Source organism: Odocoileus virginianus, chromosome 2, assembly GCF_023699985.2.
Source record: "Odocoileus virginianus isolate 20LAN1187 ecotype Illinois chromosome 2, Ovbor_1.2, whole genome shotgun sequence".
Taxonomy (NCBI): domain Eukaryota; kingdom Metazoa; phylum Chordata; class Mammalia; order Artiodactyla; family Cervidae; genus Odocoileus; species Odocoileus virginianus.
The window spans coordinates 93,571,929-93,847,957 of NC_069675.1; the positions used below are offsets into that span (position 1 = coordinate 93,571,929).

The following is a 276,029-nucleotide window of genomic DNA, read 5'->3' on the forward strand; positions in this document are numbered from 1 at the left end:
CACCTGACCATTTCAACTCGCCTGTCAGGGAAATCCCTAAAAAGATTAGATTCAGAACTGGATCATTTTGATGATTTTTAAAATAATTTTTAAAATTTACTTACTTTTGGCTGCTCTGGGTCTTCACTGCTGCGAGGGCTTTTCTCTCGTTGCAGAGAGTAGGGGCTGCTTTCGAGATGGCGTGGGGCGGCGGCTTCTCATCGCGGCAGCTTCTCATCGCGGTGGCTTCTCTGGTTGAGGAGTACTGGCTCTCGGGCACGCAGGCTTCAGTAGATGTGGCGTGTGGGCTCAGTAGTTTGGGCTCCCAGGCTTGAGACCACAGGCTCAATAGTTGTAGCTCGCAGGCTTAGTTGCTCCTTGGCATATGAGATCTTCCCAGGCCAGGGATCGAATCTGTGCCTCCTGCATTGGCAAACAATTCTTTACCACTGAGCCACCAGGGAAGCATCATTTTGATGGTTTTGAAAACTCTTCGGGGCCATTCTGGAATGCTCATTAAAAGTTTTCTCAAACCACTCAAAAGAAAGTAGCTTCTCCAGGCTTTTGTTTACATTGGTGGATCGTTGCCCAATCTGTTCTCCTAGGAAGAATTTTGGGGCTGTCTTGGCACAAGATATGAGTAAGTTCTCTACATCTGTGAAACTCTGCAGGCTCATGCTTGTGAAAATCTTCCATAGGCAGCTTCCATTCTGCCTCTTGTGACCATTCTTCAGCTTCATTCATTCATTCAAATTCATTCATTCATTCATTCAAATGCACAAGCTGAGATAAATCTAAATATCCTAGCTCACATGTCCTAAATGTCAGATCAAATTCCCCAGCAAATCCTAAAGGATCTTGTAAAGGGTCTGAGAAATCCTTACTTACATTTTTAGGTTCAGTTCTAGTCCAAGGAATATACATAAGGGCAAGCTCACCTCTTCCAGTAGATTTCTCCCTTGGAGGTGCAGGAGCAGGTGGAGGAGACAAGTCAGGATATGGAAGTTCACAAAGGAGAGCCTAAAAGTCAACGAAGGAGAGGAAGGAGGAGGAGAATGGGAGAGGGTAGGTTCTGAGCTTTTCTCCATTTAACAGCAGTTTCTAACAACTTCCAGGTAGTTTCCCGTAAAGATGCCATCATCATTACCATGCTTGCAAGTTTCTAACTACCAATAGAAGTAACACTCCCCATCCTATTAGTGTAATTTTAATAGAGGACTTTTTTTCTATTGTGCATGCCAGTTAACTAATTTTGGTGAGTCAAATGTTCCAGATTTTGTCCACTTCAGACTGGGCTTCCCTGGTGGCTCAGCAGTAAAGAATCTGCCCTTCAATGCAGGAGACGGAGTTTGATCCCTGGATTGGGAAGATCCCCTGGACGAGGGCATGGCAACCCACTCCAGTGTTCTTGCCTGGAGAATCCCATAACAGAAGAGCCTGATGGGCTACAGTCCATAGTCCATAGGGTCGAAAGAGTCAGAAATGGCTGAAGTGACTGAGCACCCAAGACATAGTGTATCTTCTGTTAGATCTTCCCATTTTGCCAACTATTTGCATTGTACGGACTTTGCGGGTGTTGCACAGGAAGCCAGCTGGAGTTGTAGTGGGCGGCTGCCCGTCCAGAAGCTGCCCAGCTTTAGAAGCGTGATTTCCCCTTTTCTTTTAGTTTCATCTTTTTATAAGGTCTGAACAATTTCCAAGGTTATCGGTGTGCTGCTTGTGAGCTTAGCTCCTCAAGGTGTCACCCTTGAGTTGGTTCTGCTCTTTGCGCTCTCGGTTTCTTCAGCCTGCCGCCTAAATCCACAGCAGGAACTCCGAGCACTGAATAACCAGTTCAGTGTGTGTGTGTGTGTGTGTGTGTGTGTGTGTGTGTGTGTGTGTGTGTATCCTTGGGAGAGCTGTAAATAACTTCAAGTGAAATGACAGGTACCCTGTGGAACCGCTGCTCATCACCAGGGTTAATCCTCAGACACTGACATAGCTTCTCATTGCCCGAGGACATCTCGTGGCTAGAAGGAGCCGATAACCCTTTTCTGAGCCAAATTCAGTTTCTTGTTCTGTTGTCAAATAGTTTGTTCTAGGGCTTCCCACTAGGTGGCGCTAGTGGTAAAGACCCCCGCCTGCCAATGCAGGAGACATGAGAGACGTGGGTGCGATCCCTGGGCTGGGAAGATGCCCTGGAGAAGGACATGGCAACCCACTCCAGTATTCTTGCCTGGAGAATCCCGTGGACAGAGGAGCCTGGCGGGCTACAGTCTGTGGGATCACAAGAGTCAGACACAACTTGGCAACTAAACCACCACCACCACCGCAGTTTGTTCAGACTGCCACAGCAGTTTATTCAGGCCATATATACACAATCTTTCCAATTTAAGCCAAATTAAATAAGGTCAGCCAACCCAGTTCATTCCAAAGTTCCTTCTAGGCTTCCTCTGTCTAGGAACATCTCCCCAGGTCCCTGCCTAGGAAATTCTCCCGAAGTCCCTTTGTCATTGTTCAGATGCTAAGTAGTGTTTGACTATTTTCGGCCCCATGGACTATAGCACACCAGGCTTCTCTGTCCTTGACCATCTCCCAGAGCTTGCTCAAACTCATGTCCATTGAGTCGGTGATGCCATCCAACCAGCTTATCATCTGTCGCCCCCCTCTCCTCCTGCCTTCAGTCTTTCCCAGGATCAGGATCTTTTCTAATGAGTTGGCTCTTCACATCCGGTGGCCAAAGTACTGGAGTTTCAGCTTCAGTCCTTTCAGGTCCCTACCACCCAGGAAATGTACTGATACCTCTTAAGAATCCAAGTCTTAAAATTTTAATAGCTCAGACTAAACTCAGGACTGTCCAATGTAATTAACAGATGTAAGTTAACATATATAAAGTAGATAAACAACAAGGATCTACTGTATAGCACAGGGGTCTATATTCAATATCTTATAATAAACTATAATAGAAAATAACTTTTTCAAAAAGAATATAAATACATATATATGTATAACTGAATCACTTTGCTATAAACCTGCAACTGACACAGTATTGTAAATCAATTATACTTCAATTTAAAAACGACTTCAATTTAAACTTCAATTTAAAAAACGACTCAGGATTGTCCAGAATGAGGTACAGATAATGAGATAGAATTCACCCAAGCATCCGAAGGGCACTGTGAAGCCTGGAGCTCAAGGGGCTCACTTCCACTGTGTGTGTGTGGCGGGGGGGAGGAGGTGCAGTTCTGATACCCGGTCAGAGAACTAAGATCCCAAGTGCTGAGCAGCATGGCCAAATTTTTTTTAAAAAGTAGACTCTATGTGACTACAGGTGGTTTCTCTGATACCCTGCAGCCCACGCCAAGCAATGTCGGCAGAAATAATCCATAATCAATCTATAATAAAGAAAAGGAAAGAGTTGATTGGAGCCAAGCTGAGGATGACAGTGCAGGAGGAGCCTCGCAATAGCTCTGAGGACTGCTCTGTCGAAGTGTGTTTCCAGCCTTAAGTTTTCTACCTTACAGAACAAAGAACAGACATCCACTTGACAGGACTACATTCCTTCAAGGTTGCAATAGAGACAGATTTAGTATTTACACAGTGAGACAGCAGGACCCTGGTATCAGGCAAGGGAACCTTATTTCCAGGGGAGTGTTAGCATGAACACTATATTCTTATCTTCCAAATAGACATTCTTTAAAAAAAACTATTTTTCCTGGAGTACAGTTGCTTTACAATGTTGCGGCAGTTTCTACTGTACTGCAAAGTGAGTCAATCTATGTGTATACCTATATCCCCTCCTTTTTAGATTTCCTTCCCATTTAGGTCGCCACAGAGTGTTGGATTCTGGGTGGTCACAAGTCCTGGGTGACCTCAAGCAAGAAGATCAAACAAGTCAATCCTAAGGGACATCAGCCCTGAATATTCACTGGAAGGACTGATGCTGAAGCTGAAGCACCAGTACTTTGGCCACCTGACTCGAAGAACTGACTCCTTGAAAAAGACCCTGATAATGGGAAAGACTGAAGGCAAAAGGAGAAGAGGGCAGCAGAGGATGAGATGGTTGGATGGCATCACTGAGTCAATGGAGATGAACTTGGGCAAACTCTGGGAGGTAGTGAGGGACAGGGAGACCTGCATGGCTGCAGTCCACGGGGTTGCAAAGAGTTAGACACAACTTAGCCACTGAACAAGAACAGAGCATTGAGTAAAGTTTGCTGAGCTATAAGGTAGCAAACAGACATTCTTTACAGTGATGATTAAAGTAGATGTGCTGTATGTGTTTGATCGGCCTTGAATCAATCTGATTGAATTCACACCATGTTCAGGGTGAACCATACATAAGCTAAAATGAGGTCCCCATACCTCAATATGTGAATTTCTCCATCAGAATGTAATCACCTTGCTTACCTTTCTAATCTCTTCCACAGTTCTTAGTCTGTTAAAATTTTCTACTTCTTAGGTCAGTTTTGATCATTTATATTTTGCTGAAAAACATTTCCTTTTGATATTTCATGTTACCATAATATTTTAAGTGATTAATAGCATTCTTATCTGTTTTTATACTGCCTTTCTCACTCCTAATGTTGCAGATTTTTGCTTTCTCTTTTGTTTCGACTTGTCTTTAATAAAGATTTTTCTTATTTTATTTGTATTTTCAAACAAATTTTATCGTTTCAGTATCTTTCCTACTTCATTTCTGTCAACTTTCATCTCATTCTCTCCTCTTCCCGTTTACATTTTTAAAAAAATTTTAATTTTTAAATTATTTGTTCGGCTGCTCTGGGTCTCAGTTATGGTATGTGAACTCTCAGTTCTCTGACCAGGGGTTGAACGCAGGCCCCCTGCATTGGGAGCGTGGAGTCTTAGCCACTGGACCACCAGAAAAGCCCTTCTTTCCTCTACTTGATTGCTATTTTTCTAATTTCTTAGAGTGAATATTTTATTCACTTATCTTTGGTCTTTTATTAATAATAAAAATATTTAAGGCTGTCCATTTTTATCTGGTTACAACTTTATGTCTCAGGCAGTTTTAGCATGAAGAATTCATTTCCTTACCGAGACACTTTTAACAATAAAAGTATACTGTGAGGCTTGGGTAATGAAAAGTGAAGAAAAAATACACAAAGCCCAACCCCACTATAGTTCAATTACATCATTCCAGGATTTTCCTGTAGCAGTCAGAGGGGAAAACACAGGAATCAGGAACGATGCTGGGCATGGCAAAGGATTTGACCTTGCTTTTCAAGGAAGGAGATGGGCACTCTTTTAGCAGGAATGAGGTTCAAAAGTTGGGTCAGCAATAGGAATGGTGGGGTGGTGAGAAGTGGATTTCAGAGAATGAGTCCAATGGCAAGAGATTTCATCTTCAGAGTAAAAGGTTTTTGGTGGTGCTTTTTTTTTTTTTTTTTTTTTAAGCATCGAAGAAAACTCCAAGGAGAAAAAAGCAAGCTGTAACCCAGGATGCAGAATGCAAAGTTCTGCCTCCTCTCCTCCTCTGTGAGGCCCCATCAGCAGGAGGACTGGGGGCGTAGGGGGTGTTTGCAGCCTTTCAGCGAAACAGGGCAGAGAACTGCTTATAAATATGCTCCAACTGCTCTTGGGCTGTTGTGCTCTTGCCAAGGAAGGCGGCAGGCATTTTTAGGCCCCAGGGTGGGATGTCCCAAACAGATGGCTTCAGATTGTTGGGGATCCATTCACCAAAATAACTGCTATTTTGGTTTTGTATATGAAACATCTGCTCAAAGCAGGTCATGGCTGTGGTGCATTTAAGGAGGGGTTTATCAACAGCTGAGGGAGGGTCACAGCCTGGAAGGGAAGGAGGAAAGAAGTAGGGGTTAAGAGGACCTCACAAAGGGACCCCACATGGGGATGCCCTAAAGGTCAGGGTAGTGAACCTTGAGCCTCTGGACAATGAGACCCAGGACCAAAGCCTGCCTCACCTGCTGACCCTGAGATAAGCACCTAAGATACCTTCAGGGTGGGCAGGTAGTGAAGAGAGAGTCAGATCTCCAAGGAGAACCCCCTTGACTCAGAGAGAGGGAGAGGCAGCTGGTGCGATTCAGGGCAAGGAGCCTGAGGACCAGATTATGCATATGGGAAGTGGGGAAACTGATGTCCAGGAAAGAGGAAAGAAATGACTGTCTGAGGATCCAGGAAGGCAGGACCCTGAGCACTGGACTCCTGGCTCCACCAAGACTCAGAGTCCTGCTCGGTCTGTACCAGGGTAGGAAAGTCTCTTGGCCCTGATTCTGTGGAGTAAGGTGGGAAGGCAGCTGCTGTCAGGGAGAGGAGTGAGTGGGGAAAAGTGAGGTAGTAAGACAGTAGACAGAAGGAAGGGAGGGAAGAAGGGAGGGGAGGGGAGGGGAGGGGAGAGTAGGTAAGAAGCTGGAGGGACCAGAAAGACAGCCTGTGTTTAATTTGAATTAGGGTGGGGGGTTGGCGAGCATCCCTGCTTTTCTCAGGCTGTGTGCTAAGTCACTTCAGTCATGTCTGACTCTTTGTGACCCCAGGGACTGTAGCCTGCCAGGCTCCTCTGTCTATGGGGATTCTCCAGGCAAGAATACTGGAGTGGGTTGTCATGCCCTCCTCCAGGGGATCTTCCTGACCCAGGGATTGAACCGGTGTCTCTTATGTCTCCTGCATCGGCAGGTGGGTTCTTTACCACTAGTGCCACCTGGGGGTACTGAGAGCTTTTTAGGGTCTGCTTTACCAAATACTAATTCTGGAGGGGTGCATTTGACAAAGCAGAACTCAGGGCACCTTGTCATGAGCTGGGATGGGGGTTAAGGTGACACTGCAATCTAGTGACGGGGCAACGGTTCTCCCAGACACTCTCAGAGCCAGAGCTTAAAGCTTTGACAAATATGGGGGGCTCTCTTTAAAAATAATAAAACTGAGACTTTCCTGGTGGTCCAGTAATACCCTGTGCTTCCACTGCAGGGGACTCGGGTTTGATCTGTAGTTGGAGAACTAGGATTCCGAATGTCACATTGTGGAGCTAAAAAAAGAAGAAGAAGAAAACTCTAAAACCAGAATTACAGAGTTTTGCAAGGGGCCATGTACCCTCCATCTCTGCTCAGAGCCATCTCTAGTTTCTCCTCCCTCATCCTCTGCAACCCAAGTCCTACCTCTTCCAAGGAGCTGGGGAGGTGGGAGCAGGTGGTCCCAGGAGCTTGGACTTGGGGGCCAGGCTGATGAAATTCACATTTTAAGGCAGGACAAGAAAATCTGTCTAAATAATTTTATTTAGTTAGTTATGACTGTGCTGGGTCTTCGCTGCTGCAAGGGCCTTTCTCTAGTTGTGGCAAGTGGGGGTTACTCATTATTGCAGAGCCTGGGCATGGGCATGGGCATGGGCTCGGGAATGGTAGCACAGGACCTTCACCGCTTCAGAGATGTGGGATCTGCCCGGATCAGGGATCGAACTTGTGTCTCCTGCATCGGCAGGAGGATACTTTCTTTACTGCTGAGCCACCAGGGAAGCCACAGGACAAGAAAACATAAACACAAAATTCTCTCTGTGTCTGTGTGGGCCTCCTCCCTTTTCTTCAGGGTGCAGTGTCTCTGCATTATCCATTAACCAGGCCTCCTCAAATATTGGGAGTGCCTACTTGATTACAGAGATCATTTATTTTTCTTTTCTTCTGATGCCAACAGTGTAACTTCTTAGAAGACTAGCATTATTTCCCAATTCTGTAAGGGGTCATGGTGACTTACTGCTCACTTTGTTTGGGATTACCTGGGCTACGTGCATTTGGTGAACTTTATGTAAAATGTTAGTACGTCATTTTGATGTGTGATGCGTGTATATGTGCCAAGTGGCTTCAGACGTGTCTGACTCTGCAACTCCATGGACTGTAGCCTACCAGATTCCTCTGTGCATGGGATTCTCCATGCAAGAACACTGGAGTGGGCCGCATGCACTCCCCCAGGGGATCTCCCCGACCCAGGGGTCAAACCCATGTCTCTTATGTCTCATGCATTGGCAGGTGGGTTCTTTACCAGCAGCGCCACCTGGGAAGCCCCTTGATGTAGGATACTTCATCTTAAAAATGTATATGACTGTACCTTTGACTTCTAACAGGTGGAATGTTCTCTGAGCTTTTGAAAGAGTCTGTCTCTTGCATTATAACCCTCAGTTTGGCTTGAATAAAATTCTCTTTTTCTTTCTTGACTGTTAATTGAATTTTCATCCACAAGGCAAACCTGGGCTGGCTATGTAATCCAGCCAAGTCAACTGCATTCTTGAAACCTCAGTTTTCTCATCCATAAAATGGGAGGGGTATTTACCTCCTTCAGGGCCACTGTAAAGATTAAATAATACATATAATACTTAGCACAGTGTCTCACAAATCATAAGCACCCAATAAATGGCATGCCTGGTATATGATAAGCATTCTGTACATGATTATAATAATCATCCAAACTGGTTTCAAGTTCCACTTCAAATAGCACATATTCCACGAAGCCCTTTTTAAAAAATAACATGTAATATACATTCAATAAAGTGCATAATTAAGTGAGAAGCTTGGTAAGTTTTTACATAAATATGCACCTATGTTGTTACAGCCCAGATCAAGACACAGAACATTTCCAGAGCCCCAGGGGCTCCCACTTTTCTCTTCCCAGTCAATGCTTCTTGCTCTCCACCTCCAAGAGATAGTTATTATCCTGATTTCTATTGCCATAGATTAGACTGCTTCTGAAACTTCTTATGAAAAGACTCATAGTGTATTCTTTCATTTTATTATAATTCTAAACTAACCACCACTCCTTACTAAAGAGACCTGTAGCTTCTCAGACTTTGGACTCCATCACATCTGATTGGACGCCTTGGATGTGGACTTTGGACTCCTCTTCCATACTGCTTGTCACGAGTTGTTTCTTAACCAAATCAATTGTTGAAAACTCCGCTTCCCAAACATACTGTCATAGAAACAAATGTAGCAGAGTCTAATGGCTAAATTGCAAACTACTTCCAGCCAGTAGTTTCCACAGCATCCAACACATGTTAAGTGTCACTGTGTTTCTTTCCAATATTTAAAATATCCCACTGTGCTTCTACCTGCTGCGGCACCCAAGGGTTCCTCACACAAAGTTTGGGAACCATGGCCTAGGCTCTTTTCTTCAATTGGATTTAATATTCTCTCTCAGCCTCCAGGCTCAACTCAAATGCCACCTCTTCCGTGAAGAGGTCCCCACTGGCCAAAAGCAAACTATATCTACACCAAATTATTTCTCCAGCTGGAATGAACATTTCTTCCTCTGGGATCCCTGGCAATTTAACGGGTAAAAAGCAAGAATTGTTCTCTGATACCCAAGATGTAAACAATGTCATATTTCTTTATTTCTCGGAATTGAATACAGTCTGGTGGAAGCCCCTGCTGTTTGCGGTTGCTGAGACTTCATGTGAAGGGTACTTCTGTGTGGCTTTCCCTTGGTTCCTGGGCTGTATCAGGGCTATGGGACTTGCACAGTTCCCGGCAAAACTGACCTGTTCACACCAGCTGTGTTCAGAGGCTGCCACCACAGTGCTCACCAGTCCAGTCAAAAGTGGCCCTAATCTGCTGCCCCAGAGCAGGCTGAGCAGAGGGACTCATTCCTGGCTCTCAAGGTCATGCGGGAAGGTCCTGATGCTTGGTGCCCAGGCTCTCACACCCCACCCCCCAAAAGCCCTAACCACTCAGGGAGCCTATGTGCATGTGGGCTAAGTCAGTGCCCCTCAGAATCTGCTGCTTGGGGGAATCCAACCTCCCCCTTGGGAAGAGGTTATTAGTTCCCCAGAGTTTGCATGCAGGCAATGGCACCCCACTCCAGTACTCTTGCCTGGAAAATCCCATGGATGGAGGAGCCTGGTGGGCTGCAGTCCATGGGGTCACTAAGAATTGGACACGACTGAGCGACTTCACTTTCACTTTTCACTTTCATGCATTGGAGAAGGAAATGGCGACCCACTCCAGTGTTCTTGCCTGGAGAACCCCAGGGACGGCGGAGCCTGGTGGGCTGCCGTCTCTGGGGTCGCACAGAGTCGGACACGACTGAAGCGACTTGGCCGCCGCAGCAGCAGCAGCAACCTGGGGGCTTAATGTGGCCCTCAGATGTGTTTTGTTCAGCCAGTGTGATTTATTAAAAATATTCTTTAATCCATTACAACACTTCAACTTACTGGGAGATGTTGAAATTTTTACAGTTATGATCCTTGGTGATTCCATATACAGCCGTGGTTGGGGCTTGAGTTTGGACCTCTTCCTTCCCATCCCCACAAGGCATGTGTTTCCCCTTTAGCCACATCTATGGTTACGTCTGCCTGGCCCCTACAGGCCTTTGAGTTTGACCCTCTGGCCTAAGCTTGGAAAAACAAAGCCTTTTAGGTACTGTATTCCGACCTCAAACAAACACAAAAAAACCTGTTAACATTCTTTCCAGCAAGGGTGTACCAAACTGAAGCACTCCAGGCTCTGCGGCTCTTTGTAGGTGTCGGGTGGGGGGGTGGGTGGGTGGCTGAGCTAGAGACAATTACTTTTTCATTCTCTGCCAGTGGAACTACAGCAACTAAAAAGGCAGGACACCGATGCAACACTCCAAAACTGTATTCAGCACTGATTTACGCAGACTCGTTTTGTCATTTTTAACGATATATGGTTGCTTACAGGTATTGGGTCTTTGATAGTTTCTCGCTACTAGGTAAAGAACCTTATAAACAGTATTTTGTTGAATTCTTTAGAAAACGCTTCTGAAAGAATGCAGTATAATCTAAAGGCCCAGACACCAGGAGGAGGGAGTGGGGTTGAAGGCAGGGTGAGGGGAGATGCAACATAGAAGTAGAAGGGAGGCAGGTGCAAGCCCGAAACTGTCGAAGAGGCTCGGACTCAGGACCCAGGGCACCTCAGTAGGCCCGTTGTACGCGGGGGGCCCAAATCAGCAGGTCTGGTGGAGGCGGCTGCACTCAGCTGCTTTTGCCTTTCCCGCCCCATTGCCTACTCTTAGGTCCCTCTCTCACCGCCCCCAGCCCCCCCCGCCGCCCGCCCTCATTCTAGGTCTCTCCACGCGGCTCCCTGTCGCCATTCCCTGACCCCCAGCTTCTCCCCTTTCCGTTCTGCATCTGTCTCCCCACCTGCCCGGCTCCTGGCGCAGTGGCAGAGCCGCAAGAAGGCTCCCCGCCGTCACCTGACTCGAGAGTAAATCACAGGACTCTGCCCACCCCCAGCAGCTGGCCGGCACCCGGCTCTGCAGAGGCTGCAGGCCGCGCATGCGCAGCTGCCAGCGCACCTGTCCGCCGGGCGGGCGGGGCCTCGAACCAGCCCGGGGCACCGAGGGTCCGCAGCCTCGCCCCGCCCTCAGGTTGGCTGGGGGCGCGGGGTATGGACCCGCGTGGGTCCAGACTCCGAAGAGGTTGCGGTCCACGCATCCAAACCTGTCCTTAAGTCAGGACACTGGGGCTGCGCCTGGGCGCTGGACGTTCTCCCTGGGCTTCAGAAAGTCAGACCACAAGTCCCGCATTTGCCTTTAGAGCCGTGTGACCTTGGGCAAGTGACTTGACCTCCGTGTGCCCCAGAAAAACGGAATAATAATAGCTCAGAGATGTCAAGAGGTCTTGAGCCAGGTCTTGCGTTCCACCGAGAGATTCCAATCTGACACTCCTAAGTCAGGGGTTCCGGAGTGAGTTCACAGTCTGTCACCCCACTCGCTTTCCCAACCATCCTATTTAAAGCAACATCTGTTCTGATTTCTGCCATCCCTAGTAAACATCTCAGGTACACATCGTTAGGAAAGAATTTCTTTCTTTGCCCTTTCTCTTACAGGAAATAGGAGCTGCTGTGTTTTATTTTCTGCGGCCTTTGAAGAGGTCTCCAGGCAGATTCCAGGCTACCAGAAAGTCCTGGATCTTTGCAGCAAGGCCTACCCTGGAGCTTTCCTTCCACGCTGTCCCTGACAGTCACATTAACCCCTCTCTGTTCCTGGAAAAGTCAAACTCATTTCTGACACCTTCTGTGTATCTTCCTAGGACACTCGCCCAGTTCCCTCTTGCCACCTTTTGCTCATCTCAAGAAGCCCACCCTGACTGCACCCTACCTGGTCCACTGGGTCAGGTGCTCTGTCATTCACTCTCAGAACCTCTGTCCTTCAGCTTCAGCACTTACTAGAACAGTAACTCCTTGAGTCCTGTCTGAATCCTAAGCTAGATTACCAGCTCCTTGAAGGCAATGTCTGTTGACACGTCAAGGAGGGAGCACATGGCATCAGAGGTGTGTCCTAGGTCCCCGCAATTTACAAACTATCTGCTACTTTTCCAAAGGCAGCCCAAGGCTATCAGTACCTTCCCTGGGTAAAAAGCAGAGCCCAGATGTGAAGGGATGACAGATAAATACTTTCCCTCTCTAGGAACCCATAGGAAGGTTCTGTTAGGGTACACTGGGGTGAGGATGAGAAGATGGTTAGATCTTCCTGCCCTGGGGCTGGTGGCTGAACTAGGACGTGTGGCCCCTTGTTCTGGCTTTTCCAGTGTTCACTATGGGACCTTAGGAATGTCCTTCTCTAAGCCTCAACTTCTTTAGTTGTCAGTAGAAAATAATGGTTCAGAATTCAGATTTTAAAATTAGATCTTTCCTTTGTCACCTATTAGCAAGGCACTTATCTTCCCTGAGTCTCAATTTCCTCATCTCTAAAATGTTATATTTCTTAACAATATTAAGAAAAGGACTTAGCTCACAGAGCTGTTCCAAGAATGTGATGAGTATTCATTGATTTTTAAGACTAGTTCTCTTGTCCTTTTTGACTTTTGATTGGCTCAACTCATTTTTCTTTGAAGTCAGAGAGGAGCCCTGTCTCATATTTCAAGAGCAATCTCCCCCATAAGTTAAATCTAGCAAAAACGGACATGGGACCACTTTGGTAAATGTGGACTCTAGGAAAGATATACTGACCAGAGTTGTCCCACAGCATAGTCCTATTCAATTTGGCACCTAGGTATTTCTAGACTTTGGTTGCCCAAAGACTAGGATTATATCTGCCTTGTACACGGTTGGAGATCCAATGCCTAGAATAGTGGTTTACATACAGTAGTTGAGAGAAAAATAAATATTTGCTAATGAATGATGCACAACCTAAGACAAAGTCTAGTGCTCAGTTTCTGAGCCTATTTTTTTTTCACCTGAAAATGGAGATTAAAAACAATGTCCAATTATTGTGAGGATTTAATGAGCTGATGCATGTAAGAGCTCAGTGGATGGTGGATTTATGGATATGGGTACCCAAATAGAGATGGTGTCAATAAAGCTCACGTTACATTGTCATGGGGAGTGGATACTACAAATAAGAGATCTAGCCTCCGAGTTTCTTTTGTGGGCGAGGGGGAGTGAAGTGGGGGTGATGGAAAGCTCCCAGGAGGCCGGGGATTCAGGTGCGGAGGCTGCGGAGAGGACCTTAGGACCCAGCGCGCCGGGAGCGCGCGGCGGCCGGGCCGCGCGCGCGGCGCGTGAGGTGAGGGGGAGGGCGCGGCTCTCTCGCCAGCCAGGGACGGCCTCGCGTCCAGCCGCATCTCGGGGGGCGGGGCCGAGCCTCCGGGCCGCAGTGCGATTGGCGGAGGCGCGCGGGTGACGCCGACGGCGGTGCGAGACCCCGCCCCTCCCGCCGGGCCCGCCCCCGAGCGCGCGCCGGCGGGTCGGCAGCCTCGCTCTGGCTTGGCTCGAGCCGCGCTCCCGCGCCGCGCCCGCGCGTCAGTCGCTCCCGAGCCGCGGCTGCAGGGGCGGCGGGCGGCATCCAGCAGAGCGCGCCGACGACCCGGGGAGGCGGCGGTGTCCGCGGCTTCGCGTGAGGAGGCCAGGAGCCCAGAGACTCGCGCGGCGCGATGGCCCCCATCGGCCTCAAGGCGGTGGTCGGAGAGAGTAAGTGGAGTCGGGTTTCCTCCCCGCAGGCGACGGCTACGGCTGCCCGGGGGAAGCCGGGCTAGGTACCTGCCCGCAGCTCGGCCCCCCCGCCTGCCCGCCGCCTCCGCTCTCGCCTCTCGCCCCCCGCTCGGCCTGAGGCTCCCGGGTTGGGAGGGTGCCGTTATCCCGGCGCCGTCTTCTTCGGAGGGAAGTCCCTCCCGGCCTCCTGCGGCCCTCGTCCCTTCTTCCTCCGCTCTGCTCTTCCCGCATTCCTTCTCCCCCCCCCCCCCCCCGCCCCGCCTTCGCCGCATCCCTGACCCCTCATCGCAGCCCTCCCCTCTTCGCCCCATCCCTCCCTTCGATCTTTACCTGCATCTCCCTCCACCCCCATCGCTCCACGTCTCCCCCATCACTGCGCCTTTAACCCCCACTGCGGCCTGTTATCCTCCCCTCCATCCCCCTCCTTCACCGCGAGTGCCTTCTCCCCATTTCCCCCTCTCTTTCCCCTCGCCTTCTTTATTCCCCAAAGCTCCTCGATTCCACTCCTCTTTCCATCCTCAGTCCCTCCCTCTTTCCCACCCTCCTCCTTGGAGTCGTGACGAGCCAGATCTCGGCCTGCATCCTCCTGCCCGCTTCCCTCTAGATCCCTCCCCGGGAGCCGGAGCCGCGGTCCCCGGCCGCAGAGACCCACCTGGGAGCGGCGGCTCCGCGCGCCGCGGGGCTCTGGCGCACCGCTCGCTCGCCCAGGGGCCAACTCCTGACAGCGGGAGAGAAAGCCTGTTTGTTTCCAAAGGCTTCGCTCTGCCGGGGCCGAGGCCACCCGGCTCCTCCTCCAGAGCCGGGGTCTTGGCTTCGAGGGCGGGGTCTTCTCAGGGTCCTGAACAGTCTTCAATCACCTGGGAGACTGGGAGAGCTCTAGGATGCGCGGGAGGAGTGGCCCTGCCCGGCACCGCAGTCTGCGGTCTGCCAGTTCGCAGGATTCAGCCGGGGCTTGATTTCGGGCTGTGCAACCCCCTCTTGCAGGGAGGAAATGGTCGTTCTTGGGTTTGGATGAAAGGCTCGACTTAAGTGGATTTTTAAAAAATGGATGATGGAGATTGTGGGGCTGCAGCGGAGTGAGGGCTGACGGTGGTCATATTTGGAAAACGGCGTCTTTGGTGCTAAATAAGCTTGGCGATCTTGTGTAGGCAAATAGTGCCTCTTCAATATTTTGCCCGTTATCTTTAACAGAAAACGGGAGAGGATTGCTGTGGTTTTTGCCATCTTTTTTGGCATCGAGAGAGAATTAAAAGTGGACTTTTCTCTGTGGGAGAGGATAAGAAAGGAAATAGAAGAAAAATGGTGGAAATGACCGTTTCCTTTCCAACGATTCTCTCTAATTAGAGCAATTCCTCCCTTTCTGAATGTCAGATTGGATTTTTGACTGTGATGCTCCTTTTGGGCATCACTATATCTTCTTATTCACTCTTTACGTTGATATATACAAAATTTTCCCTGTTATACAACCTTATCTGACCTATTACTACAGGAGAAAATTGTTATAAACACTGAAACCCAAATGAGCAAGTTTTTTAAAAAAGTGCCCACGACAACACCTGCCTACCCCATTCGGTAAAGGTTCCAGATCACGTACGTTCTATTTTAAAGGCCAATCAAAGCGCTTAGGGTTGGAAGGACCCCTAGGGATCTTCTAATGTCAGTACCCTCATTTTACCCGTGGGAAAGAAATGGAGGCTCAGAGCAGTTAAATGACTTGCCAAAATCGGCGTTAATTAATTTCCTAAAACCTGGTGTCCATTTCCTTGCAACATTAGTTAATAATAATAATAATAATAATAATAATAACTTGCTTCATTTTTCTAGGTATACCATTTCCTTCCAATATGCTTTCTAAAGGGTTGTGAAATAAGGAATGTTATGTTGAATGTTGCATTCTTTCTAATGTTATATTCGAATAAGCTGCTTTTAAAACAAAATCCTTGAAGCAAGTGTTCTGGAAATCACATTTCTGTGTTCTTTTACTGTGATGCTTGTTCATGCAGGTAGCTTCCCCCCCCCCCCCCCCAACAGCTTTTCTTAGAAGCAAGTATCAAAAAAACACCAATATGCCATATGGTCAGAATTTATTTTCTGAAATAAAGCCACTGTTTACAAAAAAAAAAAAAGCTAATTTTACTTAAAATTGGTGAATGTGTAAACAGCATTCTATTTCTATAACAACTGAGTTAGGTAAAAATTTTGGAAAAAATATTTTTGCAATTCTTTGTCAGTGACATAAAGAATTCTGTTAACTTTGACTCCTAATTTTGGAAGGGTTTCTAGTTTTGCTTTTTTCCTCTAAAAAAATAAACCAAAGATTTTTTAAACCAACGTCCCAGTTTAAACGTCACCTTCACAACCTGGTCTTCCCAATCTAAAAATTAACACCTCATAGTCACTGTTTATCATACTCCCTAATTTTATTTTTTTCATTGCACTTAAAATTATATGAAGTGATATTATTTAGTTTTTTGGGTTGTTTTTTGCTTTTGGTACTTGTTTGATTGTTTCATCCCCTTGAATGTTGCTTCTGGGAGAGCATGGGTCTTTATCTAATATATTCATCCCTGTTCAGTTCAGTTCAGTTCAGTTCAGTTCACTCAGTCGTATCTGACTCTTTGCGACCCCATGGACTGCAGCATGCCAGGCCTCCCTGTCCATCACCAACTCCCGGAGTTTACTCAGACTCATGTCCATTGAGTTGATGATGCCATCCAACCATCTCATCCTCTGTCATCCCCTTCTCCCACCTTCAGTCTTTCCCAGCATTAGGGTCTTTTCAGATGAGTCAGTTCTTCACATCAGGTGGCCAAAGTATTGGAGCTTCAGCTTCAGGATCAGTCCTTTCTGTGAATATTCAGGACTGATCTCCTTTAGGATGGACTGGTTGGATCTTCTTACAGTCCAAGGGACTCTCAAGAGCCTTCTCCAACACCGCAGTTCAAAAGCATCAATTCTTGGGCACTCAGCTTTCTTTATGGTCCAACTCTCACATCCATACATGACTACATGATTCATCCCTGTATCCCATACCAAAAATTGTCGGTGGCTGGTCATAGTTGGCTGTCAATAGATATTCATAGAATGAATCAGTGTTTTTAAGGATATGATCGAGAGCAAGATAAATGTAGTTTGTGGCTTCTTGTCATATCTTTCCTGCCGTATCTTTCAATGGACATGAGTCTGAGTAAGCTGCAGGAGTTGGGGATGGACAGGGAGGCCTGGCGTGCTGCAGTCCATGGGATCGCAAAAGTCGGACACGACTGACCGACTGGACTGAACGTAACTGAGCAGGGATGAATATACTAGGTAAAGACCCATGCTCAGTGGGTGACAATAGGTACAGGTACAACAAAAGTAGAGGATATGGGTCAGTGTTAGCTGTTCATTCAACAAAGATCTGTTGAGAGCCTGGTAGGGATTATGTGGTAATACCGGGACACTCAAACATGGGACCATCTCACACTGTTGTGACAGACACAGACAATCTTCCCTCTTTCCTGTCACTGTGCTGACACATGGTATAACCAGTTATCATGCTTCTTTGTGTTGGTCTCACCCAACTAGACCAGAAGCTCTTTGAGGGGAGAATAGGATCTCCTCTTACTCTTAAATCTGTCTTTAGTATGACAGTTAGTACTTTGTCCTCGTAAATGTTGGGTGAATATTGGATGAATCTTTATGTATAGTGATTCAGAGAAAGAACTCTGGATTTGGACCACCTGGAATAAAATTCTGGTCTACTACTATTAGCTGTGTGGCTTTGGGAAATAATAGAATCCTTTTTTGCCTCAGTTGCTCCATCTATAAAATTGGTAATAATAGCACCTACCTTGTGTGGTTCTATGAGTTTTAAAAGAAATAGTGCGGGTATAGCATCTAATACAGTTCTTGATGCTTTTGAACTGTGGTGCTGTAGAAGACTCTTGAGAGTCCCTTGGACAGCAAGGAGACCAAACCAGCCAATCCTAAAGGAAATCATCCATGAATCTTCATTGGAAGGGCTGATGCTGAAGCTCCAATACTTTGGCTACCTGATGTGAACAGCTGACTCATTGGAAAAGAGCCTGATGCTGGGAAAAATTGAGGGCAGGAGGAGAAGAGGGTGACAGAGAATGAGATGCTTGGATGGCATCATCGACTCAGTGTACATGAGTTTGAGCAAACTTGGGAAGATAGTGGAGGACAGAGGAGCCTGAGTGTGCTGCATGCAGTCCATGGGGTCGCAAAGAGTCGGACACAACTTAGCGACTGAACAACAAAACAGTTCTTTTAGTCAATCTTATCATTATGACAAGATCCACAAGAGTGTCAGTACAAGTGTTAGAGGATTTCAAGAAGAGATAGGCTACCTATATCCTGTGGGGCCACAGTTTTGGGGGAGAAAGTGAAGTCTTGGGTAAACTTCCTGTGTGAGGTGCAGATGAGCTGGAAAATGGAAGAATAGACCTAAAGAACATATGGATGATTAATAACCACACCCAACTTTTGTTTCCCATTCTGCTCATTTCTTTACTTTTTCCCCTTTAATTTCTTTCTATAAATGTAGGGTTTTGTTTGTTTTTTTCTGCTCTCTACTTTGTAAAGAGACTGCAAGAGAAAGGAGAATTTCATTCCCCCTCCTGCCCCGCCAGGCATTCTGTCTGTTTCTGCTGCTGCTGCTGCTAAGTCACTTCAGTCGTGTCCGACTCTGTGTGACCCCATAGACGGCAGCCCACCAGGCTCCCCCGTCCCTGGGATTCTCCAGGCAAGAACACTGGAGTGGGTTGCCATTTCCTTCTCCAGTGCATGAAAGTGAAGTCGCTCAGTCATGTCCGACTCTTAGCGACCCCATGGACTGCAGCCTACCAGGCTCCTCTCTCTCTGCCCAAGGGATTTTCCAGGCAAGAGTACTGGAGTGGGTTGCCATTGCCTTCTCCGATTCTATGTCTATGTCATGTTAATGGATGATGCTTCAGTTATGTCAATCCATGCTGTAATTTACAAATCCAAGTTTTACTCTTGTTCCCTGAAGTTTTGTCAGAGTGTTTCAAAGATTCAAGAATTACAAAATGTACTGCTTTTCTTGTTTCCTAACTATTAGCAGTTTCTCCCCATGTTAGTTTATAAGAATCACATTCTTTGGGAAGAGAATGTAGTTTCAGTTTTGGAGGAGAGTGTGGGTACATAAAATGCATACCTTTTTCAGATGGGGCCATGAGTCATAGGATGTGTCAGAAGTTGAGAGAACACCTAAATTGAAGCGATTTTCATTCATTCTTATACTTTTTTTAAAAAAAGAAACCTTGGATAGCATACAAATAATTTAAGTGTATTTTGAAATATATTAAATTCATGTCATGTATTTTCCATTTTAAGGTATAATTTGCATAGGTCTTCCCTGGTGGCTCAGTGGTAAAAGAACCCACCTGCCAAGCAGGAGACGTGGGTTCCAGCCCTGTTTGCCTGGAGAAGGAAAGGGCAACCTACTCCAGTATTCTTGCCTGGGAAACCCCATGGACAGAGGAACCTGGCAGGCTACAGTTCATGGGGTTGTGAAAGAGCTGGGCATGACTTAACAGCTAAACAACAACAACAAAATAATTTGCCGAAGTAAAATTTACCCTTTTTAGCGAACAGTTCTTCAAATTTCAGATTTGCCTGCTGTCATATGACCACCACAGTAATCAAAATACAGAACAGGTCATCACTGCCTGAATTCCCTTGTGCTACCACCCCGAGCCCCTGGTGAGCACTGAATGTCCTAACAGTGGAGTCATACCGTACATAGCTTTTTGAATGTGCCTTCTTTAACTTAACATAAGGCATTTGAGAATCAACCATATTGCATGTATCTGTAGTTTGCTCCTTCTCATTGCTGGCTGCTCTTCTGTTGTATGAATATGTAACAATTTGTTTCTCCATTCCTCAGCTTAAGGACATTTGAATTATTCCAGCTCTGGGCAATTGCAAGTGCTTCTATAATGTTTCTAGAAACATTCACAGGTTTTGTGTGAACATATCACTTGGATATATATATATATATATATATATACTTTGGTTCAGTTCAGTTCAGTCACTCAGTCGTGTCCAACTCTTTGTGGCCCCATGAATCGTAGGGATGGGATTAATAGGTTATGTGGTAAGTGTGTATTTAACCTTACAAGAAATTGTCAAATTATTTTCCAGAGTGGCTATAACCATTTTACAGTTTTTACCAGCATCCTTGTTAGTCCTTGGTATTGTCAGTTTAAAAAATTTTAGCCCTTTTCCTAGTTAGTTGTATCTCATGATTTTAATTTTCATTTTTCTAATGACTAATGGTGTTAAGCATTTTTTCTTGTATTTATTTGCCATCTGTATCTTCTTTGGTGGAACATCTAAGTCTTTTGCATATTTTTTATTGGGTTGTCTGTTTTCTTATTATTGATTTTTGAGGGGTTTTCTATGCATTCTGGGTACATGTCTGTCAGATACATGAATTACAAATATTTTCTCACAGTTTGTGACATGTCTTTTTATTCTATTAACAGTATTTTTCAAATAGAAGAAATTCTAAATTTTTATGAAGTCCAGTTTATCCATTTTTTCTTTTATGAATTGTACTTTTGGTATCCTATCTAAGAAATCTTTACATAATCCAAATTCACAAAGATTTTTGTTTTGTTTTTTTTTCTGTGTTTTCCTGTGGATGTTTTATAGTTTTAGGCTTTATATTTAGTCTTTGATCTATTTTGAGTTAATCTTATATATTGTGAATTATGATCAAAGTTCATTTTTGTGTATATGTAAATGTTTTTTTCATTTTTGTGTACATGTAAATATTTTTGTGAGTATCCAGTTGTTCCAGCACCATTTGTTGAAAAGACTATCCTTTTTCTTCATTGAATTGTCTTTGTTCTTTGTTGAGAATCAATTGACCATCTTTGGGTGGGTCTATTTTTGGACTCCTTGTTCTGTTTCCTTGATCTGTATGTATGCTTTCACTAATCCACTATGACTCAATTACTATAGCTTTAAAGTAAGACTGGAAACCAGATATTTTGAGTCCTCCAGCTTTGTTTTTCTTTTTCAAAATTGGCTTTGTTCTTTTAGTTCATTTCCTTTTCCATGTACATTTTAGAATGAGCTTGTTGATTTCTATTTAAAAAATTCTTCTGGGATTCTGTTTGGAATTGTCTTGAATCTGTAGATCAGTTTGAGAATTGACATTTTAAGTATTTTAGTTTCTTTTCTATATTTCAGAGTGAAAATAAAAATTCTTAGCTTCACAAATAAGGGAGCAACAGTATGCTAAGGAGAATTGCAGATAGTTTACCAAAGTTGCAGAATACAAAGTCAGTTTACAAAATTATATTGTATGTCTATATACTAGCAATGAACAATTAGAAATTGAAATCTAAATTAGTATCATTTAGAGTAGAACAAAAAACATGAAACACTTGGGTGTAAATCAAAAAGAATGTGTCCCAGATCTGCATGCTGAAAGCTACATGATGAAAGATATCAAAGCTTAAATAAATGAAAAGATATACTATGTTCATGGACTTAAAAAATTTATGCTATATTTGTTATTTTTGTAATGTGTTTTCAGTTCTCTTGGGTAGATACCTAGGAATAGAATTGCTGGGAAATGTAACTAACTTTTTGAGGCCCTGCTAAATTGTTTTCCAAAGTGACTGCACCACTAGTAGTGTATGAGGGTTCCTATTTCATAATATCCTTAGCAGCACATGTTATTATCTGTCTTTTTCATTATAGTCATCCTAGTTGTTGTGAAGTGGTATCCCATTGTGATTTTGATTTGCATTTCTTTAATGGCTAGTGATACTGAACATTTTTTCATGGGCTTGTTGACCATTTATGGCTTCCCTGATGGCTCAGATGGTAAAGAATCCGCCTGCAATGCGGGAGACCTGGGTTCCATCCCTGGATTGGGAGGATCCCCTGCAGAAGGGAATGACTACCCACTCCAGTATTCTTGCCTGGAGAATTCCATGAACAGAGGAGCCTGGTAGGCTACAGTCGGTGGAATAGAGAGTCAGACACAACTCAGTGATTTTCACTTTCATTCACCTTATGTATCTTCTTTGGAGAGGTGTCTACACAAACACTTTGCCCATTTTTAAATTAGATTGTTCAATTTGCATTTTAATCCACATGTTATTTTCATTCGAAATTACTGTTTTTACTCTATCTTTTAAATGTAAAGGTGGAAAGCCTCAATGAATAAGTATACACTTCTATCTGACCAGTTTGCCTATTTCTTTAATCTTCTACCTTCTTTATTTTTCTGTGTAGTTTTAGTAAAAACAACATATTCTTGTTATAACTGTCATCCTGTGCCCTTTTAGACAGTTCATTTAAATTTTAAAAATTGTTGAATGCTCTAATTGAATCTTCATTCTGAGTTTATTAATTAAAAGTGTCATATTTTTGAAATGCCTCACTTTTTAAAAGGATTCTAATATGGTAGTCTTACAGTTAATACAAGTCATTTGTTAGTTACAATTGTGATAAGAATTACAGTGATACAAGGCACTAGTCTGGTATAAGCGCAGGGAGATTAGAGAAACCTTCCCTAAGGGAGTGACATCCAAGTTACTTCCATTCAGCTCCAGCTTATTTTGAGTTTTTGTTTTGTTTTGTTTGTTTTTTTAAATTTATTTTTAATTGAAGTATAATGGCTTTACAATGTTGTGCTGGTTCCTGCTATACAACATTGTGAATCAGCCATAAATATACATATATCCCCTCCCTCTCTCCTACCCACCCCCAAATTTGTTTTGTTTTTAAAATCAGGATTAACTACTGGTTTAGTTTCTTTTGAAATGACCATGTAGTTTTTCTCATTTAATCTAGTAATGTAATATAATTAATTATAATATTGGGCCATCATTATATTCTGAAATAAACTTTCTTGACACACACACACTGTTTTTCAGGAGTGAGAAATTCTGATGCAGAATTTTCTCTGCTTATTATTTTGCTTATTAAATTCTGCTTAATATTTTTGCATCTATATTCATTAGTATTGGAGTCTTCTTGCAGCTCTTTGATCATTCCAAGTATGTTCCCACCTCAGGGCTTTGCATTTGTTGTTACCTGTGTCTGAAATGTTCTTCTTTCACACATCTACATGCTTGTTCCCTTAAGTCCTTTAGGTCCCTGGTCAAAGGCCACCTCACCAGTGAGCTCTGCTCTGATTATATAAAATTGAAATTTATATAATTTTCATCCCCCTCACCATGCTGAATTGTCAAATCTGACATTTCACACTTACTGTTTTATTTGTTTGCTTATCCTGGCCTCCACCAGCCAAATGTAAGTTCTATAAGAGCATAGACTTGTTTTATTCATTGCTATATCCCCAGCATCTAAAACAGTGCTGGTCCATAGTGGGCACTCAATAAATATTTGGAATGAACAACTAAATACTATGTATTTTATACACACACACACACACACACACACACATATGTGTAATTCCTCTGTCTCTCCCTCCCTCTCTTTTTCATCTTTTTCAGATCTTCTGCATCAGAAATTCTCACTTTTTCAATGCATTGAATTGGGAAGTTTCTTATCATTTTGTGTGTTCCAGAATAGATCAAATAATATGGACATTCCTTTTCCTGAATGTTAGGAATGATTTATTCATAAAAATTTTTGAATTTGCTGCTTTTTAGAGGAAAAAGGATAAATATTTGCCGGTCTTTTAAATGTATTTGATTATTATTTATTTATTCAGGCTCCCTGCTGCTGCTTGAATCAATTTTGGCAATTTACATTTTCTTATAAAGGCCTTTCAACCTAGAATTCTCAAATTTATTAACATTGAACTAGATTTGTATAATTTAAAAAATATCTTCTGCATCAGTAGTTGTGATCTCTTTTCTCACTCTACCCTGTTAGTAGTAGTATTTTCATGGAAAAAGAGCTTTGTCTGTTTTGTCTTTTGGAAAAATCTGTTTCTTCCTTCTGTGGTGTGTGTCTGTGTGTATGAGACACAGACAGAGTATGTGTTCTTATTCTAATTTCTTGAATCAAACGCTTGGTTATTTTTTTTCTAATAAAAGTATCTAAGGATATGACTTCGTTTGAGTACAGCTTTGGCTGAATCCCATACGCTCCCTACAACCCCTCCCAAGTCTCTTAACATGCAGTATTCTTTGTTGTGAACTAGCTGTTACTCTTGTGATGGGGTGATAAGTAGTTTAATCTGGGGTAAAATTTCCATAAGAAGTGGTTTGGGACTCAGGGATCATCCATGTGTTACCCATCAGATGTAAGAGAGCATATCTGCCACAAAGGGCTTTTTGAATGTGCACCAGAAGATTTTCCCTCTGGTGTTCTTGGCACACAGCACCTCTTAGACAAACAGGTATTTGTAGTCAGACCAAATCCTATAGTTATCACTGGCAACTCAATGGCCATAAATCGTGAACCTCAGTCCTGTGGCTCGCCTCTATGAGAAGTGCTTGTAGTATCCCCAAGGCCATCCTCTGATTTGAGTGTTCCAATCAATTGCTTCTGAGCAGGTCTGTTGCTGGAACTAAAGTTAGGGTGAGATAGCCAAGACTTTTTTTTTTAATCTTTTTATTGGCTGTGCTGGGTCTTCCTTGCAGCGCACAGGCTGTCCTTGCAGCATGTGGGTCTCTGTAGTTGTAGCTTGTGGGCTTAGTTGCCCCTTGGCATGTGGGCTCTTAGTTCCCCAACCAGGGATCAAACCCACATTCCCTGCATTGGAAGGCATATTCTTAACCACTGGACCACCAAGGAAGTCATCAAGACTTCATCTGAATTTCAGCCAGTATGAGTTTTACTTGCTTATTGTCGCCAGGCTTTTATTATTATTATTATTATTATTTAAAATTTTTCTTTTAATCAATGAGAAGTGGTGCTGTGGAGTGCAAAGAGTTCTGGTCAGACAGAACACCAGCTGACAGCCCCAGTTCCAACCCCTAGTGACTGGGTAACCTGGACATGTTATTTAACCTCTTTTTCAATTGCACATTCTAATCCCAGCATCACAGAATTCTTTTAAGGCTTGCATTAGATAATAATACAAACAATTACTCGGAAAACAATGAGTCACTATAAGGGGTTGTTATTATTTTACAGTTATAATTACTGAGATAAGCTTGTCTGCTCAAGGTTATGAATAAAACCTTAGCAGAGTCAAGGAGGCATATCTCTTATAGTTTTGATAGACACAGGATCTGATAATTGCCAGGTAGCAGCTAGCTGTTGCCCACTCAGTGCTTTTTGGGAAACTTTGTGTTGGTTAAAACAATTGCTTCTGAGATACACTGATCTGATCTTAATATATGTCTCTGAGGCTCCAGAATAAGAACTACTAATGGCTCAAATTACATGCTGTCACAGAGCAGATCTCCAATATTCCTCTCCTTGTGTTTCTTACAGGCCATTGACATTTCACTTTAAATGTCTACTAATGATTTGGCCTGAGAGCTGAACTTGCAGGAAGTGAATGAGATATTAAGTAATTATCATACTAGGAAAGCTTATTTTATTCTTAGGAACAAAAAAGATTTAGAGAGATATGGAAAAAAGCAGAGGAAAACAAACAAAATTTTAAAAAATCATTAGAGGACATCTCTGATGGTACAGTGGATAAGAATCCACCTGCCAGTGCAGGGGACACAGGTTCAATCCCCGATCTGAGAATATCCCACAGGCCGCAGAGCAAGTCCGTATACCACAGCTACTGAGCCTGTGCTCTGGAGCACACGAGCCACAAACACCAAGCCATCCTGCTGCAGCTGCTGAAGTTTGCTGGCCCTAGAGCCTGTGTTCCACAACAAGAGAAGCCACCACAATGAGAAGTCCGTGTAGCAATGAAGACCCAGTGCAACCAAATACCAAAAAAAAAAAAAAGGCTTTAGAAAAAAATTCGTGCCTAGTTGTGAAGAGACAGGTTTAAATCAGAGTCTCCAGCAGTCAGTCCTTGTTCGGAGGACTGCTGAGATGTCAGAGAAACCCAGGACCGTATGTCATGGCTTGTTTCCATTTCATCATGTTTCTGAGGCCTCTGGGACCAAATGTTTTTGTTCATTTAACCAGTATTTCTGCACTCTCTCCTATGTGCCAGAAGCTGTGTTGAGAGCAGCAGAGGTGGTGGTGTATGAGGAGACCTGGTCCTAGGGAAATTCACACAGGCCATGGTAATACATCGGGTAAACGCCTTAACAGGGGGCACTGTGGTGTGATGGTGTTACCGCACATGGCAGAGCCCCCAAAGAGGCCAGGGGAGGGAGAGAGGCCAAGGGAGACCTGGAGGAGGTTGGGGGAGCTGGCCAGGAGGAGGGTGATATTGACGGGGTCTGGGGGAGAGTAAGTCCCATAGAGAAGTGTCCAGGTTTGGCAAGAATATGAGAAAGGTTCGGCCCGGCTGGAGCTGAGGGAGCATGCAGACAGGAGATGGAGACATGCTCAGGGCTTTCTGTCCTTTCAAAGGACCTATATACCTATTCCAGGAGTACTGGGAAGCCACTGAAGGCTTTTGGTTGGGGAGAGACATGGTTTGGTTCTGGTTGAGAAAGACCTCGAGTTGCTGTGTGGAGACTGGATGGAGGGTTGGGTTAGGAGCTATGGTGGTGATGGTGGGAATGGGGATCACTGCCAGGGATACAGCAGTAGTGGCAGGTGGAGAGAAGTAAAGGGACCTGAAGGTGTCTTTGGAGGTAGAAACATCAGGTTATGGTGATCGATTGAATGCAGAGGGTGAAGAGATAGCATTGGGGAAGATTCCCAGTTTCCTGGCTTCTGCAGGCCATGGGTAGGCCATGCTGTTCACTGAGATGAATGAAGAAGAAACAGGTTTGCTGGGAAAGGTTTCCTTTCATAGGTGCTGTGTTTCTGGTGCCTATGGACTGTCTAAGGGCAGGCATGCAGGAGGTCTGGGCCAGACACTGGGGCTGGGGCATCCTCAGGTGTTGGAAGCTGTAGGAGTGGATCAGATCACAGAGGAAAGGGTGCAGGTTGAGATGAGGGCCTGGGTTCTCCCACTCCCCATCCCAGGGGATTCTGATATTTACACCCTGGCTTGAGAGTCCGAGGCTAGCCAAACAGTGTCTCCAATTTGGTGGCTTCCCGGGCCCACCCTCAGATCGTCCCAGAGCAAGCCTGAGGCTTCATTCAGTGATGAAATCTCTACTCTCCAGGTTGGGGGGCTTGGCAGCTGGAAACTTTTCAGGACTTCTTCTCACCGTGGTGTTTCCCCTGTGTCTTAAAGTCAGACCCTGGCTATCTGAACCTCATTGTTCAGGATTGTTTTGAGGAGGAAAGAGGAAATGATTGTAGCCAGTTGTAATGCAAAGCTCTGAGGATTTGTGTGTTATGCTGTGTCAAGATGCCATCAAATCATAGAGTCTTGGCTCTGGGAAGAAATCGTAGGAGCATCTGGTCCAGACTCATCGGAGCAGGAAGTCGAGTTGTCCTGGTCTGCTGGATGAATGACATTGGCAGGTCTTCCTTATCCGTGGCTGTTGAGGAAAGACAGTATTATTTTCATGTTCTGTGCCAGCGTAGATTCACAATGAGGGATAAGCTACTAGGAGTGTTAAAATAGTGAGGGCGGGAAGGTTGCTTATACTGTGCTTAGAGGGAGCTCAGGGCTTTCCAGCTGATTCTAATCCAGTCTCAGATGATCCTCATGAACTTCCTTAATGGCAGTAGGAACAAAGCCACTTCTGTTTGTCAGCTGAGGGCAGAAGGGAGACCCTTTAGGCTTAGATGGTCTTCAGAGCGCCTACTCTGGGAGTGACAGGGTGAAGAAAGCTTGTTGACCCTCTTCTCTCATGGATTTTTTTTCACCCATCTTCGTGAGCATTGATGTAGCCAGGAGGCAAAGGAGAGAGGCTTTTCCCTGGTTCCTGGACACATGGGTATTGTTGGTACTAGTTGCTAGGGATTTGAAGAAAATAAAACAGTGCTGAACAAGAGACTCCCTCTGCTCCATGTGAGTTTCACACTATAGGCTTTCACCTCTGTGAGACAAACCACTTAAAATTACTCAGTCGATAGACCTCACCATGTTTCAAATAAAAGTGTTTCAGGATTTTAAGATGAGGCAATCAGGTGGTCACTGAGAGTTTTCAAATTTGCTTTAGCTCACATAATCTTGCTGGGGGGATCACGTTGAACTTAAATGTTTTGATTGCATCATGGGGTTGTCTCTGTCTCTTTCTCCTACTTATCTTTTAAGGAACTTTGAAACTCTAGTTAGAGTAATAAGCTTTATCAAGCTTTCACTGAGACTTAAAGATCTGGTCAGTTTCTTATGGAGAGGAATCCTCATTTTTCCTCTGCACCAACCCCTTATTAAGAAAAATTTCCAACATACTGGAGAGTTGAAAGAATAGTACAATGACTAGATGACCCATCTACCTTCTACCTGGATTTCACAACTGTTAACCTTTTTCCATCTTTGTTTTTATCTCTCTACACAAATGCTTTTTGTTAAAAGTTAAGGTTACAGGTTAGACATTGCAGAAGAAAATATGAGTATACTTGAAGTAAAAGCAACAGAAACTATTCAGAGGGAAACATAGAAAAAAGATCAAGGGAATTAAAGCAAGAGAGTATCAACAAGATGGGAGACAGTATGAAGGAGCCTAGTACATATAAAGATGAAAAGAATGGGAGGATCAGAGATAGTCTTTGAAGAAATGTTAGCTGAACATTTTCCAAATTTGATGAGCGCTATGAACTTTCAGATGTAAGAGGTTCAGTGAATGTCAGGCATAAGCAATGTGAAGAAATCTATACTGCAACACACCATACACGAAATTGCTTAAAAGCAGTAATAATAATAATAAAAAGTTTGATTAGCCAGAGAGCAGACACATTGTGTACAGAAGAGTGATAAAGATGGCAGCATATTTCTCGTCAGAATCAATGTAAGCTAGAAGACAGCAGAAGAGTATTCTTGAAGGACTGAAAAATACAAAATATTAATCTAGAATTTTATACCCAGAGAATATATCCCTCAGCAACAAATCAAGGTAAACATTTTCCAAAAAGTTGAAAGAATTCATCACCAACATATCTGCACTGCACAAAATGATACCACAGAGGAACCTGGTTCCACACAGCAGAATAAAGAGCACTGGACATGGTAAGCGTGCAATAAAAATAAAGCCTCGTTCCTGCAGCGACTGGCCGCCTTCCTCCAGTGCAGCCCCATTGACCCTGGACTTCCGTTCACCATTCTCCTGGGCTTTTTCTCGCCTCTCTTGTTTGGAATTGTCCTGTCTCCAATATTTCATGTCTTCCTTTCTTGGCTTACTCTGCTATTTTGGTGGAGCTTCTGAGAAAAGGGAGGTAGTTTCATTGAAACCTTGCATGTCTGAAAATACCTGTTTTAATCTGATGTCTGAAAATATCTATTTTATCTGATGGCACAGAGGGGCGTAGAACTCTACCTTGGAGGTTGTTTGCCTTTAGACTTTTGGAAACTTGGCTCCACTGTCATCTTAATTTTCATTGCTGCTTTGAAGGTGCTTTTGAAGTCATTGACTTCCTGATCTTTTGAACATGCCCTGTATCATCTCCTCTGAAACTTTCACTCTGTCCTGGCGTTCTGGACTTTCATAGAAATTTGCCTCGATACTTGTCTGTTCTTATCCATTGTGCAAGACCAGGGTCAGGAAACTTTTTCTATAAAGGGCTGTGTGTTTAAATATTTCCGTTTTTGTGGCTCATCTGTGATCTCTGCTGCTGCTTCTTTTCCCTCTACCCCTTTAAAATTGTAAAGGCCACTCTAAGCTTAAGGTCTGTACAGAAACAAGCAGGAGGCTGAATTTGGCCCATGGGCCACAGGTAGGGGAAGGAGAGGGTGGGATGAATTGAGACAGTAGCATTGAGACATATATACTACTACCATGTGTTAACCATGTGTTAACTAGCTAGTGGGAGGTTGCTTTATAACACGGAGAGCTCATCCCAGTGCTTTGTGATGACCTTGAGGGGTGGGCTGGGGGAGGGGATGGGAAGGAGTTTCAGGAGGAAGGGATATATGTATACTTATGGCTGACTCACGTTGTTATACAGCAGGAACCAGCAAAACATTGTAAAGCAGTTATCCTCCAATTAAAAATAAATTTTTAAAACTTTTGGACATCCCAAATCCAGGAATTTCATGCTGAATTAACTCATTAGTTCACTCTGAAGCAGGAAATCAAGTGAAGCGTAAAGTCATTGTTTCTGATACTGGGTATCCCCTCCTGGACCCCAATATACACCCTCAATGGAGTGGTCTTTGGCCCAGAATATTTTGCTGAATTACAGTTTGGAGAGACAAATTTCACCAGTCATCTCTCCCCTACTCATCTCCTAGTGGAAGACTGGGCAAAGGGCACTGGCCCAATGTGGAAACAACTCATATTCTGAAGGCAGTCTTCAAATCATGCCTAGGTAAATGAGGAGGGGGCAAAGATAGCCCACCTGTGCATTTTGGTACAAGAAGACAGCCAGAGAGAATTGCCTCTGGTCTAGGCGATTAAAAAAACAAAAAGCTCTACACAGGAACTTTGTAAACATTTGATATGGAAAAATGACAGAATTGTGGAATAAACACTCAGGTAAAGAATTTATTCTGGAAGAAGACAGGTACAGGGAAAATAATTTAAATCACCCTCAAACATAAAAATAATGAGCCAAGAGTTCAAATGGAAGGTAATGTGAAATAACAGAGCAAAATGGAAAGCGGGCCAAGGAAACAGAAAACAAAAAATAGTGGGATTGGAGCTTCTCTCATGGCTTGGGGATAAAGAATCCACCTGCCAATGAAGGAGATGCTGGTTCGATCCCTGATCTGGGAACATCCCACATGCCTTGGAGCAACTGGGTCTGAGCGCCACAACTATTGTCTGTGGTCTAGAGCCCGTGCTCTGCAACAAGAGAAGCCACTGCAATGAGAAGCTGGCGCACCGCACCTGGAGAGTAGCCCCAGATTACTGCAACTAGAGAAAAACCCACGCACAGTAACAAAGACCCAACACAGCCAAAAGGAAATAAATTTTTAAAATTATAAAAAAAATGGGATTGCAGAACTAATAAACCAATTGAAAACATAAGAAGTAGATTCTGTTCTCTATAGCGTATGGCAGACTGACTGGAGAAGATCACCCAGTGTGCCTATTTGGTGAAAATTTTGCACAAACTCAGCCATCTCGTCTGGATTTTCAGTGTTTCTTCTTTTCCGGGCTCCACCCTTTTCCTGTGCATGACCCTGAGCCCAGGTCCAGCAGGATGTTTTCTTCTCCTGGTATCATAAGCAACCCCCTGGATTTGGGAGAAGGGAGCAGCCCTCCTGAAACTAGACCTCTGTGTGTGTTGGGTGATGTGGGTGGGGGGAGCACTTCCTGCCTTCTGGAAGCTTCCCCCCAAGGCTTTTGTCTTCTGTCTGTTGGACACCTGTCCACTGGCAGCACTGCACTTGTGCCCTTGTCATGCTCTGTGAGATTACACATTTTTAAATATCTGAGACCTGAAGATCTGTGACACGTTAAATCCTAGAAACAGTCAGAATCTCAGACTTTGGAAGTAAGATGATTTCTACCATCGCTGCCACGGAGAAGTCACTTGATCACTGTCTGGTTCGGTTTCTTTATAAAATGGACTAGATTAGGGTTTCTCAACCTTGGTGCTATTGACATCTTGGGCTGTATGAGCCTGTGTGTTGTGGGATGTTTAGCAGCATCCCTGTTCCCTCCCCACTCAATGCCCATAGGTGTGTGTGCTCAGTTAGTTGTGTCTGACTCTCTGTGACCTCATGGACTGTAGCCCACCAGGCTTCTCTGTTCATGGGACTCTCCAGGCAAGAATACTGGAGTGGTTTCCATTTCCTTCTCTAGGGAATCTGCCCAAACCAGGAATCGAACCCATGCCTCCTGCATTGGCAAGCAAATTCTTTGCCACAGCACCACCTGGGAAGCCCCACTAGGTACCCCTAGCACCCTCCAATCATGATGATCAAAAGCACCTCCAGATGTTGCTGAGTGTCCCCTGGGGGGCAAATCACTCCACATTGAGAACCACTAGACTAGACTGTTGTCTGCTCTGAGTTTCTGGGATGATATGAAACACTCTTCTCCGCTTTTTTCCAAAGTATATTTTTCCTAACCCTTGAGTCCTTAGGGTAACTCCCATTTAAGTCAAGAAATATGATTCGGAGCCATTAAATGCTGTATCTACCAATTTAAGATACTAGCCACATCTTGGATTCCTGCCAGGATCAAGATAAATATCTATTATTCTCTATCACTGCAGTTCAAGGAAGAATTCTTGCAGTCTATAAAGATAGAGGACAAGGTGTTTTACAGATGAACAGATACAGGCTGGCAGAAATGGAATATTAATCGTTGAGGTCTGCTGCTGTTGGTAACACATGAGGGCAGTGTGCGTTCTCTCTCTTTCTTTCTTAAATATAGAATCCTTCCCAAATAATGTCATGCTTATCACTGTCTTGTTTAAAAATTGGCCCTCATTCTTGAGTCTTTTCTTTTAAAACAGCCTTATTCTACAGTATTTATGGGACTTCCCTGGTGGTCCAGCGGCTAAGACTCTAAGCTCCCAATGCAGGGGGCCCAGGTTCCATCCCTGGTCAGGAAACTAGATCCCCAGTACCCCAACTAAGAGCCAGTGCAGTCAGAATAAAAATAATTTAAAATAAAACAAAACAGAAAACAGTACTTTTGAGGAACAGTAGTGCTTTCTCTCCTGGAAGATTAATTGCCCCTTCACCATTTTTCTTTTTGTCTTTGATCTTTTTGTTTCAACATATTAATATAAACAAGTAGTATTTACTATCTTAAGCTATTGATTTGAAGAAGAGATGAATTGTTTGGAATCCCACTTTGATTGATTTTTCTGAGTATGTCTAGTAACTTCACAGCTCCTTTTATCCATGGTGCAGGCAACCTTAGGAAGAAGAAACTAGCTCTGGTTGGAGCTAAGGGGACATGACCTTGGAATCTACAGTGTGGCCGGAAACTCCTATTCTCTACCTCTGTTGTCCCCAGTTTGAGATTTTCTTTCTACCAGTCAAAATTCTAAGGTCCATGAAGCTGTGTGTTAGAAACCTTCTAGCCCCTTAACCATTTGACTCTAAACCTTATGCAAGAGGGGTGGGGAAGGAGATAGGAAATGAGGATTTCCTGTGAAAGAGAAAGCAGTCATTCCTATAACACTGTCCAGCATCTTTATGGGTGTGAGGTTAGGATTTGTTTTCTCGGAAAGCGGGCATTTATCATCACACACTCCCCTCAGATACTGGCAGCAGCCCAAGTTTTGAACATGTGCATCTTTTGTAACATCTGGCCTAGTGCTCACCAGAGCAACGCAGCCACGCCCTCGTTCACCCATCTCCACCCCGTCTAATGCTTGTGACCTCCTCCCTTCTCTCCCCTTCCTGCCACCCAAAAAGCAGACTTCAGTAGGAATATTCTCAGATCAAGCAGGTGTCATTCAGCAGTTAATGGGGGGGCTTCCCAGGGGGCTCCGTGGTAAAGAACCCACCTGCCAGTGCACAAGACAAAAGAGCCACGGGTTCGATCTCTGGGTCAGGAAGATCCCCTGGAGAAGGGCATGGCTACCCACCCGAGTATTCTTGCCTGGAGAATCCCATGGACAGAGGAGCCTGGCAGGCTACAGTCCATGGGGTCATAAACAGTTGGACACGACTGAAGTGACTTAGCACGCATGCCCTGAGTTAATAGGGAGCAGGACCCAGTTCTTGCCCCATGCCTGATAATTTGAGGTCTCTATTTTAGTCTCTCGCTTCTGCAAAGTACAATTCAAATACAAATTATAATAGGCTATAATTTTAGATAACATGCCTTACAGAGGTATGCCAGGGTACCTGTGTTCAGGTGAAGACGCTATGAAACAGTTCCATATTAAGCAGACCTGCATTTGTTATTTAAAGTTTTCCTCTAAAATTCGCTGATGACTTTCAAAGAAATATTCATTTATTTGACTGCGTTAGGTCTTAGTTGCACATTCGGGATCTTTCATTGCAGCTCTCAGGCTCAGTAGCTGTGGCAAGCAGGCTTAGTTACCCTGCAGCGTGTGGCATCTTAGTTCCCTAACCTGGGATCAAACCTGCATCGTTCCCTGCATCGGAAGACCGACTCTTGACCACTGGACCACCAGGGCAGTCCCTCTGATGAATTTTTAAAAATAGCTTTCTTGAGATACAAACACATACTATACCATTCACGCACTTAAAGGGTACAGTTCAGTGGCTCTTAGTAAATTTGCACCATTGTGCATCCATCATCACAAGCCATTTTCAAACACTTTCTTTATCCCAGAAAGAATGTCTGTACTCCTTAGACCTCTTGGAGAGCTGTCAGGAGAGTGGCAGCCCTGGGGCTCACCTTCCTCAGCCTTGAACAGAACTGCTCCTTCACTCCCAGCAAGCACTGCTCTGCTGTGCCATTCGGGGAGTTCATTCATCCTGCAGGAATATGCTAAATCATTATTTTATGCCAGGTGCCAGAGACAGATCAAGGGAGGGTGCAGGGAGGGGGAGGGCGACGTCATCTTTGAAAGGGAGTAAATGAAGCCTAGTGTTCAAGAAGCTGGGTACAGTGAGTGACTCGTGGAATCGTTGGCGAGCACTTGCTGCCTTCTCAGCCACCTTGGGCTACTCTCCCCTGGCGAGCTTGCTAGTCCCTCTGTCCCTGGTCCATCCTATCCTTGACCCAGACTTGAGGTCGTCTCACCTGCGCTTCCTGCGCCTAGAGAGCTCTCCCCTTAACACCTTCACTAGGCTGATCCCTCCTCGTCACCCCCTCAGAGGGCCTTTTCTCCCCAACCCTCATCACGCTCTAGTTCTTTAACCTCTCAAATTTCCTCCCTGGACTTCCCTTGTGGTGAAGTGGATAAGAATCTGCCTGCCAATGCAAGGGAAGACGGGTTCGATCCTCGGTTTGGGAAGATTCCACGTGCTACAGAGTAACGAAGGCCCGTGCGCCACAGCTCCTGAGCCCACGAGCTGCAGCTACTGAAGCCTGCGAGCCTAGGGCCTCTCCGCAGCAAGAGAAGCCACCGCAATGAGAAGCCCACGCACCACACCGAAGAGTCGCCCCCACTCACCACAACTAGAGCAAGTCCAAGCAAAGCAGTGAAGACCCAGTGCAGCCAAATAAAAAATAAAATTGTAAAAAGATAAAAATTCCCCTGAGCACTCACCACTCTCTAGAATGATCTTATCTCCTGTGTGTATTGGCTGTCTCTCCTCTCCACACCAGATGGAAGCACCTTACAGGATGGAATCTTGTTTAGCTTGTTCATCATGGTTTTTTCCAGTGCCTGGAATGATGTCTGGCACATCGGAAATGTTCAATAAGCCATTGTCATTGAATAGAGAGAAATAAACTGGAGAACGGGAGACGTGTCACAAACTGCATGAGGAAGCAATAAGAAACCAATTAGAAATCATTGGATTCTCCCTTATTAGGAAAGTCAGATATCTTTAAAACATGCTGATGGTGCTGGCGGTAGCTGACAGTGCTGAGGACCATTTTAAGACTGAACTAAGTGCCTCACACACATCAAATCATTTACTCCTCACAGTAGCTCTATGAGGCATGTGTGGTCATCCCCATTACATAGATGTGGAAACTGTGACACAGATTCAATCGCTTGTCCCAAGTCTAGTAAGTGGAGGAGCAGCAGGGATGTAAACCTTAACCATTGGCTCCAAACCCATCTGGGCCAGTTTGCTCTGCTTCATCAGGGTGAGCACTGCAGGATCGCAAAGAAAAGCACCCAGGGTTCCAGCGTGGAGTCCAGTCCGTGCTGGCCCCTGAGAGAGTGCGTGGAGTGGGAGGAGCGTTTGGATGGGGATCCAGAGGCCTGCTCCCCTCTGGAATGACCCGTTGGTGCCCTTGCCCACTCCCTGTGGCTGTGTTTCATAGGAGCATCTCAATCCCAAAATGAGGGTCTAGACTCTGTCCTTAGATGGTCTCTGAAATTCTTTGAGTAGAAGTGTTCCTACCCACCAAAGAAGTAGAATCACTGAAAGTTGTTTTACCTCCCAGGCCTGTGCCAGGGAGCCATGGGTTTATGTGTTAGAGCCCCACGCTTGCCGGGATGTGCCTGGCAAAGGATCTGAAAGAGCACTCCCTAAACCAGGAATGTTTGTTTCCCCCCAGGAGTAGGGGTGAGGAGGAGAATGTCACTTTGTAGCTATTCATCTCTCTACTGTTAATTTTTCAACGAGAATGTGCTGCTTCTATGTTATTTAAAACATCATAAAGGCAAAAAAAATTAGAGAGATTTGGGGACTTCCCTGATGGTGCAGTGGTTAAGACTCCATGCTCCCAGTGCAGGGGGTCTGGGTTCGATCTTTGGTCCAGAAACTAGATCCCACATGCTGTAACTAAAGAACCTGCATGCTGCAAATAAGACCTGGCACAGCCAAGTAAATTTTTTTTTTTTTAATTAAAGAGGTTTGTAGTTAGTTGCCAACAGTTCCTGTGTGCATGGGTTTTCCTAAGAGAAGGAACTTGAGAGTACCAGGAAGGCTTGTTTTCAAGTGTTTGAACCATTTCTTCCTGTTTTGTGGAGCCTTAACTTAGTCTACCCGGGAAGGTGCACTTGTTTAGCTGGGAGGACCTTCAGCCCAGAGCAAGACAGTCTTGGTCACCGCCCTCAGATATCTGAAGTGCCGTCAGGGAGAGAGGAACAGACTTGCCATTGCTTCAGAACAGAATTACCAGCAGCATATAGAGTAGAGTTGACAAGGTGTGGAGTCCCAGCCCCATGTGCACTGGGAAACAATGGGCTGCCTTCCTAGAGTCTGGTTATTGTTGCCGTGTGAAAGTCTTCTTTCTAGGTTTTATTTATCTAGGTTTCTAGGTGTTTATTTTGTGTCTGCTACCTCTCTGATGGCTCAGTGGTAAGGAGTCCACCTGCCAGTTCAGGAGACCTGGGTTCAGTCCCTGGGTCAGGAAGATCCCCTGGAGGAGGGAATGGCAACCCACTCCAGTATTGCCTGGGAAATCCCATGGACAGAGGAGCCTGGCAGGCTATAGTTCATAGGGTTGCAAAGAGTCGGACACAACTTAGCAACTAAACAACCACAACCTTCCTAAAGGTTTTAATATTTCTACTGGTTTTTTCAGTTGATTCCCATGATTTCTGCAGGCAGATAACTATGTCCCTCTTACCTTATTTTGTTTTCTTGTCTAAGGGAGTTCTCAGAACAGTGTTAAGTAATGGCAACTTTGAAATACAGCCCAGTGTCCCTGTTGTGACATGAAATATCTTACTATCTGGGAAGTCTACTGACTTGTGCTTCAGCATTAATGCATCTCTTCCTAGATAAGCAGAGGTCACTGACTCTTTCCTTAGAAGTGGTATAAGGGTTCTTCTGTTCGATTCTATATTAAGATTTAAGATTTATATACATTGGTGCCATTATTCCGAAGCATATTCACATGTTTATTGTGGGTCAGGGAAATTTAGAAGTTTCTGCTGAAATACATGTAGAGTTTGATATCTAAATATTTTGGTGATTATTTTAAACTGTATTTTAAATATATATTTCTTTTTTAGGATTTTTATATTATATTAAAAACCATTATTGATGGAAATGAAGTGCTATAATTTTCTTATTTCATTGTCTGTATGAATAACATGTTTTTATGGTGATGTCACAGTGGTACCTTTTGTTCTGTGCCTCAGACCTGCCAGATACCTTCCCAGGCATATTGTCTTGTTAACCCTCACAACAGATCACTAGAGTGTTATAATTTTGTAGATGAGTAAGCTGAAACCGAAAAAATTTTATACTTGTTCAAGGTCCACAGCTAACAAATACCTGAACCTGGATTTTCCCTGGTCTGTCTAATTTTAGTGCTTCCCTTGGCATTTTCTCTTTCTTTTTTAAAAATTAATTTGAATTGGAGTATGGCTGCTTTGGGCTTGCCTGGTGGCTCAGCTGGTGAAGAATCTGCCTGGAATTCAGGAGACCCCAGTCTGATTCCTGCTTTGGGAAGATCCGCTGGAGAAGGGAGAGGCTCCCCACTCCAGTATTCTTGGGCTTCCCTGGTGGCTCAGCTGGTAAAGAATCCGCCCGCAATGCGGGAAACCTGGGTTGGAAAGATCCCTGGAGGACAGCATGGCAACCACTCCAGTATTGTTGCCTGGAGAATCCCCATAGACAGAGGAGCCTGGCAGGCTACAGTCCATCGGGTCACAGAGTCAGACATGACTGAGTGACTAAGCACAGCACAGCACATGGCTGCTTTAGGCATTTTTTTCTTGGTCATGAGGGTGGGAGTGACGTCTGCCTAAGTAACTAGCCTTGTTGTTCAGTCACTCAGTCATGTCCGAGTCTTTGTGACCCCATGGACTGCAGCACACCAGACTTCCCTGTCCTTCACAGTCTCCTGGAGCTTGCTCAAACTCATGTCCATTGCGTTAGTGATGCCATCGAACCATCTTGTCCTCTGTCATCCCCTTCTCCTTCTGTCTTCAACCTTTCCCAGCATCAGGGTCTTTTCTAATGGGTCGGCTCTTCAAATCAGGTAGCCAAAGTATTGGAGCTTCAGCTTCACCATCAGTCCTTCCAATGTATATTCATGGTTGATTTCCTTTAGGATTGACTGGTTTGATTTCCTTGCAGTCCAAAGGACTCTCAAGAGTCTTCCCCAACACCACAGTTCAGAAGCATCCATTCTTTGGTGCTGAGACTTCTTTATGGTCCAACTCTCATATCCATACATGACTACTGAAAAACCATAGCTTTGACTGTATGGACCTTTGTTGGCAAAGTGATATCACTGCTTTTTAATACAATGTCTTGGTTTGTCATAGCTTTTCTTCCAAGGAGCAAGTGTCTTTCAATTTCATGGCTGCAGTCACCATCTGTAGTGATTTTGGAGCCCAAGAAAATAAAGTCTGTCACTGTTTCCACTGTTTCACCATCTATTTGCCATGAAGTGATGGGACCTGATGCCATGATCTTAGTTTCTTGAATGTTGAGTTTTAAGCCAGCTTTTTCACTCTCCTCTTTCACTTTCCTCAAGAGACTCTTTAGTTCCTCTTCACTTTCTGCCATAATAAGGGTGGTGTCATCTGCATATTGGTATTTCTTCTGGCAATCTTGATTCCAGCTTGTGCTTCATCCCTCCTGGCATTTCACATGATGTACTCTGCATATAAGTTAAATGAACAAGGTGACAATATACAGCCTTGAGGTACTCCTTTCCCAATTTGGAACTAGTCCCTTGTTCCATGTCCAATTCTAACTGTTGCCTCTTAACCTGCATACAGGTTTCACAGGAGGCAGGTAAGGTGGTATGATATTCCCATCTCTTTAAAAATTTTCCACAGTTTGTTGTGATCCACACAAAGGCTTTAACATAGTCAGTGAAGCCAGAGTAGAAGTAGAACTAAGCCTTCTACCATCACGCAACTGAGGTTTATTTAAGAGGGCAACTTTCAGAAGAACCACCACTACTGAGCTGGAATAACTAGAGAAAGTCCCTGTCCCTGTGTCGGTCAAAGTGTGGCCTGAGTTTACATTTCTTTAAATCCTTCCACAGAGGGGAGGCACTCCTCCTTCCGGTCAGGCACCAAACTTCCGGTGCCTGAGTTCAGGGTAGCGTGGAGCTCTGTGGGCACAGAGCATAGACTGTTTGAATCCCCCATAGTTCTGAGGACTTTGGTGACACCCCCACTTCTCCCAAGCTTCCAGCCCGTCTGGTATTAGTCATGCTATTTCCAATGTCCTGGTGTGCCATGGGCTTAGATGCCCTGACACGTGTCACTGCCAAGGGCAGTCGTGGGTGCCAGGGGCGGTAAGGTCAGGGCTCTCCCGGGGGTGGCCACTTGGGAGGGGCATGCAGCTATCCCTAGAGCCTGCACTTTGGGGCTCTGGTTGGTATACTGGGTGCATCTGAAGAGGTCCCAGGTAATCTAAGCCACCTGCTCTTTTTCTCAGGACTGGGGAGGAATTTGTTGAGTTTGGGAGTCACCTGGCACCTGCAGGGTATGGTTGAGAAGGAATCTGTATTCCTTCCCTTTGGCCGTGAGGGACACAGCACACCAGGCCTCCCTGTCCATCACCAGCTCTCAGAGTTGACTCAAACTCATGTCCATTGAGTCAGTGATGCCATCCAACCATCTCATCCCCTGTCATCCCCTTCTCCTCCTGCCTTCAATCTTTCCCAGCATCAGGGTCTTTTCAGATGAGTCAGCTCTTCACATCAGGTGGCCAAAGTATTGGAGTTTCAACTTCAGCATCAGTCCTTCCACTGCATATTCAGGACTGATATCCTTTAGGATGGACTGGTTGGATCTCTTTGCAGTCCAAGGGACTCTTAAGAGTCTTCTCCAACACCACAGTTCAAAAGCATCAATTCTTTGGCACTCAGCTTTCTTTCTTTTTTTTTTTTAAATTTTATTTTTCCCCCCAATTATTTTTATTAGTTGGAGGCTAATCACTTTACAATATTGTAGTGGTTTTTGCCATACACTGACATGAATCAGCCATGGATTTACATGCGTTCCCCATCCTGAACCCCCCTCCCACCTCAGCTTTCTTGATAGTCCAACTCTCACATCCATACATGACTACTGGAAAAACCATAGCTTTGACTAGACGGACCTTTGTGGGCAAAGCAATGTCTCGCTTTTTAATATGCTGTCTAGGTTGGTCATAACTTTTCTTCCAAGGAGTAACCGGGGCCATGGTTCTCAGAATTATGCAGAAGTTAAAGCTGCCCTAGCATTGTTGTTATTTAGTCACTAAGTCATGTCTGACTCTTTGCTATCACATGAACTGTAGCCTGTCAGGCTCCTCTGTCCATGGGATTTCCCAGGCAAGAATACTGCCCTGGTGTCTTCTGTGCCAAATGCTCAGGCTAGGTGGTGGTGGAACGGACGGTTTGCCTGGAAATCACGTGGTTTGGAATGCAGAAATAAGACCCTCTGGCTGGACCAGCCTCGGAAGGCTTTATTGTTTCTCTCCACACAAGGAGGACTTCTAAGGGAGTTGAAATGTGATTGCCAGGGATTATTTGTGAGGAAGTAGCCCAGCCTACTTGATTCTTAATGCTAAAATGGGCTTTAATCCTTGTTTCCTTTTTGGTATTGGATTAGAAAAATGTAGGGCAGGATTAGAACTGGCTGACAACAATACAACAAATACAGGCCCTGAGAATTTCAGAACAGGAATCACCAGGCAAGAAGGCTTGAACCCAGAGTGTATTCTCAGTCTTTAGGACTCATGATCCTTGTTCTGATTTTCTGATTATGTCTCTGCCTTCACCTATCAAAAGGTGACGTGAATTTAAATTAATTTTGTGTAGCAGAAAAAAAACCCTCAGTAATACAAAAAAGATAGTGTAATAATACCCTCCTCCACTGTCACATTTGCAAACAAAACTCGATATGTTTTATCAGTTATTAATAGTACATTATTTTGGAGAGCCAGTCAGAGCACTGATGAGGCCGTAAATTGTGCTTTTGGAAAATAATTCAGTAGAATTTATCAAGAGCTCAGCATATTTATTGTTGGTGGTGTTTAGTTGCTAAGTCATGTACGACTCTGCAACCCCTGACAAGAGTACAGGAATGGGTTGCCATTTCCTTCTCCTGACCCAGGGATCAAACCCAAATCTCCTGCATTGGCAGGTGGATTCTTGACCACTGAGCTCCCGGGGAAGGCCAAGAGTTTGGGACTTTCTCCAACCTTACCTCCTACCTTTATTTGACAATAACACCCAGATTTTAAACTGTAGCTAAAGGTCAATCTTTCAAGCTTCCCTACCCTGTATCTCCACCTCAGACATCTTAGTCATCTCAATCTTTAGTCAAAAAAGGACTGTGAGTACTCTCCAACAGATCAGTTCTTTTCTTCCTCTAAATATTTTGTGTCTTTGTCAATTTCTTTATCTAAATGAAAAAGCTAGGAATTTTGTGTTTCTTTTCTTTATTTTCCCATATACCCAATTCAGCAGCTAGCCCTGTTGGCTTTACCTCCAAATAAATAGGAAATTCACCCACTTTTAGGGAGTTGCCTGGTGGCCCAGTAGTTAAGACTTCACCTCCCAATACAGGAGTTGCGGGTTCCGTCCCTGGTCGGTGAGCTAAGATCCCACATGCCTTGCAGCCAAAAAACCAAAAACATAAAACGGAAGCAGTGTTGTAACAAACTCAATAAAGGTTTTAAAAATGGTCCACATCAATCCTCCTCATCTCCACTGCCACCAGCCATGGATGGGCCCTCGGGAAGGCATCCTGACTGCACCCTTGCTTCAGTTCTCTCCCCCACTCCCCCTCCAGCCTCATCTCTGCATACAGCAGATGATGTCCCTGACCTCCGTGGCTTTCCAGTGCCCTTCTGATAAAATCAGACTCCTGTCAAGGTCCCTCATGGTCTGGGCTCCAGCCTCAGCTCCTACCAGCTTTAGTTCCAAGAAGCTGTCAACTTCTTTTTCCTTTTTCCACCTCCAGCCTTTGTGCCTCCCCCTGCTCCCTTCCCAACTTTTGAGGGGCTGGGGTCTTCCTCAGAGAGGCTGTGCCGGATCCCACCCTCCCCCTTTTTTTTAACCTTGTCATGCAGGATCTTCACTCCCCAACCAGGGATCAAACCTGCACCCCCTGCAGTGGGAGCATGGAAGCCTAACCACTAGATAGCCAGGGAAGTACCACCCGCCCCCACCCCCGACCCCGGGCCGCCTTTTTTTCCCCTGGGTTTTTTTTTTTTTTTTTAATCCTAATCCCTCCTGTATCTCTTTCTCTTTTTTTTTTTAGGTTCTCAATGGTTATCTATTTTGTACATAGTGTCAATAGTATATAAATGTGGATCCCAATCCTCCCAGTTCATCGCTTCCCCTGCTTTCCCCCTTGGTATCCATCTGTTTGTCTGACCCCCTCTTAAAGGTAGCTCCCCGCGCTAGGGTTTTTCTTTTCTACCACTGCCCTTATCTGTTTGCCTCAGAGCACTTGTGAGGAGAAGCCCTCTTGTCTTGTCTGCTCTGTCACTAGCATGTAAGCTCCGGAGGAGACGTCTCTGCTGCTGTTCGTCCCTGGTGCTGGGTCCAGTGACCAGTAAACAGTGAAAATGAGTAAAGGAGAGTGTATTTTCCAGATCATTATTTCTAGTAGGTGCATAGTATCCATTGCCCAAATGTAACCTAATTAACTTAACCACTGGCTTATTGGATATATTTGTCCCCAGTTTTTCACCACACTGAACCATGGGAAATAATCTGAATGACTGTTGAGAAATTGTTGACTAGATTAAGGAGTACTACGCAGGCATTTAAGATCCTAGGAAGCATTTTTATTAACATGGAGAAATGAGTTTTTGTAATGAGAAAAAAGCATAATATGAAAAAAATTATATATACAGCATGTTATCAGCTGTGTAAAAGTTCATGGGAAAAGAGAGTAGGAAACTGTCAATTATGCATTTCAGGCTGGCAAGATTACAAATAATTTTTCTTTTTTTTTATAGTGTGCAAGGCATACATGGTGTTTTCCTCTTTATACTTTTCTGTGTTTTCCAAGTTTACTACAATAATTGTGTGGGTTTTTATAATTAGGTAAAAAGTCTTAAAATTTTTAGAATACTTTTATGACATATCAGATTACTGGAGATAGAAGCAGAGTTAGGGGACTATTGCGCTTCGGGGAATGAGCTAAATGTTTGAAGCACACTTGCTAATGACAGTTCTTAGCCTCTGACTCCTTCTAGGCCTGTGAGTGATCTGGGTTTAAAAAGAGTAGAAAGATAAAGACCATTACAGTATACTAACACATATATATGGAATTTAGAAAGATGGTAACGATAACCTTATATGCAAAAAAAGAAAAAGAGACTCAGATGTATAGAACAGACTTGTGGACTCTGTGGGAGAAGGCGAGGGCGGGATGTTTCAAGAGAACAGCATCGAAACATATATATCTAGGGTGAAACAGATCACCAGCCCAGGTTGGATGCATGAGACAAGTGCTCAGGCCTGGTGCACTGGGAAGACCCAGAGGGATGGGGTGGAGAGTGAGGTGGGAGGGGGGACCGGGATGGGGAATACATGTAAATCCATGGCTAATTCATTTCAATGTATGACAAAACCCACTGCAATGTTGTAAAGTAATTAGCCTCCAACAAATAAAAATAAATGGAAGGAAAAAAAAAAGAAAAGAAAAGTACAAAAAAAAAAAAAAACAGTAGTAGAGCACTGTTTCCTGTGAATCTTCCGTGGCCAGGTAGACTTGGGTGTGGTATGGCATTACAGAAACTGTGGCTTACAAAAACATTGTTTGGGGGTTTGAGAGCATCCCACAGATATACTTAGAACTGGAAGGATATCACAACTGCTCTTCACATCTGTTTTTGTAGCTTAGGGAGGGTAGGCTTATGTGGCCTGGGCATTGTCATAGAATTTTACTCACTCATCTTAAGTCAGTGATTCTGAAACACTAGGCACTTTGGAAATTTGAGGTCAAAACTGCCTTCATAATAGTGCTAAAATGTTATCTGCCTCTTTGCTTTTATTCTCTTGCAAACACACAGTGGATTTTTCCAAATGCTATATGATTCATAAATTGCAGAAGCAGCTAGGAGAACCCAGCTGTCTTCTACAAAAACAGACATTGAGGAGTGTTGCAAAAATGCGCCACAATGCCAGTATCCTCAGTAAAATTATTTTATAATGGAAAATATATATATCATTTTAATGGCATGCAAGTATGTTACCATAGAATGGGTTTGTTATTGTAATTGAATTAATACATATTTTTAAAATATCTCAGTTTAACTTCTGATATAGCAAATGTCAATGGATATTTATGTGTATACACAAACACTCTTTGGGGTCAATTTTTAAGAATGTAAAGGGGTCCTGAGATCAGAAGGTCTGAGAACCAGTGAATCGAGGGCACAGGAAGAGAAGTGTCTTTATGATGGATTGATTATGACCCAGTAGATAGATTGGTTGAATTGCATGACCCAAGAGAACAAGGTCTATGGAGGGAAGATGACCTCATCTCATAGGCAGGGGTTGGAAGTCCTTGAAATTACATTAAATTTTTCTCCTCCTTCCTTCCCTCCCTCTCTCCCATCTTCCCTCCCTCCCTCCTTCCTTCCTTTTTCTCTCCCTTTTAGAGATCATGCATGATGTGATAAAGAAGGTGAAAAAGAAGGGAGAATGGAAGGTAAGTGGAAGAGCACAATGAATGACCTTGAAGGTGAATTCATGGGGAAGAACACGAATGGGGTGGCACTGGGGAGAGGCATGCAGGTGAGGAATGAGGACCTTTGCTGTGTCCAAAGAATACAAAAAGCTTCTGAACTGGCAAAAGGTAATCTGCTGTGCCTCCCATTGTATAAGATCCTGGTTAGGAAATCTCTGGATCATGAAGCTTATCTTTAAGATCACCTGGTGGGGCATTCTAGCAGTGGAACCCTCTGATTCAAACAGGATCTTACCTGGAACCCATTGATTAAAGCAGAAGGTGGAATTATTCTGCTTGCTATGGGAGACAAGAGGGGACCCTTCATGCCCCTCCGGTGGCCCTAAAGCCTCTCATGGAGCCCATGCAACAGTCTGAAAAGCCCTTATCTGGCCTATTCCTGTCTGTCTGTAGCTACACAAGACAAACCAAGTCAGCTTGTGTGTTCATTTAACATTGAGAGCAACGCTGGAAACTGTTTTGTACCTGAAACAAATATTTAAGTAATCTAACTGATTATGACTTGGTCCTGGGAGTGGATGATACAAGTCAGAATCGTGCTGTCCTCCAGGAAGTCAGAGTTTGAAGGACCTTCTGATCGTCTGGGACTAGGCATCAGAGTGACCAAGAGGGCACACTCGAACTTCTGCGTGTGTTGTCGAAGGGCTTATGCTAACCATTCTTGCCCCTAAGTTTTCCTGCAGTCAGGAGCCTCAAGTTCATTGGGCCTTGGAACAGCTTGGCACCAGGAAGCTTTTAAAGTCTCACCCTAACCTCATGAACATAACCTCATAAACATGAGATCACATTTTACCAGAGCGTCCATATTCATACCCAGGGTGGGAGGCCAGCGGGTGGGAACTCTTTCTGCCTGCCTTTCTCTGTCACCCTTCCCATCAGTAATGGACTTGTGGACATGAGCATTTTAAACCCTGGAGAAGCTGCCTTATGAAATGAAACCTGATTGGTCCTTGTGCTACAGCAAAATGCTTTGGGGCCCACATTTTTCTAGCTCCTGTTGCCTGGGTTTATATCTTTGAGGAAGGAGAAGAGGAATAACCTTATTTTAGCTTCCTCTCTCCGCTGTGGGTCAGGTGGAGATAGGAAAGGTTTGCTGAAGAGCTGCAGGTATGATGCTTTCAACCAGGATGGCATGTTCCTGTCCTTCTCGTCTAGACTGAGGTAGAGTTTACTCCTGGACAACACATGTGCTGGTCCATCCTGATGATGTCTGCAACAAAGTCCTCGCTTCCATCCTGCCAGTGTGGCACTAGTGTTCATTCTCCCTTAAAGAGAAAGCTTATGCACTGAAAAAATATAGATTCCTCTGACTGTGGGTGCTGCGTATGAAATTTTTTTTTCTTTTGCATTTTTATGAGTAATTATTTTCTTTGTCATCGGAAAAATTTTAATTTTTTTAAGTTTAAAAAATCAAGTCATGTCAGTGAGAGCAGACTCTCCTAGAAGCTTAGGTTTGGTGGGAAAATAAAAGCTAGTGTGTATCTTGGCAAACTTCTGGCCCCTAGGGAACCTCGATTGCTCAGAATTCTGTGTTTCTGGGCTCTTCCTGAAGTCTGATGCAGTCAGGGGAGGCAAGCGTCACAGCTGGTGCCCCCCAGGCTGTGAACTGTTCCCTGTGCTTCCAGACTGTGAACTGTTCCCTTTGCTTCCAGGTGTGAACTGTTCCCTGTGCTTCCAGGTGTGAACTGTTCCCTGTGCTTCCAGGTGTGAACTGTTCCCTGTGCTTCCAGGTGTGAACTGTTCCCTTTGCTTCCAGGTGCTGGTGGTGGACCAGCTGAGCATGAGGATGCTCTCCTCCTGCTGTAAGATGACGGACATTATGACCGAGGGGATAACAAGTGAGTGTGGTGGGGTGTTCTTTCTCCTCCCTGTTCATTATTGTCTTGCTTGGCTTTAGACCCCAGGCTTTCTTGTTCATCACCAAATCCCTAGTTTCCAGTCCAGTGTTAGATGCCCACTAAGTATCTGTGAAAGGATGCCAAAAGGAAGGCTCAATTAAGAAAAAAGGCAGGCCAGCCAATAGAAAAAAGAGTGGCACCTAACAAAGCAAGAAATCCAAATGGCCAATAAATACATGAGAACTTGCCCACCCTCATTAGTGGTCAGGGGAATGCCGTTAAAACCAGAGTGAGATACTGCTCTGTCAGATTGGAGTATTTACACTACGATAATGCCAAGTGATAGGATATAGGAGAAGGGGAACTCTGATATGATGAGTTGGTATAGCTACTTTCAAAAACCTTGGAGGTGTATAGGAGAGTTGAGGCCTGCAGGTCCTGTAAGCCAGCATGTCTGCAGTTAGATGTGTGTTCTAGACAACTCAGGCATGTGTGCCCAGGAAGGTCACAGATCATTGCTCATAGTAGCCACAAAGTAGGAACAACCAAAAGTTCCATCAGGAGAAGAATGGTACAATAAATTGTGGGACAGTCACACAACAGAATATTACATAGCAAAGGAAAGGAATGAATATTAACTACTCTCTCATTCCAAAATGTGAATGAATCTGATAAACAATGTTGAGCAAGAGAAACAAGATACAAAAGAGTCCTTAACAATGTGCTTTAATTTACATAATATCCTAGAACAGGCAGAGCTAAGCCATACTGCTTTGAAATGTGGGGATAAGTGAATCTTAAACAACCATTAGAGAAGTGATCACCATTCATGTTGCCGTGGTGGTTCTCTTTAAGGGAAAAGGAGAGGTGGGGATGTTGAGGGAGGGGGAAAAGGGTAGCGGGGGCACTTCTGCAGTGCTGATTGTTCTGCTTCCTAATGGGATGGTGCTTGTGCAGTTATGTGTATATTTATGTTTAATTCACCATTTGGAATGTGTGTTAGAACTTCACAATAATAGGTTTCTGAAATAAGATAAATCACCTGCTCAAGGTCCCTGGGCAGCACCACACCTGAGACTAGGACACAGCCCTCCTGGCTTCTGTCCCAAGCTCTTTTTCACATTTGTGAGCAGGGCTGCCGTCTATGGGGTCTCACAGAGTCAGACACAACTGAAGCGACTTAGCAGCAGCAGCAGCACCAGCAAGTCTTACTTGGGGGCTCCTTTCAGGAGAGATGTATTTTCATCTGTGAAACAGCACTGATGGAAAAGCAATCTATTTTGAGGTATTATTTCAAACAAGGGAGTTAACCTTTGTTTTCCTCCTAAAAAATGTTGAGTGAAACGTATCTCTTACAATGCAGCTTATATATACACACACACACACATATAACAATTTGTGGGCTACAACCACACCTGGAATGTGACTCCTTTGTTTTTAAAAACACATTTCCACCAAAAAAAAAAAAAAGTTTAAAAAAAAAGAAAACAAAAAAATTAAGACACATTTCCAAATCTAGTTTATCTGTCACCAAAAACCATAGTCCTATAAATGGGAGTATGGAATTTTTGGTGTGACTTTTTGTCATTCAGTGATCCAAGACCAGGCTTGCCCCTGTTTTGAGCTTGCAGAGTTATTTTCTTCATTGAACTTCTAAAACTTTTTTTTTCTCTATCAAAACAAAAAATGCAAATATAGGAAAAAAGCCAAATGTAGCTTGTGAGCTTCTAACAAAGAAGAGCGCACCACCCTGCCCTCCTCCTCCTCCCCCATCCCCCAGGGTCCATCACCCCGGAGGCAGCCCTTCTGCTCTTTCTTCCAGTTATCTTTTTGATATTTCTAAATAAATGCTTATATGGTCATTTCTGGATTCATCATGTTAGACATTATCCTGTGGTAGATGAGGGTTCATCTCTCCCGTCCTACACACAGACTCTTCCCTATCACAGAAGTTATTTTTTTTTTTTAATGTCCTTACTCGGCAGAATTTTAAATTTTGCAAGCCTGTGTGGACCACCCCCCTGAAATATTTGGGGGGAAGTATTACTGGCATATGAAATTCAGAAATCTATGAGCCTTGTTGTACAGCAGAGACCAATACGCGTTGTAAAGTAATTTTCCTCCAATTAAAAAAAAAAATCTATAACCCCTGATAACACAGATGGTTGAGAAATTTTGGCATTTAATTTGAATATTATTCAGGGTGAAAAGTCTTTGTGTTACAGGGATACTTCTAAAGGGATGCTTTTATTTGCTGACATCACCTTCACAGGAAGAAGAGCACCATTAGATTTCCTGCTTGCTCTGTACCAGAGGACAGTGTAGCATAGAGGACATGTCCTAAGCTTTATCAGGTGACTAGTGAGATGATCCCTTTCCCAGAAGGATGTCTTTCCCCTTGCTGACATTCTATAAAAGAAACCAGCAAATCAGACACCCATGGTTTGCTTCAAGCAGAATTTGCTGTTTAGTTTTTGAGCTATTGAGAGGAACAGTCTTAATCCAGAGAATATGTTTGGAATGTCTTCATCTGATAGACAGAGGAAAATGATAAAATGATCCAATTGTTGAAAAACAAACTTAACTTGGAAATTCTAAAGGAACTGGGATTATCTAGGACAGATGAGGGAAAAAAAAACAAACCTGAAGGAAGAGGCAAAAGTCTGTTCTTGACAGAATGAGATAGCAGTTTCCATTTTCAATCAAAGCAGATCGAGGAATTTCCTTGAACTGAAATGGGAAGTGGGAGGGATTTCATGTGATGAGGTTTTGGGTTTTCTCCCACCTTGAGCATGGTGAGACACAGAAATGTGATCACTCTGAGGAAGGGGCGTTGAGTCTCCTCCCTACTCTGTCGATTTTTGCCGTGCCAGCCGGAAGGTGGCCTCTCTCTGTGGCTTCTAGTTTCATGATCACCAGTTCTGTTCTCTTATTCATCATGGGCTGCTGTTTTGCTGTCTAGTTGTGGAAGACATCAACAAGCGCCGAGAGCCGCTCCCCAGCCTGGAGGCTGTGTATCTCATCACTCCCTCTGAGAAGGTAAACCCTCCCGGAAGAGCTTTGGCTGAGGTCAAACACTCTGGCTTGGTGTCTGTGTGGCACCGTGTCTGACATTTCTGGGTTAAGCAGGCATTTAACACACTGCTCTGTTTAAGCGTGCAATCCACAAGCAGGGAAGGAGGGGGCTGGTGAATAATGAAGAGTGCATTAAGCTTGCTGCAGAAAGCCAGGTCGGGCCAATCTCATTTATTCCTTTCTAGGTAGGAGATCACGTTATCTAGTGATCCACCTGCAGAACTTGTGTATTTTACACTGTCAGATTTCTTTTCTCCTTTCTTTCTTTCTTTTTTTTGGTGGGAGGGGGCTGCACCCTCATGGCTTGCAGGATTTTAGTTCCCTAATCTGGGCCCCCTGTGGTTGAAGCACTGAGTCCTAACCACTGGACTGCCAGGGAATTCCCAGATTTATTTTAGCAATATCCATTAGAGTTTAGATTTACTTGTCTTACCATTTTGGGTGATTGGTTCAAATCAGCATCTAAGCAATACCCACCTCCTTGCTCTTGGTTGCTAGCTGTCTTAGGTGTCTTGATCTATGTAAATTCCCCCTAGTTTTCATTTCATTAAAAACAAAAAACAAAACTGACTTATGTGTGAGTTTCTGCAGATGCAACTAAATCGCCAGAACTCCATGGCAATGAGTCTCCTAGCAGGTTTCTGAGCAGTTTGCTCTTTTGTGGGTCTCTTCTTAGGAACCCAAATAATGGTGGGTGCAGAGAACAGCTGCTGTCATTCTGGAATGAGCTAGAGAGGCTTTTGTTAGTCTAAACTCTGAAATAATCCTCAAGTCCTCAGAACTCAGTTATGACTGAACGTGAGTTAGCATTATAATCAGAAGTCCCTTTCTATCTTGTGCATGTAGCTTGAAACCAGTGTGGATTCGACTCTGTTCAGATGTAGGTCCCATTTGCTTCTAGAATCGGATTCAGTTCCCTTTTTTCCCTCTCCACAGTCTGTCCACTCTCTCATCAGCGACTTTAAGGACCCGCCGACCGCCAAGTACCGGGCCGCACACGTCTTCTTTACCGACTGTGAGTAGGGCGGGCCGTGCCACTCCGGCCTTTAGACTAGCACCCCGGCCTTTAGACTAATGCCCCCGCACAGCCAGACCAGCCCCACGGCCGGCCAGGCCGGTGGCGAAGAGGTGAACTGTTCCCACGTGTGTCCCCATCTTTCATTTTCTCTTCAAAAGACAAATTGCATAAGAGAGAAAAACAAATGCCTACAAATACAAAACCTACTAGGTCTTGCAGTCCTTCCTAATTAAAAAAAAAAAAAAAAAAGCTCCTCTTCTAAGGGCTAGCGTGTTTAATGCCAAGAAGAATTTCCCAATACCAGCCTTGGTGCTCGCAGGATAGCCTTCCAGACATCACTATAAACTGCAGTGCATTTCCACCTACTTTTCAACTGTTGCTACAAAGGCAGTCTGACCTAGTGGTGTTTGTATTAGATAGAATTTATCACTGTCCTAGGATCTGTTTTCTTGCTTTGTGGAGGTTTTGTGCATGGAACCTAGTACTAGAAGCATCTTGGTCAGTCTTTGTTAATGGCAAAGAGAGATGAATCGGACTAGATAGCTTAAGAGTGCGCAAAAATGACAGTTCACCCCATGTTCTCTCTGGTGAAAACTCCACAAAACTCACCATTGAGAAAATGAGAAAAGGGTCTTGCAAAGAACAATTTTATATGCTTTGAAGATGGGTGGCAAAGGAAGCAGGTAAATGGCATTAATAATAATAAACCAGTAACACATTTCCAGGGACCTGAAACTGTTTGTTTGGCCCAGGAGAGTCATGAGAAATTGTGGTTCCCCGACCAAGTGGGTCTTCTGTGCAGCTGAGTTCCTTAGAAGGCCTGCGGAAGTGTCTGCATCACAGTGCCCAATGATTTTATTTTTCCTAAGTATGTCAGGTGTGGGGTGTTCAGACCTTTTCCTGATGCCTTCTTGATCTCTTCTGGTTCTTTTTCTTCTTCTCCTTAATATCAGAAAGTGGTTTTTTAAAGTCAGCTCTCAATATCTCAGCCTTTATTGCCAATTGTTTCTTTGTTCTATGTGGAGGGCCTCCTAGGTGGTTTTGTATTCCTTTTATACCCTAGAGGCAGTAAGTTGTAGGATGGGATAAACTTCCTGTTTGCTTTTTAAAAATCCTAATAATAAAGAATTCACCAGACATGTGCAAATGTTGAAACCAACAAGCAAGTGGACAGGAAACCCTACTGTCTTTGTCATCCCGGCAGCTTGTCCAGATGCCCTATTTAACGAGCTGGTAAAATCTCGAGCAGCCAAAGTCATCAAGACTCTGACGGAAATCAACATTGCGTTTCTCCCATATGAATCCCAGGTGAGCCTTCGAGGGGATGGGCAGAGAAAGCCTGCATCCTGGTTATTCTCTCAGGAACTCCAGCCAAGTCAGAGAGGGTGGGGCAGGGGTGCAGTAAAGAGAGTGGGGGAAGGAGCTACTCAATGATGTCCTGTAAGTGGATGTTTATGTAATGGAAACGGTCTTTCTTAGAGGGTCTGCCCGAGATGCCTCACTCTTACTCTCCAGTTATTTCTGACTTTTCTCAGCCATCATGTCCTTCTTGGTGTTCATTTCATCCTTGCTCAGTGTTCACGCCTATTGGCTGACTCCTTGAATAAGTAAAAAGTAGCCAATCCAGAAAGAGCTGGGAGGAGAGGAGGGGAAGGGATCAGACTACACCCATCTGCTGCTAAGGAGGCTGTTTTTATGTAGAGATAACCTCAGCTTGTCACGTGTGGAGGAACAGATGGTATCCTTCGTCACAAGCCGTTAACACTTCACGTGCTGAAACTGCTCCCCTTGGAAAAAAACAAAGTCATTAAACCAGTAAAAGTGAAGCTGATTGTGAGAGAATGTACAAAATTTATACCATAGTATTTCAAGATTTGTTAAAATGCCTCCTCCTCGTCAAGAAGCAAAAAATAGCACAACTTCTGTGCATTTTGTAGAAGTAAGAGATGGTTGTGGCATATCAGGTCTTTATGGATCAGCCTCTAATAATAGATGCCAGAGAGTGACGAATTCTTAGGTAAGAAGACATGGAAAAAATAGAGCGTGAATATTTTCAAAAGAGTCTCTTTCCCTTCTGACTTGGCCTAAAGCCTATTCTCAGCCAAGGGCTGGGATTTTTTTTTTCCTCTCTGTGAGCCCTCTCACCACCTGGATTGAACAAAATCCAACTTGAGCATATTCAACCATATTGTATTTCATCTGTTTTTGTTTTTTTATGTTTGGTTTACTGTATGTCACATGTGCACATTTTTTTTTGTTGTTCAGTTGCTAAGTTGTGCCTGACTCTTAATGACCCTGTGGACTGTAGCCCACCAGGCTCCTTTGTCCATGGGATTTCCCAGGCAAGAATACTGGAGTGGGTAGCCATTCCCTTCTCCACCATATATTTTTGAAAAGTAATAAACTTAAAAAAATTTTTTAAACCTCAAGTTTTCAAGATGGGGGTAGTTCACATCAAGAGATTCTTCTGAGAGAATACTGATGCCTGGTAACCTGCTGGTTTAAGAGAAAATTTTAAACCTCTGAAACCTTCCAAAAAGGATAAAAGAGAAAAATACTAAGAGCATACTTTGAGAATAGGAAATTATTAAATCCATAGAAAGCTCCTTTGTTTGCCACAGTCACAGCACAATTTCTAGCTTGTTCCCCATTTATTTAAACTTACAGTGAATAGCCGGTGTGGTCTGACAAGGCCCCTCCGCTGCTCTCCTCCTGGGCTCCGCATCAGTCATCAGACACAGGCATGCCTGCCTCAGGGCCTTGGCTTGACCAGCCCCTCCTTTGGGAGCCCCCTGGGAAGAAACTCCACCTCCTTCAAGCCCTCACTCAAATGTCCCCTCCTCAAGGAGGCCTCCAGTCCTCCCTGTCCAGCCCTCAGGCATTCTTTCTCTCCTTCTTCTGTTCTGATACACTTACCCATTTCCCACATACCATAAAATTTACTTTTCATTTTGTTCCTTGTTTATTCATCTGCCTTCTCCTGCAAGATTGCACACTCCTGGAGGACAGTAATGGTTTGGTCACTAACAGTTCCCAAGTATGTAGCACAGGGCCTGGCACCCAGCAGGTGCCCAGCCATATTTGTAGAATAAATGAAAACTTGTTCTGGAGCCTCACTACGAGGCTTGGAGGGAACACCATTCTGGAAATATATATATATATATGTTGTTGTTGTTGTTCAGTCGCTGAGTCGTGTCCAACTCTTTGCGACCCCATGGACTGCAGCACACCAGGCTCCTCTGTCCTTGTGTATATACGTATATATTTCCCCTTTCTCAGGTGTATTCCTTGGACTCTGCTGACTCTTTCCAAAGCTTCTACAGTCCCCACAAGGCTCAGATGAAGAATCCGATCCTGGAGCGCCTGGCGGAGCAGATTGCAACTCTGTGCGCCACCCTGAAGGAGTACCCGGCCGTGCGGTACCGGGGGTAAGGCTGCACCCCAGGCTGCCTTCAGCGACCCCCCAAGCGAGGAGCTTGTCCCCAAGTGAGGAACTTCCTCTGGCCTTCCCGTTTTCTGGCAGTTGTCTCCAGAGGATCAAGATCTGAGCATCTCACTTTGATGCTTATTTTCCAATGTTTTTGTTATTTTCTAAATTTTTAATGTGAACTATACTAACATGCAGAAAAGAGCATGGAATACATATATTCAGTTAGTGAGGAACCAAGGGCAAACCTCCACATAACTGTAACCCAGATTTCCTTCGATTTTTTATCCCTTTCTAACCTTAAAAAGCGGCTTTCCTGGTGGCTCAGACGGTAAAGAATCTGCCTTGAAACAAATACCGTCTTTGAAAAAGGTATTTCAGGGTAAGATAAAATAAAAGGAGACTAATTCTCCAAAGGACACAGTCCTCAGATTTGAGCGAGTCATTCACTCATCATTTACCTGCTATGTGCTAAGTGCTAGGTTGGGGGGCTTAACCTGAAGACACAGCCTCTGCCCGTAGAAGCCCCTGATCCAGTCAGGCAGGTAAGATGTGTACTGGCATAGTGTACACCGAGCTGTGCACACCTGCAACATAGCCCTGCAGGACCAGTGCCTGGGGCAGTGCAGGCCTTGGGCCTGGGCGTCCAGAGCAGGAAGAGGCCCCTGAGCTGAGAGGAGCAAGCACAGCATCAGAGCAGAGGCAGCATCTGAGCAAAGGACAGGTCAGGATTTCAGGAGACTGATGAGGAGCTGGGGGCATTTTTGTGTGGACTGTTTGGGTGAGCGAAAGCATGACCCTGGAAAATAAAGGGCAAGTTTCAGGAGGGCTGGTGGTCTCGCCCTGCGTGCGTGCAAGCAGTGGGCAAGGTGAAACCATTGCTGGAGGCCGTGGTTGCCAGGTTTGGGGTCATGCCCTTCGGTGGTTATCACAGGGCAGCCTATGAGGGAGTGAACACAGTGGTGTGGGAGTGCAGGGGTCACAGTCATGCAAAGAGAAGCAACCAGAAGGGGGGACGCTGCCAGAGGAGTGGAGGGCTGAGCGGGAAGTGCCAAGGCGCCTCATCACCTCTTTGTCCCTGGGGATGGGCACCCGTAGGACAACCCTCCACCCACCAGGGTCCTCACTAACAGATGCCCAGCAGAAGTTAAGAAACGAGGGCTGGGAGCTCACTCGTTGAGAGGATGGGACCGGGGGTGGAGCTGCTTCTGCGCTAAGAGTGGCCAGGTGGTGGGCAGCAGCCACGTGATAAGCGTCACCCAGAGGAGCTTAGGAGGCGCTGGAGGCTGAGCAGGAGGGAAGGTCCAGAGGTTCTCAACTTGCATCTTTCTAGCTCTGCCGGCGGAAATGTCACTTCCAACAAAACAAAACAGAGCCCAAGGGAATTTGAACTGAGGGAAGTGAAGATCAAGTGGGTCAGGCTAAGATATCCTGATGGTGGGAAAAAGACACGTGTTTAGGACCCTCTGCTGAAGTGTGGCTGTTTTATCTGAAGCTGCTTGGAAAGACCCCCTCAGTTTCCACTTAGATTTTTTTTTTTTTTAAGGAACTAGAAAATCATTTACATTCCAGGCACTGAGCTAACTATTTTGTTTTTCCTTTTTAACCGTACATGTAATCTGAGTTATAGTCTCTTGTAAAAGAACAATACAGATGAAACTCATCTCTCCCTTGACCCTCCCGCACTGTCCTGCCTTCCTCCCTGAGGAAGTGCCATCGATTGGGACAGGGTGGTTCACCCTCTGTCCCTCCTCCCTTGTCAGGGAATACAAGGACAACGCTTTGCTGGCTCAGCTAATCCAGGACAAGCTCGACGCCTACAAAGCCGATGACCCGACAATGGGGGAGGTAAGTCCGACCTGACCCACGTGGTTCTCTTAACGAGGGACCACAGTGTCCATGGGGCAGCCTGGGCACAGCTGGCTTTCTCTGCTCACAGAGTGTGCATGAGCGCCCCTGTTTGTGCATACTGAGGTCCAGTGAAGCAAGCGCCCAAACCCTCTGGCAGGTGGTACAGATTCTGTTCAGTGGAGCCGAGCGACCGGCTTGTTTCTGTTCCCTAGAACTTTTCTGGTGTTAGCACTGAAAGCCCTGTGTCATGGGAATCCCCTCAGTGGAACAGAGTTGAAACCAGAAAAATGACATTGCTATGTCTCTAGACCTTACTCAGATTTCGCTAGTTCCTACACGTGCTTATGTATGTGCGGTTCTGTGCAATTTTATCACACGCATCACAGAACTGGCCCATCACTATCATGATTTACACACTGATAGCCCCAGGTTCTGGGAACCCGCTCCATCCCAGGCTGGCTGGGTTGGGTGATGGGTGCCCCTTTTGATAGCCGAACCCAGGTGGTGCTTTCGTTTGTAAACTCACTTTGTACCCTGCATTCGGGATCTGCGTCAAAGGACCCTATTCCTGTGAAACAGACACACTAGATTCTCATATGGCGTGTGCTGGCGTCCTGGTCCAGCAGTAGATGGACTGAGTGCTCTCTGAGTCAGAGTTCACATCCTGCTGCCACGTTTCACGGGAGGGCTAGCTGTGCTAGTCAGGGAAGCAGGAGTTGAAACAGGGAGGGTTTCGGGCATCTCACGAAATCCTCCCTCGTGTCCTTCCTTCCAGGGCCCGGACAAGGCACGCTCCCAGCTCCTGATCCTGGACCGTGGTTTTGACCCCAGCTCCCCTGTCCTCCATGAGCTGACTTTTCAGGCTATGAGTTACGACCTGCTGCCTATTGAAAATGACGTATACAAGTAAGTACACGTGACTGCAGCTTTGCAAATGAACCAGACACACCTCTAATTTAAGGAAACAGATGTCGTTAATCCTAGCAAAAGCAGGTACATTCATAGTCTTTTTTTTTTTTTTTAATTTTGGTTTTGGCTGCATTGGGTTTTAGTTGTGGCTGGCAGGCTTTCACTAGTTGTGGCGAGTGGGCTTTCAGGCCTAGTTGCCCTGGGGCATGTGAAATGTTAGTACCCTGACCAGAGATCTAGCCCACATCTCCTGCACTGGAAGGCAGACCCTTAACCGCTAGACCACCAGGGAAGTCCCCATACAGTCTCACTAATAAGCCAGCATGCTTTTCTGTGAGTTCCCAAAGTGCAACTGCACCATCAGCTAGAAACTTCTGCCTGTTTTGGGGGAACAAGAACTTGAGATGTTTAGTTCAGCTCATGTCACTTTAGTTCATAGCCGGTTTGGATGTGTTAACATGTTGACTTGTGTAAGAGCGTATCTTACTCAGAGTTAAAACTTCTTAACTACAGACCATGAAATATGATGATAAAATATACCAGTAGGAGTGTCTTACCAAGTTTTTAAAAATTAATTTATTAATTTGTTTATTTTTGGCCACACCATGCGGCATGTGGGATCTTAGTTCCCCAACCAGGAGTTGAACCTACATCCCTGGCATTGGAAGCACGGCGTCTTAACCATTGGACTGCTAGGGAAGTCCTGTATTACCAAGTTTTATTTGCACTTTACTTCATTGTAAACAGTTTTCTTGGTAGCAATCATCAGAAACTCAGTCTCTAAAAACATATTTTTCTTTTTATGGGAACAGACTGTATTGTTCTCGTGGCAATGATTTTATAACCTTAACCATAAAGATAGTGGTTTCAAAATGAAGATTCTAAAAATATGACTGAATCTCAGTTTTCCCCCTTTGGTACCTGTAATTCTTTATTTCCCTTAGATGTTCATGGTTGCACTTGTGAAAGTTTGCTGAGGGCCTGTTGCAGGCAGCTGCCAAAAGCTATTTCAGTCCCACACATTAAGGATGGTGTCCGCCTTTCCCAGGGAGGAACAAGTGTGATCCTCACCTTTGCTTTACGAGTACCTCCAAAACCATGCATGACCTGACTTCACAGCAGAGCCAGGTGGCTCCAGTGGAGCACATCAACTGACCCCGAGGGTTTTAAAACAGGACTTCAAGTCGGTTGACTTGGATCAGACCTTTAGGTCTCTTCCTGCCCTAGAAATTGTTAGCCTTGGGAATTCCCTGGTGGTCCAGTGGTTAGGACTCCATACCTCTCACTGATGAGGGCCTGGGTTCAACCCTGGTCAGGGAACTAAGATCCCACAAGATGTGTGGCATGGCAAAAAAAAAAAGACAAGAAACCATCAGCCTCATTCGATGCGGCAGGCCTGACACAGACAGTGACACCTCCGATGGTCGGAGCGCTTGCTGTGCAGTCATTCGTGTGAAGGTCAGCCTGTTATAAACCAGGGGACTGGGTGAATCGCGTGGGACGTCCCCCGTCTCCTGTCCAGGTATGAGACGAGCGGCATCGGGGAGGCGCGGGTGAAGGAGGTGCTCCTGGACGAGGACGACGACCTCTGGATAGCGCTGCGCCACAAGCACATCGCGGAGGTGTCCCAGTAAGAGCCCGCCCTGCTCCTGCCCCGGGCCCCAGGGCCCGCCCCACCGACGCGGGGGATCACGGGTGCTGGGGGCCAGTGCGCCTTCTCTGGGCACCTTGGGCAGAGCTCACCAGTACAGGCTCCTGCCTTGCTCCCCTTGCTTCTGTTAAGTCACCCACCTTCTAACCAGTGATGGTGAATCCCTTCTGATATCTGAGCTCAGGCTCTACCAGTCTCATGAAGTTAGAATACCCTTTCCGTGTTAGGGTTACTTTTAGGGCTTTTAGAAAGCATTTGTAGCTTTTCTCATTTCAAGATGCTTTATAAACACTAAACACTTGAAGCCAGTTTGTTCCATTGAAAGATCTACTGCATACAGTTCAGGGTTTTGGGTTTTAAATATATAGCTGGTATGTCCCCTTCCCCCCTGTTGTCATACCTAAACTTTTCTCAGCAAGAGTCAATGCATATACTAATCTCTATACCAAAGGGAGTACCTTGCTTTGAAAATGTTTCAAAATGTTTCTAACTCTGGAAAGTTTTTAATAGGCTGTTAAACTGTAGATAACAAGTTTGCTTTTGCAGAAGGACACATTCTGCTACATTGAGTTGATAATATCCACAGGAAATTCACAAGGAACAGTGAGAAAATACTATAGCCTAGGATAGTTGTTTAGAAAAGTATCCTCCAAACCTTGGGGGATCATTCAACTTTAGAAAAATGTTACTTCACATTTCCAGTTATCTTAATTTATTTAGGCATTCAATATATGCTTTATCGTACTCGTGTATATTTGATAGCATATACAAAAACATAAATTTGAAAAGGATGAAGTGAAATTATATAGATAGATGTCCTAACATTTTCTTTTCTGTTCACAAATTGTCTTGTACACCCAACTCTGGAGACCCCTGGTTTAGAATATTAGGAAAATGGCATATCTCTCTCTCTCCTCTTAGAAAATCACTTTAAACCTATACCTTAGGGCAGGAAAAGTCACTGCATACTCCTAAAGGAAGGATGTTGCATGACTATAGGCAGTGGTCCCCAGCTGTTTTGGCATCAGAGACCAGTTTTGTGGAAGACAATTTTTCCACGGACGAAAGGGTCAGGAGGTGGTTTCGGGATGATTCAAGTGCATGACACTTACCGTGCACTTCATTTCTATCATTACTACATCAGCTCCAGCTCAGATCATCAGGCATTTGATCCCGGAGGTTGGGGACCCCTGATAGAGAGGCTATTGGTGCCGTGTTGAAGCTTAGCTGCCTCCTCCTCTCTTCCAGGGAAGTCACCCGTTCTCTGAAGGATTTTTCTTCCAGCAAGAGAATGAATACTGGTGAGAAGGTAAACCCATGTCCATTCTCCAGTGCCCTTTGGGTTCATCCCTGCTTCCTCTAGGGGTGAGGAGGACACCTCAGTATAGGGCTGGTGAGTTGGGAGCTTGGAGGGATTCCTGGTCCTCTCTTCATCTCTTAACATCTTGTCTTATTTTTGTATTCAAGATTGAGACCCGGAACCCCCATCTTTTAATATTTATAAAGAGCTTCTTTTTGTTACTCTGAGTATTCACATTTACTACTTTGGATCACAATACACGTTAAGCCAGAAGAACTTGATAAAACCTTTTTTAGCGCATGGTAGCAATAAAATTCATATCCCAATTCACCTGGGCCTCTCCTTCTCCCGGCTGATTATCAGAGGTGTTTATTCCTCTTAGAAACGCCACTCTAATTGTGTTGCTCCCTGGCCTAGGATCATTTAGTGATTTCCTGATCCCAGTAGAATCAAGTCCCACTGTGGACATGCCTTAACAGCACCCAGGTTATTGGGCCCCACAGACTCTCATCTCTGCTTCCCTTCTCCTTGCCACTCACCACGGCTGAGGCCATGCCTGAGTTCCTTCCCCAGTCTTGCCTATACAGTCCCTGTCCTTGGCTCAGGCATCGTCTTCTCTGACAGCGGGAGGCGCCCCTGCTGTGCCCCCACGCTTGTGAGTCCCTCCAGAGGTGCTGATCCACTCAGTCAGAATGACTCCTCAGCTATGTGTTAGCTCCTTGAAGGCAAAAATTCTTTTCTGTTTGTTTTTGTCCTTGTATCTCTAGGACCTAAAAGGGCCTGGTATGTAGTAGTCATTCAATAGTTTTTCACTGAGTACATGAATGGGATTAGGTCAGTCACCCAGTTAAAAAGTCAGCAGACCCCTTCTACCTGCCAGGGTGAGATTCCAGCCTTCTCTCACCTCACTGTTTCCTACCTGTCTGGGCAACTCTGGCCTTTCTGCCGAGATGAAATGTGAATTGATGCCACGACTGCTTGAGCCAAGTATGCAGAAAAGCAGTGTATAGATGAAAAATTGATCTTTCCTGGCAAGAAGTGTGTCCTCAGTTACTTTATGGTCCAATAAATAAAACATAATTGCTAGACTTTGAGGTCAGTTCCCCACCTGTAAGACAGTCACAGTATTTGGGTCAGTAATTTTTTGAGCCACAGACATGGAAATCTAAACACACATGATCTTGTGTTTAACAGATACGTTGGCTGGGGGTTATAGAACATGTGCTCAGGAGTCTGGTGCTAGCTGCTGTCCTGTCCTGGGTCCACCCCCAGCCCACCCTCTTAGCTCAGGGCCATCAGAGTGAGACCATGTGCTTCCCTCTCCCCACAGACCACCATGCGGGACCTGTCCCAGATGCTGAAGAAGATGCCCCAGTACCAGAAAGAGCTCAGCAAGGTATGTTGTTGTTGCTGTTCAGTCGCTCAATCGCACCGGACTCTTTGCGGCCCGAGAGCAAGGTATGATGATCCAAAACGATCCATTCGATCGTGAATGTAAACAGCTGCAAAGACGCCTCAAAGCCCCAAGACACTCACGGACTGATGGATATCCACAGGTTTTTAGTCATCTGCAATTTTTAAAAATTTAATTAATTTATTTTTGGCTGTGCTGGGTCTTTGTTGCTGTGCCGCTTTTCTCTAGTTGCAGCGAGCACTGGCTACTCTCTAGTTGCAGTGTGTGGATTTATTGTGGTGACTTCTCTTGTTGCAGAGGATGGGCTCTAGGGTGTTGAGCTTCAGTAGTTGCATGATGCGGGCTCGGTAGTTGTGACTCACAGGCTTAGTTGCTCCACGGCATGTGGAATCTTCCTGGACCATGGAGTGAACCTGAGTCTCCTACATTGGCAGGTGGATTCTTGACCACTGAGCCACCAGGGAAGCCCCCATCTTCAATTTTATTAGGAAAAAAAAATGAAAGCTGGGGATAGATAGTTTATTTCCTAAGACTTTCTCTTCATCTTTTTCTCTCTGTATCCTTCCAATTCTTTACCCCATGGGCCTGCAAGATTGAGCTCAGAGGAGGTCACGGTGATCTGGGAGTCACACAACACTCTTGTTAGGCACTCACTGCCTGAAAGTGAAAAGAAAGTGAAGTCGCTCGGTGGTGTCTGACTCTTTGCAACCCCATGGACTGTGGCCTACCAGGCTCCTCCCTTCATGGGGCCTACCAGGCTCCTCCCTTCATGGGATTCTCTAGGCAAGAGTACTGGAGTGGGTTGCCATTTCCTTCTCCAGGGGATCTTCCCAACTCAGGGATCAAAACGGAGTCTCCCACATTCCAGGCAGACACTTTAACCTCTGAACCACCGGGGAAGCTCAACTAAACCCAGCCCCAAGGAGAGGGGTATTGAGCGCCACCTGCCGGAGGGAGGAGTATCAAAGGATTTGTGAACATGTGAAACTGTCACACCACCCTGCCCCCTTAAAGGATTTCTCCTTCCTCTTAACTCTTGTAGAAGGTGTTTCTGTCCCTCTGCCCGACACACAGTTCTCTACTTGAACGTGTATTTCATCTCCTTTATGAGGCTGGGGACTCCTAGGCACCTAGCACCGTGTTTATACTTAGCAGTTACTCAGCAAATGCTGCGTGAGTCAGCGAGAGATTCCCTGACCACACACTTTCTATTTTGTCTTAGTATTCGACCCACCTGCACCTCGCCGAGGACTGCATGAAGCATTACCAAGGCACTGTGGATAAACTCTGCCGGGTGGAACAGGTAGGGCCCTTTCCTTCTCTTTCTGCCAGGCCTGTTTACTTGCCCAGATGAATGTTAACATCTTACCTTGAACATCTTGCAGAATCATAGGAAATAGAAATGGGAAAGCCTGATAGATCATGTTGTCTCAACTCTTTGGAGCCAGTGCAGTTCCTCTCTCAATGGTAGGGACTAGAGTGGCCCGGAATGCTGTGCCGTTTGGGGTTTGCATGTCTGACTTTCCAGATGCTCCCTGGAATAGCAGAAGAGACTTGTGTGATGCACTGAACCCTGCACTGACAGAGCTGGCTGGATGTTGATTCTGGAGTGTCCTTTCCTCCTGCTGTGACCGCACCAGCTTGGAGACCTAGAGGCCGAGAGCGGGCAGTGCAGCCAAAGAACAGAAATATGCCCACGGCCTCCCTGATCACAGTTGCGATCAGAGTTCTGTCCCTGTCACTGATTCATTTGATGTGCTTGTTTTTCTTTTCGTCTGCAAGGGGATATAACGAAGCTGCCACATTTTCCAGGAGTGTCGTGTGGAATCACTAATCCTGGCATTGCATTCCTCGTGTGTGATGATAATTCTCATCTAGGGTCCGCGTCTAAGGGAAGGGGGGGATCCCATGAGGCAAAACCTCAGCCAAAGTTCTCTTTTCACAGAAAAAACAACTCACATTCTCAGTGTGAGGCTAAGATCTAAATCCCCTGGTTCGATGTGACAGGCTGGGCTTAGGTTTCTAAGACGAGGCATGATTCATGGGCTCCCTCAGTAGTCCTGATGAAATCCATCAGTTTCACAGGGATCTCTGCAAACACAAGGCGTCCTCACCATCAGAACATGACTCTACAGAAGACAGCTTACCCCTAGACCGGAACAAATGCAGTTGAGATTCACCCTGGGAAGTCTATATTTTTTCAGAAGTGCCCAGGGGTATTTGTTGAACTAATCACATTCAATTTGACTTTGAGGGAGTATTAGGTTCAGTCCTGCTGAGCAGATGTCTGTTGAGGCTTCACTGAGGGCTGAAGGAGCCTCAGAGAAGGTTGTGGGATGGGGGGGGTGTCCGCCTTCCTCTGATCCAGGCTGGGCAGAGATCCCCTAACTGGAGATCATACTTGTTATGGACTCCTGGGATTTTGAGAGAAAAAAGGCAACCTTCAGGCAGCTCCTGTAAGAGCTACAGAGAAAGTTGTAGAACAAGACCAGATGGTTCTTGATGTGCCGAGACCTATGTGCTGCTTTCTCGGGCCTGTTGAGAGTGGATCTGCCTCTTGCCTGAGTCATGGGCGATGGGGGGGTGGGGGTGGGGGTGGGGAGTGTGGCAGAGACTATGCTTACTTCACTCTTTATCTTCAGTTCTGTTGTCAGCTCCCCCTTCCTTCATCTCCCTCAGTGAGATGTACAGGTTTGGGAGCCCATGTTTTTTTTCCTCCCCCTAAAAGTGTTGGAAGATTAAAAACGGAGGTTTTCAAAAACGCAGAACAGTTAAACACTCCCCGGTCTGTGCCAGGGGGAGCAGAGCAGGAGGAGTCTAGCCAGGCAGAGGCACCTTACAATACTGATGCTTTTCATCCCCTGAAGCCCCAAGCCCTCTGCAGGCCTGTGTCCCTCCTGAGAACCTACCAAGACTGAGGCTTTCCCTGAGGAGTCGGCTCAGGCTCACTGGCACTCACATGGAGGGAACAGCCTGCCTTTCAACAACATCGCAAATCTGTGTGGCCTCTGGTTTTGGAAAGTGAAACCTGGGGCTTTCCTCGGCTCTTACTGATGCCATGGAGACCTGTGCTGATTAACTGCAGCATGTGGGGGAGCTCACGCACCTGTCGCTGACCTTCCCCAACCAAGCCACACATCCCAGACATTCACAGACAGCCCGTTTTCTAATAGCTACCGTCTATCCAGACTGTTGCCAGAACAGACTGGGGCCAATACAGTGTGTTTTCTGCAGGACCTGGCCATGGGCACAGATGCTGAAGGGGAGAAGATCAAGGACCCCATGAGAGCCATCGTCCCCATTCTGCTGGATGCGAATGTCAGCACTTACGACAAAATCCGCATCATCCTTCTCTACATCTTTTTGAAGAATGGTAGGAACAGTGGGATATGACAGAGGAGACAGGCCCTTTCTTGGGGAAAACGAGGCAGCTGGGAGAGAGAGAGAGAGAACAAAGTGAAAAACAGTTGAAAATACAAGGAAACGGGAAAGAAAGAGGTGTCTAATAGGAAGGTCCGAGGGACCGTTTACAGCTGGAGAAATGTAGGCAGATCAGCTGCAGCTAGAGGCTGTGTATCCCCTAGTGATTCTACAGTTAGTCAGAGGGACGGGATAATGAGAAGAGGACTGGGTGAGGACAGCAGGGAGAGTCTATCGGCTTTACAGCCACTTTATTAGAGCATTTCTGCCAGAGACTTTTAACTTACCCCACATTTGTAATCTGTGCCTTTATTTATTTATTTTTTTATTTGGCTGCATTGGGTCTTGTTGTGGGATCCAGGATCTTTAGTTTACCAACCAGGGATCAAACCCAGGCCCCCTGCATTGGGAGCCTGGAGTCTTAGCCACTGGACCACCAGGGAAGGCCCCAATCTGTGCCTATAAATAACTGATCTTTACCCACATATAGTTGCCCATAAGTGTTCACTGTGCAAAAAGATGGACACAGAGACTCTCTTGTCCAAGCTGACTGTGATGCAGGCCAGAAATGGTGGGGGCGGCTGAGAAGCAGGAGATGGACAGAAAGACAGATCAGGAGGGGCAGTTGCTGATGGTCATAGCCCAGGACAGAGTGGCTAGAGTGGAACTAGAGTCCTGGCCCTGCCTTGTCTTACAGTAAAGTCGATACAATGAGTGGATTAGTTCCCACTGATGCTGAGGAGGAGAGGGGGCACCATACCCGACCCCAGGCACTTGGCTCTGCTTCTGAGTGTGCGATGCACATTGGCTGGTGTGGTGATTGGGGTTTTGTTCTCACAGGTATCACCGAGGAAAACCTGAACAAGCTGATTCAGCATGCCCAGATCCCGCCGGAGGACAGCGAGATCATCACGAACATGGCACACCTCGGGGTGCCCATCGTCACGGACGTGAGCACCAGCCTCGTGTTGGAAGGGAGGCCCAGGGGAGGCAGCGGCTCTCATCTCTTCTCCCCTGACTTCCTTAACACAGCTTATGATACACACACTCAGCATCGAGAAAGAGAAAACATAAAATCAGAGGAAGGCAGGTGTAGAGGTATACACAGAATCAAGATGTAGTGCCAGGAGCCCAGGCGGGCACATCAGAGAGGCACCACATGGTCTCGAAGCTGAGCTGTGCCCATGAACCAGCCCAAGACACACCAGCTCCATCCTGCGTGTCTTGAGTCAGCCAGGCTCAGCCGTGGGGACACTCAGACTCAGCATCTTCGGTGAGGTTGCTGTCAGGCCGTCTTGAGACCTTTGAGTCCGCTGCTCTGGCAATGACTCGGGACCCAGTCGGGGCAGGTGTGGGGGCCCAACTGGCAGTGAGCTCTAGAAGAGGCTGAGGAGGGAGGGGCTCCCTCACCAGGAACCTCGCTTGTAGGAACCCTGTTTCCTGCAGGGAGTCAGTGCTGATAAAACCGAGTTGTAGGTTGGCTCCTTCTGGAATCTTATTATTAGAGTCAAAAGCTTTGTTCCGGAGCCAGCAGACCAGAGACCTGTGACTGGGGGTCATTTGGTGTTTTCAGACCCTTGTTCAGAAAGGGACCAAACGAGAATGGAGATGATCCTCTCAGTGCACCCTGTGCTGCTGAAGCAAAGTCAAAGGACAGGTCTCACCAGGGCAGGATTTTCTTCTGTTGTTGTTCAGTGGCCAAGTCGTGTCTGACTCTTTTTGACCCCACGGACTGCAGCACACCAGGTCTCTCTATCCTTCACCATCTCCCTGAGTTTGCCCAAACTCATGTCCATTGAGTCAGTGATGCCATTCAACCATCTCATCCTCTGTCACCCCCTTTTCCTCCTGCCTTCAGTCTGTCCCAGCATCAGGGTCTTTTTTAGTGAGTCGGCTCTTGGCATCAGATGGCTGAAGTATTAGAGCATCAGCTTCAGCATCAGTCTTTCCAATGAGTATTCAGGGTTGATTTTCTTTAAGATTGATTGTTTTGATCTCCTTGCTGTCCAAGGGACTCTCAAGAGTCTTCTCCAGTAATTGACAACAAACTTTTTAACTTCTTGCCTTTGTCAAAAATGGCACTTATATGTTTGACCCACATTGGCCAGTTTTTAAGGCTTTAAAAAACCAAGTTTGCTCCAGATTCTTGGGCTGGAGCCCACAGGCATAGTCTGGGCTTTTCCAGGAAAACCTCTTCACATGTTACTCTTTTTCCAAGGCTGATTCCCCACAGGGAGCCCTGGGACAAGCAGGGCCATGTGGGCCCAGGTGCTGACTCAGAGTCACCTCTCATGTGTTTGCCTTCAGTCCACCCTGCGTCGCAGGAGCAAGCCGGAGCGGAAGGAGCGTATCAGCGAGCAGACGTACCAGCTCTCGCGATGGACCCCGATCATCAAAGACATCATGGAGGTCAGCGCAGGCCAGAACGAGGGTGCGAGGCCTGCAGGGCCCAGGGGCTTCAGCCTCACCTGCTCTCAGGCAGCAGTGACGCCCAGGGCTTTGCATCTGGGCCTCGGAGGGTTTCTGCAGAGCGGCCCCAGGAGACAGCCAGGCGTGGATTCCCCAGGTCCACGTGATTCAGCCCCAATGGAGGGCCCCCTCGATGGCATCGCAGTGCCTGAAGGTCATATGGGTAGCGAGCTCCACGCTGAGGGCACGGCAGCAGGGAGGGCATTCAGAAAGTGACCCTAGGTGCCCCCGCTGCTCCCGTCACGTCAGCCAGAGACCCTGACAAGCACCTTTCAATTCAGATTCATCCCCTGCCTGTACGTTCTCGCTCTCCACCTCCTGGGTCCTGCCTTTTGCAAAGTCCCCGTCTGGCCTCCCTGTCCCCGCACACAGCGCCACGGATCTGAGCGCCCAGCACCGCAGAGGCCTCCCGGCCTCCTGCAGCCGTGTCAGCTGCTCTTTGCATGTTTGTCTGCCGCTTGCTGTGTTGGGGCATCATTTTAGACCTTGGCCCTGTGCCCTCTCCCGCCATGTCCTCTGGCACTGTGCCTTGTACATACCAGGTGTTTCGTATCTGTGAATGGAAGGTGGCCCAGGTGTCCCTCCCTCCCCTCCCTCTTGTAGTTCAAGGTCAAGGAAACTATGTAGAATCCTGCCCCACGGGAGCTCTGGGGTGGGACCTGGAGATGGTCTGTCCAGCTGCTGCCCTTGGACAGGACTGAGGTCCAGAGAATGAAGAGACTTGCCCAGGATCCCTCTGTGAATTCATAGCAGTCCAGGTGTTCCCACTGAATTGTACGCTAAAATAGCTATATTTTAAATATATAGAGTGCGTCAGCTTCCTATTTTTAAATCCCACAAACGAAAAGGATGGGTGAACATGAGACATCTAGAAACCAGTAACATCTTTTTGCCTGGCAGAGTAGATCAACCCCTCTGTCTCATTCCCTCCATTGTTCTCTGCTCCTTTTTCCTCTCCCCACCCAGTCCCCCAAAGAGATGTGTGTGGGCTTCACACAGTAGCTGTTAGAAGTGTAGACTTCTCAGCAGCAGAGGGTGGGAAGCCAAATCCACCCACCAGACAATAGGCCCTTGGAAACCTGTGCATCGTGGCTACTAGACAGATGCAAGGGTCAGGAGCCTACTGGACAGGATGGGATATTTATATCCTCACATGGAATATAAAGGGGAAAAAAAGAGTAAACTGAAAAAGAAGCTAGAAAAATTAATGCAGGGTTTTAAAAAAATAACTTCTCTTCAAGAGCAGACCTATAAACTCATCTTGTATCTGCTGGTCCCAGGGCATCTGCTCCCCTAGCAGGGCAGGAGTCACCCCCTAGCAGGCAGAGGAGCTCTGGTTCTTGCAAAGCTGGCCATGGTTTTGGCTAAGTGACTTGCCCTTGGAATCGTCTTACCTTGGTTCCATCAGCCCTTTTCAAAGCCGTCTCTCTCTCTCCAGGACACTATTGAAGACAAACTCGATACCAAGCACTACCCGTACATCTCCACCCGCTCCTCTGCCTCCTTCAGCACCACCGCTGTCAGGTGAGCGAGAGCCCGAGTGAGGGCAGGAGGGGCGAGCAGGACCGTGTCCGGCTGGACGGACGCGGTAGCCCTGCCGTGATGCTGCGTGGTCTGTGGGAACCCTCCTGCGGCTTCTCCTCACAGCCAGGGTGTAGGCAAAGCCCCTGCAGTAGTCAGGGAGGCCCTCCGCCTCGTGGCTTCCTGTTCCATCTCTCACTCCTTACTCCTCTTCTTCCTCCTCCACTTCAGCCACATCAGCCTCCTTGCCCTCCCTGGAACACGCCAGGCTCGATTCTGCCTCAGGAACCTCTGCATTTGCTTTTCCCCCCTGCCTGAAATGGTCTGTCCCCAGATATATCCGCATGGCTGCTATCTCCTCCAGGTCCTTAATCAATTATTACTTTCTCCCATCTTCCCTAACCACACCATTCAAAATGACAGTACACCAACCTTCCTAGCAGTATTCATAATAGCTCAAAAGTGGGAATGACCCAGATGTCCATCATCTGATGAATGGATAAACAACATATGGTACATTCAAACAATGGGGTATCATTCAGCCAAAGATAGGAATGAAATACTGATCCATGCTACAACATGGATGAACCTTGAAAATACAAAGTGAAAGAAGCCAATCACTAAAGCCCATATATTCTATCATTCTGTTTATATGAGATGTCTAGAATGGGCAAGTCTCAAGAGAGAAGTAGATAAGTGGTTGCTGGGAACAGGGGTGAGGGTTGGGAGATAGGGGTTACTGCTACTAGGTACAGGATTTCTTTGGGGGGGTGATGAAATGGTCTAAAATTGATTGTGGTGATGGTTCACAATTCTGTGACTATACTGAACACCAGAGAATTCTACAATTTAAACAAGTGAATTGTATGATACATTAATTACCTGTCCATAAAGGTGTTACAGAAAATAATGGAAAAATTACAGCCCCTACCCCCACGTCCTGTCCGTGTACCTGCTGATGCTCAGACATTTATCAGGTTGGAGATGTGAGCAGAAAGCAGTCCATGCTTCTGTCTCCCGGTCCTCCAACCCTCTGTGTTTTCTTGGCTGCCTATGATGCCTCATGTGTATGTTTTTGAAAAGTCCTCCTCTCATTCACCTCCTTGCTGTCTTCATCGAGAAGTCTTTCCTGCCCTGTGGGCCATGTGTCCACGGGCCAGTCCCTGGGACTCTCACACTATGAACACAGGTCACCTCGACTCTCTGCTGCCCTCTTCTGTGTGGCCCAGGTTCCCGGGTCAGACTTTCTAAAACATGCACCTCCGTCCCTCTGCGCATACTTTCCCTGCCCGCCCGCGTCATCACTCTCAGGCCTGCATGGCACATCCCCCTGCCCCGATGCCAGTGGAGGACAGATGTTTATTGCCAACACTGGAGTGGAATACAAAATCCCACATGGTATCGCAAGCAGACTGCTGATGACGGCAGACAGATGATCTCACAGGCAAAAAAAAATGACTGTGATCCTTGGGGCTGGTCCAGACAGGCCCCCAGGGCCTTCAAGATTTGAAAAGTGACTTCAGTGCTGTTATAACTCAGGAAGAAGGGTGAAGGTTCCACTGTCCAGAGGAGCCTTGCTCTCCTCGTTCTGTTTTGAGTTTTGTTTTCCTCATTTTTCTTAACCTGGAAGCAGCCCATTTCTCACTGTTTACAAGGACAAGGTGAAGGCCCATTGAAAGCCAGGGCAGAGGAGGAGGCACTGGGGAACTGTCCTGCCGCTGAGATGCCCGTCTTTCAGGAGGCAGCTCAGCACCTCCTCCTCCAGGAAGCCTTCCACGGTGACACCCGGGTGGTGCGAGATGGCCCTTCCCTGTGCCTGCCCCCACAGCACCTCCATGCAGTGCGAGGCAGACCCTCCTCCATGCACTCTCCTCGACCCAACACTTGAGTTAAGCCACAAGCTCTTGGGATCTCACTCAGGTTAGCTCCTCAGTGCTGGGGTGGCCCGGTGAGGCCTGCGGTGAATCAATGTGCCACCTGCAGACAGGCCCAGGACTCTGCGGTCTCTGCCTTCCAGCAGAGTGTCCCAGAACTCTACAACTCGGGAGAGACACCAAGACCATCATCCAGTGGGTGGAGCTGCTGAGTGTCTGACTTTAAAGCCGACCTGAACCTGTCTGTTGCCTGCGTGTTTCTAAGAGAATGACAGGGTCACACCACAGGCGCTCGTGATGATTCTTCTCCCAGCAGCCAAAACACTTGATAATTTTGCACTGCAGTCCAGTTCAGACAGCAGTTGCTAAGCATCTGCTCTGTTTTTAGTCACTGGTGTATAGAATGAGTCCTACGTCATGGAATGAAAGCGTTAGTTGCTCAGTTGTGTCCAACTCTTTGTAACCCCGTGGACTGTAGCCTGCCAGGCTCCTCTGTCCATGGAATTCTCCATGCAAGAATACTGGAGTGGGTTGCCATGCCCTTCTCCAGAGGATCTTCCCAACCCAGGGATCAAACCCAGGTCTCCTGCATTGCAGGCCGATTCTTTACCGGAATCTGAGCCACTAGGGGAATTACGTCATGGAATAGTGAAGTATAAATGCTGTATATGCAGATACACATGATTAACATCCTTCTCTCCCCCTCCCCCTCCCTCTCCCCACCCCCCAGCGCCCGCTATGGGCACTGGCATAAGAACAAGGCCCCCGGGGAGTACCGCAGTGGTCCACGCCTTATTATCTTCATTCTGGGGGGCGTGAGCCTGAACGAGATGCGCTGTGCTTACGAGGTGACCCAAGCCAACGGCAAGTGGGAAGTGCTCATAGGTGAGTGGGGCGTGTTTTCTAGAGGGAAGGGCTGCTTCACTGCACTGTGACTCCATTCCATGCTTTGGTGTTTTATCCTATCTCCAGTTCTCCACTCCCCCCCAACACTTGGCCACGTCCGTGGATGGCAGCCAAGGAGGGGTGAAGGGGGCCCTTCCTCAGCTCTGCTCTGTGCTTCCTGATGAGCGGCAGCCCCACGTGTGGGAAGTGCCTGGTCCCAGGCCCTGACAGACTCGGCATTCCTGCTCTGTCACTGCCGTTCGGGTCCCCTCAAAAGTGCCACCCTCTCCACGCTGCGATTTCCTCACCCACCAAAACTGGGTTAAGGGCACCCACTTACAGCCCAAACTGGGCCTGGGGTGGAGGGGCACATCAGTTACCTGGCCTCGAGGAGCCTCACATCCGGAAGATGCTCAGTGAACCGGTCAATGAGCACTGGCCCCTGTACCTGTCAATTAGAGATACACAGACCAGGCGTGCAAGCAGATACTGCTCAAAACATATCCGCCTGGCATCTGGGCTCTGCTGAGGGCTGCCCCAGCCAGTTCCTACCACTTCAGGGTCTATCATATCCCTGCTGGTTTTCCAGAAGAAAGGAAGCAGCTCCTAAGCTCTGACTTAAGGCAGCAGGAGAAGATTTTCCTCTTTTTCATGTCTATAGGAGCCTCCCCAGTTTCTCCACCCGGAAGAGGAAACATTGAGAAAAATCTTTGCTTTCTCCAGATGCCTTCTTCTTTCTTGTGCCTTAACAAACTGGAGTTGCCTCTGCCCAGGATGCCTTTTGACATTGACTGACCAGAGGTGACCAGCACCTCCTCTCCTGGCTGGGCCCTGCCCTTGCCCCTTTGCTCAGTAAGAGGTGTCACTTTTATGCCTCCACTTTGGGGGGAACCAGTCCACGTGGTCCTTCCTGGATGTATCAAGATGGACCTGGCACTGTCTTCACAACTCTCAGCTTCCAGATCCCACCATTCAGCGGGGAGATCGCACATCTCCACCCCCGCCCCTCCCTACTCCCAGAAGCCTCTCTGGCCACTATTTCTCCTGGGTTTTCTCCTGTTTTGGTTGCATAGCCCCCCCCCCCCCCCCCCCCCCCCGTGGTGGAGCGCTCTGTGTTCTTGGCTTGCATATGTGTTGCATGAGCGTGTTGGCTAATTCTCTCTGCGCAAACACAGCTGTCCTGGGCCGACGCCGTCCCAGCCAGGCTTCGTTGTAACCCCCTCGTCCACGCTGACCTGACCTGAGGGTCCCTGTTGGGAGGTGGAGACCCGGGGAGACACGGCGCCCGTGCAGATGGGTGGAGAGGCCTGGTGCAGACCGCCGACGCCCGCTATGCGGCCCCGCCCGCTCTGTGCATGCATGCCCGCCCGCCGTCCTTGCGGCCCGTGTGCGCGTGCGCCGCGTGTGCACCTCGCGTGTGCGCATGCGGCTCGCTCTCTCGCACCTCATTGGCTGCATAAACGTAGGCCTAAGTTGGCATGCTCCCGTAACGTACTGTGTTCAAGCAGTCAGCCGGCCTCTGTTCTCCCGCAGGTTCTACTCATATTCTCACTCCCACCAAATTTCTCATGGACCTGAGACACCCCGACTTCCGGGAGTCCTCTAGGGTATCTTTTGAGGATCAGGCTCCAACAATGGAGTGAGAGCCAAAGAAACAAAGTAAAAGCAGCTTATTACAGAAAAGAAACTCTTCCACTCTGAAGGGTTTTCTTTGATTTATTCCGTCACTCTTTCTCTTTTCTTTTTTTTTCCCTTTTCAGTTTATTATTTATTTGATTTTCTTTTAACGAGAAAATGCTTGCAGTTCTTCACACCGATTGAAAATGTGTCCTGACGCTGCCCTTCACCAACCCTGCCCGAGCTCCGCTGGGCTCTGGCTTGCCAGCTCGCTCATGCCACAGGTCACCTGCTGCTGAGACAGCTGCAGCCCCCTGAGCTTTAAATGATCACAACCGCTATGCACAGTCCTCCAGAGGGGGCTGGACATGGAGGGATGCTGCAGGCACAGCACCTAAGCCTGCTGGCCGTGGAGTGAATTCCTGATGATGAGGAAGGCTTGGCACAGGGCATCAGAATAGACCCCCAGTCTTTGGTAGTTAAATGTGTCAACACATTTTGCCCAGGACAGGCACTTATCCCAAGGAACAATTTCTAAGGGGTGATGGGGTCGTAAGCCATCTGGTTCGTGGTGAACCCCAGCCACCAGTGGAAAGATCTGGTGTCTCCTGTTCGTCTAGGGAAAGCAGCACTTATTAGTCATTTGCTCTTTCAGTAATTACTTTTAATTCTCCTGTGGATCCTTCCAAGAGTTGAGAAACATACCCCTCTCTCCAGCTGGAGTCTCCTAGTCAGATTGAGAGCCTTTGGGTAGAAATCTGTTCTCAACACTGTGAGCTGTTTTGAAGAGCGTCTCCTCTCCCACGAGCTCATGCCTTTATCTCAGTTACCTGGGAACCTGTTGTGGGTTTGGTAGGTTATCCAGGTTTTATTCTTGCCCTTGAGAGAGCAAGAGTTCCTTGCTCTCTCTTTTCCACTCTTCCATCATGCTGGGAACCTCCCCGACCTGTTCAGACAGCAGACTGGCCCCAAAGACCTCACTGCAGCATGAGTCGTTTCTAGCTTCACTACACACTCTGTGATGAGGCCACATCTTGTGTGCATGCACTCTATTCCCTTGACCATGGACTCTGGAAATGTCCCCTTCCCCAGCTGCCCCCCCGCTCCCCCCCCCCAGGCTGAGATGTGGCCCTGTGAGCCACCTGTGAGTGAGTAGCAGACAGACCAGGACTCTAGCCCCAGCTTGACCACAAGCACCTGTGTGAGTGGGGAGGTTGTTCCCACTGGCTGCAGCACACAGAACACAGGGAGGCTGGATCGCAGAGCCCCTTGGGCTCTGACCGTCTGTGATGCCGTCATTCAGTTGGAGGTTCAAACCAGGCAGCCCTGCCCCACTCTCTGGCAAGCCCTCCCTCCATTCTCCGGGGAATGGACATCAGAACCCTGGCTGGGTAATGTCAGAAGTGCGCTTGTTTATTTTAAAAAGAATGAACTCCATCTATGAAGGACCTGCTCTAAAGGTTGGCCCTGGAGGCGGGGTTGTTCATCTCCTCTTTCTCTGCCTTGAACGAGAGAGAGCTGCTCCGGGAAGTAGGGAGGTGAGGAGCAGCAAGGGCCTGTGAGCCAGGACAGTGAAGCTGGCCATGGCCCTGGGCTACCTGCCATCCTGCCCAGGCTGCCTTTGCCTAGAAAGCGAGGCCAGTGGGTGATGAATAAAAGCAAGTGTTTAAAAAAAGTCATCCTTAAGAAGCACCTTGATAGGATGATAATCAGAGAGATATGGTTCTCATGCAGATGGCAGGTAGGTGGATAGCATTTGCTGTATTTCGAGACTCCTCAACGCACATGCGGAGAAGGCAATGGCACCCCACTCCAGTACTCTTGCCTGGAAAATCCCATGGATGGAGGAACGTGGTAGGCTGCAGTCCCCGGGGTCGCTAAGAGTCGGAAACAACTGAGCAACTTCACTTTCACTTTTCACTTTCATGCACTGGAGAAGGAAATGGCAACCCACTCCAGTGTTCTTGCCTGGAGAATCCCAGGGATGGGAGAGCCTGGTGGGCTTCCATCTATGGGGTCGCACAGAGTCGGACACGACTGAGGCGACTTAGCAGCAGCAGCAGCAGCAAAGAACATGGCCGAAGCCCTGGCAGACCCCCTGCAGAGTCAGAAAGAATCGCAAACCCAGACCCCAAGGGCTCCTGCTCGGATTCGTCCTGAGATTCCTTGCGATCGGAGACACCTCTCCTTTGCTTTCTCTGTTTTACATTCAATCAGCAGAGAGTGTCTTGGCTGCCATTAGAGCAGAGAGAGCACTACAGACTGTATGTTCTTGCCTTCTGCGATGCTTTGTTGGGCAGCGTTGTATTTTAGAGTTCAGTTAAGAAAAAGCGAGGCACGGAGTCCTCATCCCAGGGAAGTTAAAAAGCAGATGAATGTCCAACCTGCCCACTTCTGAGGTAATTGTCCAGGTGACTAAAGCCTAAAACAGTACAGGGTGTTGGAGAGGCAGGGTGGTCTCCCACACATCAGTGTGAGCAGAAACTTAGCTTTTAGAGATGGGTTTTCCCCGCTCGGCAGTGAACGAGTGTCCTCGTGGGCACTGTGTGGATGTCAGTGTTGTGCTCCACTCTCCTGGCTCCTCCCTCTCCCCCTGGCCCCTCCCTCTCCTCCTGGCTCCTCCTCCTTCTGGCCCTTCCCTCTCCTCCTGGCCCCTCTTCCTCCTGGCCCCTCCCTCTCCTCCTGGCCCCTCCCTCTCCTCATCGCTTTCTGTCCTGGAGCTGAGGCCTGCTCCCCCTGGCCCTGGCCGAAGGGGGCAGGCGTGGATAACTAAGTGTACAGATGCCACCAAGTCTCGGCTCAGTCTCCACTAATCAATCCTCCACTAATCAATTCCTCCCAACTAAGAAATGAAATATTTTGATCAGCTCTGCACCTCTGTGCTGTGGACGGTTTATGTTAAAAGGACTGACTATTAGCGAATGTCCAGAAGACGGTCAGAAGCTAATGAAGGGGGCTGCAAGGCCAACTTAGACCTATTACACAGCACTTACAGGAGGAAGAAGTTTTTTTGTTTTGTTTTTATGTTGAATACTTTGCTTTATTTTAGATCAGGGTCAGATAAGTTCCATTTTTTCAGTGGGACTCGGATTTGAATCTGAATTCAGAGCTGACTCAGTTCCCAGCTGCTGTTTCAGCATTCCCTTCCACATCCCCTCCTGGGGCAGGAGGCCACAGGGCCCCCAGAATCTAAAGCAGAGGCATGGCTTATAGGCCTGGCTGTGCCACCAACATGCCCCACCACCATGAGCATCTTTTTCCCATCTGTAGGATGCCAGTGGGCAAGGCCACTGTCTTCCCACACCTGGCAGATCATCTCACTCACCTGGGCTGCTCTTAAATGTGCAGTTTAAACCTACTATTCACTGACACCACCCTCAATAGTCTGAGTCTGCAGGACTGATTCAGGCAATTCCAGAACCAGCTGGGTCAGCTGGTCTGTCAGAATTCTTCTGGTTTTCAGATGCTGTCAGTGAGGAGGAAGCATTTTGTCCTGGCAGAGCTCACTGTGTCTGGCCGCAAGCTTTGACAGTCTTTGGATGACTTTGTTTTGAAGATCACCGTTCACATTTCAGATTTGCGGTTATGTAGAATAAGGGGGAACCTCAGAGCGGTTCTAGAGTCCTGCATGGTCGGCCATCTTTGGGTTCAAGTGAGAATGTTTGCAGTGTTTGTGGTGCTGAGAAGTTTGACCAGGGTATTAAAGCGATATCGCTGATTGCGTAGCAGGAGGGTCTCAGGTGATTTCAGATTAACACCGGCTGGTCTGCATCCTTTAAAGGGACCGGGTAGTTAGGGGCCTTAAAGGGACCAGGAGCATGCCTGTGTGAGGAGCCCCAGAGGCCTCACGGGTTTCCTTATACTCTTGGTCCTAGCTCAGATGGTAAAGAACCTGCCTGCTAATGCAGGAGACCCGTGTGTGATCCCTGAGTCAAGAAAATCCCTTTGGAGACAGGAATAGCAGCCCACTCCAGTATTCTTGCCTAGAGAATCCCATGGACAGAGGAGCCTGGAGGGCTACAGTCCATGGGGTCACAAAGAGTAGGACATGACAGAATGACTAACACTTTCACTTGGTCCTGGATGTTTTCTGCTTTCAATGAAAGATTGGGAGCACCAGACAATCAGATAATATCCAGTTCTAAAGAATGAATTCCTTCACCTCTTTTTGGCCTTCCCCCAGTCCTGAATCTGCATGGAAGCAAGGTTAGGAAGCACGATGGTCTAGACATCTGATCAGAGGCCTTTCGATTCCCCTCTACATCAAGTCTGCCCTCTTGTTTTCTGGAATCTAGCAGATGGCTATGGGGGAGGACGTTAAGGATGGTTTTTCTGGCATGTGCATAGCCTCAGAAGCCCCCAAGCTAATCCCAGCCCAGAGTTCCCAGCAGCCATCTCTCAGCTGTAGACACCTAAACTGCATGCAGCTGAGACTTGGAGGCTTTCATTCTGCCAATGGTCCTGGTCAGAATTTGGTAATATTTATTCCTGTTTCCTCATCTGGGGAGCAGCCTTTGACCTTTAGGACTAGCAGGAAGATTCATAAGGTCACAGAAATGAGTGTCTTCAGGGCAGAGGGGAACACCCTGCTGAAACTGGTGTCGCCTTTGCCAAAGGAGCCCTGAGCCTGCAGAAAGAGTCAGCTTTGGGCGTGGGGCTGGCACAGGCTGCACGCTCACTTGGGACATCCCACTCGGCCCCTCAGGGAAGCAGCCAGGGAGGGACTGGTTCCTCACTCAGAGCAGTGGTTGGGACTTGAGCTGCAGAGAAGCCTATCACACCAGAGATGGCTTCTCCAGTGTCCCCCTGGTCTGCGCTGACTGGGAAGGCTCCAGATCTGCAGTGCCAGCCGTCAGGGATCAGCTGCGCAAGTAGTCGTCAAAGGCATAAGGACCCTGCTATTTGGAATCACTCCCAAGTAGCCCGCCAAAGCCTTCTTCTGCCTGCCCTCAGGGTGGAAATCTGGCCTCCTGTGGTTTCTGGTCCCCTCTTCCCAGGAAGGCCTGCGCCCTTGCCCGCATCTCCAGGGAGGCACATTTTCAAGGACGGGTCTCTTTTGTTCAGTTCTCTCCCACCGGGATCTCTTTCTTTGAAGCCTTCTGCTGCATGCGTGCAGGCCTCATGCTCACACACCAGTCACTTCTGTTCTTTTTTGAGTAAGTCCATGTCCAAACCACACGATCCATGCATCTTTTTTTACTGCACTTATTAGATCTCTCTTTATGAAAAAGGACTTCATTTATTTTTATTTTTTTATTTTTGCAGTAAAATTATATCTAATTCCATTAGCTTAAATTTTTGCAAGCATTTCTAACCTCTTACAATGTGCGGGTCTCTGCAAGGTAAGGCCTCAGGTACCCCGGCCCTCCCCCTTTCACGCCTGAGGTCCCTCCCACCATGAAGCCCCAGCCAGCTGGCTCCCAGAGTGCAGTGGCTTCCCCTGGGTGCTCTGTCCATCCACTTCCTCCCGACCTGGACCTCTCTTTCCACACACAGCCCCCCTGCGAACCCCTGCCCCATTTACCGCCCTCTCCCCCGCCATGTGGTTTGGCACTTCTCTCACTGGCTTCACTTTGAATTCAGGAGAGAATTAGAAGGATGGCTGCCCTGTCCCCTGGCAGATGGCACTGAGCCTGGATGGAGAGAGAGCTCCTTCCTCGGTACAGCCCGGGGCACCCTGCCCGAGCCAGAGGAGGGTTCTGTTCACCCACGGCCCCCAAGTGTCTCCTGGGCCAGTTGTGATGTGGCCCCAAACCCCAGCCCCTACCCCCCTCTCTGTCCAGTCGACCGAGGCCAGGGGAGGGGAGGGGGCGGCTGCAGCTATGGGAATGGACATGGGCAGGGAAGGGGGAAAGTGTTTTAAACCAGAGGCAGCCAGCTCACAGGTCTTTTCTGCCTCCCCAGGATCCACACACATTCTCACCCCACAGAAACTTCTGGACACGCTGAAGAAACTGAATAAAACAGATGAAGAAATAAGCAGTTAAAAAATAAGCCGCCCCTCCAAACAAAAACGAACCCTCTCCCCAAAGTGCTCGCAGCCCCGACCGCCTCTGTCCCTTCGCTGACCCCCTCCTCCCTCCATCGCCTCCCCCGGCTCTGCACGCCCGGCCGGCACTGTCACCGCTGCGTTCTCGTGTTTGGTGATGCCCTCTTTTTCTTGTTTGAAACAAAAGAATGCATTGTTTTTTGATTTTTTTTTTTTTTAAAGAGTCCCTTCTATGTGTATCCTGGAGGAGACGTTTGGGGCGAGGGCCGTGCTGCCCCCGGGTTCCTGGAACCATTTAGGGTGGATGGACACCTCCTCCCCATTAGTCATGATTTTATGACCTTGTACATAGCCCAGCGTGACGTGTGTACATTTGCTTGCGTATGGGAAGGTAGACATTTTTTAAGAACCCGTTTGGGGTCGCTCCATTCGTGTTGGGAGTCTGAGCTATCCGTTCTTGGAGTGTGTCAGACTGAGGGTGTCTCTTCTCACTCCAGCTCCTCCCCCTCCGTGCTGGCTCTCATTCACATGAGCTTGGAAGTGAAGCTCAGGTGACATCTCGAGAGGTTTGCACTGGAGCCGACCTCTGCTCTCTCTCCCCAAGGGGCTCACTCCCCCCATCCCCCGGGGCTGGGGGTGGGGGCTGGGGGTTGGCCATGGGAAGTCGGGCTGGGTGCCCTGTCTCAGCGCCCTCCCTGGCCCCGGCCACAGCGCTGTGGTCCTGTCTGCGGCCTATCACCGTGCCTGGATGAGAGAGAAGCAGGCTTCCACTGGGGACCTGTGTCTCCAGTTAGACCTGGTTCTTCAGACCCCATCCTTCCCCAGGCATCACCCCCCACACCACCGCCAGAGCTCCTCTTTCTCGGAGAGGTCAGCCTGGATTGAGCTCCCGGCTCAGCAACGGACTAGGACTGGGAGGGTCCAGCAGGCTCCTGGTTCAGAGGTCCCTTTCCTGTCTGCGCCCCTGAGGCTTCAAACTACACGAAGAGTAGCCTGCTGGGTTTACACAGACCCCAATCCCACCCCAGATCATCCTCTGTTTAAGATACTCCCTAATACTTTATTTTGTGTAGTATGGGGTTGTATGTCGTCATGCTTGTAAGAAGAAAACAATCATTTTACTCTCTGTATAAAGACGTAGCTGTATAAATCTTAGCTGTTGATGCAGAAATCAAAGAGGCCAATGCAGGAAGGATGTTTCCTCGTCCTCAGGACTCAGCGGCTCGTTCTCCGGAAGGGAGCACACTCTGTTCTGCTGCTGCTGTGAACTATAACGACAGTGGAAGTCACAAAAAATGTCCCGCACCCCCCCATGCCCTTGAACCCCCCCCCAGACCGTGTGTGTATATTACTGTCTTGTGGCATCGTCGTTGCAAACGTGTGTGTGTGCTAGTTCTCCGCCACCCCTCTTCCCTTTCAGAATATATCCTCCGCCCGCCCCGTTAGATGCATCGTGGCGTTCTCTTAAGGCTTTGAAATCTTCCCCCTTTGCACTCAGATTAGTTTGCAGGTCTGTCTCCCTGCCCCGCTTCCTTACGAGATCTTATTTCCTTAGGACAGACTGTAAGGACATGCCTTGGTTTCTTCCTGTTAAAACTGCTTGTTTTGTCCCCTGCCCTTGACCAAACGACGCTCGTGCTTTAGGACCTTGTTTGTCCAACACGTTGGTTTTCCTTTCTCTGTTATTTATATAAAAAATAATTTATCAAAAGGATATTTTAAAAAAAGCTAGTCTGTCTTGAAACTTGTTTACCTTGAAATTATCAGAATCTCAGTGTTTGAAAGTATTGAAGCACAAACGTGTATCATCTCTGTACCGTTCTGTACTAAAGCACTCGAGTCTAATAAAGAAATAAATCAGCGCCCATGCATGGTGTCCAGGGTGACTCGCCGCCTGGTTTCTCCTCGGGGAGCAGGAGGAGAAAGGCTTCATCGATATAGTCCAGTGAGGAGGAGCCCAGCTGCCGCCAGCTGTGGCTTGGAGCCTTCTGGATCCAGGTCACTGCGACTTACATCAGAATCTAGATCGTCTGCAGACAATCCACAGAGCGTGCACTATGCTGCCTGAGAGCAGGCAGTTCTTCCTTCATCCTGGGTCTCTGTATATAGGTTGTCTTCAGCCTCGGAGACGGCAGGGCTGTGTCTTGGCAGGTGGCGCCCTCCGTGAGCCTGTGGTGACAGTGCATTCAGGGTGTGTGAGGAGGTCACTGCATCAGTCTTAGTGTTCTCCTCCTCTCTTCCTGCTGCCACACCACCTAGCCTTCCAATGAACTGTCAGATCTGGAAGGCATGTCCTGCTGGTCATGAAGCCTTTTGGTGACTTGGGGAGACTGTGATGAGTTTGGCCCAGCATGAAGAGGGGGACCCTTACATTAGGCTCATGGTGACACTGGAAATATGTCAATCAATTTCAAATGAAGCAGGGTAACCTCATCCATAAGCCAAGCAAATGCCCCCAATACCAGTCACAAAAGAATACATTATAGAATTAAACCAATTAAGTCCATCCCTAAAGGTGGGGGAGAAACCCAAACTACATACTGCAGAATTATGTTCCTTGGAGGAAAAAGTGGCACCAGAGGTAATGCTGCTAAGAACCCTGTAAAAAACCAGGTGCTTCCCTGGTGGTCCAGTGGCTAAAACTCTAAGCTCCCAATGCAGGAGGCCCGAGGTTCAATCCCTAGTCAGGGAACTAGACCCCACATGCCTCAACTAAAGAGTTCGCATGCCACAACTGAAGAACTCACATCCTGAAATTAAGACCAAAGATCCCGTGTGCTGCACTAGGACCTGGCATGGCCAGGTAAATAAACATTTTTTTAAAAGCAAACAAACCAGACTGCATCACAGGGCTGCCAGCCTTCTCTTAACCCCTCTCCACCAAGATCTCCATTGGTTTTGACAACACCTTTAGACAAGGAGTTTTCAAAGCTCTGATCCAAATAAAGTCAGCTGCCTCGGGCAGAGCTGTGGAGCACCCTGTCCTTACAGACTGCCTTTCCCCAGTGCGGAAGCCATGTGCTACCACACCCAGACTGGACAGACCTACTTTTCCTGGAGTGACACCTGCTCTACAAGTGGGCTCCAGGGTAGCAGTCCCTGCTGTCCTTAGCTTGCCCCTGCCGGTGTGGAACTTCCATCCTAGGAGCTAGCTGAGATGAGAGCCATCAGGGTACAGGTATTTGTAACCTGCCACACCTGGAGTGGGACCTGTGCCCTCTGTGGGCTGGTATGGGGAGGTCCTCTGCCCCGCCTACGGGCAATAGACATCCTGCAACGTGGGGGAGGGGGAAGGGGAAATAGGGTGGCTGTCTGCCCCTCCCAGGGAGAAACCAGAGCCCCCATCTTCCTGGCCATGCCTGCCCAGAGGAGTACACCAGGTAAAACTTGCATTACACAGAACTGGTGAGGGGAGTGAGCCTTTTTATTTTTCCTGACACCAAATACATATCACTTTTCACACCATTTCTCCAAGTCTTTGGCTCCAACTAGGTGTCTGACAGTTATGTCAGTTCTGACACTAATTATTCAGTGAGTGCAGATTCCCATGGATCAAGGGCACAGTCCCACAAAACTGCCCCCGCTTCAGGCATCAAAGGGGTGCCCACACTACCCTGCCCAGCTGATTACAATTCGAGGGGTCTCACAACCCCCTCCCCGGGTTTGGTAGTTCATTAGAACAACTTACAGAATGAAGGAAAGCACTTTCTTTGCTGTGACTGGTTTATTACAAAGGATACCGGAGAACAGCCAAACGGAAGGGACACACAGGGCAGGGTATGGACTTGGAGGTGGGGCGGGGGGTAACCCAGAACTTCCATGCCCTTCCCAGGCACACCAACCTCCCAGCACCTCCTTTGCCCACTAACCCAGAAGTCCCCCCCAAACTCTGTTGTTTAGAAGATTTTATGCAGGCATCGTTACATAGGCAGAGTTGATTAAATCATCGGCCACTAGTAATTGACACTTGGTCTACAGCCCCTCTGCCCTCTCCACAGGTTAAGGGGTGGGGGTGGGAGTTGCAGAAAGTTCTAACCCTCTAATCCTCTGCCTGGTGTTTCTGATGAGCAGTCCCTGCCCTGAAGCTCTTGCCCCTCCCCTCTTAACGCATCAGCGAAAACCCAGGTATGTGGGAAGGGGCTTGTTATGAAGAGCAGAAGACATGCCTCTCAGGAAATTCCAAGGGTTTTAGGAGACCTGTGTCAGAAATCTAGTGAAGTGAAAGTGAAAAGTTGCTCCGTCGTGTCTGACTGTTTGTGACCTCATGGGATTCTCCAGGCAAGAATACTGGAGTGGGTGGCCATTTCCTCCTCCAAGGGATCTTCCCAACCCAGGGGTCGAACCCAGGTCTCCCGCACTGCAGGCAGATTCTTCACCAACTGAGCCACCACGGAAGCCCAAGACCATTAAACAAGTTGGTTAAAATGAGGTCAATAAGGTGGGCCCTAATCCAATCTGACTGCTATCCTTATAAGAAGAGAAGATTAGGACCCAGAGAGGCAAAGGTGCGCATGCCCAGGGTCCAACCGGCCACATGAAGAGACAGGAAGAGAGCAGCTGTCTGCAAGCCAAGGGGAGGCCCCGCCAAACTAAACCTGCTGACACCTTGGCCTTCAACTTCCAGAACTTGACAAATCAGGTTTCTGTGGTTGAAGTCGTCTAGTGTATGGCATTCTGTTATGGCGGCATTAAGTGGATAATATAGTTGCCCAAGGCAAGAAAAGCTTCATAGAGTTGCTGAAATCAGGAGGACTGCTGACAGATGCGCCCAGAAACTCTCTGACAAGGCTCAACACTGACCACTCTCCAAGCACTCTCCTTGGTGTTATTCAAGGACTACCCGCCCCGAGCACTGTTCTCAGGCACCTTCCCTTAATCAAAGACGGGCCTTGATCCTGCTTCCGAGCTTTCCTAATCCTTTGATGAGAAAGCACAAGGCCAGGGATTTCCCTGGTGGTCCAGTGGTTAAGACTCAAGCTCCCATACAGAGGGCCTGGCTTCAATCCCTGGTCAGGGAACTAGATCTCACACGCAACTAGGAGTTCACATGCCACAATGAAAGATCCTGTGTGCTGCAACTAAGACCCCGTGAACTCAAATATTTTTTTAAAAAAGAAAGAAGGCACAATACCAGGTACTTAATGAGAACTCAGGAAATGGAGGTGATGTCTACTCACTGTTTAGCCACATTTGGGTCAAGAGAATCAGTCTCTGTGTTTCAGGCAAGGAGGAGCCGGACTCCTGTATCTGGCACAACCCCTCATCTGTGATGATATCAAACACGGTGTCATCTGGTGGGATCTGTGTTTGCACCTTGGCCTTAGGCAAAATGCAAATATGCATGTGTATGTGTATGTATATATATAATATGTGATAATATATATCACAGCTGACAAGGAAGTGCATTGTTGCTCAAATACTAGACTCATACTTGCAGAAATTTTGTAGATTTTTCTTAGATGTTTCTGCATTTACTGTATGCCTTATAACAATTTCTAGACACTATTTTTTTTATTGGAGTATAATTGATTAATGGTGTCACTGTTAGTAGTTTGCAGTGTACAGCAGAGTGAACCAGTTATACCTACACCTCTGTCCACTCTTTTTTAGATTCTTTTCTCATGTAAATTATTTCAGAGTACTGAGTAGAGTTCCTTGTGCCATGCTGTAGGTCCTTGTTAGTTATCTGTCTTATATATGGGGCTTCCCAGGTAGCAATAGTTGTAAAGAACCTGCCTGCCAATGCAGGAGGCATAAGAGACGTGAGTTCAATCCCTGGGTTGGAAAGATCCCTAGGTTGGAGGAGGGCATGGCAACCCACTCCAGTATTCTTGCCATGTGTGTATGTTAATCCCAATCTCCGAATTTATCCCAGGGAATTCATCCCCCTGCCCTTTGCATACATCTGTGACTCCTTTTCTGTTTTGTAAATAAGTTAATTTGTATCTCCAGACACTTTAAATGATTGTTTCTTTCTTAAGAAATAATCTTCACCAATTGTTGTTTTGCCAGAGGGAGAGTCCATTGAGCTATTTTCCTCTGCCATTCCAGACTCCCACCCAGGCTATCTTATTCAGCTAATAGATATTTACTGAGCACCTACTAAGGAGATCAAACCAGTCCATCCTAAAGGAAATCAGTCCTGAATATTCATTGGAAGGACTGATGCTGAAGCTGAAACTCCAGTCCTTTGGCCACCTGATGCAAAGAACTGACTCACTGGAAAAGACCCTGATGCTGGGAAAGATTAAAGGCAGGGGGAGAAGGGGACGACAGAGGATGAGATGGTTGGATGGCATCACTGACTCAATGGCCATGAGTTTGAGCAAGTTCCATGAGTTGGTGATGGACAGGGAGGCCTGGTGTGCTACAGTCCATGGGGTTGCAAAGAGTCAGACATGACTGAGAAACTGAATTGAACAACCATGTGCCAGTCTTCTTCCTAGGTTCTGGGGATGCAGCCACAAATGAGAGACTGAGTCCTCGTGAGCTTACACTAGCGGTGGGTGGCATCATATCACACACACACACCCTGAATGAATGAATCCTGTTGTGTGCTCCAGAGAGGTGGGCATTTCTTCAGGCATGTTTAGTGATACCTGGATTCCTTGTCTCCCTTGGGGCTGGGCTTCCTCCCTCCAGAGCCTCCTAGAGGTGGCAGTGCCATGAGTCCACAGGCCACTGACCTGGGCTAACACTGCAGTCTGCAGGCTGTGTGCACTGCACCCACTCCCCTCCCGAGACCTGGCTACCAGAGGGGCTGCTGGACTTTGTGGTCTGGGTCACTCGCCAAGTCATGTCTGACTCTTGCGACCCCATGGACTGTAGCCCTCCAGGCTTCTCTGTCCATGGAATTCTCAGGCAAGAATACTGGAGTGGGTTGCCATTTCCTTCTCCAGGGGATCTCCCCAGCCCAGGGATCAACCCCGGGTCTCCTGCATTGTAGGCAGATTCTTTACTGTCTGAGCCACAAGGGAAGCCCCTCTAGGGCTCTGACCCACTGTAATATTCTCATGTCACCAATTTCCTCTTGAGGGAAGGAAGGGTCTCCCAGAGCCCAAAAGAGCACCCAGTGAGCCTGGCGTCCTGGTCTCTGAGACGCCATGGTCTGGGACACCCAGACCTGTGGCCTCTCTGTCACTGTTGGCCTTGCAGCAGGAGGCTGGTCTCTGAAGCCTATCCTCGCCAGGAAGAGGGAAGGTCCCTTTAAGCCTGGCTTCACATCTTTAGCTTGTTGCTATGTATGCAAGGAACTTCCTTAGCAACCACCTGGCCTCTTAAAGAGGCCCTGGCATAGTGGTTGCCTCCAGCCATGGCTCCTAAAAAGAAGGGGGCCAAGGAGCCTGAGCTCAAGAAGAAAGGTGGCAAGAAGGATCCCAGCGTGGCCATCAAGCCCATGGAAATGCCTATAAGCGAGGAGATCCGAGAGTTCTACCACATCCAGATCCGCAACCTGGAGGACAGGCTGGCCCGGTGGGTGGGCAAGCAGGGTGGTCCTGCCAGGTCAGGGAGTGACTCAGAGCTGACCACTGTGGAGGTTGTTGGGGGGGCCCTGTGTTCTGGCCTCCCAGGGGATGTCCAGACCCACCCCCCATCCCTACCTCAGTTTCCTCAAAGATAACATTGGGAGGCTTCATGATTTTGAAGAAAAATGGATTTCTTGGCCCCATCTTGGCTCCCAGAGTTTCCAGCAGCCCAGTGCCTAGTTAAGAGCCTAACCCCTCCCCAGGCAAGGACTACGTCCCCCCTGCCTCACAGTCGCCCCCCAGGACCACGCGTTTTATGTAAGAGGGCAGAGTTCAACCGGAGGGACGAATTGGAGATGGCAGCCCCCTGGCAGGCGGGTGACCGCATGCCCCTCCTCCCACCCGCCCCCCACCACCCCCACAATGCCTGTGCCGTGACCCCCTGAGCTATGGGCCCCACTGGCTCTTCCAGCTGCCAAGCCCACTTGTCCATGCCAGGGCTGTTTTCCCAAATGTAAATGAGGAGAGCTGTGCGAGGTGGGTGGTGGTGTCGGGGTGGGGTGGGGGTGGGGTGTTCTTTAATTCTCCTGAGACATGCACTTGCCCACTTTTCTTATTCTTACACTAGTTTCCTCTCAGTTATGATGCACGAGCCCAGTCATAGGGTGACCCTCAAAAGACACACCCCTTCGGTGGCGGCTCAGATGGTAAAGAATCCGCCTGCAGTGCAGGAGACCCAGGTTCAATCCTTGGGTCAGGAAGATCCCCTGGAGAAGGGAATGGAAACCCACTCCGGTATTCTTGCCTGGAGAATCCCATGGACAGAGAAGCCTGGCGGGCTACAATCCATGCAGGGAGTCAGGCAAGACTGATTGACTAACACTATCAGTCAGGTCTCCTCACATGTTGCTACAAATACAGCTGATGCTGAGACCTTCCTGGACTGGTGCTCACTGTGTCCTTAAAACAGTCCCACGAGAGAGGCCCTCGAGTCATCCCCATTACAAGTGGTGGAGAGATTGAGGCTCAGGGAGAGAGGAAGTCACCCCAAGAAAGAGGCTCCAGGATGCCAGCCCTGGGCCCTGACTTCCCTAAGCCGGGCCACCTCCTTGCTCCACAGATCGGGTCATCAGCTTTGCACCCTGCACCGCGCTTCCATTCAGAAAATGTTGGTTGAGTTAGTCGTGAAGTTAAACATCTTTCCAAATAGCTTCTACCCATTACTCCATTGGAAACTAGAAAATTGCTTATTCGACAGCTCTTAAAAATTCACACCCTTCCCTCAACTGGAGATACCAAATGAAATGTATTTGGGAAAAATGCATTTGAGAGGTGGTTGTTGGACACTTATTGTCAACTTCCTCTGCCAGGCCCCCCAAAATACAGAGATGCGAGGAGTCAGGTCTTGACTTCCCAGTGGGACAAGGGTCAATCTATAGGAGGGCCCCAAAGAGAGGACCACAAATGCTGCCTCAGAGCCAGGAAAGCTCCACAGATGTGGCAACACAGGGGTTCACTCAGTGAAGTAAGGAAGATCACAAGTGCAGAAGTTTGGGGTTATAAATTGTGAAAGTATTAAGCAGGGCACAGAGCTGGCAGCAAGCATTATGCTTAAGACCCTTAATTTGGGGTATCAGACTGACTCGGATTCCAGTTCTGGTTTTGCCATTTACTAACTCAGAGATGCTTCATCCCTCTGTGCCTCAGTTTCTTCACCTGTAAAATGGGTACAATCATCATAGTCCCTGCTTCCTTGATTGTTGTGGATTCAACAAACACACTGAGCACCTACTACATACCAGGTGCTAGGTGTTGGGGACACAGCTATGAACATTAACAGAGGCTCCACCCTCACAGAGCTTACATCCTAGTGATGTTATGCACGTAAAGCGCTGAGCACAGGCATCAGCTGCAGTCACAAGCACTGACCAGGGGAGATGAGGCTGGAACCTCCAAAGTCCCACTATGGGAGGGTCCAGGGAGCAGCCTGGCTGCCTGGAGGCCCCCTGGACCTCTGCCCCACATTTGCCTCAGGTACCAGCGGAAGTGGGATGAGTTGGCTATGCAGGAGAAGCTGTTTCGCCAGGAGTTTGAGCAGCTGGCCAACAACAAGAAGGAGATCGTGGCCTTCCTCAAGCGCACGCTCAACCAGCGCGTGGATGAGATCACCGACCTCAATGAGCAGCTCCAGAGCCTGCAGCTGGCCAAGGAGATGGAGAAGGATGCCTTTGAGGCACAGCTAGCCCAGGTGCGCCACGAATTCCAGGAGACCAAGGACCAGCTCACCACCGAGAACATCATCCTTGGTGAGGGGCACTGGCCGGTGAGCCTACAGGCACACACACCACAGCGGGTGGGAAACCCAAGGCTCTGTCTCTCTGGGCTCCAACTCCAGCTCTCCCACTGTCTTTCTGACCTTGGGCCAGCCCTGCTCTCTGACCCCATTTTCCCACCTGGGAAATGGGGATGATACATCTTCCTTGAGCAACAGCTACGTGCAGCTTCCCACACGTATCTTCCATGGTAATGGCCCCAGCAATCCTGAGGCAGAAAATACCATCTCCACCTGCCATTGGGTAGGTGAGGAGGCATTTCAAGAAGGTGGAGTGTCTTGCCCAAGGTCACCCAGCTGGCAAGGGTGGCTGTGCCTTTCAGGTGACAACAGGAGTGCCTGGTCCAGAGAAGGTGTTCAGAGTCAGAGGCTGTTGGCACAGTTTCATGAGAGTAGAGGAGAGTGTCAAGGGGGGCTTCCTGGAGGAGGTGGAGCCTGAGCCAGGCTTCGTAAGACTTGGGGAGAAGAGGAAGGGCATTCCAGACTGAACCAGAAAGGCGGGCAGGATTACGTGTTGGGACAGGGGACTGGCCCTACTGGACGGGGAAGGGTGGGGTGCGTCATCACACAAAGCCCTGCCGCCCCCACCCCCGGGACTCTGCCCACCCGAGGCGGCCGTTCACCAGGCCCGTGCCCTGTGGCGGGACAGGGGGAAAGCTGGCAGCCCTGGAGGAGTTCCGGCTGCAGAAAGAGGAGCTCATGAAGAAGTTCATGTCTCTGGAGGACCAGCTGCGGAAGCAGGAGAACGAATACAAGGACTACGTGCACAATCTGGAGAAGAAGTCGGTGCTGGACAAGGACAGGTGGGCAGGCTGCTGCGGGCGCAGGACCCCCTCACTGAAGCCAAGTACAGTCAGGTCTTCAGGCCTCCGACAGCCTTGGCTTCTAACTGGGCAGGGGGGAACCATGCCAAGTCCTTGATGCCCCGACTTGCCATTCCTCGAAACTGTGGCTGATTTGATGGGTAGGGTGGCGGCAGGGGGCGGCGGAGAGAAAAAAAACAGGCTCCCAATTCTCACACAGACAATGGAGAATCCCTGAACTTCCTTGTGCCACTTAAATTATATTTAATGGTTCATCATACACGGACATGGTTCAAAATATTACAAAGGGTCTATAATAAAGAGCTCCTGCTGGTGGCCCTGGCCCCTCCTATGGGGAACAGGGCAGAGAGGTCTAGGCACTCTGGGGACCCCCCTCTGCCTTAACCCCACCTCACCCCCACCCATCCCGCCTAGACTGAGAAAGGAGATCATCCAGCGTGTGAACATGGTGGCCACAGAGTTCCGCAAGGTGGCCACGAACCAGATGTGGGACACAACCAAGCGGGCCATCACAGAGAACAATGCGGTGACCCTGCAGCTGGCCAAGATTACACGGCAGGGCACGCAGCTGCTGGCGGAGAATGAGCAGCTTCGGGGCCACCAGGACAACCTGTGCAAACAGCTGGAGCTGCTGGAGAATTCCCAGAAGCTCATGGCCAAGAACAACCGGGGCCACCAGAAGGTGCGTGCTGCTGGCCCTAACCCTGGGAGGCTCGGCACGGAGAGCAGGAAGGAAACCTAGGGCCCCGTCCTCAGGGCAAATAAGGCCCCTGCAACAGTGGACCCAGGGTCAGAGCATGGGGGAGGCAGCCATGAGGCAATGGGGCCCTCAATGGGAGGGCTCTGGCCCCCATCACTGGTTGAATGGGAACCCAGCCCCAGGGCCCCTACCCGCACAGGCGACTTAATGGGTGCGCAGCGGCCCTGAGGTGAGTCCAGCGAGTGCTGGGCTCCCAGGGCCCCGGCCGGCCTCTCTGGGGGATGCAGGGCTGGCTGAGGGCCTGCAGCGGGGCCCAGAGCATGGCCACCTGCCCACACTGCAGGTCATCCTCATGCTGACAGAGAAGTGCCGTGAGCAGCAGCAGGGCATGGCCGAGGCCAAGCGGCTGCGTGTTCTGCTGGGCCAGCTGGAGCAGGACCTCCTGAAGCAGCAGCAGGACAATCAGGCACTGAGGTGCAGAGCGGCGGGAACACCCTCCCTCTGTGGTCATGGGCCAGCGACTCCCCGCTCTGTACAGGGGCCTGGAGGCTTTGTCTGTTACACAGGCTGAGGCCCGGGGCTGGCCAGAGAGAAAAGTCAGGGCCCCTTGTCCTAGGATGGGGAGGAGGCTGACCTGTCTCGTCCTGGGCCCAGGAACGAAAGAGACCAGCTGAATCTGCAGCTGGAGAGGCAGCAGGCTGAGGGACAGCGGCTCCAGCAGCAACTGACCAAAGAGCAGGAGGCCCGGGCGAGCCTGGAGACAGCCCTGGCCCAGGCTACCTCCTTCCTACAGGACATTCTGCAGGTGAACTGGAAGTGGGTGAAAGTGGTGGTGGTGGTGGGGCGCAAATCAAGGACTAGAAACTGCCTGGAGATAAGCAGACCGCCAGAGATGGCCAAGCCAGGCCCAGGGCCCCTCTCTCCCCTGAGAGTTTCCTGGGTATCTGTCTTTTTCTGATTCTCCACGTCGAGCCATTTGAGGTCTCAAAGGAGCTGGACGAAGGCCTCTGAGACCCTGGAAGTCATCAGTCTTCCCATCTGGAGAATGGGTGTTCCATCACAGCCAGGGAATACTGAGATTAACAGGCACTGGGGTTGGAGTTTCCCAGTGGTGGATGCTGGGGCCACAAAGTGCCTGACCTGGCGGGCTCACCCGTCCCCCTCTCGGCAGATGCAGCCTAACGAGGAGGATGGTGACTTCAATGTCGTGTTCCAGCTGCAGCGAAAGGAGATGCTGCAGCAGTTGCTGCTCATGCTCGGCTCAGCCGTGGTCTCGAGCCCCCAGATGGCCAAGGCCCTGCACCGGGAGAGGCAGCCCTGTGGCCTGCCCAGGGAGGGGTGAGTGTGTGACCCCGTGTGACCCCAGAGGAAGCAGCTACAGGACACGTCCAAGGGCTGTCCTCGACTGAGCTGGGGCCGGAAGCCTGGCTCCCTGGAGCTGCTCTGAATCTCGGCTTCCTTGTCTAAGATGTGGAGGGGATGACACCAGTCCCCTCCCCACAGGCAGGACAGCAGCACCCAGCTACTCAAGACAGGGTCTCTGCTGCAGCAGCTGTCCGGCATCACACCCTACCGGCCTGGGGACCTGGGTCTAGTACCTCGACGGATCCACATCCCACCCAACCCTGAGGACCTCAGGCTGCTCTCACACACCACTCGCATGGGCAGCTTACAGGCGTACAGCAGCCCTGAGGTGAGGGTGCCAGGGGGGCCCAGGGACAGCCGGATGAGGGCCGCCCTTGGGTGCATATCACCGCTCTGCCACACCGCAGCTGTGTGGCTCTGTGGATGTGGCTGGACCTCTCTTAAGCCTCCACTTCCCCATCTGTAAAATGGGCTGAAGAAAGGTGTGTCAAGGCCTCAGTGGATCCAGACACGCCCACACATCCCCTGGGAGGGAAGCCTGCTGGACCCTGTAGGCCCTCCTCCACAGGCAGGGGAGGGATGGGAAGCCCACCTTGGAGGCTTCAGCTCCAAAGGTGGCACCTTCACTCTTACAGATCCACACCTCTGCTCCTCAGAAAAAGTTAAAGAAAAAGCTCAGTCTTCCTGAAGTTTCCCTACTTTCAAAGTAGGACACGGAGAGACCAACCTCCTATCCTAAAGAAGGACTGTTCCGGCCACAGCCCCCACGTTAGTCCACAAGCAGCCTGGGGCAGCCCAGAGAAGAGTTATATTAAAAAAAAAAAAAAAGACCCCACAGGCTGGCGTGGCACCTCTGTGGATGGGTGGATGGGCGTGGGCATGGCAGTCGGGCGAGCCGCCGAGCCCACCGGCCTCAGGGGCTTGACGGAGTCCCCCGGCTGCGCTGGCGGATGTGGTCCAGGAGCAGGTCCGCGGCACGCTCCAGCACCGGCGGCAGCAGCTCCAGCTCAGCAGGGGAGAAGCGGCCCAGAACGTAGGCCCGCACTGCATCCGGCTGGGTCGGCCGCCCGATGCCCACCCGCAGCCGCGGCATTGCCTGTGGGGGGGCCAGCGGGCCCAGGGAGCCCTGGTGAGAAGGAGTGCTGGGGGCCCGGTGCCAGGCCACCCGACTCGGTGCAGGATGGAGGTGCAGACTCACACTGGAGTTGAGGCAGCTCATACAGGAACGGACTCCATTGTGGCCCCTTCAAGGGACAGGAGAGGGGCAGTCAGTGCTTCCTTGGGTCAGCACCCTTCGCCCCATTCCCCGCCCAGCCTGGGGTCGGCACTTCTACCCCCACTCCAACCCGGAGGCCAGCTTCCCTCTCCCACCCTGACCAGCTCAGGGCCTCACCTGGCGCTTCCTCCCAACTTCAGAGCCACTTTCCCCAGCGGCTTGTCCAGCTCATCGTGTACCAGGTAAACTTCCTCAGCGGTCAGTCCGAACAGCTCCGCTTGGCCCAGGGAAACAGTGGCCCCGGTTACTACTGATCCACCCAGGAAGGTTGTCCTGACTCTGGGCTCCCATGAAGAGGGGCCACAGTTAACCCCACTTGGTGGTAAAGAACCCGCCTGCCAATGCAGGAAACATAAGAGACGCAGGTTCAGTCCCTGGGTTGGGAAAAATGCCCTGGAGAAGGGCATGGCAACCCACTCCAGTATTCCTGCCTGGAGAATCCAATGGACAGAGGAGCCTGGGGGGCTACAGTCCACAGGGTCGCAAAGAGTTGGATATGACCAAGTGACTAAACCACCACCACATATAAAGAAACTGAAGTTCTCAATTTCTCAGTCACCCAAGGCAAGGCAGCAATTGGAGCTCAACTGGTACCTGGAGCTCTAGGTGAACCGATTTGCTGCAGTCCAGAATGCCCCCTCCGGGCCCCTGCGCCCTCCTGGGGGGCACACACGTGGGGCCCTCAACTTACCCGCCTGGGCCACACTGTACCCGTTGAGGTTCATGAGCCTCCGTGGCCGGAGCAGGACCAGCTGGGCATCTCCGAGTGAGGCCAGAGCGAGGTCCGCGGCACAGCGCCGGTCGCGTGCCCAGCTCTCCGCCACCCCCAGCCGCCGCGCCAGCTGCCCCAGCACCGCCATGCCCACGCTGTGCCGCGTGCCAGGCAGTCCAGGGTTTCCCAGGCCTGCCACCTACGGGCGACATCAGGGAAACTGAGGCCCGACAACTATCCCCATAATCTATCTCACAGCGCGACCCCACCCGGGGCCCCAAAGCAGAGGAAGGTAAATGGAAAACGACCGGAGTAGGTTAGGGCCACGAGGAAGAGTCCAAGAAACTCCAAGATTCCAGAAGGCCAAGTGGAAGAGCCCCCCGGGGTGGGCGGCAGGGCCCCCCAGTGCAGGAGCGGAGTTCCTGGAAGTCTGGAGCCCATCGGAGCATCTGACCCATTTCTAGATAAGAAAACTCAAGACAAGGAAGGGGGAGAACTTTGCCCAGGATACAGTGGCAGACCTGGAGCTAGGGCCCGGGAGTCCCTACACTGTCCCCGACTCCACTCACCAGCCACCGCTTCCCCGCCGGCCGGGGTTCCAAAACGCAGCGGCTCATGGCTCGACTCAGCCACAGCCCGGCGCGCGAGAGGCCTAGCGGCCCCATGCTGCCCCCATTCAGGACGCGGACCCCGCCCCTGACGTCAGCCAGCCCCTCGGCCAGTCGCGGCCGCCCCTAGCTGCTAACGCCCAATCCGGGGCGGGCCACGTGGCCGCCACCCTTCTGAGGGGCGGAAGTGGCGGGCCAGTGGCCTGGTCCGGGCGTCCCTGCGCATTCCCAGGTGCCGCGTCACCGTCTGCGGGGTTTGTGGTGGGGCTCGCGGAGCCCTTGTTTGACCACTGGATTGGGAAGGAGTGTGCCCTGTTTTGACCCACCCCTGGGGCCCTGCCTCTCTGTGGAAAGCCGGCAAGCCTTTTCCTTGGCTTCCCCAGCTAATAAAAACTTGCTAAAGCCATTGCAAGGTGTCATCTCTTAGAGCGTTGTGGATTGGGAAGATCCGCTGGAAAAGGGACAGGCTACCCACTCCAGTATTCTTGGGCTTCTCTGGTGGCTCAGACGGTAAGGAATCCGCCTGCAATGTGGGAAACCTGGATTCCATCCCTGGATCGGGAAGATCTCCGGGAGGAGGACATGGCAACCCACTCCAGTATTCTTGCCTGGAGAATCCCATGGACAGAGGAGCCTGGCGGGCTACTGTCCATGGGGTCGCAAAAAGTCGGACACGACTGAGCGACTAAGCGCGCAGCCTCTTTCCGGCTCGGTTTGAAATTGGATTTCAGGGATTGGACGCCTCGGGATTCCGGGGGCGTGGCTAAGGGGCGGAGCCTGTGGGCGTCCTGGAGATGATGCCTAGCAACGTCGGGAGGAGGGGGCCAAGAGGAAAGAGGGGGCCAAGAGGAAAGTGAGGACCGCGAGTAAGCTGGTCCAGGTCCTGGGGTCCTCCCCGAAGGGGCCTCATGACAGACTCCGGAGAGGTGCGGGAGAAGGCTGAAGCAAAGGCTAAGGGGTGGGGGAGAGGAGACCACGTATAGGTTCTCAGGGAAGGTTTTCGTTCGGGAGAGGCCAGATCAGTTGTGCGACTCTGTAAAGTCCCTAGCTGCTGTGCAGAGAACAGAGGTCTTAGGACCTGCGGCTGGTGGGGAGGTCGGAGGGGTGGCCGGAGCTGGCATAGAGACAGAGATGGCAGTGACCCAGATGAGAGAAGAGGAGGTATCTGAGAGATCTGTAGGAAGTGGGATAGACAGGACTTAGGGACTAATGGAACATAGATCTTCTCTCAAGACGTTGCTGGACCCCCAGGGCCTTTGGCTTGGGGCAGGGCCTGAGCTGCAGAAAAGAGTTTTGGGTGTCGGTATCTGGTAGAAGCTGAGGGAGACCAGAAGGAGAGCAGAGAGCAGTGTGAGCATGAGATCTTGACCACAGGAGAGAGAGGCAGGACTGCAGAGAGGTTAAGGGGAAAGGGGCTGGGAGGGCCGCCAGACCCCAGACTGTGCCTCCTCCCAGGCCCCCTTTCCACCCCCTCCTCCATCCTGTAAAACACCCGAGGAGAGTGTGTCAGTGGAGTGGGGATTGTCTTTGAGGCTTGCTCCAGCTTGCTGTTGCTTGGTTCCAGGATGGTCTGGAGCATGACAAAGCTCCCTCACAACACATCCCAAAGCCATGGGTGATTCCCATGCCAAAGGGGACCCTCCAGCGCATCTTTGGGACCAGCCAAATCTTCCAGAACTTTGATGATATAAAACCAAAGGCTACGGAGTTAACCGTGCCCCTCAAAGTCAGGGAATAGTGAGTGTCTCCCTTGCCCAGGGGTCCCAGGTTCCTTCCCTGCAGAGCCACTGACATGCTGTGCAGCCTTGGGCGAGTTACTCTCCCTCTCTGAGCTCCAGCAAGCTCAACTGTATAACGGGGCTCTTGCACCTCAGCAGCAAAAATAAAGCTGGATGGGCTCCACGGATGGCCAGCCTGCTCTCCCTGGGTCTCTGTCTACCCCTCTTGTCTTCCTACCCGAGTCCCCCTCCTTGCAACGCATTCCCAACCCCCCAGCTCTATGTCCTGGGCCGGTCCCAGGTCAGGGCCAGCCCTGCCCCCTGCCTGTGCCCCCTGCCCTCCACAGCTACCATCGAGCTCATCAGTGCTTGGAGCAAGAGGACTGGGAGATGGCCGTGCTCTTCTTCTCCCGCGCCCTCCACCTGGACCCCCAGCTGGTGAGAGGGAAGGTTTGGGTGGGCACGGGCAGTTGCTGTCCCACGCTTACACTCTCACCTCTCAGGGCCACCAAGTCCCTGTGGTAGCCGAGTGGCAAACCTCAGGGCGGATTGTGGGGAGGGGAACGGCAGTCTGGGTCCCCTCTCCTTCAGGTAGAATTCTATGCCTTAAGAGCCGAGGCTTATATCCAGCTCTGCGACTTCTCCTCGGCCGCCCAGAACCTTCGAAAGGCCTGCTACTCCCACCCAGAAAACAACGACTACCTGGAGCGACTCGCCCTGGTGCTTTACCTGAAGGTGCCCAGTGCTGCCCTAGGCCCGTACCAGGCACCTGCCTCCCACCCCGGCCTGCTGGCTCTCCCTCCAACTCGGGGGGTTTTCCTTGCTCCCGGGGCCAACCCTGACTTCCTGCCGACCTTCTTATCCCTGCTTCTGTGTCCCCTTCTGCCACTCCTTCTCATGGCCTCTCCCTCCTTCCAGGTTCATCCACCACCAGGGCTGGGTACATCCAATAGAACTTTCTGCAGTAGTGACAACGATCACTTGGCATGATGATTACCGTCCATTCTGATGGCCACTAGCCACGTAGAACTGTTGAGCCCTTGAAATGTGGCGAGTGTGACTGAAGAACTAGTTTTTTAATTGTTCTGATATTTAATTAGAATCTATCTGAATTTGTATGGCCATGGGCAGCAGGTGGCTATTGTACTGGACAGCACAGGCCTAGAGTCCACAGGCTCCCAGCACTAAAAAGACAAGAGCGCCCCCCATTTGTAATGTGTAATAAAGATGATATTAATCCATAAAATCCCAAAAAAGTCCTGATTTTTCCCCCATGTTCACAACTTTGATGTCTTGGTTTTTAATGTCAATAATAATTCAATTCTGGAAATTCCCTGACGGTCCAGTGGTTAGGACGCTGCATTTCCACTGCAGGGGGGGTGGGGCATGGATTGGATCCCTGGTCAGGAACTAAGATCCCACTGCCATGCTGTGCAGCCAAAATAATAGGAATAATAATTATTATTATTCAACTCTGAAAAAAGAAACATTCTTAAAACCAGACCACATGCTTAAACTGTCTGCGGGGGTCCTGAGGCCAATCTTGTTCTTTCTGTGTGCACTTAGAAAGGTCACTTCACTTCTCTGAGCCTCAGTTCCTTCATCTAAAAGGGGAATGTTACCTAGTCCCAGTGAGATAAATTTAGGTTTTTTTTTTTTTTTTAAATTTTTGCTGCACCTGGGCAGTTTGCAGGATCTTAGTTCCCCAACACACATCCTTGTAGTCAAAGCACTGAGTCCTACCCTGGACAGCCAGGGAACTCCCTAAGTTATATGTATCCCTAAGAATACAGGAATTCCCTGTATTCTTTTTATTTTTTTTTTATTTTTATTAGTTGGAGGCTAATTACTTTACAATATTGTAGTGGTTTTTGCCATACATTGACATGAATCAGCCCCTGTATTCTTAATACAGGGCTTGGCTCCTGGAGCCCTGGTCCAGGAAGGAGCCTGTTATCATTAGATCTGCTGTTCTGATCCACCTCTCAGGTTTTCTCTTTTTTCCCCATTCCTATGTCTGTATTGCTATCTGTCTGTCACCAACTGCATATTTATGTGTCTTGCTGTCTCCCCAGCTCTGTATCTCTCTCTGTCTGTATCTCTATCTCTTAAAATCTCTCTCTGATCTGAAGGACTCTGTCCCCATCCCTTGTCATTCCACCCCAGTGATGGCCATCCCTCAATTCATGGGGGCTGCTGGGCTGGGCTCACAAGCAGGGCTGACAATCCCTGTGTCACCAGGGCCAGTGCCTTTTTGAGCAATGCGCCTTTCTGGATGCCTTGACCGTCTTCTCCCAAGCCTCTGAGCTCCAGCCTGAGAAAGTCTGCTTCCGGTATCGATGGTGAGCACCCTAGTCAAGAGCTTTCTAGCCTTTGTCCCCCTCAGCGTCTCCTTCCTGCCCCTCTCACTGGGCAGACCAAGCACCTTTGCTCTCTGCCCACAGCCTGGCCTGTCTCCTGGCCCTTAAAAAGCATCGTGAATGCCTCTCGTTCGTCACCAAGGAGGTGAAGCAAGGCACCACCAATGCGGATGTCTACATCCTCCGGGCCAGGCTCTACAACTTCTTCCAGAAGGTAGAGCAGGGCAGGCAGGGCCGATGGGTGGGCCTCCTCCCTGTTTGGGTGCTGAGATTACAGGAGGTGGCTAGGCTATCCACCAGCCCAGAGGCCACAGCCCCCAGTGTGGTGGGAGCCCTGTCCTTCCCAAACCCTGACCAGTGCTGACCATTCCTGCCCGGTCAGGTAGTTGTTCCAGCATCATTCAGCCCTGGCTCTCTGCCAGGCCTGCACCAATCCCTGAAAACCACAAGGTGAGAAGTCTCAGCCTGCCCTGCCCTCATGGAACTCACAGGCCAGGGGAAACAGCCCCCAGCAAATAATTACACAAGGACTGACTTCCCAATTATGTGAAGCAGCATCAGAGACTGCCAGGCATCCTTTAGATGTGAGACTTGGGGTCACAAAGAAGGAGGGGCTGCAGGGGTGAGAGAGTGATAGGCAGGATCTCGTGAACCCCGGAGGACCCTGACTTCTTCCTGGGGAGCAGCAGGAACCTCAGAAGGGTGCTCCCTGGGGGCAGTGGGCATTAGAAAAGTCCTTTTGGCTGCCAGGGGGCATGTGGGCTGGGGGGGCAGAGGGGTAACTCAGGAGACTGGAAACCTGGGTACCATCCATCTGGATAGGAGTGGGACTCGGGGAGGATGGGCAGGATGGTGGCAAGGAGGGGGGCAAGTTCTTCAGACCTTTGGAAGCAGGACCAGAGACTGACTGGGGGGCTGGAGAGGTGAGAGTGAGGAAAACAGAGGCATCCAGAACAAGGCCTGTTGTTCCAGTTTGGCTAGGGTGCTTGGGGTGGGGGGCAGGGGGACTCAGGAAGAGGAGGAGCATGATGGGCTGGAGTGGGCAGGGTGTCCTCAGGGTGCTGGAACCAAGAGCCTCCCTCTGCCGGGGGCTGGGCTCTTGTGTCCCACAGGTGACTCAATGGGAGAGGCTCCTTCAAAGGTAGGAGACTAGTAATTATTGACAATTATTGTTGATTGTTGGGATTGCAGCTGCTCCCTACAATGCATAGACACATTCTAAGCACTTTACTCACATTTGTCTCTAAGGCTGGCAGTAACCCTCTGAGGTTAGACACAACCCACTGTCCTCTTCTTACAGATGAGGAAGCAGGTTCAGATGGTTTGGCTAACTTGCTCTGCTTGAACCCAAGTCCACCTATTCCAAAGCCCTGTCCCAACCTCTGCCATCTTTCCCCTCCCAGTTTCCACTCACACCCAGTGTCTACACTGCCTCTCTTGCCCTCAACCAATTACCCCACAGGACATGGGTTACTTGCTAAAATGTTGACTGACTGACTGACCTGCTCACCCAGTGGAAGGTATTTGCCCAGGGATGTTTTCTGCTCATGCCCAGGCCTGAATGTGTTCTTGGTTAGAGTTGTCTTGGGCTTAAAAGTCAGAGGTGTGCGGGAGGGTATACAGGGGAGGACAGGGAGGACATGACAGTCATGGTCAGGAGACCATGGCCTCCCCCCACCTCAAGTGAGCCTCGCAGAAGTCCTGCAAGGAGGAGGCATCTGTAGCCCCATTTTACAGCAAAAACCACTGAGGCAGACCTGGCTCACCTGAGGTCACATCTGGAAAGGGGCCAGTAGGGATGGGGCCTTGGATAGGATTTTCCCACAATGCTCCCTTCCTCCTTCAAGAGACAGAAAAGGCAAAACAACAATGGAGGGGCGGGGGGGACTCTGAAGATGGGTGGCATGGTGCTGGCCTGCCCAGAGGTCTGCCTCCCCCCAGTGAACGGGGGGAGCTCAGCTTAGGTGCAGCCCTGACGCTATCCTTGCCTTGCACCCCTGCAGCCCAACCTCTGCTATCAAGACCTACACAGCGCCTTGCTATTGGATCCCAAGCACCCACAGGCCAAGGTGCTGCTCCGGGTGATGGTGGGCCAGGCCCAGCAGGCACGCCAAGATGCTGGGGTCCTGGCCGTGCAGGGCAAGTTGCAACATGCATTGCATTGCATCAATTGTGCCATTGAGAACAACCCTCTGGACCCCAGCTTCTTCGTCTTCCGGTACTGGGGGGGTGGAAATGCTGTCTTGGGTCCCAGGCCCTGCCTTGCCTCAGATGTGCTATGTGATCTCAGGAGAGCCCTTGACCCTCCCCAGGTCTCAGTTTCCCCATCTAGTCCCTAAGGGTCTTTCCCTGCTCTCCATCAGGACTGAGGAATCATGGGAGGTGATTTCTGCTACTGCCTCTGGAGAAGGGGCAGGCAGCAGCCTGTTAACCTGGGAATCCTGGACCCCCAGGCCTGCTGAGCAGTTTATACTGGGAGACTCAGCCCAACCCAGCCCAGTAAAGGAGGCTTAGGTTTGAATTTACGCCCCCTACCTCCCCAGCAAGGGCTCAACACTTCATTCTGGGCCATTTAACTTCCCTGACCCTGGGTTTTCTCAATAAACAGTGGAGGTAAAACAATCATCCTGTGTACAAAAACCCTTAGCAGAGAGGCTGACAGGCACGCTGCTCCCAAAAAGAAAGAAGTTATTTGTAAAGCAAAGTAGAATCATCAGGCTATCTCAGTAGCAATCGGGGAGCCGCACAGGCCAAACCTAGCGCATGAGCGGGGAGGCCCTCCCTGCCGCCTCCAGCGGTCAGGGGACCCAGAGCTGCATCCACTCTCTGGGACACCCCGAGTCGGTGCGGGCGCTCTGGCTCTCATAGGCCTCTCCCATAGGGGCACCTTGTACCGACGGCTCCAGGATTTTGACTTGGCAGTGGAGGACTTCCTGAAGGCTCTGGACATGATGAGCGAGCACCAGGAGGAGCTGGTGCAGCAGGCCCAGCGCCAACTGCTGCTGGCCTACAACGACTTTGCGGTGCGCTGCTACCTGCAGGGCGCCTACCAGGAGAGCGTGCTCCTGCTCAGCAAGGCCCTCAAGGACGAGCAGCAGGAGAAAGGCCTCTACATCAACCGCGGCGGTGAGTGGGCTCCCGGGGAGCTCGGCCTGAGCCCCTTGCCTCTCGAAGGCCCGCGCTGGGCGCTCGAGGGCCCCGAGGGAGGGAGGGAGGGAGAAGGGGCCGAAGAGGAGTCTCAGTGTCCCACGAACACACTACGGAGGGGAAACGTTGTCTGAGAGACCATCTGGCTACACAGTCCTTCAAAATGCTCAGATCAGGCAACTGGAAAGAAGCGCCCAGCTGCATTGAAAAGCCGCTACAGGTGCTGACAACCGCCCAAGGGTAGCATCAGTTGCAGGCCCCGCCTCCTAGGGGGTGGAGCCAACTGGGCCGCGGCTCCTGCGCCCTGGGTTTTTGCGATCCCCATTCAGTCCCCGCGCTCCAGATTGCTTCTTCCAGCTGGGCAACCTGACCTTTGCTGAGGCGGACTACCAGCAGGCGCTGGCACTGAGTCCGAAGGACGAGGGCGCCCACCTGCGCATGGGCCTGTTGCAGGAGAAGTTGGGTTTCTGCGAGCATCGGAGCAGGTGTGAGCCGACGGTGGGTGGGGCGGGGCCGTGGGCGGGGCAGACTGGGCTATGGGCGGGGCCGGGGAGGTTAGGGATGAAGCCGCCTGCTTGGGCTCCCTGGGTCAAGATGTCTCTGCTCTCCCAGTTAAGACTTCTAAATATCAATTTTATTTTCCAAGTTTTCGCTAAAAATCATTCACTTTTTCTCTGAATATTGTTACGGTAATTGCGCTTTTTATTAAAAAAAAAAAGTAAGTATTCAGTAACATAAGACTCATAAAATGGAAGTTCCTTCTAATACCTGTCTCCCAACGCATCCCCTTTCTGGGTGAGTTTGGTAAAGAGTCCTCCAGATTGATTTCTACGCATGTATTAGCAATTGCTATCATTTTACAAAAGTGAGATCGTGCTAAGCTGATATTTGACAGGCTTTTTTACTTCCCATGGCCATTACACAAAGGATGACTTAATTCTCTTTTATTGGTTGCAAAGTATTCTATTCGGCAGAAGTACCACAGTTAATTTTTCTAGACAATAGTCTGCTGATGAATTTGGGCCGTTTTCAGTTTTTTTTTTTTTTATGATAAATAATGCAGTAATGACACCCAAGACATATGTTTCCATCCATTCATACTAGTAATTCTGTAGTTAGATTGCTGGAAGTTAAATTTTTGAGTGTGAAATTTTAACATTTTAAAGATGATAACCAATTGTTCTCCAAAAAAACAATGAACCAATATAAACTTCCCCCACTAAAAGAAAGTCATTTCCCCAAACCTCCCTAGCACAGAGCATTAACATTATTTTTTAACTTTGCTAATCTGTAGGCAAAAAATAAATGGTTCTCTTGCATTGGATTTACTTTGCATATTTAAATTGTGGGTGCAGGACAGCATTTTTCATGTGTTTATTGGCCATTATGGTCTGCCTAAATTGTTCTCCCATTTGCTTTTAAATTGCCCAATAAAAACTTTTTTTGGTTATAAGAGTTCTTTGTAGACTGGAAACTTTGCTTATTATCTGCCTTATGTGGCAAAATATTCTTCCCTATTTGTTGCTTTCTTTTGTGGTGCTTTTACTACTAAATAATGGGATTTAATCGTGGTCAAATTAGGTGTTTTTTTTTTTTTCATATTTAGCTGCTGCGTTTGTGACATGCAGAAAGCCCTTCCTATTCCGAGATCATAAAAGTGTCCATTTATTTTGGGACTTTACACTAGCATTTAAGTGTTGGGTCCATCAAGAGGAGTGTTGCAGGGAGCAGAAACTAGCCTGGTTTTCCCCAAACTCCCCAGTGAGGTCCAGAAGCCCCCATTTCCCCCAGGTGGCCCAGCTCAGAGCACCCTGTGGCCCACTGTGTCCTGCAGGCAGTTCCAGAAGGCAGAGAACCACTTCTCAATAGCCATCCAGCACAATCCTCGGAAGCCCCAGTACTACCTGTACCGCGCCAGGAGCCGGCAGCTCATGCAGAACATTTTTGGGGCCCGCCAGGATGTTGCCACTGTCCTGCTTCTTGACCCCAAGCAACCCAAGGTGTGTTCTTGCTGGGCCAGGAGGGTGGGCTCCAGAGTCAATACCTCTGACCACCTAAAGATACGTCCTGTCCCTAAAAGAAACCTGGATTCCTAGCAGTGATAAGCACTGCTAATGCCAGAGCATTTACTTTGTACCTTCTCTGGTGGCTCAGCGATAAAGAATCTGCCTTCCAATGCAGGAGACACAAGTTCAGTCGCTGGGTTCGGAGGATCCCCTGGAGAAGGAAATGGCAACCCACTCCAGTATTCTTGCCTGGGAAATCCCATGGACAGAGGAGCCTAATGGGCTACAGTACATGGGGTCACAAGAGTCGGGCATGACTGAGTGACTAAGACAACAATGATGCCAGAGAATTTACTATGTGTCAGGCACTTGGAGATGGCAACCCATGCCAGTATTCTTGCCTGGAGAATTCCATGGATAGAGGAGCCTGGAAGGCTACAGTCCATGGGGTTGCAGAGTCGGACACGACTGAGCAGGTAACACACAGCCAGGCACTGTTCTAACCACTTCAGCTTATATCACCCTGTTTAACCCTCTTTAACACCTATGAGACAGGTGTCTCGTCACCCCATAATTCACAGAGGGAAGAGGGTAGGGCTTAGACAACTCAGTTCCCTTGGCCCAGGTCATGGAGCTTGGAGGTCACACCCTCCTCTGGCTGACTCCAGAACCCCTGATCAGACTCAGAACTCCCTCACATAATAGTTCCTTCCTCAAGATCTCCCAATAGTTCAGGCTCAAAGAAACAACAATTTATAAAAGGACTTCCCTGATGACTCAGATGGTAAAGAGTCTGCCTGCAATGCAGGAGACCCAGGTTTGATCCCTGGGTTGGGAAGAGCCCCTGGAGAAGGAAATGGCAACACACTCCTGTATTCTTACCTGGAAAAATCCCATGGACGGAGGAGCCTGGCGGACTGTTGCAGTCCATGGGGTCACAAAGAGTCAGATGCGACTGAGCAACTGATGCTGAATTTGTAAACCCTTCTCTTCTTCAGCCCTGAGAAGGGACTCTGCCAATCAGGGCAGCGCCACACCATCTGCCCCGTCCTAGCCCACACCTGACTCTGGTCACCTTCCTCCCTGGCAGCTGCTCCCGATGATGACCAACCTTTTCCCCGGCATGTCAGTGGAAGAGGTGCTAAGCAGCCAGGTGGCGAACCTGGCTAGGTTGCAGCTGGAGCGGGTGGAGCACAGCTTGTACACCAGCACCCCTCAGGACATCCTGGAGTAAGTTTCTACAGGAGGACCCACAGGCCCAGAGTTGGGGGGCGGCTGGGGCTCAAGGCACATACTTGCCTCTTCAGGCCACCATCCAGTCCCGGAGAGGGTGGGGTGAGTCAGAGAGGCTTACCCAGTGCTCTGACAACTCGCTTTGGCAGGCAGCTCAAGGATCGGGAACAGAGGGCCCGGGCCCTGATCATCTCTTGGAAGCTGGAGCCGCCTTTACTGGAGACCTCCAAGGAGATGGAGGCCCCTCGCCAGTTACCGCAGGCAAAGCCAGAAGGCCCAGAGGAAGAGGTGCAGGTTTCTGGGAAGGAGAAGGTGAGCACACCCCACGCCAGGGCCGGGTTTCCTGGAGGTGCAAGGTGGACTGTACCCCGAGCCAGGGCTGAGGGCTGCAGGCTGGCTAGAGGCTGGCTCTGCCACCACTCAGCTGTGTGACCTGGGCTGGGGACATGTTGCTGTGAGGTGGAGAAGGTACCAGTAAAGGGGGACACCTGAAGGAGTGCAGGTGAGAATGGGGGCCCCTTACAGAGAGAGGCTTCCTACACTTTGTCCACACTCACCTTCCCTGGTGGCTCAGACTGTAAAGCATCTGTCCGCAATGCGGGAGATCTGGGTTCAATCCTTGGGTCAGGAAGATCCCCTGGAGAAGGAAATGGCAACCCACTCCAGTACCCATGCCTAGAAAATTCCATGGATGGAGGAGCCTAGTGGGCTACAGTCCATGGGGTCGCAAAGAGTCGGATACAACTGAGCAACTTCCCTTTCACCTCTAGTTTCAGTGGGCGGGGAGGGTGGGCTTCTCTTTGCTGCAGTGAGCAGGCTTCTCATTGCAGTGGCTTCTCTTGTCGCGGGGCATGGGCTCTAGGCCCACGGGCTCAGTAGTTGCAGGTCATGGCTCTAGAGCTCAGGCTCAGGAGCTGTGGTGCACTGGCTTAGTTGCCCCATGGTGTGTGGGCTCTTCCCAGACCAGGGATTGAACCTGTGTCCCCTGCTCAAGCAGGCGGATTCCTAACCACTGGACTACCAGGGAAGCCCCCAGAATTTTAACACTTGAATTCATTTCTAAAAACTTTTCATTGAGGGGAACATAAAGTACATGAATCCTCAGTGAACTGTTTGATGAATTTTCACAAAATGAATACCCCTCATGACTCCATTCTCCAGCTCAAGAAAGAACACATTCCCAGTTTTCCAGAAGCCTCTCTCACCTGGCTCTGGGCCCCTCCTCCCTCAGGGCTGTTCTGATTCCTAACACTGCCGACAAATGCACTGGTCCTTCTCAACAGAGGACGGCACATGCCTGTTTGCCTCTGGCTCTGTTCATTAAGCTTTCAAGTTGGTAAGAGGCATTCAAGTTGACTGCTCCTTCTCATTCCTGTGGACAGTTCCATCCTGTGGCTATCCTACCATTTTATTGATCCACTGGACTGCTGATGGACAGCAAGTAAATTATGTCCAAGGGAGACTTTAACCACTGAAGTCCTTGGAGTGCCAGCATCCCTTGTCAGACATGGAAAAGGCGAGCTCTACATTTTTCCAGCTCATGTTAGGATACAGAGCTACAGACCTTGGGTCTGTGTGTGCCCTGAAGTCATCATGGGCTCCCTGCTTAGTGCTCCAGAGCCCTGCCCATTCCATCTCACTACCACATGTTCCCCGCTGCAGCCTGCAGGTGTGACCAGCTGCCAAGGGCCTGGCCGTAGACTCTCCCCCCGCCCACTCCCACCTGGATTCCAGCTCTGCTGTGTGCCTCTTAGCCGAGTACCAGGCTGCTTAGGCATTTCCTGGTCCAGGCAATTTTAACAATGGGCATTCCCTCCCAGATGCACCTGGAGATGAAATGGGATGAGGCAGGGAAGGTGTGGAGAAGTTCCTCAACCCCTCTCTAGCCATTTGGCAGGGCGCAGCACTTCACAGCATACAGAAGCCTTTCCCACACTGGAATTTGCATTTTGCAGATAGAGAGACGAGGACCAAGCAGCCTCTTGACACTGCTTTTCTTGTGTCGCCACACCTGTCTAACCTGGTCACCCACACTCCTGTCCAGTCAACTGCTCCATGTCCCCATCCAGCCCTAAACTGCAGCCCCCAAGGAACTCTAAGTTCCTCTAGAAGGCTGGCCTTCTAGAGCTGCGGCCTCCCACAGCCTGCCAACTGCCCAGCCTGTCTCTAATCCTAGGAGAAGTTAAAGCTGGCCCCCAGCAAGGAGTCATCCTTGACCGACAGCTACATCAGCCAGACCTCTTTAGGCTCCACCTTGGGCTGTAAGTCCCCCTGCATGGGCCAATACATCAGGGAGGGCAAAGGTCAGAGGTCAGAGGCTCCCAGGTCTGGGTGTGAATCTGGCCTCTGCTGCTTACTGCAGTGTGTATATGGAGCAGGAGGGCTCATGCCAGCTTTGCTGTGGGTGGTGGGGGGAGTGGCAGGTGCAGGGATGGGGAGTGAGGGGAACCCTCGGGGATGCCCAGCTCACAGCCTGAGCAGCCAGCTCTCACTCGAGGCACTTCATCGTCGCTGCCTGCTCCACCTTCATTCCCCGCTCAACCCTGTCCCTCCTCTCTCTGCCCCCTTGGCCTCTCCCTGAAATTAGCCCACAGAGCCTGTGCATGTCCAGGGGGCTTTTACCCTCAGTTCTGCCAGATGCCAAAATGGAAGGGACAAAATGAAAAACCTGAGAATGCGGCTCTGAGTCCCGGAAGCAGCTGCGGGCAGTCCGGGGAGGGATGGACATAGGGGCTCTAGTCCCCTTCCTGCCATTCAGCAAATGTGTTGAGCATCCCAGGGCCGAGCCTGTGCAGGACACCGTGTGCAGGCATGAATGGCACAGTCCTTGCATGAATGGCACAGTCCTTGCCCCAGGGAGCTCTTGGTCCTGAAGGGAAGAAGGTACACAGGTACACAGAGAACTGGACAGTGTAGCCATACCACAGAGGGGAGTCCTGAGAACGACGGGTGCATTTAGCCCCCGTTGGGGGAGGGTCAGGGAGGGTTTTTAGGGCTCAGAGGAAATGGGGTAGCCAAGTGTGGGCAGAGTGGAGTCCAGAGAACTGCTGCAGGCAGAGGGCCAGGTCCCCACAGGTGCTGGTGGTGACGGGGACACAGGGCGAGAGGTGGCTGGCAGAGTGGAGGCCAGCGCTGGACAGTGGGGACCTTCATTTCTCCCCTTTATCTTATGGCCATGACCCACCTGTAGGCCTCAGGGTGCCAAGAGGGCTGGGCTTGGCAAGATCTGGGAGGCCTTCCCCCTTGGCCACATGAGGCCTTTGGGTCATAGGCAAAGGTGAGGCCTAGAAGCCTCCCTTTCCTGGGACTGTCTGGGGAAGGCGGCCTGACAGCTTCTCTGGACACATCCTTCCCAGTCAGGACCAGGTCCACCACGGAGACAGAGACATCCAGTACGGGTCAGGAATACAGGAGCACTTCCACCACTGTTGTGACAGTCTCTGACTCCTCATTGCTAAGGACACCGTCCTCAGACTCAGGGGACAGCAGGAAAGGCCTGAGCCTGAACCACAGCCCCAGAGAAACCAAGTCCACCCCAGGCCACCACCAGAGGCCCAGCAGGACGGAGGCCACCCTCATCCAAAGCCAGAGAGCCAGCAAGACAGAGGCCACCCTCATTCACAGCCAGAGGCCCAGCAAGATGGAGGTCACCCAGATTCAAAACCAGAGGCCCAGCATGATAGAGGCCACCCTCATCCACAGCCAGAGGCCCAGCAAGATGGACACTGCCCAGATTCAAAGTCAGAGGCCCAGCAAGACTGAGGCCACCTTCATCCACAGCCAAAGGCCCAGCAGGATGGAGGCCACCCTCATCCACAGCCAGAGGCCCAGCAAGATGGAGGTCACCCAGATTCAAAACCAGAGGCCCAGCAGGGCAGAGGCTGCCTGGAGCCCAAGGCAAAAGCTCAACAAGACCCAAGCCACCCAGGGCTCAAGGCGGAGGCTCAGAAAGTCCAAGGGTGCCCGTGGTCAGAGCTGGAGACTCAGAAAGGCAGCTGCTACCCAGGACCAAAGCTGGAGAATGATCCAAAGCCCCAGCAAGATCAATACTTCCTATGACTCAAGTTGGAGCCCCTCCAACACCGAGGCCACCAAGGGCCAGGCTCAGAGTCAGAGGCGCAGCCAGTCCAAGGCGGCCCAGACCCAGAGCGCAAGCCCAGGTTCCAGCAAGACCGAGGTCACCTGGGGACTGAACCCCAGTCTCAGCAACATGCAGACTGCCCAGGGCCCAAGACAGAAGCCCAGCCCCGGCAGTGAGGCTCCTCTCTGAAAGGTATGCTCAGCCCCTCACTTCTTGCTGCAGTGCAGGGTGATTCTCCCCTCTGCTCCGCGATGTAGCCTCCTTCAGAAGCAATCAGAACCTGGGCCAACATTCTCTGGTCCTGTGACTAAATTTATTTGTATTTGTTCTCTTCATGTACAAAATTAAAAACTTGAAAAGCTCAGCTCCAGTGTGAACTTGAGTCCCTCTGTTCATGGAGACAGAAGTCTCAGCCTGGTTTTACCATATGGGGACAAAGGGGGGTGTGGGGTGGGGTGGTATGGTACTGGGGCAAGGGCCAGAGGAACAGAGTGAAGGAGGGCGCAGCCATGAGCCACTGTCCCTGAGTTACAATTCACATTTTAAGAAGGCTCAGGCTGCGGTCAAGTCTCCTTGAAATTCTGGGGTGACCAGTGATTTCCCTGAGGAAGGAGGCAAAGGCCAAGATGCCCTCAGACCAATGAAGAGCCAGGGCCTGCCCAGGACTTCTGTCTCACGGCCCAGCCAACAGCCCTCCTCATCTTCACAGTATGCTCTGGGTCCCACTCTGCAGGACCAGGGACCCTCTGGCAGAGGGTCCAGGGCTTTCCTTCATGGCCTGGCCAGGTAGAGGAGGACAGGGATGCCAGCTGGCAGAGTCAGAGGAAGAAGGTGATTCGGGAAGCCACCGTCTTGCAGCCATTGGAGGAAAAGAGCTGCTCATCCTCGGGGAAGAAGGTGGTGCTGTCCAGCACGGCCTGGACCACCTCATCCCTGGGCTCCAGGCCCAGCTGGGCCAGCTCGTTGAGCACACAGTGCCGCACGTGGTGCCGCTGGAGTGGCAGGAAGGGCACCAGGACGTCCAGGAGATGCTCTTCCATGATGCCCGAGCGCCAGAAGCCATCTGCAGGGCAGAGCCATGGGAAGAGGCTGTGCTTCACAGGGGTCAGCCAGGCCCCCGCCCACCCCCACAGGGAAGAAAGTTCAGGAAGGCTGCTGACCTGAATCCTCCCAGCCCCGCATGGGTGCTGGGCTCAGGGGAGGCTGTCCACCAACCCTGAGCGCCAAAGCCTGGGCTGGAAAGTACTGGGTCAGTGGGCAGAGCATCTGACCTGGGAGAGCCTGGCCCACCCCCAGGGAGTCCAGCCCAGCCCTGGGTGTGATCTGGGAGTGAGACCCCAGTCTGGAAGCCCCCCTGGCGTGGGGTCCTCAGCTGAACTCACGGTGTGGGTTGTCCAGCACAGCCTGGGAGATGACCGGTCCCAGCTCCTGCAGGCTGATCTCTTCGCGTTCCCGTCGGCTGCGCCACGCCTCTAACGCCACCTGATTGATCTGCTCACCGCCGGTGTTGCTAAAACCACGGGGGACACAGACCATGAGGGCAGGATGCAGCTCTGGCTTCCCACATGCTTCCTAACGGGACCCAGCTCAGTGCCAGCAGGAGCCAAACCCACTCAAAACGCCCCCAGGAACCGCTTCCCCCCTCCTGAGCCATTCATAACCGTGACCCCGGAAGTTTGCCCATCTGTGCCATGCACTTTACAGTTTATATTAATAGGACACTTTTAGGTCCCTTACCTACTTTCCCTCACTCAGCCTTGAGGAGGACAGTAGGGCATTAAGATTGGCCCTGCTGTTCAGAAAAGGAGATGGGAGCTCAGAGAAGTGAAGTGATTTCCCCGAAGAAACAGCTAGAATTCTCAGAGGTGGGACTGGTTCCTAGTCCCGTTTTTCCCAGGCTTGTGTCCTCTTGGTCACAAAAGAGGGAAAACTCTTAACCCAGCAGGAGCGCCACAAAAAAATGAGGATTAAGAGACTGAACCCAGGCTTTGAGAATGTCAAAGGGGAGTCAAACACCTTGAATGATGGTGTCATCAGTGAGGGCATGGGGGACTTTTGGGGAGAACCCAAATGGGCCCTGGGGGGGAACAGTATTCTGCCATGGGACAAGACTGGATAGCTGAGACCTCTGACAAGTGTTCCTGCACCAATGCCCGCTGCAAAGTTGGCCCCACCTGATGAAGATGAAGATGGCTTTGCGATAGTTGGTCCCATAGACAACCCAGGAGGAGCCCAGGAAAGGTTGTAGGACTTCTATCAGGCCTGGGGCCAGCTTGTCCATCTCATCGAAGAGAAAGAGGGAGCGGCTGCAGGCAGTGAGGTTCCCCTGCACCCAGCTCTTAAGATCCTTCTGTGGGAGAGAGGCAAGAGTATGAGGGGGCCTGGAGCTGCTTCCCCAACCCCAGATTCTTTCCCAAAACAAGAATTAATGGGGCTTCCCTAGTGGTCCAGTGGCTAAGACTCAGTGCTCCCAATACAGGGGGCCAGGTTTGATCCCTGGTCAGGGAACTAGATCCCACACGCCACAACTAAAGATCTCACATGCTGCACCAAAGATCAAAGCTCATGCATGCTGCAGCTAGGACAGATGCAGCCAAATAAATAAAAAGAATTCATCTTCCCAGGAAGATATGGTCTCCCAAAGAGCACCAATCCCTTAATGAGGCTGATGGTGAAACTGTGGCCCAGAGAGGGGCAGAGAGTAGTCCAAGCTCCCACAGCAAGTCAACAAGAGAACAGGGATGCAGACCCAGGCCTCACACCTGCCTTGTCAGGGGGCTCCTTCCCTGACACCTCTTGCTTTCTAGAAAAGGGGAGGGCACCTTCCTGCTCCCCTGAACCTTCACAACAGAGTTGTGACAGCTGAAACAGATCAGCCTGGGAAGTACCTTGCAATCAACAACAATAGTCGAAAGAGCTAACATTTCCTGAGTGCTTACTCCAAGCCTCAAAAGCCCTTACTCTAAGGGCTTTACAGAGAGAAGATAATGCAGGTTGTCTGGCAAAGGTAAGTGCTCATAAATAACACCTGCGATTCTATAATCCCACGTCCCTCACAACAACCCTGGCACACAGGTACCATTACTGGCCTCCAGGCATTAAATCAAGAACTCCCTTCCAGGTGATAGCACCCTAAGCTTTGTTTAGGATGGGTCCTGAGGGCTGAAGGCTGTAACTGGCTGTGTTGCCTGGAGCAAGGGATTCCCCTCTCTGGGCTCAGGACTCACTCCTACCCTAGTGGAGTCACCCTACGGTGCAGAGGGTGGGCCAGGACACTACCCGCCTACCTTGTAACGCTCCATGTGGCTGGGGTGGGGGAAGTGGATGACTGGGGAAAAGTGGTGCACGTGGGGGCTACGGAGGCCATCCCGGAAGAGGTAGTGTGCCAGCAGGGAGCTGACATAGGACTTGCCAGTGCCAGTCCAGCCATGCAGAGAGAGGACCAGTGGCTTGGCGGGGGCTGGATCCTGCAGGAAAGCCTTCAGTGCCTTCACCACCAGTGACCTGGCCAAGTGCTGGCCCGCCAGGTGCTGGGCCAGGTCACACTCCAGACCTAGGGCCACAAGAACAGTGTCAGAGCTGAGGACACACGTCTGCAGTGGAACAGGTTCAGGAGGAAAGTCATGTCTGGGAATCTGTATTCTGGGACGTTTCTTTACAAGCTGTCTGCAGAAGGGGAGTGAGGCCCTTGGGGGGGGTTGGGGCGGGGGTGGGGGTGCCCTCTGCCTCTGGCTGACTCAGCTCTGCAGCCCCCCCACCAGGTGGCCCTCTGGATCGCAGCTCAGCCCTAAATGGTTGCCAGCTGTCAAAAGGGTCGACCCAGACTCCTGGCCACCCTCAAGGCAGGCTTCTCCCCTGACCGGCCAGTCCAGTGCGGAGGTCTAAACTGCCCACCCTCGACCACCACCCGGGGCTCTGCTGTCAAAGGCATCTCTCCATCCTGACTTCCAAACAGGCATCCCTAAACCCTCGCCCCAAGTCCTGTGCCCCAGGCTCTCAGGGTCCCTCAACGCCGAGCCCAGTTCCAGCCCGGACCGTCTGGAAGTCTCGGGGGTCTGCCCTTGGGTCTACTCTCCACGTCTGGCCCCGGCACAACCCCAGGATCCAAGGTCTCCCCTAGTCCGCCCGGCTCTCCGGTCTGGGCTCCTTACCCTGCAAGTCGGGCCGGAAGTCACATTCGCAGAAGGAGCCGAAGTTGCAGCGCAGCGAATTCAGGTCCCAGGAGGCGGCCGCGGCCGAGACCAGCCAGATCATCCCAAGGAGAGAGCCCCAGGGCCGGCAGCTGCGCGTCGCAGCCGCCATCCGGGTGAGGCCGAAGCTGGGTCTGGGGCCGCCAACCGCCTCTGCCGAGAACTACGATTCCCGACGTGCATCGCTCCGCGGCGGCCACCTCCTGCGGCCTACAACTCCCAGCTCCCCTCGCTCCCGTCTCCAAAGCCCTCCCCGTGGTACCCCGTAGGCTTGCAAGGCGGCCTCCAGGAGGAGCCCGCGAACCGTCCAATCCGGGACTGCGCACTGCGTTTCCATGGCCACGGTAACTGAGGGACCATCACAGCCCCGAAAGAATAATAAATGACGGATTATGACTATCAAGGGTGACGTAACAACTGTAGCAAAAACTTGTGCGGTACCTTGTAAAGCGCCTTTTCTGTGCTCTTCCCCCCTTCCCCTTTTATATGATAAAAGAGCACTAATAGCTTTTGGTGAGCACCTATTATGTGCCCTTAACAGACGATGCCTTGTATATCTTGGGCTTCCCAGGTGGCGCGAGTGGTAAAGAACCCGCCTGCCAATGAAGGAGAGGTGAGAAAAGCGAGTTCGATCCCTGGGTCGGGAAGATCCCCTGGAGGAGGATCATGGCAACCCACTCCAGTATTCTTGCCTGGAGAACCCCATGGAAGGAGAAGCCTGGCGGGCTACAGTCCATGGGGTTGCAAAAAGTTGGACACAACTGGGAGACTTAGCACAAATGCATGCCCCTTGGATATCTTATGATAACAGTACCTCTCATCAGAGGCATGGTGATATTTGCATGAAGTACAGGCACATGAAGTGTTTTCGCTCCCAAAGTAATCAATACATGTTTATTGAAAATCCATTATGGCACTTCCCTGGTTGCCCAGTGATTAAGACTCTGCTTCCACTGCAGTGGGCACAGGTTTGATCCCCAGTAGGGGAAATAGGATCTTGCATAACCCTGGGGCACGGCCAATATATATATATATATATTTATCTGTTACATATAAAACATGGTGGTCCCTTACCTAGCAGCTACTATGTGCTACGTGTTTTAACAGAAGCCCAAAGGGATCAGTTCTGTTATTGGCCCCATTTTATTGAAGAGGAAATCTGGGCCCAGGAGGTTAAGCCCCTTATTCAAGGCCAGTCAACTAGTGACTGAACCCAAGTCTGGCTGCTGCCTAAGATCTAATGCACTATGTTATCCAGCCTCTCTTGGTCAAAAGTTTCATGAAGCAAAGGGTCCCAGATGTCTCAAATTCAGTGACCAGGCTCCCCAGGCCTCCAGCCTAGTGTGGGTTGGTGATGCACACTGCCTTCCTCCTCTGCCCATGGAGTCAAGGCCCTCCTCAAAGATTCCTGCTCCACCCACCACACACACACACACACACACACACACACACACACACACAACTTTTGGGGCCACATTCCAAAACTTGAAAAGAAGTGAGTAGTTCCCACTGTTGAGAAAAGGCAAGAACTTCCGGTCAGGATACCCCAGTTCCAGCCTTCCTCATTCTGCTGCTGTGACTCAGGGAAAGTCCCTTCTCCCTCCAGTTCTGTTTTCCTGAGGGAAGCTGGAATCTTAGATTTCATAAAGCCCTTCCACCCCCAAACATCTAGGATACTGGACTGTACATTTGTGGGAAGCTTTGCTGCAGCTTCTGGAGGCAAAGAATGGGGAAGGAATGGGTGCAGGTCAGTATTTCTCCAACTGGTGGGAATTAGCTATTTATTACCCTTCTGGCCTGTGAGGAATGGTGATACTGCCATGAGGTATAGGCACATGGAGTGTTTCGGTTCACAAAGTAATCAACCAATGACCACTGAAAACCCATTATGGAACTCCCCTGGTGGTCCAAGTGGTTAAGACTCTAGGACAGGGATTGGATTTTAGTATTGGCTGTAACTCTGGCTCCTGGTACAATCTAGAAATGTTTCAAGTGCAAAATGAGTATTTGTTGAATGAATTGTTTCCACCTTTCACCTGAGAAAAGACACGTCCACCCCAAAGCCCCCTGAGAGACAGAAAAAAAAAAAAGAGTCATAAAAGTTTATTATATGAAAGAAAGAACATGGTTTCTATACATATATTTACAGAACAGACAGATGTATTTACAGCCAGAGGGAGGCCTTGGTGTCAGGCTTGGATTGTGGGCAGGGGGGAAACAGATGCCCGGAGAAGAGTGAGGAGGTATAAGAAGCCTCCTGTGGCTCAAACCCAGGGCAACCTCAGCAGGAAGGGGAGAAGCAGAAACTGGAGGGAGAAACAGGGTTCCAGTTCTTCCTGAAGGGAAGCCTGATGAGTGTGGAGCAGGTAGGACGGAGCCCAGCGTCTGCGTAGACCCTGGAGGTGCACAGGAGATCCTGGAGTTGAACCCAGAATATTCTCAGGCTGATCACAGTGTCCCTGGGGTGCTCTGGGGCAAGGTCTGTGCCCTTCTGATCCTGTTGCTGCCCGCAGCTGCAGAGGGGAAGGGTCCGTGGGGGTCACAGCTCGCTGGAGCGGACAGCAGGCTCCAGTTTGTGGGAGAGGGCAGTGAGGACCTTGTCGAACTTCTCATAGCGGTGGGCCTGGCTGCTGCAGGCGCCCTGGCTGCCCCAGAGGAGGCGCATCTGGAACTCAGTGCTGAACACCTCGAGGAGCTCCGGCCGGGCCTGGAAACCTGCAGGGTGGGATACAGGGGTCAGGGGACCACCATCCGGCTAGGGAAGCTGGAGCTCCTACCAGGAGCCACCACATCCCGCAGGGCCCCATTCCAAGGGACTTCCCCCCACGTCTGCCAGGGATCCCACAAGGTTTGTGGATGAACATAACCAAGCAGTTTAACACCTGGTCTTTGTCCTACTATTCTTTGATAGCTCAGCTGGTAAAGAATCCACCTGCAACGCAGGAGACCCTGGTTGTATTCCTATGTCGGGAAGATCCCCTGGAGAAGGGATAGGCTACCCACTCCAATATTCTTGGGCTTCCCTCGTGACTCAGTAGGTAAAGAATCCGCCTGCAATGCGGGAGACCTGGGTTTGATCCCTGAGTTGGGAAGATCCCCTGGAGAAGGGAAAGGCTACCCACTCCAGTATTCTGGCCTAGAGAATTCCAGGGACTATATAGTCCATGGGGTCGCAAACAGTCGGATGCAACTGAGCGACTTTCACTTTTCACTTTCAATAATTAAAAAAAAAAAATTCTTAGTTGCAGCATGCAGGATCTTTCATTGCAGCACACGGGGTCAGTAGTTGTGGTGTGCGGGTATAGTTGCCCCAAGGGATGTGGGATTTTAGTTCTCCGACCAGGGATCAAACCTGTATCCCCTGTATTGGAAGGTGGATTCTTAACCACTGGACCACCAGGGAAGTCCCTGCAACATATAATTTTAAAATGACTAGAAGGACTTCCCTGGTGATCCAATGGCTAAGACTCCGCACTCCTGATGCAGGGGGTCTGGGTTCCATCCTTGGTCAGGGAACTAGATCCCACATGGCACAATTAGAAGATTCCAATGCTGCAACTAAACATCCTGCAACCTACAGTGCAGATGGAAGATCCTGTGTGCCTCGACTAAGACCTGGTGGGGCCAAATAAATAAATAAATATTAAAAAAACAATAAAATGACTAAAACATAAAATATCACTGCTAACTTGGGGGGAGATATTGGGTGATTCTTTTCTTTTTTGTATTTTTCTGTAAGTTTCCAAATTTGTCATAAGAAATACATATACATTTTGTAAGTAAATGTAAAAAAATTTTTGTTTTGTTCTTTCTGAAGAAAGACTGGAAAGACATTTACCAGAATGCTCATGACATTTACCAATTACCAGGTAATTGTTGGTGATTTGTTTTATCTTGGTTTTGTTCAGCTGTTTGTCTACAGTGAACTTTTGTGAGTTAAATATTGCCTAAAGAAGTAAAAGGTAACTTGTCTGAAGCCGTTATCTCTGCTTCTTCCATAAGAAGGGATTCTACTTTCTGATTGAACTGACAGCTCATTGAAGACAGGGTGAGTCTGCCTCAGACCCAGTGCCCCAGGCCAAGTGCTTTGTAAACAACCTTGTAAAATGGGCTTGTTAGGATGCCCACTTCACAGATGAGAAAGCTGAGGCTCAGAGAAGCTAAGATACACAGCTACTGTGCTCTTTGAATCATCCCTCAAGCTGACCTGGTGCCTGCCACTAACTTGTCAAACTGCTGAATGAGTGAATAAAAGGGGTGAGGAAAAAGAAGTCAGGGAGGGGTGGGACGAATTGAGAACGTAGCGCTGATGCATATACATTATCATATGTAAAATAGATAGCTTGTGGGAAGTTGTTGTATAGCACAGGGAGCTCAACCCAGTGCTCTGTGACAACCTAGAGAGGTGGGATGGGAGGGGGAGGGAGGTTCAAGAGGGAAGAGACATATGTATACTTATGGCTGATTCATGCTGTTGTAAGGCAGAAACCAATACAACATTGTGAAGCAATTATCCTACAAATTAAAAAAAAAAGAAGTCCAGGAGACAGGGCAGCAAAGAGGGATGGAGAAATCTGAAGGGCTGTTGGGAGGAGAAGGGAGAGCAAGTTATGTGGAGGGAGGCCCAGGCTGCAGGACCAGCAGTGGCTGGCCCCCAGTGACTCACCCTGCAGCTTGACTTCGGCATTGGTGTGATACAGGCCGCCATGGTGTGCCACCGTGCGGGCGGCTTCCAGGTGGGCCAGCAGCACCTCCACGCCGTGCTCCGTGCTGCCCCAGGGCTCAGGGCCCTCAGCCGGGGCCGAGTCACATTCCAGCAGAGTGATGAGCGGCAGAATGTGAGGAAACGTGGTGTTGCTCAGCGGTGGGCCTTCTGCAGGGAGGGAGGCACGGTGTTTAGAGGTCTCAGAGGGGCCCACTGTCCACCAAGGTCCAGAAACTGAGGATGTGTTAGGGGAAGGGCCCGGCCTGAGGTCCCAGTGAGAACCCCCAGGATTCTGACTCATGAGACAAACCCCTCCCTTTGGATTCCTCCAGCTGAACCCACTGCACCTTGGCCCAGCCCACGGGCCAAGGCTGGACCTGGACATGGCATACACATTTGCCAGGTGCACAAAGTGAGCGCAAGAACAGCCTGCACAGAGCTCAGTCAAGCCCTCGTCATCCTCCCTACTGGGAAAGTCCGGGCCAGCCCAGAGAGGGCTGGAACCCGTCTGAGGTCAGACAGCAAGATGGGGGAGGTACCTTTGCCCTCATTGAGGCTCTTGAGGAATGGCTTGAGCGTCTTCTCATAGAGGATGGCACCCTCTGTGTGTCGCTGCCGCAGGGTCACCCATGTCTGTTCCAGCCGGGCAATCTAGGGAGATCAGACTATAAGCGACTAGCCAGCGAAGGGGCCTGCTGGGGCCGCAGGCCAGTATGCTGAGCCGACACCCAGATATGGGATAATAATGATTAGTACAGTCACCATTCAGGTCTCAGGGACAGGGCTGACGGCTTTTCACAGGTCTCCCAGGAAGTCCTCGAAACAACCCATTTTACAGATGAGGGAACTAAGGCTCAGAGAGGACAATAAAGGCACTCCCCTCATGAGACTGTTTCAAGGAATCAATGTTTCTAAGTACTCAATGTACCTTGCGCATAGTGCTTGCTAAACGCTAGCCACTTTATATTTATTCTTTCAACTCATATAATGCTCCTCAATCATTTTACAGGTGGAGAAATGGAGAGTGGGGAAACGGAAAGACTTTGTCTGGAAGCAGGTCAGCACCTAAAGGACTCAGTTCTCCCAGTTACTGTCACCAATGCTGCCTAAAAGGCCCTCAGGTTCTTCCTGATTTAACAGACAGCCATCCCAAAGGGACACATACCAGGGCTCCTGGCAACAGAGACTAGCTTATGTCCAGTGCTACGTGGGCCCCTCAGTACCTGGGCCATATCCAGGGCACCCATAACTGCAGCGAAGCTGAACATGTTGCCCATGGTCCCTCGAAGCTCGGCTGCCAGCTGGATGGTCTTGTGCAGGAGCGCTGCCCGCTCCTCAGCGGAGCCCGTGCAGCCCAGGATGTCCACGGCCAGCATGATGGACATGGTGTGGAACCTGTCGGAGCGGCCGGGTCAGAGGGGCGGGGCCAGGATTCTAGGGTTGGGGTCCCTGTGGTTGGGCGCCGAGGGGCGGAGGACAGAGCCAAAAGTGAGGAGGTTGTAAAGGGTCAATGAGATTAGGGGGCGCGGCCAGAGTGTGGGCGGGGATAAAGCAAAGTTAAGGGGTTCTGACTGGTCAGTATAAGTCAGGGGGCGGGGCCAGAGACCCTAGAGCGCCAGGCTGAGGAGCGTGTGACCGATCAGTGGAAATCATCGGAAATCATCTGACAGAGCTGTTCTAAGAAAAGAAAGAAGCCAGAGCTGATGGGCGGGCCAAGGCTCACAGATTGTGGTCAGTCTAGAGGATACAGAAAGTGAATTCGGAGATAAAGGACTCAGTCTTTGGGAAATCAGGATTACTTGAAACTGGATAAAGTAAGCTGAGCTCCGAAGAATTGATGCTTTTGAACTATGGTGTTGGAGAAGACTCTTGAGAGTCCCTTGGACAGCAAGGAGATCCAACCAGTCCATCCTAAAGGACATCAGTCCTGAATTTTCATTGGAAGAACTGATGCTGAAGCTGAAACTCCAATACTTTGGCCACCTGATGCGAAGAACTGACTCATCTGAAAAGACCCTGATGCTGGGAAAGATTGAAGGCGGGAGGAGAAGGGGACGACAGAGGATGAGATGGTTGGATGGCATCACCGACTCAATGGGCATGAGTTTGAGTAAACTCCGGGAGTTGGTGATGGACAGGGAGGCTTGGCGTGCTGCAGTCCACAGGGTTGCAAAGAGTCGGATAGGACTGAGCGACTGAACTGACTGAATGAACTGGATATCAGGAACAATTGGTCAATGGGATAGGGGGCGTGGCTAGGATCTGGAGCCGGGGTGAGAGGCTGTAATTGGCCAACCGGCCACAGTAAAGAGCAGCGAGGTAGTCCATGGGGTTGGTTGCCGGTGAGTTCCCGTGTGCCTTACCTTTCCAGCAGGTCTAGTCGTAGCTGCCGGCCGTGGGGGAGAGTGAGCAGCTCCATGCCCCAGCGGACTCCCATTAGGGTCTGCATCTCCTTGGTAACACCCAGTATCCTAGCAACCTACAAGGACGCCCAGAGGGCTGATTAATTTCCTGTCAGGGCTAGCCCAAGCCATCTGGGAGTCAGAGAGCTTTATCTAGCAGGGCAGCCTGGCTGGGAAGCCGGCTCTGAATTCCAGGTTTATGACTAACCCTCTGACATGGAGCAAATGAGTTTCACTCTCCCCATCTATAAAACGCAGGATAAATGGGAAAATGCCCAATGAGGTCTGACATGTGCCAGAGATGCCTGGGACACCCTTATTCCAGAAGAAATAAGGTCCAGAGAGGGAAAGGGCTTGTCCTAGGCCACACACTGGACCTAGAACCCAGGGCTTCTTCCTTCATGCCTAGCACACTTCACAGCGCTGCATCTCAGCGCTGTTTCTTTTCTTTCTTCTTTAGCTCAGAGACAAGTGTGACCAAATAATCAGTGTTCCCCTCCCCAACACACACACACACACACACACACACACCAAACTTCAGAGGGAGAAACTGATGCGTAGATCAAGTTAGGGTCCTTAGATGGGCAGGATTCATTCAAAGCAAAGGCCCAGGCATTAACAATTTATGGACCTAGACAACGAGTTTTGTCCACTAGGGGGGGTGGGGGTGGGGAGTCTGGCCTTTTACAGTCCCTGGACCAGCCAGACCAACTCTCACCGGGCTCAAAAAGTGTCCCAGGGAGCCAGACACCACTAGTTGTCAGGACTCCTCGTTCCAGTGCCAAACTGACATCTGGAGGAAGCAAGAGTATCTCAGCTTTTGCTTCTTTTTTTTCAAGGAGAAAATGGGAGCCCAGAGAGGTAAAGTGATTAGTCAGTCACACAGCAAGTAAAGGGCAACCATGAAGTCAGAATCCAGGACCACTGCTCTACCTGGGGATGTGGGGGCCTGTTCCTCACCACCCTGACCCCTGTCCCAAAGCCAGGGGATAGAGGTAAACCCCTGCCCCAGTGTGCACCCAGCACCTACCAGGCAGTCAACCTTGGTGACGTGCCGGGCCAGTGTCCGGGCATCGACCTCTGCCAGCAGCTCCTTGACCTTACGCAGGAGGCCCACCTCCAGTGGCCGGTTATCCTTGGGGATCAGCAGTGACCGGAAAGTAGCCGGGTTGAAGGAAGAGGTGGCTTCCACGACAGGGACTGTGAAGGTCCTGCCCCAGTCCCCTTCGGGGGCCCCGTTTTCTGACAGTTCCTTAAGCTTCTCCCCATAGCTCCTGGCCTGGCGGCTGGAGGCTTCAGCTGCTGCCCACTCTCGGCTGCCACGGGCAGGAGGCTGGAGCTGGCAGTAGTGGCCAGAGTCCGGGTCACTGTAGCTGCTGAGCGATGGTGATGGGGAGGCCTTGCAGAGGGTGTGGGAGGGGCTGGAGTAAGGGCCCTTGTCCGACTCCCCTTGGGGCTTTGGGGCACTTCCGGGACACAGCTGGGGTTCGCTGGAGCGGCGGGTGACAGGGGAGGCGGGCAGTGCTGTGGCTGAGGGGGCGGCAGGGGCAGCGTGGACACGGGTCACTGCAGGGAAATAGAGAGAACTAGTTACCATGACTCCCTAGCCAGTGAGGTTCCCCCACCGCTTTCCCCGAGGACAGGCTCCACCCACCCCCTACAGGGGTGATATCCCGACTCCCTGTACCCAGGCCAGGCCCAGCCGACACTGGCACATTGACCAGCCCTCAGTGATACTCTCAAATTCCCTGGACCCCAGGGGTCAGACTTTCTTACCTTAAGGCTGCTGCAGCCTTGGGGAATCACTGAGCTACTTGAAGGAGCTTTCTGTGATTCAGAGAAGCTAAGCAATTGCTGGAGTTCACTGTGTGGAATCATTTCTCAATGAATTAATAATAAGGATTTATTGAGGACATGTGTTCTGGGAGCTGGTGACATGCTGGAGCTGTACCAGTCAAAACAGTAAAACCATCATCCAAAATTAGAGGTGATGTTTATTGAGTTCTAACTGCCTATGAGATCCTTCTCTGCCCCTTAATCTGTTTAACCCTCTCAACATCCTGTGCATGAGTACTTTTATGATCCTCATTCTAGAAGATGAGAAAAGTGAGACTCAGAGAAGCCAGCTGACCTGCCTAAGGTCACCCAACCAGCAAAGGGTAGAGCTGGGATTCAAAACTAGGTGTCGAGTCCTCACTCTTGGGTACTTCACTGTGCCACATTGCTTAGAAGTTGTCCAATAAATAATTTGTGGCAAAGCATGTTAACATTTATACTCAGGGGTGTTGTTTAGAAGGCAAGTTGGCAGTTATGACAAGCTGGCAGGCCCAGGGTTAGAGAAGAATTTGTAACAACCCATATAGACAGCTACATGGCAAAAGGTTTCCCTGGGCTGCCCCTCTGTCTGCATGCTTTGCCTGCCATGTGGACAATATGTGGTATGGCCTGTTGAAAATATTATTTTTTTCTTCCAGAAATGAACTAGTGGCATGTTTCTACAGTAGAAATCTTCTTTGTACTTAAAAAAAAAAAAGCACAGTGCTCTGTGCTCTCTGCTCAATTTTGCTGTGAATGTAGAACTTCTCTGAAAAGATCTATTTAAAAGAAAAAATAAATAAAGCAAGCTTGACCAGTCCAGTTGGATCCCACCATTTGGAATCAGGGATACATTAAATCCCAGCCAATACAGGGCCTGGTCAAGTGGCTCCTCACATGTGGAGGCATTTGACCAATGGGGGCTGAGTGTTGCTGATGGCACAAACTTCAAAGCATTGGAGCCCAGATTCAGTAACATTCAGGAGAAGGCATGGAAACCACATGCATAGTACCTGGCATCCAATAGGGACTCAATGAATTGTTGCAGAATGAACAAGCCATGGCTATGTTTTGCATGTCAACATGGATAGTTTTAGTATCCACTGTTGCAGGGCATGGCTCTCAGATAAGAGGAAGAAGCACACATGATCAAACACTATAACAGAAATCATCAGACAGTGCACACATGGGCACACGAGGCCACTCCAAACCAGACCCCCCATGTTCCCCCCTCCACTGGCCATACCGGTACTATAGGCAGGGGAGCTGGGGCTCTCGGAGATAGGGGACATGGGCGAGTGCAGGTCTTGGATCTGGTCCATGCTGAGTGCACAGTTGCGGATGGATTCCCGGGGGTGGGGCAGTGATGTGCTGTGGAGCAGACACTTTCATGAGCAGAGAGCCCAGAGGTCAGGGTCCTCAGCTAGCATTAGGACCCCCACCTCTGCCTCCATCCTAGATCTGCTGAACTTCAGAGGCAGAAAAGGTTTGGAAATGATCATGTCCAACCTCCCACCTGGCAGGTATAAAAACTGAAGCCCAGAGGAGGAAGGGCTTGTTCAGTCCACAACCTGCACAACTGTTCTCTTCCCTGGGAACCTTGCCCCCAACTTGGAGAATGGTCTCAGGAGAGAGGCTAGAAAGAAAGACGGCCAGGCTAAGGGAGCCAAACCCACCATCCTGGCCTCTCCTCACTGATCCCACACTATTACTCAGGATGCCTTGGGCACACATGGCCTGTAGATCCTGGCACTGTTTTAATCACTGGTTCCAAACCACAGGCCAAGTGGTTACTCCCCACAGGGTATCCAACCAGCAGTTCCTTGGCTGACAGCATGAAGTCCAGGCCCAGGGAAATGGGACCTATCGAAGTGCTGAAGCAAGCACGTGAGTGCTAAGTCACTTCATTCATAACTGACTCTTTGAGACTCTATGGAATGTAGCCTGCCAGGCTCCTCAGTCCATGGGATTCTCCAGGCAAGAATACTGGAGTGGGTTGCCATTTCCTACTCCAGGGTATCTTCCTGACCCAGGGATCAAACCCGCGTCTCTTATGTCTCCTGCATTGGCAGGTGGTTCTTTACCACTAGCACCACCTGGGAAGCCCCACAGGATGGCACATCTTGCAGCAAACACCCAGGGAAGCCACAGAAACTAGGGGCATAGGTTTTGGAGTTGTGGACCTGGATCTGAATCTTGGTCCTACCACTCTCTAGCAAGCAGCTACCCCTCTTCAAGCCTTGTTCTCATCTACAAAGTGGCAGCATGGACGGGAGCCACCTCCCAGGGGGACTCGGGAGTCAGTGAGGTTAGGAAAAGAGAGCATCAGGAGAAGGCCAGGTGCACAGTAGGGCCTCAGGAATGATTTGCAGCTGTGGCTTGTCCTCAGATCAGGGCCTGGTGTCATCCAGCCCAACACCTGGGCGTCATCAAAAATGTCACTGAAATCATTCCATTTCCTGTGCGATGGTTTGCAAAGTGCTCTGTTCTGATGCCCACCTAGGCCTAGTTAGGTGGGGTGAGATGGGGTAGCATTAGCAACAGGGACCAGGCCCCTGCCTGGGATAGGACAGCATCCAGGGCTCCTCCAGGCCAGAGGGAGCTTTCTGAGTGAGGGCCCTTGATAGGTCGGCAAGTGGAGGCAACAGAGGAGGAAGGTCAGGGCCAAGGGTGCACAGCTAGTCCTAGCAGAGCTGAGACAGCAACTGGGCTCCGTGGGCTCCCAGACCCCACTCGGCATGGCCGAGTTTCCTCCTCTTGTTCTGCACACTGAGGCTCCAGAGCAGTCATCTTACCCCAGACCAGTATGACTGGGCCTTCCCTTTCCCCACCAGCGTTCACATTACTGACACCCCCACTTGACAGATGAGAAGACTGAGGCCGAATGTGGGTTCTCACTCACCTGGTGGGGCAGCCATCACTGCGGGTGACTTTGTCAGCAGTGAGCCCATCAGTCATGGTGACGCTGCGCCGCTTCATGTGGCTGCCCTTGGGGCCCGAGGGGCTGGCAGGGCTGGCGGCCTTGCCCCCGCCCTGGCCCAGGCCGTAGCAGGCCTCCAGGTAGCGCAGCGGGAAGGTGCGGTTGACCGGGCAGTAGATGATGGCGCCGCTCTGCTCCGACACAGCCTTGCGGCTGCCCACATGGTACCGCACCAGGGCCGGCACGTGGTCGAAGCTCTCCTGCTCGAACAGGTACTGGATGTGGGTGTAGCTCTCGCCCGCCTTCACCACCACCTTGTTGATCTTGAAGTGCAAGGCCTGGTTGCGCCAGCGGCACGTGAGCACATAGTCGCCCAGGCTGGTGAGCGAGTCCCGGATGAGGAAGTCGCCATTGCGCTGCACCAGGGTCTCCGAAACCTGAAAGAGGCAGGGTCAGGCTAGAGCGGGGCAGGAGAGGGCCAGAGCCAGTGTCTGGGGCACACAGTCAACAGAGACAGCTGCAGCTTGGGAGGGGGACCCAACGACCCAGATTCAGAGGGCGCATCTCAGCCAGAAGCCATGGGCCTGGGCACAAAGGCTTGGACATGGAGGGACATGGCACCCTCGAAAGGGAGTCCCCAAGACCGGAAACTCAGATCTCAGACCTACTCCTTCTCAGGGATCTCATTGGGCACAGTGAATTCCCCATCCTTCTTCCTCCAAACAGCCAGGGCTCTGGCACATCTCTGGGCTGAATATCCTCCCATTCCTGCTCACCTAGTGAACTCCTATCCATTCCACAATGGCCTCTCTCCTCTCTACCCCTTCCTTGGGGCAGCCCACACCCCCTCCCAGGCAACCCATTCTTGAGCTTCTCCCACTGGGTTCTGACTGCCTGCCTGTCGACTCCCACCCTGGACTACCAGCCATCGAGGGAAGCCATCACCTATTTTATCTCTGCATCCTTGGTGCCCAGCACAGGAGCTGGCAGAGTTGATACTTGACAAAGATTTATAGCAAGCATGAAAAATGGAAGAACAGGTGACTGTTAGCCCAAGCCTATGCCTCAGCCCAGAAAGTCAACCTTATCAAAACTGAATCATTGAAGTGCTGATATTCACTAACCAAACACATAAGAGGCTGATGTATAGACCTATAACAGTAACTAAAAATAGTGGTAATAATAATAACCACCACCACCATAAATAAAGGACAATGTTCATTGAGCTCACTGCATATCAGACATTGTGTTAAGCACCTCACATGAATTAACTCATTTAATCCTCACGTGCTAAGTTACTTGAGTTGTGTCTGATTCTTTGTGACCCTATGGACCATAGCCCACTAGGCTCCTCTGTCCCTGAGATTCTCCAGGCAAGAAAACTAGAGTGGGTTACCATGCCCTCCTCCAGGGGATCTTCCCGACTCAGGGATCAAACCTGCATCTCTTATGCCTCCTGCATTGGCAGGCAAGTTCTTTACCACTAGTGCCACTGGGAATTCTCACAACCAACCTTTAGAGTAGGTACTATTATTAGCCTCCATTTAATTATTAATTAATTTAGCCCACATCTTGCAGCATGTGGGATCTTAGTTCCCTGACCAGGGATCAAACCTGTGGCCCCTGAAGTGAAAGCACAGAGACTAAACCATTGGACCACTAGGGAAGCCCCATATCATCCATGTTATAGCTGAGGAAACTGGGGCTCAGAGAGGTGAAGTGACTTGTTCAAGGTCACGCAGTCAGTTAAATGGCTGAGCGAGACCTTATCCCAGTCTACTCTGATTGAACCCACCAAACGATAGTCAGAGCTTTTCTGGTCTGGGACTGGCCAAGGTGGTGGGGGTAAGGATCTAGGGCCAGGGTCCCAGCTCAGGGCCCACTCACCTCACGTGGGATGCGGCCGTGGTACCAGGCATGGCTGCGGAGATCTGTGCTGCTGAGTTTGAGCTCTTCCTCCAACTCCTTGTGCAGTTTCTCAGGCGATGAGTCCAAGATGTACTTCTCCTTGGAGAACTAGGCGGGAGACAGAAAAAGTTGGCATCCAGTCTGAAGCCCTTTCCTCCTTCCCTCCCAACCTCCCCCACCCCAGGTGAACTCATTCCATCCCGGGACCCTGGGAACACTTAGGCACAGATGCCGGAAAGGTTCTATGAGTCCCTATCCGAGTAGGTGTAGAGGAATCTCAATTAAATCCACCAAAAAGTGCCTACTGTGTGCTAGGCACTGCATTACTGCCAGGGTAGACAGGGAAATAAACAAGCCTGTCCTCAAAGAAGTTCCTTGTCTAAGACAGGAGGCAAAAACAACACAAGTATTTCAGCAGACTGCAGTCAGCACCACAGTACTGGACAGCGGCAAAGAGCCGGGTAGCTTTCGAAAGGGAGATGCAGTCTGGGCCAAGTAGAGTGGTCTAGGAAGGCTTCCTGGAGAAGATGGCACTCACGAAATTCATTTTGTACCAAGGACATCCAACTGATCTGGAAGTAGGGGGAGGGAGGATTTCTACAAGTGGATAAGACAACAAGTACTCAGGTAAAATCGTGGACAAAAACAGGGTTGTGTGGATGAGGATACATTCTGGGGCAGTGAATGATACAGGGGTGGAGGCAGCAGCTACAAAGAAGGAAGCAGAGGCCCCTACCAAAGGCATCTGTGATGTCCTTTATTGTTCACAAAGCCCTTTCTTCCTTGCTATCCCAAGCAATCCCTGCTAGATGGGATGACCAGCCCAGCAGGGAAGCCCGAGGTCACTCACTGGGGATAATGCCCAGGATCCCCCTTTCCACCTGCCCAAGGGGGAGATTCCTGGTTTCCTGGTTGCTGTGGCCTGGGGTTGGAGGCCTAAGAACAGGGAGATGGGAGTCCGTGCTGCCAGGTACATTCCCATCACAGAGCCCAGTCCAATTCTGGCTATGTTGTGTGAGTTCCCTGGGCCTCAGTTTCTTCCTCTATAAAATGGGTACAATTGCAGAACCTGCCTACCAGGTTACAAGGATAAAAGGAGACAATACTCCAAAGCACTGCAACCAGCCCATAGATGTGCTTGTCACTGTGAGAACATGTAACATTGCTCCCTTTCCCCAACTCCAGGCCCCAAAGATGCCTGGTCCAGGACAGACAGATCCAGCCCAGAACTGACCAGGCAGCAAGACAGATGAAAGGGGTCACTAAAGGGCAATCTCTCTGCCGGAGCTGCTCCTCACCAGGGTCCAGTGGCCTCCAGTCCACTCCCTGCCTCCTCTGACCTTTCACAGTTCTCAGAGCCTAACCCTGACACTCCATTTGCTACCCTTCTGCTTCTACTGCCTCAGTTTACCTCAATCTACACTGCTCCCAAGACACCCCATTTCCCAGCTTCAGAGATATCTAGAATTTCTGACTCCATTATTTCCACATTGATGGAACCCCCACTCTAAGACAGGTCTTATGCTAGGGGCTGAATCCAAGGTCATCAGCACAGGCAGCCTCAGCCCTGGGGGAGCTACACAGATACTGACAAGCAATCCTAGGGTTTCTAGATGCTCAGAGACACACAGGGAGCTCCAGGAGGAAATGAGCATGTCCCTCCTCATCTGGTCAGGGAGTCCCTGAAGAGGTGATGTCCCTCACCAAGGCCTGAATGAACCAAGCAAAAGGATCACAGTGGGGACAGACAGGCAACCAGGTGGGCAAGAAAGAGCTCTGGGAAGACAGTGGCAAAGTCAGGGCCCTGTAAACAGAGCTAAGGCCCTGGGGGTGGAGGAAGAAGTTTCAAAAGGGCTGGAGGGTGGCAGGGGCAGGCGCGGCAGGGCTGTGAATCTGCCTTGGGAAGCTGAGATTAACCCAGAGGCCACAGCAGAGCTGCAGAGGGTTTTTAAAGTGTTGGGGCCGGTTCGATCAGCTGTGTGGAGAGGGCCTGGAGTATGTTCCTGGCAATGGTAGGGCAGGGTGGGGTGTGGGGGTGGGGACTGGGGAAAGGGTGTTTAGACAACCATTGATGGGGCGCAGGGAAGAGGGTGGAGGGGGTCAGAGAGGATTCCAGGCAGAGAGCTTGGGAGGACAGAGCTTGGAGACACTCTCCAAGGTGGGCAAGACTAGTGGCAGGAGCAGCTTGGGGATGGGCTCATAAAGTTCTGAGCTTTGAGGAGCCTGTAGGGCTCTGGGGCAGATGGTTGGAGTGGGTGACATACACAAGTGCCCAAGGAAAGGCAGGGCCTGGAGATGGGGGTTCTGAACATCCCCTGCCCAAGGTAGAACCTGATCCCCCAGAAAGGCAGGGAGTTCCAGGGTGAGCTTCTCAGGGTAGTGCCTTCTCAGGTTCCTACACTTCTCCATGGCGTTCCCTAGTCTTCAGGGTCCTGGCCCCTCTCCTAAACTGCACCACACCCTGGGGAGGGAAGAGTGCAAGTCATGGGCGAGATTCCTCCTTGACAAAGAGCATGCAGTTGAGAAGTCGCCCCAGTACCACAGCTGCAGCAAGAGGTACGGCGGGGGTCGGGGCGGTGCAAAGAAGGGGAGGGGGCTGCGTGGGAAAGAACTCGGTCCCAAGACTCTGCCTGCCACTGTGTGACCTTGAGCCAGTCGGTTTCCCTCTCTGGGCCATAAATAGGGGGTGGGAGACTGGACTCTGCTTTGCCAAACATAATCAACCGTTAAGGAGAATCTGGCCGACGAACTGGGTCGTCCCACACACCTGAAGTTAGGGAACCCTAGGGTCCCTGTGCCCTCTTCCTCACCTTCGACCCGGGGGTCCCTAGCTCCCAAGGGGAGTGGGTGCTGGGGCGCGAATGCAGCATCCCTGCACCCGGGAGCACTGCTATTGGCCAGAGATGATCTCACCGCCTCCCGGCCTGCGAGCGCCTGATTGGCGGGTGCAGGGATGCTGCGCTCAGCCGCCGGCGGGGCAGTCATTCAGGCGGGCTCTGAGCGTGCCTCTGTGTGTGTGGTGTGTGTGTGTGTGTGTGTGTGTGTGTGTGTGTGTGTGTGTGTGTGTGTGTGAGCCTGGGGGAGCGCAGAAGTGATGCGCCCAGCGTCCCCCAGGGGGCTTGGGAGGTGAAAGCGCGGAGACCCCGGGTCAAGGTCTTAACCCCTTCCCACCAGCCAGTGCCCAGCCAGACCCCTCTAGCTCCCTTCAGTCTGGCAACCCTAAGCAAAGCCATCCCAAGATGATGCTCCGCAGAGAGGCGGGGTCCGGGTCCTCCCCTCCACCCCCTTCCGTTTAACCCTTTCACCGCCACGGCGCCTTCCCGCAGTGCCCGGCCAGCTGGGTTAGGAGCCCCGCGCCCCAAGCATGCCCGAGCCCACCTAGAGGGCAGGAGAGTCGCGGGCTCTTCGGCCGCAGCCCCGGCAGCATCCCCTCAGCTTCCCACCCCTCTCTCAGTCTTTAGACCCCGGCCCAGAGCCCCCCGGTACAATGGGGGAGTCAGTCTGCCCGGGTCAGATGCAGGGGCCGGAGCGTTCGCAGGAGAACCGGCAGGACGCCGGAGACCCCATCTTCTGGTACCCATTGCCCCAGCTCAGCTCCTCCCTGCGGAGGAGGCAGGAAGGACCGGAACGGCAGCCTCCGCAGCCCCGAGTCTCCGGAGGGGAGGCTGGACCTTCACCCTGCGGAGCGTCTGGGCGCCCAGAGGTGAGGCTGGGGCGACCCCGCCCCCTCCCGCAGCCCGCAGCCCGCAGCCCCTGCCCCGCCGGACCCTGCGCGGCGCCGCAGGCTGAGGTTCCCCCGGCTGCCCCGGCGAGCGCCCGGGGTCCCAGCTCAGAGCGCCTGGCGGGGGCCGAGCCGCCCCCTCACCTGCACCTGCACGAAGGAGCCGCGGTAGAAGCAGCAGGCGGCGGCCGACAGGGCGCTCCACAGGCTGCAGCGCTCGGTCATGGTGGGGCCGGGCGACCGGGGCCGGGACGGTGCAGGGGGCGGCGGCCGGCGGGGCAGGGGCGCGGGACCGACCGGGCTGGGCACCGGCTGCGCGTGCCTCTCGGCGGCGCGATTACCTCATCGCCTTGTCGGGGGAGGAGCGGGGAGGCGGGGCGGGGAGACCCCACCCTCCAGCCAGCCCCGGGAGGGGAGGGGGCCATTGTTCCTCCCTCCTCCCGCCCCCGACTCCCCGCCCCCTCGCCCCCCAGTCCCCCGCCCTCCAGCCCCGCTCACCCCGGCAGCCCGGAGTCCGGGGATGCGGAGCTGAGGACCTACCAAGGGGAGGCGTCAAGAAGGCAGAAGGATGGGGTGGGCCGGCAAAAGGCGGGGCGGGGGGGTGGGGAGGCGGTCCTGCCGCCCCCACTCACCTCTCCCCTTACTGACCCGGAGAGGGCAGAGATTTAGAATTAAACCAAGTCTAAAGCTGGAAAAATCCCTGTAGACATTTGACCAAATCCTTTGTGGCCTAAGGAAATCTCCCAGAGTCCAGGATTTCTCATCTCTGACTTGGAATCAGACACTCTTCTGGGAAATGCGGGATGTCATTGGCAGACTGGGGGTGGGGAAGAAAACTCAGTATGGCTCTGGGGTTTGGGAATCAACTAGCGGTGCCCCACCTCCACCCAACCAGTCCCTTCTCTTGCAGCCCAGACTTACTCATCTGGAAAACATACCTGTGCCCATCTCACAGAACTCTGGTAAGTATTGGCTGAGCTGATGCATATAAGCTGCCAGACATTAAGCAAGTGCTCGAGAAATGCCTGCTATTGTTTTCAAGCTTAGTGTCTTAGAATCCAGACCTTTGGCTGTAGGCTCTTCAGTGCAAAGGGAGTCATCGCTGACTGCATCAGTCAGGCCTGGAGTTCAAATCTTGTGGCAGGTTGTGTAACCTTAGGTAGATGAGTTCACCTCTCTGTTCACCTCTTAGATGTTTGATTATTTTCTGTAAATACATCTGAAGCTCTGAGCATGGAGCTTGGAATTTCATGGTCTTAGAACTTCAGAATCCTTGCCTTAGAATCAAAGTACTTGCATCATGGTCTGAGAACCCTGGAGTTCTGGCAGCTGAGCATGTAAGGTGAGGAATGGACTTTGGGTAACTGACTATTGATTCCATTCTCTTCTGAGGCTTAAAGCTAAAACTAATATTCCTTTGAGTTCATTCTTTAGGGGACTGTTTAATCAGTTCTGGTGTGTGGGTATTCTTTTATAACATTTTTAATTACATTTTTTCAGCTCCATAAACTAAAGGAAAAATACAAGGCTAAGAATCCTCTCAGGGATCTCACTACCATCAGTGATGGAGATCTCATTACCTTCCAGCTGGGATTTGTAAGATGCTGAAATACATGCCTCTGTGGTCTACCACTTGCTTTGGGGCTGGTTCTCCCTGAGGCCTCTGTCCCACTGTGATGCCAGGGCTCTGGATGAGAAGCCAGGGCCCAAATCCTGGCAGCAGCTCCAGCTCAACTTGCTGCAGCCCTGGGCTGCATTTCCTGGGCTCACTGAGCTCGCTTTCTGACCTCGCCCATACTCTTACCTCTGCCTGGATCATTCTATCACTCATCTCTGCTTAACTTTATCTCCTTTCCACCTTTCTGTTTGGAGAGAGGGTGTTGGTGCATATTCCTGGCCAATCGCAATGGCTTGGCTTCAATGCCTCCTCCTCCAGAAAGTCTTCCTTGATCTCTTCATTTCCAACCCCTGAGCTGAAAGTCATCTCCTACCTCCACAGCCCCAGTGGTTTCTTATCAAACCTTCTGCTGATGGTAAGGGACAGCAATATGAGCACTTCCCACAGTGCTCATTACTGATCACTTACACAGGGCTTCCCAGGCAGTTTTGTGGGTGATGGAAAGTCCCTGGGGTCAGGAACCAGCCCAGATTCCACCCCCACAAATGGGCATGGATTCATTGAGCCCATAGCAACCCTGGGTCAGAGGTACCACTGTTACCCCATTTCATATAGGTGAACACTGAGGCTCAGAAATGTGATACACACACCCAAAGTCATGTAGCAAATAAGCAGCAGATCTGAGACTAAAATTTGGGCTTGCTGGATGACAAAACACAAGCCCAAACCATTGAGTGGTTCTCCTTTGATCCCCACATGGGCCAGGAGCCCTTGAAACACAGGGCCTGGTGCTCCTTGCCCCGTGCTCCATACTCAGAGAGGACCTGGCTCAGGGTGGTGTTCCTGGATGGGGAAGGCCAAGAGCTCTGTCCATGGTCTTGGCAGCAAATAAACTTCGACAGCAATCCCAGTTCTGCCCTGCAGTAGCTGTGCGGCTGTGGGCAAGTCACTGCGCTTCTCTGGGCCTCAAGTTTCCCATCCATAAATGCGCACAAGAAGGCCCAATGATGAGGGGAGAAGTCAAAGACCTCATTCATATAAATAGCTCAGAACTGACTCCCTTCCAGTGCCAGCAGCCAGCACAGGACTCTGCACACAGTAGTCACTCAAAATGTTCCGTCATATTATGGTGGTTATCATTATTATTTCAAAACTGCATTTTCGAATAAAAATAAATGGAAAAAAAAAACTGCATTTTCAACATTCCCCGTGCTCAGGACAAGTTAAGTTTATGATCAATGCAACTGTGTTATCTGTGATGAAGAACTGAGTCATCCTTTCCTGCTCCCACTTCCCAGTTCCAGCTCAGAGACCAAGCAGTATTAGAGCCCGTCTTCCCACGGAGGCACCCCTGGGGCCCCATCCAGCTGCCAGCTGGATGGGGTCTGTTGGGAACAAACATTGGGAAGTCCTGAGACTGGGGCCAGGAAAGAATGATGGCAGGCCTGGGAAGAAGATGCTGGGAGTGAAAGCAGACCCCTTAGGCTGCCCTGACCCCTAGACCTTCTCCTTCTGAGAACAGTGGGTGAGGTCTGACTTCTAATGGGGCCAGAAAAGGACTCTGCCCTTCCTGGAACTGGCTCTGGGCTCCCCCACTCCCAGTGTCCCCTGCCCAGCCTCTCTTACCTTCACATAGTCCCCACCAGCCTCCGGCTCTGCAGTGGCCCTGGAAGAAGAGAAGAGAGGTGAGTGGCTCCCAGCTCTGCCTGGCTCCCCAGCCGCCAGCCTCTGCCCACCTGCCTGGTGCCAGCACTGAGCACTGCAGGTGAAGCACTTGCTGGAATCGGCAGGCTGGGCTACTCCTCCACTCTCCAGCTGTGTGACCCTGGGCAGGTCCCTTCGCCTCTCTGAGGCTGTGTTTCATCGGGTTGTCTCGGGGCCTCTGGGAGCTGATGAATGTCACACGCTTAACATAGTGCCTGCTTCCTGTCTTGACTCACCTTTAGGACACTGTGGTCTCCTGGTGTTCACTCCCCACCTCCTCCCTGACTCTGCGTGTCGGTGACCCCAGACTGGACCTCAACCTCCTCCGCTCCAGCCCCACCCTCACACTCATCCCCCCATCAGAGGGACCCACCCAGCGGCACATCGCCGTGCCATTGCTGGTGACAGCTGGCTGTGAAAGTGATTCCCCTCCCCTCAAGGGTGGCCTGGGTGGAGCCTGGAGAGGTCAGAGGCCAGGGGTGGCTGTTGTTCCCAAATAAATACATATTTATTTGTTCCTCCCAAATAAATATCACCCTTCCTGATGGGGACCTCCATGAGCCACGTCCCCAGTCCTCGGCCTTAAATGCCCTCCCTTTTCTGATGCAGCCTGGACTTCCCCTTCAAAACAAGACTCAGAAACCCAACTGCCTCCTTAGCATCTCTTCCAAGATGTCTGAACTTGACTTTTGTATCCAAAGCAGGACTCCAGATCCCCCACCCCACCCGATCCCCCACACGCTAGCTCTCCACATCCGCTTCCCATCTCAGGAGATGTCAGCTTCATCCTTTGTGTTGCTTTGTTTGGCCAAAAACCCTGCGGTCCTCCGTGCTTCCTCTTTCACTCACAGTTCACGCCCAATCCATCAGGAAATCCTGTGGGTCTCTTTCCAAAATAGGTCCTGACCACTTCTCTCTGGGTGTCAACTCAGCCCCATCTGGGGTGCCTTCTCTGTCCTCTGTGGAGCACACAGCAGACTTCTTGCCACCCGCCGTGTCTGCCCTCACACCCCTTGGGCAGCTTCCCCTCCACTGCCCTGGTGGTGCTCAGGTAAAACGCTAAGCAGGTCACTGTGCACAAACACCTCCCACCCTGGGATTTCCCTGATGATCCAGTGGGTAAGACTCCAGACTCCCAAGGCAGGGTTCCTAGATTTGATTCCTGGGCAGGGAACTAGATCCCACATGCCATAACTAAAGATCCCACGTGATCCTGCATGCTGCAATGAAAAAAGATCTCCCAAGATGGTGCTGCAACTAGCAACGAAGACCTGGTGCAGCCAATTAAATAAGCATAAATTTACTTTTAAAAAATGCAGTCTCATCTAATTTAAAATGAAGAAAAACAAAAACAACCCCCCAACCCTTCCATCCCTCAAAGAACAAAATCTAAACCCTATTCCATGGCCTGCAAACAGCCAGCCACGTAATTTATCATCTAAACCAAGACTTCCCTTGTGAGAATAAAGAGGAGCCATTTTTATGCCAGAAAAACAAGCGTAAACAGGCTTATATTTGACCCAGCCTACAAGGCCCCGTGGTGACCCAACTGCCCACCTCATGAATTCCCACCCCCAAAATATGCCTGCTTCCCTCATTCTGCTCTAAGCCACTGGGCCTTTGCACTTGCTGTTTTTTTGCCTGGAAAGCTCTTCCTCCAGATTATCACATAGCTTGCCCCTCCCCCTACTTTATTTAGGGCTTTGCTTAATGTCCCCAAGCCTTCCCTGACCACCATGCCAAGAACTGTCCCTTGTCCTTCACTCTCTGTCCTCAACCCTGTTTTATTTTCCTCAGTCTCTGCCTGAAACAATCACTTTCCATTGATTTGTTGACTCAGGTACCTGCCATCTCCACCAGGGCACTGGTGAGATTGGTCTCATTCACTGCGGAGCCGCCAGCACACAGCAGGAGCTTGAGAACTGTTTACTGCTGCTAGTGAGGACCCACAGCGGCTCAGTGGGTAAAAAAATCTGCCTACAACGCAGGAGACCTGCGTTCAATTCCTGGGTCGGGAAGGTCCCCTGAAGGAGGGTGCAGCAACCCACTGCAATATTATTGCTTGGAGAATCCCAAGGACAGAAGAGCCTGGTGGGTTACAGTCCATACGGCTGCAAAGAGTCGCACACAGCTGAGCGTGCACGCACTAGTGAGGACCTGCTCTATAGCACAGGGAGCTCAGCTCAGTGCTCTGTGATGACCTAGATGGGATGCGGGGGGGGGGATGAGGGTGAGGGTGGGGGTGGGAGGGCAGTCCGAGAGGGAGGGGATGTATGTATACGCATAGCTGATTGACTTCATTGTACGGCAGAAACTAATACAAAAACACGGTAAAGCAACTACGCACGCACGTGTGCTCAGTCGCTTCAGTCGTGTCCGACGCTTTGCGACCCCATGAGCCACAGCCCACCAGGCTCCTTCTGCCCATGGGATTTTCCAGACAAGAATCCTGCAGTGTGTTGCCATGCCCTCCTCCAGAGGATTTTCCCAGGAACTGAACCTTTATCTCCTGTGTCTCTTGCATTGCAGGCAGATTCTTTACTGCCGAGCCACCGGAGAAGCCCACATTTATTGCCTAAGAAATGTATGAAGAGTGTACCCTCAACAAGTATTCATCACTCTCATTATTATTAATTCTGTCAGGCTGGACCCTGGTTCTCCGGCTGACACAAGCCTCGGTATTCCCATCTGCAAACTAGGGAGGGAGGTCAAACTTCCCCAAATAGAGAAGCCCCAAATTTAAACTGAAATGTGATAAATCTAACAAAATAAGTTGCAAACTGAAAAAGCTGAGCTACAAATGAGACAAAATAAAAACTGTGGGTGAGGTGTGTGTTTCCAGGGTGGGATTTCATATAGGGTTCCCCCTAGCTCCTGAGGCCAGGGGCTCCTCTTTGGGATGCTGGATGTCAGTCCTCCCTGTCTTGACATTCTAGGGGCTGTCCCTCCTCCCTGAAAAGTCCTTCCTGATCTCTAACCATTGTCCCTCAAGCTGCATGCCGGCTCCTGCAGGCTCCGAAAGCCATGTGAGTTCTCTCCCTCCAGCCAAGGTGGGGTGAGGGTAAAGTAGGGACCCCTCCCCTTGCTCACCTCCCTGCTCTTCCTGGGTGAGGTGTCCTGTCCCAGCATTTCCGGCCATTCAGGCCCGGAAATCCTCCCACTGTTGGGAACAGACTGGCCAGGACACTGGGATTGCCCCAGCATTTCTTCCTGCTTCCTGTCCACTTCCCCTCAGGCGCTGGGCAGGAGCAGAGTCTTGGGGAGGGGGTGCCTGCCCCAGGGATATCACGTAGCCAGAGCCAGTGGGGTGCTCGGGTCGAGGCCCAGGCCCGGGAACTCCCCATGGCCCCTCCCTGCCCCTCTGCAACACTCCAGGATTTCTAAGAGATAAGGTGACCATGTTTGCCTACCACCCGTGGCCATCACCTGCCCAGACTATGGCCACCACCTCGCCACTGCCTCCCCGCCTGCGTCTGTGCCCCTGTGACTTGTTCTCACCCCAGCAGCCAGAGTGGTCCTGTTAAAATGAGTCAGATCACACCTTTCCTTGGCTCCAACCCACTGGAGTGGCCCCTAGTTTCACTCAGAGTAAGAGTTGAAGTCCTCATAATAGCCTCCGCACACTGGCTCCTCACCACCTCTCCTGCCACTCTCCAAAAACACTCCCCTCATTCATGCTACCCCAACCAAGCTGGGCTTCTCACTGCCTTTTGTCCCGACCTCAGGGCCTTTGCACTTCCTGTTCCCTCTGCTAGAATACTTTCCCTCCAGATATCCACTGAGCTCCTGCCCTTCCCTCCTTCAGGTCGTTACTAAAGCATCCCCTTCTCAGTGAGGACTTCCCTGGCCGCCCACCTGGAAGTGAAGGGAGCCCCCTCAAGGCTCCCCACCTCCCCACCCTGCTTCATTGTTCTCTGTAGCACTTCATCTGACTTGCCCTGTGCCATCTCCTCTCATCAGAACATCAGCTACACAGGGTAGGGGTTGGGCTCTGCCTGGAATGGTGCCAGGCACCCCATGAAGATGTTTTTGAATGAAAGAATGTCACAGCAGTCCCTGCAATCCTGAGGACAAGCTCTAGTTCTGGTTGGTGGGCCCTCTGTGACCAGGCCCCTGCCAGCCACCCCTCCACTCTTCCTCAGGGTCCTCTGTGCACTCCGGCCTCAGCCTTCCTCCAAAGAGCACTACTGCCTCCAGCCTCAGGACCTTTGCACGTGATATTCCTTCTACCCAGAGGAATTCTCTCCCTTAGAGTCAGAGGAATTTCTACTCAGCCTGCAGATCTCCGTTTGCTTGCAAATTTCTAGAATGTTCTCCCTCCTTTTGTAATGACTAAATCCAGGAATCGAATCTTCCATGTTTAAAAACTCAGCTCCGTTAATTAATTCATTAATTAATTTCTTATTTTATGGATTTCAAAGGCATTTCCCCTCTAATATTAGTGGTGAAATCAATTAATAAATAATAGTGACAATTGAGCTAAATCAGTTCCATTAATCAGCTGCATCAATTATTTAAATAACCAACCCCTTTAATTGCCTGTATTAGCTGATTTGTTCTAATAACTGATACCACTTATTGCATACATTAGCTTAATTAATTGAATTAATGACCAGCAATTACAGTCCATTACCCTTTATTTCCCCAACTCAGGTTTTAGTCTGAGCTTTACCTTCAGGGTCTCCATCCTGGCCTGAGAGAAAGGGTGAGGCTCCCCCAGGGACCCTGAAGAAGAGGCTGCTGTTCTCTTCCACCTTGGCCCTTCCTCGCCACAGGCAGCCTTGCCCTGCAGAGCCGTGGGGTCTTCCTGCCCTCTATCTGTCCCCCAGTTTGCTTCTGGGGCGTGGTCATATGGCCTTAAGTGGACACTTCCCAGACTCTGCCTCCTGCTTCTCAGCTTGCCCCTGCTCTCCCCTCTGTGAGCTTTGATTTTCCCATCTGTGAAATGGGCATATTTTAACTGTCTTCATAGAGGGGCTGCAAGGATCCTATGAGAAGAAAAGGTACAAGGTTCCTTAACCCCTGGGGCTCCTCCCTCTGCCACCCCTCCCTGACCCCAGAGAGCTCCCATCCTGCCCTTTCTAGGGGCTGGAGAGATTCTCTCCCTTCTTCACTCACCCGAGCAAAGCGACAGCCCTGCTCTGTGCCCCTCAGTCCATCAAGGCTCTGAGCAGACAGAGCTGGGGGTGGAAAGCCCCATTTCTCCGGGGACACCCAGCTGTGGGCCTTTGGGATTCCATGCCAGGAAGGCCCTTGTCGTTAGCCCCTGCCCCACCACCTCTCCCGAACAGGGAGCCACCACTGTCCTGGAGACAGCTTGCTCCCCTCCCCATTCTGCGCCCTCAGTCTTCTGGGCAGGGGTGAGCTCCCCAGCAGAGCTCAGGGAGGGCGCCAGGCCTGTGGGGAGAGGTCAGAGCAGCAGCCACTCTTCCCAGGGCAGAGCTGAGGGGTCTGGGTCCCGGGAGTTGCTGAGACTCAACAGCTGCTGGCCAAGGGCAGAGGGGGAAGGTGAGCGCTGAGCACTGACTGAGGGCCTGTGTGGAAGCCCCGCTACTCAGAGGAGACTCACGTTGGTTCTGCCTTTTTCCTTGCCCTAGGCAGGCTCCCCCAGAAGATGGGGATGCCCCTGGATGGAGACAGGGAGACAATGGGGAGAGGAAAGCGACGAAAACTAATCTTTCAACCAGACCAGGAGCCCCAAATTGACATCAGGAAGAGGAAATGGAGTGGGCATGAACAGAAAGAAGACACTTGGGGGCTGTGGAGAGGGCACTGAGCTGGGATGGAGAAGGCTGTGTGATGCTGGGTGAGTCGCCCTCGTCGGGTCTCGTTTTCCTCTTTTATATACGGGTGTCCTGATAGCTGAGCATCCTGTATGCTGGGATGTCCTCGGGCCATATCTAGGAAGAACGCTCTACTATGTCTACTGTTCACAATGACCCTGTGAAACAGGCACTGTTTTTGGAGAAGCAGATGGGGAAACTGAGGGTCAGAGAGGGGAGGGGGTCTCTCAATGTTATAAAGACAGTCAGCGGGCCTCTGAGCAGATGGTGTATCCCACCCTCCCCCACCCCTCCCCAGCTCTCACGCCCCCGAACGTCCAGCATTCTGTAAACAGGGTCCCCTGAGGGTTTGAGGGGATGTGGCTCCAGCTGGGGATGGGGGAACCTTCCGTCTATCCCGAGCCAGCGCAATTCCCACAGCCCGAGGCGTCTAGGGGTCTCGAGGGCTGTGAGAAAGTCTCCACAGGAAATGAGAGCCAGGAGCAGCTGGGCCCCTTCGGAAGACAAGGACCAGCCGCTCAGAGCCTGTGGAGATTGAACAGGCTGGGCCCACCGCAGCCCCCTCCCCTGGTGGGTAATCACTACCAGATGCCCGGCAACTGACGTCACTTTGCAGGGCCGAGAGGGTCGTGGGACTCGGGGGAGTGTTGGGAATTCTTGGACCAGATTCAACATTCCAAAAGGATATGGGGGTGGGGGGGGGGGTGTCTTGGCCTATTCTCAGTGCCTGGCACCAGGGCTGGGGCGTGGGCAGCTTAGGGTGCCCCTGGCTCTCCTATGGGGTGCTACCTTCTCCAAGTCTCAAGTTTTCCTGCTCAACAGCCCTGAGAGTGAGATCGGAGGGGTCTGGGTCTCTGGGAGGAAGGAAAGGATGCTCCGGTGAGACACTTCATAAAAGAGTAAGACTCGGTCCAATCTTCCTCAAAGGAGAGGTGCTTGTCAAACATAAGTCAGAGTGGGACCGTCCTCTGCTCAAGGCCAGCGATGGCTGCTATCTCATTCGCAGTCAAAGCCAGGTCCTTGCCGGGCCTTCCAGGCCTTGCTTATCTGAACCCATTTCCTCTCTGGCCTCATTTCCACCCCTCCTCTCCCCAGCCCCCATCTTGCTTTCTGCTGCTCCTCCAACACGCCAAGTATGCTCCCACCTCAGGACCTTTGTAGTTACTGTTCCTTTGACTTAGTATATCCTTCCCCAGCCATCAAGAGGGTCTGATCCCAGGATGCCTGAGACTAACATAATATTGTACATCGACTATATTTCAAGTAAAAAAAGGGGGGGGAGGGGGATCTGTTCCCTCATCTCCTTTGCTCAAATGTCGGTTTCTCACTGAGAATTTTTCCCTGGATAACTTTCAGCCACTACCCCAAGACCAGTTCCCCTACTTGATCTAAATCTTTCTATCTAGTGCTGTTCTCTTCTAGCCGACCAGGTAACTCGTTATCTGGTTTATCATCTGTCTCCCCCACACTGGAATGGGGGCTCCATGAGAGTAGGGTTTTGTCTGCTGTGCTCACTGCTCTCTCCCCAGAATCTAGAGGGGTGTCTAGGGCATAGCTGCATCTCAGTAACTATTAAAATGAATGAAGTTCCAGCTTCTCCACTGTCTCAACTCGAGTAAGTTGTTAACCTCACAAAACCTTGATGTCTTCATCTGTAAAATGGGCTCCTGTTACCACCTTTCCAGGGTGATGGGAAGCCATTTGAAGTAATGGGAGAGACAGCTCTGATATGTTTACTTACAGCAGGTGATATGTGGCCTAGTGGTTAAGAGCTTGGTCTTGGGACCTGGTCAGGTCAGAATCAAACCTTGGTTCTGACAATCTCTCTGTGACCCCAGGAAAGTCCCTTTTTCTCTCTGAATCTTAGTCTCCTCACTGGTAGAATGCAGCAAATAGAGGCTCCCACCTCACAGGGCCCATGCGGTAAAGGGGACCCACTAAGTACTCCAGGCAGGGCTGGCCAGTTGTCCTCTGGTGGGACCCTGGCCTGACCATTCCTGTGTGTGGGTGTGGCTATGGTGTTGGGCTTTGGGGGACCTCCCTTCCCTCTCTAAGCAGCTGCTTCCTCTTCTACAGCATGAACCAAAGGGTCGAGTGTCAGGACTCTCTAGAGCCACTGTTTCCCTGTAGGCAGCTGAAGGGATGGGGACTGGGGGGAGGCTGGGCAGCTCTCCTTTTTGGGAGCTAAAGGCCCTTCATTGCCTATGTCATCGGCCCCTCCTCCCTCCTTCCTCTCATCCCCCATGATCTCAGCAGAGTACAGGGCACCAGGAAACTCCTGCAGCCTCACCTCTTCCCCTTCCTTCCTTCTGCTCCAGGTGCACCCTGCTTCCCAGGGGGTAGGGGAGGGACATGTCTCCCCCAGCTTAGGCTGAACAGCCACTGGGATGACCCCCTTGGGACGCTCAGGAACAAGGCCCCTAGTCTTACGCAGTGGCAGTTCTCAAATGCCCTCATCCCCAAGCTGGACGGATCCTCAGAGACCATTCCAGGCTCATCTTGGCTGCTGGAGAGATGGACGCCCAGAGCAGAGCAGGATAAGCCTGAGATCACAACTGCAAAGCAGCTCTCCTGTCTCTAACATAGAGCTGAGCTTCACAGGCTCTTAGAAGAAATGTTCAATAGTTCCTCGCCTCCTACTTGGCCTAGGGCAGGTGAAACACTGGGTCCCAGGGCACCAGAAAGAGACTCAATCCCATCTGCTAATCCACCCTCCTCAGGACCCCGGGACATCCCAGGTGATCAGGGGCAGGAAGGGAGAGTCTCCCTATTTCCTCTGTCAGTTCTAAGCCAGGCCTGATACCCCGAGGCACTGCCAGGACCATCTCTGCCCACAGGGGAGGATGGCTGGGTCCTAGACCTGGCATTCTCCAATTTTAGTATATGTGCTGCCAAAGCAAGCACTAGACCTGGCATTCTCAAGATGTCTCAAGACCTGCTGAGGGGTCTGATCCAGGAAGGTGGAGTTAAACTCTGGTTCTGACTTTCACTAGTTGTGTCAAACTGGGCAAGTAAACCTCTTTCCTCATCTGTAAACTGGAGATAGTCATAGTGTCTCTCTCTTGGGACTGTTGTGACCAACAGATGCTCAGCCTGAAGCCGGGTCAGAGTTGCACCAAAAGAAAGTTTAAAAGTGCCAGATGCTAAACTCGCACCCAAGTTTGTCAGCTGCCCCAGGGGCACAGATTTCCCCCACAGATAACTCCCGGTCCCCGGCGGCGGCCCTCCTTGGTCCCAGCTCGGTCACTCACCCTCTGGATCCCAGTGCGGGGCACCTCCGGCCCACTGCAGTCATGGTTCCCTGCCGTCGCCGCCTGCAACCCGGGGACCTCCTGTTTCCAAGGCTCCCGCCTTTCTCAGACTACCGAGCTGCGGAGCTCACAGCAGGACTCCAGGGGCGGAGCCTGGCCTGTAGGCCACGCCTTGGACACGCCCCTCCGCCCCTCTCTGGGCGCTCTCCACCGTCTACTCCGCCCTCTGGGAAAGACGTGCCCCGCCCCGGACACGCCCTTCGCCTCCGGTCTTGCTCCGCCCTCCACGTCCGTCAGGGTCGGGGTGGGTCGGAAGGCCACGCCCCCAGCACACGCCTCCGCCTCGCCCCGCCCCTCTTCAACTCTAGCTTCCCCAACAGTCCCCGAGCAGCATGGAAGGGCCACGCCTCCCAGACACGCCCCTTCGCGCCGCTCGCCCCGCTTCCGCAAACTACCAGAGCTCATCTCAGGCTTTGGGTTACCTTACAACACTCCCCCCGCACCGGACCCCTACATACAATCCTTGTTGCACGCCCGAATGAGGCAGAATTTAAGAGAATGGCAAGAGAAGGCAGGCTGGAGTAGGTAAAGATGGTGGGAAAACATTCGTTCTTTAAATCATAAATGTAAGCACTTCCCATTTACTGCGCTGTTTGTTGTGTGCCTGGCACTGTGCTAAGATTCTTACAAGTACGTTATTCTTGAATTCTCACCACCGCCCTACAAGGTAGGTGGTATCGTTGTGCCCATTTGTCAGATGAGAAAAGCGAGGCTCCGAGAAGGGAACAGACTTGTCCAAGGTCAGTAAGAGGCAGTCTGGTCTGGATTCACTCTGCAGCTCTCCAAGGTCCTCCTCCTCCCCACTGAAAGACCGATTACCCCAACACACAGAAGCTGTGCTTGGGGTCTCAGGGCAAAACCACTCAAGAGAGGATCTAGAACAAACCCTAGAGTTTACTTTTGCTCAGATTTTCTTTTTCCCTCTTTATTTCAGTAAGTACATCTATAATAACCAGTGTGGTTTAGACAGTCTCTGAGAGTTGAAAAGACAGGGATGTCTTTGGTTGGGGCTGAGGGATCTCCCAAGGGCTGTAGCGCTTAGAATGTGGTGGGTACCATGTGATGGATGAGTGTGCAGCCACTGGAGACAGGCAGATTCCTGCTCAAATCCCACCCCTGCAACCTTGGCTGAGTCTCAGATTCCCCAGCTGTAAGATGGGGGCGGGGAGGGTTATAGTATTGATAAAATCTTTTACAGAATTTTCAGTGAGTAACATTTGTTTTGACACCTAGTAAAACGGGTACTTACTAATTGAGAGCTGTGGTCATACATCACTATTTGTATTTTTGCAACAATTCAACACACCCTATACCCAAATTAGGTAACAAATGCTTTACCAGACCAAGGGGAGCAATGTTGTCCAGTAGAATTAAAGGCGGAAATTCAGAGGTGGGGGCCCAGGGCAGGGATCCAGTGGCTGGGCTGGGCCCAGTCAGTAGCTGAAGGCTCATGCTGGAGGCTGCCTAGGGCTTTGGAGTTAGGTGGGTTTTAGGTCAAGTCCTAACTTCATCATTTGCTAGATGTGTAATCTGACTGGGGCAGATGGCATTTTTTCTCTGAATCTCAGTTTCCTCATCTGCGGTATGGAAATAACAGTATCCTCTCCCTGGATTTTTTTTTTTTTTCTGAGAATTAATTACACGTGAAGGGCTAAGAACAGTGCCTGGTCTATAGCACTGAAAAGTGAAGTGAAAGTGTTAGTTGCGCAGTTGTGTCTGACTCTTTGTGACTCCATGGACTGTATAGCCCACCAAGCTCCTCTGTCCATGGGATTCTCCAGGCAAGAATACTGGAGTGGGTTGCCATTCCCTTCTCCAGGGGATCTTCCTGACCCAGAGATCGAACCCGAGTCTCCTGCATTCCAGGCAGATTCTTTACCATCTGAGCCACTAGGGAAGCCTGGTTTATAGTAAGCACTTAGTTAATGTGTAGGGGTGTGTGTGTGTATTTTGTTTTGTTTCTACAGATGTGTGTGTTGGGCGGTCCTCTCCAGACTGTGTTGGCAGAAGGCTGAAGATGCCATCCCCGCAGGTCCTGCCCTCACCCTTCCCTGATGGGCACCTACCTTTCTGAGGGCACATTCTTGGGGTCTCGCTCCTCTTCTGTGTCTGGCCTGGCATCCTCAGGTTTTCTTGTGGGGTCCACTTCCACCACTGAAGAGTTAGTTCCCACTGCTGGGGTGTCCTCCCTGGAGGCAACAGTCTCTACCATCACCTTCTCTGCTGCCTCCAAGACTGGGGGTTCTGGCAGACTTCGGGGTACCACCTGGGGCTCAGGGCCAACTTTCTGGGCCTTCTGAGTGGGCTGTTTGCCCTGAGCCTTCTTGATGCTGGGGCGAGGCATGGTGCCCATGTGGCTGTACATGTCGCTGGAGCGGGCATAGGCCGGGGGGCTCTTGGGGACTGTCACCATGTCATCCTGTGTGGCATCGAAGGTGTCAGCATCCACCTGGGGCCGGATACTGTTGGGGGCCATAGATCGTCTCAGAGTAAAGGACCGAGGAAGGTTGGAGAGACTCCCAAACCCCTTGAACTTGAAGAACTCTGGAAGAGGGGAGGGAAGGGAAAGGAGTTAATGACATTGCCAGCAGTAATAACAATGACAATGAAACATTTGTGCAGTTCCACTCACTGAGGGTTCAAGGAGGGTTGGGAGCTTCACTGACACCCCCTCTAAGTGTTACGGTATAATATGGCACCACTGGGATCCTGTAGCCTTTGATTTCCACATCCTAGCTTTGTGACCTTAGGCAAGTCACTTGACCTCTCTGAGCCCCATTCATTCACATCAGTAAGATAGAGATTATAGTATTCATACCCCATGGCAGGGGCAGGGGCAACCTCTGGGCTGTGGACCAGTACCTCCTGGCAGATCAGCAACAGTATTAGATTAGAAATAAAGTGCATGATAAGTCTAATGCACTTGAATCATTCCCAAACCATCCCACCCCATCCCCAGATGATGGAAATACTGTCTTCCACGAAATTGGTCCCTGGTGTCAAAAAGGTTGGGGACCACTGTCCTCTGGGCAATGGAAAAATTGAAGAAAGGCATGAACTCAGCATGTAAATAACATGCTTCGTAGCTGTCAGAAGTAATGAAGATGGTGATGAGGATCACAGTAAATGCCTCTGCATTTGTCAAACATGCCACCATCATTAATTACTTCCCTGAACTCTCAGCACAACCCCATGGCACAAGTTTAATCCCCCATTTTCCAGATGAAGAAACTAAGGTTCAGAGCGGTGACATGACCTGCCCAAAGTCACACAGATGGAAGCATGTATGTGTGTGTGTGATGTGCGTGTCAGGGTCGGGGGAGTGGTTGTTTGAACGAGGCTCTGAGGTGCCCCGGAGGTGCGGAAGAAATGAGAAGGGGGCTGTTGGGTCCCTGAGGGTCCCACTCCCTGCGGTTCTCGCCTTCCTGTCAGCTGAGCCCTGGTCGGGACTCAGGCGGCAGTGCTCGGGTGATACCATCTCCGCGTTTCCGCAGGGGTGCGCCTGAGCGCCCTCCTGCCTGCTCCCAGCTGTGGGCGTGCCCCTCCTCCTAGCCACCACCGTCTGCCGGACTTCACTACGGCCCCTCCATAAGCAAAAACCAAAAACCCTGGCATTTCCCACTTCCTTGGCATCCTCCACCTCCTCAGATCCTCACGACCATGGTGGAACATAGGTGGGATGGCCCCATTTGACGGAGAGGAAACTGAGGCCCAGAGAGGGGAAGGAATTTGCCCAGGGTCAGAAAGCCAAGCGGAGCCTGGCCGAGGGCCCAGGGCTCTGCAGTGCGGAGGTCAGTGCTCTGGGGCTTTCCTCCCAGGCCTGCCCACCCCTCACCCCACCCTCAGTCTTACAGCCTCTGCCTCCTGACAAGCGCCTTCAGCAGATGCTGAGGCTCTGCTCTTAGAAAGCTATGCCAACGAGCGAATCGCCTCCTTTCTTGGTCCCACTTGTTTTGTCTCCTGGGCACCGGGGGTCTGGAGGAAGGACTAGTGGGGCAGGGAGGGAAACTGAAGTCCAGGGTCCAGGGACGTGAGAATGAGCCCTGCTCTGTACCCCCATATGACCCCAGGCAAGTCTCTGGGTCTTTCATCTGTGGAACACAGTCATAATCCTTGCCCTGTACACTCCTCTCATGTGCTGTCAGATCCAAACTTCCCTGTGGTCCGGTGGCTAAGACGCAGCGTTCTCAATACAGGGGGTCTGGGATTCAATCCCTGGTCAACAAACTAAATGCCACATGTTGTAACTAAAAAGATCTTGCATGCCACAGTGAAGATCTGAGATCCCAAGTGCTGTTACTAAGACCCAGCATAGCTAAATCTGTATCTAAATCTTAATAAAAAAAAAAAAAAAATCAGAGGGAGCTGAAGTTTTCTGGGACCAGGAAGGAATCAGCAACCTGGGGAAGAAGAGTGATGGGTGGGTGTGGCCCCTCAATGAGTTGCTCTGGGTCCCAGCGTCACTGCTGGTGGGGTCATGGGACATTAACCCATGGCACGCACCCCTTCCCCCTCCCCGCCCCAGCAACTCCCAACCTGAGACCCCCATGTGAACCAGCACAGAGGCAAGCAATGGAATGCGTGGAGGTCTTCCCTGGCCCAGCCCGGAGGTCAAAGGGAGCCAGAGGACACACAGACGAATGGAGAGACTGACAGTTGGGCGGGGAGAGACAGAGAAATAGCGACGGACAGAGACAGACAAGAGAGAAACAGAGATGGAGAGCCAAACCAGCTGGAGAGAGAGAGAGAGAGAGATCGGACCAGAGGGATGGAGAGACGGCCCCATGGAAACTCAGAATCAGAGTCCTCCAGAGAGAGCCAGAGATGGACAGAAAGAGAAACAGAAATGAGATAGAGAAGAAGCAGATGCAGAGAGGCTGAGACGGACGGACAGATAGAGGGATGAAGGACGGTGCAAACAGCACCCCACACTCACTGAACTTCTTGCTGGCCTTCTTGGTCCCCTCCGTCATCTCGGCAAGTCGTGCAGAGCTCCTGGCTGAAAGGCAAGTGGTCACTTGGAGCTCTGGACATCAATGCTGGGATGCCTCCCTCACCTCCCCTTCCCCTTTCTCGCGCTCTCTCACTAGCTTCCTCTGTGTATTTTTAAACCAGTGAAACTCTCACAGCCCCACCCTCCCCATCCTCTCCGCAGGGGGCGGAGGCAGGGCGCCCCCCCCCCCCCCAGTCCCAGCCCCTGTGGGCCTCCTCCTTGGCCTCAGCAGCGGGGGGAGGCGGGGGGCAGACCACAAGCGCGTGAGATCTAGAAGGTCTGGGAAAGAAACCGCAGGCTCTGGGAACAGAGCCTACTGGGCTGGGGACCTCCAGGGACCTGACGACCGCTGTCGAGGGGTCTGGCCAGCGGGCTGGGAGGGTGCAGGGAGTCAGGCCTGCGGGCAGAGGGGTTTACTCTAAGCCTCAGCCCTGGCGGATGTACTGGCAGTGGTGGCGAGGGGAGTGCCATGGTTTGGCCCGTTGGCCCTGAGACCACCCAAATTCAAGTCTTGGCTGCCCCCCTCTGTCACCGTGTGATCCTGGACAAGTCCGTCCCCGAGCCTCAGTTTTGTCTCTGTGAGTGAGGGGTATTTGCAATGCCCACCTCACAGGGTCTAGCGCTTGGTGCAAAGCCTGGCACAGAATCAGTGTCCTCAAGGCACGGTCACTCCTTTTCAAGCTGGAAGGGACATGGCGATGATTTAGCCCACCACCCAGCTATACAAGGCCAGGATAGGAAAACGGAGACACAGGCCAGCAGAAGCACCCCGGGCCGTACGGTGGCTTGGCAGCACAGACTGAGTGACAACTTGCCCTTTCAGGCCCTTTTAACCCACAGCCTGGTGTTTTTCTACCCTGCAACCCCGTGTGTGTGTGTGTATGTGCACGCTCACATGGACAGGACAGAGATGAGGAAGTGAGACCTCCCCTACATAGGTTGTCTCTGACACCTGTGGAAGCATCCAGCAGCTCCTGGGGGGCACCCGAAAGACCAGGGGCTTCAGATCCCGGCTCTGAGTACTGAGTTACTTCTGCCTCTGAAGACTCGGTCACCTAATTTCTAGAATAGGCATGAGTGTAAGGTACACAGTCAACCCACGGAGGCTGTGGCATGATCGGACATTTATTATCCTGGCCCCAGGGCTGGCCCACTGGGGTGTGAAAGGGGAAGTTCAAGGTCAGGTGGGGCCCCTTGTACATCCTCCATAAAAATAATAACTACTAACGACTAATATTTTCTGATCACCTAGTATGGGCCAGCCAGAGGGCTCAGTTCTTCTGCCCTAAGGAGGCAAATACTGTTTTTCTTGTCCTCATTCTATAGATGTGGAAACTGAGGCCCTGCTCTGAAATCAAGTGACCTGGAATTGGGACCTGCCTGTCTAGCCATGGAGTCTGAGGTCCTAACTTGCACACTCAGAGTGCCTGCCACCCTCTGGCAACCGGATGATAGACCTTGGTGGGAGAAGGGACTGCCGAACTTTCTCGATGGAACAAGGGGGAACTGAAGGCCTTGGAAGGGAAAGGGACACAGCCCATGAGATGGAGGCAGCAAACAGGCCTGGCTGGGACAAAGTTCAAATGAAAGGATGGGGCTTCTGGACCATGGACTTGGGAGGAAAAGGGGGTACAACTCCAGCTCCCTCTCTTAAGCATCGACCATGATCCAGGCATGGATCTGGAAGCCCCCACAGATCATCACAGATCTGTGAGGTGATCCTGGCATTATCCCATTTCACAGATGAGGGAACTGAGGCTAACGGGGAGCAGAGGCTGGACAGATACCCAGGTGTTTTAACTCCCAGACCAGTGCCCCTTCCCATCTCTGGTTGTTGTCGGAAGAGGGAGAGGGGCCGGTGGCCTGGTGGTAGCTAAAGGGATTTTCCTGGTGAGAGCTGGAGGGTGGATCCCCCAGCTTCTTTCTCAGGAGACAGTTGGAGGGATTTGGGCTAGCTGCTGAGGCAGTGGCATCAGCCAGTACTGGCTTTCTGGCCAGGCCTACTCCCGACTTGCTGTGTGACCCTCCATGAAAGACTTTACCTCTCTGAGTCTCAGTTTCCTCATCTGTGAAATGGGGTCACAGTAATCCCCTGACTCCCCCACTTCCTGGAGTTGTTGGGAAGACAAAAAGAGTGAATGATGGCCTGGGCCAGTACACCCTGGCACTTCTTGCTGAAGGATGGAGGTGGTTCAGGCCAGGGGCAGACTGGCTTAGGGCAGGAAAACCCTGGGGCAGGCACACTGGGTGAAACTCGGGAGTCCCAGCCACGGCCAGGGCGAGGCTGTGCTGCCGTGGTGGAGGGGCCTTGCTTGCGCCAGGCTAGCCCTGCCGTTGGCCCAGGCGCCAGGGCAGTTGCCGCATCCCTGGGAGAATGAATGGGGCTCAGTGTGACCACTCAGTGTGGCGGCTCCGCTGAGCTCAGAGCCCTCTTTGTGCCGCCTCGAGTGGCCGTTGGGAGTGCGGCTGGGGACCTGCTGGCCGGTGGCTGTCCCCCGGGCCCTCCTCAGCCGGCGCTGGAGGCCAGCCCAACCCCGCTCCGCAGCCCTGAACACACAAGCGCTTTCCAGCCTCAGGCCTTTGCTTGGGCTAGACCCACACTCGGAACGCAAGCACCCCTCCACTGGCTCGTCTTTCTCTCCACTGAGTCCCTGTGGTCTAGACTGAGCCACAGGGCCCCAGGAACCCTGCTCTGATTTTTAGCCCCTCCATTCTCCCCTCCCCAATCCAGGACAGAGGTGTCAGCAATCTGGCCAAGGACGATTAGAGACTGGAGCCTTTCAATGTCATAGTCACTGTACCCAGGCACACCTGAGTCCAGACGGCCACCTGCCTGACCTCAAGCAAGTCACGTCACCTCTCTGAGCGTCATTGTTCCCATCAATAAAATGGGACAAACTCAACATCTCTCACACGATCCTGTGGTCATGAAATAAGACGTCTACACTGAGAATACTAACTGTATTACATTCACTTGTGTCTTCTTTTTTTTTAATATTTTTATTTATTTACTTGGTTACCCTGGGTCTTGGTTGCAGCACATGGGATCTTTTAAATTGTGGCATTCAGAATCTTCTAGTTGAGGCATGCAAACTCTTAGTTTGGCATATGGGATCCAGTTCTCTGATCAGGGATCGAACCCAGGCCCCCCGCATTGGGAGCTGAGTCTTAGCCTCTGGACCACCAGGGAAGTCCCTCACTTGTGCCTTTATATGCATGTTCCAAACAAACCTCATGCTTTGTCAGAGGCACTGGCCTCAAGCTTCCACATTGGCTGCAGGCCTGCTCTAGCTGTAGGACTCAGCAGACATTTTTTCACAGCTTGCCTCAGTTGTTTTCTATGGGGGGCCACAGAGACCTGGCTTTGAACCCCAGCTCCATACCCCCTGGCTGCATGGCCTTGGGCAGGTCACTTTTACCACTCTGAAACTGTTTCCCCCTCTGTAACTTGAGCCCCCTAACAGCAGGTTTCTAAGACGGGTGCTGTAAAGTTCCAGAGGTCTGGCCTATATCATGGGGCCAGGCACGCAGTCAGTACCTAGCTGGTGTGGGCAGAGGTCCATGGAATTGCAGGGCTGTGGACATCACCCAGCCATTCTCTATTCTATGTCCCCCTATCCGGTGACCCCTTTTCTCCCCAGCAACAAGAGCACCCCGCCAAGGAGCCTTTCTTCTTCCCTCCATGTGCCTGCACCCTGCTCCTGGTCAGGGGAAGGAAACAGAAGGCCCAGGTCAAACAGCTGGCCAGGGGCTCCCTTTCCTGCTCTGTGCCTTAGTTTCCCTAACTGCTAAATGGCAGCAGGACCGGAGGCTCTCTCAGAGCCTGGTCAGTCAGCAAACATTTCCCGAGTACTGGCCACAGGCCCGGCCTTGCCAGCCTAACTGATCCATGGAAACAGGAAACATTTCCCTCCAACCAGCAAAGAAGTCAGAGTCGGTGAGAAGTTGTTTCTGGCTGGAACCTAATTTCTTCTCACTTTCACTGGGCAGCCTTCTGAAGGGCTCTGACTGCTCCTGCCTCCCGCAGGGAGGGCTGGGGGCCCGAGGCCCTGAGGGGAAGTGACTGGCACTGTCAGGGTTCAGGCCAGGGATGGGGGGGTGGAGGTGATGACACCACCGGAACTTCTGCTGAGGCCTCTGCCCACAGGATGTGACTTAGGGAGGGCTCGTGAGAAACAAGCAGGGGCCCCATCCTGAGAATCTGGTGGTGGAAGCCACCCAAACCCACGCAGACCTCCCCGCTTCCACCCAACGCGACTATCCCCTCCCACACCTCCCAGTGGCATCCGGCCACCCAGCTGGCGATGCTGTGCCATGACTGTGCCCTTGCTCCACCCTCAGCCCGGGTGGGCGGGGCCCTGACATGGGTAACTGCTTGGGCTTGGCACCAGACTTTGGCTGGTGCTGGCTTTACATATCAGTGTGGCAACTGGCCAGGTGTTTGACCCTGGCCAATGATGTCACCGTCCACGGGGTTCTCCAGGCAAGAATACTGGAGTGGGTTTGCCGTTTCCTTCTCCAGAAGATAATCTGGTTAGATAGTATCATCGACTCAATGGACATGAATTTGAGCAAACTCCAGGAGATAGTGAAGGACAGAGGAGCCTGGTGGGCTTCAGTCCACGGGTCAGAAAGAGTCAGACACGACTAAGCAACTGAACAACAACAATAAGTGATGTCACCTCAGTTTCAGTGTTCTTCTATGTACAATAGAGGTAATAATAGTATAATATTGCTGAGTGAGAACTGAGATAATTCCCATAAAGTGCTAAGTGTACAGCTTGGACCATTTATTTTCCCTCCACAAACTATAATTACTACAATTATTATTATTTTCTTCCTCCCTGCTCTCCCTACCCCCAATTTAGCCAATGGCCACCCTGCTTCTAATACTGTCCCCAAGAAACTGACCCAAGATCACTCCCTGACATGCCACAAACCCTCGCTGGTCCATACAGCCTTCAGGAGAGGGCTCACTACTCCTCACCTGATCCTCAAGACCTTCCCTGGCAGTCCCCCTGCCTCCCAGCAGAACAGGGTCTGTTGGGACACCAGGATCACCAGACCCGTTCCTGACTCCTCCTACAAAGAAGCTTCAAGGCCAAGCCATGTGAACTAAGAGCTGGAGAGCAACCCAGGAACCTTCCTGGCAGAAGAGAAGGTAGTGGGGTGCAATCACAGAGCACAGCCCTGAAGGCAAGGGGCTCTGGGGTGTAGGAAACAGTGTGGCCACAGCCTAGGTGGGGAGATGGAAAGTGCCTCAAATGTCACAATTTGGTTTTTCCTGATGATAGTGGAGAGAAATACATACAGACACCACTGCAGAATGATCTGATGGCTGCTGGGAGGGGGACAGATGGAGGGGACAGACTGGGGAGGACAGGTCTTAGGATCCATTGGTAGAAGACTGGGGTGGGGGTGCAGATTGAAGAGGGGTGGAGAGGAGGTCTGAAGAGGGCTGGTTGTTAAGGGCTGGAGGGAGATACAGGAGGCTCCTTGAGCCAGAAGGTATCAGAAAGCTGCTGGGGAAGAAGGGCCAGGGTAGGAGAAGCAGGCATAGGATCAGAGGAGGAGATGGTGAATGGTGGTGGGCTTGGTAACCTGGCATAAGGACAGCAGGCCTCAAACAGCACCACTTGCTATATTGCTGGACAGACTGTAAATAGTCTGAATCAAGAGAATCCTCTTCGGATTCAGATAGACAAGGTTCGAGTTCCAGTTTTATTACTGTGTGACCTTGAGCAAATGACCTCACCTCTCCAAGCCTCAATGTGCTCTTCTGTAAAATTGGTTAGTGATCCTGACTATGGGGCGATGGATTCAGGATTCGGCAGGAATGCCCAGCAGTTCCTGAGCACACAAGAGGGGCCGACGAAATGCCGGCTACCTTTCTGACTACTAACCGGGGGGCGACCAGTTAGGGAGCAGCTTGGCGGGAACCAAGGTCCTGTGGGTCTCATCTCTGTATCCCAGAGAACGGGGTGGGGGTCCAGGACTGGAAGGCCCAGGCGTTGCTGGCTCACCACCTTCAATGTAGCTGCGCCCCCTGGCGGCTGTCGCTTGCCATATCAACGGCGGGTCGGCGGGGGCCCGGGGAGGCGGCGGTGGGGGCCCGTTCTCCCCTCCCCGGACCCGAGGCCGCTCCCTCGGCGCCTCTAGTCTTCGCCTGCGTAGAGTGGGGTGTGGGGGGCGGGTAGGGAAACCCCGAGCCGGGGAGGAAGGGACTCCCCGCTGCGGCTGGCATGTGCGGGTAAACTGAGGCACGCGGCAAGTCGCGCCCCGAAGCCAGGTGTTGAGCGCGGGGCCCCACCTCCGAAGGCGGAGGAGGGGCCGCGGGCGGTGACGCGCCGAGGGCGGCGGGCGGGCGGGAGGCAGGCGGCGGCGGCGGCAGGTGCGGCCGCGGAGGGTGGAAAGGAGGAGGGAGGGGGCGGGAGGAGGGGGAGGGGAGGGCGAGGCCCGGGCACCTCCCCCTTTATAACGCGCCCCCTCCCGGGCTCTCGGGCCGCCTCCTCATCGGCTGTTTCCGTTTTGCCCCCTCGCCCGGCCGCCCCGGGCCCGGGCCCGGCCAGGGAGCCCCCAGGCCGCGGCTCGGGGGGCCGCCCCCCATCCCCCCCGCGCCCGGCGCCCAGCGCAGCCCGGCGGAGGCGGCGCCGTCGGAGGAGGAGGAGGAGCAGGGCACTGCGGCTGGCCCCGGATCGGGCGCCAGAGCGGCAGCGGCTTCGGCAGCGGCGGCGGCGGCGGCCCGAGCCGATGCAGCGGGACGCACCACCTCGAGCCCCAGCCCCGGCGCCCCGACTCCCCGCGCCCCCGATTGGGGCCGCCGCCAGCGCCGGCGGCGGCGGAGGCGGGGGCAGCGGCGGTGGCGGAGGCGCCTCTGCAGCTTCGGCTCCTCCTGGCCTCCCGGGAACTACAAGTCCCAGGGGGCCTGGCGCCGGGCGGCGGGCGGAAGAGGCGGGGTCGGCGCCTCGAGGCCGGAAGTGGCCGTGGAGGCGGAAGTGGCGCGGCCGCGGAGGGGCCTGGAGCACGGCGGCGGGACCCGGAGCGGGAGCGGCGGCAGCGGCGGCGGCGGTGGTGGCAGGAGGTGGCGGCGGCGGCGGCGGCGCACTGGAGTCAGCCATGGCAAAGCAGTACGACTCGGTGGAGTGCCCTTTTTGTGATGAGGTGACCAAATATGAGAAGCTCGCTAAAATCGGCCAAGGCACCTTCGGGTAAGGCTGGCCCCCCCACCCCCACCCCCAGGGACCGGGAGCCTCCTGATCCTGCACCCCTTCGGGCCGACGTCGGGACGCCCAGACCCGGGCCCGGTTGGTCGGGAAGCCACTTAGACGCAGACTTATCCCCTGGTCTCGCTAGGCCGCACCGCCACCCCGCCGGGGCCTGAAGGAGTCGGCCGGCGGGGAGGAGCCTTAGGCCCTTGATGGGGGGGCAGGGAGGGGTTGCAGAGAGGAGCCTGTGAGTGGAGCGGGATCTCTCCGCGAAACGCCCGGGTGAGGCGCAAGGAGCAGAGGGAAGGAGGTTGAGACTCGAGAAGGGACGGGAGTCACCGCGTGGTGGGGTAGCCGAGTGCCCTGGGGGACCCGGCCCAGCCCCGCCCGGGATTCCCTTTCCGGCTCTCCTCTGGTGGGGGAGGGGCGGGCCCTGCGGAAACGGCCTCTAAGAGCCCTCTTGGGTCCCCCCTCTCCGCCTGCAGGGAGGTGTTTAAGGCAAAGCACCGCAAGACCGGCCAAAAGGTGGCCCTGAAGAAGGTACTGATGGAGAACGAGAAAGAGGGGGTGAGTATGGGGTGGGGTGGAGTGGGCAGGTCGGCCAGCTCCCTTGGGCGTGAGGTTGCGTTTCCACCTTTCTGCTTTTGAGACTCTCAACGTAATAGATTCAGATTAGGTGTTTGGAAATTTCCATATTACAGGAAGTTTGACTTCCCAGTTCAGTCTTTGAATTCAGATGTCTTAGAGCTTTTGATACTTCGTTCTTAGGTGAATATGGTTGATGCCAGGAGGGGGAGCCTATGCTTGCACCCAGTGCCCCTGGGGTTTTGAAGTTAGGAAGTCTTTAAACACTTTTTCCTTGCAGTTTAATTTCGTTGAATGCAAAAAATATATATATAAAATAATGATAATAATTGCATGCAGTGGTTTTAAAAAGGTGATTGGTGTTCAGTTGAAAAGCAACAGTCTGTCCTGCCACACACGTGTGTTCTGGTCCAGCTTTCCACAGACTCGCTACTTTAATTATATATTGGTTAACTGTCAAACAGGCTAAACGCAGGCATAGGGCTAAAATTTACAAGGTTGAAGAAACTGCAGAGCGTCTGATGACTGGTTACAGAACCTTTGTGTGAAGTATCACTGTTGCAATTCATTCATTAAATTATTTTGATTCATTTCATTCAGTTCTTTATGAGGGGTACAGAGTTACTCCCATTTTACATATGTGGCATCTGAGACAACTAATTTCAGAGCTGTGCATTTACTCTGTCTCCCAACCTTTGACCCTTCGTGTGGACCCCATGGCCAGTTCCTGGGTCTGTAGTGTGCTCACCCACTTTTGACTTCCTCCTGTCTTTTCTCCCACCCAGTTCCCCATTACAGCATTGCGGGAGATCAAGATCCTCCAGCTTCTAAAACACGAGAATGTGGTCAACTTGATTGAGATCTGTCGAACCAAAGGTAAGTTGTTTGGATCATGTCCCGATTTTCAGATGGAGAAACTGAGGCTTTGTTTGTGGAATTGAAACTGGACACATTTACACTGCCTCTTCTTAACCCAGACATTCCAACTGTGACTGCTTTCTCTGGTCCTTTCATCGGAGCAGGTGCTTCCCCAGGGCCTGCCACAGCACCCGGCCCAGAGAAGGCACTCAGAAAATATTTTACCTATGAAGGAGTTGGTACCCGGATATCCGGGTGGCCATGGGTTGAGGGGGTTGGGAGCTAGTTTGGGGGAAACGAGCTGCATATGAGGTTTCTTGATTTTTTTTTTCTTGCCTCCCCCTCTCTCCTCCTCATTCTTCCTGCCTCAGCTTCCCCCTATAATCGCTGCAAAGGCAGTATATACCTGGTGTTTGATTTCTGCGAGCATGATCTTGCCGGGCTGCTGAGCAACGTCTTAGTCAAGTTCACACTATCTGAGATCAAGAGGGTCATGCAGATGTTGCTTAACGGCCTCTACTACATCCACAGGAACAAGGTGGGGGCTGGAGTGGGGGAGGAGAGAGCAAGGCTTGGGCTGGCCTTTGCGCTCACTTCGGGGTGGGCATAGCTAAGGGACCCCTGGGAACCCTCCGCCTTGTGCCTCCTGCAGATCCTGCACCGGGACATGAAGGCGGCTAACGTGCTCATCACCCGCGATGGGGTTCTGAAGCTGGCGGACTTTGGGCTGGCCCGGGCCTTCAGCCTGGCCAAGAACAGCCAGCCCAACCGCTACACCAACCGTGTGGTGACCCTCTGGTACCGGCCCCCAGAGCTGTTGCTCGGTGAGGACTCTCCCGAGCTGGCAGAGGGGAGCAGGGGCTGGGCGCTCAGCTCAGTCTCAGCACCCCAGCTGCCAGGGCTTCTTGAGCCACCGGCCCCAGGGGCGTGGCCTCTCCGGAGGCCGTGGGGCTCAGGGGGCCCTCCCTGGTGTGCTCTTGTTCCCAGGGGAGCGGGACTACGGCCCCCCCATTGATCTGTGGGGCGCTGGGTGCATCATGGCGGAGATGTGGACCCACAGCCCCATCATGCAGGGCAACACGGAGCAGCACCAGCTCGCCCTCATCAGCCAGCTCTGCGGCTCCATCACCCCTGAGGTGCGTCACAGCCTGCCTCCTGGAGGGCCCCCAGGCCACACACAGCCGAGGGGGGTGGGGGAGGAGGGGGGCACAGAATGGAGTTGAAGCCCTGACCTGGACAGGTGGCTGTGGAGGGTCAGGGTCTGCTGTTTAGAGCCATGGAGACGTCAGGTCTCGGCCGCATCCCCAGTTACTGGGGTTTTCCGGCGGGGCATCTTGAGCGCCTCACCTCAGCTGCTCTGTGCCATGAGACATCTGTGGTTCTGTCAGGCTTGGCACACGTGTCCCAGGTGATTCATGTCAAATGGTACTCCATGCCCGTGTCCCGTCTGTGGTCACTGCTGCTTTGACTGCAAAGGGCTCTGAACTGCCCTCTGGGGTGGTCTGCAAGCATCTGAGCAAGTTGTACATATTTACTTATTTATTTTTGGCTGCCCTGGATCTTCATTGCTGCGCCTGGGCTTTCTCTAGTTGCAGTGCGGGGAGCTTCTCTTGCTCCGGAGCACTGACTTTAGACCCGGGCTTCAGTCATTGTGGCGCACGGGCTTCGTTGCTCCATGGTATGTGGAATCTTGCCAGACCAGGGATCAAACCCATGTGCCCTGCATCGGCAGGCAGCTCTTAACCATCGGATCACCAGGGAAGTCCTGAACCAGAGACATGTCCGGTCACTGAATACGTACTTGACCAGTGGACCAGCCACATACCCCGCTGGACTAACTCTTATCCTCTTTCCACGCCTCCCCCCTGCCCCAGGTGTGGCCAAATGTGGACAAGTACGAGCTGTTTGAGAAAGTGGAGCTGGTCAAGGGCCAGAAGCGGAAGGTGAAGGACAGGCTGAAGGCCTACGTGCGAGACCCCTACGCGCTGGACCTCATTGACAAGCTGCTGGTGCTGGATCCCGCCCAGCGCATCGACAGCGACGACGCCCTCAACCATGACTTCTTCTGGTCCGACCCCATGCCCTCGGACCTCAAGGGCATGCTGTCCACCCACCTGACATCCATGTTCGAGTACCTGGCACCTCCACGCCGGAAGGGCAGCCAGATCACCCAGCAGTCTACCAACCAGAGCCGGAATCCCGCCACCACCAACCAGACGGAGTTTGAGCGCGTCTTCTGAGGGCCGGCTGCTGTTGCTTCTCATTAGGGCCGTGGTTTTGGTTTTTTTTCTTCTGCTCTGTGACTTGCACTGTGGAGATTATGGGGCATGTGAGTTTTTCCTCTAGCGCATATCTTATTTAATCTGCACCCTGGGCATCGGGCACCAGCTGAGCAGACTGGAGTAAAACTTTGGCGGAGAGTCCAGGAAGGCACCTGAGCTGCCTCGCCTTGTTCCCTGGCTTTGGCAGTGATGCCCAGAGGGTCTCCCTTTACCTTAGGACAGGACTGGGGTGGGGGGAAAGGTATGCCCCACCGGTGACTCTGAGAGACCCCAGCATGTTGGGAAGAGGGGACTGGTCCCTCACCCACTCCGGCCCTCCCTGTGGGATGAGAAACTTCTGTGGGGCACAGAACCAGCCTCAGGAATGGGAACGGGCTGCTCTCAGCCTAGCCCTCAGAACCTCTGGGGCTGACAGAAGCTCTTGGTTTCTTCAATAGGACAGTTTTATCGTGTTGATTTTGTTCGATTGTTCAGAGACATTCCTGGGTACAGGCTGGTCAGTTACAATTAAAGTTGACTCTTTTTCAGTAAACGGCTGTGTGCTGTGTTCTGTGTTCAGACCGCCAGCTCTTAACCCTGTAGCTGACCACTGAGATTGGATTTGTCAGGACGTGGTACTTCCTTTGTCCCAGCTCATGTCCCCTGACATACCTTCAGGGGACTTCTGTCTCTCGTTTATTTCTCTTGAGTACCCAAGCGGCAAGTAACATGATGCTCCCTTATTCTCCTCTCCACTCAGTGTCAGAGAAAGCAGGGAGACATGAGAAAAGGGACCCAGTCTGCTGAGGAGGAAACGGGGGGACCTTCTCTGAGCCACATCTGCAGCGGTAACCCAGTGGGGCAGAGTCTGCCTTGGCTGACAGACTTGTTCAGACTTGACTTACAAACACAGGAGGCTGGAAAGGCTTCTAGCCAGTGGAATGACAACAGATCTGTAACCGGCAGGAGTTCTCGGGCTGCTGACCAGAGAGCGGCAAGAGAGGAAATGACCAGAAGAGCTGAAGGGTCTCCAGGGCCTTGTGGATGTGGCAGTAGCTTGAGTTAGGGTGGCAAGCGGGCAGGAGAACAGGGAGCAGTTAGCAGAAGCTTGGGTCATGCGGGCTCAGAGCTGGGACACTCAGAGGAACAGCACATTCTGGGGAATACCTTTGATACATTTCCTGTGAGTCTGAAATCTGAAATAGGCACAGGTGAAGCACATTCTACATTTTGTCCAGTGAAGGCCTCTTAAAGGGGACCTGGGAAAAAAAGGTTGGCAAAACTTTTTGCCTGAACTGTCCTTTGCTGGTAGGTATTAACCTGGGTCACAGCTTCACAAAAGGCAAGTGAAAGGAAAAAAATAAAAAATCATGACTAGCCTATTCGATTCTTGGGGCTGCCAAACACAGAATAACCAACTTTCTCTGTTCAGGAGGTGAAAAGTCTGAAATCTGGAGTTATCATCGGCAAGGTTGGTTCCTTCCGGAGGCTTAGGGAGGATCTATTCTAGCCCCAAGCCTAGGAAGCCTTCAGAGAGCTCTGTACAGAGAGGAGCACAATCTGGCGATTTAAAAAAATATCCAAGTTTTTTTTTTTTTTTTTTAATTTTTTGATGGCACTGCATGGTAGTCAGGATCTTAGGTCCCTGACCAGGGATAGAACTCATGCCCCATTGGAGTGGGAACACAGCCTTAACCGCTGGACCACCAGGGAATTCTCGCAATCTGACTTAAAACAGTGGAAAACATGGGGCTTCCCTGGTGGCTCAATGGTGATGAATCTGCCTGCCGATGCAGGAGACGCAGGTTCAATCCCTGATGCGGGAAGATCCCATACGCCGTGGAGCAACTATTGTGCCTGTTTTCCCGAGTGCGGGAGCCACAACTGCTAAGCCCATGTGCCCTAGAGCCTGCGCTCTGAAACAAGCCATTGCAGTGAAAAGACCTTGCTCTGCAACTAGAAATTACATTGCAACTAGAGAGGAGCCCAGCAGCAACAAAGACCCAGCACACCAAAAATAAAATTATTTTTAAAAAACAACAGAATGGAGTTTCCTCAGAAAACTAAAAGTAGAATTACCATATGATCCGGCAATCACTCCTGGGCATATATCCAGATGAAATTATAATTCAAAAAGACATGCACTCCTATGTTCAAAGGCCAAGACATGGAAACAACCTGATGTCCAGCAACAGATAATGAATAAAGAAGATGTGGTACATGTACAATGAAATACTAGTCAGCCATAAGGAGATCCAACCAGTCCATCTAAGGAAATCAGTCCTGAATATTCATTGGAAGGACTGCTGCTGAAGCTGAAGCTCCAATACTTTGGCCACCTGACGTTAAGAACTGACTCATTGGGAAAGACCCTGGTGCTGGGAAAGATTGGAGGCAGAAGGAGAAGGGGACAACAGGAGATGAGATGGTTGGATGGCATCACCAACTCGACGGACATGAGTTTGAGCAAGCTCCGGGAGTTGGTGATAGAGAAGCCTGGCGTGCTACAGTCTATGGGGTCGCAAAGAGGCACAACTGAGCAACTAAACTGAACTGACAAAACAGAAAATAATGCCATTTTCTGCAACAGGGATGCAACTAGAGAATATCATACTAAGTCAAGTCAGACAAATACCACATGTGGAACCTAAAAGATGACACTAATGAACTTACCTATGGAACAGGAATGGAATCTGGGTGGTAGAGAGTTGACTAGTGGTTGCCAAGAGGGAGAGTGGTTGGAGAGAGTTGGATTGGGAGTTTGGGATTAACAGATGCAAACTAGTATATGTAGAATGGATAAACAAAAAATCCTACTATATAGCACAGGAAACAACATTCAATTTCCTCCGATAAGCCATAACAGAAAAGAATACGAAAAAGAACGTATATACATGTATAACTGAGTCACTTTCCTGTATAGCAGTAATTAATACAACACTGTAATTCAACTATGGGCTTCCCTGGTGGCACTAGTGGTAAAGAACCCACCTGCCAATGCAGGAGACTCGGGTTCAATCCCTGGGTCAGGATGTAAGAGACTTGGGTTAAATCCATGGGTCAGGAAGATCCCCTGGAGGAGGGCTTGGCAGCCCACTCTAGTATTCTTGCCTGGAAAATCCCATGAACAGATGAGCCTGAATGAAACCTCTCAAGGGTTGGAACAGAACTGGACATATAAACTTTCTGCTACTCCCAAAACGAAGAGGGCTGCAGTGTCCAGGCTGAGATGGCAGGTATACATCTGGTGTCTAGTTCAGGGCCCCCCAAAGTCTAGACACACACAAAATTTGGGAGTTGTCAGTTCTCGCAGTTGGTTTTTAAAGTCCCATCACGGGAAGAGCGGAGAAGAGACAAGGCCCACTGGGACACTCCAGGGTTCAGTGTCATCAGGGACTTGAGGACAACAGACGAAGTAAGAAGAGACCAGAGGGGGCTTCCCTGACGGCTCAGCAGAAGAGAACCCACCTGCAGGAGACACTGGCGCAATCCCTGATCCAGGAAGATCCCACATGCCTTGCAGCAACTTAGCCCGTGTGACACAACCATTAACCTCTGCTCTAGAGCCCGAGAGCTGCAAGTGCTGAACCCAGGTGCTGTGACTAGTGAAGCCCTCACACCCTACAGCCAGTGTTCCCCAACAAGAGAAGTCACCCCTCAATGAGACGCCCTAGCACTGCAACTAGAAAGTAGCTCCTGATCACCAAAACTAGAGGGAAGCCCACCCAGCAACGAAGACCCAGCATAGCCCAAAATAAATAACTGTATAAAAGAGTTACTCTTTAAAAAAAATCAGAGACCATAGGGGACTTGCCTGACAGTCAAGTGACTGAGACTTCACTTTCCAATGCAGAGGGTGCAGGTTCGATCCCTGGTTGGGGATCTAAGATCCCACATGCTTCGTGGCCAAAAAAAAAACAAAACATAAAAACAAACAAAAAACAGGAGCAGGAGTTCCTTGGTGGTGCAGTGGATAAGAATCTGCCTGCCAATGTAGGGGACAAGGGTTCGATCCCTGGTTCTCGAAGATTCTGCATGGAGCACAGCAACGAATCCCCTGTGCCACAACTGCTGAGCCAGTGCCGCAATTACTGAGCCCACGTGCTGCCACTACCAAAGCCTGAGCGCCTAGAGCCTGTGCTTGTCGACAAGAGAAGACTTTGCAATGAGAAGCCCGTACACCACAGTGGAGAGTAGCCCCACTTGCTGCAACTAGAAAAAGCCCAGACAAAGCAATGAAGGCCCGGTGCAACCAAAAAAAAAAAAAAAGAAGAAGCAATACTGTTATAAATTCAATAAAGACTTAAGATCCTGCAAATTGGGAAGCATGGCCAAAAGAAGAGAGAGAGGGAGACTAAGAAGAGTGGGATCCAGGAGCTAAAGAGAGAGGGTGTTTTTTTGAGACATAGGATCAATCACTTAGACAAGTGCTGCTAATAGGCCCAGGAAATGGGGGTGAAGACTGACCATCAGGTTTAGCCACGCTGACCTCAGTGGTGACCTTGGCAAGAGCCACTGGATGGATTGTTTCAGATGAAACCCCTCTGGGAGCAGTAGGATCCCTGGAGAACAGGAGGAGAGAACCAGAGAAGAAGTAGAACAATCTACTGTAGGAGGGTCAGGGAAGGAGCTAGTCTTGCATATGTGTGATTGGGATGGGAACAAGCACATCATAGAATGCACAGCAGGAGAGGATACCTGTTAATTCTTGTCCTGTACACAGAAGAGCCACGTGGCCTAGTGTACTGTGACCACACCAGGGCTGTAACCTCAAAGATCATGCCCCTACCCTGTTCTCTGCCACCTCTGCCTGATTCGTCCATGATGTTCAGGGCAACTTTGCTTGTGGAAAAGCACGAGCCCCCATCAGCTTCAGTAAGTTAGAGCAGCACTCCCCCAGGGAGAGCACACATCCAATCCCTGACTCACAGGCCTGTGTCCAGGATCTAGAGCAGGGCCCTGTGACAGGATGCTGGGCAGCCACGCAAAAGGACAAGAAGTATATGCACTGTGACAGGAAGACATTTCAAAGACAACAGGTAGAAAGAGCAGGTTACAAAATACTGGGTTTGCCAGAAAGTTCATGGTTTTACCATGAGATTGTATGGAAAAACTCAAATGAACTTATTGGCCAACCCAGTATCTCCTGCTTCCACTCTTCTGTAGGGAAAATGGAAGCAATCACACTAAAACATTACCCATGTTTATTTGGGGTGGTTCTGTCCTTTAGGTGGCGCTAATGGTAAAGAACCTACTTTCCAATGCAGGAGACATAAGAGATGCAGGTTCAGTCCCTGGGTTGGGAAGATCTCCTGGGAGGGCATGGCAACCCACTCCAATATTATTTCCTGGAGAATCCCATGGACAGAGGAGCCTGGTGGGCTACAGTCCATGGGGTTGCCAAGAGTCAGACAAGACTGAGTGACTGAGTTCGCAGCACTGTCCTTTATGCTTCTCTCTGTTTTCTCATATTTCCTGAATTAATGTTTTTACTCACACAATTAAACCATATTTTAAAAACAACCAGGGCTTCTCTGTGGTCCAGCGGTTAAGAATCTGCCTTGCAATGCAAGGTACATGGGTTCCATCCCTGGTCCAGATGCCTTGGAGCAACTAAGCCCGAGCACCATAACTAGTGAGCCCTCACGTGCCCAGAGCCCAGGCTCCACAACAAGAGAAGCAAGCATGTTGCGAAGCCCTCATACTGCAACAAAGAGTAGCCCCCACTTGCAACTAGAGTGCAACAACGAAGACCCACCACAGTTTAAAAAAAAAAATCTAAAGTTAAAAAAAATAAAATAAAAACAACCAAGTGAAAGTCACTCAGTTGTGTCTGACTCTTTGTGACCCCATGGATTATACAGTCCATGGAATTCTCTAGGCCAGAATACTGGAGTGGGTAGCCTTTCCCTTCTCCAGGGGATCTTCCTAACCTAGGGATCGAACCCAGGTCTCCCGCTTCGCAGGTGGATTCTAAACAACCGAAAACAACCAAAATAGGTTCTAAACCCTGGAGCTTCTGGCTCCTCTCTCTCCCCACCCTTCATCTCCCCATAGAACACCCCAGAGAGGAGGCTGGGATGGAGCCGGCAGGTGTGAGTCTAATCCTGTTTATCCTTGAACCCTGGGGTGATGTGAGTGTCATCCTCACCTGTGAAGGGAGGTGTGTAGCCAGGAATGAGCACTCTCAGAGGGCAGGGCCTCGTGGGGGGCATCACCTGAGGCAGCCTGGCACCCAGGGGTCTCCCAAACATTAGAGCGAGTCAGCCAGCGGTCTGTCAGATGACTGGAGAGGCCGCGGAAATGGGAAAGGCCTTCACCAGCTCATTTGACCGGGCCCTCGATGTCACCCTGTAGGCCGAGGACTGGGTCTGTGTCCTGGCATCTTTCTGATCAAATGATTTGGTGACTTAGCCCTCCCCCCAGCAGGCCTGGACGCCTTAGGTCAAGGGCAGCCCTGTGGCCTCTCCCTCCTCGCCAGGGATCCCAGCCGGGCAGGGCCAGGGCAAACAACCTTAACGGTAAGGGGAGGTGGGCTGTGATAAGAGACGGCAGATAAAACCAGCCCCATTGGGCAGGAAGCCCAGCCTCAAGGCCCGGAAGTCTCTGCATGCTCCCTCCCTAGTACTCCCTTCTGCCTGCTCACCTTTAACCTCCACCGGGTTGTTTTTTAACTCACAGAAGATTCTGACTTAATCCTGCGCTCAGAAATCCAGCAGGGAGGCCGAGAGATCCCTGGGCTGATCCCAGGATGAAAGCAGAAGCCTATCAGGTGAGACCTTCTCCCAGCCCCCTGCCCACCCGCCCCAGGCACGCTCCCCTAAGGCCAGGGTGGGAGAAGGCCAGGTCTTGGGAATCCCTCCAGCTCCCCCTCCCCTCTGTGGCCCAGCCCAGGGCAGGCTTGGCAGAGGTACCCACACCCGTGAGTCACTCCGTGCCCCATCTGGTCGGGGAGCGGGAAGCCCAGGGATGAGAGGTGCCAGGTCCCTGGCTACTTGCTGGCCAGTGGCTGAGAAGCTCTGGTGGGAAGCAGCCATGGAGGAGCCGGGCCTAACGGGGTGTCCTCTCTCTGCTAAAACTGCCTCCTTCCAGGTAGGAGAACATGGGGACCTTGGACAGGCAGCCTTCTTCTCTAAGGCTACCTTTTGTACAATGAGTGTAGATAGACCTCAGGGATCCAAGCCATTAGCGATGATCATAACCTCATACTTTGAAATGGAGATCCAAGGAAAAAGCCTTGTCATCCTACACCTTGTTTTGAAGGCCTGGGGTGGTCCAGGGCCCCCCAACCCCATGGGCCTCACAGCTCCCTTTTCACCACCTGGAGGCTCCGCAGAAGCCTCCACCCGGTGTGGAGATGGGAAGCTCTGAAGGAGGACTGGACAGCAGGCGTGGGAGGCAGCCGAGGTGGCCTTGAGGATCTTCCTGTGTGCCAGGCCCCGTTTACAGACTGGGTTTCGTCTGACCGACCTGTGAGAAAGAGTGGCCAGCTCTATTTTAATAATGATAATGACAGTGGCACTACTGATCAAAGTGCTTTCTACCTGCTGGGCCTTGTGCCCACTGTTGTCTGTGCTTGAAGATCTGAGACCATTATTGTCTGCATTTTAAAGATCCGGAAGGTGCGGGTAGGAGCATGTAAGGACTTGGCCTGTGGAAGGTTTCTAACCTCATTCATGTGTGGAGCCCTTGCTCTGTGCTCTGGGCCCAGCACCCCCCTTCCCACTCACCTCCAGACCTCTGAGGCTGGCAGGACTGCGACCCCCACTTTACAGATGAGGAAACAGGGCTTCAGGGGGCAAGGAGACCACCAGCTCAGAGGTGACAGAATCATAATTGGAGGGGACCAGCTAGAGCTGGGGGTGGGAACCCCAGGCTGGACTATGAGAGTCTGTAGACACTAGACAAGTTGCTTAGCCTCTTTGAGCCTCAGTTTCCTCCTCTATAGAATGGTCACCACAAGACTGCCTCCCTCCCTCTTGGGATGGCTGTGCGATGCCCTGTGAGGATCGCATGGCTGTTGTGGCTCAGCCAGCATCCCCTGGGGCTGCACGCCAGGCTGGCCGCTTCCCCCTGACTCCCCAACAGAGAGGACCTTCCGCCCAGCAACAAAGGAGCAGCCCCAGAAGCCAGGGGTTGGGAGTTATGGCTTCTTCAAGGTCAGCCAGGCCCCTGGCTCTAGAGGCCAGGACCCCAGAGAGGTGAGGTGACCTGATACACAGTGTGGTCCCCTCACCAGGGGCGGCCTCCTGGGCTGGGGAGTATTGGCATTTTTCAGGGCTTCTCATCTCCCTCTGAACTGAGATCCAGCTCAAGGCCAGAGCCCAGCTAGTTGACCAAATGACCAGGCACCCCCAAGGGCACAGGGCAGCTTGGGCAGGGTCCAGGGATGCCTGGGGTGCACTGTGGTTGTTGTTCAGTCACTAAGTTATGCCTGACTTTTTGTCAGCCCCACGAACTGCAGAATGTCAGGCTTCCCTGTCCTTCACTAACTCCCAGAGTTTGCTCAAACTCATGTCCATTGGGAGGCCTGGTATTACAGACCCCTGTGAATGACTACACCACTTCCCCTGTTAGGCCTTTGTTGTGTTCTCTGAGAAATGGGTCCCAGAACAGACCTTCCCTCACAGGGTGGGTGTGAGGATCAAACAAGACAGATGTGTGTAAAAGTCCTTGCACAGTGCTGATGTCTAGGGAGAACTTGTATTGTTATTTAAGAAAACCCATGTTACCAAAAAAAAAAAATTAGCCAGGGTTTCCCTAGCTTGATCAGAGGGGCTAAATTTGGAATCAAAAGGAGCTGGAACTGAGCTGAATCCTTGAACCAACTTGTTAGTTGGTGACATTCCCAGGTGATTCCTTGCCTCTTGTCCTGTTTCCTCACCTGTAAAATGGGCTCAGTACAGCACCAGGCAAGGAGGAGGCTCTGTACATCTTATCTCCAGGGAGAAGGTGCCAAGGACCATCAGTTGCGGAGTGTGATAACAAACTGAGAAAACATGTTCCACACTTTTTTATTTCCCCTCTGAAAATTGGCAATCTGCTCTCAGATTTGAGCAAAGAAAGGATCGGCCAGTTCAGACAGCCCTCAGGCCCTTCTGGGAGGTGGCAGAACTGAAGCCAGCCTTTCAGTGGCATATCTCATTTCAAGGCTCCACACCACACACCTGGGGCCCTTCAAAAGCCTTCTTGGCTATGAGTGGGGACCCCAGAAACTTCCCAGGAGCATCTGGGAGCCACACCTGCTTCCAGGTCAGTTCTGGCCCCTTGCTGGGCCTCAGTGTCCCCAGCTGCTGACCAGGAATGTTGATATGAAGAGCTCTGAGGGATTTCCTTGGCAGTCCAGTGGTTAAGACTTCGCCTTCCAATGCAGGGGTGAGGATTTGATCCCTGGTAGGGCAACTAAGATCCCAGGTGCCTCTCCGCCAAAAAAACCCCAAAAATAAAACAGAAGCAATATTGTAACAAATTCAATAAAGACTTTAAAAATGGCCACAGCAAAAAATCTCAAAAAACAAAGAAACAGTAGAGCTCTGAGGTGCTGGTCACCTAACATGGAAGGAATCATTCTTTCTTTTTCCCACTTAGGCATGTTACCAGGGGAAAAACTATAAAATACATATAAGCAAAATGAAGTCACCTGTAAATAAAATTTTTTTAAAAGGAAAAAAAAAAATATATATATATATATACTTATAAAAAAAGTCACTTCTAGCCTTACCTCTAGAAGCTGATCATAGTTACCTTTTAGGAGAAAATTGCCCAGGCTGGTTTGTAAATTGTAATTATTTGAACAATAGGATCCCAGTGTCCATACTGAGTCATCAAAAGGTTTGTTCCCTTAACAAGCTTCTTATATCAAAATTTACAATGCTCTGTTAAGAAAACATTTATTTTGAAATGCTGATACTGTCACATGGTTTAAAATCTAAAAGGTACAAAAGGGTAGATGGCAAGAATGTGGCAAGGGGACATTTGATCAGAGATCTGAAATGATCATGAGTTAGTCACGTGAACTTTAGGGAGAAGAACATTCCGGACCGAGGGAATCCCAGTGCAAAGGCCCTGGGGCTCTGTCCTGCGCTCACTCTGTATGACCTTGGGCTGGCTGAGCAACCCCTCTGCCTCAGTTTCCCATCTTCATAAGGAGGATAATCACAGTACTCCTTAAGAATACCGTTCACGCTAAGTGCTCAGTAGGTGTGGACTTTCACAAAGGTGGGCGTGAGCTTGGTGTGTTTGAGAATCAGAGACCAGCAGGGCTGGGGGCAATGATAAGATCCAACATTTGGACTTCATCCTAAGTGCAGTGAGAATCCATGGGGAGATTTGAATCAGGAGAGAGGAGATCTGGTTTTTTCAAAAATGATGAAGAACAGGGATTTCCTTGGTGGTCCAGTGGTTAAGATTCCACACTTCCAATGCAGGGGGTATGGGTCTGATCGTTGGTTGCGGAACTAAGATCCTCCATGTCATGTGACATGGCCAAAAAAGGCAAAAAAAAAAAAAAAGGGGAAAACAATTGTGGTTGTAGGGGTCAAGAGGAACAATAGCAAGGAGGCAATAGGTTAGACCGGCAGTAGTGGCCTGGGCCTGGAGGGATGGCAGTGAGGCCTAGCTTTATTTATTTATTTATTTATTTTTATAATTGTATTTATTTATGGTTGTGCTGGGTCTTCGTTGCATTTCTCTGTTGCAGTGAAAACAGAGGCTACTCACTAGTTGTGGTGCATGGGCCTCTCTCGCGGCAGATTCTCCTGTTGCAGAGCACGGGCTCTAGGGCGTGGGGGCGTCAGTAGTTGTGACACGTGGGCTCAGTAGTTGCGGCTCCCAGGCTCTAGGGCATGGGTTCAGTAGTTGCTTCATGGCACGTGGGATCTTCCTGGGTTAGGGATCAAACTGTGCCTCCAGCATTGGCAGGCAGATTCTTTACCCCTAAGTCACCAGGGAAGCCTAGCTTTAGACTTGAGCCCCCTGGGTGGAGCTGTTCTCCAAACTGAAAAGCCCTGGGGAGCAGCTGAGATGCCTTCAGACGCTGAGAGGTCACCAGGCGCTCGTTGGTAGCCAGCGAAGAGGGACATTTGAAAGTCAAACATGGTCACAGACCCGGGACAGCAGGGACCACCTAGCGGAGAGAGGCATGAGCCTCTGGCCACCAACGGGAGGAGGTCGGAGGGGAGAACGGAGCGCCAGCAGGGCTCACCCAGCCAGGAAGGAGGAGGACGGGGAGGGGAGGTGTCCGGGAAGCCGAGAACAAAGGGTTTCAGGAAGAAGGGCGTCATCAGGTCATCAACCGTGTCACCTGCCACCCGAGATGGAGGGTGATAAACAGCACGTGGGGCCCCGAGCACAGTTCCAGTTGTTGGTTTCCTCGGGGTCAACCGTAGAAGCAGTGGAACTGCAGGGTCAGAGGGAGGCCCATTTTTAAGATCCACTGCCCTCCTCATACACTAAATCCATTCACACCTCTGTAGCCAGAGTTGGGGTGAGGATAAGAAGAGGCTATCCCCACTGAGGATATGGAATTTTGTTTAAGGCAAGTTTCTTCTCACCCAGCGACAGAAAAGAGTTTTCATGTAGGTCCCTGGATATAAGCTGACATTCAAAGGTGGGGGGAGTCCTTATGTATCAGAGGGTCTGAATCTGAATGTGGCCATTGGAAATGTACCCTCCCTTCTGAATGCTAATCTTCTGCATAAACCTGCCAAAGAGCTTGAACCTCCTCTGGTCTTCACAGAACCCTGGGTGGGGGTGGGGAATGGGCAGCGGAACCACTCTAGTCCTGGCTCTCTGGAATGCCTTTGAAGACTCTTGGCGTCATCAAGACCCACCCTCCCCTAGAAATTATGAGATGGGACAGAACTCATTTCAGCCTTGTCCTATTAAGGAGAAGACTGCAAGTCAAGACAGAATCAGAAATAGGAAGCAAATTGCCCAAGGTCACACGGCGCATCAACAGCAGAGATTAACCAGACCAGCGGTGGCGAGTTGGGGCAGGTTTTAGAGCCAGCAAATTTGGCTTTGTGTCTTAGCTCCACCACACACTGTCTCACTCTGAATGAGTTGCTTACCCTCTGTGAGCCTCCATTTTGCCACCTGTCAAATGGGGATAATCTTTCATTCATATCATTCTTGTGAGGATTAAAAAGAGATTGCAGTGCTCGCTTCGGCAGCACATATACTAAAATTGGAACGATACAGAGATTAGCATGGCCCCTGCGCAAGGATGACACACAAATTTGTGAAGTGTTCCATAAAAAAAATAAATAAGTAAAAAGAGATTGCAATGCCAATCCCAGGGATAAATGCTAAAGGAACCCATCTTTAGCAAAGAGCAAAGAGGAAAAGTTTAGGGGAAAGGTGTTTCAGGCAGAGGTAAAAGTTTGTGAACATGAGCTTGGCCAAGACCAAGTCCCGAAGTCTGCCAGTTGTCCTGATGAGGCAGGAGAGAGAGCAGTAACTCAGGCAGATCTGAGTCTAGAAAGCCCAGCATGATGCCTTTGCTGACCTGCTGTGTGGCCCCAAGCTGTCTCTCTCCCTCTCTGGTCCCCAGCCTCCTGTCCCTACAGGCTTTAAACAGAGATCACAAATCTTTGTTCTTTGCAAGTTTCATTCTTCACTCTTCCCTTGCTCCCTGGGCAGGGCGCTCCAAAAGCAGAGCCTTGTCATCTGTCCCCACAAGCCAGTGTCCCCAGCACGGAGCCCAGGTCTGGCAGAGACAATTTCTCACCAAATGAATGCATGAATGGATGGATGGATCCACCCTTTCTCTTTGGGAGAGTGGGGGGTTGAAGCAGGACCCCCGGCCCCTCATTACCCTCCGTGCATGCCTGCAGACCTGCCTCCCACGGGTGGACACTGGCCTGCTTGCCAGTTTCTTTGAGTCCTTGTTTTCTTTGCTCTCCACACAATGGATTTGTTTCTATTGTTCTTTACGGAGAATGAGAACCCCTTCACCGTATCCAAAAGGCCAACAGTGGTTCTCCAGGTGCACTATGAAAGTGCTTTTGATTTTCTCCTTTATACTTTTGCTACTTTCTTGTACAAATATCTGTGGCATTTCAAATAAAAAGAAATTTCCCTGGTGGTCCAGCGGTTAAGACTCCATGCTCCCAGTGCAGGGGGCCCTGGTTTGATCCCTGGTCAGGGAACTAGATCCCGCATGCCACAACTAAGACCTTGTTGGTTTTCAGTTGCTCAGTTGCGTCAGACTCTTTGTGACCCCATGGACTGCAGCACGCCAGGCCTCTCTGTCCTTCACTGTCTCCTGGAGTTTCTCAGATTCACCTAGACCTGGTGTAGCCAAATAAAAATTTTTTTTTAAAGCCATAATGCAAAGGAGATGAGGGGAATGCTAAAGAAATACAAATGATCTTTTTAAAAAAATTAATTATTTTTATTTTGGCTATGCTGGGTCTTCGCTGCTAAGCAGGCTTTTCTCTGGTTGTGCAGAGCAGGGCCTATGCTCCAGTTGCGGTGCACAGGCTTCTCACTGCGGTGACTTCTTTTGTTGCGGAGCACAGGCTCTAGGCAGGGGCACTTCAGTAGTTGTGGCTCCCGGGCTCGAGAGCACAGGCTAAATAGTTGTGGTCCATGGGCTTAGTTGCTTTGCAGCATGTGAGATCTTCCTGGATCAGGTATCGAACCCACGTCTCCTGCATTGGCAGGCTGATTCTCTACCACTGAGCCACTAGGGAAGCCCATGACTTTTAAAGATAAAAAATGCTCCTCCTCCTTCATAATAAAATAAATGCAAAAGACAGCTACCCTGAGAATACATGTTTCCCCCTATGGGATTGGCAAGATCAGAGTTGGCTAATGGTGTGTGTTGGTGAGGAAATAGCTGGCTCATGCCCCTCAGGGCCACAGGGGTGGAAACTGGCCTTGTCCCTATGGAGGACAGCGTGGCAATCTGTATGAAAGTGTCGAATGCACATCACCTTTGATCCAGCCGTTGCACTTCCTGGAATTTATCCATCAGATGTGCTCACACATGGAAGGAATAATGTTACCCACCGTAGCATTGCTTGTGATGGCCAAATATTGAAAACCTAAACATCCATCAGTAAGAGACTGGCCAAATACATGACAGTACTTCCACACCAAGGAGTACTATGCAGCTTTGAAAAGGCAAATTAGCCAATACGGCCTCTCTTATGTGGCAATATGGTCCAGAATAAGGTCTAGGATATAAAGTTATATGGAGAAAGTTCAATGCAGATTTGTGTGTATAGTCTGCTGCTATCTTTGAGTGTAAAGAAGTGTGTGTGTGTTAGTTGCTCAAGTCATGTCTGACTCTTGGTGACCCCATGGACTGTGTAGCCCACTAGGCTTCTCTGCCCATGGAATTCTCCAGGCAAGAATACTTGAGTATAAACAAGAAATCAATATATATTTGTATTTCCTTGTAATTGCATAAAATGTCTCTAGAAAAATCACAGGAAGTATAACTTTGCTTTTGGGTGGGGGAATTGGGTTGCTAGGAACTAGGGTGGGAGGGAAGCTTTTCCCAGTGTACCTTTTCGTATCTCTCACTATTTAAATGCTATGATGTATTATCCATCCAAAAAAAAAGTGAGAATTTAAAAACAAAATAAAAAGTAAGGAACAGTTTGAATATGACAAAGAAGATAAATCTATCACATTCCTTCCCCTCTTAAATTTCCAGGTGTCATTGGCTATAAAAATTGTCCTTGGAAGGAATTCCCTGATAGTCCAGTGGTTAGGACATTGTGCTTTAACTGCTGGGATCCGCCAAAAAAAAGTGGTCCTTATAGACCATGGAGGAAAGGCCACTGGGTGACTTTGCCAAGGCTTCCTGTTTTTGTTGTTCAGTCGCTAAGTCACGTCCTACTCCTTGTGATCCCATGGACTGTAGCATGCCAGTCTCCTCTGTCCTCCATTATCTTCCGGAATTTGCTCAAATTCAGGTCCATTGAGTCGGGTATGCTATCTAATCATCTCATCCTCTGCCGTCCCCATCGCCTCCTGCCCTCAGTCTTTCCCAGAAGCAAGATCTTTTCCAATGAGTCAACTCTTCGCAAAGTGACCAAAGTACTGAAGTTTTAGCAGTTTACTGAAATAGAAGCCTGGAAAGAAGCTCAATTTCACTGCAGCCAGAGAAATACACAGTAAGAATAACAGGGTACTCTATACCCAGCCATCTGGGGGACATTCTCGAATAGGGGTGCTCTCTCTGCACACATAACTGATGGGCTGCAACGTTTCCAGTGTTGGGGGGAAGGAATGCAAATACCCTTGGACCCAACTGTTCCTCATCCCATGCAATCTCACCCTCAGAAATTTAAGCCCCTGATGTAGATGCTATCCATTGCGACAGAGCACTGCAGGCAAGTAGGGAACACATTATGATATAGCCACTGTTTCTGAGCTCGAAGTGCCCCCGCCTCCAGTGGGGAGGGGGCAGGAGGAAGATATAGAGGCTAGGAATAAGGACTCTGGAGCCAGAGCTCAAATTTTGATGTTGTGACTTGGGCATGTGCCTTTATTTCTCTGGGCCTCAGTTTCCTCACTTGTGAAACAGCGTGCCTATTTCACAGGGTTTTGATGATTAAATGAGTAACTATGTAGAATGGATTCAAAAACAGTGCCTGGACCAGAAAGGTTCTACTTAACTGTTTGCTAAGTAATGGTCTTAAAGGAATCCCTCCTTATTTTTTAGGATTTTTTTTTTTGAGGGGGTTGGTTTTATTTTCTTTTTTGACCCTGGAGCATGCAGGAGCTTAGTTCCCTGACTGGGGATTGAATCCATACCCCCTGCAATGAAAGCACGGCTTAACCACTAGACTAGCAGGGAAGTCTATGGATCCCCATAGGCTTATTGTTGAGTATGAACGTTAAGATGCAGAAAGTATTGTCATTTGTATCAGCAAGTTTCTATAGGGAGTTTTCTGGTAATCTAGTGGTTAGGATTCAGGGCTTTCACTGTGGCCTGGGTTCAATCCCTGGTGGGGGGACCAAGATCCCGCAAGCTGGGCTGCATGGCCCAGAAAAACCAAAAATAAAGAAGCCCAAGGCCCTAGTTGTGTCTGTGATTTCATGAGCAGACACACACTGTGGGACACACACTTGGTCGTCAATGTTCTTGTTCAGTTGCTAAGTCATGTCCAACTCTTTGCAGCTCCAGGGATGGTAGCGTGCCAGGCACCTCTGTCCTCCACTGTCTCCCAGAGTTTGTTCAAATTCATGTCCACTGAGTCAGTGATGCTATCTAACTATCTCATTCTCTGCTGCCCCCTGCTCCTCTTGCCTTCTGTCTTTCCCAGCATCAGGTTTTTTCCAATGACTCAGCTCTTCACATCAAGTGGCCAAATTGTTGGAGCTTTAGGTTCAGCATCAGTCCTTCCCATGGATATTCAGGATTGATTTATTTTAGGATTGACTGTTTTGATCTCCTTGGCTGTCAATAAGAATTACCAAATGTGGGGAGAGAGAGGGGGTTAAGCAAAAGAAAAAAAAACATTTAATGCCATTTTATGATAAATTTTATGCAGTTATTAAATTATAATATATAAAGAAAGTTTCAATTATTTTTTAAAAAGAAGAAAACTAAGCAAGACAACGACCTGTCCATCTCCCGTGGGGCAGGGGTGGGGGCACCCAGCAGTGATATGAACAGCAGAAGTCTAGCCAATGACAGAATCTTCCCAACATATGTGTTTATTTCAAAATCAAACAATCTCTGGTAAATATTTAGACCCAGTGTCTGCAGGAAAGAGGGAGAGACTGCTGGTACTGAAATCCCATCAGTTGTTAAAAGTGAAAGTGAAAGTGAAGTTGTTCAGTCATGTCTGACTCTTCGCGACCCAAGTGGACGGTAACCAACCAGGCTTCTCCGTCCATGGGATTCTCCGTCCATGGGATTCTCCATCCATGGGATTCTCCAGGCAAGAATACTGGAGTGGGTTGCCAGTTCCTTCTCCAGGGGATCGAACCCAGGTCTCCCGCATTGCAGGCAGACACTTTAACCTCTGAACCACCAGGGAAGCCCAAAATTGTTAAGGGACTGCCTTTTATCCAAGAAAACTTCTCTAGAAGCTTCTTGCAGCAACTCCCCACTCCCTACCCAAACACACACACACCTTTCCAGGTCTCAACTGTAGAAAGGAAATCTCCATACTACTTTTTTTCCATGCTAGCAGTTGGGACCAAGAAGGTCATATACAGGAAGGTCATATACCAATGAACGGGGCCCAGGTTCAACCTTTGGTCATGAATCTAATGGGGGGCCAAAAAATAAAGCAAAAAAAGATTAAGAAAAGTAAAACAAAAATATTTTTAAATAAACAGCAAAAGTGTTAATTAAAAAAAATAAGTCATAGACAGAAAAAGTTCTGAAAACTCCAGGACAAGCCTGGGTCCTCCATCCACAGGTAGGACAGATTACTGCCCTCTCTGAGGGCAGCTCTCTCTAAACAGCATATCTTCTGAGGTGCAAATCTGATCTTGTCATCCTTTCTTAGAACCATTTTATTGTAATCCAAATCTAAATGCAATTCAATTTCTTCTAAGTCCACAAGATCCTACTGGATCTGGCATCTTGTCACCCTGGGGCTCACTAACTGCGCTCAATCTCCACAGCTCATGAGGTCAGGATGTTGCCTTTTCCAGGAAGCCTTCCCAGGCTGCCCAGGAATGGTTAGGGGACCCAGTAGCTGTAGGTGCCTGGTTTTTGGTCTGTTACGCCACAGTCGAGCTGTCAGATTCATGAGGGCAGAGACCTCATCCCTGCAGTTTGTAGTCTCTGTGTTGGGTCGGGATGTTTTGGGAGCTGTGATTCAGTGACCTCCCTGAGGTGTCCACCAGTTCTATCATTGTATCCTGGCTCACTGATTCCTAAAATGTCGATGTTCACGCTTGCCATCTCCTGTTTGACCACTTCCAATTTGCCTTGATTCATGGACCTAACATTCCAAGCAACAGTTAGAACTGGACATGGAACAACAGACTGGTTCCAAATTGGGAAAGGAGTATGTCAAGGCTGTATATTGTCACCCTGTTTACTTAACTTATATGCAGAGTACATCCGGAGAAATGCTGGGCTGGAGGAAGCACAAGTTTGAATCAAGATTGCCGTGATATCAATATCAATAATCTCAGAATGCAGATGACACCACCCTTATGGCAGAAAGCAAACAATAACTGAAGAGCCTCTTGATGAAAGTGAAAGAGGAAATTGAAAAAGTTGGCTTAAAGCTCAACATTCAGAAAATTATGATCATGGCATGCAGTCCCATCACTTCATGGCAAATAGATGGGGGAACTGTGGAAACAGTGGCTGACTTTATTCTTCTGGGCTCCAAAATCATCACAGATGGTGATTGCAGCCATGAAATTAAAAGACTCTTACTCCTTGGAAGGAAAGTTATGACCAACCTAGACAGCGTATTAAAAAGCAGAGATATTACTTCGTCAACATAGGTCCGTCTAGTCAAGGCTATGGTTTTTCCAGTGGTCATGTATGAATGTGAGAGTTGGACTATAAAGAAAGCTGAGCACCGAAGAATTGATGCTTTTGAACTGTGGTGTTGGAGAATACTCTTGCGAGTCCCTTGGACTGCAAGGAGATCCAACCAGTCCATCCTAAAGGAAATCAGTCCTGGGTGTTCATTGGAAGGACTGATGTTGAAGCTGAAACTCCAATCCTTTGGCCACCTGATGTGATGAGCTGACTCATTTGAGAAGACCCTGATGATGGGAGGGAGTGGGTGCAGGAGGAGAAGGGGATGACAGAGGATGAGATGGTTGGATGGCATCACCAACTCAATGGACATGGGTTTGGGTGGACTCCGGGAGTTGGTAATGGACAGGGAGGCCTGGCGTGCTGCAGTTCATGGGGTCGCAAAGGGTTGGACATGACTGAACGATTGAACTGAACTGAACATTCCAGGTTCCTATACAATATTGCTCTTTACAGCATTGGACTTTGCTTCTATCACCAAGCACATCCACAACTGGATGTTGTTTTTGCTTTGGCTTTATCTCTTCATTCTTTCTGGAGTTATTTCTCTACTGATCTCAAGTGGCAAATTAGGCACCTACAGACCTGGGGAGTTCATCTTTCAGTGTCCTATCTTTTCGCCTTTTCATACTGTTCATGGGGTTCTCAAGGCAAGAATATTGAATTGGTTTGCCATACCCTTCTCCAGTGGACCACATTTTGTCAGAACTCTCCACCATGACCTGTCCATCTTGGGTGGCCCTACCTGGTGTGGCTCATAGTTTCATTGAGTTAGACAGGGCTGTGGTCCATGTGATCAGGTTGGTCGGATTGGTTATGCAGATGACACCACCCTTATGGCAGAAAGTGAAGAATAACTAAAGAGCCTCTTGATGAAAGTGAAAGAGGAGAGTGGAAAATTTGGTTTAAAGCTCAACATTCAGAAAACTAAAATCATGACATCTGGTCCCATCACTTCATGGCAAATAGATGGGGAAACAATGAAAACAGTTCAGTTTAGTTCAGTTCAGTCACTCAGTTGTATCTGACTCTTTGTGACCCCATTAGAACTAACACCCGAAAAAGATGTCCTTTTCATTATAGGGGACTGGAATGCAAAAGTAGGAAGTCAAGAAACACCTGGAGTAACAGGCAAATTTGGCCTTGGAGTACAGAATGAAGCAGGGTAAAGGCTAATAGAGTTTTGCCAAGAGAACACACTGGTTTTAGCAAACACCCTCTTCCAACAACATAAGAGAACACTCTACACATGGACATCACCAGATGGCCAACAACGAAATCAGATCAATTATATTCTTTGCAGCCAAAGATGGAGAAGCTCTATACAGTCAGCAAAAACAAGACTGGGAGCTGACTGTGGCTCAGATCATGAACTCCTCATTGCCAAATTCAGACTTAAATTGAAGAAAGTGGGGAAAACCACTAGACCATTCAGGTATGACCTAAATCAAATCCCTTATGATTATACAGTGGAAGTGAGAAATAGATTTAAGGGACTAGATCTGATAGACAGAGTGCCTGATGAACTATGGATGGAGGTTTGTGACATTGTACAGGAAACAGTGGCTGACTTTATTCTTCTGGGCTCCAAAATCACTGCAGATGGTGACTGTAGCCATGAAATTAAAAGACTCCTACTCCTTGGAAGGAAAGTTATGACCAACCTAGACAGCATATTAAAAAGCAAAGACATTCCTTTGCCAACAAAGGTCCGTCTAGTCAAAGCTATGGTTTTTCCAGTAGTCATATATGGATGTGAGAGTTGGGCTATAAAGAAAGCTGAGCATCGAAGAATTGATGCTTTTGAACTGTGGTGTTGGAGAAGACTCTTGAGAGTCCCTTGGACTGCAAGGAGATCCAACCAGTCCATCCTAAAGGAAATCAGTCCTGAATATTCATTGGAAGGACTGATGTTGAAGCTGAAACTCCAATCCTCTAGCCACCTGATGTGAAGAGCTGACTCATTGGAAAAGACCCTGATGCTGGGAAAGATTGAGGGCAGGAGGAGAAGGGGATGACAGAGGATGAGATGGTTGGATGGCATCACTGACTCAATGGACATGAGTTTCAGTAAACTCCGGGAGTTGGTGGTGGACCAGGGGGACCTGGCATGCTGCAGTCCATGGGGTCGCTAGATTGAGCGACTGAACTGAATTGAACTGGTCCCGACTTTCAGCTGGTTCTGGCCTGGAGCAGGGCTGCTAACTGGGACTGGCTATTTGGGGTGGGTGAGGGGAGTGCGGCCAGATCCTGGAGAAGACGACGAAAAGAGTGCGTATTTTCCTAAGGCAGAGGACTCCCGCGGGACCGTGCCCCTCAAAAACATGAACGAGCTCTCCGGCCCGCGCTGGGGCCAGCCCCTCACAACAATGGCGTCTGGCAGGCTCTTATTGGTCGCAGTGGGCTCGATGGACAGCGCTGATTGGCGAAGAGAGGAGGCGTGTCGGGGGCGGGCCCAGGAGCTTAGTTTTTTTTTCGGTTCGGGCCTAGAGTGTAGCTGCCTGCCTCTCTACTATGTCTCGGGCACGCTGCCACGCTCTCTTCCTGGCAGCGGTTTCTCCGCGTGGTGCAACAACCGGGGTCGCAGCGCGGCGAGGGTTGAGCGCGTGGCCTGTGCTGCAGGAGCCAGGCATGGAGTATCAGGTATCTTTGCCCGCCGGCGGGAGGTCTCACAATGACTCGTGATCCAGCCTGAGGTCACTTAGCATCTGGTCTGCGCCAAGCTGAGAGGGTGGCCAGGAGCCTGGGACTCGCTGGGGTCGAGGGGCGGGGCGGCGGGGACCTTCTGGAGTCTGGAGGTGGGGACAGGCACCAGGGAGTTGGGCCCGGCTCTACCGGATTGGAATTCTGAGGCTGAAGTGAACCGCGGTTGGAAGAGACGAAAGGGATGCCTGGTGGTAGGACCAACGGCTCAGCTGAGATTCTGGAGTTATTAAAGTGTCTCCGGACTCCGAAGCAGCAGTTGGGGGTGGGGGAGAGTAGAGGGATTAGGGAGTTCAGACTTGGGAGTTCAGACTTGGGAGATCCAGGAGTCTTGATGTGGATTGGAGTCTCCAGGATTCAGGAAGAAGGAGATCCAAGCGCTTAGAATTGGGGAGCAGGCAGAACTCAGGAGCAGGGGTGGTGATGAAAGAACATGGAAAACAAAAACTTCCTCCTGGTTCTGTGCCAAAGGCCAATTGCCAGAGAGCAGCACAGGATGCTGGCCAGGCAAGCGGCACCAGTTTGACGAGTAGGGCCTACAGCCAGCCACTGAGGCCCTGAAAGGTTAGAGATATCACTCCCACTTCCACCACCCAGCGTGAACTGTCCTGAGGCTATACCTACCTGCCTTCTTGTCTGGGCGACCCTGGCACACCCTTCCTCCCTCTGAGACTCCTCTCTCTCAACTGGTTGCTTCAGGCCACTCTTCTCTGGGTCGGAATGTGGAATCCCAATCCTCAGGGTTAGGCATGGAAGCCTCCTGGAATTCCTAGTTCTAATTCCTTCAGTTCTAAGATCCTAGCCTTCTAGGGCCAGATATAGTGATATAGTGTGAACTATGGAAGAAATTGGGCTTTCCCAGTGGCTCGGTAGTCAAGGATCTACCTCCAGTGCAGGAGACGCAGGGGACACGGGTTCAATCCCTGGCTCAGGAAGATCCCCCGGAGAAGGAAATGACAACCCACTCCAGTATTCTTGCCTGGGAAATCCCTTGGACAGAGGAACCTGGTGGGCTAGACTCCATGGAGTTGCAAACAGCTGGACATGACTGAGCATGACTGAGCATATATGCACACACCCACACATGCATGGAGGGAATTAGGGCAAAGACCTGAGAGTGAAGCCTAGTCCTGTTAGTCAGTTTACCTGTTTTGCCTGGCACTCCCTAGGTGAAGCTGAACTGCCCCAGGCTCCCATTTCTGCCAGAGCTAGAAAGATGCCACTTCTTTCTCAGTGGTGCCTAACCTCTGGGCTGGGGCACCAGGGCTGGCGTGGCAGTCCTGGTACCCTGGCCTAGCCCCTGGCATGCTGTGTGCCCCTGTCCCCATGGGCCCCTAATGCGCCTTAACTTGCTACCTGGGGCTCACTGCCAGGATGCTGTGCGCACACTCAACACCCTGCAGACCAATGCTAACTACTTGGAGATGGTGAAGCGTGAGCGGGGTGACCCCCAGACACAGCTGGAAGCCATGAAGCTGTACTTGGCACGGAGTGGGCTTCAGGTAAGGTGGGGAGGGCTTGTAACCACCTCCACCCCCTACTTCTGTTTGTGCATCCTGTGGCTGAGGCAGGGACCTTGTCTATCTGTCCTAGGTGGAGGACTTGGACCAACTGAACATCATCCACATTACTGGGACCAAGGGGAAGGTGAATCACAGAACCCAGGGGTAGGGCGTCCGTGGGCTGGGGTGGGGGTTTGGGACCTGCCCAGACAAGACCTTTTCTTTGCAGGGCTCCACATGTGCCTTCACTGAACGTATCCTCCGAAGCTACGGCCTGAAGACGGGGTTCTTTAGGTACTGAGGTACAGAGGGATGTGGTGTCTCCTAGCTGTCTGGGGGTCTCTGGATCCAACCTGCACCTCAGGGTCAGGGTCCCCCACAGGAACTCAGCTGCATGTCTCTCTGCCCAGTGTTTATTCATTCAACATACATTCAGTTAGCATTTAGTGTATTAGCCCAAGTTTATGACAATCTCTCATTTTTATAATGCAAAGAACTTGAGGGGAGCAGCAACTTGAATAGATAAACAAAATACACAGCTGGAAAAATCAGATATCTTTTTAGTCCTTTTTTGGCTACATCATGCGGTATGAGGGATCTTAGTTCCCTAACCAGGGATCAAATCCGCGCCCCCTGCAGTGGAAGCACGGAGACTTAACCACTGCACTGCCAGGGGAGTCCCTCAGATGTCTTTTTTTTCAGTTCAGTTCAGTTCAGTCGCTCAGTCGTGTCCGACTCTTTGTGACCCCATGAACTGCAGCACGCCAGGCCTCCCTGTCCATCACCAACTCCCAGAGCCTACCCAAACTCATGTCCATTGAGTCAGTGATGCCATCCAACCATCTCATCCTCTGTCATCCCCTTCTCCTGTCTTCAATCTTTCCCAGCATCAGGTCTTTTCAAATGCGTCAGCTCTTCACATCAGGTGGCCAAAGGATTGGAGTTTCAGCTTCAACATCAGTCCTTCCAATGAATATTCAGGACTGATTTCCTTTAGGATGGACTGGTTGGATCTCCTTGCAGTCCAAGGGACTCTCAAGAGTCTTCTCCAACACCACAGTTCAAAAGCATCAATTCTTCGGCGCTCAGCCTTCTTTATAGTCCATCTTTCACATCCATACATGACTGCTGGAAAAACCATAGCCTTGACTAGATGGACCTTTGTTGGCAAAGGAATGTCTCTGCTTTTTAATATGCTATCTAGGTTGGTCATAACTTTCCTTCCAAGGAGTAGGAGTCTTTTAATTTCATGGTTGCAATCGCCATCTGCAGTGATTTTGGAGCCCAGAAAAAATAAAGTCAGCCACTGTTTCCCTATCTGTTTGCCATGAAGTGATGGGACCAGATGCCATGATCTTAGTTTCCTGAATGTTGAGCTTTAAGCCAACTTTTTCACTCTCCTCTTTCACTTTCATCAAGAGGTTCTTTAGTTCTTCTTCACTTTCTGCCATAAGGGTGGTGTCATCTGCATATCTGAGGTTATTGATATTTCTCCCAGCAATCTTGATTCCAGCTTGTGCTTCCTCCAGCCCAGCATTTCTCATGATGTACTCTACATATAAGCAGGGTGACAATATACAGCCTTGATGTACTCCTTTTCCTATTTGGAGCCAGTCTGTTGTTCCATGTCCAGTTCTAACTGTTGCTTCCTGACCTGCATACAGGTTTCTCAAGAGGCAGATCAGGTGGTCCGGTATTCCCATCTCTTTCAGAATTTTCCACTGTTTATTGTGATCCACACAGTCAAAGGCTTTGGCATAGTCAATAAAGCAGAAATAGATGTTTTTCTGGAACTCTCTTACTTTTTCAATGATCCAGCAGATGTTGGCAATTTGATCTCTGGTTCCCCTGCCTTTTCTAAAACCAGTTTGAACATCTGGAAGTTCATGGTTCATATATTGCTGAAGCCTGGCTTGGAGAATTTTGAGCATTACTTTAGTGGCATGTGAAATGAGTAAATTGTGCAGTAGTGTGAGCATTCTTTGATGTTTCCTTTCTTGGGGATTGGAATGAAAACTGACCTTTTCCAGTCCTGTGGCCACTGCTGAGCTTTCCAAATTTGCTGATATATTGAGTGCAGCATTTTCACAGTATCATCTTTTAGGATTTGAAATAGCTCAACTGGAATTCCATCACCTCCACTAGTTTTGTTCATAGTGATGCTTCCTAAGGCCCATTTGACTTCATATTCCAGGATGTTTGACTCTAGGTGACTGATCACACCATCATGATTATCTGGGTTGTGAAGATCTTTTTTGTACAGTTCTTCTGTGTATTCTTGCCACCTCTTCTTATTATCTTCTGCTTCTGTCAGGTCCATACCATTTCTGTCCTTATTGTGCCCATCTTTGCATGAAATATTCCCTTGGTATCTCTAATTTTCTTGAAGAGATCTCTAGTCTTTCCCATTCTGTTTTCATCTATTTCTTTGCACTGATCACTGAGGAAGTCTTTCTTATCTCTCCTTGCTATTCTTTGGAACTCTGCATTCAAGTGGGTATATCTTTCCTTTTCTCCTTTGCTTTTCACTTCTCTTCTTTTCACAGTTATTTGTAAGGCCTCCTCAGACAGCCATTTTGCCTTTTTGCATTTCTTTTTCTTGGGGATGGTCTTGATCCCTGTCTCCTGTACAATGTCACGAACCTCCATCCATAGTTCATCAGGCACTCTGTCTATTAGATCTAGTCCCTTAAATCTATTTCTCACTTCCACTGTATAATCATAAGGGATTTGATTTAGGTCATACCTGAATGGTCTAGTGGTTTTCCCCACTTTCTTCAATTTAAGTCTGAATTTGGCAATAAGGAGTTCATGATCTGAGCCACAGTCAGCTCCCAGTCTTGTTTTTGCTGACTGTATAGAGCTTCTCCATCTTTGGCTGCAAAGAATATAATTGATCTGATTTCGTTGTTGGCCATCTGGTGATGTCCATGTGTAGAGTGTTCTCTTATGTTGTTGGAAGAAGGTGTTTGCTATGACCAGTGTGTTCTCTTGGCAAAACTCTATTAGCCTTTGCCCTGCTTCATTCTGTACTCCAAGGCCAAATTTGCCTGTTACTCCAGGTGTTTCTTGACTTCCTACTTTTGCATTCCAGTCCCCTATAATGAAAAGGACATCTTTTTTGGGTGTTAGTTCTGAAAGGTCTTGTAGGTCTTCATAGAACCGTTTAACTTCAGCTTCTTCAGTGTTACTGGTCGGGACATAGACTTGGATTACTGTGATACTGAATGGTTTGCCTTGGAAACAAACAGAGATCATTCTGTCATTTTTGAGATTGCATCCAAGCACTGCATTTCAGACTCTTTTGTTGACTATGAGGGCTACTCCATTTCTTCTGAGGGATTCCTTTTTTTTTTTAAGATTTATTTATTAGTTATTGGCTGTGGTGGGTCTTCATCACCGCTGTGCGGGCTTTCTCTAGTTGTGGCAGGCAGGGGCTACACTTCGGTGTAGAGGAGGGTCTTCTCATTGCAGTTGCTTTCCTTGTGGAGTGCAGGCTTCAGGGCACACGGCTTCAGTAGTTTCCACACTCAGGCTCAGTAGTTATGTTGCATGGGCTTGCATGTTGCTCTGCAGCATGTGGGATCTTCCCAGACCAGGGATCGAACCAGTGTCCCTTGCATTGCAAGGCAGATGCTTAACCACTGGACCATTAAGAAAGCCCCCTCAGATATCTTTTTATTAACTTAAATTCCTAACACAGTTTTTAAATCACATAGAAATATTTATCAGTTAGGGTATCTTTGCCATAAGGAACAGAAAGCCTGGCTAGAAAGGCTTAGACAGTAAGCATAGGGTATGATGCCCCTGTCGAGGTCTCCCTAGTAGGCAGCAGAAGGGAACCCTATCAGTGTTCCAGCCTCATCCACTGCTTTGCCTGCTCGGCAGTGCCCCATCTTGGCCACATTCAAGCATCTAAAATCACACCACAGGATTGCAGTGAGCCAGTAGGGATAGATAGGGGTCCCTCTTCCCTGAAGCTATATGTGCCTTTCTTAAGCCCATCGCTGGCAAAGCAGTGGAATTAACATGCCAGTTAATCACTCAGGTTTCAGTCCCTAAGCTCGGGGCATTCAAGATGTGTGCCTCCTTTTATTTTACCAGTTTTATTTATCAAGTGACCTCTGTAAACAACTGAAACCAGCTGACTGAGGTCCTTTCAGATCAGTGTGTTTTCCCTCCACAGTTCTTTGTTGAAAATAGAGAAATGGAGAGGATTCATAATATGAGAGGATCTTTGAGGACTCAAATAAAAGCCCCAAATCTCTCATCTAAAATAATTTGAGGGGTTAAAAACCCAGCCTTCAACTTGGGCCCATGTGGCATCATGGGCCAGTCTGGGGCTGCAACTTGAACACAGCTGATGAGGCCTTGTCCTCAAGGGCAGGAAGACAGACAGACATTATGGGGGCAGATGTTGGCAGAGTAGCTGATGGGTATGGGCTGGGGGGGGGGGGGGCAGATGGGGGCATGCTATAGGAGCCCAGAGAACATGCCTGACCAGCCTGGTGGGAGGATCCTTTCTCTCTGCTGGAGGAGTGGTCTTACTTGAGATCTGTGTAGTGGGCAGGTACACAGGTAGACCTGGAGATAGAAAGTCTGTGGGCAGGGGGAAGGAAGCAGGGCTGGAGGAGCTAAAAAATAGTCCAGAGGGGCTGGGGCACAGGGACCTAAGAAGGGCTGCAGGAGAGGTGAGGCGCAGAGGCCAGGGGAACCAGCGCCGCTGGGGCCTAGGAGGCCGAGATGAGGAGCGAGAAGGGTTTTCAGCAGGACAGTGACACAGCCTGCTTTGTTTTTCCAAAAGACGGGTCTGACTCTGGGGCGGGGGTGGGGGGCAGCCTGGGGGTCTTGGGAAGGGAGTTTCCTGATGACCCTGGGTCTTTCGGCAGCTCTCCCCACCTGGTGCAGGTGCGTGAGCGGATCCGCATCAATGGGCAGCCCATAAGCTCCGAACTCTTCACCAAGCACTTCTGGAGTCTCTACCACCGGCTGGAGGAGACCAAGGTGCCTGTGCCAGAGGGCTGGTGGGTGGGCAGGGTAGGGGACCCCAAGTGGGTGGGTAGACCCAGAGGGCGCTGCACATCCCAGGACACCATCTCCACCAGCACAGAGGCTGCAGTGGCCCCGAGCTCTGACGTAATCCTGTCCATAGGACGACAGCAGCTGTGTCTCCATGCCCGGCTACTTCCGCTTCCTCACGCTCATGGCCTTCCACGTCTTCCTCCAAGAGAAGGTGTGTGTGGCCACCTCCCCAGAAACCCTGTGTTCCAGACCTTGGGAAGGGGAATCTCAGCAGGCTAAGGGCTCCCATGCAGCGTCGGGAGCCCCTATGCCTCCTGCCATGCCCTCTGATCTTCAGGTGGACCTGGCAGTGGTGGAAGTAGGCATCGGTGGGGCTTACGACTGCACCAACATCATCAGGTGAGGGCGATGGCTTGGGGAGAGGGATGGTGGCCAGGAGCCCAGGGGCATCCTGGCCCTTTCATTTCCCGCAGGAAGCCTGTGGTGTGTGGGATCACCTCTCTTGGCATCGACCACACTGGCCTTCTGGGGGACACGATGGAGAAGATCGCATGGCAGAAAGGGGGCATTTTTAAGGTGACCTGGGGAGGGGAGGTACATGGATGGCCTGACCCTGGCCCTCAAGATTCAGGGAAGGGGAGGGGTGCTTATTTGTATCTTGACTCAGAATTAGGTCTTGGAATCAGTGGGGTCTGGGTTCTCAAGGGAGCTCTGTGTGGGACTGGAATAAGTTGAGCCCCATCTCTGGCCTCAGTCTCCCCATCAAGGGGTTCCCAAAGGTCCAATGGGGGAAGGCTGAATGGGCTGCCCGGAACGAGGGATGTGGGGGCCAGAGACGGGCGGTGGAGCACCCTGGGTAGCCCCTGGCTCACTCACCGTGTCCTCCACAGAGTGGCGTCCCTGCCTTCACCGTGCCCCAGCCTGACGAGCCGCTGGCAGTGCTAAGGGACAGAGCTCAGCAGATCTCAGTGAGTCTGATGGAACTGCCGTGGGGGCGGAGGAGGACTGACTGGGGAGGCACTTTATCCTCTGGGGCCTCGGTTTGCTCATCTGTGCTCGTCCAGCTGGGGTGCATCTCGGTTCTAGGAACAGGGTTTGGTGGGTTCTGGTTGGTGGGTTCTGGTAGATGGAAGGGCTGATGGCATCAGGGAGGGCCATCCCCTGAGCAGCCGCTGCCCGTCTCCCCTGCAGTGTCCCCTCTACCTGTGCCCACCGCTACAAGCCCTGGAGGAAGGGGGGCCACCGCTGACCCTGGGCCTGGAGGGAGAGCACCAGAGGTCCAATGCTGCCTTGGCCTTGCAGCTGGCCCGCTGCTGGCTGCAGCAGAAAGGTTACCAGGGTAAGTGGGCAGGTCAGTGGATGGGCAGGGGACAGGTGGACCCGCCTGTGAGGGCCCTTAGAGGTGAGGACTGAGTCCACTGAAGCCCTCCCTCTCCCTTCCCTCCCTGCCAGATGCCGGGGAGCTGAAGGCATCCAGGCCCAGCCTCCCAGGGCAGCTGCCCCTGGCACCCGTGTTCCAGCCCACACCCCATATGCAGCAGGGTGAGTTGGACCTTCCTGCCCAGCCGGGCCCCCTTCAGGTGTTTTCTTTTGGTCTCCTATTAGAGAGGTGGGACCAATGGTGCCTTAAGAGAAAGGACTCTGCTGAAGGCAGTAAGCTTCCCGCACTTTGAGTCCATGAAGTCTCTCTGAACCCGTTTCCCCATCTGCCAAGTGAGATGATGATAGGATCCACTGAGAGGTGCCATCACTGAGGGACTGAGTCCAGAGCCTGGCAGATACAGGATAAAGTGCCCAACCAGCCTGTGGCAGCTGCCAGCACTGTCATCATGCTTGTCATCATCAGGAGACCATGAGGGTCTTGAGGACCGTGATACTCTTCAGACTTCTTGCTTCCCCTCAAAACTTTAAGCACATAGTAGGTCCTCGTGGCTGTTAAACCCCTTCAGCGGATGGCTCCAGGGTGCCCACTGTGTGCCAGGCCCTGTGTCAGGGCCGTGAGACAGTCCTGGAGCCAGGTGGGTTACATCCTAGCCCCAGGACTCAGGGCTTCCCTGGGGGTCAGCAGTGCAGAATTTGCCTGCAATGCAGGAGACGTGGCACACGGGGTTTAATTCCTGGGTCTGGAAGATCCCCTTGGAGAAGGAAACAGCAACCCACTCCAGTATTTTTGCCTGGGAAATCCCATGGACAGAGGAGCCTGGCGGGCTACAAGTCCCGGGGTCGCAAAGCGTCCGACGTGACTGAAGCGACTGAGCACACAAGACCAGGACTCACTCGCTCTGTGACCAAATCTCTCTGAGTCAGGGTTCTCTGCCTGCATCTTAGGACTAACATATGACAGCAGCCCCCTTCTCAGGGCCGCCTGGAAAATTCCACCAGATAAGGCAGCCAAAGAGCTGATCCCAGCGACTAGGGCCCAGCCAGAGGCTTCTGGGCCGATCAGAGTGGCTAGCAAGGAGGGCTCTGCGTGTGGGCAGACAGTTAGTTGAGGACCACAGTGGGAGTATACGGGAGGGCAGCCCCGAGAGGGCTGCCTCGGGGCTGCGCCTGGAGGACTGCCTTGCTCCCCAACCCAGGGCTTCGGCACACGGAGTGGCCAGGTCGGACGCAGTTGCTGCGGCGCGGGCCCCTTACCTGGTACTTGGACGGCGCGCACACCACCAGCAGCATGCAGGCCTGCGTGCGCTGGTTCCGCCAGGCGCTGCACAGATGCCAGAGGCCGGACAGGTGAGCGGCGGGCAGAGGCGGGGCCGGGGGCGGGGGCGGGACCTGGGGGAAGGATGGGGCGGGGCTTGGTCGGCGGAGAGGGGCGGTGCCTTGAGGAGGGGCGGGGCGGGGCCTTAAGGATGGGTGGGCGGGGCTTGGTCAGCAGAGGAGGCAGGACCTTGAGGGAGGGAGCATGGGCCGGGGCGCGACTGGGTCAGTGGGGAGGGGCTGGACCTCTGGGAAGGATGGGGCGGGACTCGGGGACTGGGTCGGACGGGGACACTATGGGAGGAGAGGAAGTTTCTGGAGGAAGGATGGGGCAGGGCCCGTGGAGAAGGGGTGGGAGGCCCCTCCGCTCTGACCTCCCCCACCTCCAACCCCTCCCTCTCCCAGCGGGTCCGAGGTTCGCGTCTTGCTCTTCAACTCCACTGGGGACCGGGATTCCGCGGCCCTGCTGAAGCTGCTGCAGGTGAGGGAATGCCTGGGGTATGGGCAGCAGGCAGGCTAGCTCGAGTGCTGGCTTTGACCCCCAGCAGCGGTGCCTTCATCCCTGAACTTGTTTCCTCAGCTGGAGAATGGCACTGATTGCTCATTCCCCTCCTGAATTGTATTATCAAAGCATTGGGTGCAGGGAAGTCAAGTCACAGGTCACTGCCCGCATTCTCCTCCGTGGTCACACTCAAGACCAGGATTATAGGCGGGACCAGGTAAGTGGTATGAGGTGCAGGCTCTGGATTCACTTGTCAGGTTCCCTTCAGCCACTGGTATGTGACCCTGGATAAGAGATGGCATTTCCCTGAGCCTCAGTTTGCCTCGCCATAAAACAGGGATGTTACTATGATACCTGCTTCTAAACTTTGGTTTATCCAAGAAGACACATAGAACATAGATGGCCCATAAGTATATGAGAGTGTACTCAACATGCCAGATCATCAGTACAATGCAAATCAAAACCACAAGGAGATATTATTATCTCACACCTGTTAGAATGGCGGTCATCAAAAAGACAAGAGAAAGTAAGCATTGGAGGGGATGTGGACAAAAGGGAACACCTATGAACTGTTAGTGGGATATCATTTCACAGCAGCTATGGATAATAATAGGATAATAATAGAAAGGTTTCTCAAAAAAGTTCAAAATTGGTATATGATCTGGCAATTCCACTTCTGGGGATTTATCCCAAGAAAAAAGCACTAACTTGAAAAGATTAAAAAAATAATAAAGTTTGGTTTAAGGGGTCACTGGACTATTAAGCATAGAGGGAGGGGCCCCACTGTGCTCTGGGAAACTGAGTCTGCCCTGGCTGTCAAGGCTGAAAGGGTTCCTAGGGATCGTTTCCCATTTCATAGACAGGATGCTAAATCTGTCCTTCATATCCACAACCTCACTCCTTTGTGCTCAGTAGATGGGTCACCTTAAGCCAATGCGCATGCCCCCTCCAGTCTGTCTCCCTGTCTGTGTTGGGCTGTGCTGCCCAGGCCACAGGCCATATGGGGTACGCTGAGGCAGATGGGGAGGCAAGGGGCATGGAAGTGCTGTGGGTGGGTTTATGCAGCAGCGCTCCTGTTCAGCTGGGGGTGGGGGGCATCTCTAGAGATGGGGACATGGATGTGGACTCTGGGGGTGCTCTGTGGAAGTCAGGGTGGGGGGGCCTCCTCTCAGGCCCTGACACTGAGCTTCTCCCTTTGGCCTTCCAGCCCTGCCAGTTTGACTATGCCATTTTCTGCCCTAACCTGGCAGAGATGGCATCAACAGACAATGCAGGTGAGTTGACAGGCATAGTCCCTGGGGTGGGCAGGGGGCAGAGGGCCCTGAGGTGGATTGCTGTGTTGGTGACAGTGGGGGCTTTTAAACTGGAGGTCTTGGGTAAGAACTAGATTTGTTTTATCGTATAAAGCAATACCCTTTGGTACGTTTTGAATGTTGTGTGTGACTGCAATACTAAGAAGGAATTGTTGGGGAAACTAGTTTTCAAAATGCAGGTTACAACCCAGTGATGGTTCTTGAAATCAGCTTAGTGGGTCTCAACCAGCATTTTAAATAGAATAGAGAGTGTCAGTATGTTTTGCACAAAATTAAGGGTAGGTACTGTCTGATGACATTCTCTTCCAGACATATACGTGTACATATGTGAGTCCTGGGCTGCTACTATAAAATGTATTCTTTTTTACTATGGATTATATAAAAAGTTAAAAAAAAAAAAAAATCTTAAAAATACAGATCTCCAGGCCCCACATCAGTTGGCATGGGGATAGTCTGGGAACTTGCATTTGGAGAAATACTTAATGCCCACCTAGCGATGGACCTTGTGCATTTCACAGATGAAGGCAATGAGTTAGGGCAGAAAGAGGTGCTCCATGGGCAGAAGCCCCGACATGGAAGCTAAACTGCCTGGGCCTGTTTCTCAACAACTCTGTGACAAAGGGCAGTCACCGAACTTTCCGAGCCTCCATTTCCTCAGTGCTGAGGATGGTCGGTGCTTGGATAGAGCCTGGCATTGAGCATGGGCTCACGGCATGCTTCCCCTCCCCGACCCTGGGCTGCCTCACTGATGTGTCCGTCCCTGTGCCCTGCAGACCAACAGAACTTCACAGTGACACTGGACCAGGTGCTGCTCCGCTGCCTCACCCACCAACAGCACTGGAGTCGCCTGCACGAGGAGCAGGCCAGCCCGGACCCCTGGAGCACCCCTAGCCGGGAGCAGGGTGGGCCTGCATCTCTGCTGCTGGCGCCTCACCCACCCCACACCCACAGCGCCAGCTCTCTCATCTTCAGCTGCATCTCCCATGCCTTGCAGTGGATCACCCAAGGCCGGGACCCTGTCTTTCAGCCGCCCAGTCCCCCACGGGCCCTCCTCGCCCACCCTGTGGCAGACAGCGGGGCCATGGTACTCCAAGAGGCTGCCACCGTCCACGTGCTGGTCACAGGCAGCCTGCACCTGGTGGGCGGTGTCCTGAAGCTGCTGGATCCCTCCCTGTCCCAGTAGCCCAGGCAGTGGGGTGGAGGGGAGGGGCGTTTGCCCTGCATCTCCCATGAACTCCTAAACTATTTGCCTTTTGTGCCTTCCTGATTCTGTCTAGAGTGACCCAGGGTCTTGGGCTCTAAGCAGTGAAATAGAGAGCTGGAGGCAGGATGCCGAGCTCTGTCTCTGAGCCTTGGATGCTCCTAGCCTCTTCTTCCTGGTTCTCCAGCTGTTGGACCACACCTGACCGTCCAGTCCCTCTCTACTCCCACGCTGCCTGCTTCCTGTCTCAGGCCCAGCTTACTGTGTAAGCTGTCTGACCAAGCCTGGGGCCCTGTCGGCTGTTGGCTGCTGGTTGACAGATTTCCTCCTCCCAGTGGCCTTCTGGGAAAGGAGAGGGTCCCTGCCTGGGGCCCCCAGGGCGCAGAGGGTGGCTGAAATGATTTAAAGCTTTGAACTTTAAAAAGAAAAAAAAAGATTGTCTGGGATTTCCCTGATAGTCCAGTGGTTTTAAGACTCTGCACTTCCAATGCAGAGGACATAGGTTCATTCAATCCCACATGCTGCATGGTATGGCCAAAAAAAAAAAATTAAAAAAGCACTGGCTAAACATTCGACGGACTTCCCGGGTGGCTCAGATGATAAAGAATCTGCCTGCAATGCAGGAGACCTGGGTTCGATCCCTAGGTTGGGAAGGTGCCCTGGAGAAAGGAATGGTTACCCACTCCAGTATTCTGGAGAATCCAATGGACAGAGGAGCCTGGTAGGCTACAGTCCATGGGGTTGCTTGGAGTCAGACATGACCAAGTGACTAACACACAAACATTTGACTGACTTGACCTCTAGCTCCTTCAGCAGACAATAGGGAGATGAGGACTATGGCTGGTCCAAGAACTGGCCTGCGTAGGAGACCAGGTTGTGTGGACTGGACAAGTCTCTCCCTCCTTCCCTCTGAGCCTCAGGCAGCCTGTCTGTGAAATGAAAAGGATGAATTGATGTCCCTTGACCACATGGGAAGCACAGGGACCTTGTGATCACAAATTCTCACACCCATTTCACAGATAAGAGAACGGTGGCTGGCTTAAAGAAGCCGCGGGACCTGTCCACAGTCACACAGCCCAGAAGTGGGATTTGAACTCAGGTCAGCCCTCTCCCTGGTGTAGGTGCCCCTCCCCTTCCAGCCCAGCCCAGCTCTGGTTTCATGGTCTGATTTATTGGTGATGAGTATACAGGGGAGGACCCAGGACAGACTGCCTGGGGGCTGGGCGTGGGGCGGTGTCTCTGTGACAGCTGCAGGGAGGAGTGAGGCTCCCCCACGCCACTCCCAGGCTGGGCACCCCTCGGCTTCTGTTTCCCCGCCAGAGTCATGCTGGTTCCAACGCGGAGGTCGCTGGCAACAGGTGCAGGTGGCTCTGTGCTGGCTTGGTTTCCACAGAGGAGGTGCCATCAGCCTGGGTGGGCTGGACTGAGTCCTGGAGTTCTCACCTCCTGCCCAGCCCAGGTCACCGAGTGCTGGATCCAGGTTACAATGACAGGGACTCTCTTGGGTGTTTACAGCAATGTGGACATACAGGGCAGTGGACTCTCACTCTGTGGTCCTGGGCAGCCGCACCCCAGGCCCTCTGGGTTTGAAGGTTCGTTGGGGTGGGGTGGGGGGACCCCAAGGCGTTCCGAGCTGGTGCTCCCACTGGTGGCAGGCCTCTGGGAGGGAGGCAGCAGGGGCGGGTGCAGAGGGCAGGGTTCATCCTTGGTCAAGTGGAGGGGCTGGGGTCCCGGGATAAGTCCACGGCCAGTGGTTCCCAGCTGCTGGCTGCTCAGTCTCTCCTGCTGGGCGGGGGCTGGCTGGGCACTACGCCATGCTGCTGGTGGAGCAGGGGGTGCTCTGGGTGCTCCCGATGCTGTGGTTGGTGCTACTGCTCTCCGAGGAGGCCGGGGCAGCCACCGCCACCACGGGCTCCCGCTTGCCGGGGTGACCTGGGGGCAGGGGTGGAGGTCAGGGCCCCGGCCAGGGCTCCCCACTGCCCCAGAGACTGCGCGGGACTCCCCCAGGTGGTGATGGAGGGGACCTGAGCACTCACTGTGAGGGCCTGGGATACTCACGCGTGTGCGAGTAGATGTACCAGAGCGCGGCGGTGAGCAGGGCCCCAATAAGGAAGGCGCCAAAGGTGATGCCCAGCACGGCAGGCAGGACGAGGCCTTTGTCTGCACCCAAGGACAGGATGGCTGCGATCAGCACTGCCATCTTCTCCCTGCACCTCCCATCCCCACTCCCCGCCCTATTGTGCCGGCCAGGAGCGCAGGTTTTGGTGCCAGTCTCAGCTCAGCCACTGACCCTGACTTCTCTGAACCCATTTCCTCATCTAGCCAATGGGCTCATCACACACACACGTGGCATGAAGCTGTGTTGCTAAGAGCATCCCCCCAAAAGGGCCCAGCCAGGCCTTTGGGGCCATGCCTCTGCCTCCCGAGGCTGGTAGAGATGCATTTTTAGGGAGGCTGGATGGTATAATCTGAGCAAAGTATGAGTGGGGCCTGAGAGTCCAGAGTCCCGCTGTGTGACCTTAGGTCAGTCCCTACCCCTCTCTGAGCCCGCTACCAAAGTAGAAGCCAGAGCACCCCTGAGGGCCCTTCAGCTCTCTTCTTGGGTTTTCCCAAGCTTCACTCTTTCTGCACTCCTGATGCTTGTCTGACTATGGGCCAGGCACCCTGCCCGTAGCCCTCTGAGTTTCCATCCCCGCAGTGGGGTCATTAGCCTGCCCTCTTGATTGTAGGCTGGGTGTAGGGCCTCCATCCAGGCCCAGGTGGGATGGCCAAGAGGCCGATGCTTCTCCCACCTGCATTCAGTGTCAGGGACTTTTCTGCCCAGGGGGGACCTGGGCCCAGGGGGGAACTAAGACAGGCTGCGGGGAGCTGGGCTGAGGGGCATCCTCCACACTAGGGGTCTTATGGAAGGAGGGCCAGTGCTGCCTCCAAGTCCTGTCCAGTCCCGATTCTAGGAGGCTCCATCCCCCAGCCAGGTCAGTCGGCCACCCTGGGGATCAAGAAGAGCCAAAGGCCTGGGATGCGGTCCCATGGGGTGGTCATAAGCAAACGCTCTCCATGTGGAAGACTCTAGCTGTGGCCCCTGCTCTCTGGGGTCCTCTGAGCGCCCATTGTGCCCCACTCTGACTTCAGTCCCTGGAACCCAGGGGAGACTTAGAACTCACCAGGCAGGCCGGCACTGACAATGTTCAGGCGCATAGAGACAGTCTTGTGGACTTCCTGGAGGAGGAAGAGAGCCTGGGGTGTGGCACAGCCTTTGAGAGGCAGCTCTAGGCTCCCTCCCTGTCTCTGTGACCCTGGCCTGCCACAGCCCACCCTGGGGCCTTGACTCTGAGCCCCATCTGCACCACCTTCTGGATGGGGGCCTCTGGGCAAATGCTGGCAGATCTGTGCTGTGGAAGGTGGCAGCCAGACAATTCTTGGCTGCTCCTGGTGTGTTTCCTGCAAGTTCCTGAAAGGTTCCCAACTCCCATGAGGATTATGGGAGCACCGCATCCATTATCCTTGTGAATGACCAGAAGCCCAGGCTCACCGTGGCCCGGGGAAAGCCCACTCAGGAGTGGTCCCAGAGGCTTCTCCAGCCTCATACAACTAGAGAAGCTTCTCATCCTGCTGACCCTTTTGTGTGCCAGGGCTTGGGGATGACTGTGTGTGTGTGTGTGTGTGTGTGTGTGTGTGTGTGTCTCCAGGGCCCGGTGTTTAAGAACTGGTATACACTGGATGGTGAAGTGTTGTGACCAGTAAGTGCAGAAAATCAGAATTTTGTGTCCTTTGTACTAACCCTCTTCCCTGAGGTCTACTGTTTGTTGAGATTACCATGGTGATCATACTATATGGATAAGATGGGTGGGTGGATGGATTCCTGGGTGGATGGATTGATGGATGATGGCTGGGTGCGATTGGAGAAGGCTGGATGGATGACTGGGCTGGTAGAAGGACTCTGGATGAATGACTGGGTGGGATGGTGAGAAGCATCAACTGATAAATGATGACTGAATGGGATGGTGGGAAGACAGATAGATGGGTGAAATAATGGATGGATAGATGGATGGACAGATGGATAGTGGTTGCAGCTGCATATCTGACCAATGTCCCAAGACATACCACAGCCATCCAAAGGTTGTCGGGTGGCAGAAAGAGTGCCCTTGGTACCCAGAGGCCACGTGTCTGCCTGTGGCTGTCTTTTGCCCACTGGTCCCACATCCTCCTGGTCTATCACATCCCTTCCTGGAAACTCCAGACCCAGAAGCCACCCTTGAAGCTGGGCTGGGCCCGGCTCCCACTCACCAGGGACCGAATCCTGGGATGCATGGTCACAGAGCAGCTGAGGATGCCAGTCGTGGGCATGGGCACCATGTAGCCGCGGAGGAGGAAGCTGAAGCGTATGTCACCACTAGGGCTCGGGGACAGCAGGCTCACGCAGCTGCTCTTGGCTTCCTGGCCCTGAATGAGTTCCACGATTTCCATGTCGGGCCCCAGGTTCAGTTGGCAGCTCTCCAGCTGGATCTTGAGCTCAGGGATGGATGGGGACACGCTCACCTGCACGAGGTAAGGGGGCCGAGGCCCAGTCAGTTACTCGTAACTCTCCACCTTACCTGTTCTCGCGAAATAAGCTAGATTCATTCTAGAATTCCTGCTTGGGAACTTTGATGGTGGAGGGACAGTTACTGGCCTGCCTGGAGCAAAGGAGGAGGAGGTGACATTCCAACGAGTGTTTGAGCTCTGCCTCCTCACCCACTACCCCCACCCCACAACCCTGCACCAGGGTGGCCCCCTCCTCCCCCTGGGACGTCAAGTTCCACTGGGAAGAAAGAAAAGCTCTGAAAAATCCCAAGGGGCAGCGGGCCTGAGCAGTCAAGTCCAGTACCTGCACAAAGCCCTGCTGGCCCAGCTCGATGGTGTTGGAGGCTTGGAGGAAGTGCGGGCTGAGGTAGAGGCCCAGCTGGAGGGAGAGGTTGTCCATGTTGATGCACTGCACCTTTCTCTGTGGGGATGGGAGGGAGGCTTGGTGGGTCTGGGAGGCACCCGTGAGAAAGCTAAGGGGTGGGAGCAGGAGTCACGGTCCAGAGTTGTTGCCTGACCCTCCTCCTCACCTTCCCCACCACAACTGATATTTATCAAGAACTTGCTCTCAGGAATTCCCTGGTGATCCAATGGTTAGGATTCTGTGCTTTCACTGCTGAAGGCCTGTTGTCTGATCTCAGTCGGGGAACTAAGATCCCACAAGCCGCAGAGCCAGAAAAAGAACTTGCTCCGCACAAAACTGACCCGTGTGCTTTCCATGTCTCCTCTTGGTGATGGGTCATCCCATAGCAGGTTCCTTTCTTATAACTCCTATTAACAGGACCTTTGGGCCCAGAGAACTTCTGTGATTTGGCCAAGGCCACACAGCCAATTCGTGCTTGAAGCCTCTGACCTGAGAGGCTGAGAACATGACCCTGAACAGTACTGCCCTCACTGCACAGAAGGGGAGACTGGGGCACACTGGAGACACATTGCCTTCCTAGGATCAGGGTTTGAGTCTCCTGAGGCCTGCTACCCCCTGGACCACATGGGTTAGCATGTTGACCGTCCATCTCACCCGCTGCGGTGATGAGCTTGACAGGAGTCTGATGACCACCTGCAGGAAGAGAGCCAAAGAGCTGGTCAGAGCCCAAGAGGAGCCCAGAGGGTATCCCACCCAATCCACCCATTTTTTTGGATGGGGAAACTGAGTCAACCAATGGCGAAGCTTGTCTTGTCTTCCTACTGAGCACCACACCCACTCTCCCCAAAGCCTCTCTGCCTGGAAGATCCAGGAGGCGCCTGGAAGGGGCACCATCCCTTTTTCCCACCTCAGGTCTTACCTCGTTACTGACCACATTTTCCATCACTTCCATGCCGCAGCTGGAGTAGCCGCTGCTCAAGACAAACTCGTCTTCTGTTTCCTCGGCTTGGCAGCTGGAGTCCCAGAAGGTCAGGCTTGTGATGGTACATAGCAGAGTCTGGGCCAGGGTTGTGGGGGGTGCAGGGGAGGCACTGTCAGGAGGCACAGGGCTCCCCAGGGCTTGTCCATCACACCCCAGCACCAAGGATTCGAGACCCAGGGGTCTCGAATCACAGCCACGCCTCTGCTCCCATCCCCATTATTGTTAGGTCTCATCATCCTACACTGTTTAAGAGTTACTACTTTTCCTGAACTTGACACACTTCTGTATCTAGCAATAATATCTGTGACATTGTGAGCATATTCTAGACAAATGCATTCAGAGAAATTGTGTGGGTTTGGTTTTTTCCAAAGATCAATGGATGACAGTGTATGGCATACAGGCCCCTTGGGACTGGATGGCAGTAATGCCAGCCATTGCTGATCCCTGCACCACCTCCTCCACCTCCCAGACATCTGCCGGGCCAAGTAGAGGCAGGTAAGAAGTGGGAGATGGGCTGCAGACAGATGGAATTTCATCCTGGCCCTGATACCACACACCCCAAAACACTTCCACATGGACAAAGAGTGAAATGTCATTCTAAAATCCCTGAGAACATGCATGACTCATCAAGACTCTGGCAGAGAGATGTCCTGCCTCAGAAACACTAGAAAAAAATCACAAAGGAGAAGATGGCCAGCTAGGATGGCCCAATGTATTCAAACATCCCCAAAATTAAGAAACACTCAGAACGATAACAAACCAGGAGAGATTATTTCCATAAGAATGATAGACAAAGGGCCACAAATGTCTTTCTTCATCTAAAAAGCTTATAGAAATAATCAAGAAAAATACCAAAGGAGGGAGGCTCAAGAGGGAGGGAACGTATGTATACTTATGGCTGATTCATGTTGTTGTACAGCAGAAATCAACACAATGCTGTAAAGCAATTATCCTCCAATTGAAAAAAAAATTTTTTTTAAATACCAAAAAAATACAGAGACTTTGATTATTATCAGTTACACAGTATCAAGTCCACACTCACTACTTAATAATCAAAGAAGTAGAAACTCAAACAAGAATGGAAGACAAGGTTCCACCCCCCACATCAGCAAAGTTTTTTAGACAAAAAAAACAATAATTTGGAGACAGAGTCAAAGTGTTCTCATTAATCAGCAGTGAAAATTGGAATCATCTTTTGGAAAGTGAGTTGGCAACATGTATCAAAATTTCCAGAATGTTCCCTCATTTTTGACCCAGCAAACTCACTGATGTAGAAACCTATCTTAAGAAAACAATTCTATTTAAAGACTTTCATGCACAATGACACTTCCTGCATATTTATAATATTACAGAATTGAAAACACCCAAATGTCTAAGGAGGGAGGAGGAGCTAATTATGGCATCTCAATATGATGGGATCGAATGTGTTTTTACAGTGATATTATTAAGTACATATGAACTTGGGCTTTCCTAGTGGCTCAGAGGGTGAAGAATCTGCTTGCAATGCAGGTTCAGCCCCTGGGTCAGGAAGATCTCCTGGAGAAGGGAATAGCTACCCACTCCAGAATTCTTGCCTGGAGAATTCCATGGACAGAGGAGCCTGGCGGGTTACAGTCCATGGGATCACAAGAGTCAGACACAACTGAGCACCTAACACATTGCTCCACACCAGGTGAGGTCGTCAGACCTCCTGTAATCCTCACCACCTGGTAGGAACCATTATCAAGCCCATTCTACAGGTGGAAAAACTAAGGCTTGTAGAGGAATGTGATTGGTCCTCCTGCCTGGATTAGGACAAAGGAAGGACCCGTGTCAGCTGGACTGGAGGCCAGGAGCAGCTCCCTTACCGAGATGAGATCCTTCTTGAGTACCAGAGTCATGCCATCGCTGGAGCACTTGGGCTGGATCAGGGTCAGAAGTAGCTCCTGGTTGCAGCCCTTATTGGCAGTGGTGATCTCCACCGGTGTGGGTGAGGGCTGCAGCCCACTGCCTGCAGGATAGCAGAGGGGGCCCCCGCAGACAATCACTGCGGAGCTCACTGTGCTCTGAGGTGCTAAGCACCTCTCTAGCTAGGTACTCTCAGCATTCCTGAGGAATATGGGGCTCCCACCAGCTGCTGCAACTTTCCCAGTTCACACAGCAGCTGGGCGTAGCAACAGGTCCCAGGAGAGGGCCAGGGAAGGGAGTGAGGGGGCAAGGAAAGGGAGTCAGGTGCTTACCACAGCTGTGGGTCTTCAGAGAGACATCACTGGTCAGAGGGAGCTCCACGAAGGATGCTACTACACTGGCATTGAGCCTCCGGGCCTCCCCCAACAGGCCTTGGGTTGTGTTTGGGAGTTGGAAACCAGAGTTGATCCTATCTGGAAAGATCTTCAAGGAGTATTCACCAGTGGTCTAATGACAGGGAGAGAGGCAGAGCAAGGAGCTACAGACACAGTCAGGGGTCACACAGCCTGGCAAAATGTGCCTGCAGGCTGGCCAGGGTCTGCCAGGCCTCAGTCAGGCTCTCTTTTGCTGCTGCTGTTTCCCCTGCCTGGACCACCTCCCCTCATCTACTGGTTCCTGTCTGTCTTTCAACTCAGCTTGGAGTGCACCTCTCCAGGAAACTTCCCTGATGCAGTGGGCGGGGTTAGGGGGCCTCTCTAAGGGATCATGGAAGGCCTCCTGGAGGAGGTGTCATCTAGGTGAGGGTCTGAAGGAAGAACAGGTAGAGCACAGAGAGCAGAAGGATCATCGTATATAAAGGCTCAGTGCTGGGGTGATGGTGCAGGAAGTTTGGGTTTTTTCTTTGAGGAGCCTTGGGAAGACCTGAACGGGGCTGTGTGGGTCTCAAAACAAGACTCACCCAGATCTGCATGTTATGGTTGGCGTCGATTAACCAGGACACGTAGGGTGGACCCTGAAGGATGAGCACGGCGGCGTCAGTATCTCTCCAAGCACAGTTCAGCTCCAACTTCACGGTCACTGTCCGGGGCCTGGGGAGGGGAAGACGGATCCCCCCCGCATCAGCGAGGACGTAGTGCGGGGTGTGGAGCGGGGCGGGGCGGGGCTGGGCGGGGGAGCTTGACCAGGAATTGCGGGGCCAGAACAAAATCTGGGGTTGGGTGAGCAGCCCCTGCGCTCCTAACCTGGTTGGTCCTGGGTCTGTCGGCGTGGAAATGGGCGGGGCCCAGATACAGGCGGGGGTGACAGTTCTCTAACCAGGCCAGGGCGGGGCTAAGGCTGGGACAGAAGCGGGGCTTTATAGGGGGCTGGGGCTGGCTGGGCTGGCTCCCTTACCAGGCCTCTGGGCCCGGTAGGATCCTCAGGATGTGCGCCTCCTTGTGGCCAGCCACACCTTCCAAGCGGCAGCCCCGAACCGGGGCGTAGGCTTTCCGGCTCCATTCGAGCGTGTGGCCCATGGCCTTCTGAGGTTCCAGAATGCAGAGCGGTGAGCTCGAGGCTGCGGAGATAAGCGCACCTCTGTCTCCTCCTGGAGCAGCCTAGCATCTAACACACAGGCCCACCCTCTCCCACAATAATGGTGGGGCAGGCAGGATGGCTTCCAGGTGGCGCTGGTGGTAAAAAAAAAAGAACTCTCCAGCCAATGCAGGAGACCTAAGAGACAGGGGTTCCATCCCTGGGTCTGGAAGATCCCCCTGGAGAAGGAAATGGCAATCCACTCCAGTATTCTTGCCTGGAGAATCCCATGGACAGAGCAGCCTGGTGGGAGTACACTCCATGGGGTCACAAAGAGTCAGACACAACCCAAGCGACTTAGCACACACGCAGGCAGGATGGAGCAGCAAAGAGTTGGGGCTTGGGAGGACCCGGGTTCAAACCCTCTTACAGCACAGTGACCCAGGGCAAGTCCCTGGCCTCTGTTTCCTCATCTGTCAACACACATTTTATTTAAGGTATAAAACCATGGTGGTATGTTAGAGATGCAACCCAGCAACTGCCTGTACATCTTCCCCTTTTCATTTTTCTTACAGTATTTACCATGACCTGAAATTATAGAATTTGTATACCTGTCTGTTATCATCTTCCTACCACAGTGCCAGCTCCCGGAGGGTAGGATCTGGGTTTGTCCCCACAGGGTCCCCAGGTGCCTGGCATAGGGCTTGGCACATACTAGGGACACAATAAATAATATGAAAGTGCTATTTTTGTAGGTCAAGAGACTGACAAATGGCAGCAGTTCCACAGGGTTCAATCTAACATTTGATGACAGGGTAACCACTGTCCTAAGTGGCCCTGGGCAGATCACATCCCATCTGGGTGCCTTAGTGTCCACATCCGAGCAATGAGGCAGAGGAATTCAGATTCCTCCAGAGTGGAGTCCTGAACCCAGAGAGGCTGTTGAGGAGGCAGACCTTGGTCCAGACGAAGGAGGATGGTTTCTGGGTCGTTCAGCTCAGTAGCAGAGGCGATGGGACCCTTTGTAGTCGCCCAGTTGAGGAGCTGGTCCTTGGTGGTGAAGGATGGCAGCTGTGTGGTGTTGGCATCTAGGGCCTCGGGAATGACCAGTTTGGGGTCCTGGGGAAGACATGTGGCAGCTCAGGACGCTTTCCCTGAGCCTGAATGCCTTCTGTCCCATGCCAGAGGTCAGGAGATAACTGGGGGAGGCAGCTAGTTGGCTGAGCAGAGAAGGCCAGGGCTGAGGAGGCTGAGGCTGGTGGAGCCGAAGTCAGCCCACAGGCCCCTAACTGGGGCCCCTCAGAGCCAGATCTGCCCCATCTCCTTTCCACACCTGGGGGGCTGGGTGGACACACATCCATGTTCATCCACCTGTTCAAACGTCACCCTCCCACTCCTCCATAAGCATCCTCATTCAGTCCCCACTTATCATGAGGCTCATGTTGGTTTCCCCAACACTCTTGTGAGGGACAGTGGCTGGCTTGGCCACCCCTGCATGGGGCTTGACACACAGTAGGCACTAAAAAATATTTGTCTGACTGTGTGCTGGGTCTTGAGACCAGCAATAAAGATCCTGACATGGCACACGGCAGGTGCTCCCCGCACATGGAAATGGAGAAGGGAAGATAGAAGACATGGATGAATAAATGAGTGAATGAAAGACAAACGATTGGTCCCTGCTCTGGGAGATCTAACCATCCAGAAACCAGTCATGTCTCAAGTCATTTGAAACAACAGAAGACAGAGGATATTATTCTATAAGAAACAAAAAGAGCAAGACAGGTCCCTTGAATGAACAGAGAATCTGGGCGGCTCCAGCACCTCATTGCCTCCACTGCCCATGCCTCAGCAGAGATTCTGATGGGCGAAAGAAGGAAATAGGAAAGACTTCCTGGGGTAGAAGTCAAAGGATTCATAGGAAGCTGTTGGGGCCATGGCTCAGAGTTCCTCTTCCATCCATCTCCAAAGCCAGAGGCATTACGCTGAAGCAGCAGCAGCATGCGAGCTTCAGGCTAGATACTAAGAGGGACTGCCTGACAGTGGAAATAGGCAAGACATCAGAGAATGGTCCACTTGGAATGGAGCAGCACTTTAACAAGGGGGCAAAGTGATGAGAACCTGGGTGAGGAATCCAGTGCCCACCCCCACCCCATGGAAGGGCTGGAACAGCCGTCTAGAGCTGGAGAGTTGTGTTGGGTGGGGAGGGGGAGGACTTTTAACATCTGACCCTCAGGGTCAGCTCTGTAAAATGGGAATGTAATAGGGATTAAAGGGCTTTTGTCAAGCTCTTGGTGCTGTGTCTGGTACAGAGTCCTGCGCCCTCCCCCGGTGAGACTCGGTCTCTCCAGAGGCGTCCAGGCTCCGGCTGCTTGGGGCCAGCTCCGGAAGCTGCGGGCCGAGGTCGCGCGCGGCTCTGGCGGTCCATCCGCCCCCTCTCCCGGGCCCGTGTATTCTTAGCCCCGGGGAGGAAGGCGTGGCCGAGGCCGGAGCCGGCGGCCGCTGCGACCTTCCGGCCCGGCGGGCGGGCGCTTTTCTTGTGCGCTACGTCAGCCAGAGCCCCGCCGGGCCTAGAGCCTGGGGCTGGGCCGCCAGAGGGTCGGGGAATGGGAAGGGGGAAAAACGGGAGGCGGGGAGAGGAGCTGTGGCCGGGCCTGGCTTGCCCGCACTGGGAGCCGCGGGGTGGGTCCCGCTGCGTTCTCCCGGTTGGCTGCGTTCGGCCTGCCCCGTCCCTCCCGTGGGGCTGGGGGCTTCCATGCCTGCTCTCTCCGCCTGACTCTGCGCTTCCCGCCGCCAGTCGCGCACCCCCTCAGCTTCTCTCGCTGTCTGAGCCCGCGTCCCAGGTAGCCCGGGACGGGGAGCCTGTCTTCAGGTCCCTTCCTCCTCTCCCGCTCCGCGAACTCTTAAGTCTTTCAGAGCCCGTCTGTTCCTCCCACAACAGACCGGCCCTCTTTCCGTTCCCAATTTTTTTTCTGTGTCTTGCTCCCACTAGTTTTCTTTGGTCTCCCCCGAGCTCCGGCTCTCTCCCCTCTGCTTTTTCTGGCTGTAAACAACAGCTGCTTACATCTGGTGGGCGGCCACCTCCCAGGACCTTAAACGTGGAGGAGGCAGTGCACCCGGCCCACCCTACCTCCTCCAGCCCTGAGACCCCTGGCTGTGGTCCCAGCCAGTGGACCTTCTCTCTCTCTGGTGGATGTGTCTGACATTTAAAATTTGAATTTTTTTAAAAAATAATTTTTCTCCAATTTAGGCCATGTAAATTATAGCAAATCTTGCAAATTCAATACAGTGAAAAGAACAAAGCAGATCTCTGCTCCTCATTCCTCTCCCCAGCCAGAACTACTGTTAACACATTGTTAGGTTTCTTTCTGGCCTTTTTTTGGTCTGTACTTGACTATTTTCACATTTACATCTTGTAAACATTTTCAAAGACAGTGACAAGGTTATTTTATGGAGGAGTATCAGTGAGTCCAGTTCTCCCACTGGACAGATAGGAAAACTGAGGCTATGAGAGAGGGTTGGAGTTGGCCAATTTGCACATCAACCTGGGGGCTTCCCAGGTAGCTCAGTGGTAAGGAATCTGCCTGCCAGCGCAGGAGACGCAGGTTTGATCCCTGAGTCAGGAAGGTCCCCTGGAGGAGGAAATGGCAACCCACTACAGCATTCTTGCCTGGAAATTTCCATGGACAAAGGAGCCTGGTTGGCTATAGTTCATGGGGTCTCGAAGAGTTGGACATAACTAAGCGACTGAGCAGGTACGCACGCACACACATCACCTCCCGCGTTTGATTCCCACCTCCGGGTCTGGGCTCTTTTCCCCAGGTTCTGTTGTCCTTTGTGTTCTCTCTGGCAGGGCCCCAAGGGGTTCACCAGGAAGGGCCCTGGTGAGTCATGTCAGAATGAAAAAGAGAAGCAGGGGACCCTGGCCCACAGAGGTGGACAGCTGCTGCTGCTGCTGCTAAGTCGCTTCAGTCGTGTCCGACTCTGTGTGACCCCAGAGACGGCAGCCCACCAGGCTCTGCGGTCCCTGGGATTCTCCAGGCAAGAACACTGGAGTGGGTTGCTGTTTCCTTCTCCAATGTGTGAAAGTGAAAAGTGAAAGTGAAGTCGCTCAGTTGTCTCCGACTCTTCGTGACCCCATGGACTGCAGCCCACCAGGCTCCTCCGTCCATGGAATTTTCCAGGCAAGAGTACTAGAGTGGGTTGCCATTGCCTTCTCTGGAGGTGGAGGGCAGAGGCCTCCCAAAGCCCGTGCCTGAGGCTGCGGTTGGAGGTAACACACTCACGTAGGCCAGCTGGAGTGGGATTCCTGGTGCCTGCAATTTCAGGAAGATGGATTTGTTCACGCTGAGGATCAGCAGCACCTCTCGGGGCCGGATGCCACCTTGCTTGGATGTCTGGAGAGTCAGCTTCAGCTCTGATACGTCCTGGGATGGGGGCAAGGGGAGAGACACATATACAGATTAGTCAGGCTGCACCGGCGGTGTGTGCCACCCAGGTCAGCAGCGTTGACTCATTTACTGTCAGCTTCCATTTCATTCTCCCTGCCCAGCTTGTCCACTCCTGTCTTCCAGAGCCCGGCACAGTGCCTGACCCTCAGGCAGGTACCCAGAAAATATTTGCTAAACGAATGAAAGATGAGTCTCAGCAAATCCAAGGAGACTTTTTTTTTTTTTAATAATCAGAGGCAGGGATAGATTGGGAGTTTGAAATTGACATGTACACACAGCTATATTTAAAATAAGATGCCTGGGACTTCCCTGGTGGTCCAGTGGCTGAGACTCCATGCCTCCAATCCAGGAAGCCTGGGTTCAATCCCTGGTCAGGGCACTCTATCCCACATGCCAAAACTAAGAGTTCATATGGTACAACTAAGACCTGGTGCAGCCAAATAAATAAGTATTTTAAAACAAATAAATGCAGTGAACCTAAACTTTATTCGGTAGTCAGTTGAGGTTTATTAATCCATTAAACACCTGCTGTGAACCAGCCCATGTGACTTTAGAGCATACTATGTGCCCTTTCTCTGTCCCAGTGCAGCAGTGTTGAGACATCACACTCTGCTCCCCAATTGCAGTATTCCTATTTGCCTTACTATTTTGAAGTACTAAATACTCATGTTTTGTTGGGTAATACCATTATTTTGATATTTTATAAGAAATGTGAAGTTGAAATCATTTCAGTCTCGAGAGGTGCTGACTGCATTAAAATATTTAATTGATCATGGTATAGGTATTTAGAATGCTTTCATTTCAACAATGACAACCAATACCTAACATTTATACAGTGCTTCCTAAGTGCTTAAACTGTTCTAAGTGCTTTACACATTGACTCATTTAATCTCACGACAACCCTAAGAGGTAGGTACCATTGTTATTTTCATTTACAGATGAAGAAACAGGGCACAGATAGGTGAAGTCACGTGTCCATGACCACACAGCATGTAGGTATGGAACTGAGATCTAGACCTAGGCAGGCCTCTGCTCTCGACTACTGTCCTGCCCCATCAGGGTTTTTATACCTCTCTATTCCCAGAAAGAAAAAGAACACAGCAATCCACAAGGCAAAGTTTCTACTGAAAGAATAGACTTCTTTGGTCCTTCCCTGATGGTCCAGTGGTTAAGAATCCACCTTCCAATGCAGAGGACATGGGTTCGATCCCTTGTTGGGGAAACTGAGGCCCCACATGCTTTGAGGCAACTAAGCCCACTAGCCACAACTAGACAAGTCCACGCACCGCGACAAGAAGAAGCCTGCACGCCACAGTGAAGACCCAGCAGAGCCAGAAAGAAAGAAAGAAGAACCCCTGCTGTGTTCAAAGACTCTCTGAACCAATGGAGCATGAACAGGTGACTCCTGAAACTGAGACAGGTGCAGGCCTCAGAAGCCCTGCCTTGGGCTTATAAGGACAAAGACGGATGGAGACATTTGATTGAAACACAAACTCCAGCTGTTCACAAAAGCTGGCAATCTCTCCAAAGAGACAAAAAGCTGACCCACCCACCCCCCCAAATCTCTTCAAACTTATCAAAAAGGAGACGGATATTTCAAGATGAAGACATCAGTGGAAAGTTTTTAGATTTAACTTCTAATTATCTCCTGGCCATTTCCCCAACTGATGTCAGACAGCCAGAGTGTTTCAGCTGGAAAAATCTGCCCAGAAATATTTCCACTACCTAATAATGACACGGTGATCACACTTTGTAAGTTTGCTCTTTGAAACAAAATAAAAGCAAATAATATTTAATTTTCAATGTTTCATACTTCTTTTTCATTTTAGTGAGCTATTAGGTTGCTTATTTTTGAATGATCACTTTTATGCTAGTTTATAGTAGACTGATATATCTTGAATTTATGTTTGTGTAAGTTCACTTTTTTTTTATTAATTTCTGTTTTCTAATGGGTTTATAACTTTGGGGGTTTGAAATATCTTGTGTCATCAATTTTTAAAAATAGTGTACTTTCTAAACACTTTAAGGATTAAATATTGGATTTACTATCATATTTTGGCAAAATAGGAAATACCACTCCAAATGTCAGAACTGACATTTTGTTCCAGGATTGTGATCAGTTCTTGAAATTAACTGAAGTGAAAGGAGACCCACCTTGGTGTTATCAGGAAAGGCCTAGGCTCTGCTGCCCTGTCTGAATCTTCAAGAATGGACCCACCCCAGCTTCATTACCTAATTGCCTATGTATTATTAGCTTGAACCATCAAATATGATTGCACAACTCTGTGTATATGATCAAAACCCCTCAACCGTACACTTTAAGTGGGCAGATGTTTTCACAATGAAGCTATTAAAATGCGACAATCAAATATCAGTACTTTCACAGGGTTCAGTCTAATGAGTTCCCAGCCCTGTGTGTATTGCATATGCTCTCATCGAAGCAGGATCAGGTATTCTCCCATTTCACAGACGTAGCGGTTGGGCACAGGGAGGGCCCCTGCCCAAGTCAGTGGTGAAGTCAGATGCACAGTACCTGTCAGCATGGTGCCAGAGTGGGTGCCTGGACCCCTGGGCAGCTCGCCTGGACCGTGTCCTCCCTCGCCTCAACCCTGCCACTCCCCAGACTGCCCCACAGTTCATCACTGTCCAGCCCCATCTGTCTGTCCTCCCCCAGAGGAGTGACCCTCACGGCCCACACATGGCGAATAGATGGGTCCTGTGGTTAGGAGGGGCCATGGCTGCTGCGGACAGGGAGAATAATCCCTCCTCTGCCCTTTGGTGGACGCCCACAGGCTGAGAGCACAGCCCTCGAGGTGGCAGGAAAGAGCACTGTGACCATCCATGCCTGCTGCCACCCCACGGTAACTGTCCCTGTTGTTCCTCAGTTTCCCCATCTGCAATACAGGGATAGGACAGAGTGGAAACTGAAACCAAGTGAGGCTCTGGATAAAGGAAGTTAAAGAAGAGAAGTAGAGGTCAGCGTCGGGTCATGCTGAGGGTGAGGGGTTAGGAGACTGGAACTTTGTGACGTCTGTCATGACTCTCAGCTCTGCTCCCAGGGCTCACAGACGGATCCCTCCACTCTCCTGTCACCAAGTCCCTCCCTGTAGAGTTAGGGGTGGGGAGGGAGGAGGGGCATGGGCTGAGGCCCAGAGAGAGGCAGGCAGGGGCCAGGGCCCTGTCAAAACTCGGAGGCTGGAGAGCTGGGCTTCCCGGGGTCTTGGAGCTCCCGGCATGAGCTCAAAGGCCAGCTGGTTACCAGAAAAACCCAGCCAGGGTTTCCATAGCAAATACTTCCACCCCGTGGCCCTGACTCATCAACAGAGTCACTCACACACAGACTTCCCTCTTTCCTCCCAGCCCCGAGCCCAAAGGTAAAGAAAGGGGTCTGCCTTGCACCCCATCCAAGCTCCCAGTCTTCCCCATGGCATCCTGGTAATTCTGGAAGCCCAGCCGAGGTGGGCAGGCCAGTCACACCCTCGCCCCCAGCTCTGCAACCTGGGCCGGTCGGGGCCTGCCCGGCCCCTTCCCTGAGCCAGTGGGCGGGAGACCACGTTTCTATTTTTGTGCCTCTGGCCCACAGTTGCCATTGTCGGCCCAGCAGTCAGTGGCGGGAAGGGGGATTTCAGAGGGGAGGCCCTAAGCGCTAGTAGCCACTTATAGAAAGTCGCTTCCAGCAATTCTTTTAGGAGTGGAGCCTGGGCCTGCCTGCAGCCCCCACCCTCCTAGGGCCAGACTGGAGCCGGCCAGATTGGAGCCAGCCATCCCTTTGCTCACCCCAGTGGAGTCAGACTTACAGGCAGGGTAGCAGGCAAAGGGCATCAAAGCCAGACAGACCTGAAGTCAAACCTGGGCTCAGTCATTAGCCTGTGACCCTGGGCAGTTACTTCCTGTCTCTGGGCCTTAGCTTCCTGATCTGGAAAATGGACTGAATGATATACCTACTTCATAGATTTGTGAGGATTCAGTGAGATTCTGCCTGAAAAGTGGGTGGTCCAATATCTAGCCAAACACATAGCAGTAAATTGGCTTTCTCGACCTCCCGTTCCCTCCCTGCTCGCTCGTCCAGAGGAGGGCCATAATTTAGGGGCTGAGGAGGTGGGCATGAGGGCTGGGCAGCTGTTGGCTGGAATTGGGACCAGTCAGGCCTCCCTGCAACAGCCCCTCTCTGGGCCTCAGTCCCCCCATCTGTGTAGGCTCAGTACTATACGGCTCTTTGAGTCCGTCTGCCTCCTTGGGGCTCCCAGTGTTTGCCATCTGGGAGTCGGTCTCCAGCCAGGTAGCTACAGAGTGGGCTTCCAGAACCCCCGGGAGAGCCGCGCCACTCTCTCCAGCTGAGGGTTCCTGATCAGCCCATGTCATCTCTACTTCCCCAGTTTCTTTGTCTGTCTGGGAAAATAGCACTGGGCCCAGCCCAGAGCTGCTATGCTTTTAATGGGAGACAGGAAAGATGGCACAACTCTGTCCTCCAGGAGCTTGGCAGAGAACAAGACTTAACACCCCCAAACAACCAGTAACACTGCTAACCTCATGGAGATGGCCAATCAGCAAATGTTTATACACAGTTACATTTCCGCTTTCTTCCAATATTGACCCAGCAATCCAACCATCCACCAACCATCCACCCATCCACCCATCCACCCATCCACCCATCCACCCATCTACCCATCCACCCATCCATCCACCCCCTCCACCCACCCACCCATCCATCCATCCATCTACGCACCCATCCACCCACCCACCCATCCACCCATCCATCCACCCATCCACCCATCCACCCACCCACCCATCCATCCACCCATCCACCCATCCATCCACCCATCCATCCATCTGCCCATCCAACCATCCATCCATCCATCCACCCATCCTCCCCTCCATCCACCCACCCACCCATCCATCCATCCATCCATCTGCCCTTCCAACCATCCACGCATCCATCCATCCACCCATCCACCCAACCATCCAACCATCCACCCATCCAACCATCCAACCATCCATCCATCCACCATTCAACCATTCATCCACCCATCCACCCATCCATCCACCCACCTATCCATCCATCTGCCCATCCAACCATCCATCCATCCATCCACCCATCCACCCCTCCACCCACCCACCCATCCATCCATCTAACCACCTACCCATCCATCCATCTACCCACCTACCCATCCATCCATCCGTCTGCCTATTCAACCATCCACCTATCCACCCATCCATCCATCTATCTGCCCATCCATCCATCCACACATCCACCCATTTACCCATCCATCCATCCATCCATCCATCCATCTACCCACCTACCCATCCATCCATCGATCTGCCTATTCAACCATCCACCCATCCACCCACCCATCCATCCATCCACCCATTTACCCATCCATCCATCTATCTGCCCATCCACCCATCCACCCATCCATCCATCCACCCATTTACCCATCCATCCACCCATCCACCCACCCATCCATCCATCTGCCCATCCAACCATCCATCCATCCATCCACGCATCCACCCCTCCATCCACCCCTCCATCCATCCATCCATCCATCCATCTGCCCTTCCAACCATCCACGCATCCATCCATCCACCCATCCACCCAACCATCCAACCATCCACCCATCCAACCATCCAACCATCCATCCATCCACCATTCAACCATTCATCCACCCATCCATCCACCCACCTATCCATCCATCTGCCCATCCAACCATCCATCCATCTATCCATCTATCTACTCATCCTTCCAATTCCGGGACTGACCCTGAATTGAACACTGGGGATATAGCACTGAGATGCAGATGCAGTCCCTGCCCAGTCTGTCTGGCCCCGAGTCCATGCCCTTCCCACCAAGTCTGAACCTAACATCTGCAGGGCCTAGGGCAAGAACACATATGACAGCCCCTTGCCCCAACACCCCTCTTCTCTTCACATGGACACATGTGGACAACCAGTCTGGATGCTCAAGCTCTGCCATGCTCACCCCACAGCCCCCTATGACCTCCCCACCATCACTGAGTCCATCACTCAGTACCAGGACTGCTGACACCCACCTCTGCCTCCTCCAGGAGTGGCTCCAGGGCAAAGGCTAGGTCTGCTTTCTCTCTGCACCATTGATGCCCATTCTTAGTCACCTCATGTAGCCCTCAAATCTGGGGGAGCAAACTCCAGCCTTGTAGTGTCCCCTCTAGAGGAAAGGATAAGAAGGAGCCCCATCCAACCCTGGGATGAAGCTCAGTGCATTTGGGCAGGGAGTTCTGGAGTCCTGGGTACCCAGGGCAGGGACTGGGGAGGGATGGCAGAGGGGTGCAACTGGAAAAGGGCCAGAGAGGGGCTACACGTTGTAGGTCCCAGGCAAGGGCCTCCTTGCTTAAGTCTGAGGACTGCACTACCTTCCACAGCCCTTCACAGGATGGCCTAGAGGAGCCCGGGGCCCCCTGCCTTCCCTCTGCTTGAGCAACCTTGTCTGCTCCTCTGGCAGGAGGCAGTCAGCACCAGAGCCCTATGAGTTCCGTCTGCTTGGGGGTAGTGAGGCGGCGTCAGCTCCCTGAGTTTGCCCAGAAGCGGGGTGAATCAGCGGCTGTCTCGGCTCTGCCCTGGCTGCTTGGGGTTTGTTAGGAGGATAGCAGATCAGTGCAGTTGGCCTGCCGGGAACCGCTGAGACACCAGGCCGGTTTCCTGTCTCCACGGGTCAGGATGTGACCCCGGGCCCCCTCCCGGAATCCAGGCTCCGGCCTGCCCTTCGGGGACCCAGTGAGATAGAGCCCCTGCCCAGCGGCCCCCTCATCTGTCTGCAAATGTCCCGAACACACACACACACACACACCACACACACACACACACCCTGAACCTCTCGTTCCTGAGGCTCTTGGCCGCCACAGCTCATGTGCCGCCCACCCACAGGAAATCTGAGGATTCAGAGGCCACGCGGGGATGGACGGGAAACTGTTTCTCTGTGCCAGGGTTTGCAGAAGGCAGCCATAGGTCGGGAGGGATTGGGCTGGTTGCTGAGACAGCCGCCACCCACGCCACTGCTGCCAGCTCGTGTTTCTTGCCTCTAGGCCTTTGCTCAGGCAGTGCACTTTGCCTGGAATGCCCTTGACGCCTCTCTGTCTGGCTCAACACTTGGAGTCATTTCCCTACTGCCCCTTCCTTCCACATTCAGTGATCATCCTCCCAGGGCCCACAGCCCCTGGCATCCCCTTCCCTCCACTGCCAAGTTCATCACTCAGTACCAGGGCTTGCCAAGGCCCACCTCTGCCTCTCCTGCGAGTGGCTCCAGGGCTGTGGCCAGATTTGCTTTTTCTCTGCACCATCAAGGCCCAACACAGGCTGGACACAGAGCAGGCAACTGGCGAGGACTGGTTGTGGGGAGCTGTTGGACTGGAAAGCCCTTTCTTGGTGGCTGCCTGGGGGGGAAGATGCCCTCCAGGGAAACCACAGTTCTTTCTGTGTTATTGCAGTAGGTCCGATGGGACTGTGGGCTTGACCCTTGGGGCAAGAGAGCCATGAGCATCCAGCTCCAGGAGGCTAGACCTCAGCTGCCCCTCTGCAAGTGCATCCATAGTCCCTGCTTTAGCCACCTGGTAGCAGTTGCCTGTGAGGATCCAATTAGCTGAGTGATGTGAAGATGCTCCGTACATTGCAGCATGTCGGGCCGAATGAGAGTATTAACATGAGAGACATAGATCCCACAGAGGAGATGTTATAACAACAGGCACAGTTATTCTAAGTTAAGTAGAGGCTTTGGGCAGAACCATGCTCAGTATGTTGCCTGCATTGCCCCCCTGTATTCTCACAGCCCCCTTGTGAGGTAGTTATGGTCATCATCCCCATGTTTTCTGTGGAAAACCTAGGCTTGGAGAGGTGGCCCAAGGTCACGTCCCTATAAGGGGTGAGGTTCAGTTCAAAGACAGTCTTGCTTCAGAGCCCATGTTCTTGACTTTCCAAGTCACATAGCAATACATTCAGTCATTCATTCATTCATTTGTATACACAGTCACTGGTGCACATCAGGGCCTGGGCCAGATTTGACTATTCCGTGATTCTTTGGTGAGTCCCTGAGCCCAAGAAATATGTGTCTATTGGAGCCCGGAGAGAAGAAGCCCCCGTGCCTGCCCAGTGCAATATGAGATGCTGGCCAGTGATGGATGCAGAACTGGGGCCCCCATCTCCCAAACCCCAGCTCTTTCCATCACTCCCTCAAACAAACAGGCTCAGCAGTCCTGGAGCCTGCAGCCTGGTTCCTTGAGTTAAAAGCTGGACACTCCATGGACTGAGTTCTCTGGTAGAGGCAGAAGGTGACAAGGAGATTCTGTTGTCATGAGCTTAGGATAACAGGTTACAGCAGCATCTGGTCGTGCCCCTAAAAATCCTCCAATGACTGTCACTGTTCACAGGATAAAGGCCAGGCCGCTTGCTGTGGCAACAGGGCCTTGTCAATCTCCCCAGCTGTGCCCCGAGGGGAAATGTATGCTCACGCTACAGCAAGCCACATGATGCTGACCCCAAACGAGGCCCCCCTCCCTGCCTGTGCATTCACTCTGTGCGTTCACTGTGTCCTCTGCTCAGCCCCATGGCCTCCTTCACTCTGTGAGATCTGGCCGTCCTTAGCATTCTTGCAATCTCCAGGAAGCCCTGCCTAACCCCATAGCAGCCCTGTGCTCCCTGAGAAAGTTCCAGTCACCTGGGTCCTGGCTGTCTGTCTGCACATCTGTCTCCCATGGGCCTGGGTGCTTGGCTGGGAGCTTTCTCTGACTCTAGCCCGCTACTGAGTGATTGGGGCTGGGGGCATCCCAGTCACCCAGGTGAGGCGCCAAGACCTGAACATCTGAACAAACAAATGAACTCGCAGAGGGCAATCTCATTTTCCCTATCATTACCAAACTTGAAAAAAAAAAGTACAATGGCTATCGAAACCACATAACTTGTGTTTGGCTCTATCTGGAGCCTGGGGATTATCAAGGCCCACAGTCCTTGTGACAGGCAGGGTGGTGGGGAGCAGGGCCCCCTGATATTGGTGGTCTGGGCACCATCTTATCACTGCACAAACGCAGGGCAGCCTAACAGTTTCAGGGACCACAAGTTCACCCCGAGCTGACACCACTAAATCGCTATCAGGACCTGAGGCTGCATGGGCCAGGTGTGGTCACCAGCCCAGGAGGGCCAGGTGCCCCCTGAACACTGAGATCCACTGGGGAATCCAGGGGACGGCCTAGTTTGGAGTCTCCGGGGATCTAGTGAACTCTGACCTCAGACATATTACTTCACATTTCTCAGCCTGCCACGGGTCCCTCCTCTGAAAAATGGGGAGACAGACCCCTGACAGACAGGCCCTTAAGAGGCTTAATACATGTAAGGTGCTTAATTCTGTTTCTGGCACTTAGTAGGCCTACCACAGTACCTAGCACACAGTAAGTGCTCGATAAATGTGTTATTAGTATCAGGAGGGACCTAGACAAACTCATGGTGGGCCTTCTTGGTGAGGAGAGGAGAGTCTCAGAGGTGACGTCACCGGCTTCCAGACCCTGACCCAGTCACAGGGGTTTGATGAGTGACATTCCAGGGAGGGAAGCACTTTCTCAAGGTCAAGGCTGCCTGGAGCTAAGCCATATCCACTGAGAAGAAGTGAGCTCCCGTCGCCAGAGCTGCACAAAGAGCTGCTTGCCTGGCTCTTTTCCACTCCTCCGCTGGTCAAACCCAGCCCTTCCCACCTGGGTCTTGTGCAGTTTGGGCATTATCAAGTCTCACAGTCCTTGTGGCAGGCAGCATGGTGGGGAGTAGGCCACTCCCCCCGATATTGGTGATCTGGGCAACGTCTTATCACTGCACAAGTGCAAGGAGACCTAACGGTTTCAGGGGCCTCAAGAAGAAGATTACTCCCAGAAATGCCTGTGCTGACAGGCCCTGTGAGATGCCCATGTTACTATCCTGGCAGGAGCCCTGGTGAGGACTCAGCCACTACCCCAGGGACTGAGTCCTCATCTCATCGGCCCTGGACCATCCTCTGGGTCCCCACCCTACCCTGCCATCGGGTACTCACCCCTTGGAACGTCAAGAAGAGAACATGGACTTCTAGGGTGGCATCGGGGATCTGAGCCACACAGCCCTCAGAAACCTGGCTCATTTCATATGTCACCTTGGAGTCCACAGGCTGTAGGTCACAGTAGAATGTTTCTGCAAGACCTGTGGGAAATCACAGGGGGAGAGAGGGACAAGTTAAGAACAAGGTGGTGACAACTGCTCTCACTTTCTGAATGCCTACTGGGTGCGTGGCACTGTTTAAGGTCTTTATTGCATTTTCACAGCTACTTTACAAGGGGTGTGTGTGTGTGTGTGTGTGTGTGTGCGCGTGCTCAGTCACTCAGTTGTGTCTGACTCATTGCGACCCTGTGTAGCCCGCCAGGTTCCTCTGCCCATGGAATTTTCCAGGCAAGAATACTAGAGAGGGGTGTCATTTCCTCCTCCAGGGGATCTTCCCAACCCGAAGTAGATATCATTATATTCATTCCACATATGAAGAAACTGAGTCTCAGAAGTGAAAAATTTCTTACCTGAGGTCACAGTGCTAGTAGGTGTAGGGTCAACAGATAAAATGCAGGATGTCCAAATTTGAATAAATAAATATGTATTTAAAGTATAAGCATATCCCAAACATTACATGGGATATACTTAGACTAAAAATTTTTCGGTGTTTATCTGAAATTGAAATTTCACTGGGCATCCTATATTTTCATTGGATACCTGTGGCAATGCTAACAGTGTGGCAGGGCCCACAGGTATACGCACCCAAGCCTCTGGGCTGGTTCGCTCCAAAGGATCAGGAGGCAAAACTTCCCCTCATGAGCCTCAAGGAGGCTTGAGAGTCTCCTGGCCCCGGCGGAGAGAGCGAGCCCAGGTTCAGAGGGCAGGGCCGGAGTAGGCCACAGAGCCTGCTGCCCGGAAACGCAGGTCCTGAGGGAAGGGAATGGAATTTCACCCCGACCCAGCAGAGGAGGAAGAGGAAATGAGGCCCCTACACCTCGTCCGAAGGAATGTGCCGGGGAAGGGGGGGTGGGCTCCGGAGGAGGGAAGGAGGACAGAGAAGGGGAGACTGTTTGGAAGTTTGTGTCTCCATCTTGTCGCGCTCACTTCCTGTTTTCTTGGAGATCAAAGATGGGCGCGGAGGGCCTGGCCGCACGTCCAGCCGACGCCAGCCCAGAGGACGGGGCGGGGCGGGGGGAGGCTTCTTCCGAATCCTGGGCTATTGGGCTGGCTTTGGCTTAACCCGGTCTCCTTGCCTAACTTTCCACTGGTCGGCTCAGGGCCCCGCAGAGGTCAGAGAAGGACATGAGATGGCCGCCCCCCACCACCACCACACCACCCGCCAGCAACCACTTGGGAAGGATAAGTTCAGGACAAGAGCATGTGGCTTAGAAGTCCTCGCCCTGGCCCTGTGCTGTGTGCTGGGCGCCCCAGCGTGCCTGTGGATTAGGGCATTTTGGTTGAAAGCCAAGGGCCCTGGAACCAGGCTGACCTGGGTCTGTGTCTGAGGAGGCCCAACACTTACTAGCCTACGTGGCTTTGATCAACTACTTCACTTTGGGCTTCGGTGTCCTCTGTGGTAAAAGGACAACAAGAATAGAATCCACAAAACCATAGAGGTGGTTGAGAGAACTCCATGAGACAAAGCGTACGGCTGTTTGTTGCTGTTTTTACTTTTGGCCACACCGCACAGCCGGTAGGATCTTAGCTCCCCAACCAGGGATCGAACCTGAACTCCCTTGCGGTGGAAGCACAGAGTCTTAACTGCTGGACCACAGAGGTCGTTCTTTTGATTTTAATTCTTTGATTGACTTCGGCCATTGGAGAACAGTTGCTCCAAGATGGGTGGTGAAGTGGTGGGACAGGACAGCTTGCAGGCGAGGGGCCTCAGAGAGGGAGGTCACTGGTGTCTCAGGCTCAACTAGACTCAAGGCCTGATACCTTTTGCTGCCGTCCCCCCTACTTGGGGACCCACCAAGCCCCTCGGTGCTCCCCACCCTCCCCCTGACCCTGTCAGTGAACACAGGCTTCTTGGCTGTTACTCAGTCCTCCTGTATAGATGGGAGACTGCAGTCCGGAGATGCAGGATGTCCAGAGTCACACAGTGCACACAGCTGACCGGGCCGGGCTCGGACCTACCTCTCCCCTCGCAGCCTGGGGTCTGGTCTGTAGATTAGCCCAGCGCCTTCCTCCTTCCTTCAGACTTTCCCTGCCCCCTCCCCAGACTTCCAGGAACCCCAGTTCCTCCCGGATCACTGGGGCCGCCTGGGGCCACCTCCTCCATGCCGTCAGCGGGAGAGGCCACAGGCCTGGCCATTATGTAATGATCAGATAACAGGCCAGGCTGGGAGATCAGATAAGAGGTCCATTTATTTTGGGGCCTTTTCGAGTCCTGGCCGCCCCCACCCCGCAGACGAGAATGGGGAGACAGGAGGGAGTGTGACGCCCGGGGCCTGTCTCCCGGAGCCGGAGGCGGGCCCAGACAAAGCTGAAAACAATCCCCTGGCACCAAGGGAAACTCCTGGGACCTGGGTTGGAGGAGGCCCCGCTGGGGGCCTGGGTGACCGGGTGAGTGAGAGACCCAGCAACTGGGGAGCCACCTCTCCAGCCCAGTCTGCTCCCTCTCCTCCCCCACCCACGAGCGCAGAGCCACTTCGGAGGCTTTCCAAACGGCCACCCCCAGCACCTAGGGAGGTCAAGAGGATAACGGTCAAGCAAAACCAGCTCTGGAGCCGGACGGTATGAGCAAAATCCCAGCTCTGCCTCTTGGAAAGCTGGGCACCGTGAACACTAGCCTAACTTCTCTGAACCTCAGCTTCCCCCTTTGCAAGACAGCTGCCATCATGTTTCCTGGGCATCAGGGACTGTTTAGAGGCTTTGCATGAGTTCATTCATTTGATGCGTGCAGCAGTCCTACAAGATGGGGACTGTTACTCTGACCATTTGACACAGGGGGAAACCAAAGGTTAGGGAGAGGCAAGAATTTGGAAAAGATCCTGATGCTGGAAAGATTGACGGCAAACAGGAGAAGAGGGTGACAGAGGATGAGATGGTTGGATGGCATCACCAATTCAATGAGCATGAATTTGAGCAAACTCCAGGAGATAGTGAAGGACAGGTTAGCCTGGAGTGCTGCAGTCCTTGGGGTTGCAAAGAGTTGGACATGACTGAACAGCTGAACAACCACAGCAAGAATTTGCCTGAGGGCACCCAGGTGTTAAGTGGCAGGGTTCATGCTGGAACCCAGACCATCCAGCTCTAGCACCCAGCATTCACTGCACAGGCTGTGTTAGCTGCAGGAGGTAACCCGCGTACAGATCCTGGTATGCAGTAAGTGTTCTGGACACAGAGGCCGTGATCATTCTATGAAACCGGGGCAGGTCCTCTTTGACATTGGTCTTTTCTGCTTTTTCTCTTCTTCTGTCACTTAGTCACCCTTTGCTCCTTTCAGGATCCAATCATGGCCTCAAAGATTTCCCTGCATCCAGCCCAACCTTTGCTCCCTGGGCCTGGCCACCAGCAAGACCTCAGCACTCCTTTCCCCAATCTGTCCTGGGCTGCTGATGTCTCTGGGTTAAGGCCACCCTCCACAACCTAGAGTGGAGTTAAAAAGTACCAGGATCCAGAACTTCCCTCGTGGTCCAGCGGCTAAGACTCTAAGCCCCCAATGCAGGGGGCCCAGGTTTGATCCCTGGTCAGGGAATTAGATCTCACCTGCCGCAATTAAGAGTTCCCATGCCACAATTAAAGATCCCACATACCGCAACTAAAAAAAAATTAAAATTAAAAAATTTTTTAAAATTAAAAAATAAAGTGCAGGGATTAAGAGATGTTGAAGGTTCAGATCCTGATTCTGTTCCTTTCCAGCTTCCTTTCCATGCCTCAGTGCTATTATTTGTAAAATGGAGTGGTCGTAGTCTAAATACCTTCCTCAGTGAGTTGGTGGAAGCATTGGTAAATTGACACATGCATGGTGCTAAGCAGGATTCCTGCTCAGGAACTGGCAACCGTTGTCAGTTATTTATGTCCCTCAGCAGGGAGTGGTGAACGTTTCCACCAAACACACCTCATTCTTTTCCCTTTCTGCCCTCTCTCTGACCACTTCTTTTCAACTCCTATTCATCCTTCAAAACCCTGTTGGGAAAATCTTCTCATCAGAACCCATCCAGTTGTGCTCTAGGTGGGAGATCCACCATAGGTGCAGGAGAGAAACCTAATGCGCGGGGTGAGACAATTTGGCAACACACAGAGCCTATCTTCCCCAAGGCACTATGGTATATGGTTAGGTCCCAGGCTCAAGCCCCTGTTGCTTGTTTCTGAGCTGTGTTACTCAGGCAAAGTCCTTCACCTGCCAGCGCCCCAGTCTCCTCAGCTGTGAAATGGGGGTAACAGGAGTGCCTGCTTCATCGGGCTTTTGTGCAGATTAAGTCAGTACGCATAACAGGCCTAGAGCAGTGGTCTGGCCTTCGTCTCCACCCTTGTCACAGGTATTGAAGTCAGTTCAGTCCTGGATGAGGGTCCTCTTTAGCCTCCAGAGCTGATGCCCCAAAGCTGGGGCTGGAGCTAGAAGAAGGGGCTCCAGAACAAGGGTGATCAGTATTCCAAGCCCCCCACATCCACCCAGGCTACCTATGGCACAAGAAAAAGAAGCTGAGTCGAGTGGACAGCTTGGACCTGTCACTAGTCCTGAGCCTCGATTTCTTCATCTGTAATCTGGGTATAGAGACAAAGGGCTGCCTGATGCACTGGAGACACAGAAGAGATGATCCCTCCCACTCACCCTGATTCCTCACCAGGCCCTTGAGCAAACAAATAGACCAAGCTTGTTCTCTGAGGGGCCAGCACTGACTTAATGGTGCCCATGAGAAATTGAGATCAATTCTTTCTCTTCCTTCGGGGCTTAGTGTTACCAACTATCTGGCTGAAGTGAAAACCTTAATTAATGGTCCTGCCCTCACCGTACCCAAGGAACCTCTGTCTCCTGGTTCACACAGCTCCTGCTTCAACCTACCTTTCCCCCTGGCAAACGAGAAGCTGCCCCGAATGCCTACTCTAGGGATGGATAGCTGTAGGCTGTGTCCTGCATCCCTAGCCCCTTCTCAGGGGTCACAGGTGGGGAGACCCTCGCACAGGTGGCCAGCAGCACAGAGGACTCCAAGTCACACTTCTACCCTGTCTTTCAGCAAGCGCTCACACACACTTAGGAAACACTCTGATTCCAGCCACCCAGCACGGGCCACGAACCCCAGCACCTCCACTTCTGGGACTCTATCCAAGTGAAATACTCCAAAATACAGGAAAAGGTGCATGTACCAAAAACGTGCTTGGAAGTGGTATTTATAACTGGGCCCAAAGGGGAAACCACCTAAGTATTCAGCAACAAAGGATTCATTAGGGAAACGATGAGATGGCACGTTTAAGGGAGAGAATATTCTAGAACCACGACGGAATGATCATGGAGTCCACATGACAACATAGAAAACTTCTGGGACATAAAAAGGGTATATAAGATTTCCAAATTTGATCCACTTGCATTGAAATTACCTTATAAAGCTAGACAACAGCCAGTAAGAAAGACACCAGCATGCTGACAAAGTCCAAATTAATAGGAGCTGGGAGGTCATTTTCCCTGCTCTTATCTATTTTCTTTGAGGAGCGGACTCGAGTGAATATATGGTTAAATTGCTTTTTAAAAATCTATACATATTTGCTCTTAAAAGAAATTCCAACATGACAGGAAAGTATGTTTTAGAAAGTGAAAGTCCTCTAGAAGAACCTGGTGCTAAAGACAGTGACATTGGGGTTTTCTCTGTGCATATGGTATGTTGCATATGTGCTCAGTCATGTCTGACTCTGCAACCCCATGGACTGTAGCCCTCCAGGCTCCTCTGTCCATGGGATTTTCCAGGCAAGAATACTGGAGTGGGTTGCCATTTCCTTCTCCAGAGGATCTTCCCAACCCAGGGATCAAACCCGAGACTCCTGTGTCTCCTGCAGTGGCCGGCAGTTTCTTTCACTGAGTCACTTGGGAAGCTCACAGAGTGTGTTACTGCTATTTTATTCTTACAGAACTGGAGTCAGTATTGTATGGGCATCTGACAGTGTGCCCCAGACAGACGTCCACAACAGTGTAGATCTGGGAATAGCTTTTTCTTGGTAACGGCTACGTGAAATTCCAGTGCATAGTCAGCTGTTTCACGGAGCCCAGGCTGGTGCACACTGGGTGGCTTGCAGCTGGCCGGTTTTTGTTACAGGCACCTATGGACCATACATCCTTACTGAGTTGGGCAAGTAAGGCCTTGGGGCTGACTTCTGAAGACAAGGATGTTAACACAAGTTAGGGTTTTGAAAGATTCTGCCAAGTTGTGTTCCCAGAAGGCTGGACTCATGTGGGGACCTGTTTTGGTCCTATTTTGACCGCTGGGGTGCCAGCACCTGCCAGCAGGAGCAGATTAATACGTTATCAGGAATTCTTCCAACTAGCTCCTAAACACAGCCATAATTAAGAATTAAATTTTATAACCTTGCAATTAAATAAATCACATATTTTATGTGTAATATATATCAAATGTATACTGTGGTATCAAAAGTCATAAACCCCTAATTATTTTATTCCCTTTATATTATCTGTGTTCTTGAGGTTATCTACGTCTGTCATATCTGGGTGGTGGAAATAGTAGATAAAGCTTTATTATGGCGCAGCCGCCCCAACTCCAAGTCTGCTGAGTTGATAGCTTGAAATCGCCTGGGTGGGAACATTGACACCATGGATATTAACAAACATTAACCCCCAGCCCCCACCCACCTCTCCCACCCCACTGTTGATTATTTGCCAGTATACCACTGCCTTCAATCCTGTAAAACCGGACCCTAAAGAGCTGCCAGTGTCTTTCTCTGATGACCTAGAGGAAGAGTGTTATCAAACTAGAAAGTAGGGGACGCTGGAGAAAGGCGAGATGGCCGGGGGCCTGTCGTGGAGTTCAGGCACAGCTTCTGTCTGAACTGTGTGAACTCAGCTGGCCAGAGCCTCTACTTCCCCTTCTGTAAAATGGGGTGATGGAGGCAGCCATCTTGGAAGATAATTGGGAGCTTATAGAGAGCTGCTGCTGTGTTACTGCCTGATCAGGAGCAAGTGTTCAAAGGAGTCACAGGCCTGGGGAGAATCCCTGCTGGGTCACTTGATGTCTGAGACTCGGTTTCCTGTATTGTCAATGAGGCAGTGGGAAGAGCTTAGAGACCCAGGATTAGGGACCTTAAAATGCCTTGGCTGGAGTTAGGGACTTCCCTGATGGCTCAGTGACAAAGAACCTGCCTGCAAAGCAAGAGACAGAAAGAGCCTCAGGTTCAATCCCTGGCTAGGAAAGATCCCCTGGAGAAGGAAATGGCAACCCACTCTGGTATTCTTGCCTGGAGAAATCCCATGGACAGAGGAGCCTGGCGGGCTACAGTCCATGTTCTTGCAAAGAGTCAGACACGACTGAGCAACTAAATAACAATTACGACAGGGTAGGGTGGGGAGGGGGTGACCATCACTGCTGCTGTTCCCATTCTCACCCCCCACCCCTATCCCTTAAGGAGGTCCTGGATGTGCCCGAGGTGAGGGGGTGTCCACAGGGCTGTCTGGGGGCTTCAAATAAATGAGGGGCAGGGCACAGAGAGGCCCAAAGAGAGTGGCGTGAGCAGCCAGGTGTCCCTGAATTCCTCGCTACCGCTCATCTGGTCATTTCAGAAGGTCGCAGAGGAGATGACCACCTGGAGAAGCCCCCAGGCTGAACCCCTAGTCTGGGCTGTGCCCCCATTCCACACACTTCTTGGGTAGAAGTGGAGGGAGCACCCAGTTGGAGGGATCCAGGAGCCGCTCACAGGTCCCAGGGAAGGTGAAGGAGGAGGAATTTAATCATGAAACCACAACAAACAGAAACCAGCTTGCCACTGACTTTCCCCGAGGGGGCTTCCTTTATCATCCTCTACTCCGCTTAGTGGCCCGAAGGCAGTCCCCCAAGATCACACCACGAGGAAACACAGCATGAGATCTGAATCCAGAGCCCAGGTTCTGACTCTGAGACTGCGCACCCTCCCATCCCACCCATGCCTCAGATGAGGAACTTAAGGCCCAGAGAGGGCAGGGGACTCGCCAGGGGCTGCACAGCACTCTAAGACCTGGGCTTCCTGGGGAGAAACTGGACGTAGTCAGAGGCCAGAGTCAAGGTAAATAACTCGTCCCTGCTTGCCCGAGTCGTTTAGGATGGAAAGTTCTTCATCCTGCCAAACCAGGATGGTTGGTCACCCTGTGACATCTGTCTCGGGCAGTCCAGACCCCCCACCCCCAGGACAGCTCCACTGGACACAAGTCGGGCAGAGGGAGGAGGCCGGGAACACTCGGGGCCTGGTCTGTGCCCTGGGGGCCAAGTCACCCCCTCCCCAGGTCCCTGGACACCTACTTGTGGGGCCGAGGCTGCACACGACCAGCAATAGGGCAACGGCCTGGCAGAGCACGCCACGGTCCATGCTGTCCTCCCGGGGGTCTGCGTGCGGGGCCTTATCCGGTGTCCAGGGGCAGGGCTGCGGACGGGTGCGGGGGCCGGCGTGGGCTCTCGCGGGGACCCAAGGGCAGCAGGCAGCTGGAGCGACGGCGTCCCTGCTCCAGCCTTCTGAGGTGGCGGCCGAGGGGTCAGGAGAAGCGGGCACGGGAGCGTGAGGCCAGGCCGGGGGGTCGCTGGCCCAGCTTTAAGCGGGGAGAGGCTTCAGGGCTTCTGTGGATGGCGGTGGCGGTGGCGGCGGCCCCGGCCTGTGGATACAGATGGAGGCTGGGGTCTGACCGTCAGCTATGGGGAGCTCCGGCTCATCCAGCCTGGCCCGGGGAGGCAGGAAATGCGCTTCCTTAGAGAAGGGGCCGGGCCAGGCGGCCTGCCAGGCGGGGAGAGGAAGTGCCACGAGCTTTGTCGCTGGGTGGGGGGCCCTGGGGCGGGGGTGTTTGTGGGGGGGATAGGCAGTGGGGTGGGAGGACCCAGGCTCCAGGCTCGTCTCCCCACATACCCCACCCTCCCATCCCACCCTCTCCAACGGCTGGCTAGTGGGGTGCATCTGGCAGCCCCGGGGGGCAGATGAAAAGAACCATCCTAACAGCCCACCAAGGGGCACTCTCAGGGGCCAGGCCTGGCCAAGGCCTGGAACTTCATGGGGAACTCAGCTCCGTGAACTCGCTGTCCCCGTTTTGTAGATGAGGGGACAGAGGCTTGAAGAGGTGTGATCACTGACCCAAGAAAATGGTGGAGCTGGAGTTTGAACAGGTCTCCTCGGGCACCAACACTGGTTTCCCTGAGTGTGACACTGCCTGGCGTGCCCTTGTTTTGTAAGCAGGAAGCTTGATGCCCAGGATAGGGAGCAACGCTCCAAAACTGGCACAGCGTGGCAGCTGGGGCTGAGATCTCAGGGCCCTAAGAAGACAGGGGACAAGCCCACTGCCACACAGTCACCCTGGAGGTAAAACAGGTATAACAATGCCTTCCTCGCCAGGCGGTTGTGAGATTTCTGTGGGTCCGGGCACCATAGCACAGAGCTCTGGGCCTGGCACTCAGGAAGGGCTTGCCCATCACGCTCCCCGAGCCTGGGAGACAGTCCCAGAACTGTCCCTTGCTCATTTGCAAACAGTTAGCACCAACTACATGTCCACCTTGGTGCTAGTCACGGGTAGCACTTTAGGATCAGCTCCAGGAGGCTCAGAGGAGGAAGCCAGAGCTGCCTGGAGGAGGGAGCATTTAGGTCCGGCCTATGGAAGTCTGGGCAAGTTGGGGTGAGGGGGTAGAAAAAGGCGTGAGGAGGGCATGTCAGGCTGGGCACCAGCCTGAGCAAAGACACAGAGGCGAGAAGTGGCCTGACAGCCGTAGGTCAAGCAGGGGTGTGCTGGGGACAAGAGAGTTAGAGAGGCAGACTCCGGCCTTGCTCTGGGAGAGGGGGCATTTTTTACATTACTCAGGCTGCACCGGGTCTCAGTTGCAGTGTGCCGAACTTCAGTCTTTGTTACAGTAAGGAGGATCTTCAAGTTACAGCTTGAGAGATTTTTAGTTGCAGCATCTGGGAATCTAGTTCTCTGACCAGGGATTGAACCTGGGACTCCTGCATTGAGAGCATAGTCTTAACCACTGGACCACTAAGGAAGTCCCGGGGAGTGGTTGGCCTTGAATGCCAGGACTTTATCCTGAAGGCCTGGGGTGTCACAGAGGGTTCTAGAGAGAGGGTGCTGGCGGAGTGGGCTTGGAGAGGACAAATTTCCACCCCACAGTGGGGATGGACTCAGGGGCTTTCCTCTTTACACTTGTCCTGGTCACAGATGGAGACACCAAGGCCCAGGGAAGAAGGAGAAGGTGGGAGCCCTGGCTGCCTCCGGAAAAATCGGGGGCCGAGTGGAGCGTGTTTGTGTCTGCAGGAGCTGACCCCCGGGGCAGGAAGGGCGGGTGTGGCTCCTTGGGTGGAGGTGGGGGGAGGTTTGCTCGCCCAGCCCTGCGGCTGCGCGTTCCGTGCCTGGCCAGGCTCAGGTCTAGGGTCACCGGAGACCCATCCCAGCCCCCAGGGCTGCCTGGCTCCAAACTCTGCTCCTTCCCATCTGAGCTTGGAGAGGACGGATGGCCCTGGGTGAGGGGGATTGTTGTCCGGAATGGGTGTCAGGGCATCTGAGGCCATAACGGGGACCCCATGGGAGGCTCCTCTCAAACCTCCCTCCCGGGGACTTTCCTGGTGGCCCAGTGGCTAAGACTCCAAGTTCCCAATGCAGAGGGCCTGGCTTCGATCCTTGGTCAGGAAGCTAGATCCTACATGCTGCAGCTAAGACCCCATGCGGTGAAATAAATAAATATTAAAAAAAAAAATAGAAAACACCGCCCTCCCGTCCACCCTCATGCTGCTAATCCATTCCCTCTCACACGATAAATAGACCCATTGGTTTCTCTAGAAAGCGGGAGAGGCCTAGGTGGACCCAGGATATGCTTGAGGGTGACTTCCAGGGAGAGAAAAACCTAAGGAGGGCCTGGAGCCCTGAGCCCAAGGGGCCGGTGGAGGGAGGAAGATTGGGCACCCAGGGATGGAGAAGGGGCTCAGCCCAAAGCTCCCACAGCACCCTGACGCCCCCACCCCTCAGCCGGTCTCACGCTGTGTGAGTCTCTCTGCTCAACCAGCAGCCCCTCGAGGGCAGGGACTTGGATGTCTCTGCTCCACTGTTTACCCAGCACAGAGCCCAGGAGGACCTTCTGGTCCTTAAGACTCATTGATGAAAAGCATGAAGTTCCCCGGAAGGTAAGGCAGGAGTGGGGCCGGGGTTGCATAGGGAAACTGAGATGCAGAGAGGTAGGCCTTTGCTTCTGTTCCCAGTGAAAGAGGCCAGTCCCCGGGCCGGGCTGCCTGTCCCCAAGGAGTTTCATAGTCACTGTGATACCGTCCCGCAGGCGGGGACCAACCTTGGGTTGGTGCATGCCCCATTCCAGTGGACACATCTACCTCCTCCAGCCCCCAACCCACCCCCAGCCCCAGCCCTGCACAGCTCAGAGAGGAAGGAGCCAGAGGATTCATTCTTCTGGCTCCTTCCCCGCAGGGTCACTGCAAATTGGTGGTCTCTCTGCTCCGGAGGCCACAGCCCTGACCTGGCCCTCTCCACCCAGCCCTTGGGGCTGGGGGTAGTCACGGGTCACGGCCGCTGCCCGCCCCGGGCTTCGGCACTGTCCCTCGTGACTTTCCTACACCCTGCCCACACCTGTGTCAACAGACCCTTCATTCCATTCTCCTCGAATTGTCCCACTGGAGCGTGCCGTCTGTTTCCTGCTGCTGGGGCCCCGACTGATACAGAAGTTTTCAGGTGCCGCCTAGCCACACGCCAAAGAGACAAGCGGCCAATGGCCAGGCGTCTGGGCCAGGCCCCCACCCCGGGTAGGTGCCCCTTCGTCTCCCCTGCTGGCCAGGAAGACCGGGGCTGCAGGAGCGGATGGAGCACGTCTACCCTGGCCGCGAGCCACCAGAGGAATTTCAGGCGGCCCCCAGGGACCCCCCCCACCAGGCGGCGGGCTGTCTCCAGCATCAGCCTGGAGCCAGGAACTGTTGAAAACAGTAGGGCCAGACCCACACAGGCAGGGGAGAACGTGGGTGAGGGGAAAGACGGCACTGGCCTGGGAGTCAGGGTGTCCAGGTTTCAGGCAAGACCTTCACGTGTTGTGAGAACTGAGCAGAATCTGCTGTGTAACTCGGGGAACTCTGCTTGGCGCTCTACGGTGACCTAAATGGGGAGGAAATTCAAAAAAGAGGGGCTATACGTAGACGAAAGCTGATTCACTTTGCTTTATAGTAGAAACTAACACAACATTGTAAAGCGACTATACTCCAGTAGAAATTAATTTAAAAAAATATTCTGTGTCTCAGTTTTTACCTCTGTGCAGTGGGAGGGCAGTCTCCTGGCCAGAAGGAACCTAAAGCCCAGAAGAACAATCGGGATCACCCCACTACCATTCACATGCTTGCCCTGAGCCAAGTGCCACTTCCTGGCCGCTTTAACGGGCTGAGACTGTCGCATCCCCATTTTACAGGGGAGGAAACTGAGGCTCAAGTGTGCAGGACAACAGGGCTGAGGAGGAGGAGCAGAGGCTAATTCTCCTCTGGGCCTGTCCTTCCTCCCTTGACTTCCAGAACATTCCATCCTGGTTTCCTTCCCACCTCCCTGGTTGCCTTATCTGCCTCTTCTCTGGTACCTCCCCATCCTTCCTTACTTGGACCCTGGGTCTCTTCCCTTCTCTGTTTATCCTCACTCTCAAGTCCAACTTTCTCAAATCTTTGTGACCATGATGTCATGTCCTAGCACAAACCCAGGGACTCAGACTCCAATAATTAAAACAAACATTTTGTGAACCTATATATTTATATACCCTTGGGATGGGCATTCACCGTGTTCCATTTTCTTTCAAATACTGATCACTAGACACCCTATTGATCTCATTGCCCACTGTGGGTCTTGGGCATAGAATATAGTGCTCTAGATGCTCGCTACTCAAAGTGTAGTCTTAGCGTCCCCTGGGAGCTTCTCTCATGCTCTGCCCCAGACCTGCTGCATTTAATCAATATCAGGACATTCGCGTGCACATTCCAGTTTCGGAAGGACTGTTCTGGGTCCCCTCATCCAAACAGCTTTAAAGACCATCCATACACTGGCAGCTTCCCTCAGGCTCCAGGCCCCTGATAAGCAGCTCAGACTTCACAAGTCCAAAACTGGGCTCTATTCATCCTCTGCCAACTGTGCCTGCCTTCGTCTCCCCGTCTCAGATCATGAGAGCTCCCTCCTCTCATTGCTCAAGGCTTAAAGATGACCTTGACTCTTTCTGCTACATCATTCATCCAACCTATAAGCACATCCTGTTGGCTCCTCCCCAGGCAAATTCCCATTGTTTGTGGGGCTCCCACCACCCCACAGCTACCGTCCTGGCCACCACAAACAGCTCATGGAATGTAAGAGTCACCACCTCACTGGCCCTCCTTACTCACACCCTTGCTCCCAGCCCACTCTGCACACTGTAAAGAGAATCTGTTAAAACCAAGTCAAGTTCCATCCCTCCTCTGCTCAGCGCCCTCTGCAGATAACCGTCTCAGTGTGAAAGGCAGAACCCCTCAAATGGCCCCCAAGGCTCTCCTGTCCCCTCTCTGACCTCTGCTCTTCCCCCACTCACTCAATCCATGCCAGCTGACCTCCTTGCTGTTCCTGAAATGGACCAAACACATGCCCACCTCAGGGCCTTTGCACCTGCCAATCCAATCCCTCTCCCTGAAACTCTGTCCCCCTAGATAACCACTGGGCTTGCTCCTCATGTTTAAGTTGCTGGTTAAATGTCACAAGGTCAATGAAGGCTTCCCATCGCATTTTTAAAAATAGTTTTATTTATTTATTTGGTTTTGGTTGTGCTGGGTCTTTGTTGCTGCATCTAGTTGCGGTGTGTGGGCTTCTCATTGCGGTGGTTCCTCTTGTTGTGGAGCACGGGCTCTGGGGCTTGCCCCATTGCATTTTAAGCAGCCCTTTCCCCACACCAGTAACTGACCCCTGGGCACATATCAACCTCTGACAATACTGTATGTATGTTAAGTCGCTTTAGTCGTGTCTGACTCATTGCAGCCCTATGGACTGTAGCCTGCCAGGCTCTTTTGTCCATAGGATTCTCCAGGCAAGAATACTGGAATGGGTTTCCATGCTCTCCTCCAAGGGATCAAACCCACATCTCTTACGTCTCCTGCATTGGCTGGCAGGTTCTTTACCACTATTGCCACCTGGGAAATCCTCTGACATATTATATATTGTTTATTCGGTCTGCTTCCCTCTTTAGAACAAAAGTTTCATAAAGGTAAGGGCCTAAGCTTTGCTACTCAATCCCCGTCGCTTAGAATAGCGCCTGACCCATGACAGGTGTTCATTAAGTGTTCGTGTAACAAATGAACGAACTTAACCACTGGGCTACACAACCTGGGCTTTCATGGGCTGTGATTCTGGGTTTCCAGGGTGTGTGTGTTGGGGGCATTCTGAACCTGGGGATGGGGGGTCTCTGAAGAGGGCAAATGACTCCCCAAGAGTATAGATAACTGGATTCAGAGGTTGTGCCAGACTCTATTCTAGAAGAGTGGGATCCCTCTATAACTCCCTTTCTCTCCCTGGGAAATGGTACATGCTGCCTCCTGGGTGATGCTGACCTTCTTGATAAAACCCAACCGTGCCCAAGGTCTAGATGACCATGCCTATGACGACCATCTAGGAGGCAGAAGGATTCCACTGGGTTGGGATTCTAGAACCTCTGTATTGTAGGGACTCTGAGTTCATAGAAAGGGAAACTGAGGTCCAAGAATAGATGAGACTCTCCAACACCACATGAACCACAGTGGGCAACAGAGGCAGGAGACCCTGCACCACAACCCCTGGAAGGAGCAGAAGCTGGAGAGGCAGGTGAGGCTGCCCCTGCCTTGCTGTGTGATCTGGGGCAAGCCACACAACCTCTCTGGGTCTGCTTGCCAAAGAGGAAACCTTGTGTTGGCCAGCTGCGCATGTCCAGTGGGTCTCTGCAAACCCCCTCCGAAGCCCCCCCACCGTGGAGCCGCCAGGCCTTCCTGTTTACTCGAGGCCCCTCTCGCGGCTGGGAGGCGACAGCCTTGGCCTCCTCTGCTCCCCGCTTCCTTCCTCTCCCACTTCAGTGCCTCCGGCCAGGCCCTCAGGGGCCCCGAGGCCAAGACTTAGGGGCGCAGTCCACGGGGGCGGGGGCATCTGAGGATACCTCCCTACCTGAGCGCGCTTCCTCTCTGAGACCCTGAGGTTACAGACCCTGTGCTCGTCCTCCAGTGGTTAAAATGTTCCTGCATCTTGGTAGCATCCCGAGACCTGAAGAGTGACCATTTCTACAGTCTCGGATTGGCCATCATGCTGCCCTCTCAGCCCGCCTCTAGTCGCTGAGCGCACACTGACCCTAGAGATGCCCCCTCCTCCCACGCCTTCCCTGGGCTCCCGCCTCCACAGAGCATCTCCTCTTTGAGCTCCCCAAAGTAGGGGGCTGTGGACCAGCAGCTGGCGCCTCCTGCCCAAACCAGACCTGCCGAATCAGAGTCAGCTTTTCAGTAAGACCCCAGGGAGATGCGTGTGCACGTTACAGCTAGAAGTGCTTCAGGTCTGACTGTCCTGCCTGGTTTAAAAACTCTTCCTGGGACTTCCCCTGGCGATCCAGTGGTTAAGACTCCATGCTCTCAAAGCAGGGGGCACGGGTTCAATCCCTCGTTGAGGAACTAATATCCCACATGCTTCACAGTGTGGCCAAAAAACAAACAAATTTTTGTGAGCTTGGTCTATTAGGTATCCCTGCCCCAAAGGTTTCTCTTGAATCTACGAAGCCTCTACAGCCAACTTCCAGTTTACAAGAAATTCAAGGGGTGGGGTAGCTGGTTAAACGCCACCATGAGGAAGTAAGAGAGGAATCTGGAAAAAATTTTCTGCAGGACAACTGGTCCCTTCACAGCCAAGCGTCAGAGAGCAGGAAGGCCTTCGAGGTTAAAAGAGCTTTCATGGAATCACAACCAAATGTGGTGTGTGGTCCTGGGTTGCATCCTGGTTTGACCACAGACGTATTTTGGGGACCATTGGGGAAAATTGCATGTGGTCTGATTATTATCTATCACGGTGTTACTATTAACCTAGTATTCTTGGACCTCTGAGTTGTGGTTATATAGGAAAGGGTCCTTACTTATTGTAAAGTCATACTGAAGTCAGACTTTAGGGGTGAAATGTTTTCATATCTGTAATTTACTTAAAAGTGGTTTGGCAAAAGTAAAACAATGAGGTATGGAAAAATAGTGCCAATTACTAAATGTTGGTGATGGATGTATGGATGTTCATCATATTATTTCCTCCAGTTTTCAGTTTGCTTGAAAATGTTCATTAAAAAATAAAGCTCTGGGACTTCCCTGGTGGTCCAGTGGTCAAGAATCTGCCTTGTAATGCAGGGGACACGGGTTCAATCCCTGGTCAGAGAACTAAGGTCCCACATGCTGCAAGAGATCCTGCATGCCACAACTAAGACCCAACACAGCAAATAAATAAATGCTAAAATATATTAAATAGAATATATATGAATCAAAATATGTCCTTCTGTCCCTCTAAGTCTTGAGCTCTCCCCACTCAACGGGTCCTCTCCATCATGAGGCTCCACAGAGCTGTCCCCTCTGCCCTTCCAGGCCCTCTCATTCCTAATGAAACACACTCCTGGTTTCCTTCCAGGCCCCACTCCAGAGCTCCAGCTCAAGGAAACTCCGCCACCCGGGCCCCCTCTGAGTTCTGTGTGCTGAGCTGCCCAGAGCTGGTCTGGGTGGAGTAGCTCAGGTGGAATTTTGTGAATACGGCCACCCTTGTTCCGAGAGTCACTGCACATGGACCAGGGGGTTTGTGACCCTGTCTTGCGAGCATAGCAGTTGCTCTGGAAAGTAGAATGAACAAACATGAACAAAGGAAACCCTCACAGGGAGGTTTGTGGTGGCAAGGATGGGGTGGAGCTACTAAAAATGTGCTGTTGTTTTTTTTCCAAATTCTCAAGTTTTTTTTTTTTTTTTTTAATGAATAAAGTGATTCCATGGTGAAGAGTTTGGGTCAGCTTAGGTTTTCATAAATTTAAAGACATACCTGAATTAATGAAGCTGTACTTAAAAAAATAAAGATAATGAAGATGATTTTGTCAGGTAGACTTCTCTTAGCTTTGTATCATTTGGGGCATGTTTTTCCACTCACCCTCATGCTGATCATGACAACCTTGACAGAGGAGGTGCATGCACGCCTATGTGTGTTTTATTCCAGTTTGACAGATGCTCAGACAGTAAAGAATCTTCCTTCAATGAGGGAGACCTGGGTTCGATCCCTGGGTCAGGAAGATCCCCTGGAGAAGGCAATGGCAACCCACTCCGGTATTCTTGCCTGGAGAATTCCAAGGACAGAGGTCTGGCAGGCTACAGTCCATGGGGTCGCAAAGTGTGGGACACGACTGAGTGACTGCACTTTCACTTTCCTTTTGACAGATGCAACATGGAGACCCCGAGGTGAGAGGTCACAGAACGAGTTGGGGCTCCCTTGCGTGTCCCGTTGGCATGGCTCACAGACTAACCAGCTGCAGAAGACCAATCTGTACCCCACCCAGGGGGCCTCATGGTGTGGGCCTTCTAGAACCTATCTCCCCTATACTATTATCTACCGATTTCATGTTCTTCTTTCAATAGACTCACTTTTTATAACTTAAATATGTTTATTTTAAAGGAAAGTTTAAACGACTGTAAATGGAAAACCAGCCGCACTTGCCATAAATAGAAGTGGACACACATGGGTCGCCCTCACCCCACCCAGGATTACGTCCCAGCCAGGGGTGCCCTGCTGGAGGCTCTCTTGGCTTTAATGGGAGCCAGCTGGGCGGGACAGGTGTATAGGGACACGTGAGCACTAAGGGAGACGCTCTCCGTGGTGAGGTCAAGGTGTGAAAGAGAACAGAAGAGGGAAGATAGCTCTCCCGGGGGATTCTGGGGGATTCCGAGGCATTCCCAAAGCACCCTGCCAAGGCTGCTCTGGTCTGTGGTCGCAGAGGCCATGGCACTGACCACTCACACCCCTGGCTCAGTGTGTTCTCGTCCTAACCTTGGTGGGGAGGGGGGAGGAGCACTGAGCCTAATTCAGATTGGGAAATGGGCTCACGGAGGGCAGGTTGTGACCAGTCCAGGGCTACGTGGTGGGACATCCTTCGGGTCTCACCTCCAGGGAGGCACTCCTTGACCATGACCCCCATTCATTCCCAGTGCCCTGTCCAGACCCTCAGAGCGTCTTGCTCCAAGGAGGCCAATTCACTGCCCACTCAGCTAGCTGATGGGTGTTGGCCTCCCTGTCTAGGGAGCCCCTACCCCCACCCCCAGTCCATGACCATGCTGCCTGCTCCAGCCCTGTCCCCAGCGACGGTTTGGGACAGAAAACATGCTTAGAGAGCTAAGGGGCTCAAGGTCAAGGCCACATAGCAAGGATACAGGGGAAGCCAGGCCAGGGCCCAGCTCTGCCTGACCATGAGCCCCTGAGAGCCAGGACCCCAGTTCCATCACCCAGCATCCCCCGGCCTGGCACAGCTTGGGCCCAGCACACCCCTGTGTGAGGGGGGTTTTCCTCTGCAGCAAGGAGGGGGCACCAGCTGAAGCGGGTTGAGAGGGGCCCCAGCGAGGAACCGAAGGGGGAGGGGCTGGGGACTCAAGGCTGCGGCGTCCACGCCCTGTGAATCAACCCTGATGGAAGCAAAGAAAAAGGAATAAAACTGAATGTCCTTGGAAACTCCTTTAGTGCTCGGCTGTCCATGAAAACAGGATAAAGTGGCTTCCTCTGCCTGTGTTCAGCTGGGCAGGGTGGAGGCGCTGAGCTCAGGCCGGGAAGGCCTCGAGTCAGGATGAGGGTGGGGCGGGGCTTTCGCTGGGGAGGGGGCTCCAGCTTGGCTACTTGAGGGCGTCCAGGTGGGTGCAGACCTGGGAGAAGACACTGTCCACAGAGCCTTCGGCGTTGACCTGTAGGGAGACGGGCCGTGAGGGCAGGATGCCTGCGGGGCTTGGTGAGGGGGCTGGGTGGACCCCACCAAGGCAGGGGGCTGACCCCACCCCCCCAGAGGCCAAGCCAGGCTCCCCAAGCCCAGCCACAGTGGACAGCAGCCTCTTGTCCAACCAGTGAGGGAAACCAAGGCCCAGACAGGAGGACTGTCCCAGAGTGACAGCAATTGGAGGCCACGCCAGGCAAAGACCCAGGTTTTCTCTTGGGCCTGCACCTTGCGAACAATGCCGCGTTTCTCGTAGAAGGCGATGACGGGCTCTGTGGCCTTGTAGTAGGTTTCCAGACGCTTCTTGATGGTCTCTTCGTTGTCATCCACACGCCCGCTGGTCTCTCCGCGCTTCAGGAGCCGCTTGGTCATGGTCTCAGGGCCGGCGTCCACATACAGCAGTAGCGTGGGGTGTGCGATCTGTGGGCAGGGTGTTATTTATAGAGGGTCCACTCCCGCCTTCTCCCCCAGTTTCCAATTCTGAGGCCCACCTGAGACCCACTCAGACCGTCCAGCCCTTCCCCAAGGCAGCCTGAGGAAATTTCCTCAAACCCATCTGCCCTGCCCCTCCCCTGCTCACACCTCTGCCATGGCTCCCCAGTACCCTCAGGAGAAAGTCCTAACTCCTCACCTGACCTGCCCTCCTCATCTCATGCTTCTCATGCCTTTGCTGTCCTGGCTTCAGCCACATGACCGGCTGTGGTCGGGCTCTCACCCCTGCCTCCCCAGGCCTCTGCTCATTCTGGGAACCTCAGTTAGAAACCCTTTCCCTCAACACCAAGAGCTTGCCTTCCAATTTGAGCTAAAATCTCATTCCTCTAGGGCAGTCTTCTCAGATGCCCCCTCCCCCGCCCCAAGCACTGTCCCAGCTCTCTGGGATGCTCTCCCTGGTGGCTCAGGCCACAAAGAATCTGCCTGCAACGCAGGACACTCAGTTCGATCCCTGGGTTGGGAAGATCCCCTGGAGAAGGAAAGGGCAACCCACTCCAGTATTCTTGCCTGGAGAATCCCATGGACAGAGGAGCTTGGTGAACAAGGGGTCACAAAGAGTCGGACAAGACTGAGCGACTGACATGCTCTTTCACTTTTTTGCAGTCAGTCCCCTTTACTTCTGCCTTGAGCTTGTCCCAGGAGTGTGTGCGTGTGTGCTCGGTTGCTTCAGACTCTGCAACTGCAGGGACTGTAGCCCACCAGGCTCCTCTGTCCATGGGATTATCCTGGCAAGAATACTGGAATGGGTTGAGTTGCCATTCCCTCCTTCAAGGGATCTTTCTGACCAGGGATCGAACCCTCGTCTCTTGCAGCTCCTGCACTGGCAGGCAGAGCCATGGAGCCACCTGGGAAGACTTGCTTCAGGAGGGCCTTCTGGTTATTTATTTAACATCCCTCTCCCAGGCAGACATGGAGCCCCTGAGGGCAGGTAGATGCATCTTATACCTGTAGAGCTGATGTGAGCCTGACTAAGGAACAAGGGCTGAGCGAAGGGGCAAGGGGCTGCTGAGCTCTGGGAGTTCTCAACAATGTCGCTGTCATTGCAATAAGCAGTTCATCTGCAGAGAAGGTTTGGAAGGACCAGGTCGACCAGTCCTCCTTCAGTGAGGACCAGTCCTCCTTCAGTGAGGCCCAGGCGCCCCCTAATGGCCAGAGCCAAACAGACCAGGTTTCCAGAGGCTGGAGGACACAGTGGAGCTGGGCCCTGTGCCAAGTCTAGCACCCACAGTATCACCCACAACAGCCCCAGGAAGGATGGGGTCTTTCATTGACCACATTTTCTAGACGTGACTGTCACGGCCTGAAGTGACGTCACACAGCTGGTACGTCAGGACATGCTCAGGGCTGCCTGGCATCGGACTTCAGGACCCAAGACCTCCTAGCTCGAAGGAAGCCCAGCTAATCCCCATCTCACAGACAGGGAAACTGAATCCCAGGCCAGGATAGACACTTTCTTGAGGTCCTGCAGCCTCTTAGAGGTTGAGAAATACGGTGTTGTGACGCCCCTGGTGGTCCAATGGCTAAGACTCCTTACTCCTGATGCAGGGGGCTCAGGTTTGACCCCTGATCAGGGAACTAGAACCCATAAGCTGCAAATAAGAGTCCAAGTGCTGCAATTAAAGAGCCCGTGTGTTGCAACTAAGACCTGGAGCAGCCAAAAAAATATATTTTTTAAAGAAATATGGTATATTTCTACTGGGTTAGGCTCAAAGCTGTGGAAGCCCAAAGATGGCCCAGCCTCACAGAGACGGGCAGTGGAGATGGAAGTCTGTCCTACCCCAGCCCCCTAAGCTGTCAGGTCCTCCCCATATATGGCCCTGCTGCTGAGAATTGCCCCTGAGTCCCCATCCACCCTTGCTGACCTCTCCCTCCTCCTAGGAACTTGCAGTTTCCTATTTCCCCATATGGTCTGTGACGTCAGAGGTACTGGCATTTATCAGAGGTGTGTGTATGTATGTATACTTGTGTATGTGTGTATGTATGTGTGTACATCTGTGTGTGTATATGTGTACAATCTCTGTGTATACCTGAGTACACCTGTGTGTATGTATACGTGTGTATGTGCATACATCTGAGTGCACGTGTGTGCATGTGTGTGTACATCTGTGTGTATACATGTGTGTATGTGTGTACATCTCTGTGCACACATGGGTGCATCTCTGTGTGTCCCTGTATTGGGATATCCTACACCCTGCTTCCTTGCACACACATTGCATGAGTGTGTGGGTGTGTCACCACATGCCTGTGTACATGTGTACATATGCCTCTGGCCTTGTGCATGAGTGTCTGTTGGTACTTGTGTGTACATGTACCTGTGTTTGTATGCCTGTGGTCACCTGCCTGTACATGTGTGTGTTTGGGTGAGGTGTTCCCACCCTGGAGAAGATCCTCCTGGAGGGCACTTGTGCCAGGCAGCCCAAAGCCCTCCTCCTCAAGGCTGTCTCTGTCCAGCCAGACTTCCTGCGGTGCCTGGAAGGGGACTAGACTCCCCCCATGGCATTCAAGACCTCAGCCGGGCCTGAACCTCCCTCCCCATGGTACTTCAAGTTGCCCTGCCCCACAGATTCTGTTCTCCTCACATCCCCTGGCCGTCCAGCACCGTCTATGCTGTTTCCTGCCCCTCTAACTGTGTGTTCACAGGGTGCCAAGTCCCACTTTTGAAGGGTGCATTCTCTGTAACCTTCATGCTACCTTTCAAGGATAATGTCTGTCCCCATTTTGCAATTGGAGACACGAGGTTCAGAAAGGCAGGATGACTGGCCCAAGGCCTCAAACAGCTGAACGGGAACCCACGGCCAGGTTTGTGAAGCCCCCAGCCCACTGCCTCCTCGTCTACTCATTTTCCTCTAGACTTCAGAAAGACCTCCAGAGAGTCATGCTGGTCTTCCTCCTTGCCCACCCTGCCACCCTCCGACGGTCAGCCTCCCTCTCCCTCGTCTCAGAACTGCCCATCGCGAGCTCCTGCCTACTCCCTGGCTGCACTTACCCTCCGCTCAAACTCCTCCCCCTGCTGCACTTCCCTGGGATAGCCGTCGATCAAGAAGCCTTTGGAAGTATCCACTTTGGCCACCATGGCATCCCGCAGCATGTCCAACACTGTCTCCTGGGGGCGCAGCAAAAGAAGGGAGGGTCAGGAGCCCTTCTTCTCCAGGCCCTGCTCAAGCCTCTGCACCCGCTGCCCCACAGTCAGAAATGCTCTCGGCCCTAACAGATTTCCCAAGCAAGCCACCCTCTCCAGGAAGCCGCCTCTGAATTACAAAGACTTGATTGATTGATTGGGCCATTCATTCAATCATCCATTCATTTCTTCATTCACTCAATAATTTGACTGGGCCCCTCCTTCCAGCCTCCTGTCTGAGCCCTGAGGACACAGCTCTGAACAAAGCAGACCTTCCCTGTCCTCAGCAAGCTCACAGCCTGCTGAAGGGACAGACCATTACACAGTTCATTTACAGTTTCCAAGAATGACATGGGCTATATACTGGCAAAGAAGCGGGGGCGACTGGAGTCTAAAGAGGGGGGCGGGAGTCTAAAGTGGGGGGCGGGTCTTGGCCCAAATCTGAGGGAGTCAGCAAGGTCTGAAAGCTGAGGAAGAAGGAACATTCCAGGCAGGAAGGAGTAGGATGAATGTGAGCAGACAGAAAGGTCGGGATGCTGGAAGGGTGCAGAGCTGAGGCCGGGGGTGAGGACTCGGGGGTGTGGGGAGGGGCGCTGAAGGGCGTCGGCAGGCAGGTCCGGGAGGCTCTTGGGAGCTTCTGGAAGGAATTTTCTGCCAACGGCAATGAGGGCTCTCAGAGCCAGGGAAGGTCATGGTCAGCCCTGCCGATGTGTCATGGGCTTTGCTGGTTGGCGTCCACGCAGGGCCACCACCGCCCCCCAACCCTCACCCCACTGGGGCCCACTCACCAGTGGCACCAGCTGCCCCTTCTCCATGATTTCTGACAGCATCTTGCCCCTAGCTGAGCCCGAGCTGACCTCGGCCCGCAGGAGGTCTCCGGTGGAGAGGTGGGTGTAGCCGTACTTCTGGACAATCTTCTCACACTGGGTGCCCTTCCCCGAACCGGGCCCGCCTGCAAGTGCCCACCCATTCAGAAGTCCCAAGAAACGGGACCCCTGCAGGGACGGGGGTGTCTGCCCGGGTCACCCAGCGAGGAGGGGGGCAGAGCCCAGGGTGCCCCCCAGGCCCAGGCTCCCACCGGGAGACCTTTGAAGCCGCGCCCTTCTCGCTGCCTCACCCGCCGGCCTTGGACTCACCCACCACAAAGATGATCTTGGTTTTCTTCAGCTTCTCTGTGGGAGAGAAGAGGGGAGCGGAGCTCAAGTGAGTCACTGGACAAGGAGCCAGAGGCACCTCTGAGGTCCTAGGCCTGTAGCTGAGCCCCAGGAAGAGGGACAGACACTGCTCATCACCGCATCAGAGAGGCACATGAAGCAGCCCAGAGCGAGGGATATGGGGCGAGGGAAACGCAGAGACTGGAACAGGCCGGGGAGGTGAGGATGATCCAGGCGGAGAGACACACAGGGACCAAGGCCTGGAAGTCACAGGCTCAGCACAGGCCGTGAGGGGGACGCTGAGGGCCTCGGACGCCCACCCTCATGGCCCCTCCCTGTGGGCAGCTGGACCAAGGTGTCGGGTCACCTCTGGCTCTAGAGTCTTCCATGATGCGGGGGTCTGTCGCCGAGCAGCAGACCCCCATGGTCCTGGTCTGCTGTGTCCCCCAGCCTCCCCCTTCAGGCTCTGGGCCTGCCCATCGCCTGCCTCCCCTAGGCGGTACCAGTGTGGAGTTGGCAACCACAACATACGTTGCCCTGGAGACGGTTGCCGGGGAAGAGGGCTGCGGTGGGCACATGGAACCCTTGCTTAGAGAGGGCGGGAGGGAGCTTGCATTTCAACCTCCGCCTTGAACTCAGCCAGACGGCAGCTCCACCATACAGAAGGGACCGAGGCCTGGAGGCAGGCGCCTGCTGGAACTGGGATGGGGGCCTCTTCCCAAGCTGCCCAGCCTTCCCCGCTTCTCAGGGAAGTAGGAGCTCTCTGTGTGCCAAGGAGGAGGTGAGCTTGGCAAGCTCCTGGGGGTCTTGAGGAGCTGCTAGAAGAATGATTTCTGTGGGCTTCCATCGTCTGCGGCCATGTGAAAGGGCACAAGCCCGGGTGTGGGGGGGTGGCCACAGTCCAGCGGGACCTATGTTCAGAGCCCCGGGGGTGGAAGGATGACTGTCAGCCTCAGGCGGCGGCAGCAGCCGGGCCCACTGGGCTCCTTTAAGAGCCGCCTGGGCCGGGACCCAGTGCCGGGGATGGGACGGGTGGTGCCGCCAGGAGGCAGGCCAGCTGGGCGCTCTGCCCACGTCTCCCTGCAGGACCCAGCCCGCAGGAGCCAGGAGGGCCCAAGACATGCTGAAGACTCAACCCCACTGGTATGGGAGAGGGGTAGGAGCGTGTCCTTGTTTGCCTTGGCATTTGCACGCTTGGGGCCTCTCCGCAGGGCAGGCCTTCCCTCATCAGCACTGTGCCCCTCTCCAGAAAGAGCCAGAGATTCAGCTCTATAAATACCAGTGTAGGAGGTGAGCTATGGGGCCCTGAGAAGCCTCAGGAAGCCTCATTCCTTCTAAAATTAATCTTGGAGCTGGTACATCCCGCGAGAAGCCCGAGAAAGATGCCGGAGGCCCCCAGACAGGTCCTTCCAGCAGCTCCAGAGCTACCTCCAAACCATCCCCGCATGTCTCCCGAAAGCACACCCCTTTAACAGATGGGCACACTGAGGCCCAGGCTGTGAGCGGGTAAGGAGAGGCACTTCCATACCTTCCATCCTGCCGTGATCCGGGCAGCCGAGTCAGCACTCTGCAAGACAAGGGCACAAGCAGCCGAGTGAGGGGGGTTTCTTGGACATCCAGCCTCTGCCCCCAGCCAGCCCCCGCCCCCAGCCAGCCCCCCAAGGTGGGGGCCAGGCCCTGGCCTGGTCTTCTGAGGGTGGAGGGGCCGCTGGGGGCAGGGGAGGCCCAGGAGGCTGGGAGATCTTAGCAAAGTCACCTTTCCCTTGGGGTGCCTCCACTGCCTCACCTGTCGCATGCAGGGTGGGCAACAGCCCCTCCTGCCCACCCAAGAGCGAGGTTGACAGCCAGAGGCGTAAACAGAGGCTCCTGCTACTGCTGAACTGTTTCCCTCCCAAGTCCCAGAAAACAGGCCCTGGGTCTTGCGTCTGCCTGACACCTTGACAACGCTCCCCAGAGCGGGAGGAAAGCCCAGGAGGCAGGAAGGTGTCCTCATCTAGAAGGGGTTCGGACCAGGATGCTCGAAGGGACACAGAGGCCAAAGGGAAGAGAGCTGCGGGTCTGTACTTGGTCCACAGCCTGCGTGCTTCTCAACTGAGCAGGTCCCCTGGCTTCCGCCCCGTAATGTTGCACCCAACACCTGAATGCCCTTCCCCAAAGAGCTATTGTTGAGGACTCAGTTCAGGTGCCACCTCCTTCAGGAGGCCTTCCTGGACTTTGCCCTCCACTCCCATACTGGCAGGTGACCGGCCTCCAGCTTCGCACACACCATGCTATGCTGGGCCTCTCTGCTGTTCTGCAGCAGAGTTGGGTGGAAGGCCCAACTTCCACCCCGACATGGCCCCTGCTGCCTCCCTGCCTGAGGACCTTGCACCCCTTTCCCCTCAGCTTGTCAGTCAAGCCCAGTGCCTCTTGGGATCCCACCCCTCTGCATCCACAGCTCAGAGGTCTCCCTCCCTCTCCCCTTCCCATCAGTCTCTCTGGAGTTGCCACAACACATCTGTGGCTCCCACTTCTTCACTCCTCATCCCCCAGCCCTCCCCAAGGCTCCCAGAAACCACCACACACCCTTTTGCCTTAACCTTTGACCCCAAAGCCTGGGTCAGCATTCCTTCTGCCTGGGACCTCTGCCCGGTGTCCCTACTCTGCCCTCTCACTGTTGGCCCCAGGTTCCCTGGACCCTCATTTCTGCCCAGCCAGCCCAGGCCTCTCTCCCCAGCCTCCCACAAACACAGCCCCTGGACAGACCCAGAGACCCCAGAGACCCCCAGCCTCTAAATAGCCCTTACATCATCCAAAGCTACGTGCTCTATCACCCAGCCAGAGGCCCTGGTCAGTGTGAACACCCTTCTCCCCACCCACCTCCACCCCACACAAGCACGTCCCAGCCCTCTCACTCCAGAATTTCCCTCCAGGCTGTATCCTCACCGCCACTTCCTTGTTCCAAGCAGGGAAACTAGCCACTGCCCGGCTTCCCATAGGCCTCCCCACCTCCACACCCCACCAGGCAACCTGCAGTATTTTCTCTGACAAGCATCAAATCACATCCTTGCCTGCTTAAAACACTTCCACCTGGGGCCCCCTCCATCCCCCAAATAAACCCTAACATAGCTGATCCAGCCCAGCAATCTAGTCCCCTTGAGAACCCTCCCCTGGAGGCCACTGCCTGAACTGCTTGGAGCTCCCTCACTCACTGCCTGAACTGCTTGGAGCTCCCTCACTCGCCACTATCGTGTCCCACCTGCAGGTCCCAGCTAATGTTGCACCCAACACCTGAATGCCCTTCCCCAAGAAGCTATTGTTGAGGACTCAGTTCAGGTCCCACCTCCTTCAGGAAGGCTTCCTAGACTCTGCTCTCCACTCCCACACCGGCAGGTGACCGGCCTCCAGCATCCCACACACCACACTGACTGTAGGCCTGTATCCCACCCCTCCAGCCTGGCCCTGGCAGAGCATGGGGCTGGGGGCCTCACTCCATCCGCACAGCTGTCTTGGGAGGGAAGTGAGGCTTGGGGAGGAGGAGAGACCTGCCCCAGGGCCTGGCTGGGGTCACACTGGGGGCGGCGTTTTCTGCTACCCTGGGCCTGGCATCTGCTAGGTTCTTCAGCAGCTTGCTGACCGTCCCACCCCCCGTGGGGTATGAGCTATAGCCTTTTTCCTGCTGAGTGTGCTGAAGGAAGGCTAAGAGCTGCCAGTGGCCCTCTGCCGCTGGTGGGGGAGGGAGAGGGTCCCCTGGCCAGGGACAGCCTGCAGCGACGCCCCGAGGAGTGGCCTGGACCCCAACCCACCCCGCCCCACCCCCTCCTGGTAACCTAAGCCCCTCTGCCCTGCTGGCACCTGCCGCTTCTTGGTCCAAAATAACTTGGGTTGTGAGGAGTCCTCACAGAGGCCAAGGGTCTAGGGCAGAGTTGGGTTACGGGCCCAGCACCCAGGCCTTATAAGGCCCCCGGGGCAGGACCACGGCAACTCCTCACATGACTGGGTGGTCTGCTGAGGGGCCCGGGAGGCCAAGACCCGAAAGGACCACGACTTCACCTCAATCACAAGGCAAGGCCAGGGCAAGAGCCAGGCCTCCCGGCTCCTGACCAGATGCAGCCTTCTCAGTGGTTGGCGACTGGCTAGGGTTCAAGTCCCAACTCTTATCACTCAGCTGTGTGACCTTGGGCAGCTGGGGTCCCCTCTCTGGGCGCGAACCCCCAAGCCCAGTCCAGCTGCTGCTGGAGGGTCCCAGGTAGGCAGCTGAATGGCGCTCAGGAAAGGCCCCACGGGCTGGCTCAGGGCTCCCTCCGAACCCCTGCCCTTTCAGGAGGCTGGGGCAGGGGGCCAAACATCCAGGGGGCTTCCCGTCCCCCCAGCACTAAAAATGACATGACAGGGTAGCTCCTCCCAACACCTAGGCTGACCCCTCCCAGGTCCTGGGGCAGGGAGCCCAGCCACAGCTCCCCTCCCAGGTCCCCAGCTGAGACGGGCCAAGGGCAGGGACCCGGAGCCCCAGGAGTGCCAGCGGGACAAAGGGGTGACTGTCACGGGGGCCGGGAGGGAGAACACCACACATACACACACCCCCAACCACAGGACACACACAGTGTGGCACAGACACCTAGCGCAGAGCCTGGGGAATACCGCCAGGCAGATACTCACAGATCACAAGCTGGGATAGGAGCACAGCCACAGGAAGCCCGAGGAGACCCCGACACGCACAGACACGCAGTCCCCCCAGGTGCGTGCAACTTCCCCATTCCCGCAGGGGCGCCCCCCCAACACACGTGCACAAGCGCACACACGGGCACACACTGACCTGGGGGAAGGGTGAGGGTGGGCACAGGGGCCAGTGCGTGCCCTGCCTGTCCTCGCCAGCCGCCCGCAGAGGCGACTATTTATAAGGCTGTCAGCGGCGCGCGGCATGCCGGGAGCCAGCGCTCTGCGAAGGCAGGGAGGGAGGGAGGGAAGGAGAGCAACCGGGAAGGGAGGGAGCACTGGACCGGAGCGGAGCCCTGATGGGAAGCCAGGCCAGGCACCCCCAGGTGGCCTGCCTGCACACGCTTACAGCACTTTACAGCTTCCCGAAGGTTTTTCATTCCTCTGTTGTTTCCACTGTACCTGCATCACTCCAGGGGGACCGGACCGGGCTTCTTCTCTGACCGCTGGGGAAGCTGACGCCCCGCGAGGAGAGGCTCTTTGCACAAAATCCCACAGCAAACCGATGGCAGAGAGAGAGGCCAGAACCAGGGGTGGAGGGGACCAAAGTATGTGTTCTGCTGTCCAGACAAGCCCCCAGCCCCTCCCGAAGTCTCTGGGCCAATAGCCACCCAGAATTCCTCCTCCTCTGTTGGAAGGGACCCCAAGGGCTTCTCTGGGACTGTGACTCCCCAGAACTCCGAAGATCACCTACATAGCCATCTCCCAGCCGGTGGCTGTGTGCGTGTGCGCGCGCTCAATTGTGTCCAACTCTCTAACCCCAGGGACTGTAGCCCGCCAGCCCCCTCTGTCCATGGGATTTTCCAGGTAAGAACACTGGAGTGGGTTGCCATTCCCCTCTCCAGGGGATCTTCCTGACCCAGAGAATGAATCTGCGTCTCCTGCTTGGCAGGCAGAGCCAGTGGTAGTGTAGAAGATTATTTAAAAAAAAAACAAAACAGCCCTGCCTCAATGCAGCTGCCAGGCAGTTCCCAGTGAGGCCAGCTTGAGGATGTGGGACATTAAGAATGCTGTGGGCACAAATGGGACTGACAGTCCTGATACAAAGAACAGCTCCCATTAATGAGGCTCACGATGCACCAGGTGCTGGGCAGAGCACTGGACTCAGACCATGTCTGCAGTCCTTAAACACAAAGAAGGAAAGTGAGGGTCACAGCTATAAAAGAGCTTGCCCGGGGTTCTCAGGTAGAGAGCAAAGTATTTACCCAGCATTTTTCATGAGATAGGCACATAGCAATAGTTGCTCAATGAAGTAGCAGAGCAGAGATGAGAGCCTAGGACCACGTAGCTTCAGAACTCATGCACTTGACAGGCTAGACCATATCACGACCCTGAAAGCAGCAGCCCCAGATGGTAGAGCGGGTTGAATCTGGAACTTGTCTTGCAGGCATTAGGGAGCCATGAAAGGTGTTTAAGTGAGAGGGTAAGACTCTCAGGAGAGTGAGGCCACCTTAGATGGGTGCCTTCTTTTTAGCAACAACAGCAGCCTGGATACCAGGAGGCTTCTTGGGTCTAATCCCAACACTGCCACCTGTGACATCAGACAAGGTTCTTACTCGTTGGGATATTAGCTTCCCCGTCTGTGGGAGGGGTGAGTCGTGGGTCAGAGAGTCTGCCCTAGAAATTGTTTGAAAGGCCCTCTCGAAAGCTGTAGGTGGTTGTGTGCATGGGCGCAACCTTTGGGGAAAGCAAATTGATGATGCCAATCATCAGTGTGACTCTCTGCTCTTAGGAATCCCACAAGCGGGCACAGAACGTGCACTAGTGCCGGTGCAGACCAACTGAGGGGAGGGGCAGTGGTATGGACAGTCAGGGTGGAGAGCTGGCAACCGCCCTGGAGTTAGCGAAAGAAGGGAAGCTGGAGGGCTATGGAGCTAGTGGGGCGAGAGGAAGAGGCTAAGGGCCCAACTGCATTGATCTTATCTCACCTGAGTGAAAACAATTCTAAACATGTGTGTGTGTGGTGTAAAATCTAGCCCTAGAATTTTTTTCTCCATTTTAACATCTCTGAAGTTGGTTTTGCTTGTTTTATATTTATTTGTTAGGCTGTGCCGGGTCTTAGTGGTGGCACCTGGGGTCTTCGATCTTTGCTGCTGCACACAGGGTCTTTAGCTGCTGCATGTGAACTCTGAGTTGTGGCAAGAGAGATCTCGTTCCCTGACCAGCAATCGACCCTGGATGCCCTGCATTGGAAGTGTGGAGTCTTAGCCACTGGACCACCAGGGAAGTCATTGAAATAATTTTGTCTAATAATTGAATCAATGGTATCTTTTTTCAACTTATTTCTTTAATATTTATTTATTTGACTTTGCTGGGTCTTATTTTCGGCCCATGGGATCTTTGCTGTTTAGCTGTGGCATGCAAACTCTTAGTTGCAGCAGGTGAGATCTAGTCCCCTAATCAGGGATCGAACCTGGGCCCCCTGCATTGGGAGCACGGAGTCTCAGACACATAACCACCAGGGAAGTCCCTGAAATAGCTTTGTCTTATAATCAAATCAATGGTATCTTAAAGTTGATGAGCTAAAGTAAAACAGAGAGAGCAAGTGTGGGCACAAGATCCCCTGAGTAAAGGCGGGACTTTCACTTTTGCTTTAAAGGCTTCGCCACGCATTTCTTAAATACAACAAGCATCTATAGATGTACCTTGAAGACATTAGGCTAAGTGAAATAAGCCAATCACAAAAAGACAAATATTGTATGATTCTATTTATACAAAGGATCTCAAGCAGTCAAATTTGTAGAAACAGAAAGTAAGAGTGATGGTTACCAGAGGCAGAGGGGAAGGGGGAATTCTGAGCATTTGTTTAATAGGTTTAGAGTTTCAGATATGCAAGATGAAAAAGTTCTGGGGTCTGTTTCACAATGGAAAAAAAAGCAATGTAAATATACTTAATACTACTAAACTGTGCACTTAAAAAAGGGTAAGTGGTAAATCTTATGTGGTTTTTTTTTTACCACAATAAAAAAATTTTTGAAATCTTACAGACTGACTGAACAAAAAATATATTAGGCATCTGTTTTCATTAATTCCTTTGTATATGATCTATGGGTTTTCCATCAGTACTGTGTTATTAAAGTTTCAGGATTTTTTTTTTCCCAGCTACAATCTAAAGAAAGAAAAAAAAGAGAAAGAAGACAGGAGAAAGGGAGGGAAGCAGGGGAGAACTAGGGAAGGAGAAAAAGGAAGGAAGGGAGGGAGGGAAATGAAAAAGGTACATGGAAGAAAAATCTGGAAGGTTAGACTGTCACCAGGGAACAGAACTGGGTGACCCCCTTGCTTTCTATCTTACAGTGTTTGTATGTTATGTTAGTCGCTCAGTTGTGTCCAACTCTGCAACATCATGGACTATAGTCTGCCAGGCTCCTGTGTCCGTGGGTTTCTCCAGGCAAGAATACTGAAGTGGGTTGCCATTTCCTTCTCCATAGTATCTTCCTGGTCCAGAGATCAAACCTGGGCCTCCTGCACTGCAGGCAGATTCTTTACCATCTGAGACACCAGGGAAACCCATCATGTTTGTATAGTTCAAGTTATTTTAAAACATAAAAAAATACCTAAAATATAACCATACAGAAAGAAACCAATTTAAAAAAATGTTTTTGAAAATACTCTAGCTAAGAAAGAATTCCAATGAGCTGGCATCAGGGGATACATCTGAGGCGGCCCCTCTGAGGTGCACGGCTGGATCCACACGTCTGGCACATGGGGCTGGGCTATGGAGCTGCCCCAGGCGGGTCTGGCTGGACAGCAGGGCATCCGCAGGAAACAGCTGGAGTGGCTGCTTCAGGCAGCACATGTGAGGTTGGCAGCGGGTGGGAGATGCCCCCTCCCCCGAGGAGGGGTGAGAGGTATGGGTACCTCACAGGGGTACCCGGGTAAAAGGGTTCACGGGAGGGCCCTGAACCCCCAACTAGGAGGCGGGCTTGGTCCTGACCGCGGTGGGAAGCCAGTGAAGGTTTCAGAGCAAAGCTGGCCATGATGAGGTGGCTTCAGGAAGCTAAGTTTGGCCAAGGGTGGCCCCGTCTCGGTTGGGTCTGTTCTGAGGAAGTAGGAGCATGAGGGGGCGGTTGAGGACTAGACCCCAGGCCTCCTGCTCTCAACATCTTCCATCAAAGTCCTGCTTGCTAATTCTGAACTGGTTCCACCCCCCAGGCTTCCATTCGGGCCCTTCTTCCCTCCTGACATCCCCTCCCTCATCAGTTGCGCCTAACACAGCACAGGGCACATGGCTACCGACTGAGTGAATACACCTGTGAGCCAAGCCAAAGGCGGGGCCATTCTCGCCTCCGGCCAGCTCCGTGGGCCCCATCCCGCTGGCGCGGTGCCCAGGAGAACTCGTTTCCGTCCCCTTGTCTCACAGTCACCCTTTGTTAGGCCTCTGCTCCCAAGGGCATCTTATCTGATTAAACAGGTTGTAATCTCCCAGAGTCACGGACCCCCTACCTCCTGCCAACCTGGAGTAAACAAGCCCTTTAGCTGAGAGGTTGGAGGGGTCCACAGCTCACACACCTGGCCAGGGCTGCAGCCCGGCCTGACTCCCTCCTGTTCAGGCCTGCAGGATACTCCGGCTCCCTCCCTGGGCACCAGCCCCCACCCTTCCCACCCTGCTTACAGCCAACCTCTAACCCCACTGCCTGCCTCTCCCCATCAACCTCCTCCATCCCATCCCCCGTGCTTCTGGGACAGAAATGTCATCCTCTCCCACCCCGTTCTCTTCCTGTGGGACGCTCTTCCCCTCCAAACCTCTGCAGGAAGCGTCCTCAGGAAGAGCGTCACCTCCACAGCTGCAGCGCCCCATGCAGCCCTCACTGCCCTGAACCTGCCTCGGGCCCCTCCCCTCCCTGGATCCTGACCTCCTTGAGAGCAGTGTCTGGTTTCAGCCCAGAGGGAGCTGGGGTTCTGAGAGGGGGAGTGACTTGCTTAAGGTAACACTGGCAGGGGGAGGTCAGACTGGCAGAGCCAGGTGAGTTTGGCTCCGGAAGCCCTTGCACCCCCAGCCCCCAGGGCCACCAGGTCTCCACCCAGGCTGTAAAATGCATGATTCACAAAGAAGCCGGCCATTCTGTTGGAGTGCGGGCTCCTAGCCTGGAACGTGTGGGCCCCAAGTACTGGGCCAGAGAGACAGCTAGAACTCAGACACAGGAAATGGGGCTGGAGCTTAGGTGCATTTATTTCTGTACAAATCATTACAAAATCAAGTCTAGGGTAGTCACCGGCCCCCAACCCTTGCCCCAAAGTGCAATGACTCACTGCTGGCCTCCTTCCCCACCTGACCCTGCCCATTCCACGGCCTCCTCCAGGAAGCCCTCCAGTCTCTTCCCTTCAAGACTCCAGAAGAGCTGGGGGGTAAATCCAGCCCACTGAGGCCCAGCAATAAAGTGCCTGATGTAGAGGGAGGTGACAGAACTCTAGAGCCTTCCCAGGCCCAGGCAGGGGAAGGTCCTTGGACTACTCCAGCAGCTGCAAACAACGGGGCTTCAGGAAACCTCAGGTGGGCTGGGATCCCCCCTCCTCTCAGCCCCAAAGTCTCCTCCAACAGATGGAAAACCTCATGGCTGGATGGCAGAAACAGGGGCCTGGCTCTTTAAGAGCCAGGCTAATGGCAGCTGGGCAGAGGGGCTAAGAAAACAACTGAAGGTTTGTCCCTTCTTTTCAGAGTTCCCTAAAGCCTGAGGAAGTTGCACAAAAATACCCTCAAGTTTCCAGGAGGAGGTGAGGAAGGGAACCCCAGACCCTCAGGAAGCTGAGCCCCCCAGCAAGGGGCGGGGGCTGGAAGTGTCCAGTCTTAAAGGAGGACAGACCCAAGGTGGTCAGTGGGGGGAGGTGGGAGGGTTCTCAGACTCTACAATTAGAACCTGACACAGGCAGAAGGCGGCCCAGAGACGGGGCAAGGGGTTTGTTCGAGGCCACTCAGGGCAGAGGCAAGACCCAGATACCAGTCTCCCACCCTGGAGAGCCCCTGAACCCAACCCAACCTCTCTCTAGCTCTGGAAAGTGAGGAGGCGGCTCCCTGGAACAGGACCCCACCATCCCCATCAATAGGAAGTGATTTGGGGTCCATCCTGGGGTTCTGAACCAAGGCCTCATGGGAAAGGACATGACCTTAGCTTCAGATTCCTCAGAAATACCCTGACTGACTATGCTCAGACCCTGACTGGACAAAAAATACCCTCAACACCCGATTAACCACATAGAAGCTCAAATCCTTGATTGGCCAAGAGATTCCCCCAGGTCCTGGATGGCTGGAGGATGCACCCTCTTCAAGGCCTGACCAGCCAGAAGACACTCTGACCAGCCTTGATTGGCCAGGAGATGGCCCTGGGTCAAGCAGCTGGGCAGAGACCCACTTCTCCTGTGTCCCTCGTGAGAGCCGCACAGCCGGGTGGCCTAGGTCCAGGAGGGGTGGGAGAAGGTGATTCCGTACAGCTGGGCCCAGGACGAGAAGACCCTCTTCTCCGTGATGAAGCGGTGGTGGTTGCCCTTGCGGCTGTTCTCGTTCTGGATGTAGGTGACACACTCGTCTGGCCCCTTGGGCTCATAGTAGTGGTAGGGCATACGCTGCAGGTGGGGCCGCAGGCTGGGGCAGAGCAGAGGGGGCCGTAAGGGCAAGGTGGGCACTGGCCGGATCCTGCCCTTCCCAGCCCCTGACCTTCTGTCGAGCCTCAGTGGGGGAAATCCCCGCCCCCTCCCTGGGCCTCAGTTTCCCCATCTGTGAAATGGACATAGTGTAGACTAGGTGTGTGACTCTCAAACTTTTTTTTTTAAATCTATTTGGCTGCATCAGGTCTTAGTTGTGGCAAAAGAACTTATGTGGACTCTTCCCAGACCAGGGAGTGAACCCCATGTGCCCTGCATTGCAAGGCTGAATCTTTACTACTGAGCCACCAGGGAAGTCCTCAAATTTTTATTTTTTTTTAATGCAGTGGAAACTTCCTTTTCCCCAGAGGGCGGCAATGTGGGATAGTGGTAAGGACCATGGGCTCTGAAGCCTGGCCCCCACCCCTTACTGTTCCTGGGAACTGAGGCCATTCACAAAACATCCTCCTCTTATCCCTTATGGTCACTATAAGGAGTAAATGAGATAATAAAAAGCTATGTTTGGTACACAGTCAGCACTTAGAACAGCTGTCACCTACTGGGCTTTTCATATAGTAATAATAAAAATAGTTATTAATATATAAACTCTGGACTCCGGCTGAGCTTGGGATGGAAGCCCCTGAGGTAGCTCTGAAGAGCCTAGATCTCTGCAGAGCAGTTTGAATACTATAAAATAGAGGCCCTCAAAGGCATCCCAGCCAAGGTCTTCAGGACCCCCGCTCCACCCTGAGGCCAACAGCTGGATATCGCCCTGGGAGTGCTCACCTGCAGTAGTCGGGGGGCACCATGCCATAGACGTGCACGTGGTCACACAACTCCACCGCAATCACCATGGTGAACCAGCCTGTGCTCAACCACGAGTGGGACTTTTCCCTGGGGGCAGAGAAGTGTCACGATGAGGGGGTGTGCAGGTGGCGGTGGGGCGGGCAGGGAAAAGGGCCCACCCACCCAGAGTTTCCCAGAACTCCTCCCATTCTGCCCCCTCCTGGGGCTCTCCTCCCGTGTCAGTCACCCCCTGTCCAGCCCTGCTGCGGGAGCGCGGACAAGTCTGAACAGAGATGAGGCGTGGAGGGAGGGCTCCTTTGAAGGGAAGAACAGGAACATGACATGCTGGGAATTAACTCCTGGGGAGCCTGGTCACCCTCGGGCAGGCTGGGAGTGACCCTGACCACAGAGCATGGTAGGCGGAAACACCTGCGCACATGCTAGGCACCAACTCCAAAGGAGAGACTAACCAGCGGAGGTCCTGCCAAGAGTGACAAGTGACAAGTTCAGAGCGAGGCATGGGATGAGCAACCAAGAACCTCAGGCTGTACTGCCCACCAGAACAGCCACCAGCCACACGCAGGCACATGTGAGCACTTGACATGTGGTTAAGATGTGCTGTCAGTGTAAAATACACACTTTATTCCTTAGCATGAAAAAAAGAATGTAGAATATGTCACTGATAACTTTTGACACTGTTTACTTGTTGAACTGAAAATATTTAGGGTATATTTGATTGAGGGGGGTTCTTTGAAAAGTTTAAGAAAAAATAAACTTCTACAAGATTGACAGAAAGAAAAGACACAAATTAACCAATATCAAGAATAAAAAAGGAGGATTCATCATAGGCCTTGTAGACATTAAAAGAACAATACGAAAACTGTAAAAAACAATGTACATGAATTTGATAATTTAGATGAAATGGGCCAATTCCTTAAAACCACAAACTGCCAAAACTCAAGATGAAACAGATAACCTGAATATCCTATAACTCTTAAAGAAATTAAAAATCTTCTGAAAAGGAACTCTCCAGGCCAAGAGTTTCACTGGCAAATTCTACCAAACATTTAAAGAAGAAATAAAATCAATTCTATATAATCTCTTCCAGAAAATAGAAGGAAAACATTTCCCAATTCACTTTCTGAGGCCAGCATTACTCTGATACCAAAATGAGGCAAAGACAGTACAAAATAAACTACAGACCAATATCTCTCATGAGCACAGATACAAAAATCTCAACAAAATATTGCAAATCATATCCAGCAATATATAAAAAGAATGACACCCACAACCAAGCAGAGTTTATTTCAGAAATGCAAGACTGATTCAATATATAAAAATCAATCAATATAATCCATCATTTTAATAGCCTTAAGAAAAACCATGTGATATCAATTGATGCATAAAAAACATTTGATAAATCCAATACCCAGTAATGACTTAAAAAAAAAATGCTTTTAGCAGGACTTCCCTGGATGTCTAGTGGTTAAGACTCCATTCTCCCAAAACAAGGGGCAAAGATTTCATCCCTGGTTGGGGAACTAAGATCTCGCATGCTGCATAGCATGGCTTAAAAAAAAAAATCACCAAGAACCAAAACAAACAAAAAAGTCTCAGCAAACCAGTAAGAGAAGGAAACTTCCTCAACCTGATAACTTCCTCAACCCATAGCTTCAAAAACCTACAACCAACACCATATTCAATGATGAAAGACTGAGCACTTTGCCCCTAAGACTGAGACCAAGGCAAGGATGTCCACTCTCGCCACTTCTAAAACAATTTGGTGTTATACTGAAAGCACTAGCCAGTGCAATAATGCAGGAAAAAGAAATAAAAGGCATACAGATTGGAAACAAAAAATAAAACTGTCCTTCTATGCATGTTGCTACATCATGATCATTTGCACAGAAAATCCAAAGAATCTACAAAAGTCTCCTTGAACCAATAAGTAAGTTTAGGAAGATTACTGGATATAAGGTCAACACAAAAAAATCAGTCATATTTCTATAAGCTAGCAATGAATAATGGGAAACCCATCAAAACTCTAATACTATGTACAATAGTTCTAAAAATTTTTAATATTTAGGTAAAAATCAAACAAAATATGTATAGGACCTATATGTTGGACATATCAAGTTGAATAAAAGTGAATTGAATTTCACCTGTTTCTTTTTACTTTTTAAATGTGGCTACTCTAAAAATTTAAATTACCTATGTGGCTCGCATGATATTTCTTTTCTTTCTTTCTTTCTTTATTTTTTTCGCATGATATTTCTATTAGACAGCACTGACCTAGCTTTTTTTTTTTTTTGGCCTAGCTTTTTTTTTTTTGGCCTAGCTTTTCTAGAGAGATCAGTCAGAGCAGCACATACCAGGGTGATGTATCCTTAGAAGAGATATGCTGGGAATGGTCAACACTTTCCATGAGGCATGCTACGGGAGGGCTGTCCTAGAAAGATGCTAGGAGTGATGATACAACCTTAGAGCAAAGCATGCTGGGAGCCCTTGTCCTCTGGGAGCACTGCAAGCCCTCCCAGGGAGATGAAGCCAGGCAGAGCATGTTGGAAATGACACAGACTAAGAGCTGGACATGAAGCGAACTCCCCTAGGAAACCTGACCAAGAAAAGGTGGCAAGAAGTGACCACACCCTCAGAGCAGTGCATGCTGGGAGCAACAGGCCCTCCAGGCAGAGCACGCTGAGAGGGAGCACAGGGCTGGCCGGAGGGAGCGGGCAGGAGGTTGGTACCTGTCCCTGCCTGTCTCACTCCGGAAGAGGTCGTCAAACTGGCGCATGCGGCTGAGGGAGATGGCATAGGCCTCCATGTTGGGGAACAGCAGGCCTGCCCGCTGGATGATGCGCACCAGGCTGCCCTGGGGCTTCTGCATCTTGTTTGGGGGGCCCCAGAAGATGAACACAGTTTCAGGGGTCCGGTTGACAAACTCCTGAGGCTTCCGCAGCACATGGAATACGCTGGAATGGGCCACCACGCGGAAGGTGGTCTTGTTGCCCACATCAGCCGAATAGCCCGTAGTGGGTGCGTCGTTCATGCGGATTGTGCACTCGGCCCGCTCGATCTCAGGACCCAGCTTGGTGCCCAGCAGGTGGCTGGAGCTGGTGACAATCACACACTGGCCACACCTGGAGGGCAGCGTCTGGGGGGTTAAGGAAAGCCAACACTGTTATGACCACTCGGTGCCAGACACTGTGCTCCATACACCCAGGCCTCCAGGAGGCAGGAATTATGATGCCCATTTTAAAGACAGGGAAATTGAGCCGTATTCATTCAACATTCAACAGATATTTATAGCAAGCTTGCTAATGGCCAACTACAAGAGACAGAGCAATAAACAAGAGACCCCACTCCTGCCTTTTAAGAAATTCACGGTTGGGGAGACAGATGGTGAACAAGTAAACGATAAAATAATGCCAGGTGGTAAGTTATATGTGCTGGGAAGGAAATAAAATAGGGGCAGAGGATCAAGACTGGCAGGAGTGAGGGCTATGCTAGAAAAGTCATCTGAGGGGGCCTCTCTCAGCTAACACCTGAAGGATGAAAAGAAACCATGCAGGACAGCCATGCTGGGATGTCCCCAAGGTCACAGAGCAGAGGAGTGCAGGGTCAGGATCTGAACCTAGGTCTACATGGCCACAGAGCCCCAGCTTCACCCTCAGGCCAGCTCTTCAAAGAGACATCCTCCCCAATGTATCCATGACATTTCCACATCACCCACAAACAGGCCATCAACTTGTCAGTAGGAAATGGTGTGGAAGCTGCTTTGAGCCTCTGTTTTCCCATTGGTGCAGTGAACAGATTGGAACCACAAGCCATCTGAAGCCTCTTTTCTGACCATGGATTTTCTGTGCACCCTTCAAGGCTAAGTTCAGGTGCCACCTTCTCCAGGCAGCCTTCCCTGAGGCCTTACTCCAAGATCCAGCAACATGTCTCATGTTTAATACCTCAACTGATGGCTTTGCCAGCTTTCCTGAGCTCTACCATCCTGGCCTCCCCGATCAGGCTAGAAACAGCTGCTGGCCAAGCTCTGTCTCATTCCCTTCTACATCACCCACCCTCAAGCAGTTCCACTTTCTCCCAGGGATTCTATCATTTTAATTTCTCTTTCAAGGATCCTTAGGGTAAAGAAAGTCTCAGTTAGGTGTTAATCTGTCTCTCGTGTCGCGTGTCCGTGCTCAGTCGCTCAGTTGTGTCTAACTCTTTGCTATCTTGTAGACTGCAGCGCTAGGCGCCTCTGTTCGCAGAATTCTCCAGGCAAGAATACTAGAGCAGGTTGCCATGCCCTCCCCCAGGGGAATCTTCCTGACCCAAGGTTTGAACCCCGGTCTCCTGCACTGCAGACAGATTATTTTCCACTGAGCCAATGGGAAAGCCCTTAATCTGCCTCTGTGTGTGTGTTCAGTCACTTCAGTTGTGTTCAACTCTTTGTGACCCTATGGACTGCAGCCTGCTAGGCTCCTCTCTCTATGGAATTTCCCAGGCAAGAATACCGAAGTGGGTTGCCATTTCCTCCTTCAGTGGATCTTCCCGACCCAAGGCTTGAACCCACATCTCCTGCATTGCAGGCAGATTCTTACCACTGAGCAATTGGAGAAGCCCTTAATCGGTCTCTTGTGCTTAGTCACTCAGTCGTGTCTGACTCTTTTCAATCCCATGAACTGTAGCCCACCAGGCTCCTCTGTCCATGGGGATTCTCCAGGCAAGAATACTGGAGTGAGTTGCCATGCCCTCCTCTAGGGAATCTTCCCGACCCAGGGATCAAACCCAGGTCTCCCACATTGCAGGTGGATTCTTACCAGCCGAGCTACCAGGGAAGCCTCTGTCTCTAAACACATGCTAATAGGCCTTTTTCCAGTGAGGTTGAGCTCATGGTCCCAGGCTCTATATGCAAAGACCTCTAGAGATTTAGAAGGGTTAGTGAGGGAAAAGAGAGAGAAAGGCAGGAGCTGGGGGACCTCCTTCTGGAAGGTGGCATCCATGCTTGAGGCCAATAATTTTCTCCCTGACCCCAAGGAAAACACTGGGGCTCAGAGGACTACAAGGTGAACTCCGGAAATACAACGTGAGTTTCATAGTTATCTAAGACAAACAGAAGCCCCAGGAAAGACTCTGGGCCTCTCCACACAGCTGTATCCTCACCAGATGTTGGGGCAATACCCAGGTTCCTCCTCACCCTTGCTGTGTGACCTTGGGCAAGTAACTTTGCCTCTCTGAGCCTCAATTTTCCCATCTTGTCAAGGGAGATAATGCTAAACTCACAGCGCTGGTATGAGGATTACTGCTGATTTAGTGGCCAGCACACAACAAGCAATTGACCATTGGCAGCCATTCTTATTATTGCTTTTGTGTTGCCAAGTACCCTAGAGTCCTGCTCCCAAATCCTATGTAGACTCCCCTGAAGAGACCGAGATCTGAAAACCATACAGACCTTTCCAAAGGGGTTCTGATTCAGGAGATTATAGGCTATTAGCACTGAGGGTGGAACCTTGGAGAAAACTGAGGTCCAGAGGACAGGCTGCTTGTCCGAGGTCACATCACAAACAAGGGGCTGAAGGCACTGGACTCCTGGGGTCCACCCTTTTCTTTAGCAGGGATGGAGGAAGTAGAGAGAAGAGGAGGAGGAGAAAAAGAAGGTAGGAGCAGTGCCGGTGGGCAGTGGGGAAGGGCAGTCTCCAGGCAGCTCCCAGGGAGTTCCCAAGAGCGGCTGCCCTACCTTGTTGCCAAGAATGGGGATGTATCCGTCAGTGAGGCTCCACTTCCTGAGGTTGACAGGCCGGCGTGTCCGGCCCTGCAGGGAGCCATAATGAAAGACCTCATTGGCACTGTTGGAGCTGTAGAGGATGAGGATGGTGATGAGGGCAAAGAGGATCACGAACACTGCTGACCGCTGCTCCTGGAGAGGGGAGAGGCCAGTGAGGGCCCAGCCATCCGGCATGGTCCTCACCACCGACCACGCCTGCTAATTTCTGTTTATTCCATCAGTTCAGGCACCACCTCCCCCAGGAAGGCCTCCTCCAACTCCCTGAGCGCTGGCTATCACAGGACCAATCCCACTGCATTCAGATCCCCCTCAATGAAACCATGAGTTCTGAGGGCTGGGACTGAGTCAGCCTTGATCCCCACCATATCTCAGCTCCCAGTGTGGAGCCCAGAAGGTTGGCTGGATCAGATTGGATGTGGTGGTCGCAAGGATCCCTCCAGCTACAGCGAGAAGGATGCTTGGAGACAGATGGGACTTTCAAACGAGAGGGTACAGGTCTTCCCCAGTCAGTCTCCATAAATGTTCATCATTCATTTAACCTGAAGGGAAAGGTTGTGGTCAGAAATCAGGATGCATGGTAGTCGGTACACCAACTTGCGGCAGAAGGCAAGAGAGTGATCTCTGAAGCATCCACTGGGATTTATTGGCCCAGGGTCTGCAAGGCTAGAGGCCCTGGAGTCCTGACTCTTTGTGCTGAGCCCCTTAGGTGGTTATTGACGTACTGCTTCTCAGTTCCAAGTTTACCCTTTTTTGCTTATTCTGTGAAAATGGATCTGGACCCCTTACAAGCTTTTCCTTGCTAGCAAACTTTGTTAGTAGAGGGCACTAGAGATAGATTTCAGGAGGAAGCAAGTTTGCTGCCCAGTTCTGGGGGCTTTGAGCCTGGTTCTGGGCACTTGCTCCTCCAGGGCACATGGCTTCTCCCAGGGGTCAGCAGCTTCCTCCAGCATCCAGCCTCCGGCAGTTTTGAAGCAGAGTGCCCCTAACTCCTTCTGTGACCACAGCTTCTCCAGAGCTGAGCTGATGTGGCACACTCAACCACCAGCAACACCCACAAAAATAAGCTTCACCTTCCCGGAACAGTTCTGCATGATGCTTGAAGTGCCTCCTGGGAGTTACCTCCTGTGAACAGCCTTCCCTGTAGCCTAGCAGGTGGATTTATGACAACTTCCATGGCACAGCATCACCGTGAGCTCTCTGCCATCCACTGGGCCATAGCTCTTATCCCCTCCAGGCCAGTAAGGCCTGAGTCTCAGCTCTGACTGTGGGGGCAGCTGCTTAAAGGGGTATACAGGGCCAGGTACATAGTAGGTGCTCAGGAAAGCATAAATGAATGGATGATGGGGAACCCTGGCACCCTTGGAGTGATGCTCACAACATTATGTCATTTTTGACTCTGACTGCTGCCCCTTCTCCCAGCCTCCCATTCACCTTCACTCCCCTACCCCACCCCCTGCACAGAACTCCGCAGTCACCTTCTCAGCTAATGCTTGACCACAGATGGACCAGTCAGGCCTAGGAGGACAGAAGTGGACCTGGGCCCAGAGAGAGGCAGGACCTTGCTCAGACCACACAGGTCAGTGGCTACAGCAAGGCTTGCACCAGGGTCTCCCACGCATCAGGAGCTTTTCAGCAGGGAAGAGAGACTGGGTGTGAGGCAGGTCCGAAGGCGACCATTTCATGAAGGGAAATTAAGAAGCTGAGATGGGGACAAGAAACAAAAGGTAACTTACTTTGTTGCTCTTCATCTCTCTCCGGCGTCTGCTGAGGGGCAGGGGCCAGTGTCCTGCAGGTGGCCCAGGTAGAGGTGTGGGGTCACACCTGCAAGCCACAGAAAGGGTTATGGTCCAGTTGGTCTTGAGCAACACCTTCCCCACTCCCGCCAGCTCTCCTACCCACCCATGACTCCAAGGCTCAGGGCTGTACTCATTTTCCAGATGAAGACACTGAGGTCGAGAAAGGGCAGGAACTGGTCAGAGGTCATACAGCCAGGTGGTGGCAGAGCCCTGCCTCTCTCCCTGCTGTGCTCTCTCCCACTCTGTGCCAAAGGCAGCTTGCAGGCCAAAGGCTGGCTTCCCTGCTGGGGGTGGGGGGTGAGCTGCTCCTCACTTAGCAGGAGCCCCATTCATACCCCTACTCTAAACCTTGCCTTATGGTCTCGAAGCCTGGGAATACAGCAACATTCCTTGTAGGTCCCCAAACTCAACATTCACACCCTTCCAGGTCCTGCATAAACTGGCCCCTCCAACTGGAACACTCTGCACAACCCTGTTCATGCCCACTCATCCTCCCACCCAGGGTGGGCCAGGAATGTCCCCTGCATGCCACCTTCCAGCTGAGAGCTCTGATGGCACAGCTGGCCCAGGCCTCACTCCCATTCTCTGCTGTGCCTCCAGGGCCCTGGAGATGTGCAGGAGGTCCACTGAGTGATTCCATTCTTTTTTTTTTTTTTTTTTTTTTTGAGTGATTCCATTCTTGACTTGTTTACCCTCGGTTTCGACTTTGTTCATTATTACCTAAGATCTTGACGGTTAAGGGTTCAGACTCATCTATCCAATGGCCATAATCACAGCTCCACCCTGGTGAGGGGGGAGAGGGTCTCAGAGAACCATACACATTCTGCTCCTCACTCTCCAACAGACGCCCCCTACCCCCGCACCCATCTTCGCAGGACGCAGCTTCTCTGCAGCTTTCAATTTCCCCACCTCTCAAAAGGGAGTCAGTACCTGTGTCCAGCCACCTCCAGCAGGTTAGAGACCAGAAGGCACTAAGGGAAAGTGAGAGCGCAAAGAAAGGAACTGGGGTCCAGCACCTCCCTAGCTCGGTCGAAGCTTCCCTCCAGGGGCCTCCCAGCTCCCGCCACTATCTCCGCCCCCTGACCTAGCAGCTGTTTACTCCTACACCGCTACCAGGAATAGCCAAAGAGTCCCAGGCCAAAGGAGGTGTCCCCACACAGCTCCTGATTGGTTAGGTCCTAACTCCGCCCACCACCCAACCCCGCCCTCTCTCTGCAGGCGCCCCCTCCTCCCAAGCCATGTTTCAGGTTTCGCCCGCAGCCGGCCTTCAAAGCCTCCAGTCGGGACTCTCATGGGGACTCTCACCAGGTCCAGTCCCGCCGGATCCACAGATCAGGATACAGAGGTTCAACGGAAGGGAACAGCAGCTTGTTGTTAGACTCACAGCCCACTAATGCAAAAGTTATCCAGGATCCCTGGGGAGCCTCCATCTGCCCTGAGGCCTCTAGCATTCCAGCTGCTTCTCCGAGCTGAGCCACCCCTCTCACTACGCTTTCTTTCGGACCCCCCAAGCTCCAGACACCCTAGAACACTCCAGTTCCCAGACCCCCCCCCCCCCCCACTTTCCCACCTTTGCCTGAGCAGAGCCCTCAGCCAGGACCACTGTCCCCCTGGTCAGCCCCTGTCTCAGTCCCTGCTCTGAGAAGGCCATGGTCAGTACAGCATCTCAGGCTCAACTGCAAATCCGGGTTCCCCCACTTACTGGCTGAGGGGCCTCGGGCAAGCCATGTGACCTCTCTGAGCCTCAGTTTCCTCATCTGTGAAATGGAATGATAAGAGTAGGTAACTCACAAGATTGTTAGAAGGATTCAGGCAGATGTGGCAAGGGAAGCACAGGGATTTGAAAGTGCTTGGTCGGGGCCAGCAGCTGTTAGTTTTCTGGTTATTCATTGTTTAAGGCCTGCCTCTTCAGGAGCTAGCCAAACAATTCTCCCCCACGCTGCCTCTGATGCCTGGCCCAGCAACTTCCCTCTAATATCAATAAATGCTGAGTCCTTGCTAAGCACCACCCACTCACTGAATCTTCCTGGCAATTGTACACAGTAGGGGCTCTCATCCCTATTTCACAGATGAGGAGACTGAGGTTCACAGAGGCAAAGTGCCTTGCAGAGCTGTTCAGAATTTGCTGGGAAGTCTTATTTCCAGGCATGTTTCCAGGCAGCAACCTGGGGATGAGCCTGACCGGATCTCTCTTAAGGATCCCCCAGGGCTGGTACTGACTAGAGGCCACCGGGTGCATGCCCAGCACCTGATTCAGCAGGGATAGCAGGCCTGCTGAGGGGCCACTTCCTCAGGCCAGGGAGGCGGCAGCCCGCAGCCCTGAGCCAGGAGCGTGGACTCAGTCCTAAGGAGGCCCGGTCAGAAGGCTGAAACTGTGGGCTAAGGCTGGGGGCCACACCCTGTCCTCTGTTTGGGGGTTTCGCTTTGCCCAGCTCGAGGAGCCCCCCTACACGGTCGGGACGCCCCCACGAGTCGCGTGGGAGGAGATTCCCGGGAGAAGGGGGAGGGGGCTCCTAATTCCAAATGGGGGACGCCGAAACCGTGGGTGCACCTGGGAGGGGGCGACGAGTTCTCTACATCCCGCGTGCGCTGACCCCCCACCCCACGAACTCCAGCACTCTGGCGGGTAAGGAGCTCTAGCCTCAGCAGGGAAGAAGGGAGGCAGGACGGCGGCAGGGTCCCCGAGCTCGAATGGGGTGTCAGCGGCGGGAGGCCCCGCGAACCCCGCGACAGCCCTTGGTCGCAAGGACCGGGATCTTCAGGCGCGATTGCCAAGAGTGAGTGGGTCTAAGAGTGCCCCCGGTGGCCCCCGCATCAATCTCCATCACCAGCGGCTCCCACCCCCACCCCCACCCCCACCAGGGGTGCAGGCGGCGCCCCCTCCCGCAGCCCGCCCCCGCGCGGGGCCTGCTCACCTCCCCCGGGGAGCGCTGGCTCCCCGCGGCCCCCGAGCCCCCTCACATGGCGCCGGGAGCCGAGAGCCGGGGTCCGCGATGCTGTGGCCGCCCAGGCCCCGCCGCAGCCCCGGCCCGCCGGGTCCTAGCGCCGCCGCTCTCCTATCTCCGGCCCAGGCCTGGGAGGCGGGCGGAGCCTCGAGGGGCCACGGGTGGCTCCGCCCCTGGGCGGTGCAGACGGTGATGGGTAAGGGGCAGGTGACCCCCCGCACGGAGCACCCAGGCACATTGCTCACGCCTCTAGGCAGCCTGTAGTGACCAGGGCAGTAACAGCTTTCCGAAGAACCTCTTCTGTGGGTCAGACCCACACCCACTTCACTTTACTGTCCCCACGGCCGGGATGGGGAAACTGAGTCACAAAGCACCCTGCCCTTGGAATCAAGTTTCTCCCTGGGCATCCCTTCCTCGAGCCCCCAGAGCCCTGCACCCAGTAATCACCCTGGGTGAACGCAGGGGTCCACTGTGCAAGTTCAGCTCTGCCAGCTGCTAGCTGTGCGGCCTTGGCACACAACTTGACGCTTCCCCTGCTTTCGAAAAATGGGGCGAACAACCTCCCGCGGTGTTGTAAGGATTAAAAAACGTTACATTACTTCTTATAATTATCATGGTATTCATTACATCATTTTCTGTGATAGCGAAAAAATAAGAGGGCTGGACGCCTGGTTAAATGAACAAAGGCACAGCCCTGCTAAATGAATGATTCAGATCAATATACACCGACAGGAAGAGATGTCCAGGATGTTCACCGGGATATGTCATAAGTGAAGAAAGCAAGTGTTAAAAATGCATTTCTATAATTCTTTGGAAAACGAAGTTGGAAATTTTTGCATCCTGCTCCTAGATATATTGGAGAAGGAAATGGCAACTCACTCCAGTCTTCTTGCCTGGAGAATCCCATGGACAGAGGAGCCTAACGGGCTACAGTCCATGGGGTCGCAAGAGTCAGACACGACTTAGCGACTAAACCACCACCACCTAGATATATACCCTGGAGAAGGTCTTGCAAATGCAGGTTATGAAGTTCAGAGCAGCAATGCTTGAAACCAAACTGGAAATAATTCATATAGCTATCAAGGAGAATGGAATCTTTTTACATTATGATACATTCACATGGTGAAATACTACATAGCAGGGGGAAATGACATGGATGGATCTTACAGACAGGAGGAGTGAAAAAGCCAAGTTCTGGAAGACAAATGGAACTATACAATATACTGTTTAAGTGCACAGCAGGCAGTAGGCCGCCTCTCATAGGACAGGAGATAGCTTTGCCTATCAGAGTGATTAAAGTTTTAAAAGTAAAAATCAAGAACACAGCAGTTTTGTGTGTTGGGAGATGGGTGTGGGAGAAGGGGAAAAAGGCAGGGGTGTGCAAGTTATAGTATCAAAGGTCTGGTCTTTAAGTGGGATATGAATTCAAGAAGTTCATTGTATTGTTTTATTATTCACAAGTATAACTCATGCCATCATTCGAGTGTACTTTAAAAGGTGAAAAAAAAAAGAATATAAATGAAAATAAAGAGATGTTTTTGTCTATCACAGTGATTGAAGGGTCAGTAGTGGTTATTTCTGGAATGATAAGATTATGGGCTGCTGTCTTCTTTTGACTTCACTGTATTTTCCAAATTTTTTAAGATAATGGTCACATAATGTTTTTTATATTTTAAAATTTATTTTTAATGTAAAAAATGAACTGCATATACAGCATGATTCACTTTTTTAATCCAATTATCTATGCACACGTAAGTGCACACAAACTGCTTCGGGAAGAATCCATGAAGGGACTATAGGCAGTAGTTTCCCCTGGAGAGTGGATGTGGGGAGAGTGGATTGGGTGCTATTTTCACCTTTTGCTTTATAAACTTCCAAGTGGTCTGCGTTCGACTAATTTAGGACATTAATACCACTTTGTTTTTAATTAAAACAAGTTAGTGGGCCCCCAAGGTCCAGCACCCAGGCTGTAGACACTGCCCTCCAGGCACTGGGGGCAGTTCAAATGGCCGTGGGCGCAGGCAAGGCTTCCCGCCCCTCTGGTGTCCTGCTCCATCCACTTCCTGAGCCTTGGCCCCAGCCTCACCCCAGCCCTCCTCCACGCCTGCCCTGCCCTGCTGGCCACAGGACAGGAAACCATGGAGCAGAGAGCAGGGCACCTGACGAGCATGACTGCTGGGAGCTCACAGAAGGGGAATCTCCTGCTTGAGGTCACAGGCAGGTTAGAGGCCAGGGGTGGAGGCATCCGGTCCCCAGTCCTCCCAGCCCCGGACGATGACCTGGACTCTGGAAATAAAAGGGTGCTGCAGCCCAGCTCCAGGACCAAATCTGGGGCTGGAGCTCCCCCGTCAGGCCTGCTGTGTCCCTGGGACCAGGCTTACTCCAGGAGGCTCTGCTCTAGGGCTAGCTTCCCTTTCCAGAGCCCCCAAGAAGAGTAACAACCACTTCAATAACAACAAGGACACGGAAGCCTACAGTTTCCTGTGGGTCAGGGGTTTCTCCTGTGCTATTAATAACAAGCACTATGCGAACATACCTCGCTGAATCCTTAGCACAGTCTATAACGTGGAGACTGCTGTTACTCCCGCTTCCCAGAGGGAGAAAGTGAGGCTCAGAGAGTACCCAGGTGTTTCAGCTTGGATTGCCCCAGGCCTGTACACTAAATAGTCACAAGCCTTTCTGCCTACAAGTGTTTCCTAGGTGGCTCAGCGGTAAAGAATTCGCCTGTAATGCAGGAGATGCAGATTGATCCCTGGGTCAGGAAGAAAGATCCCTTGGTGAAGGAAATAGCAACCCACTGCAGTATTCTCGCCTGGGAAATCCCACGGACAGAGGAGACTGGCAGGCTGCAGTCCATGGGTTGCAAAGAGTTGGACGCGACTGAGCGAGCATTTCTGCCACCGAAGCCCTAAGCCTGCCCCGCACACATGCCAGGACCTTCATGTCTGAGAAGCTGCGGCCAGTTCTGGTGCTACTCCCCGACCCTGCCCACAGCTGGGCAGCCCATGCCCTCTGGAGTCGTCCCCCTGCCCCCACCACAGTCTGAGGGCAGTGGCCTCTGCTTCAGCCCTTCCTGCCCCAGGGTGGTGGTCCCTCAGGCCCTTCACACCCCTTAGCAATCTTTGCAGTTAGGATTTTTTTCCCCACCATGGGATACTGGAAAAAGCCTTCACAGGTCTCTGGGTGGTGGGTCTGGAACTAAAAAGTCCCTGGTCATTTGCAGACAGAGGCTGGAGCCATCAGACTGGTCCAGGTGACACTGGACTTGAGTACCCACCAGTACCTAGAAGAACCCAGGTTCCTTTCCTCACCTGGGCTAAATGTGAGTGTGCGTTCCTGCCTGGCCCCAAGTTCTTTCTGAGAAGAGGCTACGTGAGACGTCTCCAGGCTATGAGACTCACCCAGCTTCCCTTGGTTTCTAGGAGGAAGCAGTGGGTCCCCAGCAGGCCCACAGAGGAGACAAAACAGCCTGGGTGTGACAGAAAACAGGGGCCCAGAGAGAGGCTGCCCACATGACCCCCACTATATTCCTCAGGCTCCCACTCCCCCCGACTCACCTCCGGGAAGCTGCAGGAACTGCAGTGGCAGAGAAGGGGGTCCAGAGAACGTCAGCAGGCCCAGGTCCAATCTCCAGACATCTGGAGTGGCTGGTGGATCGCAGCTGGCAGGTTACCGCTCCAGAAAGACATTTAGGTCAACAAAGCAATAAACCTCCAACCCACCCAAGGGCAGGGCCAAGATAGAGGTGACTCTGTACACTGGACACCAAGGGTTGGGCCTGCGTTTCCCGAGTAATGGAACAGGAGTGGGAGGCAACCTCCTGGGATAGGCTGGAGTCGTAATCCAATCAAACCCAGCAGACCCTGGGCCTGGGAGACCGAGGGTGATGCCATGAGCAGACACAGCTGATGGTGGTGGGAAGTCTTCCTGCCCATCCCTCACCATCAGGACAGGCAGGGCTGGGTGAGCAAAGGAGCCCCTGCTGAAAATGATGGCGCCCCACTTCCTGGGTGCCATCTCTCTCCCGTGAGCTGTACCACTACTCCCTGCGCCTTTTACAGGTGAGGAAACTGAGGCCACGAGGTAGGCGCTAACTTACCAGGGCCCTGCAGCAGGAAGCAGAGCCAGAATGAAGCTAGGTCTGACTCGAGAGTCCTGTCTCTGAGCCTGGAGATTCCCCCACCAACCACCGCCCGCCCCCGCCCTGCCACCAGCCACGAGGTCACATTGCCCCTTACCTCTACCCAACACCAGCTTAGAAACACTCACCCCCGCCAGGCCAGCAGCTGTGGCTTGGCCGCCAGCCTGCTGCCTCCCACAGCGTGGCTCCCTGCCTCCCCAGCTCAGCGCTCCCCTCCCACACCTGCAGCCTTCTGGGGCCACCGGGCACTGGGTAAGCGGAGGCAGGGCACTAAAGGCCTGTGGGCCCAATGCCAGGTCTCCAGACTCTCCTGACAAGGTTGGGCGCGGGAGGGGCACATTCCGGTCACTTGGACTCCCTAGCACAAACGGCTACACGTGATTGACAGGTCCAGTGCCAAATGAAAAGGTGTAGCCCCTTGTTAATTAAAAAAAAAAAGTGTCAAGTGGAAACTGCAGAACATTAGGCTAAGCCTGGTGCCTGAGGAAACTGCACAGGTCACCCGTCAATGAACTGGCTGAGTCCCAGAGCTGCAAGCTAGAATCCAAGGACGCCAGCCCAGCTGAGATCTGGGGTCCTGGCCCACCATTAGTCTCCTAGTCTCCAGAAATGGGGAAAAGGGAGGAAGTTGGGAAGAAGGGAGGGGGAGTGAAGCCCTTTCCAACCACCTGATACAGGGGGCCCAGACACTCAGCTGCAGCTCTGACCTGGGATTGCATCCTGGCTCAACCCAGTGGCTTCATGTCATTTGTGAACTGGGCTAACTCTAACCCCACCCCAGGGACGGTGGCTGCACATCGTCCATCCCCTGTTTGATGGTGGGTCTGCTTTTCCACTTTACCGGTGACCGAACTGCTACTCAGAAAAGGAAAGCCCCGGGCCTGCCCCCCTCTTTCCTTTCTGATAGTGTAACGAACTCCGGAGTTAACTGGGAATTTAACTGGCCAGGCCCTCAGAATCTGACCCTGAACCAGGAAGGGAACATGATGTGGGGGAATTTCCTCCCACCCTGACTGCTCTCCCAGTGCAGGGTGGGAATCCCACGGAAGCCTCTGATCTGCGGCGTCTCCTGGGCTATGTGCTGCCATGGGGCCACACACCCTCAGCTGGTGGAGAAGAAGATAGGCTCTCGAGGAAGAAACAGGCAGGGAGATTAGACAGCCAGAAGGCCAGCTGGCTGGAGGTCTCCCCTCAAGGCAACAGGTCATGCGCTTGTGGTGAGCAGAGAAGCTCCAGTCCCCACCCTCAGACACATGACAATAGCCAGGACAGGCTTCCAGAAAACACATTTACCCGTACACTCCAGAGGTGGCCCTGGCAGTCACAGTTCAAAGGCTCCCCCCCTCACCCAATGAACCCCAAACTCGAGGCTGCCCCACCGAGGGCAACCAGCCTGGGAAGTGTGGCACCAAAGGCAGGTGGAGAGGGAATGCAGAGAGGAAGGACCAGGGCTAGTGCTCGGTCAAAATTCATAGTGCTGGTGACTGGGGGCCACCAGCCCCCAGGGCAAAGGTCACTGGACAGACTCAGAGGTGGGAAGAATTTGAAAACGACTCAGACTGCTCAGGGAGCAGGGGTGGGGAGGAGGCTGTCAAGGTCACCAGAGGCCTCCTCCTCTCTCCCCAAGTCTAGAAGCCTGAGATGGCTCCACGTGTCCCCAAGGGTATGGCTGGAAGGGAACTCAGGTCCGCTCGGCACATGGCAGGAGACAGGATCCATAAATTAAGTGTTTTTGGCGGGGTGTGGCTGCAACAGAGGCCTGGTGATGGCGCTGTGGCGATGGGGCCACTGCATCCTCCAGGATGGATGGGCGAAGACGATGGGCCTCTTCTTGGCCCAGCGAGAGAACACAGCCTTCTCGGTGATGAAGCGGTGGGCGCTGCGGGGCGCCCGCTCATGCGCCAGGTACATTTGACACTCATCCAGCCGGCCCTTCTCAAAGTAGTGGTAAGGCACCGAGGGGTGATGCTCCTCCCTGAGGGTGGGGAAGAGGGACAGGTGTGAGGCACCCCAACTCGCCCGCCTCCAGCCAGACCCTGCCACCTGCCGGTACCATCCTTCACCCAGCCCTACGGACCACAGAGTCCCTCAGGCCTGGTCCCAAGGGTAGCCAAGATAGATAAAGGAGGAACAGGGCAGCCCCTGAGGATTCCAAAGGCTGAGGGTTCAAGCCCTGGCTGTACCTCTTGCGAGCTGGCTGACTCTAGGCCAAGACAAACGCCCTGAGCATCAATAACCCATCTGTAAAATGGGCACGGTGACATCTACCTTCCTGACTGAAAGTGAAAGTGAAGTGGCTCAGTCATGTCCAACTTTTTGTGACCCCATGGACAGTAGCCTACCAGGCTCCTCCATCCATGGAAAGTTCCAGGCAAGAGTACTGGAGTGGGCTGCCATTTCCTTCTCCAGGGGATAGTCCCGACCCAGTGATCAAACCTGGGTCGTCCCACATTGCAGGCAGACTTTACCACCTAAGCCACTAGGGAAGCTAAAACCACAGGTCAAAAAATGCAAAGTGCCTGGTGCCGGGCTCATGGTTGAGGGACCCCTGGTTCCCCGTAGCATGGAAGTGCCAGGCATGCACATCCACCTACTCACAGGCAGTCTGGCCAGGCATCCTGGTAGAGAGGGGCTACTTTCATCTTGCCCCCGTGCTCAGCGAAGAAGTTCTCCCAAAAAACAGAGGGTGAAAACGCGGGGCCCCTTCAGTTCAGTGATGGGAGCTATGACAGTGTTGAAGTAGAACAACATCACAAGTCAAAGCTTGGGCGTAACAGCTGATGATGGACACGCACAGCAGCCCTGAGGCTGGGGTAAGGACTTGGGGAGATCATTCTCTCGCTAAACGTTTCCACAAGCTTCTGAGGACAGTGTGGTCATTTGCTCTCTTTGACCTGAGAAAACAGTTGCCATGGGAGGTGGCAGCCGGGCCCAAGACCACTCGGGCAGAGCGGAGGTTGGAACCCAGCCTGTTCTACAGGTTGGGCTCCTTCCCACTGGGTACCAGGCCCAAGGGCTGTCTGTGCCTTGGCTGCTCACGCGGAAGCCCACATACCCTCAGCATAGGGCCCAAACACGGTGTCCCCCCGCCTGGCTCCTGGCTGGCCTGACCTGCAGTAGCTGTCGCTGACCATCCCGTAGACCACGATCTCCTCACACAGCTCCAGGGCGAGGATCATGGTGAACCAGCCGGTGCTGAGGAAGGACCCGGACTGCCTCCTGGCCGGGGAAGGGACGCACAGTCAGCTGGCCACGTCCGCCAGCTCAACTTGGAAGCAAGGTGGCCCAGCTCAGCTGGCTCACCGCACAGCACTGGTTCCCCTCCGAGTCAAGGGCTTCTCACCTCGACCCCCACAGAGAGGCTCTGGGGGACACTAGGGAGCTGGAAGATCTGGCCCAAGGCCAGCAGTGGGCAAGAGGTGGGCGTGGGTGCCAACCCATGTCTGTTCATCTTCTACCCATCCACACAGGACTTGAGCAAACCACGCCCCCAACAATGATGATGCATCAGCCCTGGTCACACCCTCTCCGCATCACAGGGACCAAGCTTGCAGAGACAGCAGAAAGCAGCAGAAACACAGCCACTGAAAGTGGGGAAGAGGGTTGTCGAGAGTCAAGCAGTCTTCAACTTGAATCCTGAATCTGCTCCGGGGCATCCGGTTTGCTTATGAACCTCTCTGAGCCTCAGTGACCCATGGGTGACATGGGGATAACTATAGGTGGTAATGGAGAGGGAACACCATCAGTCCAGCTCCTCCCACGAGCCCCAACCGCCAACTCAGAGCATGGGAGCCTGGAGCCGGACCTGGCCTCGCCACTCTCAAAGCGCCAGTACTGACTACTTTCCCAGCAGGTGGCCATTCATCTTGGGCTCTACTGAAGGGCTGTGGGGTGGTTCAGCCATTCAAACTAAACACTTCCCAAGCCCTGAGCTGGCCATGAAGCAGCCCCACCCAGCGTTAACATTCTCAAGGAAGGGGGCAGCTGGAAGAGACCTGCTGGGAAGACAAGGAAACAAAAGAATGGGATGACTGATGTCAGGTAGGAAGTGTTCCTTCAGACGGGGGCAAGGAGAAATGCCATCCATACTGAACACAAGGGAGGATCTGGGGGTAGGAGTGGCAGGTGCAAAAGGCCTGCAGGTGAGAGCAGTGTGGAGGTCCACGGCCAGTGTGGCTGGAGTAGGGCAAGCGATGGACGATGAGGCCACAGAAGCAGGCAGGGGCAGACCATGCAATGGCACGAAGGTCAGGGGAGGGGAGAAGGTGGGAGTTGGACTTTATTTTCCATGTGATGCGAAGCTGCTGTAGGGTGAGGCCAGGTGACTGGTAGGATGAACTCACTGGGGCACTTAGAGATCAGACTGCAGGGCTTGCTGCAAGGGCAGGGGAGTGTGGGGACTTCCCTGTGGTCCAGTGGCTAAGACTGCGCTCTCAGTGCAGAGGACCCAGGTTCGATCCCTGGTCAGGAAACTAGACCCCACATTATGCGGCTAAGAGTTTGAATGCCACAACTAAAGATCCAACATGCCACAGCAAAGATCCTACGTGCTGCAACTAAGACCAGACACAGTCAAATAACTAAAAATATCACCAAAAACAGAGAGGAGGATGGTGGCTTAGGTCAAGGAGGTACCCGCGGGCAAGGAAGGAGAGTTGCAAGCCCATCCTACGTGACAGGTGATGAAACAAGGGGAGTCGAGGGCAAAGTCAAGTGTTTGACTAAAAAACTGGAGGCTGGTGGTTGTATTTTCTGAGCTGCGGAGGTGGGGGAGAAGCCAGTGTGCAGAGGAGGAAGCCATAACAGTTCAAGTGCTCCTCTGGGTGTTGGATAAAATGAGATCTTGAAGGCAAGAGTACTTAGCTCAGTACCTGGTGCACAAAAAGGGCTGTTAGAACTGCTACTGTTACTTTCAATTCTGGAAGGGACATCAGAAACCAATTCAGGTCTCAGAGCATCCCCTCCAAACAGAAGAGCTCCCTGCCATGGCCCCACACTAGTCACCACCACCACCACCAACAACCCCCCCGCCACCCCGCCCCGCCACGGTGTATACTGGTGAGGCCGAACACCCTTCACTGCCACGTGGAATATCTATGTCATCATTCAATGACGACAGTCTCTCTGATTCCTGTCCCCATCAGAGGGCAGGACCACGTCTGCCTCTATCACTGCTGAGCCCCAGTGCCAGACAGAGCAGACCCTCGATGGACCAGAGGCATCTGGAGAAGGCAGGCCCCCAGCTGCCAGGGAGACCCCCAGCTGCCAGGGAGACCCCCAGCAGGCCAGCTCCCCGGCTCCTGCTCACCGGTTCTTGCCTGTCTCATCCTGGAAGACCTGGTCGCAGTAGGCCATCATTCGCTCGGTGAACGTGTACACCTGCAGGCCAGGGTACATCCTGGTGAGCTGCAGCAGCGCACGGTAGGTGCGGCCGCCCAGCGCCCGGTCCATGTGCTTCCCCTGGCCCCACACCACATAGAGCGTGTCGCGGGCCTGCTGGAAGTAGTGGGAGTAGTTTCGCAGCAGCAGAGGCACGCTCGTGTGGGAGATGACCCGCAGGGTGCTCCGCTGGCCCACGTCTGCCTCGAAGCCCACGGTGGGCGCCTGGTTCATGCGCAGTACACACTCCGCACTGTCGATCTCGGCGCCCAGGCCCGAGCCCAGCATCTGGCCTGAGCTGGACACCACGGCGCAGCTGCGGCACGGCTCTCGGACCAGCGGCTGTGGGGGGAGGTAGAGAGAAAGAAAGGAAGTCCTGGGCATGTAGCTTCCACCCCGCCTTCTCCTCCACCCAGGAATACACCTGACCACCTGTATCAGCTCCAAGGACTTCATCAACCCATTTTGCAGATGAGGAAACAAGCCAGGCAGTTGGTATGACTTTCTAAAGGTCATACCAGTGACAAGTGGCAGAGCTAAGATTCATTATTCAAGGTCCTGTGCTTCCCCATCAGCTACATTTCTGGCCCTGGTTTCTGTTGCTAAGGCCCTATGAGGCCTTACATTGTACTTTCTTGTTAGGATTATATAAGTTAATATTTATAAAGCACTTAGAGCAGTTCCTGGCACAGACTAGGTGTCAGTTATATATTTGTTAGGTAAATATGAACCTCAACTCTTCAGAATTACTTTTAGGTCACTTCCTCCTCTGCCCAAGTCCCATTTTCCTTGTCCCAGTTTATAAGTAAAAGCCCATGACAACATTGGGAACCTCTGGTTCTGAGCCTGAATCCTGGCTCTGCCCCATCTTGGCTGTGTGTGCTTAAGGCAAGTTACTTTGTCTCTCTGAGCCTCAATTTCCTCATTTATAAAAAGGGGATGAAAATAGCATCTACTTGATCAGGTTGTAAGGATTCAATTAAAAATGCCTAGAGAGTGATCAACACAGCCTGAGGGCACAGTAAGCTGCCCTCCCACCACCTCATTATCTCATAAAAGGCAGAAGCTGATCCAACAAGTCTGCAAACCGTTACTGGAGGTCAGGGCTCCCAGGAAGAAGACTTGCTGCCTACCCCAGGCCTCCATGCCCTCTTTGGGAACACAGGTTGATGGAGACCTATAAAGGATATGGAAACACTCAATCTAGTTGATAAAAGACACACAGTTGTAGCCCACTCAGGGACAGTTTATGTCTGACACTGTGTTGATTTAAGGACTCGTAGCCCCATTTTCCATGCCCTGGCAATAAAGAACAAGACTTCCTTATTCTGCTCTCAGTTTGAGTCTGAGCTGACAATTGTGGTCTGTTCAGATCCAAGATCACCATCAGCCCCAGAAGGTGTTCTGCTTGTCCTGTTCTGCAGGGTCTTTAAGACAATGAATCCTATACAGAAATCAGCCCTTTTGACATTCTAAGATTTTCTGCTCTGTTAACAAACTCAGAGGATCTGGCCCTCCTGGGGCCACATCCTCATGAGCTCTGAGCATCTGAAATGAACACTAGCCGTGACCATGGAAGCTGGGACGGCGTCTACCCAGCCCACCTTGCCGCTTGTCCCTCTTGGCCAAACCTGGCGGCACTTGAGTTTGTCCCTCCCAACTCAGCTGTTTCTGCATCTTGATCAAAGATTTATACAGCACCCATTCTAAACACTGTCCACGAATCACAGAGTTGGACCTGCAGAGCAACCCTACTGAGGTAGGAACCACAATGATTGCCTTCTACAGATGAGGCAACTGTGACTTGGAGGGATGAAGACCTGAAACAGATCTCCAGCGCAAGGTCCCTGAGCCGTCCTCCCTCTGACCAACACTTGGAGAGCTGGCAGACTCCGAGCTCAGACCTTCCTGCACCAGGTGTCGTTGGGAGATGCCTTTGAGAAACCTACCAACTGGGGCTGCTGAAATCAGGGTGAGCGGTGTAAAGCATTCTGAACCTCGCCTGGCAGAACAAGCGTGGGGAGGTGCACGCCACGGGGCAGGGGCCTCAGCTGCCTTGTCACCCTGGGCTCCACTGTCCCTGTCTCCTGTAGAGGGACAGCTCTGGGGCAGATCTGTATCCCCAGCAGGTATCAACACAAGGCAGAGCACATCGAAGGCACCAAATACACACTTGCTAAACAGATGGGTTGTTCGTGGACAGTTATTAATAAATCTAAAGCTGCATGTACCACCATGATGTGATGCTGTCTGGCTCTCAGGCTGGACTGGGAGTTCCAGGTGGCCACCCTGCCTAACTCATCTTTTTATCCCCAGTGCCCAGCTGAGAGCCATCAGGCAATATTTGTTGAATTAAAAAAAAAAAAAAAAAGACATTTAGGAATACCCTGGTGGTCCAGTGGTTACGACTCAGCGCTTTCACTGCTATGGCCTGGATTCAAGCCCTAATTGGGGAACTAAGATCCCGCAAGCCACGCAGTACAGCCACAATTGGAAAAAAAAAAATTTCCTCCTAGAATTTGAAGCTCAGAGAGGTAAAGGGTCAGCTTGAGCAGAGGAGCCAAGTCCAGGATCCAGGCTGGCCTGACGTGAGCCCAGTTCTCACAGTCCCCAGAGAGTTGGGGAGAACCCTGGCAAGCTTGGCTGGGCCTGCACCCCACCCCTCGACACACTGCCCAGCGAACTCACCTTCCCATCTGGCACACTGCTGTAGCCACTGAAGTGCAGAGGCCCCGGCACGGTGGGCCTGGAGTTGACAGAGAGGTGGGGGTCCAGGCAGGCGGCCGGGCAGAAGGGCAGGCAGGCCCAGCAGCACAGCAGGATGTAGACAGCCGAGAAGCCCGCAGAGCAGAGGACGATGAGCAGGAGCCGACCCTGGGGGAGACAGCGGTCATGGGGTGCGAGTTGGGGGGGATTGTCGCTGGAGCTCCTAGAAGCTGCCGCTGGGGTCCCCAGCCTCATGGGTCCAAACCACAGTTCAGTAGTTCCCAGAACATCAGCAGAGGCCACAGTCTCTGTCAGCCAGGCCTGCCTCTGGGCTTGGTTCGGAGCACATACATGACTGAGATAAGCCCTATTATCCCAATATTCTAGATAAGGAAACCAATTTGGGGTGAAAATGGGTAGGCAACTCAAGGTCACACAGTAAGAAAGCAGCAGGGTGGGGTCTCCAAACCAGAAACCGTCCTCTTAACCAGAAAGCTGAGGTGCCCTGTGCAGCCTTGGGCATAACTGTCTACCTCTCCGGGCCTGCTTCCTCTGTGAAACCGATACTACCCACAGTGGGAACTCACTCTGAGGACAGTGGCCAAAGGGCTACCGTAAAGTGCTGTGCATATGAAGACATGAGAGTGGCCCAGCAGAAGGGCCACCAGTTCCCTTCAGATCCCGGTTTGAGGCTGTCCCGTACACCCAGAGCCCGTCCCCGCCCCCAGCTGACTCCATGGTCGCCCTCCTCCCCCAGCTGATGATCATGACCTGGGTCAGCAGACCGTGTGAGTAAAGAGACAGTAGAAGGGGATATAGGGAAGCGTCACTCAGCAAACGGTTTCAAGAACTGAGAGCTGCTGCCCTAAGGCTCCCTCCTCCAGAAACCACGTCCCCAGAGGCCACGTGAACCAGGAAGCCCTCCTGGCCCCCTGCCCGGCTGGCAGATGTAGTGAATACCTCCACTGAGCCTTCAAGGAGGGGCCGCCTGGTGGGGGGACACAACCCTGGCCTGCCATTGTG

The 276,029-nt window shown here is 51.6% G+C and overlaps 12 protein-coding genes and 1 non-coding gene across 44 annotated transcripts in view; 6 read left to right on the forward strand and 7 right to left on the reverse strand.

Moving 5' to 3' along the window:
* The first annotated feature begins 13,613 nt into the window (after positions 1-13,613).
* Positions 13,614-81,209, forward strand: STXBP1 (syntaxin binding protein 1). 2 transcript variants are annotated; one of them, XM_020874735.2, is made up of 20 exons: positions 13,614-13,844; positions 45,001-45,050; positions 46,846-46,927; positions 49,890-49,966; positions 50,939-51,017; positions 52,225-52,328; positions 54,300-54,448; positions 56,211-56,295; positions 57,074-57,204; positions 58,730-58,837; positions 60,107-60,167; positions 61,489-61,554; positions 62,795-62,875; positions 64,807-64,945; positions 65,833-65,942; positions 67,300-67,401; positions 68,900-68,985; positions 71,587-71,741; positions 73,275-73,400; positions 79,263-79,352. In XM_020874735.2, exons 1-19 carry the CDS (start codon positions 13,808-13,810, stop codon positions 73,382-73,384), a joined length of 1,812 nt encoding a protein of 603 aa, XP_020730394.1. In that variant the 5' UTR covers positions 13,614-13,807; the 3' UTR covers positions 73,385-73,400; positions 79,263-79,352. The 2 variants fall into 2 exon arrangements, with proteins under 2 accessions (XP_020730394.1, XP_020730395.1); XM_020874736.2 differs by lacking the exon at positions 73,275-73,400 and having other exon boundaries at positions 13,616-13,844; positions 79,263-81,209.
* Positions 81,210-86,587: 5,378 nt separating this feature from the next.
* CFAP157 (cilia and flagella associated protein 157) lies at positions 86,588-92,757 on the forward strand. 2 transcript variants are annotated; one of them, XM_020874941.2, is made up of 9 exons: positions 86,588-86,820; positions 88,848-89,119; positions 89,795-89,948; positions 90,384-90,651; positions 91,013-91,143; positions 91,324-91,474; positions 91,841-92,007; positions 92,173-92,362; positions 92,670-92,757. In XM_020874941.2, exons 1-9 carry the CDS (start codon positions 86,660-86,662, stop codon positions 92,742-92,744), a joined length of 1,569 nt encoding a protein of 522 aa, XP_020730600.2. In that variant the 5' UTR covers positions 86,588-86,659; the 3' UTR covers positions 92,745-92,757. The 2 variants fall into 2 exon arrangements, with proteins under 2 accessions (XP_020730600.2, XP_020730599.2); XM_020874940.2 differs by lacking the exon at positions 92,670-92,757 and having other exon boundaries at positions 92,173-92,509.
* Positions 90,189-94,729, reverse strand: PTRH1 (peptidyl-tRNA hydrolase 1 homolog). 4 transcript variants are annotated; one of them, XM_020874942.2, is made up of 5 exons: positions 94,592-94,729; positions 94,002-94,221; positions 93,428-93,527; positions 93,233-93,278; positions 92,821-93,130 (listed from the first exon to the last, which is right to left on the reverse strand). In XM_020874942.2, the coding sequence occupies exons 1-5, from the start codon at positions 94,685-94,687 to the stop codon at positions 92,948-92,950; spliced, it is 645 nt and encodes a 214-aa protein (XP_020730601.2). In that variant the 5' UTR covers positions 94,688-94,729; the 3' UTR covers positions 92,821-92,947. The 4 variants fall into 4 exon arrangements, with proteins under 4 accessions (XP_070309383.1, XP_020730601.2, XP_070309364.1 ...); XM_070453282.1 differs by lacking the exon at positions 93,233-93,278 and having other exon boundaries at positions 90,189-93,130; XM_070453263.1 differs by having other exon boundaries at positions 92,821-93,278; positions 94,592-94,728.
* Positions 94,730-95,435: 706 nt separating this feature from the next.
* On the forward strand, positions 95,436-109,539 carry TTC16 (tetratricopeptide repeat domain 16). Of its 3 annotated transcripts, XM_020874916.2 has the most exons (14): positions 95,436-95,556; positions 96,195-96,367; positions 96,696-96,786; positions 96,940-97,083; positions 98,590-98,690; positions 98,793-98,922; positions 100,712-100,926; positions 101,590-101,834; positions 102,199-102,340; positions 103,690-103,855; positions 104,952-105,091; positions 105,244-105,406; positions 107,271-107,355; positions 108,451-109,539. In XM_020874916.2, exons 1-14 carry the CDS (start codon positions 95,539-95,541, stop codon positions 109,362-109,364), a joined length of 2,727 nt encoding a protein of 908 aa, XP_020730575.2. In that variant the 5' UTR covers positions 95,436-95,538; the 3' UTR covers positions 109,365-109,539. The 3 variants fall into 3 exon arrangements, with proteins under 3 accessions (XP_020730575.2, XP_020730576.2, XP_020730578.2); XM_020874917.2 differs by lacking the exon at positions 96,195-96,367 and having other exon boundaries at positions 96,944-97,083; XM_020874919.2 differs by lacking the exon at positions 96,195-96,367 and having other exon boundaries at positions 95,452-95,556.
* On the reverse strand, positions 109,467-113,603 carry TOR2A (torsin family 2 member A). Of its 2 annotated transcripts, XM_020874920.2 has the most exons (5): positions 113,327-113,587; positions 112,463-112,728; positions 111,350-111,525; positions 110,558-110,685; positions 109,467-110,238 (listed from the first exon to the last, which is right to left on the reverse strand). In XM_020874920.2, the coding sequence occupies exons 1-5, from the start codon at positions 113,475-113,477 to the stop codon at positions 109,994-109,996; spliced, it is 966 nt and encodes a 321-aa protein (XP_020730579.1). In that variant the 5' UTR covers positions 113,478-113,587; the 3' UTR covers positions 109,467-109,993. The 2 variants fall into 2 exon arrangements, with proteins under 2 accessions (XP_020730579.1, XP_020730580.2); XM_020874921.2 differs by lacking the exon at positions 110,558-110,685 and having other exon boundaries at positions 110,007-110,238; positions 113,327-113,603.
* Positions 113,604-115,453: 1,850 nt separating this feature from the next.
* Positions 115,454-148,358, reverse strand: SH2D3C (SH2 domain containing 3C). Of its 4 annotated transcripts, XM_020874809.2 has the most exons (12): positions 148,189-148,358; positions 145,319-145,796; positions 134,081-134,120; positions 127,095-127,223; positions 125,190-125,644; positions 123,534-123,658; positions 121,503-122,038; positions 120,434-120,549; positions 119,294-119,465; positions 118,610-118,721; positions 118,032-118,238; positions 115,454-116,080 (listed from the first exon to the last, which is right to left on the reverse strand). In XM_020874809.2, the coding sequence occupies exons 1-12, from the start codon at positions 148,223-148,225 to the stop codon at positions 115,905-115,907; spliced, it is 2,583 nt and encodes an 860-aa protein (XP_020730468.2). In that variant the 5' UTR covers positions 148,226-148,358; the 3' UTR covers positions 115,454-115,904. The 4 variants fall into 4 exon arrangements, with proteins under 4 accessions (XP_020730468.2, XP_020730469.1, XP_020730471.1 ...); XM_020874810.2 differs by lacking the exons at positions 145,319-145,796; positions 148,189-148,358 and adding an exon at positions 143,193-143,309; XM_020874812.2 differs by lacking the exons at positions 134,081-134,120; positions 145,319-145,796; positions 148,189-148,358 and adding an exon at positions 130,987-131,197.
* Positions 148,359-154,660: 6,302 nt separating this feature from the next.
* On the forward strand, positions 154,661-159,707 carry CDK9 (cyclin dependent kinase 9). The gene is made up of 7 exons (XM_020874924.2): positions 154,661-155,453; positions 155,936-156,017; positions 156,821-156,911; positions 157,265-157,431; positions 157,546-157,717; positions 157,881-158,029; positions 158,768-159,707. Exons 1-7 carry the CDS (start codon positions 154,996-154,998, stop codon positions 159,131-159,133), a joined length of 1,485 nt encoding a protein of 494 aa, XP_020730583.2. The 5' UTR covers positions 154,661-154,995; the 3' UTR covers positions 159,134-159,707.
* A 6,110-nt stretch (positions 159,708-165,817) lies between these two features.
* On the forward strand, positions 165,818-193,147 carry FPGS (folylpolyglutamate synthase). 8 transcript variants are annotated; one of them, XM_070453393.1, is made up of 16 exons: positions 165,911-165,926; positions 174,153-174,285; positions 181,712-181,840; positions 181,932-181,985; positions 182,070-182,134; positions 186,730-186,844; positions 186,993-187,073; positions 187,200-187,261; positions 187,336-187,438; positions 187,753-187,830; positions 188,054-188,201; positions 188,315-188,404; positions 189,442-189,592; positions 189,965-190,040; positions 191,269-191,335; positions 192,148-193,147. In XM_070453393.1, exons 3-16 carry the CDS (start codon positions 181,763-181,765, stop codon positions 192,555-192,557), a joined length of 1,578 nt encoding a protein of 525 aa, XP_070309494.1. In that variant the 5' UTR covers positions 165,911-165,926; positions 174,153-174,285; positions 181,712-181,762; the 3' UTR covers positions 192,558-193,147. The 8 variants fall into 8 exon arrangements, with proteins under 8 accessions (XP_070309469.1, XP_070309475.1, XP_070309494.1 ...); XM_070453384.1 differs by lacking the exon at positions 165,911-165,926 and adding an exon at positions 166,072-166,246; XM_070453368.1 differs by lacking the exon at positions 174,153-174,285 and having other exon boundaries at positions 165,818-165,926.
* On the forward strand, positions 171,312-171,415 carry LOC139031591 (U6 spliceosomal RNA). The gene has a single exon (XR_011484089.1). It is a non-coding gene; the product is annotated as a U6 spliceosomal RNA (small nuclear RNA).
* A 578-nt stretch (positions 193,148-193,725) lies between the features above and the next one.
* Positions 193,726-225,218, reverse strand: ENG (endoglin). Of its 2 annotated transcripts, none has more exons than XM_020874950.2 (15): positions 224,790-225,218; positions 216,368-216,510; positions 206,167-206,307; positions 202,840-203,002; positions 201,764-201,926; positions 201,330-201,459; positions 200,704-200,878; positions 200,332-200,474; positions 198,422-198,559; positions 198,157-198,195; positions 197,443-197,559; positions 196,863-197,114; positions 195,740-195,812; positions 194,634-194,735; positions 193,726-194,507 (listed from the first exon to the last, which is right to left on the reverse strand). In XM_020874950.2, exons 1-15 carry the CDS (start codon positions 224,854-224,856, stop codon positions 194,383-194,385), a joined length of 1,971 nt encoding a protein of 656 aa, XP_020730609.1. In that variant the 5' UTR covers positions 224,857-225,218; the 3' UTR covers positions 193,726-194,382. The 2 variants fall into 2 exon arrangements, with proteins under 2 accessions (XP_020730609.1, XP_020730610.1); XM_020874951.2 differs by having other exon boundaries at positions 195,740-195,794; positions 224,790-225,217.
* A 9,959-nt stretch (positions 225,219-235,177) lies between these two features.
* On the reverse strand, positions 235,178-245,108 carry AK1 (adenylate kinase 1). Of its 3 annotated transcripts, none has more exons than XM_020874953.2 (7): positions 245,002-245,108; positions 241,735-241,773; positions 240,189-240,224; positions 239,841-240,004; positions 238,921-239,037; positions 235,671-235,862; positions 235,178-235,416 (listed from the first exon to the last, which is right to left on the reverse strand). In XM_020874953.2, exons 2-7 carry the CDS (start codon positions 241,739-241,741, stop codon positions 235,348-235,350), a joined length of 585 nt encoding a protein of 194 aa, XP_020730612.1. In that variant the 5' UTR covers positions 241,742-241,773; positions 245,002-245,108; the 3' UTR covers positions 235,178-235,347. The 3 variants fall into 3 exon arrangements, with proteins under 3 accessions (XP_020730612.1, XP_020730613.1, XP_020730611.1); XM_020874954.2 differs by lacking the exon at positions 245,002-245,108 and adding an exon at positions 244,845-244,970; XM_020874952.2 differs by lacking the exons at positions 241,735-241,773; positions 245,002-245,108 and adding an exon at positions 240,574-240,719.
* A 4,939-nt stretch (positions 245,109-250,047) lies between these two features.
* Positions 250,048-262,912, reverse strand: ST6GALNAC6 (ST6 N-acetylgalactosaminide alpha-2,6-sialyltransferase 6). 9 transcript variants are annotated; one of them, XM_070453440.1, is made up of 8 exons: positions 261,538-261,592; positions 260,556-260,618; positions 259,773-259,860; positions 258,402-258,578; positions 257,992-258,171; positions 255,011-255,417; positions 252,264-252,371; positions 250,048-251,478 (listed from the first exon to the last, which is right to left on the reverse strand). In XM_070453440.1, the coding sequence occupies exons 4-8, from the start codon at positions 258,402-258,404 to the stop codon at positions 251,289-251,291; spliced, it is 888 nt and encodes a 295-aa protein (XP_070309541.1). In that variant the 5' UTR covers positions 258,405-258,578; positions 259,773-259,860; positions 260,556-260,618; positions 261,538-261,592; the 3' UTR covers positions 250,048-251,288. The 9 variants fall into 9 exon arrangements, with proteins under 9 accessions (XP_070309541.1, XP_020730615.2, XP_020730618.2 ...); XM_020874956.2 differs by lacking the exons at positions 258,402-258,578; positions 260,556-260,618 and adding an exon at positions 262,751-262,832; XM_020874959.2 differs by lacking the exon at positions 258,402-258,578 and having other exon boundaries at positions 261,538-261,590.
* A 5,283-nt stretch (positions 262,913-268,195) lies between these two features.
* Positions 268,196-276,029, reverse strand: part of ST6GALNAC4 (ST6 N-acetylgalactosaminide alpha-2,6-sialyltransferase 4) — a 9,245-nt gene continuing 1,411 nt past the window's right edge. Inside the window, exons 3-7 of one of the 3 annotated variants that reach the window (XM_020874932.2) lie at positions 274,989-275,174; positions 272,394-272,642; positions 272,230-272,300; positions 270,033-270,140; positions 268,196-268,896 (exon numbers count right to left, since the gene is read on the reverse strand). In XM_020874932.2, the coding sequence (XP_020730591.2) occupies positions 268,644-268,896; positions 270,033-270,140; positions 272,230-272,300; positions 272,394-272,642; positions 274,989-275,174 (867 nt within the window). In that variant the 3' untranslated portion in view covers positions 268,196-268,643. Of the gene's footprint in view, positions 268,897-270,032; positions 270,141-272,229; positions 272,643-274,988; positions 275,175-276,029 lie in introns of all 3 variants that reach the window. The other 2 variants (XM_020874931.2, XM_070453449.1) reach the window with 2 other exon arrangements.

Excerpts from the sequence above, each read along its gene's own strand:
- ENG (XM_020874950.2), bottom strand. The coding sequence starts at position 224,856 with ATGGACCGTGGCGTGCTCTGCCAGGCCGTTGCCCTATTGCTGGTCGTG. Across the intron at positions 200,879-201,329 it reads ACCATAACATGCAGATCTGG|ACCACTGGTGAATACTCCTT; the intron begins GTGAGTCTTGTT and ends CCCTGTCATTAG. Across the intron at positions 195,813-196,862 it reads ATCCCAGGATTCGGTCCCTG|GCTCTCTTCCTCCTCCAGGA; the intron begins GTGAGTGGGAGC and ends GCCACACCCCAG.
- AK1 (XM_020874952.2), bottom strand. The coding sequence starts at position 240,631 with ATGGGGGTCTGCTGCTCGGCGACAGACCCCCGCATCATGGAAGACTCT. Across the intron at positions 240,225-240,573 it reads GGAAGACTCTAGAGCCAGAG|AGAAGCTGAAGAAAACCAAG; the intron begins GTGACCCGACAC and ends TCTCTCCCACAG. Across the intron at positions 240,005-240,188 it reads CAAGATCATCTTTGTGGTGG|GCGGGCCCGGTTCGGGGAAG; the intron begins GTGAGTCCAAGG and ends GGGCACTTGCAG.
- STXBP1 (XM_020874735.2), top strand. The coding sequence starts at position 13,808 with ATGGCCCCCATCGGCCTCAAGGCGGTGGTCGGAGAGA. Across the intron at positions 64,946-65,832 it reads CTACATCTTTTTGAAGAATG|GTATCACCGAGGAAAACCTG; the intron begins GTAGGAACAGTG and ends TTGTTCTCACAG. Across the intron at positions 68,986-71,586 it reads TTCAGCACCACCGCTGTCAG|CGCCCGCTATGGGCACTGGC; the intron begins GTGAGCGAGAGC and ends CCCACCCCCCAG.
- ST6GALNAC6 (XM_020874956.2), bottom strand. The coding sequence starts at position 261,563 with ATGGCTTGCCCGAGGCCCCTCAGCCA. Across the intron at positions 259,861-261,537 it reads TGCCCGAGGCCCCTCAGCCA|GTGTGACCCCACACCTCTAC; the intron begins GTAAGTGGGGGA and ends TGTGGCTTGCAG. Across the intron at positions 252,372-255,010 it reads AGTGAGACAGGCAGGGACAG|GGAAAAGTCCCACTCGTGGT; the intron begins GTACCAACCTCC and ends CTCTGCCCCCAG.
- TTC16 (XM_020874916.2), top strand. Across the intron at positions 96,368-96,695 it reads CCCCTCAAAGTCAGGGAATA|CTACCATCGAGCTCATCAGT; the intron begins GTGAGTGTCTCC and ends TGCCCTCCACAG. Across the intron at positions 105,407-107,270 it reads AGGTTTCTGGGAAGGAGAAG|GAGAAGTTAAAGCTGGCCCC; the intron begins GTGAGCACACCC and ends CTCTAATCCTAG.
- FPGS (XM_070453345.1), top strand. The coding sequence starts at position 180,150 with ATGTCTCGGGCACGCTGCCACGCTCTCTTCCTGGCAGCGGTTTCTCCG. Across the intron at positions 181,986-182,069 it reads TTACTGGGACCAAGGGGAAG|GGCTCCACATGTGCCTTCAC; the intron begins GTGAATCACAGA and ends TTTTCTTTGCAG. Across the intron at positions 188,202-188,314 it reads GCAGCAGAAAGGTTACCAGG|ATGCCGGGGAGCTGAAGGCA; the intron begins GTAAGTGGGCAG and ends CCTCCCTGCCAG.
- SH2D3C (XM_020874809.2), bottom strand. The coding sequence starts at position 148,225 with ATGACGGAGGGGACCAAGAAGGCCAGCAAGAAGTTCA. Across the intron at positions 145,797-148,188 it reads GAAGGCCAGCAAGAAGTTCA|AGTTCTTCAAGTTCAAGGGG; the intron begins GTGAGTGTGGGG and ends CCCCTCTTCCAG. Across the intron at positions 123,659-125,189 it reads AGTGATGGCTGCCCCACCAG|CACATCACTGCCCCACCCCC; the intron begins GTGAGTGAGAAC and ends TCTGCTCCACAG.
- CFAP157 (XM_020874940.2), top strand. The coding sequence starts at position 86,660 with ATGGCTCCTAAAAAGAAGGGGGCCAAGGAGCCTGAGCTCAAGAAGAAA. Across the intron at positions 89,949-90,383 it reads TCGGTGCTGGACAAGGACAG|ACTGAGAAAGGAGATCATCC; the intron begins GTGGGCAGGCTG and ends CATCCCGCCTAG. Across the intron at positions 92,008-92,172 it reads TGTGGCCTGCCCAGGGAGGG|GCAGGACAGCAGCACCCAGC; the intron begins GTGAGTGTGTGA and ends CCCTCCCCACAG.
- TOR2A (XM_020874920.2), bottom strand. The coding sequence starts at position 113,477 with ATGGCGGCTGCGACGCGCAGCTGCCGGCCCTGGGGCTCTCTCCTTGGG. Across the intron at positions 110,686-111,349 it reads GCCATCTTCATCTTCATCAG|CAACACCGGCGGTGAGCAGA; the intron begins GTGGGGCCAACT and ends CCGTGGTTTTAG. Across the intron at positions 110,239-110,557 it reads TGTGCTGGACAACCCACACC|ATGGCTTCTGGCGCTCGGGC; the intron begins GTGAGTTCAGCT and ends TCTGCCCTGCAG.
- PTRH1 (XM_070453282.1), bottom strand. The coding sequence starts at position 94,687 with ATGGGGCCGCTAGGCCTCTCGCGCGCCGGGCTGTGGCTGAGTCGAGCC. Across the intron at positions 94,222-94,591 it reads CGGCGGGGAAGCGGTGGCTG|GTGGCAGGCCTGGGAAACCC; the intron begins GTGAGTGGAGTC and ends TGTCGCCCGTAG. Across the intron at positions 93,131-93,427 it reads AAGTTGGGAGGAAGCGCCAG|GCAATGCCGCGGCTGCGGGT; the intron begins GTGAGGCCCTGA and ends GCCCCCCCACAG.
- CDK9 (XM_020874924.2), top strand. The coding sequence starts at position 154,996 with ATGCAGCGGGACGCACCACCTCGAGCCCCAGCCCCGGCGCCCCGACTC. Across the intron at positions 156,018-156,820 it reads TGGAGAACGAGAAAGAGGGG|TTCCCCATTACAGCATTGCG; the intron begins GTGAGTATGGGG and ends TCTCCCACCCAG. Across the intron at positions 157,718-157,880 it reads GCCCCCAGAGCTGTTGCTCG|GGGAGCGGGACTACGGCCCC; the intron begins GTGAGGACTCTC and ends TCTTGTTCCCAG.